This window comes from Liolophura sinensis, chromosome 1 (genome assembly GCF_032854445.1).
Source record: "Liolophura sinensis isolate JHLJ2023 chromosome 1, CUHK_Ljap_v2, whole genome shotgun sequence".
NCBI classification, from domain to species: Eukaryota; Metazoa; Mollusca; class Polyplacophora; order Chitonida; family Chitonidae; genus Liolophura; species Liolophura sinensis.
Genome location: NC_088295.1, coordinates 31,103,872 through 31,359,529, shown reverse-complemented (window position 1 = coordinate 31,359,529; position 255,658 = coordinate 31,103,872). Strand labels below are relative to the sequence as shown.

Here is a 255,658-nt window from a genome sequence, read left to right as displayed (position 1 = left end):
TCTACTAGACAAATCGTTATCAATATTTTTTTACACAACACCCAATATCCACAAAATGAAACTTTTATAAATTCTGTACATTTGATTCAGGAATAACTGCAATACAAACTTTTGGTCATTTTTTGATAATGATCTACTTGTGTAAATATATACCAGTCATATCAGAGTGGATCAGGCCATCCAGCCACAATACCCTGGCACCAGGCCACTGAGTCGCAGTAAGTGGACCTCAGCCCACCCAGTCACATTATATTGACACCAACCCACCCAGTTAAAATATATTGGCATCAGCCCATCCAGACACAGTGAGTACATTGACACCATCCCACCCAGTCATAGTACATGTATATGGACCTCAGCCCACCCAGTCACACTATATGAACATTAGCCCACCCAGTCACAGCTAGTATAACATCAGCCCACCCAGTCACAGTACATGAACATCAGTCACAGCTAGTATATCAGCACTAGCTCACCCAGTCACAGTACATGTATATGGACCTCAGCCCACTCAGTCACAGGTAGTATATCAACACCAACCCACCCAGTCACAGCTAGTATATCGACACTAGCCAACCCAGTCACAGCTAGTATGTCAGCACCAGCCCACCCAGTCACAGTACATGTATGTGGACCTCAGCCCACCCAGTCACAGTACGTGGTTTTAGACCTCGCCCCAAACAGTAACGGTATGTAGACAGCTAGCCTTTACTAGAACAAGTGTACAGATTGCTGTGCATTGCTGTTTGTTTACCTACTTATCTGAACAGATGTTACATCTCAAAATTGGAAGCTTTAAGAAGTAAGCGGGTGTCTGTTTGAAGAGTTGTGACTTTCTTGGCTAATCAACAGCCAATCTATTCACAGTTTTTATTGGTTTATTTAATTGTGGTATCTAATGCGGTAACAAATATTACTCAATACGGAATCCAATTTTACTGATGAAGGCAATCAAAGTAAACAGCAAAAGTAACTAGTGTGGTACTGGCTTATTTATTTTACTGTTTAATGTCATAGCTTAGAATTTTTCACCCTTATCCGATGACGGTCATTTTTATGGTTGGAGGAATCTTGCAGTAAACCACCCATCTTGATGTGACAGAAGACATGAATACATGTGCTTTATTGGCTGAAGGCAAGCTGTCTTCAGTACATGTTCACAAAGCAGCCTACGAGATTTGTTATCGTACATCTGTCGTAAGATATTTTGTACGTCACTATTACTGTGCCATTTTTTTGTCCTATATGTGAGATTATCGTACATGTACGACATCTTCGTGAAACTGGACCCAGTGCTGTTGACCGCATATTGTTGCCAAGGCTTTATGAACTATGAAACAGCTGGGATCTTCAAATTCTCTGTCAAAGACCAGGTTTAATCTTGCACTTGGCGTGTGCTAGCCACTGAAAGGCATATGCCTTAACCACTTGTTCACGGCTAGTTTCAGTGGGTTAATGGTGAACTGTCCAGTGTGTGACATACGTTATTTTAAAAGCTAGTGGTTTCCAGCAAAAACAATGCAAGACAATTGCATTAATGCATATTGCAACTATGGCACAGAAACAATAGATTTATGTATCTCATTGTTGTTTTATGCCATACTCAAGAATATTTCACTTACACAACAGTGGCCAGCATTAGGGTGGGAGGAAACTTGGGAACAACAGAAGAAAATTTTCTCTGCAATAATGGGATTGAACTCATTTCTTATGTGACCAGCAAACATATCAGGAAATCCAGTCATAGCATACAGACACTAGCCCACCAACTGAGAGTACATGGGCAGGAGCCCAACCAGTCACACAGTACACAACCACCCGCCTATCCTGTCACAGTACAGGCACAAAACCAACATGATCAGTTTAAGCCCAATCCACCTTGAACCACAGAGCAAAACTGCAACATCTGAAAAGGTCAGGCAAGTTTAATTGGCTGTGACAAATCATATGTAAATGAGCGTGTCCTAATAACAGTAGAAACAAGTAGACACATACCAACAGTTGAAGTGATAAATTGTACCATGTGCGTTCATACTTTGCTCAGAATTACTGTATTTCACCTCAAGTTTGGCCTGTAAAAATGTATTTTCAGCATCACATAAAGGCCTTAATACTGTACTTTTGATGGCAAATTAATCACACTTAACAAAAAGTGAAAAAAAAAAAAAAAAAAAAAAATCTCGCTGTAACACTCCTTTGGTAAAATACAATCTTTTATTCTGTATGCCCATATGAGGTTTTCGTTTTGCTTTCTTTAAATAACAAAGAACAGTTTTCTATTAATGTTTTTATTACTTTTGACATAAATGAATACACACCTGTAATACACTATTCTTTAATATAATAGTTTACATCAACACCTTCTCCAACAATAGCTCAATGTACATTTACATATTTTTTCCACTATTTTCTTATCTTCAATTTTGTAAATACATGTAGGTACATTAAACAATCTCTATAAGATGTATATCAGTGTGTAAGTGAAGTACATGACGACGAGCAAACCTGTAAGAACTTTATGACTTTAAGAAAATCATGATATCAAAATGATGCAGTGATGCAATTGCCTCAATTAGCCACAAAAACATTTAAGTTACGAACAAGACTCTATCCAGATTTTGTGGCTTTCTGCGATACATTTATCTTCTCTCCCATACTCAAAGCCATGCCCTGAAACAAAAAATAACATTCCATTTTATGTTAGCTTTATTTCTCCCCTTTTCATATACCAGTATAACATATATCTACTGGAACATCAACATAAATTCAGAAACTTACAAAGAAACATTGTTAGTCATGATTATAGGACAGTATGAGAAATGGTATTTCATACACTGAAAATTCATATTTCTTTAAGTCTCTAATTATGTAGTTTGTTAAAATGCCTATGTGGTACATAAAGCTAATGTATTGAAGACCTTTCACAAAATATCCAATGTATGATAATGGCTGAGTATTTTCATGTGGAAACTGACCACATGAGTTCAGTTCAGTATCTAATGACTGACATATAGATATATGAACTGTCCTGGCTCCTAGCTCTGATGTGGATGTAATTTATGTATGAACTGTCTGGCTCTTAGCTCTGATGTGGACGTAATTTATGTAATGAACTGTCCTGGCTCCTAGCTCTGATGTGGACGTCATTTATGTATGAACTGTCCTGGATCTTAGCTCTGATGTGGATGTAACTTATGTATGAACTGTCGAGGATCTTAGCTCTGATGTGGATGTAATTTTTGTATGAACTGTCCTGGCTCTTAGCTCTGTTGTGGACGTAATTTATGTATGAACTGTCCTGGCTCTTAGCTCTGATGTGGATGTAATTTATGTATGAACTGTCCCGGCTCTTAGCTCTGATGTGGACGTAATTTATGTATGAACTGTCCTGGCTCCTAGCTCTGATGTGGACGTAATTTATGTAATGAACTGTCCTGGCTCCTAGCTCTGATGTGGACGTCATTTATGTATGAACTGTCCTGGATCTTAGCTCTGATGTGGATGTAACTTATGTATGAACTGTCGAGGATCTTAGCTCTGATGTGGATGTAATTTTTGTATGAACTGTCCTGGCTCTTAGCTCTGTTGTGGACGTAATTTATGTATGAACTGTCCTGGCTCTTAGCTCTGATGTGGATGCAGTTTGTTAAAATGCCTATGTGGTACATAAAGCTAATGTATTGAAGACCTTTCACAAAATATCCAATGTATGATAATGGCTGAGTATTTTCATGTGGAAACTGACCACATGAGTTCAGTTCAGTATCTAATGACTGACATATAGATATATGAACTGTCCTGGCTCCTAGCTCTGATGTGGGTGTAATTTATGTCTGAATTGACCAGGCTCAAAGCCTGGATCTGGGCATAATTTATGCATGAACTGATCTTGCTCAAAGTCCAGATTGGATGTAATTTACGTATGAACTGTCCTGCCCTGATGTGGAAGTAATTTATGTATGAACTGTCCTGGCTCGTAGCTCTGATGTGGACGTAATTTATGTATGAACTGTCCTGGCTCCTAGCTCTGATGTGGGTGTAATTTATGTATGAACTGTCCTGGCTCCTAGCTCTGATGTGGACGTAATTTATGTATGAACTGTCCTGGCTCCTAGCTCTGATGTGGGTGTAATTTATGGATGACCTGACTAGGCTCAAAGCCTGGATGTGGGTGTAACTTATGCATGAACTGATCTTGCTCAAAATCCAAATGCGTATGTAATTAATGTATGAACTGTCCTGGCTCGTAGCTCTGATGTGTATGTAATTTATATACGAACTGTCCTGGATCTTAGATCTGATGTGGGTGTAATTTATGTACGTACTGTCCTGCATCTTAGCTCTGATGTGGATGTAACATTTGTATGAGCTGACCAGGCTCAAATCTTGGATGTGGGTGTAATTTATGCAAGAACTGACCTGGCTCTTGGCCCTGATGCGAATGTGCCCCTGTACTGGAGCGTCCTGCCCCAGCATGGTGGATCTCTCAATGCTCAGGTTAGCCAACACGTCTTCACCAAATATAGAGCGGGCATACATGTTAGCTGCCATGAACCCACATTCTCCTTTCAATGCCTGCAACCAACAAACAACTCAACATTACTGAAAATGACTTTATCTCAACAAGGTGTAACACCACACCCTAGAATATTTAACCCACAGAACAGCCAAGTTAATGGTGAAAAGATTCATTTATTTATTCGTGTTTTACGCCATACACAACAACAGTTAACTTATACGATGGTGGAAATGGTGGGAAGAAACCAAGCAGAGCCCGGGGAAAACCACTGCCATCTGCAGGTTGCTGACAGATCTTCCCATGTATGGCAGGAGAGGAAACAATAGCTTGGCCTCAAGCTGGGATGACCATTTTCCTTTTGTACAGGAGTACAGTTTGTCCACAAATCATCATCACAAAGGAAAAAATGAACAGTAGACTACACATCATTGAATTACTTAAGTAGTAAAAGTTCCCCACTGAGAGAGATATCCCTCTACCTTCCTCCTCCTTCCCCAGACACTGAACCCAGCTCACCTTCTCTGGGGTCAAACACCTCATGTTGGTACAGCCCAGCAGAAGCTGCAGGTAATCGTGAAGATTGGACACATTAGTGTTCACTGCCACTTTGTTCTCCCACTCAAATTCTGCCCACATCTGCCGGAACTCTGTATCAGTACAGGTCGCAGGGATGATGTAGTCCATGATGTCTATGTGGATGTCGTTGAGCACAACACAGTTACGATCGCTTGCTGCTCCAGTGATGTCATACACTAAAACGCAGAGAATATGAGGTGTTACTTAAAATTACATATATTCTCACATTTCAAATAAAAAAAAAAAAACAGAAATATTACTGTAGAATCTGATCTGGATGTGTTACTCACTAAATGTTGACCTTTTATATTAAAATATAAAATAAAAAATATAATAGCCAATATCTTTTCATTTCTAGCCCTCCTACCTATGTTTCCGAAGATAATTCCGTTTTCTGTAGAAGCAACCTTGACATTGGCCTTGATGTTCGTGAAGTCGTGTGGTGCCATGGTTACAGGCTGTGGTTTCTCCACCAATTTTAGATCACCTGGGTAATAATGAAACAGGTATTTCAATACACTCTATCTGATGTCTTCACAACAAACTCAAGATGAAACAATTCCACATCATCAGTGGTATGTATGTATGCTTGAGGTTGAATGTCGTACTCAACAATTTTTCAGTCATATGACGAGGAGGAGTCATTAGGTGTGTGTACATATATTGTGTCTTCTTGTGGCAGGGCTTCTTGAATCCATACTGCCAAAGTGCTGCTGCCACTGAAGTATCATCCCGAAGGCATTCGACATGACACCCCACCCAGTCCCACTATACTTACACCAGGCCAATCAGTCGTGTTTCCTTGCTCTAGCCTCTCAGTGCTGAGTGCCAAGCCATACAGCACCAAGTACTTTTTTTAATGTCTTTGGTATGACCCGACCACCGGGTTTGACGCTCTAACCATTAGGCCACTGACGTGATCCAATCACATCATCAGTGGTAATAAAATTCCTCAAATTACTTGACCAGAAACCAATTTTGAGTTGAAGAAATGGTTCTTAAATTTTTTCTGACCTTATTCCTGGAAACAATACAATTTATGTTGGTATTCTTAAATGACATTAAACTTATTTAATAAAACTTTGGTCACATTTGTTAGTTTCTAACAAAGGGAAAGGCAATAGTTCAAGGATACGAAACTGGGTATCTGTTCTAGCGTAGCTTCTACACTGATTACTCACCAAGGGTAGCCAGCTCAAGAGTCAGGTTCTGAAGGGTATCAGAGGTCTGGTTTACAATAAGGACATCCAGCACTATGTCATACTGATTCACATTCACATAGGCTTCAGCGTAGACAGGGTCAGAGAAACCAGTCAGCTGGGTGACCTGAGAGAAAAGCAGATAATCAGAAATGTTAAAAAGATGATCCAAGCCCTAAACCATGCTGATTCACATTTAGCTTCAGCATACAAGAGCCGAGTGGCCTGAAAGTAGGGGAGATAATCATTGATGTTAGTGTGACAATGCAATCTCCCAGTCATATTTATTTACTGTGGTTTCAGTGCACCTTGAGAAAGGAAAACAAATCAGCTGGATCAACATAACGTGGGATAAGTTAACTGATATCAAAACTGTATCACCTCTTCAGATTTCTGACAGAATACCAAAAGACATCTGGCAAGATCAGAAAACTTTCTTCATACTAAATTTTTTGTGGCTGTGGTACCCAAATTACCAAACGAAAGTCAAATATATGTCAAATTAAAAAAAAATCAAATGAGGTGATGGCCCCTGAAGAAAAAAGAAAGAAAATGAAACACCCTATTTATGTATGTATGCTTGAAATTTAACTTTGTACTTAACAATTTTTCAGTAGTAAGACAACGAGGCGTCATTAGACGTGGAAAGACACTATTTAGATACGCACCTTGTTAAGTTTGGATGACCCCATCAAGTCTCCACCTTTCTTCACTGTCATCCCTAAAGCCTGGGACAGCGTCAATTCAAACATGTTCTACAAACCAATAGCAGTGTTATACACAATTATTTTACCAGTTAACAAATAAAAAAAGCCATCCGCTATGATCTATTTTGTTCAATATGGCAAAAATCTGCAAACAACAACACAGGTAAAGTGCATGTTACTGACACTATGTGATCTTAATTCATTTTAGAGCCAAAACTCAATTTACTTCCTCAGTCTATTTAAAGCATATCTGATGTAACTCTGATCAAACAAAGTTTGAGTACAACTTGAATATCACAAGTGTAGATTTGCCTCATCAAACTCACCTCTGTTGTACCAAGTTCATTCTTAGAGACCAGCTGAGCAAAGGAGATGGGATCATCTGCCTGAATTTTGATGGCTGTCTTCTCAGCAGCCTACAAATTAAAATGTCACATTATATTATCTTGTGCGATAATCCATAAAATACCTCATGTGATAATGCCGTCTACTGGCATCATTATAAAAAATAGAATATCATTATACTTTCAAGGTGACTTCATTCAATGAAGCTAACCATCCTAATTGATTGTATTAAAGACAGTCAACTAGACAGGTTTCAAGCATTCTGAATATTGGCTCCAACATTTCACTCTTCTACGTGAACAGGAGCACCAGGGATGAGACAGACACTGGGATGCAAAAGAGGAAACTATACATCACACTCATAATTTTGTCATTTTTAGCATTTCTGAATTAAATTCTGAACATTTTTCTGATGTATTTTTTGTATAAATAAGAGGAATTCCTCCAAAAAGAGGACAAATCTCATGCCTGGAGCACCTTAGGATTCACGCCAGATAAATGGCGCCATGTCCAGCATTTTTAATACTAATATTAGGTATTACAACTAATTCTTCAAAACAAAACATCACACTTCTCTCTCAGTTTCTTTGGAAAAGAAAAGTTATGCACATGTTGTTAATTACTGTATTCTTCAACCTTTTTGCAAGTTTGCAAGATATTTATTCAAGTATATTATGAGGGTATTATTTCCTTATTTGAGGGTTTACAGAAACAACAAACCAAATTTTGTGCCATCTGACCTTTTGCTGGGCTTTCTCATCCTCTATTTTAGCCTGTAGCATGAGGGAGAGGGACTGACGACAGCCTTTATTGAACACTTCTCCCATCATTGGATTATTCTCTGCCAGCACACGCAGACAAACTGCTATACGGTCCACATCATCATCTGTGATTGGCTGCAAACAACATTATCAGGCAATACAGTCACAAGGGTATCAGTTTTCCAACAAAATGCCAATATATTCATTTCAGTATTCAATGAATTCAACTGCATGATGTCCTGATAAGTGGGATCACTGCTCACATACTAGAGCAAGGAAGGGTCCTCACAATTTTATTTTAAAATTCATTACATGAAAGTTTCAAAAACTTTTAGTTCTTCTACATATTTAAGCGTAATTAGTTCTTTAGGACTCGAGAAGAAAAAAATTCAGCTGTTTGAATAATAAAGAGAATAGGTAGGTAACTAAATTCTTCTAATTTTTGTGACAGATATTAGTAGTATTGAAAGAAGAATGTTACATTTCTTTACCAGCCTTTTGGAAAAGTAAAGATGTGAGTATGTTGATCATTAGATGGCCTAACCCTGTGAGAAAAAAGAAACTCAATATTCCTGCTACCATTTTACATATATATTGGCTAAAATGAGTAGACCAGGTGTCCCAAAAATTAGGAGAAATAATGTATGTCTAAAGGAAAATAATTATCACAAATAAAAAATGATAGAGATGATCTTTGCCAAACATTTTTCATTCAGAAAATTTAATAGTTTTGACATGATTCATATTGACAATGACTAAACTTCCAGAGCATTCTGCGTGCGGTACTGTGTCTTACCTTTGTGGAGAGCCCTGATTTGCCCAGATGTATCACTGTTGCCATTATCAACATAGCCTCAGCCATGAATGCCTGGAATTAAACAGCAAAATAGTTCATCTTTCAAATGCTCCATGGGTCACACAAACCATGATTGTCTCAAAGGTGGTATTTTAATCAATTTTTTTTACATCTACAAATTCACTGCCCAAGGCTGGTATTGAAACCACACCTGGTGTGCTAATGGTTATGAACAGCACACCATACTTCTGAACTACATACAGCTCCACACGCCTGTTTTCCAAGCAGAGTATGACTATGCATAAATTTGTGTCGTAATAGAGCAGCACTTACATTTTGTTTTTTGGTGTCCTTGGTGAGGGAGAGATATCTGAGGGCCAGCTTAGTGAGGGAGGTGGCTAGAGCAGCTCCTACAAAGAAGTCTCCATCCATGAGGAACTGACGCAGGGGAGGCCTGATGAAAAAGAGATGTCAAGTGTTAAAGGGTATCAGACAATACTACAACCGTAACAAACTTACACAGGGGAGGCCTGATGAGACAGAGATGTCAAGTGTTATAGGGTATCAGACAATACTACAACCGCAACAAACTTACACAGGGGAGGCCTGATGAGACAGAGATGTCAAGTGTTAGTTAAGGGTATCAGACAATACTACAACCGCAACAAACTTACACAGGGGAGGCCTGATGAGACAGAGATGTCAAGTGTTAGTTAAGGGTATCAGACAATACTACAACCGCAACAAACTTACACAGGGGAGGCCTGATGAGACAGAGATGTCAAGTGTTAGTTAAGGGTATCAGACAATACTACAACCGCAACAAACTTACACAGGGGAGGCCTGTGGGGACAGAGATGTCAAGTGTTAGTTAAGGGTATCAGACAATACTACAACCGCAACAAACTTACACAGGGGAGGCCTGAGGGGACAGAGATGTCAAGTGTTAGTTAAGGGTATCAGACAATACTACAACCGCAACAAACTTACACAGGGGAGGCCTGATGAGACAGAGATGTCAAGTGTTAGTTAAGGGTATCAGACAATACTACAACCGCAACAAACTTACACAGGGGAGGCCTGATGAGACAGAGATGTCAAGTGTTAGTTAAGGGTATCAGACAATACTACAACCGCAACAAACTTACACAGGGGAGGCCTGATGAGACAGAGATGTCAAGTGTTAGTTAAGGGTATCAGACAATACTACAACCGTAACAAACTTACACAGGGGAGGCCTGATGAGACAGAGATGTCAAGTGTTAGTTAAGGGTATCAGACAATACTACAACCGCAACAAACTTACACAGGGGAGGCCTGTGGGGACAGAGATGTCAAGTGTTAGTTAAGGGTATCAGACAATACTACAACCGCAACAAACTTACACAGGGGAGGCCTGAGGGGACAGAGATGTCAAGTGTTAGTTAAGGGTATCATACACATGATCACAACACTGCATCAGTCACGAACTGATGCAGGGAAGGCCCAGTGGTAAAAGATATTCTTAAAGACGATGGCAATTTTGTGGAAGTGTTCCAGGACAGATTTTGAACATACATCAGGAAGCTTTATGTGCAGATATCATGAATGAAAATATAATCCCAAACTACAACTGGAAAACAAAATAAACATAAATATTGTTACTCTGAACATATGATTTGGATCAAAATAACAACAAAATATGACAAAATAGTATAAAACTGTTGTTCAGTTTGTGGGCCAGTCAGTGAGTCAAGTGAAAGGCACCGGAAAATTCATTCACAAATTTTCATCCTAGCTACATTTTAAAATTTATTGTTCTGTCCCTTTTTTCTTCTGGTCTGCAGAAATTATTGAGAAACAGAGCCTTACTTCTCCTCTTTCTTCTTGATGACCTGTGTGCTGAAGGCGCTCTGTGTGGCGTATGTCCCATCAGCTGTGACCAGTCTCTGTACACCTGAACCCTGCATCTCTGTGTCTGAAAACACATTATATAATGTAGCATGGCTATACCAGGTATCATTACACAACAAACTTTAGTAAAAAGCCATCATGTAATCTGCTTAAAGTCTGTTTAAACCTCCTGAATTTTTTTTTTGTTGTTGTTGGAACAGCCTCAGGCAAATCCTCAGGTGATCATCAAGCTGACAGAACACAAGAAAATACTGAATTTCTGGTACCTTCTTCTGTGACTTCTCCAGTAGCCTTCTTCATTTCATCATCCACAATGGGTATCTGAAGAGCAGAGCATGACAATCATACAAACTTGCCTAAATACTGCTGTCTTAAATCCACAATGTCTTTCACTTTTCATGAAGCCATCACACAAAAGCTCAAGAATGGCTGCTTACAAATTATTAATCCAAAGCAATCGTAGATATATTTATATGTCTCAGCCAGTATTATTTTCTAAAGATTCATTCTAGCTTAGCAAATATAGTCCTATTTTGAATAACCTTTTTACTGCATCGGCACTTTTTGTAGTATTAAAGCAAAAAAACAAGTGATAATATACAATGATCTGTTACAATGTGAAACAGGCTTACCTCCCCGAGTGACTGCCTGATGAGGGTCATGACACTCTGTATGTCCTCTGAACTAGTGCAGTACTCTCCAAGGATCCACAATGCAGCACGGTGAATTCTACACACAATACACCAGAACCAGGTTACAACATGTACATACACCATGCCATTTAAGGTCTATGTTTTGTCATTACAGCACTAGTAACGAAAAAGGAATTTCATTTATTTATTTGATTGGTGTTTTACGAAGAATGTTTCACTTATATCATGGTTGTCAGTATTTAGGGCAGGACAAAACAGGACAGAGCCCGTGGGGAACCCACGACCATGCCCAGGTTGGTGACAGACCTTCCAATGTACACCCAGAGAGGAAGCCAGCATGAGCTGGACTTGAACTCACAGTATCTGCATTGCTGAGAGGCTCCTGGGTCATTACGTTACACTGGCGTGCTAACCCCCTTGGCCACGGAGGTCCCCAAAAAGGAATTTCAAAGGTAATGATAAGATGTCCACTGTATCAAGCATCTGATCATAAGAGGTTTATTTTATGCATAGTTTTCACATGCATCCAACCAACAGCTGATGTTTACAGCCAGACTTTTTCCAGAATGCCCGCAATACAACACCAATTTCTGGCAAGATATCCCTTCATGCAAGACTACACAAAAGAATACTTTCAACAGCTTATTCCAATCTTGGCCCAAAGAAATCTGTGACAATTCCCAGTGCATTGTGGGAAAGGAACCAAAGTGTTACGTGTCCTGGCAAGTGAAAGCAACTCCTGTTAGGTCTACTCACTTCACTGCTTTGATGGTAGGGAAGACCTCCAGTAGTTTACTGATGATGAGTTCCCGCAGAGGTTCAAATCTCTGAATGGCCTCCCTGACAAACACGAGCACGTCTGCAGCAGCCAGCTCATTCTGATCGCTGAGGAACTCCATCAGCTGGCAACCAAAGACAACTGAGCATTAGTGACAGTATAAACAAAAAAGATGTAAACGGTCTGGATACTTTTCTCATTTACAAATGATAAAGCCAGAATTTCCAGTTAAAAGAGAATCAATATTCACATGAAAGAAAGAGACCGTTTCGCTAAGCTGTTTATAATTGTCAAAATCAATTTTTTAAATCCGAATTTTACTAGCAACATGAGCAGCTTTTAGGTTTAATAGTATGTTTACATCTCCAACATTTTACCTTCACTGATTCTGAATTATTATCATAATTTCCCTTAATTTATCTTCAATTTCATCAGAAAGGTTCTTTAAGGAAATCGTCCCAGATCCTTTTGGTTACACCAGCTTTGTCTTGTTTAATTATTGTTTGCGAAAAGACTGGACTAATTCTGGATGCGAAGCCTCAGAAAACATACCACGGGTATAATGGTGGCAGCCACGTCTGGGAACTTGACACAGCACTGGTGTAAAGTGCGCACCAGCAGCTGTCTGTACTTCCCAGTGTCATCCTGCTCCACAGAGTTATTTGTCTTCACAACCTCCTTCTTCAATACCAAAACCATCTGAACATGCAAATGAAAATTACAGAGAACATTGTACTTGTAAAACTATTTCACAGCACAATCACTGATCAAGAGAAAAACAAAAACACACAGGCATACCATAATCCTACACGGTTAAGCTATAAAATAATTTGTATTCTTTATTTTATGTATTCCTATTTTCACATGCAATTAATATATAGTCTGACCTCTTCTGTGGTTCTGGAGGTCACAAGATCAAGGGCCAGGTTCAACACCTTCTTTCTGACCTCAAGGTCAGGGGCACTAAGCACCCTCAGAATGTCCATTACAAGTTCCTGAAACAGAAAAAATAACAGAAATATGAGCAAACTGGGCAAATATTTGTTCACATACTTCAAATTTCAAGTTTTTAATTCTTTAGTAAAAAGTTTCCTCTCTTTGGGAGAAAGTTATTTGTGAGTTCAGGTTGTGTCCTTAAACAACAGTCTACACTTGATGACATACTTGATCAAAATGAACTAATAACTACACACAATACACCATTGATGGATTTGATACCCTTGAAATATTCACCAGAAAAAAACAAAAGAGTTTGATAAATGCACATGTTTTAAGATATCTGCGGGAGACAAACCTGTAGAACTTTCTCATGAGCTGGCACCTCACGAAGAGCAATCAGACGATCCAGTACAATCAGTTTGACATTGTTGTCACTTTCTTTGATGATCAACTCAATGTAACAACTAGCTGCTGCCTATAATGCACAAAACAAAAATGTACACAAAACAAGCCTGGAAGTACATTTGCAGTTGTGCACAAAGTCAAGCTGGAAAGAGAGAAACATAAAATGCTAAATTACATAAACACATTGTATTATTTATGAAGATGAACTCAATGAACATTTCTTGTGGTTTTGTCATCCAGAACAAGTACATGTAATAAGATAAAGAGCAAAATAGCTTTCCATGATACAGGAGATTGAATGCTACTGACAGTCAAAAAGTGCAGAGAAAAAAAAAACATTTCACATACCTTGACAGCTGTAGGTGCACTAGACAGTGTTACCAGAGTTCCAGCAGCCTCATAGCGGACTGCAGGGCTCGAGGACTGAAGTAGGTTGTAGATGCAGCGAATAAAGCGAGCTCGCTCAGATGGATTAGCGTGACACACCTGGAAACAGGACAGACTTTAGTACATTATCATAAGACATAACAAATCCATCCTGCAATACATCACAAGGTCTTTCTGGCCTTAAGGTCATAAGCCTATTAAGGCCACAATTCCTATTAAAGGACTAATATGCACTTGGAATAATGTGCAATATAATAGTCAAGAAGAAACAATGCCATGATAGAGCCTTTACTTTATACCACATAAAGCTTGGCATGTACAAATGCACTTACAGGGATTAATACTTCTGATGCCAACACAAGTTATTCTGATAAGAAATGAATGAAAAGAAATGAACTTCACAAAAAAGCTCTTAAACGGACAAACATGGTGGATGAAGCAAAAAGAATTAAGCAAAATGCTGAAATACAGTAAATAAAATATCTGAAACATAATTGTCTTTCTCTCTACATTCTGCAAAGAAGGTCACTGCTTATTTTTAAATACCACAATTATGAGTGTAAAAGGAAAGAAAATGATGGCTGAACGGTACTGATATCAACATTCTACATGTGACTGCGTATAAACACATGAAGTACCTTGTAGATAAGTTCCACTATAACCAGCTGAAGAATGTCCCCAAACGTGTTCACCTGGTCAATACAGCTGGACAAATAATTCAGGGCCCTCTCCTACAACACAGAAGTCATATATATCTGAATGAACCATATTCTGCACTGAAACACATTTACTCTGAACTGGTAATATGTGTAATAACACACCCGGGTGTAGGTGCAACTTGATTTCTTTAGCAGAATAAAACAAGACAGGCAATGAGACAAGTATGTAACACGTAGATTACAAATGATTCATTGCCTTAGCGTGTTACTGGTCATATATAGATGCCTTACCTGGTCAGCATGAATCAACATCATGAAAGCATTCCTCTTACAGGACATATCCTGCTCTCCCTCCAGGAAGTTTGCGATCAACTCCGGTGCATCAGGAATCAAAAAGTCAGAATTCCTGAGAAAAGACACACACACAACCAATTTATATATAACTGATTACTGAATTTCACCTGCAGTTTGACTTTTTTAATAACACATTTTGCTTGATTCTTATGGATTATAGGGCCACTTGAAGGGAGTTTTTTGTTAAATTTTTATTGATTTCTTATTAGAATATCAATATAAAAGTTGGCATCAAATTATCATGTTATGGCTTTTAAATGTTTTAAAATGCATTCAGGTCAAACTTTAGGTGAAATACATTATCTTATGTCCAGAGATTAAATTAATATCTTTATTTATGACTTATGAAAACAAAGCTTTAGTATGATAACTGACAGGAATGAGTCAGGACCAACAGTACATTTTTCTAACAAACAATTTGATTAGGAACAAAACGAGCATTGATTGGCCCGATAAAGAAGACAGAGGATCATTTCATTAAAGACAATATCTTAGTACATGTTGTAATGCTTGTACAGGACACATGAACTCCACTATTTATTCTACGGAACGTGTTCACACACCTGTAGATGGTGTAGACAGCCAGGACAGCATTCCGTCTGACGTAGGAGTGTCTATGCTCCAGACACGAGCGGATGGCTGGCATCAGCGGCTCCAGCACCTGAGCCTCCTTCAGTTTACACAGGAACCTCAGGGTAGAGCCTCTGATAAACTCATTGGGGTGCTGCAGGTCCTACAACACACATAGAAATAACACATACACTAACACATGCTGAAGCTTGATACTTGACTCTTAATTCAGCTTCCACTCTCACAGTCAGAGCTTTGCATCTCTTAGCTTGTGGGTCAGTTGTTTCCCTTAGTAGACCTGCTTTGAATTACCATTACACACTAGCAAATTTGACATAACGCAAGCTTTAGTTTTTAAGGCGTGAAACTACAAGAAGTGGTCTATTAAAGCATACAGTGACAAACATTAAAAAAAAAACGCAAGAGTGATGGAGGTAATTCTCTGTTCATTTCCTTATTCACTGGTATACTGAACAGAATACAATCAATTCTCAGTACTACTGGTACATTGGTATTGAAATATAGGATCAAAGTATTTACATGTTTTCCTACATCGGCAGGTCAAACTCTTTGCACAGAATTACACAGATCAAACAGTGTTTGTACTGACCTTCCTGTAAGCATCACAGACAAGGATCATCTCGTGTATGAGTGAGCCATCCCCGGAGTACTTGGGCACCACCTCCCAGAAGATCAGCAGCAGCTTCTTGATGGTGTGGTCCTGTAGTGGCATCACAAAGCGGATGATTGTCATCAGCAGGCTGGGCATCTTCTCCCCATTAAGAATTAGCTGGATCGTCTTTTTCAGGGCCTCGATCTTTGTCTTCGTGTCCCCCATTTCTGTGAACATGAAATAACACTGACTGCAGGATGGTAACTTCATATCACACTGACAGAATGAATGATTATGGCTTAATGCCACATCAGCAATTATTTAGCCATATCCTGGCGATCACACCCACAGTATCTCAACTCTATCATGGCCAGTTATGGATAAAAATTATGGTAGGTCAGGAACAGATAAAAAGAAAATAAATCCTCCAGAATTAGGAAACTTTCCCCCCACAATTCCCTGATTGTATGGAGGAAAACAACAAACTGGCCTAGTCAGCCTTACATTTTTAACATTGTTTTTTATTGTTTTTCTCTCAGTGAACTTTAAAAGTAATGTTACAGAAACAGAAACTGATTGTACTCTGTAAATATACTTTATTACACCAGATACATAGTAAATTTTCTATGCTTGAAAAAGTCAACACAATATTTCCTGTGTAATCAACATATAACACAGAAACTTCATCAACTTCTACAGGCCTATACTTGTGTGCGTGTCATTACTAACCGAGATCCTGCTTGAGCTGCATCTCTGTTGGGGGTTCACTGTCAGAGGGTATGTTGATCAACGTGTAACATGGCTGATCTGCCAGTGACATCTTCTCCTCCTACAACACAAAACAAGATCACATACGACGTTAGAAGTAAAATGTAACTACAACACCACCGTACCAAAATATAACGATTCATTAAATATGGTCAACTAGGAATACTTTTGCAGTGTTGCAAAAAATGAAAGAATTTTATATTTATAATGTTTGAACTAGACAACATTACCAAACAGGTATGGAATCCCTGATTATGTCCCCTGATTATTTCACTACATGTATTGTTATATTCCATTTTTAGCTATGTGCAGATCTCATGATTGACTTTGTGATATCCACAAGTTTTCTTTTATTGACAAATGCAGAGCATCTACTTTTACATGTAAGTCCATGTATTTTGTAGATGTATCAGGTCATTTCTTTCATTATTTTATCATAAAGAAAGGATCCCTACACAGTTTTAGTATATAAATATTTATATCTGATTTAAAATTGATAATTTCTTTTTAAGAAATGTAAGCAAAGTTTGTTTCAAAACTTTAAGCTAGCACCAGACAGCCAGGTGAAAAACGATTAATACATGTATTTGCGTTTTCCAAACTAAGCAAAGGCATTTCAAAACATCAAGACTTCCATATTTCTTACAAAATTTCAGAACTTACAATGTGTCAATACAGTGTGTGTGATTAAAGTATCTACCTGAAGTAATTTATTTTCCATTTAACCAAACTCATCTAAAACCCAAATATACCAGGGAGAAGGGTGGGAAACATCTATATTCTTTACTCATTAATACCAACTTGTAATTTCTCAAAGATGATCCAAGCAGAAGAAATCAAACTCTTCACGGACAAAGTACAAAAAAGTCTGAAACTTGTCTCTCTGTGTGTCCACGAGAAGCACCTCACGGTCAGAAAACAATAACCTGAATTCTTTCATATCTCATGAAAGTGAGTTATGAGTAAATGCACAATTTCAAGACCATATCTCCAGTCACAAAATGTCCAGTCTTTAACAATCAGATTTGTGCTGGGTTTACTGCTTCCTACAAATAATTCCACTACCTGCTTGTCTACAACATCTATGATCACCCACATGCATCCCAAACACACAAATAGTGACCTACATGTACAGGACAAGGGCTAGGGAATGAGGGCTATATGGAATACTAGCTGTGCCCAAAACAGAAAGTGTATGTAGAAAAAAAACAGTCTTGGCTATTTCTCTGACCAAGATTACTCACCCCAGGCATAGTGCTAATATAGATCTAGAAAAGGAATGGTAAACTATACAATCAGATGCCACAAAAACATTACCATTTCTTAGTAACACATAATACATCGACACATGAAAACATAATAGCCAAACAATAAACAAACCTGACCTCTCATCCCCCATTCTGCCACAGTACATATAAACCTACAGCAAACATGTTTCTCTCCAACTTTTCCACATCATTATGTTATGCATAGCATTCTTTATTTGTTCTTTATCAGTCAACTTTCCTGAACTGAAAGCCCAAATGGTATGGAGGACAACTGAATGTTGGATGATTAGTTGAGTTCTTCAGCAGTCATGATTTCATATAAATTTGACCATGAGTAGATTCTGGAAGTTCTATTGATCTTTGAAAGGTATTTTGAGGTTTGTTTGGACAGTAGTATGACATCCAACTGGGAAAATGTATGCTTCACCACCAAAAGTAATAGTTTATGACCCTTATTTGTAGATACCTTTACACTTAAAATTTTATATACTTTGACTAACTTCAGATTGCTACTGACAAAACTGTAGCATTCATATTTGTGTTGGCCTGTACTTTTTCAGGAGAAACGAGAAAAGAGCCTCAGGTGGGATATGTCAGAACTCTTGCCCTACTCCAAGAAAATCAAAAAGAACATTGTACAGCTCTACCACAGTGTTAGCAAAGGTATAGAGCAATGCACAGTTACTTACACATTGCTGAACTTCGTGACTAACTTTCTTTTACTTATCAATCTGATTGGTGTTTTACGCCTTCCTCAGGAATATTTCACTTCTATGGCGGTGGCCAAAATTTTGTTCGGCCATGGATGGCACCAAACCAGCATCAGAGCGCGGTCAATTTCAAAACCTGACGCAGTTACTAGCCCTTGTCAAATATGTTGAGACTGTCAGTACAGCCATTCCCTCTGATCACCAGCAAGGGACCTCAGACCCATGTGGCCTAGGAAATAACAGATCGACACTGTGCTTACGATAAATGGATGGAAAGATAAGGAACACAATCGTCTGCAAACTTAAGGTCGTGGAGAGGTATTTAATAGATAATTTTTGTCTCAAAAAATGACACACTGCCACAGCAACTGCTTCAGGTTTTTAAATGGAGCGCGCTCTGACCAGTTGCTGGCAGACCTTTCCACATACTACTAATCAATTTTTGTAATTCGCTGTAATACTATACTATGTAAAGCGCATCATTGGGAACAAAAACAATTTTGCCATGCTTATCACCGATGTGCATAAATATCAGGCAAGTCAAAATGTTAAAAGATCATACACGTATATCACAAATGTCATACAAATGTCACGGGTTACCAAATGGCCAATATTCGTCAACTGTCGACAGGATAAAATTCTTTCCTGCAGACGTTACCCAAACGGCTCTTGTCGTTGTCTAACAACTGCTTCGTTTTATATGTTGTATAGTCGTCTCAAACCTAACGGAGTCACAAAAGACGAAAAACTCACGTGGATATTATCGTAGCAGGTCGAAAATCTGTATCGATGTAGCCGGTCAAACGATAACGTGGCTGAATCTCGAGCCGCGCGATAAAGTGCGAGAAATTATTAGGACGAGCATGCGCTGTGGGAAGTCTGGATATGACAAGAATGGCGGGAGAAGCGAATGTCGAAAACTCTGTGGAACTCGACACGGTTGAAGATGAACTTGACTTACCCATTGTTATTCAGTGTGGTTCATGTTTCGTAATTCTTGGCGACTCAACAGCCTGGGTCTGCGCAAACGAGGCCTTAAAAACAATATCTCTAGAGCGTAAGTGAGTCTTAGCATGACACACCAGGCAAATGGATTGGGCGTGACCATAGGTGGCAGAATCGGCCGAACGCTATTTATACATAATATATATAACAAGCTACACATCTTCAATGCCTGAGACAGAAGACTCAACTTTACATAACTGGACATAGAACACGGAAATATAGCCAATCTCAACCAAACAACGTTCGTTAGGACACATTAAGCACAACTGACACATTAAGCTTTACATTGATGATTGGTTTGTGAATCGGCAAACAAACATGCTTTCACTTGGCTACACAAAGGCGTACACCAATAAGTCTGTAGGTATTTTGTTTAGTCAGACAAATCCGGTAGCAGGAAGAAGACCGTCAGGTAACAGTTTTGGCTTGATTTCTCAGTGATGAAAGCCACTGGAGCCATCATATTTCTGCCATCGACAGAGTGAAATGTTCTTTGAATAAAACACTTTAGGCCTAAATACCTTGATAGGTTACGGTCTACGGCAGTTATGCTACTTTCTCTGCTTTTTACTCCATAAACGCAAATCTGTCAGTTCAACTTGCCTTCATCACTGTAATCTGTCAGGGTAATAACAGCTTAGCTCTGATTGGTTGTAAGCAAATCAGCGACCAATCAGAGCGAAGCTGACATATAACATGTGATGGAGGTAGGTTGAACTGCGTTTATGGAGTGAAAAACAGAGTATGCCGCATAACTCCAGTCAAGGTATTTCAAAATGTTTTGCAAAAATAACATTTCATTTGGTCAGTGGTAGAAATATGGTGTCTCCGGTGGCTTTAATCGCTGAGAAATCAAGCCCAAACTGTCGCACGATGGTCTTTTCCATGTTACTGGATTTCTCTGACTAAACCAAAAAAACCTACAAACATACGGGTTTCGTGTAGCCAAGTGAAAGCAGATTTGTGGGCTGATTTATACATCAGTGAAAAGCTTAATGAGTCAACTTTTGAACGAACATGGCTTGGTTGAGATTTGACTATTTTTCTGTCTTTTATGTTCAGTTATGTAAAGTTGGGTGTTCTATCCTAGGCACTGAAGTTACATACCTTCTTATATATATTAGGTATAAATAGCGGTCCAATGATTCTGCCACCTATGGGCATGACACATGACAGTTGACATGTCATACAGTATATCGTAGCATTATTCTGATTTATTGACAGCCCAGGTCAATTTGAATTTGAATTTAAAAATCATGACTTTTTTAAAGTTAATCTCTCTCCTGTCTATTAATCACACAAAGTGAAAATAATGGTGGAGATTATGGTGAGCTAATGTTACTCTCTTTATGCTTGGTAGGCGGAGTATCTTATAGTCACAGCAGTAGTGTATGGTAGAGCATACACTGTTTCACGACAAGCCTGATTACTCTTTTGTAAACAATGTCTGCTCAGTTCAAAAAAGGTGTTGCTTGTGGCTTTTACCTCTCAGCTCGCTCACACCTGCATTACCCCATGATGACCCCAGGTATCTACTTCAACTTCTGTCTTCATACTGTGCTGGCAGGTATCACAGCCACAGGGGCAAGCAATGGTAAACCATTCACCGATTCTCACCATGTCCTTTCTAAGCAATAGCTGTGGTCCAAAAGTGGCATCCACTTTGGCTCTTACCTCTCAGCTGGCCCGCACATGCGACATCCTGTGTATATTCACAACATGGCAAACCATTTCTAAACGAGGCAGCCATTAGGCTTGTCTTTTTAGATGTAACATGCATGCAAGTTACTGACTAGTAGTCCGAACAATCTGTACAGGAATGACCTTGGAAGGTGAGCTGGAGTGCCACTAGTGTCCATGGAGTTGGAGTAAGGAAATGTGCGAAAAGGTTGTGATGAATGTTAGAATTTTAACACCGCCACATGTAGATAGTCTAGTGTGGATAGACACTCCACATACATGTACCTAAAACTGATAAATTGCACATCATAAAATCTTTCCTTACCATCGCAATTTTGTTATGGTAATCCAATGAAGTATCATTTCTCAGGAGAAAGCATCCAATCTATGTTGTACAACCATGTTTTCATAAAGTTCTTTGTAAAGTACACATTTTTGTACAGTCAGCTGTTCTAAAATTATTAGTTATCATTGTTGAATTTACAATCAAAAAGCCAGTGTTGTGACTTAGTTTACTCTTCATTCACGTCTTAACTGATGGCTTGTGTTTCAGGTGTGTGTCCTTCTGTCATAACTAAAAATGACCTGTGTACATCACGAGGAGGAGAAGACTTGGGCAGGTAATATTTAACAGGAGAATTTGCACTTTTTTTGTTAGTTCAAGATCTTTTTTGTCTAGGATATATAACATTCTACCCTGCTGTTAATTTGCGGGCCATGCGCAAATATACATGTTATATAAAGATGACCTTTCAAACAACATCGAGTGTGTCGCGCAACACTCCATCTGGTATGTTAATCTCCCCAAATAATATCATTTCCTGCTGTTTATTTCTACATATAAAAGAAGTTGATTTGTCTACACATTAGATTTGCTTTTATGATTTATACAAAGGTGAACTGTCAGAATTTCCTTCATTGATAAAAGTATTCATTCGTGCAGTTTATAGATATCGCTTCTGTTTTTTCATTTTTGATATGTTACACCCAGACAACATGGCATGGAAAAAGAAACATTTGTTTCATGACATTACAGTCTGAGCTACCCGCCCCATTCCAGGGTCAATCCTGGGGCAAGTCAAACCTAATACTTTAAAAGAGGAAGTTGTAACTTCCTCGCTTGGCGTTCAGCACGAAGGGGATAGTGCAACGACTGGTTGAATATTATCAGTATAATGGCATGGGCCGGGCAGCTTACTTGCCTCCGGTAAGGCGTTTCAGTGAAGCAGCACTAGATAAAAGAGTGGTGGAAATCCGTCCTGCAACAAGGAGGCACACTACCTACACTCTAAGGATTCCTTCGCCGTCATATGACTGAAAAATTGTTAAGTACGACATTAAACCCCAAGCACTCACTCACTCACTCACAGTCTGAGCTCAGCGGTATGATGTCATAATACATGTACAGGAATCTTTGATATTCCTATGTCACACAACAATAAGACACGACATCATACATATGCAGCTTTGGAATATTTACGTCAACTGCAATGGCCTAAGCTTGTCATTGATTGGTATTAACGTTTAAGGTGCATGACCACCGCAGAGGGAGTGAAAGAGAATGATAGCATAAAATATTCTGTTTTTGCCACATTTTCTTCATTTTTTGGGGGTAAATTAGGCTTTAACATCCTCGTCCAATCTCGTCTCAAGCAGTTTAGCAGTAATGGGTTACACAACAAACACCGCTTTTGAAGTCTTTATTAGATTGGGCTCAGCCTGATATTTTGCAAGGGTTGTAAATCCAACCACCTTCTCATGTGAAATATTTATTGAAACATGTAAACATGTGTAACATTTAAATAAATATTTGTCATGTTAAGCTGGATGCTTTAATATGTAATAGTATTATACACTAGACAAAGTTTTGAAGTCTCAGCGAAGCTGGATATAATTTATTATTCCTGTATTATTACATTGAGACATGGAATATATATATTATGCTCCACTTATTAAAGCTTTTGAACTGACTGTGGAAATGATGATTTGTAATTGTTTTTTGTTGAGCAGCACTTTCATGGAACTGGTCTGCACAGAGTGCAAACATGTTGTTGGGAAGCAGTACAAGACAACCTCCCGTAACCTGGACATCATGAGGGATATTTTCACCTTTGAGGTGGACAAGATTGTTAGGTAGTAGAAAAATGGAGATTTGCTGGCTAGAGACTATGGGCAGAGCCTATTCTGGCCTCAAAAGGGCAGGGGCGGAACCACGGGTGAAAGGCACACCATTGTTGAATATTTCAAGTCTCACACATTTTTAAGGGCCTCTGTTCCTTTGTGCACACTAAGACACGTACACACATGAAGATGTGTGGCGACTAACATTTGCCCATTTTCGCTGTTGTCATGGTAACCAAATAGCCATGTTTCTTTTTTTTTGATTGGTGTTTTACGCTGTACTAAAGAATATTTCACTTATACGACGGCGGCCAGCATTATGGTGGGCGGAAAACGGGCAGAGCCTGGGGGAAACCCACGACCATCCGCAGGTTGCTGGAAGACCTTCCCACATACAGCCGGAGAGGAAGCCAGCATGAGCTGGACTTGAACTCACAGCGACCGCATTGGTGAGAGACTCCTGGGTCATTACGCTGCGCTAGCGCGCTAACCAACGCCATGTTTCTTATATATACACTATAAAAAAAATTTATGATTTTGTGTCAGGGCTACAACTTCAACTGTTTCCCACATAGTGTTTTAATTTTTGATTGATTCAGAGATGATGATGTGTGCAACTCACATTTGTCTATTTTTACGCCTGTCATGGTAACCAGATAGCCATTTTCTTTCGATAATATATATCTACATATATATATGTATAACTTCAGCTGTTTTCCGTATAGAGTTTTCATTTTGGTGGAAGCGTATGTGCATTTGCGTAGTTGACATGGTAACCACATACCTATCATCAACATCCATGAAGATTTCCCTCAGCGCTTAAACTCACCACAACGCTGCTGTTCTTTTATACATTTCAAACAAATGTATGTGTTGTGGTATATATTGTGTTCACCTGAACTCATAAAATTACATCATGTTATAAAGCTATTGTATATATTAACTTGCACTGGCTACATACATGACGTCGATACTTGATGTGCAGCACAACTGACACTGCTGCTCAGCATGTCATGGCATGAATTATTAATGTATGGTAGTGCATTGTCTGTGAAGCTGTGATGTTCAGTCTTGCAGAGAAGTGTAATATGATAAGTAGAGGCTTTAATCATTGACTTTGCACTTAAGCATAGTCATCAAAATGCTTTAGTGAAAGTTTATAGCTTGAGTCAAAGGATTTTTACAAACCATTAGATTGTGAGCCCAATAGCACACAGATACTCCCATAATGTTAAACAAATTCAACTAATTGACTTTGCATGATTATGAAAAAAACTAACTAACAAAAATTAAGTGTAACTGGTATATAAATATGTAGAAAGCTGGAGTAAGAATTGATCATATGATTTCAGTTATCAGGTAGGCACAGCAGACAAAGGAGCATCTATTGAATTGACGGATGAGATTCTCACATTAAGCTCTATCAACACAATCAGAGTGGAGCTTCGTAAGGTGAGAAAATGCATCTGTATTATCAAACTTACAGTGATTTATGTTAACTAGATCAAACAGCTAACATTTGGTACCAACAGGAACTTACCATTTAAGATCCTCAGCCATCTAGTTATTTTGTTAACCTAAGTTTCTGGCCCCATTATTTGGTCATTTGCCTCAGTTCTTAGAGTTGTATTTACCTTATTGATGATATCCTACTGGAAATCATAGGTTCACATTTTATAGTATTCAGTTGCCTCTAAAAATATACCTTTTTGGGGCCCAAGTTTAGTTCATTTACCTTACTGTATAAATGTATTCTCATCCAGTGTACTGTAAGGTTTGATGTCACAAGTCTTTGACATGTACATATTAAGGTAGTTTGACAGCGGTAACTTTTGGTGTGGAGTAGGACTTGAAACTATAATGTCATACTGGTCTTGATTGCCTCAGATCAGAATCACTATCCTGTCATACTTTAGGTTGCATGTTTTTATGCAGTTTCTGTTGATGCCTCTGGACCTACATGTATGTCATGAGGGTCTTCAGATACGTGGAAGGTGTGTTTTTTGACGGTGTGCTTTAGTGGTTTCTCCAAGTTCAGCCTGCTTCCCATATCCCTGGTACAGTTTGGTGGTTTCCTCTATCCAAATACAGTTTAGTGGTTTCCTCTATCCAAATATAGTTTAGTGGTTTCCCCCAAGCTACTTTGTTCCTCCTCCCTGCAGTATAGTGGTTTCCTCTATCATTCCTGCTCCCTGGTACATTTAAATGGTTTACTCTACCCAGGTAACATTTGTTTGTTTTCTCCAAGCTTTATATACTTTCCTCCTCTCTGGTAACAGTTTAGTGGGTTCCTAGATCTGCATGCTTTCTTCCTCACTGGTACGGAAGTTACCACTCCAGCATGGCGCAAAGACCCAGGAGCCTCTCACCAATGTGGTCGCTGTGAGTTCAAGTCTAGCTCATGCTGGCTGCCTCTCTGGCCGTACGTGGGAAGGTCTGACAGCAACCTGCGGATGGTCGTGTCTGCGTAAACACCAATCAAATAAATAAATCAATCCCTGGTACAGTTTAGTGAGTTCCTAGTTCTACATGTTTTCCTCCTCTATGGTACAGTTCAGAGGGTTCCTAGTTCTACATGCTTTCCTCCTCCATGGTAGCCTACAGTTCAGTGGGTTCCTAGTTCTCCTCCCTGGTACAGTTCTGTGGGTTCCTAGTTCTACATGCTTTCCTCCTCCCTAGTGCAGTTCCGTGGGTTCCTAACTCTATATGCCTTCCTCCTCCATGGTACAGTTTAGATGTTTCTTACACCCAGGTAATGTATTTTTGTTTGTTTCCACCAAGCTGTGCAATATTTCCTCCTCTCTGATACAGTTTCAACCAGGAGAAACCTCCTGGCTGGAAATGGTAGAAGTACATGTATTTTAGCTGCAGCAAGAATGTTGCTTTAGCAGAATTAGCCAGTGGGGACTCCAGTAACTAATAATGACCAAATTAAAAGGCAAGACACCACCAGACCAAATACATGTATATTTATGTGTCGAAAAAAGTATCCTTGAAGGTTGAAAAACATAACTTTATTTGTTGTCTTTACTTTTAATTGTCACCGTGGTTAATTGAGAAGCATTGTTTTCACTAGTGCTTGTGTTTCTCTCCAGTCACAGTCTCTGATTGTTACTCTGCACCATCGGATAGAGGCGCTGGAGAAACGGTTTAGTATGGACATTGAACGTGGCCAAGAAAAGGAACACGGTAACAGGCCTATGCCACAAACCCAGCCAAAATTAACTGTAGAGAGCCTTTCTCAGCCACACCAAGAGGAACCAAGAACTCCTAAAAGAGCTAAGGGTGGTGTTCGTGAAGGAAGCAAGAATGTGTCGGGAAGTACAGAAAATACACTGCCCAGCATGAAGTCAACAGCTGTTACGCATCCATTACGTAAAAAGCGCAAGATTTGAGGACTAACCAACATAGTCATCAGTGGGATATGTTTTAGTGCTGTTTTTTTGTGTGTAAGACCCTGCACTGCACAGCAAGAAGTCCGCAGGTGTTACGCATCCATTACGCAAAAAGTGCAAGATTCGAGGACTAACCAACATAGTCATCTGTGGGATATGTTTTAGTGCTGTTTTTTTGTGTGTGTAAGACCCTGCACTGTCCAGCAAGAAGTCAACAGCTGTTACGCATCCATTACACAAAAAGTGCTTTTTTTTGTGCGTAAATCGTGTATGGTTCACTCACAGGAATTTTTTGTCCATTACCTAAGTTGCTCATTTTTTTCTATTGTTCTATTGATCTTGGAAAAGTCTCCTTGGAAGGTAGGATGATATTCTACTGGATACACTTACATTTTATAACATTTAATTGCCTGTCAGTGAACTTTTGGGGGTGAAATTTTAGGTGATTTACTCTCATGTATTTTAGTATTGTACAAATGTCCTCTTATACCTGCATGCAGCAAGGCTTCGTGTGAAATACTCTAAAATGTCCATATTATGACACTTTTTAAGACACAATGCCCTAAATTTCGTCCATTACCAACTTGCCCATTTTTCCAGATTCTGAGAGTTGTATTGATTTTAGAAAGCTGTTTTGGAGTTTGCTTGGAACATGGGATGATATTCTACTGGAAAATTTTAAGTTTCAGCAGCTATAGTATTTTTGTGACGTTTGCCTCCTAAAATGCACTGTTGTGGGCGAAATTTTTGGTCATTTAGAGTATTTGGTGGTGCTTAAAATGTTATGTTATCTATAAATCATGCGTGTTATAATAGAGTGATAGTTGCTGAGAAAAAAAAACACACGACAATTGATAGTACTCCATTGTTATTTCTTGTTGACATCATACTTTCAATTCTACTGGAATGTATAAGAAAGATACCATAAATTAATTCTGAGAATAGACTACATTGTAAAATAGAAATTGATCAACTTCTACCTCTAACTACTAAAGTGGGGCTTTGGCGACAACAATACATGGTGTAAGTCTGTCACACACAGGGAAAGTTAGTAACTTACCAAAAGTTAGTGGTTTACCCTAAGCACCCCACCATCCACAAAACTAACCCACATCAAGCAGGCAAAAAAAAAAATCTAATAGTAAAAAGGCTTCAAATGTTTCCAAATGGTAAAAAGCAAAACTTCAGATCCTTTGTTAAAGCATACTGAAGTTTCATGGATGTACCATTTGTCGTTTTCTCACAAAATTGGTGAGAATAATAATAATTAGAGCTGCGCTTTGGCTGGGGTAAATGTCATTGGTTATCGTAGATATCACTGCACACTGTCAAATGGGAAACGGCTTTGGGACATCACTGACAGTGCAGCAAAAATGAGCAAGACAACATTATATATCTGTTCAGATGTCAAACTCCACGTTTTTAAAAGCAATGGGATTAACATGTATTTCTAAAAAAACAGTGGTGTCACTTAAACACTTCCGGCAAGAAAAGTATTGATCATAGCTCAAATCTGTGGCACGTTACGGAAAGAGCATTTCTTGGGCTACAGTTTGGTGCAAGTTTCACATTTCTAGCTACAGTGATAGATCAAAAGTAAATGCAGATTCAGAATCAGGAGCCCGAAATACACTAGAATACGTAAAAAAAAAAAAACAATTTCAAAACTTGTTGTGACGTTACAACTTCTACCAGTAGCAAGCTTCCCCAGTTTTTACCGGAGTTGTCAACGATTTTCTCAGACTTATTTTAACTACCAACGGTCATCTGCATATCAAATTTCAGAACAATGCATTCCCTGGTTCTGGAGAAGATGTTGAAACGATTTCATCTAAAATCCCATAATGCCACCGAACCATGTGACAAGTGAAATTGACTGCAAAATATGATATCAATCGGTCAAGTGGTCTGGGCTGTTGTGAGTTAAAAAATTATATAAATAATAATAATAATAATAATCCTAATGATACAACAGGTGTGCTGCCTGCATGAACCCTTATTTATCCTAACAATCTCAATAGGGATTCAAGTCTGGCTGGCTTGAACCCTTCTAATAAATCATGACAATGACAGTATGTCAAATTCACAATTGTTCACACAACAAAAAATCATGCACGGTATCTCAGACAGCTGTACTTTGTATTATGCAATGACAGGCATTTTTTCTGCATACAACTACTTTACAAATGTTGAATGTGGTATTTGATCTTTATCAAATCTATGTACTTCACCATAACAAAAAATTTAGCCATGATAGAGAAAACTGATAAATTTGGTATGAAGATTGGATATTTACCCAATGAGCAACTCAAGTCAAAGTGGTTATCACAGCCACAAGAACTAAATGTAATTTAACACCCTGAACCTCGTGAATTTCTGTGTAGGTACATCCTTACCGTTGTGCCAAATCCCCCAAATATTTTGTAATTAAAATGTTACAAGAATTAAAATATACTGATTTGTTAAAGACCTCAAATAGAGTGTGGTGTTTAACACCAATTAAAAAAAAATAAATTAACTAAAACAGGCTTAGCCTTGAAACTGAAGGCAAAAACACCAGAGATACACTCTGTAAAATATCTAATTCCTCAACCTTTTCGCCTATGAAAGAGGAAATTTTAGTGCAATTTATTACCTTTTTTAATTAGATTTTGGAGACAAAATTATGTTGGTTGGAATTGGTCAATTTCAAGGCTTCACAAAGTATAAGTTTTAGTGTACACAGTATAATGGCCAAAAAATATATTTATAATTATTTATAACTTCCATTGTGCTCAAGTGATAAGCTTTCTGATCGGTCAATTTTTTGCGTTCATACCTTTATGAACGTAAAAAATATTTACGCCCCGCCCCCTCCAAACTACTTTTACTGAAAATAGACAGGACCATGCCTGCTTAAATCATGCATTTCACAGCTGTGGTAGATGTTTTCAACACAAAAATAATTTTCAACCCACCAATCTTCACCCTACATAAATATTTGCGCAAGTAAATTGAAATAAAGGCAAAAACTCATGGAATATCCGAAATATTGAACAAAGCAATTTCTTGGCCTATTCGTAAACAGATTTCCATTATTTTTTACTTCACAATGGAGCTCCATGGGAGAAAGGAGACGTAGATTCCACCGCTTTAGTTCAATGACAAACCCCAATCAAAAAATCCCAATATGAGATCCACTATCAAAACTGTTGAACGCACATTTGTCTGAGTAATGATGTCGAAAATGTGAAAAATTTTACGTCAGCTTTTATGAGACATTGAGAACTAAAATTTAATGTTACAGCGGGTTCGTTTCATGTTATGATCATAAGGAAATTATTCAACTTTGCCATTTGGTAAATATTAGTTCCTACCTCACGGCAAGCAATACTGTGCTTCAGAGATTTAAGTTTTGCTATGACCTCTTCATCCATTTTGACTGCCTTTACCCCTCATTGGGCCGGCCATGAGCACAGACTCTCTTTGTTTTTGCACAAATGAAGACGACGTAGAGTTTCTGTATCCCATGATCCTATAAATAGTTTCAAGTTCATCATGCAGTAAAAATGCACTAAAACCTACACATCACGTGCAAATACACCGGTTTACAGTTGAGACACAATGTGCTTATAATCTTAAATCTACATTCACACTCTCACAACTTCGGCAGTTTGATGTTCTGGACTGTGTTAATTCCCAAAATCAGATCAGCGGCTTTCTCTCCTATCATTATGGATGGTGCGTTGGTGTTCCCAGACACATCATTGGGCATAATGGAAGCATCTGCCACTCTTAAATTTTGAACACCCTTCACTCTGAAATCAGACAAGTAATTATTTGGAAGGATATATACATATATAAGCATTTACCAGACTGTTTCTCAAGGTACTTCAATTCCTTAACCTTTTATGCAGTTTATGCACATTTATAATTTAATTTTGGAAAAAATGACCTTGATTGCATTGGCCAGTTTCAGGGATTCACAAAGAGTATAATTTTATCAGTCTACACAGATTAATACTTTCAGAATATGCTTGAATAAAAACCTTGCAAACATGTGAAAAGGTTGAAGAATTACAATAACATGCTATTTGATAACTTTTTATACATTTAGTATACTTCTCATTAACATAATAATAGAAAATACAAGTACATGTCCAGATCGATATTCCCATTCGAGCTTAAAAAGCAGTATCCGAGAAAAAAAAAGATTCACAGATATGTGCACAACCTGTTGGACGTAGTAAAGTCTACATGCTTATTTTTTGTGAGTTTATTAATGTGGATCAATTGTGTAAGAGAATGAAACTGGATTCATAGTCAGCCATTACTACTGCCTATGATTTTGGCACAACAATTTTCTCTCATTCAACAAGGAGGAAACTTCTCTCTGAGCAAGAGCTGACTGAGTGTTACCATGTTCTACCCCTGGTCATAACACTTAAGTAGAATCTGGGATATTACTCATGATGGAAGTGGCAGTGATAGAGTTTAGGTTAACTGCCCTGGAAGTGGAAATAATAGACTTTAGGTTAACTGACTGTGGAGATGATAGGCTTTAGGCCATTTGACTGTGGAAGTGACAGACTTTAGATTAACTGACTGTGGAAGTGATAGACTTTAGGTCATTTGACTGTGGAAGTGGAAATAATAGACTTTATATCAACTGACCTGAGTTGTGGGTCTACCACAGCACTGGGGTCATTCACAGCTCCCATCTTACACGTACAGCATGGATGATATATTGTTGCAGTTATATGGCGCAGGTAACATTCCCAGAATGCATCTGTGTCATTACCATGGTGAGAGCAGGCTTTGAATGTTTTGTTTCTGTGAACAGTTCCGTGTTTTCGAAATGCTTCCGTGTCAAGAACTCTCTGACAGTAACGCATACCTGTTGGTTATAATATAATTAATTTGAAACATGCAGACTTTTGAAGCTAGATGTTTAGCAGTATGTCTCCCAGTTCATAGTGTGATAATCATGATGGTTTGAAGTTAACACCAAAAACATAACCAACTCTGCTTATATATATACATGTATATATAAGAAACATGTATTATATGTAATTGCAAATTAAATTATAGTTAATTTTTGTTTGCTGGCTTGCATGGGGTTTAACAATTTTATTTTCATCATGTCGTGACTGCATGTATGTCACTGAAGTGCCATGCTGATGACACCAAGCCAATTCACTACAAACGTAAACCAGCTCTTAGATGACACCCCATCAATCGCCAGTCAACTTACCCCAGTTGTTGGAGGACATTCCACCTGTTGACAGTAAACTTACACCAGTTGTAGCAGGATACCCGACCCATTGACAGTAAACTTACCCCAGTGTTGGACCATATCTTACTCATTGGCAGTAAACTTACCCCAGTGTTGGATGATATCTCACCCATTGGCAGTAAACTTACCCCAGTTGTTGGATGATATCTCACCCATTGGCAGTAAACTTACCCCAGCTGTTGGAGGATATCCCACCCATTGACAGTAAACTTACCCCAACTGTTGAAGGATATCCCACCCATTGGCAGTAAACTTACCCCAGTTGTTGGAGGATCCCTCCCACTGACAGTAAACTTACCCCAGTTGTTGGAAGATATCTCACCCATTGGCAGTAAACTTACCCCAGCTGTTGGAGGATATTCCACCCATTGACAGTAAACTTACCCCAGTTGTTGGATGATATCCCACCCATTGGCAGTAAACTTACCCCAGTTGTTGGATGATATCCCACCCATTGGCAGTAACCTTACCCCAACTGTTGGAGGATATCCCACCCATTGACAGTAAACTTACCCCAATTGTTGGAGGATATCTCACCCACGGACAGTAACCTTACTCCAATTGTTGGAGAATATCCCACCCATTGACAGTAAACTTACCCCAATTGTTGGAGGATATCCCACCCACTGACAGTAAACTTACCCCAGTTGTTGGAGAATATCCCACCCATTGGCAGTAAACTTACCCCAATTGTTGGAGGATATCCCACCCATTGACAGTAAACTTACCCCAGTTGTTGGAGGATATCCCACCCATTGGATGTAAACTTACCCCAGTTGTTGGAGGATATCCCACCCATTGGCAGTAAACTTACCCCAGTTGTTGGAGGATATCCCACCCATTGACAGTAAACTTACCCCAGTTGTTCATGACATCCCATTCCCAGTCCCAGTGAACTAACACCAGTTGGTTGACTATCCACTAATGCTAAATGCTAAACAAGTGCTGCAAGACAATCAAATGTCAATGGAGATGGAGAAAATCTATTACCCTCCATCATGACCCTGACATCATCAGGATGATCCAGATAATTGGGGTCTATCAGGGGGTCTTCGTGCGGATCAGCACTTTTCAGCTTCACTGTGCCTTGGCTCTTGGGATGTAACAGTATTGGCAGGAGGTTGAACCCATTTTCATTCACTTCAGGATCAAAACTGGCTGTCGTCTGGAAAAAACAATGTTGAACACATCTACACAGGCTGTTTCCCTTGTTCCAGTAAAAGAGAAATAAGTAACCATTTCGTGATCACATGATATAGAAATTTTTCATCCACTAACATAGTGAACAGTTGGCTGAACTGAAATACAACCTGTTCATACTTCTGTGTCTCTACCTACATGTAACTTCTGACAGATCACATTCAGCGCACAGCTGGACTCTAAATGTCTCAATACACTGTACTTCAGTGACTGGGTGCAATGTACCGGCTGTTGTCTCTAGATTTCACACTCATGATCAATCTGATATGAATAATGTTATCATGTCATCTGACACACCTGATGTTACCATGAAATCTCACCCACCTGATGTTAGCTTGTAATCTCACACACTGGATGTTACCTTGTAATCTCACCCATGGGATGTAACCTTGTAATCTCACACACCAGATGTAACCTTGCAATCTCACACACCAGATGTAACCTTGCAATCTCACACACTGGATGTAACCTTGCAATCTCACACACTGGATGTAACCTTGTAATCTCACACTGGATGTAACCTTGTAATCTCTCACACCTGATGTAACCTTGTAATCTCACACACCGAAAGTTACCTTGCAATCTCACACACCGGATGTAACCTTGTAATCTCTCACACCTGATGTAACCTTGTAATCACACACATCGAATGTTACCTTGCAATCTCACACACCTGATGTAACCTTGTAATCTCACACACCGGATGTGTTTAACTTGCAAACTTGACCTGATCTCACACACCAAATGTTACTTTGCAATCTCACACACCGAATGTTATCTTGCAATCTTGCCCACACGCTATCACCTTGCAATCTCGCTCACCTGATCAATCTGAAACACCAGATGTTGCCTTACAATCTCACTCAGGTGAACTACACTTCATGACATTAAATAGCAAACTTGACCTGATCTTACCTCTTCTTTGTAATTCTGAAATATTTCTGCACGCTTGGGATCTATCTGTAAAGAGACTGAATGTAGATGAACCTGTATATCTGGGTAGAGCTTGTCCTTGGGCTGATAGCGGGTCCTGGTGAAAGCTACAGCCTCCACCCCTCCAGAGCTTGCCAGATAGCCTGTTAACAACAAAATGACATAGCTCTGTCTGAGTTTAACTGATGCTGATGCAGTACAGGTCAATCCCAGGTACATATATATGGATACGCGAAAATCACATTGTGAACCAATCGCCATCCTCCATGTAACTGGTACATCCAATAGTCAGCTTCAAGTCAAACTCATGTTGGCTTCGTCTCTGATTCTTATGCAGTAAGGTCTTCCAGTATCTTGTACATGGTCATGAGTTTTCCCTGGGCTCCACCCAATTTCCTCCCACAATAATGCTGGCTGTCATCTTATAAGTGAAATGTTCCTGAGTACAACATGAAACACCAATAAAATAAATAATAAATAAACACAACCATCTTACATACATGTATGTAGCCTATACTTGTAGGTCTATTATACATGATCTGTTTTTCTGAAAGCAAACTGGACCAATTTGAGCTCTGCACCTGACTTGATATTATCCGTATTCGGTACATGTTCATGACCTAAATGTTAATTCTACAGCAATGATATAAGGCTAGCGGCTATTAATTGTGTTACATGATGGCAGGGGGGTTATCAGGCTATCCATAGAGTATGTACACATACAACAACTGAGATCGCACATACAGTGTGTGTGTACCATTATCGGACAGTTATATCATCCTACATTTGCAGAAGTCTGATGCATGCATTTTCCATCCTGTTAAATTCTGGTTACAGGAGTACTCAGTTTCCCTGTCCCAAAGATAAAGTACTCAGTTTATTTGTTGTGAAGATAAAGAACTTAGCTTACCTGTTCTGAATATAAAGTAGTTAGCTTATGTGCTCTAAAGATGAAGTACTCAGCTTACCTGTCTCGAAGATGAAGTACTCAGCTTACCTGTTCCAAAGATGAAGTACTCAGCTAACCTGTTCCAAAGATGAAGTACTCAGCTTACCTGTTCTGAACATGAAGTACCTAGCTTGCCTGTTCCAAAGATGAAGTACTCAGCTTACCTGTTCCAAGGATGAAGTACTCGGCTTACCTGTTCCAAAGATAAAGTACTCAGCTTACCTGTTCCAAAGGTGCAGTACTCAGCTTACCTGTTGTGAACATGATGTACTCAGCTTACCTGTTCCAAAGATGAAGTACTCAGCTTACCTGTTCCATAGATGAAGTACTCAGCTTACCTGTTCCAAAGATAAAGTACTCCAGTAGAGTCCACCATGATGAGACCCCCGACCGAGTTATTGTGTAAGGCTTGTCGATATTAGCTCTGACAACCATAGCAATATGATCTTGTAAATTCTCCCCTACAGGCAAATCAGCAACTACTGGTATCTGTTGAACAGAAACCAAGGAAAGTCTTATTAAAAAAACTTATATAAAACAAAAACTGTTTCTAAAGTGTAAAGCTTCCTGGAGCTTCAATATTCTGAGAGAAAAAATGACAGCGTGAACATGGGCCACTTTGACAAAACTTAGTAAGTCATATTTCTAATAGCTTTTTCTGTAAAAGACATTCTGTGGGTTAAAGTGCCATATTAAGGCAACGGTGTTCACAAGAAAGTTACAAAAAAATGACTTACAAAGCTTTGTGAAAGTGGGCTCAGCATGACCGGAGTACTGAGTGAAAAAATTGCAAGAATGAACCGTTTTTAATTGTGAGACATTATTCCACTTCTTCATTTTCACAGAACTTATGTGTTGCTATAGCTACAGCAATTTGTTCAACCACACAAGTGCTGCAGGAATTCAAAATCATTAGGATATAGGATTTTTTTTTCCAAGGCACCACAAAATTTGAACAGTATTTGTGACGCACATATAGCTTTTGACTGTGAGGTAAATCAGACATTATTTGCAATGTAATAAAGCACATCAGGAAATTAATGTTATGTGCATGAAGAGAATTCAGAGTATTTGTAATGTAACTGGCTGGTTTTATGTGCATAAGTACTATGCACTATTATGTACTATAATGTGCACTAAGCTATAACATTACAGACTTTGGCAACAGCCCAGCATTTAGTTTAGTTCTAATATTTTCTACAAAATTTTTCTGTACTTTCCACATGAAACTATTCTCAACTCAAATAAAGTTTATTGAACTGCATGCTAATTAAACAGTTGACTGAGTATACCGATACAACATCCTCTCACATTTAATTTGTCCAGATCATGCTTTGGACCGATTCCTGACAAAAGCAGTAACTTGGGCGACCCAATGGCTCCAGCTGATAAAATGATCTCCTTTGTTGCCTTGACAACATATTTTTTACCATTTCTCAAGAATTCCACAGCAACAGCTTTTGTTCCTTCAAATAAAACCTGAAACATTTATAGCAAGTGTCAGTTACAAAAAACATCTAACCCATGCCTGTACCAATGAATTTCTACCAATGACACCCTTTTCTGTAAATCTTCAAAAGTCACTCTTTTCCTCCCACAACAATACTGGCCATCATAGTGTATTAAGCGAAACATTCAGAAGTACGTCACAGAACACTAATCAAATATATAAATGAATAAATCAAAATTCACTTCTAACATACTTCAAAGAAACTTTATTTATTTTTGATTTTAAGTTTTGAAAGACACTCTTAGGCAAACCCGGCCATTTTAATTTTAGCCAGGGTTAGGTCTTCACAAGATATATGACTTTTGATCTGGGTGCAAAATTTCTCCCAAAAACACTGTTAACATTAAGCAGGGCTGGAGAAGAGAACAGGATACTTACTCTGGTTGCCATGGAGTTGACACCCACATGGATGTTCATTCTGTCCAGTACAGGCCTGAGGAAGGCCTTGGCTGTGCTCCATCTCTTCCCCTTCTTAATAGTGGCCTGGAGAGAACCAAACCCTGAGAACATAAACACACTTGTTTCAATTTTTTTTCATTTCATCAAATCAGTCTGTTGAATTGCAATCTTGAAATCTGAACTCAAGACTACAATCACCCTGCGGATGGTAGTGGGTTTCCCCTGGGCTCTGCCTGGTGTCCTCCTGTCGCTGGCTGCCGTTGTATAAGTGAAATATTCTCACTGTTGTTGTTGTTTGTTGCTTTCTTGTATGATTGTTTTATCTCCATTTGATTTACTTATCTATCTCATTGATGTTTTACGCTGTACCCAATAATCTGTCACGCATACGAGTATGATGGTGGGAGGAAACTGGGCAGAGCTTGGAGGACACCCACAACCATCCACAGTTTGCTCGAAGACCTTCCCATGTATATGTATGGAGAAGAAGTCAGCAGGAGCTGGACTTTAAACTCCTTCTCTCCATTTGAGTTGAATGGCAGAACCTCTTAATTAATCATCAGTCAGGTACAAGTAGTTAAATCAATTTTACAAAAATCTTCAGCTTCACCATAACTGCCCACAATTCATACCTAACTGTTCTTCTCCATTGACGTCCAGAACCTTTTCCTTCAGCTCTCTGCCAGCATCCAAAAACACATCCACTAGATCTGTACTCTTGACATCACTCACTACCAACGGGCCACTGTCACAATGGAAGCCTAAAGTAAACACAGGTCCACACATAGAACAATCTGTTTTATATGACACAGAAATCCACCCTACTCAAAACCAGGAGGCAGGAACTGGATTCAAACAAGCAAGGGATCTCACAAGGTTGGGTTTTGTAGACTTGATAGAAGCAAGTTTTCACACTCAATCAATAAGGCCTCAAAGACTGGAATATATCTTGAAGAATAGTGAGTCACACAGATATAATGTATTAAGAAAACACTTTTGTTTCATCAATATAACACAACAAAAACTACCACAATACAGCATCTACTGTCTAAAACAAGAACTTCCCTGATAGCCGACTAACCTGGGGCCAGTTTCATGAAGCTCACTTAGCTAAGTAAGCCCTTAACTACCATGACAATGTATGAGATATACTAGTAAAGTGTACTTAGCTAAGGGCAACTTAAAACAAAGTATGCTTCATAAAACTGGTCCCAAATTCAAATCTATTCTACCAACATTTAATTAAGAAATAATTGCTTTATTCACAGTGTATTCACCCCTTTATGCTGATTACACTTCTCTTGCATTGATCTCTCTATGGAGGAGTCCACTTTAAAGAACTACAGGGTTCACATGTCAAGAACCAATGAGAATACCGCATTTCGCACATGATATGTTTACGCTGGTGGGTGAGTTTCACGCATTCCTAAAAAAAGTCTTCGCGTGTTGGCAGTGTTGAGATGTAGAAATAAAACCAAGAAGAGACCGACAGACGGCAATCTTGAACGGGATATTTAGCTGACAAGGTAACAAGTGATACGCAAGAAGCTACGGCAGTCAGCAGTAGTGAATGCACTCGGTGAACTGTCTACAGGTACGCCGGTACCGTACGGAGGATATTACCAGCTACAGACTATCAACTAGCTCAACTGCTTTGTGCCATCACTGACAACAGGAATCCTGGGATGAAGGCCGGTAGGCTTGGATATACCGACACTTACTTTCCTCTGTCACCAGATATTGCGCGCCCAGAGTGCCACACAAACGCAGGAAAAAGAGGCAGGGTTTTTATGTGGGCGCCGGAAAAGACTTTTTTATTTGCCACGTAAAATGATGAAGATTGGACATTTTGGACTGGACATGAATGTCAAAATTTTGATGGGAAATTAAAATAAATAGATTAACATGTTTATGTAGAATTTTGCTGTAGCTTTCTGCTGTTCATACTTCACAGTAGGACTGGCCCCGATAGCACAGTTGGTAGAGCATTCGCTTCAGGGATCAATCCTGGGTCGAGTCACACCTAAGACCTTAAAAGAGGAAGGTCATGCTGAACACCAAGTTCAGCATGAAGGGGATAGTGCAACGACTGGTTGACCCATATCAGTATAATGGCTCAGGCGGGGCAGCTTACTTGCCTTCTGTAAGGTATCTCAGTGAAGCAGCACTAGATAAAAGAGTGGTGGAAATCCGTCCTGCGACAAGGAAGCACGCTACATGCACTCTAAGGATTCCTTCATCGTCATATGACTGAAAAATTGTCAAGTACGACCTTAAATCCCAAGCACTCACTCACTCACTCACTCGTAGTAGGATGATTTCACACAAAGTTTTAAATCTCCGTGCCTGTACCTGACTTGACATACTCCTCATTCTGATTTCCCTCAGACTTGAGAAAGTAGGGCAGTACATCTTTGTAACTCCATCCTGCACACCCATTGGCTGCCCATTCATCATAGTCATGGCGACTACCTCGTATGTACACCATGTAGTTAAGGTTGCTTGTTCCTCCCAACACTTTACCCCTCGGCCATCGGCATTTCTAACAATAAAAATTATACATTTAATTTAACCCTAGCTACACCGATTCCTGGCTGAGTAGGAGATTTAGTCCTATGTTATGTTTCTTCACTCTACCTAACCCTGGAAAACTTAGAGAACCTGTGTTGAAAATTTAGTGCACACTGATTTGATAGAGCACAGTTAGATCCCGTAGTATCTATGTAGCCACATTAAGAACCAGTTACCATAGTCTGCTCCAGCCAAATAAAATCTGTTAATATATATCCCAAATATTCAAAACTTAAGCATGGAAGCAGCTTCTTTTTGAACCTGATCCAAGTAATCCAACAAAATGGAACTGTTCAAAATTTTTTTTATCAAAATCTGACAACTGATATTTGAGATAACCGATATAACCAGTGGCTAATTAGAATCAAGGAAATCAGGGATCAATATGCAAAACACAAAAGGCAGGATTTGACTGGTTTTCAAACTTGATCTGAGGTTTCATAAACGTGAACATTCGTGTGAAAATTTTATACAAAATCAAACCATTATTGGAACAGTTATTGCACACAAATGAAAGATGGACAGGCATGCTAACCCAAATTAATAACACTCACTTATGGGGAAACATGAGATAGACAAAATAAACAATTTCCAGTGAACAACCTCATTTTTCATGCCCAGACAGGACTTTCCCTGAGTTTCAGTTTGGTACTGCCAGTCATAGGGGGACATCTGGAGCTCAGCCACTGCCAAGGGAATGTCAATCTTCTGTTCTTTAGTCTCCTCCTCCCCTGCTTCCAGCAGTAACACTGTCACATTCGGGTTCTCCGAGAGTCGACTGGCAATCACAGCACCCGCTGAGCCACCGCCAACTGTGAACCAATTAGACTCTTTATTCATTTGATCTCATTTTTTATTCATCATACTTTTTACCAAGCTATGTAATTTATGGCAGAAAAAACTTAAAATCCAATTAAAACTGACGGAATAGTTTTGGTAATTTTCTGTTTTAATATGTTATTTTCAATGCTGCATGTATCATCAAAGAATTTTCCACCCGTACAGCAGTGAGCTGTACGGGTGGAGAAAACCGAAGTGACCAGGGCCACTGTCCCACATGGGGCACACAGATCCAATGACAAAATCATGGTATTTAGATAGGAAGAATCTATTTGATGTCTCTGATACTAGTAACCAATTATGTCTCCTATCAACTTAATCTGCGGGATAAAACTGTTCATGTGATTATGACTTTATTTTTTAAGTCTTCAGTGAATTAAATCTCCCAATTACTGGTTATATATATATGAACAAAAAGAGAAATGCAATCATTGTTCAGCTACAGTGATAGGATCATATGCACTACAGATAATTACAGTACCTAGTCTGCATGTGTTATTAATAAACGTAGTCAGTCTGACAATGCTGAACAGATTTAAGCTGATTAGCTGAGGAGCAATCACATGATAAGATCAGCCGAAAATCAATCTCCAAATTAAGAAGGGATTGGTCGCATGTACATCTACACTACTGAAACAGCCATTATATTGGCGTGCATAAATTCATACAGGCCTACATTTGGGCACATTTACCTCTGAATGTATATATTTCTTAACGTTTTTTCCTCATTGTATGATGTATTTGGAGCTTTCAACACATAGTTAAAAGTTCCTCATGTGTCAAAAAATTTGTTACTGACTATAAGCCTAGGTGCAGCATGGATACTTTATTCTACCCCACCATTAGTTATGCATAGTTATATGGTGAAAATATACATATTAAATAGACATGATCTTTCAAACAACATCAAATGTGTCACAAAACACACCGGCAGATACGTTTACCTCCATGAGTAATATGATTTCTTACTGTTTAGGTCTACAAATAAAAAAATTCAAGTTTGTTAACTTGTTTGATTTGTTTTTGTGATTTATATAAAGCTGAGCTATCAAAATTTCTCTCAGTGATAAAAGAGTTATTTTGCAGTTTATTTCTGTTTTAACATTTTTGACAGTTTACACCCAGACGTGGAAAAAGATACATTTGTTTCATGAGGTTCCAATCTGAGCTCAACGGTAAGATGTCATAATACATGTTACAGTGCAATGTTACATTTCTGTGTCTTAATGGCCCCTAGAGCATTCATACGGATGTCATAAAATTGTCAGTCCTCCTGTACTATTTTCAAAATTATTGTACAAGAATTTTACTATGTCCTTGCAAGTCCTTTGATACTGCATGGCATCTGCAGTATTATCCCTCAACCCTTGTGACGAGATTCAGAAAGTTTCAAAGGCATGCATGCAACTGCTGCGTACAAATGCACTCAAACTGCAGATCCTCCAGATTTCCAAATATTATAGAAATGTACCATATGTATTTGTAAGGGGCCCAGTGGATATGTGACTTAACCATTAGGCACTTTTCACCCACATACATGTGTATATAAAAAAAACGCTTCACCTAAAACTTGGCAAAGATAAGAACAAAACGCAAAAGCTCAATGTCGTTAGATTAACAAGAACATTCCTGTATTGTGTATTTGATGTGTCTAGCGACGCCTACACCATGACAAAAAAAAAATATATGCATAATTTTGATTATATAAACAGTCATATATAATATATACAATTAGCAAAAGACCTACCTACAATATAGTCGTATTGTTTCATAAGCTCAGTGGTGACAGAGGGCAGCCAAAAGCCTGACCTGTAGAGATACTGGGCCAGGTAGGCTACCAGAATCACTGCCCCTGCCTCTCGCCACATCCTGGATCAGCGTCAGTACTGGTACCTTCAGAATACCAAATTCAAAATCATTCCGCGGGAAACAATAACTATGGTCCATGCAACGTCCTTCAAAGCAATTGCTCAAAAGAAAAAAAAAAAAAATATGACAGCAATATCAAATTCACAGGTGAAGGAGGCTGCATGGAAAGCCTGGAGTCTACCACCACAGTGTCTGTATTTATTTCTGTTACAATAATTATTACAATACTTTCTTCACAAATAGACTTATATTGGTCTAGAGTAACAGTGCTATGCTTTGAACATCAAATCACAATACATCACAATACATCACAACTAACCAATCACAAAATTGCATGGTATACACACCACTGGACGTATAGCATACATGCTTTGAAATACAAGCTTTTCAAAAATCCCTAACCTGTGTTTTAGGTCATAGGTAGGAAAGGAATGACCTTATTTATCAGCTTATGCGAAGTTCATTTTACCTGAACTTTAAGCAATCACCTGACAGTTTGCAAGTCATTCCTAAAGGCTTACACACACTGTAAAGCGAATGAGCTTTTATCCTTTCTCTACCACACTTTGATTTGATCCCAGGTCTCCCGATCTCGAGGCGAATGCTCTAACCATTTGGCCACTGCATACATCACACTTTACAGTGTGTGTAGTTTGTTGAACTTAGGTCTCGCGTGGCTGAGGGGATTGGCACGCCAGCATGCCACAATGATCCAGGAGCCTCCCACCATGTATGTAAATTAACTACTTTTAAGTCCGTATTACATGTGTTACATAAAACTTTCTAATATAAATTCACAGTACATCATGTATCAAATAAAGGGTACAGATTAAGGAATAAACTACATGTACCGGTAAATGTTAGATACCGTGTAAATGCACGATATGGCAACTAGCGCATACTACCTTCACAGGGTTTGCGCTACGACACTGTGGAGTGTCTGCATGCATTCGCCCACAAACATCACTAAGTGCTATCTACGTTGTGTCACATTCACAGACGAGTCAGCTATACACCAAGAGGACGCGCATGGATGGATGACGTTCATAACCCATATACCATGCCTTACGTCCCTGACCGCCTGTTACTTCAGTTGACATGCATATTGCAGCACAACCTTTACAGTTCAGTCCTAGAATCGAGCGATCTACATCAGCGTAATCAACTAAAGGCCCTACAGCATGGGGTTGTTTACCTCCACGCCCGTAGGACTTCGGGCAACCTCACTTTGCACCCTCACCCTGGCTCTGACCTGCTTTGTGTGACAGTAAACAGCGATCTTGTCCTTGCAGTTGGTTGATTGCGCTTGTCGGTGTCAAAGTCCGAACACACTGCTCGTATTGATGAGGAAACTTTGGTGCGGGTGTTTCCAAGCTAAACATAAACTTTCAACCGAATAATGCATGTCAAAATGCGTGACAAAATGCCATTCAGATTAAGGACCCTGTCACCCTAGAGTATCTTTATACAGGCATAAAGGTACTCTATGTCACCCCAGTATACCTCAGCTGTACGTTTGCTTCGGACATGGCCCTACATTTTTTTTTTTTGGATGCACTGATAAATACAGTTGGTTATCTCCCCCTGGTTGTGTACCGGCACAATAAAATGTGATGTCGCTAAATCAGTTAAATCTGAGCTTACCACCAAATTTTAGGGTAAATGATAATATAAATGCAACAAAGTTTCATCTATATCAGTCTCACAATAAGATGCTTAGCTGTAGGCCAAATTATTTGAGCATCGTATGTTTTATGCCAATGTTATTAGGTGAGTCAGTTGGACTTTGGAAATGGTTAAGTGATTGTTGATTCATGTTGTGGGTGGCGAAGTATATGAATGAATGATTATGGCGTAACGCCACGACGGCAATATCTCAGCCATATCGTGGCGAGAAGTATATGAATGAATGATTATGGCTTAACGCCACATCGGCGATATCTGAATGAATGATTATGGTTTAACGCCACATGGGCAATATCTCAGCCATATCATGACGAGAAGTGTATGAATGAATGATTATGGTTTAAAGCCACATGGGCAATATCTCAGCCATATCGTGACGAGAAGTGTATGAATGAATGATTATGGCTTAATGCCACATCGGCAATATCTCAGCCATATCGTGATGAGAAGTGTATGAATGAATGATTATGGCTTAATGCCACATCGGCAATATCTCAGCCATATCGTGGCGAGAAGTGTATGAATGAATGATTATGGCTTAACGCCACATCTGCAATATCTCAGCCATATCGTGGCGAGAAGTGTATGAATGAATGATTATGGCTTAACGCCACATCTGCAATATCTCAGCCATATCGTGACAAGTAGTGTATGAATGAATGATTATGGCTTAACGCCACATCTGCAATATCTCAGCCATATCGTGACGAGAAGTGTATGAATGAATGATTATGGTGTAATGCCACATCGGCAATATCTCAGCCATATCGTGGCGAGAAGTGTATGAATGATTATGGCTTAACACCACATTGGCAATATCTCAGCCATATCATGGCGAGAAGTATATGAATGAATGATTATGGCTTAATGCCACATCGGCAATATCTCAGCCATATCGTGATTAGAAGTATATGAATGAATGATTATGGTTTAACGCCACATCGGCAATATCTCAGCCATATCGTGACGAGAAGTGTATGAATGAATGATTATGGTTTAATGCCACATCGGCAATATCTCAGCCATATCGTGGCGAGAAGTGTATGAATGAATGATTATGGCTTAACGCCACATCGGCAATATCTCAGCCATATCGTGATGAGAAGTATATGAATGAATGATTATGGCTTAACGCCACATCGGCGATATCTGAATGAATGATTATGGTTTAACGCCACATCGGCAATATCTCAGCCATATCATGACGAGAAGTGTATGAATGAATGATTAGGGCTTAACTCCACATCGGCAATATCTCAGCCATATCGTGGTGAGAAGTATATGAATGAATTGGACGGCTATAAATAGTGATGGAAATGGGTGGGTTGGATGGATAATGTTTTGTTTAGTGGGTGAGTTGGGTATGTGGAGTTTTGAGTGGTATGGGTCAGTTATTCATGCCCAGGTAGAGGGTGATCTGGCTGCATTATGGTTGGTGGGTTTATTTTCAAGCATCACAGATTGAAACAGTGGTTTGTTAAATTGGCCAGTAGATTGGATGGTTGATGTTTTAGTTTCAGTTAGAGGGTGAGCCGGATGGATGGGTGGTTAATCATTTAGTTGATATTATGGAGGGAGGGTGGGGGTGGGGGGGGGGCCTCCGTGGCTCAGTTGGTTAGTGCAGCGTAATGACCTCGGAGCCTCTCACCAATGTGGTCAATGTGAGTTCAGGTCAAGTCTCATGCTGGATTCCCCTTTAGTCGTATGTGGGAAGGTCTGCCAGCAACCTGCAGTTTCCCCCGGGCTCTGCCCAGTTTACTTCTACCATAATGCTGGCCGCCTTCGTATAGGTGAAATATTCTTGATTACGGCGTAAAACACCAATCAAATAAATAAATAAATCAATTGGGGATGTTTAAGTTAGTCGCTGGGCTGGATATGTGATGTTATGGTTAGTGGGTGGGATGGATGGGAGATGTTATGGTTAGTGGGTGTACTGCATGGATGATGTAATGGGTAGTGAGTGGGCTTGCCAGGTGATATTATGGTTAGTGGGTGGGATGGATGGGTGATGTTATGGTTAGTGGGAGGCTGGATGGTTGATGTTATGGTTAGTGGGTGTACTGCATGGATGAAGTTATGGTTAGTGGGTGGGCTTGCTAGGTGATGTTATGGTTAGTGGGTGGGATGGATGGGTGATGTTATGGGTAGTGGGAGGCTGGATGGTTGATGTTAAGGTTAGTGGGTGTACTGCATGGATGATGTTATGGTTAGTGGGTGGCTTGCCAGGTGATATTATGGTTAGTGGGTGGGATGGATGGATGATGTTATGGTTAGTGGATGGGCTTGCTAGGTGATGTTATGGTTAGTGGGTGGGATGGATAGGTGATGTTATGGTTAGTAGGAGGCTGGATGGTTGATGTTATGGTTAGTGGGTGGCCTTGCTGGGTGATGTTATGGTTAGTGGGTGGGCTTGCTAGGTGATGTTATGGTTAGTGGGTGGGATGGATGGGTGATGTTATGGTTAGTGGGAGGTTGTATGGTTAATGTTATGGTTAGTGGGTGTGCTGCGTGGATGATGTTATGGTTAGTGGGTGGGCTTGCTAGGTGATATTATGGTTAGTCGGTGGGATATATGGGTGATGTGATGGTTAGTGGATGGACAGAATAGGTGGTGTTATGGTAAGTAAGTGGGCTAGACAGGTGATGTTATGCCTAGTGGGTGGGCTGGATAGGCAATGTTATAGCTAGTGAGTGGATTGGATAGGTAAGGTTATGGTTAGTAAGTGGGTTGGATTGGTTACGTTATGGTTAGTACATGTAGGTGGGCTGGATAGGTGGATGTTATGGCTATTGGATGGGCTGGATAGGTGATGTTGAGGTTAGTGGGTAGTTCGATGATGTTATGGTTTGTGAGTGGGCTGAATAGGTGATATTAAGGATAGTGGGTAGCCTGGGTAGATGATGTTATGGCTAGTGGGTGGGCTGGATAGGTGATGTTATGGTTAGTGGGTGGCTCAATGGTTAATGTTATGGTTAGTGGGTGGGCTGGATAACTTTTCAAGTTATTGAGTTATGTTTGTATTAAGAGGAGGAAATGACCACTTTGGCACATTGTTTGGTGTCACCCATATGGCACCTCAGATGTCGCATATGCAAGACTATAACAACAGTCATAGTTGTCTTGGTGATTGGTTATTGGGCATGCACAAGGAATGGACAGTTCCTGACCTGATATGTGATTGGAATAGACTGTTGGTAGTGGTGTTTGCCAGTCGATGGGTGGTGTTTCACCACATACAGGATGGGTGGCTGGTGGTTCACTGTGTATATTGGATGGTTGGTTGGTGGTTCACTTAGAAGTTACCTGAAAGACTGTGCCATACTGTTTACTTGACAAAATGTGCCTTGCCAGTTATGTGACAAACTGTACCTTGTTAGTGACTTGATCAACTGCATCTTGTCAATTACTGGCCAAACTGTACCTTGCCAGTGACTTGACAATCTGTATATTAACAGTTACTTGACAAACTATACTTGTCAGTGACATGTACTTGACAAACTGTACCTTGATACTTATTTGACAAACTGTACCTTGTCAGATACCTTACAAAGTGTACCTTGTCAGATACTTGACAAACTGTACCTTGCCAGTGATTTTACAAACCGTACGTTAATAGTTAACTGACAAATTGTATGTTGCCAGCTACTTGACAAACTTCCTCAATTGAAGATACAGGAAAACATTAAGGAGAATGAGTCTATCATGTGAGACTATTGGCCAGAAACCATTGGTTTAACATTAGTTGTCCTATACTAATAAAGATAAACTCCAAAAAAGGGTAATCAAAAGAACTAGAGAAAAAGCACTAAATGGAATCAACATAATAATTATAATAAAGGGTGCTGGATATTCAATGTGATACCTGACTAATATTGCGTTATTCACTTAACATGAAGAATGATAGGTGGTTCACAAACTAGTCAGATTGGTGGTACAGAATCTGAGCTCAATCTTTTGCCCAGAGCTATACCAATGTACTATGAATAAAACAACCAAATGCATAAATCAGGAAACTGGAGCATTAACACTCAGACTACTGAGGGCGGAATACAGTGTCAACAACTAGCCATGCACGTTTCTGCTTTACAAAAAAAAAGTGACAAAAAGCATGAATTTCCTCTTTCATTCTGCAATCAGTTTTATTTATGATACAAGTCATAAACACATATAACATGCACTCATACAGTACATGAACTATCTTAAATGAGCACTCTATACATATTGTGACGGATCAGTGATGTAGGCTGCATTGGCATTGAGATGGTTCCAGGCATTAGTTTAGCTGGGAGTGGTGGTGGGGGGGGGGGATGGCTACATTCTATTTTGGGAGACATAGGGAAAACTGGATAAAATTTGAAAATGAGACATTGTAATAGCAAGATGTAATCTTTCAAATTGTAGCACAGACAGCACCATTCAAGTACTGGATACAACAAGTTTTATGCTGTACACCAATTTCACTTTGTATACAATACTGATGATGGACACTACTGTAGGATGACACTACTGTAGGATTTCTGGCTTGACCCTGGGCAGCAGCCACACCCAAGTATGTACTTAACAATGCCACACTTGTTCCAGAGACACCTTGATCAGAGCACACAACTTCGCTCACATGATTGGCACCCTTGCCCTACTTGAGAACATTTCACTTATACGATGGCACCCAAGGTCAATCACAGACCTCTTTTAAGTCAGTTACAAACATTCCCATGTACATATCACACACGGATATGCACACAAGATTGATAAAAGACAAGTGTTCTTCAACAAATGATACACTGCATGAACAGCCACACACGTGTCGTCGTCCGCTTGTTGTAAGCAAGACCCCGCCAACAATGAAAGCCACCAAATCCACAAATTTTATATCCACAGCAGGGATTTAAACCCACACCGCCTAGTGATTCAAAGACAAATGTCTTAACCACTGGGTCCATGACCTGCTCCTCCTGATGAATTCATCTTATTTAAATATTCTACCTTTAATGCTCTTCTGTTGCTAAGACTTGCTCATTTTCATTACCTAAATCCCACCAGTCTACGTACTTCAGCCATATTATTTTCTGCCAGTTCATAAGCCTTACTACATCCCTTTTCAAGGACCTCAAGTAAGTAGTCTTTATTAGCCTGCAATTTTTCAATTTCAGTTCGTATTGGGGTTAGTTTTTCAATGAGAATGTCGGCAACAATCATTTTGTAGCCAGCAGTGTCTGTGTGAAGATTCTGTTCACAGATTTCCTCTGGGCTGAGGTCAGCCATGGCAGCATGAATCTCTATCAGGTTGCTGACCCCTGGCCTGGAGGCCGGGTCAAAGGTTATAGAGCCAGTAAAGTCCGTCACAGCTTTCTTCACCTTTAATCTGATGACGTCTGGAGAATCTGTCAGATTGATTTGTGACTTGGTATCTAGATCTGATTTACTCATCTTCATCTCAGGCTTCCTCAAACTGCGAATCTTTGCCACTGGCCCTGTTTTCAAAATAATTTAATAAAAAAGGCTACTGAAACCAGTACACCGCCATCCCCCCACACAAAGCTACCCTGAGTTAAAATGATTTCCAAAACATTACTATTGGCTAACCAGAAGGTGATTTGAAAGTTTTGAATTTTAGGACAAGTTTGTGCTATGCTCCCTGATATCAATCCTGAAGATAACAAACAAATTTTATCTACCCTGACTCTTTGACCTTTTCAACCACCACTGTCACCAATATTATGAAACATTCTGAGAGAACTATGGGCTGTAGAGATATTATCTACATGGTTTGATGAAGCTTGCATCTTTAGTGGTACAAACAAATCATTTTTCGTGACATTGTCATAATAACTGTATGCATAAGTTCTACTGAAAAAAGTGCCTTAGAGGCAGAAAAGGTTGAAGATTTACAGTAAAACTAACTTAATCGCCCTACAAGTACTGCCGACTGTTCATTGCTACCAAGGCTCCCAAGAACAGTGGAGGATGTGAAAACTCAAAAATTCTGTGTCGCAGTTTGTGACTGAAGCAATGAATTCACCCAATGAGTTTGAGGAACTGAAAGACAAATATCTGCTTGTTTGCTTAGTTTATGGAAGTTTCAACTACCAGTAGAATGACTGGCTTACCAGGTAACATACGAGGCTGTGGGAAAAACCAGCCATACTTGTTGTTGAAGAGTTTAGCTAGATGACGTGCAAGCTCTATATGTTTAGTTTGATCTTCTCCCACAGGGACATCTGTAGCTCTGAAAATATTCACAATAATTACAATATTTATGTATTTATTTGATTGGTGTTTTACGCCGTACTCAAGAATATTTCACTTATATGACGGCGGCCAGCATTAAGATGGGAGGAAACCGGGCAGAGCGCCGGGGAAACCCACGACCAACCACAGATTGCTGGCAGACATTCCTACTTATGGCTGGAGATGAAGCCAGCATGAGCTGGACTTGAACTCACAGCGACCGCATCGTGAGAGGCTTGTGGGTCATTACGCTGTGCTAGCGCCCTAACCAACAGAGCAATAATTACAATAAGGATAATTTTTAATGGTTCACACAAAATGCAATGTTTCAAACAAAAATGAAAGAAACTTAATTATGAACAAAAGTGTAAATGTCATCCATTTTCTTTCATTTGAAACCAATTCACCTTGAGTTAATTGTATTTCACCTAACGTTTGGTTAAAAATGAATTTTCAGAAGCATGGTAAGGCCTTAAAATGACACTTTTAATTGCAACATTTTTCTGATAAGTAATCAATCAGATTTCACAAAAAAACTGTTAAGTCGCCATATAAGGTAGATGAATATGGTTTTATGACTTGAAACAAGACTTTCACTAGAACTTTCACTAGACTTCACTAGAACTAGACTTTCACCAGAAACTATTTCACTAAATGTTCAGGCCCAGAAACAACTCACCTGTACAGAAGGATATCAGCACTCTGCAGTACGGGATAAGTGAACAGGCCAACTCCCACTTCTTTATACTTTTCACTCTTTTCCTGAAAATTTTCCCAATTTTTTTCATACATAAAAACAGAAACTTAAGATGTGCACAGCTGTATTTCATAACAAACACTTGTTTCATTCAGGGTAAAAAGCAAAAACAATACACATATTTTGATGATTCCTGTTAACAAACAAAATTTACAATGTACAAGTTAATTTGCAAACTGAACACACTTTGTGCTAGGTGTATCTTAAACACACATCTTTCACCTGGTAAATCAGGTGAGAGCAATATTTACCTTCCACTGAGGCAAGTGTTCTAATTTGGGCAGGGAACACAAACATCCTAATATCCAGCTGAGTTCTGTGTGTTGAAGTACCTGTTCTCAAACAAAAATACAAATAATAAATAAAGACAAATAAACATCAAGAACAATGGGCAACAACTGCGTTTAGTTCTGTATCATACCAATGACGGCACAATATTCCTCTCCCAGAGAACCCCAGCTCAGCTGTAATGTCTAACTACATATTATTAAATATTTAAGCCACCATTTGAGTAGAATTAATTCTTACATATGCCTTTAACTCATGATCATGTAATTCACATTCTAGTACTTTTTGAAAATGTGTCTTAAAACTTTGTATAGATGTAGAGAAAGTATTCTATAGTTTTCCCATCTTCTTCAACTTAAAATTCAACTTTATAAACCATTTACTCAGAGCAAACCAATATCTTGACTTTAGCCAAAACACTGCTCGGATGACTGGCTTGAAATGTACCCCCAAAGTAAGCTTAACTGACATGTCATCCAGACTGAATGGTGTGCTCAGATCACAGCAATTATATATAATAATAATATCATGATATTATCTGTGTAATAAAGGTTACTACAGTGCTGTCCACTATAAACCGTACTTTAATTCATTTACCGTACGATCAAGGACAGATAATCTTTAATTCTTTCAAGTACCGGTACCAAATGAGCCAAGTTTTAATTTCACATTTCAAACCTCTGCCCAGATTCTGTATATAACCTAAAAATTTTGTCTAACTTGCTTGATTCTTAGAGTTTTAATCATCTCAGAAGTGTTTTCAGGTTTCTATGGATCATAGGATCCTATCCTACTGGAAAAATGTAAGTTTCAGCCTCAAAAAGAATTTACTTTTTTTTTTTATTTAATTTACTTATTTATTTTATTGGTATTTTATGCTGTACTCAAGAATATTTTACTTATGTGACGGCAGCCAGCATTATGGTGGGAGGAAACCGGGCAGAGTCCGGGGGAAACCCATGACCATCTGCAAGTTTCTGACATGAAATAAAAAAATGTAGCCCTACATGCTCTAAAAATGCACTTTAGGGGGTAATTTTTAGGGCAAGTGTAGCACATCAGGGGCTCATTGATGTCAAAATGTTAACTACCCTATCAAAAATATTAACTTTTTTTCATCGTTTAGAGATTTTTTCAGATCTAACTGCCCTGTAATAGTGCCATATTGATTTTTTAAAAAATATCTAACTACCCTAGGCCAAAGTTAAAATACTGTTTACTTGATGATACAAGCCCTTTATGACAAAAGAGGGTAGGAGGTCTTTTTTTTTTTTAAGCAGAAGGGAAGAACAATTGAGAATCTTCTTCAAATGATTGATCACAATTGATCACAATTTAACTTCCTCAACATTGATCAGAATACAGTACTAAATTATGTCACCAAATATTTGGCAATGCTCAAAATAAATATTCTTAGATCTTTACAATAAAATTAACAAGTAAACATTTTTAGGAGTACAATTTAAGTCAACAGTTTGTGCTAGCATTTTCAAGTCCTGTACAGACGGGCAAGCAAGTGAAAAAATGTCCAGCTGATACTTTTGACAGAGAGAAGTGGAACCTCATGACCTAGTAAAATAAAATCTATAGTGAGAAATCTGTTTCCATTTTCCTAAATTTCCTAATTTTAATTAAACTTTGTGAGATTTAGGGGATTCTTCCTTCATGTGAAGGAACAAACATTTATTCTGTCCTCAATACATCATTCAAAGTACCTGCTTGTCTAAAAGTATGAAGATTGTAAGCACTTGAGTAAGCCTCAGCTCAGATCACCACCACATTTACACTGTCCAAAACATTTATACATGAGAAAGAGGAGAGCCAAAATCGTGTTGTGTTACATGAAGATTAAAGGATGGAACACATCAGTTTTATCTTTGTGAACTTTCCTGCATCTAAAATGCACCTGCCCTTTCTACTATCCCTACCATTGTTTCCACTTCACAACAATGTATCAGTAAACAGATAAATTTTCTCCCCAGGACTGGCAGCAGAGATCATGACAGGATGATTGTCATATTGGTGGGAGTGTGTGACACGAAAATGTAGTCAACTCAAAACTTGTAGACAGAACTGATACAGACGTCCTGTGCTCCATATATTTCACAAGAAGTGTCTTTTCTGAATTGACTTTTACTGAAATATGTTCAGTTTTGCTCTAGATAGCTTAATACAGCAAACTGTTGAGTTTTGAATCAGAATTTGGAATCTCTCTAACGTTTAACTGTAGTTAAGCTCTACACCTATAAACCCCTGTACTTACTGAAGACTGCTGAAAGAGGATGCACTGATCAGGGTTTAACCCACAGGCCAAGAGACAGGCCAACATGTCTAGTGTGTTACACCTGAAAATTAACACACAAACAAATCAGGTATAGATATCATCTACATGGCTTCATAAATAACAATCAGAATCCTTCACGTAACAATATTAGTTAAATTAAAATGCAGCCTTGTCTAATTTTGGCATTTGTTTTGAATATGAAAATTTGAATATGAAATAATTTAGCTAAGTTTAGTCATTACATGTAGATAAAAGTGCTATGTTATGCCCCCGTACAAACATGCCAAATTACGTGTCATGTTAACATACTGAATAATATCTCAGTATACCATTAGACATCAAATGACGATTTCATATAAACATGCCAAAGGTGTGCCTGATTTTATATGTAAACATGTTGATGGTTTACATGTGCAGATTTTTAGCAAACTTTCCTATGGCACTGAAAAATATTATATATTTATTAACTTGATTGCTGATCAACAATTTTTCATTCACGCAGTAGTGATCAATTTGGTGGCTGTAGGAAACTGGAGTTCTCAATCAGTGTAAACCATTAACCTTTGGTAAGTTACCGAGTTTACTGAGAAACTTTCCCATATGTGATGTACAGATAATGTAAGACTGCACAAACTGATCTAATACCCTGCCTAAGGCCGGGATTGACACAATGAAAGACAAGTGTCTCAACCTCTCAGTCCTGCCTGGTTCGATTGTCTTAAAAATAACTCGAGTGAGACAAGTAAGGTGCATATAAGCTAAGCTGTGCAACCTACCTAAGTTGGTGTGGATCCTGAGGCAGGGTGATGGAGTGAAGGTCTACAATACTGAACACGACCCCAGATTGTTTGCTGCTCAGCTCCACCCAGTGCTTAATGGCCCCCAGATAGTTCCCGATGTGTGGGATTCCTGTAGGCTGTATTCCAGAGAATATCTGCCGCGGAACATTAGCAGCACTTTCAGCCTACAAGCAACAAAAAGTATTAGATGTGAATTCTTTCGGACATGATTTTATATATATGTTTCATGATGCTTCCAAACAAAGGACCCAGTCATATTATGCTGACACCTAGCCAAGAAGTCATGTTTCATTGCTTGTACCTATGTGTGCTGAGTTCCAAGCGAGGCAGCAGCAAGTATCAGTTTTAAAGTCTTTGGCATGACCCAATCAGGGTTTGGTCCTGGGGTCTCTTGACTCCGAGGTGGACGATTTAACTGTTAGGCCACTGAATCGGTCTACTTTTATAGGTAGGAGATGTTTAGCCCGCCAGAATGGCGCAATGACCAAACAGTCTCACACCAATATGGTTACTGTGAAGTCCAGCTCATGCTGTCTTCCTCTCTGGCCGCAGGTGGGAAGGTGTGACAGGGACATTCAGATGTTCGTGGGTCTCTGCCCATGTTCCACACACCATAATGCTGGCTGTCGTCGTATAAGTGAACTATTCTTGAGTGCAGCGTAAAACATCAATCAAATAAATCAATACATGTAAATAAATGTAGGTTGGCCTATGCAGGGACTTTTAAGATCGGGGTTAAGATAGACTCTTCAAGGATCAGTTAGAAGATATGTTTTATTTGAGCTTTGTTGATACCAGGTTTACAAACGAAATTTTGCTCTGTAATATACCCAACAAGATGAAGCAGTTAATCAGTAAGTCATTTTAAAACTTACTCATTTTATTATTTGCCAAAGGGTCATTCGAATGACTGATACAGTAAGGCATCATAGGCCGAAACTACATATCACACAGATCCCAGTTTTCGTTACGGTTGCCAAATACACTGAGGCCGTTGCAGAAGTTTTATTCTGTTCAAGGTTTAATGACACTTACACTGTGTGAAAATTTACAACTGTGACGTAATTGTTGCATCATTGCAACGCTCCGATTAGCGGTCCACGGGAACAATCGAAATAGTAAGTTTTGACATGCCGTTTTCATGGAGTGCGCCATGTTAAGACGCTGGAGTTGTTGCCCCTGTTCCGCACGGTCATCCAGCTCCATAATTTTTAACCAGTGAAACCAGTAACTTCGGCCTTTCTATCTTTTCAAAATAATCATTACATTCAAGTAACGAAACTTATACATTAACATGCACCTATCTGTTGTACCGGGTACCAATAGTTTATGTCATATAGTATACTATATTCCGGTTCCAGGTTTTACATCATTGACTGTCAAAAGCAGTGCAATGAATTATGCTGGAGATGCAACGTAATGCTCCATTGTCTTGCTCATGACGTTGGCAATTAACGCCAAACTCACATCTACTTAAGTTCCATGAAAAGCAGCGAAGCCCACAAGGAACATATCTGAAATCTCGGCATCAAACATCGGCACTCAATTAACAAGCTTTATGCATCCATATTTCGTTTTCTGCCCTTCCTTCTGATTGGAGTAGGCCTATTTATACATACTTTCCATCACAAGCATTTATTTAATGAAACAATATCTAAATGTTTATCGAAATGATATGACTATAATACTACCTATGTGGCCTAAAACCATAATCATTCATTCTAAATGCTTATGATTCTGTCACCATTCTACAAGATTTTTTAGATCTGAGAAAGAGTGGTTCACAGAACTTGGTTATTTGTAATTAGCATGGTCATGCAATGCTAATTACTAACCAAAGAGGTGCCAGGATCAGCACTGACACCCATTCGAGGCCAAAAGCTCAGAGATTTGCCTGATCAGCGCTGACGCTCAGATTTGCCAGGATCACCACTGACGCTCAGTTGTGGCCTAAAGCCCAGAGACTTGCCAGGATCAGCACTGATGCTCAGTTGTGGCCTAAAGCCCAGAGACTTGCCAGGATCAGCACTGATGCTCAGTTGTGGCCTAAAGCCCAGAGATTTGCCAGGATCACACTGATGCTCAGTTGTGGCCTAAAGCCCAGAGATTTGCCAAGATCAGCACTGATGCTCAGTTGTGGCCTAAAGCCCAGAGACTTGCCAGGATCAGCACTGATGCTCAGTTGTGGCCTAAAGCCCAGAGATTTGCCAGGATCACACTGATGCTCAGTTGTGGCCTAAAGCCCAGAGATTTGCCAAGATCAGCACTGATGCTCAGTTGTGGCCTAAAGCCCAGAGATTTGCCAGGATCAGCACTGATGCTCAGTTGTGGCCTAAAGCCCAGAGACTTGCCAGGATCACCACTGATGCTCAGTTGTGGCCTAAAGCCCAGAGACTTGCCAGGATCACACTGATGCTCAGTTGTGGCCTAAAGCCCAGAGACTTGCCAGGATCACACTGATGCTCAGTTGTGGTTTAAAGCCCAGATATTTGCCAGGATCAGCACTGATGCTCAGTTGTGGCCTAAAGCCCAGAGATTTGCCAGGATCAGCACTGATGCTCAGTTGTGGCCTAAAGCCCAGAGATTTGCCAGGATCAGCACTGATGCTCAGTTGTGGTCTAAAGCCCAGAGATTTGCCAGGATCGGCATTGACGCCGAGTTGTGGCTTAAAGCCCAGAGATTTGCCAGGGTGCGTGTTTTACTCCAGGCAATGCATTTTCCTCCACCCTTAAAACTGGCGCTGTGGTACAGTTATTAATTCTTCACCATGCCATTAAACGCAATCAAAGTAAGTAAATGAAATGCAACCTAGATTTAATGAAGAGCTGTGACATCTATCCTAAGCATTATCACTTGAAATAGATCTTGCTGTGCCTACATGTAGTTTGCATATACAGCAGGGGAACCCTTGACAGTAAGCATACCAGTTACAGGCCACTTTCACATAACTTTTCTTTTTTCTGGTTGGTTATTGAGCCATAACATTTATGAAAAATTGTATAAAATATTAATTGACATGTTTTTTTATAAAATTACGGCAAGAGGAACAAACCGCTATGTGGTTCTCATTTTTCATGTTCTTTACTCACATTTTGCTTTGATTATGTTAATTTCCTTCAAAGGGAAACATTCATTCAATAATAAAATAAAAAAAAAAAGGAACAAAAAAAAAAACAACCCCCCCCCAAAAATGTAAAAATAATAAAAACAACATAAAACTCTTAGTAGCAATTGAACAAAGAGAAAGATGTTTTTATTCTTTTTTGTGAAATAAATATGATAATTTTGGCAAGTAATGAATATAAATGTTGATGTCAGTGACCTGAAGCATCACCCATATTTAATTCATGAAATACAGTTACTATACAGAAAACATAAACACTTAGTCTTTGGTCCAAAACTGAGACAGAAATAAATTATGCTAAATCAGATCCAATTCAATGCAACTAATCTGTACAGGAAATATCATACTCCAATAATAATAATAATAACAAAAGGCATGCTTCTAAAAACAGCAGCTGTAAATAATTCAGAATAAAATGTTCTGCACTTGTTCCACTCGAGCTTTAATCTAGATTGACTCATATTTCAGTGTGAAATGTCACTCAGATCTATTTTCCATCCGCTTCAGCATGATCTCAATTCCATTCATTTAACAATTACACAAATATACCAACCAAGTGAATTAACACTTAAAGATATTCTACTGTTCTTCATAAGTGCGAATTATTACTGAGACAGTAATGCAATTACCAGTACCGTACTTACTCATTTTTAATGTGCACATAGTACTTTGTTGAAAATTGAAACAACTTTCAGTTCAATTGAAAAAAATTATTGTACGCGTGAATGTAATGTTTGTTTGAGACAACATAAACCTTTTATTCTGCAAGCAAACTGTCACTCAATTCCAGTTACAAAGGACATACTCAGAACTGGAGTTGTCAGTATTCACATCCTTGCTGGGCTGAAAAAATAGGACACATCTAATTAAAGGGGATTTCTCAACAACAAAATAATTATGTATACTGAGTTAACAAAAAGTATACTATTCTGTGGACGGAATATGCATAACTGTGTTGGGTGCTTGAACTACGGTTCTCACATCACACAACCTATATACAAGCGTATCATTTGACTTTGTGGGAGGCATTGGAGTCTTGTATCGAATAGAAAAGGCTTGTAAGGCCAGTATGGGACAATCATTCTTCCACAGATGGCTTGTAGGATCAGTATGGGACAATCATTCTTCCACAAATGACTTGTAAGGCCAGTATGTGACAATCATTCTTCCACAGATGGCTTGTAGGACCAGTATGGAACAATCATTCTTCCACAAATGGCTTGTAAGGCCAGTATGGGGACAATCATTCTTCCACAAATGGCTTGTAAGGCCAGCATGGGACAATCATTCTTCCACAAATGGCTTGTATGGCCAGTATGGGACAATCATTCATCCACAAATGGCTTGTATGGCCAGCATGGGACAATCATTCATCCACAAATGGCTTGCAACCATGCTGTCACATATATTAAAACGTGATTATAATCCAACTCTTAAAGAATTCGGAGTTAAACACTGTCCATCCAACTCAAGTGACAGATTTACTGGAGATAATATCCAAGACGTACTGGGATAGGCATGTACAGGTAGGAGGATTGCAATGGTAGTGCTATGTGTACACACAAAACTGTACACACAAACCCACAGGCCATTCACAAAGGTAGTTTCTGATTTGGGTCAAAATTTGAAACCTGAGTTTTAACCCTTAGTCGTGGACCTTATGAAACGAAAAAGGGTATGACCAGCAAGTGTTAAGGCAAAGCTGTCAGCCCGTACACTACACATTACACTGAACTCAAAAACTGCTTTAGGCAGTCCGTCTCTGGCCCTCATTCTGCTTCTTCACCAGGTTGTTGGAGCAGGCAATGGCTGAACAGCAATGGTATAATGTACCACATCTGCATTTGCACTTTCAAAATACCTTGATACTACAATTACTAGTACTTTGATGGAAGAAAAAATATCAGATTTACACTCTAAATATAAACAAATGATTAAGACTTCCCATCTGGTAAAACTTTAAGTAACCAATAATACCACTTCAATGTATCTTATCTATAACCTAACTTCTCTTACAATCTACCAGAGCGCACCCACCTGACACTTACCCTAATAACGGTTGTAAAGTAACACCATCCTCCATACTCTATCCTTTACCCTGCCTGAGAGTAAACTTCAAACAATTGTCCTCTCTCACATTTATACATCGGAAGACAAGATAAGGAAACAAACCAAGAGATCAACAAAGAAATCGAGAGCAAATTCAGACTAAGCCACAGATCCTATCCTATAGATACAAAGGCTAACATTTTAAATATTGACATACTAAAATAAAAACCGACTTCTCTATAGTGAATACATGAGAGAAGGGAGGTTGTAGCACTTTGTTCACAAACTTCAAGGAAATTAACTTCATAATAGTTTCTGGCTCTGAAAACATTTTTTCAGTGTTACAATCCTGAAGAAACACATAGATCATGCTAATCATTGCCTCAGTACACATGTACATAATATAACAATAAAATCTGGTAGTTGTTTGAGATTCACACATCCCTGTTTTCAATATGTCACACCAAAAAAAAAAAATAAAAAAATATTCAGGTGTGTAACTACTTTTATGACACATTTTTATTGAGAAATGTGTAATGAGAAGGCTGAAAATAATTGCCTTGTTTATTTAACATTTCTAAAATACAATCATTCATCCATTCACTTATTCACTCAATCTTTCATATCACATAACATGCTTTATCTTAACATATGGAGGAAAGTTTGCAAAAGTTTAGACTATCACAGAGTTTCATATAAATGTCATATTCCTTTTAATACAGATCTATATATACATATATACAGGACAAATCACCCATGTATACATCTCACCTATTCCACATTCTCAGTTATATACATTCTCAGGCGCCCATGTTGAATATTGAGTACACATCCATTCTTTCCAGCATGTTTACAACCTCAGTTTGAACTGATGATGACTTTTGCTGTGACATATGTATACGTTTTTGGAAATGGTCGCTAGGAATTGCATTCCAGACAGTTTTACAGTCTCTTGTGCTTTCACCGATAAAAGTGAGTGATGTCAAAGTCTGTGAGGAGAGAGAGGCATGGACTAGTAGTACAATCACTCATCATGAAATGATGAGCAGCCCTTAATGAGGCCACAATCTGCATGCATCAAAATTCAGACAGCTGCACCACAATCAACCAACAGCAACGGTTTGAATGATATATATTGGTATACACTTTCCAGGAGAATGCATGTTTCAAGTCATATTACATGAAGTTTCTCACTGCTCACAATAAACCTGCTTTTTTCCCTGGACTGTATTACTGCTGCCAGTTAAGATTATGGTCATGTCATGTTATCAGTGATGAGCACTGTTCATACTACGATCACAGGGACCTACTGTATTTTCCAGCTTTAATAGTCTTAACACATTGTATGAGAGTGTGTCTCGATCATAGTTCACACAACTATCACTGTGTTGTACACTCGATTTTGGACGCCAGATCTTCAGCAATTTTGTCTGTGATGATTTCTCTTAGCTTCTCCATTTGCTTCTTGAGATCCTTGACTTTAGCGAGTCTGTTTTTAAGCGTGAGTGCATCATTGACGGTGTTCCGTCCACTGTTACTGCTGGCCTGAGAGGATCCTGACTGACTGCTCTGACTGTACTCTTCATCCGAGTCCACCTCTGTACCTGCCACACAAAAGCAAGCAAAGCAAATACAACGTACAAACTGTGAACAGACATTCAAACATTGCATGAAATTTTGTTCACCGACACACTAAAACAACTCGAAAGGAAACTCTTAGAAAATCAAATATGTAGGTGTATAGATATAAACTAAGCGTTCTCATTGGGACAAACATGCAAATTTGCTTAAGTTATTTTCATAATGAACTACATATGTGCTCTGTGTTTTCTCAATTCCTGTGAAAAGCTGCTTCAACACATATTCCTTTGTGACAATAAATCGCCTATATATTCATGGAATTTTTCAACAACTATGCACCCTTCTGTACTACAGTTCTTACAGTAGCGAGACTGGTGCAAAATTTCACAAAATTATAGGTGATTTACTACACTTAACATAAATATAATTCACAGTCACATGTGATCTATGATGTAACTGTGTTGCCACCAATTAAATATCGCATGCAAATCTGCTGTAAATTGCCAAGACTGCAGGTTTTCAAACAAACAAGAAAAAAAAAAGAAAAAAATGGAAAGCTGCAAATAGAAGCCTTATTTTGGGTAACATTATGTAAAGGGAAACATACATTTTATTTTCACATGCTGGACTAAACCAATTTGAGAGCAATGTCTCTATTTTTTTTTTTCTAGTGTTCGAACAACACAGTCCTAACATACACTGTAGCTGCCTCACCTCTGGTATCAAGTAACATGGACATGTCGAGGTCATGTCCATCTGCCCGGTCACAGCAGACCTGCACCAGACCCTGGAGCTGAGCGAAACACAACCTCATCTCACGTGCTAGCTGTCGCTCCAACTTCAGAGTCTCCTCAGAGCAGTGACGCTCAAATGTTGACAGCTGGTCTTTCTGGATCATGTTCTGCTCTAGCAGGTCCTGGTTTTGAGTGGATAACTGCAGGTGGAAAATCATGAAAGTTAGCTAATGAGCAGACCAAAAAGTCAAGGTAAATGCAGATTCTGTGAGTCCAGTGTTACTTTGAGCAGTCAAGGTAAAGTCTGATTGTGTGATTTCAGAGCTTTTGTGAAGAGAGAAAGATTTTATGATTCTGGTGTTTTTTGTGAACTGTTAACTCACAAGATAAAGGCTGATACTGTGATTCCAGAGCTTTTGTGAAGAGAGAAAGATTTTATGAATTCGGTGTTTTTGTGAACTGTTAACTCACAAGGTAAAGTCTGATTGTGTGATTCCAGAGCTTTTGTGAAGAGAGAAAGATTTTATGATTCCGGTGTTTTTTGTGAACTGTTAACTCACAAGATAAAGGCTGATACTGTGATTCCAGAGCTTTTGTGAAGAGAGAAAGATTTTATGATTCCGGTGTTTTTGTGAACTGTTAACTCACAAGATAAAGGCTGATACTGTGATTCCAGAGCTTTTGTGAAGAGAGAAAGATTTTATGATTCTGGTGTTTTTGTGAACTGTTAACTCACAAGATAAAGGCTGATACTGTGATTCCAATGCTTTTGTGAAAAGACAAGGTAAAGGCTGGTTTTGTGATTCCAGTGCTTTTGTGAAGAGACATGTTAAAAAAAGAATTTTGTGATTTCTGTGTTTTAATGAAGAGATGAGGTAAAGGCTGATTTTGTGATTCCAGTGCATGAAGAGACAAGTTTAAAAAAAAAAGGATTCTGTGATTCCAGTGTTTTCGTGACCTGACAATAAAGGTAAAAGCTGATTCTGTGATCCCAGTGTTTTTGTGACCTGACAACAAAGGTAAAAGCTGATTCTGTGATTCCAGTGTTTTCGTGACCTGACAACAAAGGTAAAAGCTGATTCTGTGATTCCAGTGTTTTCGTGACCTGACAACAAAGTTAAAAGCTGATTCTGTGATTCCAGTGTTTTCGTGACCTGACAACAAAGGTAAAAGCTGATGCAGTGATCCCACTGTTTTCGTAACCTGACAACAAAGGTAAAAGCTGATTCAGTGATCCCAGTGTTTTCGTGACCTGACAACAAAGGTGAAAGCTGATGCAGTGATCCCAGTGTTTTCGTGAAATGACAACAAAGGTAAAAGCTGATTCAGTGATCCCAGTGCTTTTGTGAAGAGACAAGGTAAAGGCTGACTTCATGATTCCAGTGCTTTTATTGACAGACAGGGTAAAGGCTGATTTTGTGATTTCAGTACTTGTGTGAAGAGTTCAAGTGTTTTAATGATTTAAGCTTGTGTGAACAGTCAATATAAACGTTGACTATGGCATAGGCCATGTCATGCTTTCTGTAACCTCTATGAGGCTTACCATTTGGATACAAAAGCAACCTTTGAATACTAAGTCATATCAAAACATTTCCTTATGTAAATAATGAAAGCTCTGGGGAAAATTACCAGTGTTACCTAGACACTGTACTTTCAAATAAAATTCACCAAGGACCTTTGGTTTTTAGTCACTACATTTCAGCTTCTACAAAAACAGGCTCACATGATATATTCCTGATCAAGGCTTTACTTACATCCCTGATGGATTTCTTCAGTTTAATGATCTGTGTCTCCATGTTTGAGCTCTCTTCTCTTAGAGCGTTCATTGCATCTTCCTCTTGCTGGAGGCGCTCTTCTAGCTGGGTTGTCTCCCCTTTGTGTCTCACTTCAACCTGCTGTGCAAGTCTGTGCTGTGCTTCCAGCATCTGAAGAAAATAATTTACATGTGTCTTAACTCCTAAATTTTCCTTTATCTGCACAAGAACAAACCCATTCCCGTCACCTATATACCAAGGGAATCGGTGGAAAGTCTTTTGATTCCAGGATATTTTTCAGAATAATTTATTTGAGTTGTATATTTGAGTTGTATTTAATTCCACACTCAGGATTTTTTTGCTTATATAAGGGCCCCTTTAAAAAGACCTTCAAATTTTGGCCATTTTTAACTCCAAATTTAAAAAGAATTCTTTATCCAACTTTTCCAAGTTTGAAGATTCCTTAATTTTAATAATAATTTTCTGTGTTTTCTTATGTTTTTATTTGCTCTTTTTGGTACCAGTAATGATTTGTTCATTTGAGTGGTATTTAAATCAGCACTGATGATCGTACTGATGGCCGTCAGGTTTCAAAGTAGAGGTATAAAGCGACATACGCTTCACAGCGCATGCTTCATCGACAGCAAATTTTGTACCGAATCCTTGAACTACACGTTGGTCAACCTTGTCTAGTGTTGGCAGTGATGTAAAGTGAGCACAGAGAGCAGCACATACGCTGAAAGGAGCATGGGTAAGCATTCAGAATCTAGCTTCTTCATGGAATGAAGCGAGTGGCGTCAAATATCATGTACCGTAATTTACTGAGCCATATTAACTCTTCAAAGCCCTGAACTTTCCTTCATAAACATGCATGATTCACAGCCCTTAGTTACTGACACTGACAGGAGTTGAAAACATGGCATTGGAATGTGGTTGTTGTGAAAACTATGCGGTGTATATGGAATAAATTTGGGAATTCAGCAAAAGTTTATACAACACATTTTTACCTTTTCGCTTTCTCCAGGTCAATCCTCAGGCGTTCTTTCTCCTGTTTTGATTTCTCCACATTAGCCTGAGCCTTGGCTAGCTCCTCCCCTAGTCCCTTTGTTTTGATCTCTTCTAACTCTGTCTCTGCCATGCTCAGACGGGACTCCAGCTGAGAATTCTGCTCTTTCAATTGATCTAGATCCCTATCCTTGACCGTAATGATTTTTTTGGCCATCGTCATTCTCCTTTCTAGGTTACTGATGGTGGTTTTCTGAACGCTAACTTCTTCTTGCAGTGTATTTAAGTAGCATTGTCAAGGAATTCAGTCCACAAGTTATATGTCAACAGTAGTACCACAAAGTCATTTCTAACTTTGTGATACAGTATCAAAATCTAAGCCATGTGATTAGATTTTAATTTTAATGGCTTTGTGGAATGGGTCCCTGGTCTAAATTTTGTCTTTCCAGTATAACCTACATCCTCAACAATTTTGTCTTTCTAGTATAACCTACATCCTCCACAATTTTGTCTTTCTAGTATAACCTACATCCTCCACAATTTTGTCTCTCTAGTATAACCTACATCCTCCGCAATTTTGTCTTTCTAGTATAACCTACATCCTCCGCAATTTTGTCTTTCTAGTATAACCTACATCCTCCGCAATTTTGTCTTTCTAGTATAACCTACATCCTCCACTATTCTGACCACAGACATGGTGAATGTTTTTGCAATCATGCATAAGAGGAATGTTATCTGGTTATTTGATCATTTGGTTGAGTTTGTACAGGTATGTGCCCCTACTTGAATAACAGAATAAAAATCTTCAAAAGTTTTCATTTCCAGCTGCATTGAAATTCATACTTTATTGGTTGAATTTGTTGGGGATTTAGGGTAATTATACATTTTACCTTTACTTTCATCCATTACTAACATCAAACTATTTCATATAACCACTGAAAAGCTTCATTTAGTTTCTTAAATAAAACCTCTATCTTCCACAGTAAGCACTCTGGCTACCCAATGCTAAAGCTTAGCACATCTAAGGATATTTGCTGAGCGGTATGCTGGGAGTCCTCAGCTGTGGGGAGGTCAGACAAGTATCTCTCTAGACTGTCCAGCTTCTGCCTCACCTCCAGATGGCTGTCCCTCATCTCCATGAACCGCCTCTGCCACTCAGCCACCTGCCTCTCCTTCTCCATGATCTGCACACACAAACAGCCACACATTATTACACACTGCCAGCCACACGCGCAAGTATTTACTCAAGAGTTTCATTTAAATAAGATGTACTGGAGATTTTTGGCAACACATCAATATTTGTTAATTAACTCAAATTATATCCATGTACCAAAAATAGCTCTAATATCAGACAAATACCTGTAATATTTACAGTTTTAAGATGATACTATTATTTGAAAAAAGTTATAATGCAATGCGCTTTAAAACTTGTGGAACCTTTATCACCAATTTTGAATGGTAACACATGCGCAGATGAGGTGGATATTTTGTGAAAGGTAATTATTTGGGTTATTTTAAAATAACTGGAAAAATTCCATCTGATTTGTGCTGATCAATTTTTAGACAAAAATTAATGAAACAGGTACAGCCTCATTCAACAATGAATGAAAAGAAAACAGTACATGTTCTAATTCTGGATTATGTTCTAAAACACAACACCAAAGAACAAGACACCACCACTGCCCTCCCCAGCCAACATGCTGTACCTTCATGAAATTCTCGAACAGCCCAAGTACATATACCTTAGTTTCAATTTCTGCTGACTCCATACGTGAACGCTTCTGCTTGTCAGTCAGGTCAGACTTGACCGATACCAACTCATGTTCCGTGGCCCTGGATTAACAAGAGTGACAACGATGGAGTATTTATTTATTTATTTGATTGGTGTTTTACGCGTTGCTCAAGAATATTTCACTTATACTATGACATCCAGTATTATGGTGGGAGGAAACTGGTCAGAGCCCAGGGGAAACTCACAATGACGAGTATCTTTTACTCATGAATAAATGGTCACTACATTATAGAACATAACAAAATTAGCGTGTTATGTAAAATTACTTGCTTTATTGGTCATGTGCTATTATACATATACTGAGCTGTATTTTATTTACAGGACAGAGAGGAGAAAACCAGGCAGAGGGAACGATCCACCTAGTCACTTCCATGAAACGCTGTTTGTATTGTAAGTATTTTTCCCCACAAATATATGCGGCCTGTGGTATAATTCCATTCAGAGATTCCATTTTCCAGCTGTATGAAATTTTGTGAAATCACTGCCAGACACAGCATACACGACAAACTTCCCAATGTAATGTTGCTACTGCCAGCCGGATTCTGACTGTACTGGCCAAGGGCTATTGATATGAACTGTGGTAAGGCTAGAGGACTTTATCTTGGTTAAAGGCAAAGGACACACTGAAATGAAGTATGTATAAGATGAAAGACCATTAAAAACTGACCAGGAAAAAAGCTGCATTTATTTTTTTTTTTTACAATTTTTTAACCTAGTAAAATGTATTGGGATATTTAATTCTATGGTGGCCTTTTCTGACCACAATGGGACCACTGACGTCACATAAGGTTTTTGCTTCTTAACACACATTAGACTGCTGCATATACAGTTCATTTCATTCAAAATGCATATACATATAGATCTATAGATGCATTCACTGATTTGACCTTGAACTGAATTACATATTTTGAGGCAAAAAGTGTAGTTCTGATGTAATTGATACCTTCTGGGTCACAACAGACGACCGTAGAGTCTGATCTCTTAACACAATTTTACTCAGAAAAGTTCTATAAAAGAAATAAATCAATCTATTTTCCTGGACAGTTTTAATTGCCTTTCATCTCATACATATTTCATTTTAGAGATGTCTTTGCCCTTAAAGAGGGTTCAAATTATATGTAGGTTGTATTTGTACTGACCCTAGCTGTAATTCCAGGTTCTCTATTTTAGACTGCTGACTGCTAGCTGCCTCGGCCAGTCTTGTCTTCAGTAGAGTGTTCTGATACTCTAGATCCTGAAACAAAACAACAACAACAACACATTCACATTACTAGATTTGTCTATAATGTATGAAGAAAAATTTAAGAATTTTTCCATAGGTGTGGCGGAAACTGGAGTGCGAGAGTATTTCACTGCCTTTTGGCAGATCATACCAATACTTGACAAAGCTCGCAGGCAACCAAGCGAGAGCTGGACTTGAGTACACCACCTCATGTGTATCACTAGCTACCTGCCTGTCTAATACGGGCAGGCTAAACGCTCTAAGTAAATCCATCTGCAAGGGCTCTACAACAGATGTAAGCATGATTTTAATAGCATACAGAACAATACTAACCCCTTAACACAAAGCAGTAAAACATGTCAACTAACATTCAGCAGTCTACATAGGGTCTGCAAGTCTGGTAAAAGTACTATTCCCCCCCAAAAATCAGAAGGAATACCATGAGATTTTACCTAACACAATCATGATCAAGTTCACTGATGTGCGTCTTGAAACTACTTTCTTTATAAGAACCCACTTTTATATAAATTGTACACTTTTTCCCATTAAAATCAATGCAATGTAGTCAGTGGAGCATGTTTTAAGTATTGTCTATTATTTTTTCCAAAAAATCAAATAAGAACCAAAAAATTCTGGATATAATCCTGATTGTACAAATTTGCAATAATTGCTATACATGTATTTATATTCAGTTAGAAAATACTAAACTATTCTACAAGATAACACTCTCAACTGGATCACTGATTTCTTGACATCTGATAAACGCTCGTCCAAGCATTAACTTTTATAACTGCTACAGGTGAGTTACAACACGTTGTGCTACTTTTAATGCACACATATTAAGCACCTCTAATTAACCAAGACAAATCCCTTGTTTTCGTTTTATTTTACGACATATTCATACTATCAACACCTACCAACAGCATGTTGAATTTCTTCCATTCTGCCAAAGATTCTACCCTACTCCAAGACTTTTTTTCCATTGTGAATCTTCACAGAAAACTAGGTTCAAAAACAGTCTGTTATTCTCCTTACAAAATCCTTACAAGTTCGTAACACTTCTCAATCACAACACTACTGTCTTCGTCTTCGGTTTTGTATCTTCTTGTTCAATTCAAAACTTTTTCAGTCCAGAAGTCATTTGATGGGTTTGAATCTTTCTGATCTGATACAAGTACAAATCAGACTATTCATCTACATCCAGCAATACAGTGCATTGGTAAAATCCAAGAAATTTCACATTAACAGTTTCACACTGAACAGTTGCTTCACAGGTACATCTAAACTGTGGATTGTACTTCGTCAGTCTATGTCACACAAGACTGTAAAACTAATGGTATAAAGCTGTGGTTATCCTGCTCTAAAGTATTTTACAACTGCTGCAAACAACCCAGACAGCTTTCCCAGGTAGAGCTGAAGCCTGACCTCCCAGTACACTTGTTGATCACACTTCCTGCAGTGTCATATCTTCACAAACACAGCTTTACATGATCATACTGCTGTCAAGCCCAAATGCATAGAGCCTGGCAGACTTACACATATATACTACATGTGCACATCCTGGCTGAAACATGACTGATTAAGGTTTGTATTAGCATACCATATGACTGCTGTTTTGCACATTCTCTTGTTTTATCGGGATAGGTCACTTTATTTCAAGTTGCCCAGATCACAATGGTGGAAGGGTGGGGGAATGAGGTGGCACCTTGGCATACTTAATTGACCATTCCTAGCTGGTACATGTGCATATATTAATATTAATGGTCAGATAAACTCATAAAAATTCAGTTACTATGTAAATCTTCTGGACAACAAGTTCATGAATTCATTCACGAAAGTACAAAGGACCATGCTCAATAGGATAAAATAATTAGTCAAACAAGTAATATTTACCCTGTTTATGCATCTTTTTGTATCCTAATTATGTGTATCAACAATACACAAATTTTGGGAAAATTTGTAAATAAACCTTTAGGAAGGTTGACAAGCTGTCATGAGCTGTTGTCGGCTTGCATAAAATAAAAACAAAAACATATATACTTCACACATATGACGATAAACCAAGAAAGACGTTACCTGGGCGTGTTGTTTAAGCCTTGCCACCTCACTGTCTGTGAGGCACCTGGAGGTATAGCTAGACTGATATGGACTCTCAAGCTGCAGCAGTTTTAACCGTAAACTATAGGGGAGGAAAAAAATACAGAAATGAATATCTTCAATGTTATAGCTAAGACTGGAATAAAGTGGTAAATTTAAGAAAATTAGTTTCAAATTCAGTCAGATCTTGATACTTGACTTTAACTGAAAAAAAAACCCCAAAAAGCCCCCTACCCCCCAACAACAAAACAGTGTAAATTCATGCTAATTTGAACTTCTGTAATTTAAATGCTGACTTTAGCTAAAATTTTTATGGAATCAGCACACGTTTAAAAAATTATCACAAAAATGCATAAATGCTTCAAATATTTATTCAATGTATCTGAAAGGAGCCTCATTATGATTTATGCTAGAACAAAAGAACAGAAAGTGTAGACTACATGTAGTAAATACAAAACGCCATACAATCTCGGGAGAAAATGGGCATGCTTCCAATGTCTTAATGATTGAGAATACCTGCCTTATATTCATGATTCTTGCACGGATAGACTGCATGCTTTCTAATAATGTATTTACTACTACAGCTTGATACATGAGCATTTTAGGTGTTACAAAGCGTCTCTCCTCATGATGGCTAAATAAACTGCTGGAATATTGAGTCACAATGAAGTCTTCTTTCGGAGTTACACTACTTGTGTACAAAGTGATATTTTATTGACATGGCTTACTATTCAGGGTAATTATGCAACTGGTTTAAAAGGCAAATTGTTATCTGACAGCGCAATATAATGAGCTAATTAAAATAAACTTTGCATGTACAGTAGACGAATACAGGAAATTTAGGACTATTTTCCATTTGATCTGATAACAGCATGATACACATCTGAGAGTTGCAATGTTAACATCATGATGAAAGCGATGAGTAAGAATAATACAGATTACAGTAGTGGAGCTCTACACAAAGTTAACATGCGGCACAAACTTTTCACCTTGTAACTGTATATGTACACATATCTTTATACAGGTTAATATGCTAGATACATGTCTAATCACTGACCAGCGATTACTGCATATACAATGTTCATGTAAAGGTATTCCTGTTATCAGATAGACCCATGCATGCACAATCAACAAGAACATCTGCATAATCCACATGTACAGAAAATCCTCCATCTGTTTTTATGCCTCCATTACCTGTTTATGTATTTTTATGGTTGTCATTCACAATACATTTAGACTTTTTATTGAATAGCTTTAGCGCTGTAACTTCCATTTCTAAACTTTTCAAGGTGTGAAAATATCAGTTATCATTTACAGGCGAAATGGTCTTTACACGATATGAAAACAATAGTATCAATTATACCTAAATAAAAATAATTTGTGCATACAGTAAGAACAATTTTGTTTTATCACAAGGAAGACTAATGCTATCACATGCTCTGTCTTAATGAAAAGTCATGGGAGTAGCCATTGTATCAGTGGGGTACTGCCAATGGACCTGAGCACCCCTGGAAGTCAATAAAAGGGTTAATCCCAAAATGGTCAAAACAAGAAGCAAAATGATCGTTGGAATACTGAAAATTGAGGCAATATCAATGAATGACCAAAAAAAAAGACATCAAATGAGACATGTCTCATTACATATGGCTCTCTTGTGGGCACAGACATTATTTTAAAAACTGATTTTAACTTTAATACTGGTCACATGAAACAAAGAGCTAACAGCACGCTCTTGTTCAAAAATACATACCCTATTTCCCCAACCTTTTCGCATATGAAACGGTATGGAGACGAAAATACATTGGCTGGATTGGCCAATTTCAGGGCTTCACAAAAAGTATAATTTTATCTGTCTACACAGAATAATGCCTTCAGAATAGGTCTGAATAAACACCTTGCAAATATGCAAAAAGGTTGAAAAACACATGTAGACAAAATCATTGAGTTGTCTCTTCCTTCAAATAATTGTACCATGAAAATACTAAACTTCAATGCAATGTGCTACATCTTTTTTTATGAACGATTATGTGTATGTTGATGTGAAATGACTTAGTCATGAATTAATCACAGACATTACAAGAGACAGACATAGATATGCTTATCTTATTTAATAAAATGAGGAATATTATTATTTCTAAGACATGAAAACTGTGAAACTCCAAGTGTGTTCTATCGAGTATATAATGGGTGGCCTGTACCCTCATTTTCTGCATTAATCGCCATTGAGCTATAAAATGAAGTTGGAAAGAGAGCACATGAAAACTAACTCACCTAAATATGATTCAATCGTCCTCATAGCAACAGGTTAACACCAGCAAAGGTGCATGTGTGAAAACATTCATCTGATCTCTCACTACTCTCCATGTTGTATATCAAAGTGGTATAAATATGTGCAAAAGTGACTGGGCAAACTCACAGCTCAATGCAAGTGTAGTACAGGTATAAAGGTGCTGGTGAAAAGTAAATCTTCTAAAAAAAAACCCATCAACAGTGGAATCAGAGCAGAGGTATACATAAAACCTCAGCACATTCCAGCACGGCATTCACAGAAACTATGTTAAGTCGTTTTGACTCCTCAAGGTTTCTATTGAACCAGAACATAATAGCTTATCTGGGCCAGGTAAACAAACAAATTGGCATAATTACGGCGTTTACAGCGAGAAGTCTGGCTAACTGGGGTACTCGCTGGATTAACACGGCACCGCCCCAATGGTCACACACACACAGCATGGGGACTAAATGGAGGGTAAGCCAGCGGTGAAGTTAGCCAAACAACAATACATGCATAAGACTATGGAAGCACAGGTGAACCATTGTTCCCAAAACCTGTCAATGGTGGGTGAAAAACCTGAGCCACAAACCCTACAAATTGTCGTCAAAGACTAAACTCCCCGGGTAATTGGTCTTCAAAAACCTGACCTGGCAATTTGACAATTCCTCTCTAAGTGTCTCTAAGCCCATTAAATATACTTCAAAGGTTACAGGTTGAACTGATCTGGGGAGACATGTAAGAGTTGTCTCACTGTGGCGAGTACATAGTCAGAATTCCACAGGCGTTGGCCAAGGTTTTACAACTTGACCATGAACATTAAGCATGCCAGTACCTGTATAACTACATATGTACCATTTAAAGTAAAACTAGGTGGGAGAACAACAGTGTTCTCTTTACTCAATAACAAGGATGTATGCTGATTTTGATATGGATAATAATGTGCTCCTCAGATTAATGCCATGCTACCCATAAATATACCTGCAGCTAGCTTTATATACACATTAAGCCTACCAAAGTGTGATAGAAGCCATAAATCAAACTTCTGACAGTGCCAACTCAGAGCAAAGCTCACCTCACTGAACTGGTGCACATAACCAATAAATGGGTTGACAAACGGCTGGCATGTCACCAGAGATAAGGCAAGTCTTCTCGGGCCCAAAATAGCCTAATCAGAGCAATGTCAACAGAAATGGTCTTGAGAGAGGAACTGACAAGCCTAGGTATCTACACAATCAGAGGCAAAATAATCAAAGATGGAAAATAAAGGCTAGGCAAGACAGTGATCTAATGCTAGTATAGGAACAGTTCAGTTTCTTTTACAGGTATTGTGAAATATTCAATGGAACCAATATCCGAATATCTACCATATCATAAAAGTTCTATTTCAGTCATAAGGAGAAACCAGACAGAAATAGTAAAATGATATGAAGGATATTTATTTATTTATTTGATTGGTGTTTTACGCCGTACTCAAGAATATTTCACTTATACGACGGCGGCCAGCATTATGGTGGGTGGAAACCGAGCTGAGCGCCGGGGAAACCCACAACCATCCGCAGGTTGCTGTCAGACCTTCCCATATACGGTCGGAGAGGAAGCCAGCATGAGCTGGACTTGAACTCACAGCGACCGCATTGGTGAGAGGCTCCTGGGTCATTACTCTGCACTAGCGCGCTAACCGACTGAGCCACGGAGGCCCCTGATATGAAGGATACCATATGGAACAAAGCTAACACCACAGTTCACAAAAACTTGTGATGAATAACACTATTTAACCTCAATAAGTAAAGCGTCCTCAAAAACGAAATCTTCAACAGTTTCAGTAAAATTTTTCTGATGTGACGTGATAATATTCCTTTTGCAACGATGAATCAGGTAGAGGAGACGTCGAGTCAGGATGGGATGTAGAATTAGCTGGGATGACATTGTGCGTGTTTGAAAGTACGACATCATTTGCTGCTACATGTATACGTCAGCAATAGGTGGCACCAAGTATTCTTGTTTCCGTATTATCCTCCGAAACTAACAACAGCGGTTTTAATACAATGCAATTTTTTAAAATGATTTATGAAAGTAATTCAAATTATCTAAACCCTTATTACTTTACCCTGCTTTTAAGACATACAGGTGGTCTTGACACTGAAGTAGCTCTTTAAAGTCGTATCGACAACCTCAAGTCAACCAGTTCATGCAATCTTGCACAATTTGGCAGTATTATATGTGAGTCAGTCAGTGCTTGGGGTTTAACGTCGTACTTAACAATTTTTCAGTCATATGACGACGAAGGAATCCTTAGAGCGCATGTAATGTGCCTCCTTGTTGCAGGAAGGATTTCCACCTCTCTTTTACCTAGTGCTGCTTCAATGAGACGCCTTACCTAAGACAAGTAAGCCGCCCTACCCAAGCCTTTGTATTGATATGGGTCAACCAGTCGTTGCAATTTCCTCTTTTAGGGTCTAAGGCAGTATTATATGTGACTAATGCCAATATATGATATCATTAGCTTTTCTACCTGTTTATTTTTCTGACTGACCAACATTTTTCTTTTACCAACAAACCCATATTTTGGAATCTGAAGTAAATATGCTCACAAATGAAAAGAAAAATCACCTCTTACCACTGAAGAGAGTGTAAATCTACATACAGACAGAATTCAGCTAAATATCTGGTATTCCCTACAAAGCATACTTTGGCAGTACCTCCACCTCAAGCTGGGTCAGCCTAACCAGCAGAGAGTTGACCCTTGCCAGGTAAATACCATAATATATATATATATATATATATATACACAGCTTTGACAGCTGCCAATCATGTCTGATCAGGGTACAGTAAGAAAGGCAAAGTGTGTAATTAGTCAGCTCTTTAAAAATGCAAGTTAGTTACAATGAAGACAGGACTATTTGAGATTTACTTCATTATTGCTGAAGCTTGTCAGCAATAAACCTGTCACCAGAATATGAAACAAGCTGAAGCTTAATGTACTTGTACATGTACTGAGCCAGTACTGTAATGCAATGTTTGATGTTTATTTCATTGCAGTCTACATGGTTCCCAAAAATTTGTAACTTAGACAAACAGTGGTCAGTTTCATGATGTGTGAAAGAAACATAAATGCCTGTAAAACCACCAGCTTTTGACAAGTAACTAACAAACTTCTACACAGGTAACACGCTGAAAGCTTGTGCTACACCTGTACATGTATACTGGTGCCAGTTTACAAGAGTCATGTGAAACAACACAAACCACCTTCTGAGAGCTTTTCAACACTTATTTACACCAATGCCCCAAGGAAAGTTCTAGCAACTGAGGGGGGATTTTGAGGATCCCTGCCGGAGGCTGGGATTAAACCAAAACTCATGTAAACTTTGACATACATATACTACCTCCACAGTAATGTGCGATAGCAATACCCTTGCAGCAAAAACATGAGACAATGATAGTGAATTTGTGAAGAGTTGTTTTGTGTCAGCTTCATGTACACTACAGTGATTCACATACAGGTGTATGTACAAAGGGAAATGGATGTTTGAGTATATCTCTCCAGTAACCCAACACCTTTCTGTTGTTCAAGCAAGACATCGTAGAGTGTTGAATCACTTACCTAGCTTCACAAATGTAACCTAAAATTATTCAAAACAAGTCCATCACATATGATACACTGTAAATGAATTTATTTATTTATTTTATTTGATTGTTGCTTTATGCCATCCTCCAAAATATTTCACTTATGCGAAGGCTGACCTTCCCAAGTATGGCCAGAGAGGAAGCCAGCATAAGCTTGATTTGAACTCTCTGCATTGGTCAGAGGCTTCTGGGTCATTGCACCATGCTGGCGTGCTAACCTCCTGGGCCACTGACACAGTTACATGTATGTTAGCTATTCCTCCTAAAGATAAATATAAAATATATCAAATTAATAGCACAATTACATGTACAGGCCAAGTATTTTTAGGCAAGCAGATAAATGGTTTTATCAAACAAGTATCTAACTGCCTGAATACCCATAGCGTTGTCTAATAATATCCCAAAGCCATGGTGGTATGATGTGGAATGGATGGTTGTGAGTGGTGGATTGACATACCAAGAAGAGGAGATCAGCAGATGGTTAGACAACATTACTTAGTATTAAATGGGGATCCAGCGACACCCAACCATTTTATTCACATCAAATGCTCCCTTCCCAGCTCATCGCAATGTCACACTGAAGACAGAATGACAGTACTGTAGAAACTGAGAAACTGTAACATTGTTGATTTATTTAACATTTGATTGGTGATATATCTGTCGTACTCAAGAATACTTCTTTATACACGCTGGCAGCCGGCATTTGTAGTTGGGCGAAACCCATAACCTGAACTCGCTTTGATGTAGTGGTACATGTAATTGGTTTGGTGATGAGAAAATTTTACTCTGTGAAGGAACATCTTTCCTTTACTAGTGCTACTGGTTACAGGTACTGCATATATTGATATTATGTCTGCCTTGGACCTGTCTTGTTGGAATAATTCACAATAAGCAGCTACTTTTATGTATTAACCAGGTCACCATTCCTATTTACACCTTGGATTCTTCAAATAGTCTAAAAGTCACAAGCTTGTAACTGAGCAATTACAGGTAATTCACATTTCTTTATTTTTTAAGGCCATATACTTGAGCCAAAACTGTGGAGGTCAGCAACTGGATGTACTGAAAGATTATGAAACAGGTGCTCTAACAACTAGAACAGTTTATCTTATACATGGATGTATGTACCATCAAAGACTGATTGGTTGGTTGGCTGATTTATTGTTATAGTTTTATTGTCATGCTATAGAATTGTAATTCAATGCCCAGTACTATACATGGAGGAAACCAGAATGAAATGAGATGAAGTGGTCTTCAACAAACTATCCAAACACTACGCAAACTGCAATACCAGGGCGGCCAATACCCTTATCGTGACCAATGCCCCTATAATCAGTGGAAGCCTAGGACCTAGCACCTCGTTTGCAAAGGGCATCTTAGTAAATGAGCTACATCTACACCTGGTTACCATACCATCAATGAAACCCAGTACATGTTGTGCCATATTGTGCAGCAGATTGAAAACATTCAACAAAGGTTCAGCAGTAGGCATATTCACTAGAAGGAGATTCAAAGCTCTGTACTTGCCACATATATATATTATCTATTTTAGCCTGAAATAGTTTTTATACCTTACATAGGCATGCAAGAAAAGGGGGAGTGGGCAGATGCAATGGTAACAGCAGAAGACAGACATGTACATCTAAGAGACATTACTTCTTGTGAGAGGATGTATACATGACTTCTGCACAGTCAGCTGAAATTTAACCAAGGTGCCATATCCAGCTCTATGTGTGTGCCATGCATGTCAGAGTAGTCTCCCTTAATAGTTAAACCAAACATTTAATCAAATCTTCTCCCACCAGGACCTGTCATGACTTTAAGAGCCTTTACTGTACTAAAAGGCCATTTTGATAATCTCACACATGCAGGTTTTACAACGGCAACAGGACACATCAACTGAACATCGTTTGTGAAAGTCCCAGACATTTTATCATAACTGGTTTAAGAAGCTGATTTGTATCACAGATGCTCGTATTCTTCCGTGTTAATGTTGTACCTAACAATTTTTCAGTCATATGATGACAACGAGTCATTAGGTGTGCGTATATATCCTGTATATTCTTATGGCCAGTCGATTCCATGCTGCTAAAGTGCTGCTACCACTGAAGTACCATGATGAAGACACCGGACATGACACCCACCCAGCCCTGCTCCTTGCTCTAACCTCTCAATGTTAAGTGCCAAGTGTGACAGTACCAATTTTTAAGTCTTTAGCATGACCAGATCTGGGTTTGTTCCCACGTCTGCAGACTTCCACGTGGATGCTCTAACCATTAAGCCTCCGAAGCGATCTTTATTTACAAGCAGATCAACTTCTAGTCAAATAGTCAAAAATTACCTTGACACAGTTTACCGTGTAACTGCCACTGATCTTCACGTGAATTTCTCAGACTTAAATTCTACTTTTGTGGCTGATTTTGAAACTTGGAGAAGTGACTATACAATCCAATGGTGTTTGCAATATGCTTGAAAAAAAATTTTCTACTCATCAACCATTACATCTATCACAAGTTGCCAGAAAACAAGAATAGCAATACCATATAGCAAGTCCAATTCACAAATCCCTAGCACATATTTTGTGTTGTTTATGATATACATACATCTATAAAGCCCTGCAAGTTTGAAAACTGTACTGTTAAGAAAAAGGCTCATGAGGACTTACTTCTCAATGACTGTATCCTTCTCCTGGATGATCTCATCAGCAGCATTCCTGAATGCCCCCACAGTATCGCAGTTCTTCTCCAGGCCAGACACAAAGTCATAACTTTGCAAACTGCTCAGGGAACTCGACTTTGTACTGAGGCTGGTTAATACCTGCAACAAAATAAGGAACAAGGTATTAAGAGAACACCAGTAGCCACACCTGAATGTAGAACTTTGAGATAATCAAGATAACATATGTTTTCAGCTGGCCCATTAAGCTGTATGCATGAAAAGCATTATTACGCTATGTAAATAGCGCAATAATGCACATGAGTGGGGTTAACTATGAAAATAAAACAATAATCAGAATGTCACTATTATTAAGTATGTAGATATTTAGATGATATAAAAAGATATGCACAAAGTTTCAGGGAAATTCATGTACCCTTCAATCCATGCACGGGAACCAAATATATAGGAGCCATCAAAAAGGCTTAAGTATGTACATTTACTCACCTTACCTTAGACTAGGGAGCTACAAAATAATGCTTAACCGTCAATCCATGTATGAAAGCCCATTACGAACGCGCTAAAAAAAAAAATGTTTAACCGGACCTCTTCCCCTCTTCTCACAATAACCTGCCTTACTTCGTACAGAAAACTAATTATGCACATTATCATGCAACGCAACTGATTGATTTAACCATTTGGGCCCTTTCTGACCCAGTATATCATCAATTTTTGTCAAAAGTACACTAGCCTTGGCAACCCTGGACTTTGCAGTCAAAATATGGAGGTTTCCCTTGGGTTTCTCTGCTCAAAAACATGGCCATCATCATAGAATTAAAATATTCTACACTGAGATAAAACATTATCAAACAATTAGCAGTACATCAAATCATTGGTAAAATAGCAGCTTCAGTGCAAGTTAAGACTTGAGTAAGGTGACATCAATATTATTTTGTGTTATACAAGTGAGCGGACACTAAAAAGTCCAAAACCAGAATAAAAATAAACTGATGTTTCTATGATTTCCTTTTTTCTAAAAAGCCTTTTGATCATGTAAATATGTCTTTACTATGACAGACCACATTTTACAACAAATCACATAATTTTTATGTTTTTTTTTTATTTTCATACACTCTTCCTCTACACTGAAAAGAAATATTCTGCCTGTAAAAACAACCATTTAAACTGGTGTGGCCTAAATTGAAATTTCAGACTTTTGACAAACTCACATTACATCCAAGAAGTATCATAATCTGAGACAGAACGGGATTACACCCATACAAACTCACAAACTGACAGACGAAATTTTCCTGTTCCCTGATGTTTTGTATTTGTTTGTACATGCTTTTTCACATCGCTGATATCACCATGTGCGACTGAGAAATGAGAGTTACATAGTGTACAAAATGAGTGGCTGACCGACTTCGTTGAGCGCCCAATAACAGGATGCTCCCGGTGGTATTCCTCCTTGTACTTTTGATCAACAGTTTTTGTATTTCCACTGTATTTATGTCGCATTTTCAGCACACCATCAAATTCCACCAGGTTTTTATGTAGACGATAATACCAAGAATGTCTGAAGCAATCCCACTGGTCGGTTTACATTTATTGGCCAATCGCAGACGAAGTTCCTGAACACACATGGAAATCCTGTTGTCCCTGACAATCTATCTAATCCAACGCATGTGCTGGCAAGAATGACAACTCGGGAAGAGATTGCTGCAAGTGTAAGAGCTGACAACACTGGATATAGACTGTTTCCACTGAGTGACGGAAATGTTGAAATTTGCTAGAAATCGTAATAATTTATGACTTGGGCGTAATAGCATAATCAACACAGTAAGATCGTAATCATTTCACCCAAATCGTAATGATCGGCATGTCTGTTTAATGAGAGCAACTTTGATAACTCTACAAATGCATACAGAATCACAAAGACGACAATGTTGATGTGGGTGTATTTACCTTGGAGTCCGCCTGCTGCAGGGCCAGCTGTTGCTTGTGTAGCTGCTGCCACTTGGAGAGATCTCCTGGCAGATTGGTGGAGGCACGGGCAGGCATAACATCAATGACTGAGGGGGTACGGTTAGATGTGCGCCTCAGCTGATCTCCACTGGTCTGGAGAGACCCTGATCGGTGGTGCCACTGTCTGCTGTCTGTCAGCTCCTGGTGGGAGCGGCGCAGAAGGCTATTGGTGGGCGTGTGCGCGTATCTGGAGTGTTAAAAATTTCACATGACTTTATTTGTTTATTTGTTTGGAGTTTTTCGCAGTACTCAAGAATATTTCACTTACACAACAGCTGCCAGCAATATGGTGGGACAAAAGCAGACAGAGCACAGCGGGGTCTATATCACAGACACAAAGATTGTAGAATTATGTCGTATACATCAAAATGAAATTCGGATCTGACATCAGGTCTAACGGCAGACTACAACTATGTGGGATGACGACAATCACAAAGTGATACCTGTATTTTTTTATTAATTTTGATTAGTGTTTTACACCATACTCAAGAATATTTCACTTATAAAGCAGTGAGAAGGATTATGATGGGAGAAAACCGGGATAAACCCGAGGGGAAACCCACGATTTTTAGATTACATAAACTGCCCTTAGCGCTATAGATCCAGAACCCACATAGAGAAGAGTGGGATATTAAATCTGACTGAGGGGCCTCCGTGTCTCAGTCAGTTAGCGCGCTAGCGCAGCATAATGACCCAGGAGCCTCTCACCAATGCGGTCGCTGTGAGTTCAAGTCCAGCTCATGCTGGCTTCCTCTCCGGCCGTAAGTGGGAAGGTCTGACAGCAACCTGCGGATGATTGTGGGTTTTCCCCGGGCTCTGCCCGGTTTCCACCCACCATAATGCTGGCTGCCGTTGTATAAGTGAAATATTCTTGAGTACGGCGTAAAACACCAATCAAATAAATAAATACATAAATAAATTTGACTGCATTATTGCCTTTGAATAAATTTCAGATCAAGTTTGATGGATTAGGGCAAACCAAATAAATTAATGTGATACAAGCTTTATTGTGTGTAGCCTTGACCCTGACCTTGGCAGACTTTCTAGGGAGGAGGAGTGGGCGTTAGCTCTGGGGGCCTTGGACAGGCTGGACTGGCTGGTGCTGGAGTAGGGTATGGCTGGCCCGGTGTACAGCATCCCTGGGTTCTCATCTGGCTGCAGAGCCTGGAACACGGACTCCTCATCTGCCTCAGGTAACAGCGTGTTCCTCCGTTCCTCCAGCGGGCTACGGTAGCGACTCATGTCATACAGCTGGTCCGAGGATAAGTTGTTCTGACGGAAATCCCTGTGTTTAGTTCTGGGTGTGGACTGGCGACGATTAAAGCTGGATGACTGGAGATTTGAGGTGGGACTGGTGTGGGCATCTCCCTGAGTGGGAATGTTGTACCCCAAATCTCTACCTGAAGACAAGCAAGGCTACATGTATCAAGGGACATAACTCCTGATACTGCCTTTTCAAGCCGAAGCACACCACAAACCATCTATCATACTGGATACATTAAGTTTTCTGTAAGTTCCATATATATATATATATATATGTAACAGACATGAAAGTACATATACATACCATATATGTACTAGACAACAAAATAGAAGTATTACTCATTTGATTAGGGCTAATTAATTTACCATATATACAATTACATGTATATTCTAAGGCTAATTTAGGGACTTTCAGTGTAAACATGTCACTGGCATGGATTCATACACATGTACATGTAGATTCAAACAGAATTAACAAAAAATAATTCACAGTCAGATATGCTTGATATCGCCCCCCCAACCCATCCCTCCCAACCTGCACTAATAAGACATTCACATGTGTGCGTGGACTGAGTGCTAACCTGGGGTAGTGCCTGTTCCCCCAGTAGTGTAAGAGTAGTGCTGGTCATTCCCCAGGCGGTGAGAGTTGGGCGGACCAGATGACATCTCGCAGGGCCTTAGTAAGTCATCATAAGGGCCCAGATTTCTCTCTGAAAACATAGCATGCTTACAAATTAATTTACTTCAAACTTTCTTTGTATCCAAGAATATCACATATGAATACAGTCAAACCTAATGTGGAATAACCAGTGGAAGATATGACTCCATCCCTGTCAAGTCACATGACCACCCGTCCTTACATAAAGTGAGCCTGTGTCAAAAACTGCCTCAATAACTCATTCCTACTCATACAATTCCAACATACTACATGTGGCATAAAAATTCATCCAACAAAGTACATTTTTAGAAGCCGTAAGAATCACTAAATATTGTTTTTGGTGCTGAAAATTACATTTTCCCCATAGGATACCTTCCAAACAAATCTCAATACATCTCTGTACATGGAACTCTCAGAATAAGACAAAATGAGTAACTTAGCCATGGACCACATTTTAGGCCAAAAAAAGTTTGGTTTCATATGTATAACATGTATAGCTACTAAATATAAAATTTTTCATTATTTAAATAAACATCTTAAAAGTTGTGTACTATGACTGATTCTAACAATTGTCTGATTCTTTGAAGGAGTATTGAGGTTTGTTTAGAATGTAGGATGATATCCTATTGGAATGTAAGTTTCAGCACCAAAAGTAATATTTCTCACATATTTTCCTCAAAAAATACATTTCTTGGCTGACATTTTAGGTTACATGTATTATTTCAATAACCTTATACAAGTCTACACTGTTACTGTTATAGAAACGCACCTGGTTGAAAGAATCTGTCATCAGGAGCACAATGTACTTTCTCATAATCTGAAGTCATAACGAAAAACATGCAAGTTCTTGAATTGTGTGAAAAAGTATCAACACTATATGTGCTGTAATTAGGAACAAGGCATTCAGAGAATAACTGTAGCTCGCCTGATTGAGCAGTTTGTAAAACTGCATAATGTTCAAGTTATGTGATATATTCAAATACTGACCTCTAAACCAAAAAAAAAAAAGTGAAACGACTGACACTGTCATACACAGATATACAAGTAATCCTCTAATTATATAGTGATCTTGTCATTAAATCAACATGAAGGACCAAAATTATTATATTGTCACAACTATGGCTGTTTATCGTATGTATAAGGATTGCAGAGCAGTGACTTCATATGTTATGGAGTTGTAAATCATTGTGGTGGTAAAAAGACACTGTGGAGGAGAACAATTTTACCACTGAGGTCCTTGACATGCAAATCGCAAACTGCATTTGGCAATCCATGTACTATGGGAGGCAACTGCAACCCTGTGAATAGCTGAGCAAAATGTTGAGCTGTGATGTAAAAGACTTCCTTGGTCTTTAATATGCAAATCGCTACCGATGATTGGCTATCTTTGTACAGTGTACTATGGGTGGCCACTTCAACCCTGTGATTGGCCAGGAGCTTTAACTGAACTGGACACCAACACCACCACCGATAGCATCTGATCTCCCTCTCAAAATACCTTTCCTTAGTATGTAAGGCAAGCTAACAACTAAATTCTTCCAACTCAATCTAGCAAAATAAACATTTTAATTTATATTTCTGTTTAGCTAAGCTGTCATGATGATTTGGTCACCTTATACTTGATACGACTGTTTATGGAGGATTCACTTGGAAATGAATTATACACTCGAATTCATATGATGTTGTAAATATACATGTACAGCATGTAATATATGAATCCTGAAAACTAAAAACTTTGCCCCCTATGTACATATACATGTTACATCATAGAATGCTGACCTGAACCCTACAACATGCTTCAGCCCCTACAAGATGTACAAAATGTATATTATCCCAGTTTAACTACCAAGTAAACTGGAATCCTTCTTACACCTGTAACCTTTTTACATGCAGAAAATTATGAGATCTAGATGAGCTTTACCTGTGAAATTTGTCTGTCGGCTAATTTCTGGTCCATAAGGGGAAGCGCTGACAGACCGACTAGCGTGGGGCATTATTCGAGTCTCCCTTGGGGCAAGATCTCTTTCCCTCTGTCCCTTATTTAGGGAGCCCAACCCATGGTCAGTCTGTGAAAGAAAATACATAACATTAGATCAAAGATTTGATAAAGTCAAACACTGAATATAAACTAGATTGCTTTTAAAATGAAATAACTCGTTCTGTCCCATAAGTTGAAATCCATTATATGATATGAAAACTTATAAACAGAAAACATTACCACATTCATAAGCACATGGTAAGTGAACATGATGGACGCAAGTACAATTGACATCTGGCGAAGGCCAATGTTCACCCCATATCAGCTCCTGTTAGTAAGCTAGTTATGGGGTATGCCTAACCCCCCACATGGATGCTTGTCCCAGTAGGGTGCCACAAGGACCATCACTGAGCACCTGGACTTTATTTACTGTAAATTATTTATTGGACAGACACTAAGCATGTAAGAAATTAAATGTGTCAGATAAAGTGGGATCCCTTTATATGATCATAAGAAAGGGTTGTGGGTATTGAGGTTGCCAGGCCATAGGTACACACTGGGCTGTACAGTGGTCAACAAGCACGATCTATCATCCGGCATTAAGGTGGGCATAGGTCAGACCGAGACCCATCACTCACCCACAGGCTAATGAGTAATGTGTATTGTTATCCACTCAAAGTGGCAGGTGCATTGACAGAGACTGATGCACATTAAACCCAACCTATATGTATTGAATATATTTATGTAATTACCCCTCTCTTTTACCCAAAATTTTTAGAAATGGCATCAATGGCGACCTTAGTGACCATCTCAGTGTCTTAAGCTTCCCCTACATTGTTTTTTTGACAGATATCACCATTGACGTCATGACATGCTTGACTGCAGGTTACTCAATTTCCCAACAGATTGCTGGAGACTTAAGAATATAGTTTGAAACCATTTGTCACAGATGCAAATGTCTGCCCATCAATGAGTGCTCTAGCTGATTCTATTTCGTCGACTTAGTGGACCAATGTCTACTCACACATACTAACCCTTGCTTAAAACTGGTCTGCCAAATTTACCATGGACCCATGCGCTTCTTGGATTTGTTGTTTAGGGCATCTTTTTTTTTTTGCACACACTGACGGTCTAACGTGTTTGTTGAGTGTTATTTTATGCCATTTTATGATGACTTACAACATGAATGAAGAAAGACATCAACAGATTGTGCAAAGGTAACTTTTGACTGACACCATGATCATTGGGCGCTCCTAAATGCGCACATACATTGTATGCAGATATCTGTGTACAATTACAATATGCACATAACACAGTGCAGTCATACGAAAACAAAGGCTACATCGGGTATACAGTAAATTATATCCCAGAATGCATGTACTATATAGCCCATAACTCAATTGCTTCAACCACCCTGAGAGCATACTACCATAAATAATGAAATGTACAGATTATGGCCTAACGCAGATATATCAAGCTCTACTCCAGTCAAGGTGAAAATGATAAATAACACAGGTCAAAGTGTCACCTTATAAACAACTTGGAGAATGAACTGGGAGTAAAGGTGAACAAGTTAAGGTAAGCAGATAGCTAATTTGAGAAATTCCACACCTTCTTATAGATTAGACCTATAAGCTATAATATTCACGTACCAGAAGGCCTTCTAAAAGTTTGAACAGATCCTTGAGAGTACTGAAACATTATTCACAAGTAGCTTTTAAAGTGTATGCCTAAATTTACATTTCTTTTCGCCTACATGGAGGAAAAGCTTATTTTCTTTTAATGAGACTATACTGGAGATATTTGGCAAAACAGTAATCCGTGCCAATCCAATCAAATTCCATGTTATCATTTTAGAATAGCCCAAATAATTACCTTTAACAAAACATTGAGTATTGTCACCATACAAAATCTGTAATTAACAAAGTTCGTAAAATTTATAATGCACGTCACTTTATAACTTTATTCAAATTTTATGATCATTTTAACACCATAAACGGTAAGCACTAATTTCTACATATCTAGTAAAGAGTAAAAGTGTCCACAAAATTAATATCCTGACATCTTTACTCTTCAAAAATTTGCTTAGATATTGATGCTTGTGTAATCTGATTGAGCAAATGTTCATCTTTTTTGGTTTTAATTTACCACATAACAATGTAGCAGCATAAAAATATTTTCATGCACAGCTCAGGCAACGAATTAAATAAATAAATTGAAATCCATAATAAAGTCTAAAAATAACTGTTGAGTAAACAATAGCAGTGCATTCTCATTTATCAAAAATTCAAAACTTACAGAATAAATTCTACGGTAACCAGAATGATTAATCCACTGAAATTTTTTCAACATCTTCTTGAGTTCAGAAAAATTCTCTGTCTACTGGTACATGTACTTCATGCTGAGATCTACTATGACTTGTATGTGCAACTCCAGGTGGACAAGTGTCATCATATATCTATTACCTGAGCTTTTCTACTTCAACAAAATCCCCACTACATTATGTTGATTGTCTGGTTCAGGTATACTCAACAATCCTTTATACCTGTGTACTGTAGCATGTCACTAACATGAATAACTATTAAATATCACCTGATCTACACGAAACTGATTCATGTGATTGTCCACGACTGCACTTAACTATGGTTAATTCCCAAGATCTGAAATGGTATATCATAATGTAGCAGATGTTCTAGCTTTGGTATCTGGTGCTGTGTGTAATGTGACAATATAAAGCCAAATCATTAATTATCATACACATGTATCATTGTATGTGTCTCAGCTGTAGTTTAACCTCCCAACATTACTGGTACTTGACTTTACCAGTCCCATAACAGTATCATAAGCAAAAATCTACTTATTTAGTTTAATAATAACTTAATAAAACTTAACATGCTTAAATAAAACAGATTTGGTACTGATCTTTATGACTAGTGTAACAGAATTTTTCAGCATATATCTACCAAATTTTTATGTTTTTTTAAAATGGACTATAACGACATACGCCCACCAGGTTAAATTCACCACAGGGAGGCCAATACAATGCCCCATCCTTTTAAGGGATATACCTATTTGTTTATATCCAAGATACAAAATCACCTTTATTTTGAAAACGAGCATATTTCTCACTTTTGTATGGATTGTTCATAGTATTCACCCGTTTTAAATTCCATCTTTCAAAAGCTGATTGTATACACCTGACTAATGCGCATGGCTGTGCTCACACCCTTCCTATGCTGGGCCATCACAGGACATCACAAGACCAGCATTACAGCACATTGGCAAACCAGGCCAATTTGGAGTAATACTACCACTGATATCATTCCCTGAGACATCCAACATTCCTTTGTATGATGCATTTTAAAACCCCATGCCACCTTTGATGCATTGGACATGGTTTCCTTGTAATCTCTAAACAAATATACAGCGCAGTGAATAACATTAGTTTTACACTAACAGAATGGCATCTGCACATGGTATATCTGATGTCTCTTTTAAAACCCCATGCCACCTGATCTGAAGTTGTGAGTTTGAATGACTTCAACCATACCTAGAGAGAAATCAAATCAGAAAAAAACCCAGAAAGAATGGAATTAAGTTTTGAATCCTGAAATTAACTCCCTCTTTAAAAACTCATTACTATAGAAATTTCTGAGTCATCCTTCTTTTCTAGATTCACAATATTGCAGGTACACAAAATTCTATATATAACCCTGGAAGTAATAAGTCAAACTTAAAAAGATCTGGCAATTTACATGTACACTGACACAAGTCATAATATCCTACCCTGCCACAGCAAGAGAACAATGAGCTGAGGCAGAGCGAGACACTATCAACATTGTCAATGCAACTTAAAACCATCCCGGAGTACTGTCTATGCACCTGACTAAAAGCTAAATATCTGAATGCAAACATGTTATGGCGAGATGTGAAGTAACTTTGATTTATTTATTTATTTGACTAGTATTTACACCGTAAGAATATTTCACTTATACGACGGCGGCCAACATTATGGTGGGAGGAAACCCATGACCATCCGCAGGTTGTTGCCACACCTTCCCATGTATGGCCGGAGAGGAAGCCAGCATGGGCTGGACTTGAACTCACAGTGACCACATTGGTGAGAGGCTCCTGGGTCATTGTGCCGCGCTGGCATGTTACCCACTTTGGCACGGAGTGAAGTAACTTTGAGTTTGGGTTCTTGTTTTAGTTGCATGGTAGAGGATATGACATCAAAAATGCGTTAAATACAGGGCACAACTTAATGGGTGATGGGTGTATAGATGAACTGTTTTCATGTGGTGCAGTGGAAGTGGGGTATAAAAATTTGACAGTTTCGAGAAGTAGTCAAAAAATGGCTGCACAGGGCAACGTCATGCCAAAGTTTTGATGTTTATCACTGGGTTTCTTTCTAACGAGGAAGATCAATCAATAGTTGTGCATTCCTAAGAATACATGAAACAATGTTCAGAGCATGGCTCTACTAAAGCACTGTAAGCCCTACAGAATGATCTTACCTTCTACCAGCCAGGTTAAAGCATGGCGAGTTTGCAGGGCTAGACTGTTAATTAAGGTGAGCCCTTAGATCTGAGATCTGTTTCATTCTTCCCAGCTTAGATTTCGGAAATACAGACGTGTACTCTTCCGTTTACTAACATGGAACTCAACCCTTTAGTGTGTGCTGTCCTCAACATGTCGAAGCTGTATGTTACAAAAAACAGGTTTCCTGTAATTCTTCAATAATTCTTACTCCATATAACTTAGTTATTCATGAATAATAAAGACCGTCACAATTATGACAAATGTATCTGTTACATCAGGAGCAAGCCAAGCTTTGCTAAACGCCATTTTTAATTTGAGTTGGCTGCACTAGGCATTGTCCAGAAGAAGATAAACTCATGGAATGATTTCACTGAAACCAATGAGATGTACACAAGTTAAAGGGCGACTGACAAATTCCTTGGGAGTCTTTACTTTAATCTGTGTGTTAACAATGTACACAAAGCAACTATACCCAACTATTGTTAAAAAGGAGATGATCTTAATTTTGGGAAAAGCAGCCACAGTAGCAATGGAGTCGCGTGAAAAAAAATTGGCAGTTGGTTCTGATGTTCTGATGCTGTCCAAGTGGGTGCGTCAGTTACCTTTGCGTTATTTGCGATATTATGGTCTTTATTATTCCTGCATAATGAGGTAATATGTATTCAGAACTACTTCTGAATTACACAAGACACCTTGTTTGTGAAATACTACGTTGGGACTTTGAGGATTGGGCAGGCGACAGGACCAAGTTCCAGGCTGGTGAATGTAACGATTCAGAGTGATTAATGTGGAAGCTAAGCCAGGAACATGGCCAACCAATCTCAGATCTAAGTAGCCCTATACTGTACTCTACAACAGTGGCAAATTGCGTGCGACATTGACAGGAAACTAGGAGCCTAGTGTGATTAAACCAGTTATGGGTCACAGTGAAATTCTGTACCCTTAAACAATCTATAAATCTATACATTACGGTATACATGACGACACAAATAATGGGCCATAGAGCGTTCATAATGATGTTGTTGTTGTTGTTTTCGCACCGTCATCTTCATACTTCACGCGAGTTTATGATGACCGTGACATAAAAAACACGACATTTGAAGCAAGCGATATAAACAGATAAACTGACGTGATAACGAAAAGAGGATGATCTTACACAGCCATACCTTTTCACGTTTGGTTAAAACGCGCTATTCTTCGCTAGGATGAAAATAAGCTTTGACTTGTTCATATCGCACAAATAAAGACGCCTGGTGGTGCAAAGGGAGGTAACTTCCAATGGTATTGCATGCACTTGGATTTGTAAAATAGGTGTAAAATAGGTGATAGTAAAATATAAATATATACTCATACCCTTGTATCTGTGCCATAGATCAATATGTATAGCACTGTTTCAAGATTGTTAGAATATTGTTTGTTTCTTGTTAGCAAATGATTATTAATGTAGGTGACGCTTGTATATCCAAAATAGTCGGTAAACCCTACAGATTAAGGACAGATCAGCAAATAAAGTGAAAGAGCTATGTTTCCATTCATCATGATTTTGTGTAGAAGTCAGAGTGACACACAATGCATTATACCATTTATCTTGTTGCAGAATTTCATATCAGTGATATGTTTGACCTCCGTAATGCCAATGTAAAGGATTTCATCTTCATCAATGACGCCCGATAGCCTAAATCTAGGCCCTAAATGTATCTGTTAAATGGGGGCCAGCATTGAGTTAGACCTGGACTCTTACATTTGTGCAAAAGCATGTATACTCATAATAACAGCCTGACAAAAAAAATTCCATCTATAGTTTAACAATCGCTTTTCTTCACGGATCGAGAAAAAGCTTGTAGGCTTATACGCACCATTAACACGTGCGTTATGTTCCAAAGAGTTCTGACATAAATCCGCCATTTTACACCTAATTTAAAAAAGCACCGTGCAGGCATGCATGAATATGACGGGAAGTTTCTGGTAAAGTGTCTCAATAGCATGCGAGAAAAGCTTGCGTTAGCATTTAGACTTTAATGGGCTTTTGCAAGGGTACACGTGCTTGAAAAACATGTCTATAGGCCTACGTATAAAACGTCGAGCGAGATTTTCAGACTTTATTTTTTCGTACGCACATGTATTTCACGCGTAAGCGTGCAAAACCTCGCGCGAACGATACATTTTCGCGAACAATTTTCTTGCGTGCACGCGAGATTTTCAGACTTCATTTTTGCGACATTTCGTGGCACGTTCATGTGTAAATTTACCACGGATCATGGATGGTTTTCGTCTGTGCATGATACGCGTGTAAAAGACTCGCGCGTACATGAAATCTTGCAAATGGACACTAAATATCCGCTTTTCATAGCTAATTAGTCTCAACGCAACAAAATGCACACGTAGATTAAGACTTCAACCTATAGCCTTCATTCGCGCTGAGATGCGAAAATGATGATACCCCAGTGGACCTAATCACAATGTCGCCGTGCAGCGATATAGCGTCTTATACGTTTTGTTTTAATAATATACTGGTATTTGACAAATATAAAGAACCGGTTTATGATCAGACTGGTACTGATCGAAGCACATGAAATGATAATGGGTATCTTTCACTGGGGCTTAAATAACGCGTAGGCCCTACGCCGTTTATGATCGTGTCAGGGTGCTTGGTAAACGTTAAGTTTTGATTCTCACAACTTGACTTGTACTGGTTTTGCGGGAGTACTAATGCCTGGAAATATTGTGATTGGGCCTACAGAATGTTTAGCACTATGTTTATTTTTTTATTATACATAACCCTATACACGTAGGTCTGTTCGATTCAGTTTTCGGATGTAAAGCCTGTGCACGAGTGCTTGTGTATATCGTAGTATTCATGATTTGTGTAGACGGTATGACCCATATTACGTACAATCCTCTGTATGAGATAAACTTGTACTGCACTGACCTTGGCCTAAAAGGAATAAGCTTTTTTGTTTGTGTCTACAATCAAATAACATGTCCGCTATAACATGGCCTATATGCGCACGACGATCTGTAACGTGCGATATTTTTTTTTATTTACTTATTCTCAAGTTATTATCTTTTTTTTGAAATTTTGTTGTCGTTTTGGATTTGTAGGGAAAAAAGTTGACCATTTTGCATAGAATAAGATATTGTTCATTTCGGTGTTGATGTCAGTAGGTGTATGTATGTGTTCTTGTAAGCAGAGACCTCGGGTAAGACTTGTGGGTGTGGCGTTTTATGCTGTTGGTACTCGTGCACTGGTTGCATGTCAATAGAAACAAGAACTGCAATTAGAACAAGAGGGCATTCAGCCAGGGAAACCGAAATAACTTAAGGCCCATGACAAAAGTTCTACAAACGCCACGACACACTAGGCAGTGTTAAACGTTTTAAACGCGCAGCTCAGATCAAGACAAGAGTTAAATATTTCCTACTAGCGGAGTAATGTTATTCACTATTTATGCCCGCATTGTGTATCTCATTTCTCATTTTCAGGAAAACAGACTCCCTTCACTGAACTAAAACTTGAATAATTTCATTTGGAAACGCAAATTAGACGGTTCATTGTAACAAGGCCTGCCCCAGCTGTCGCCACTAACGAATGCTTTGCACGATGTCTGCCGCCGTAGTTCTTCTGTGGCAGAGGTAATTTTTGTTTGTTGAGTCGGCGATCGTGTAACTGCTTTGGGGATTGGCTGAACGAATTTTGATTATCCAATGATTGCCTTTGTAACTGGCGATGACGACATGTGTCTGGGAAATGAGGCATGAGAAAAAGTTAGATGCTTGGGTGTGAAGTCATTTCTGTCTTAGACTCGCAATATTGGTTGATTGGGGATGTATGCTGGCTGGACAAAAGGAGATCAAAATGGTGCTGTTTACCTTAACTCTCGTCCGACAGTAAGTATCTGTTATGAAGACAGATTTTGACGTAAAAGTCTATTTTCCTTCGGCCGTACGTCAGCTGAGTGTTCAACTCCTCGCTCAGACACATAAAGGTCATCGTGCTCTGATCGTTGTAAATCTCAAGTTCCCGTCTAGACTATGCACTTGTTGTTGTGTTGCCGACAGGAAGCTTATACAATTCTAAACGCTCAGTCATAAGAGGATTTGATAACATTTCAGTTGGTTCTTTCTTCGTCGCGTCGAGTTATACGATATTAGACGTTATAATTTGCCGGCGGGCTCTCAGTCTCGTGAAGTTAATTTGTGGGTAGCATTGCAGTAGGTGGTAATGTTGAGTAAGCCTATTACAGTCGCCCTTTTTAGGCGCCAGACAGCAAGTCAGATGGCTAGACTAGTGGACTTATTTTGTGTAAATGACTGATAATAACAGCCCAGATGCCAATAAACAGGCTTGTCATTAGTTTGTTGTATTGTGTGGTTCGTCCATAAACATAAATAGTGGAAAAGGTCACTTTTTGTGTGCAAACAGTATATCTGTAATGCCTTACCGTGACATGTACATTCTAGTGTGGGTACTTATTAATGGGTTTCCTTATTTAACACTATCTATTGTTCAGTTAACAAGTTTTTGTCTAGTCTCAACAAAATGAGTAGTCTTGATTATGGCAAAGTGTGATGGATGAATAAAACACTACTTCTATAGTACAATAGTATATTGATGCTGTTTTTTCAAAATAAATTTGACTTTACACACCAAGTCAATCATGTATTTCCAAAGGTCACATATTCTCCATCTACTTGGTCCTTTAATACCATTTGCATGGACATGTTGTAGGTTAGGAATGGTGCATTTTTCACATTGTTGTTCATCATATTTGCAGCACTTAGGGCCTAAGTATTCCTTTATGTTACTTTTACCTTTGTTTATTGGGAAAGGACAGTTATCTGCCTCTCAAGAACAAGTGCATGCACACAGGATATAGCTGGCTTGGAACAGTAGCATATCACCTTAATAGTAGAATTGGATGAAAGGAATCAGTGCCTTGGTTTTGTTCCTGCATCAGATTTATGGTGTTGAGAGTGACACCCTGCAGATATTCATTTCATTTGTTTTTGAGGTATAGGTGTTTAATAGTTTTCGCCTGGTTTCTGAGATGTTTGGACATATGACTAGAGCTGTGTCAAGTCAAAACTGTATAACAATAACAAAAAGACCATCATTAAGAAGACTTCATTCGTAAATTGACTGATACTCCCCAAAAATGCCTTCTTCCAGAGTTTTAATTTATATTTTTGGTCGAAATTTTTTTTATTTTCTCACAGTGTTAATTTCTTTAAAATCCTCACCATCTTTATTAGCCATAGCTTAAAAAAAAAAAAGTCTTGTCGACTGATACTATTTTTTACTGATAGGATCAGATTATGCCAACAAAAAATCAACCATGGTGTGTTTCTTGTGACAGTATATTTTGTTACCTGTAGTAATGAGATCACTGTTGGAGTTGGCCATCTCGTTGTGGTAAAACTGAAAAGTCCTGATTGTCATAATCACCAATCAGATAAAAAATAGACAAAACTGAGGTTCTTTTGCCACGGTTGGTCAAATTTCTGATTGCTTCTACATTGTTATTTGTAGAGGTACTGTCTTACCATATCTTGTGGTATTGAGTGGAGAGGTGGCATATTTGTGAAGCAGGACCTCAAACCATTGTTAAGTAACAAGTGGATTGTAGCATAACCTCTATGCCATTACAACGTATCAGTTGCTATTGTAATGTACTGTCTTTCATGTGACGTCATCATGATGAGGTGGGAAAGGAACATTTGATGTCAAGAAGATGACATCAAGGTCCTACTGCCAGGCATTTGACAGGTCCGCATTACTATGGAATTATTAATGTACTGGTGTACTATTAATGGGTTCCCATCATATGCCTGGCTTCAAATGTTCCTCTTCCAGCTCATCGTAATGAAGCCATATTAAAGACAACACAAGGTTATAGTAGAAAGGAATACATTGTAAGGGAGACTCCGTGGACGAAGGGGTTAGCACTCCAGCACGGCGCAATGACCCAGGAGCCTCCCACCAATACAGTCACTGTGTGTTCAAGTGCACCTCATGCAAGCTTGCTCTCTGGTTGAATGCAGGAAGGTCTTCCAGCAACCTTTGGATGGCCTTGGGTTCTCCCAGGCTCTGCCCGGTTTCCTCCCAGCATAATGCTGGCTGCCGTCGTGTAAGTGGAATATTCTTGAGAACGGCGTAAAACACCAGTCATTGTAGACATTGCTCTAAAATGAAATTTTGAGGTAAGAATGGCTTGAGGTTCTGCTACACCCTTTGACATCATAAGGGATTATAAAATAACCAGGCACAGCCCCAAAATAAGCAGGTTCAACCCCTCATTTTGCTTTTAATAGCCAGCAAGTTTCAAAATAGAGGAAAATAGTACATGGTTGAGGGTTCTGTCGCTCCAAAGGAAAGTGTGAAAAACTCTGATAGGATTATATCCTCCTAGAAGTTTCAGAACGAAATGTGAAAAGTTATAGTTTCGTTACCTTTATATTTCTCTAAATTTGCACTTTTTGGGGCCAATTTTTGTGCAAATACAGTGAGTATAGTCTCATATTCTTTCAGTTTTTGGAATTCATATTCTATTATCTTTCAGTGGTGAAACAGTTGCCAACAGAAGAAGTATTATCCAAGGTAAAAAAAAAAAAAAAAAAAAACCAACATTTTTTTCACATTGATACATTTTTTTGTCTTTACACATTCATCATTCATCTTTTGTTTACAAGTAGTTGTCATGAGTGTAATTACAGTTTATTTATTTTTATGATTTCATCTCACAACACAAAAAAGCCACCACCCCCCAAAAAACATGTACACAGAATATTACAAGTCTTGTTCCTGTGAAAGTGGATTGTAAAAAAATTCTGACTAATTTTGTTGATATCCAGCAACAGGCCTCGACATAAGAGGCGATTGAACCAGCTGATCCCCTGTCGATCTCCTAAACATAAATTCAGGGGAACGGATTTTTAATCACCATGTAAACTCCAGGGGAACGATAATTTCACGTGTTGGCAAGTACATTCTGCTCTCGGTAGATCACAAATAGCTAAATTTCTTTCTCTTACATGAGAATCTGCACATGTCGGTTTAAATAGAAAAAGAACTGATTACTGATGTTGGTAAAATAATGTGTCGGTGAGGATAGACTACTTATATGTAATGTGACCTATGATTGGCTCATCGAAAATTGCGTGACCAATGAAATATTTCGTTTCATAATTCCAAATAAATGTTCACACCTCTGAGGAGTTTGTATATATATAAAATCGACTGTAATTTAATGATTAATATTTACCACATTTACCACGATTACCACATTTAAATCAATCAAAGTATATTGTTAAAATCAGTACATATAGATGACAATTCTCTGTATGAGTTTTCTTTCAAACACGATCAAACCTGATTCTTAAAATGAAGAAAACATATAGTATGTACATTGGGGCCCATTATCTTTACATGACAACGTGGATATATGTACCATGAAATGCTGCCATTGACACAAGACCTTTCTGTAATCAGATTGTTAATTTAATATGTGTGTTTGGGGTTCCCACACTCCTATCTAGAGGGTGACATCCTCTGGATTATAGAGAAATCGGCGAAAAGAATGCACAGTACAAGGCTGGACGAAATGTTTAAGCTTGAGGGGGATTCTACTTCCTCACTAAAGTGCTACAAAAAGCTGTTCATTTCACTTCAGGACAACAGGATACTCCCTTGTCAGAGACGGGAGAACAACAGGCACGCCTTGTTGGTGGAAGGTTGAAGGACGAGAGCTTCACCCATGTTTTCACAAGTGACCTCAGCAGAGCGGCTAAGGTATGATGTCCATTTAATATTTTTCGTATTACTATATGTAACCATGTTTTCACAAGCGACCTCAGCAGGGCAGCTAAGGTATGATGTCCATTTAATATTTTTCATATTACTATATGTAACCATGTTTTCACAAGTGACCTCAGTAGGGTGGCTAAGGTGTGACCTCCATGTCGTATTTCTTGTTTTCTAATTGGCAGCTACTGTTAAGACTATTTACCACAGAGATCAAAAGAGATGAAATAAATAGTTTAACAAGAGATGCCTTCAAATGCCAGGGTGGGAGTGGGCTTGCTGGGAAGGGGGTAGATATATTTTTTGAGGGATAACAACATTGATTCTTGTAACCAGTCTGCATTTGAAAACCCAGCTCATCTTTGGTTCAGAGACCTTTGTAATGGACACAGATGCAATGCAGGTAACATCCCACATGTATCAGATGGTAATAGTAATGACAAATAAGTCTATGATAAAGTGGGTTAACTCGCATGCTGATATTTCCTGTAGCTCTTTCAAATAGTACTATATGCTAATAGTTTTGTCTGTACAATTTTGCTTTATTATTTATTTTTGGTGAGAAGTTTCAAGATATTGATGTGAAGCTGGTTTGGTATGAATGAAGAAAATTTGGTGTTACATCTGGGCGGAGAATAAAAGAATTTTTTGACTTTCAGAAAGTTTGGAAAGATTGGTGTTTTACGCCGTACTCAAGAATATTTCACTTATACAACGGCAGGCAGGATTATGGTGGGAGGAAACCGAGCAGAGCCCGAGGGAAACTCGCGACCATCAGCAGGTTGCTGGAAGACCTTCCCACTTACAGCCGGAGAGGAAGGAAACACTTTGTAAGAGTGAAAAGAATAAATTCTTGAGCTAGTAAAATAGGAAACTACATTATAACATAAACAGAAAAATAGAGCAAGCATCCATTTCTCTGTCTTTCAACTTATCAATGTTTAAACTACATATATTTAATGGAAGTACATGTATGTGTAGAAGAAGGATCATCACTAATTAGTAAATTACATGGTGGCTAAATTAGTATCTTTTTAGTCCACTTGTGAATCCCACTGTCTTAGATTCAGGTATACTCAACTGTTCGTATGGTGTGTCTATATGCAGACTGCTCAGGTGATTGTGGAGTCAAATCGAGTCAGCCGTTGTGAGTTGGTGTATGATCCTCGTCTCAGGGAAAGGGTAAGTGCACACAAATGTATACAGGGTTTCCACTAGGTCCATTTCATTTTGTATTCCCCCGGAAAAGCTTCTGAAAATTCCTCTTCAGATATACAAAAATGTGAAATAAAGAAAAGTGGAATATTTGAATCCTTTTACGGATATGTTGACATTAATAAATAGTTAATGCACCAAAACCAACCAATCTGCACACGCACCAAACTCCTGTGTAACCACTATATTACTGACAAGTCCCGTTCCTGTATCTCGTTGAAATATCTGTGTTTAGTAACTGTGTCAGAGACACATGCAGCACTAATGGCCCATTGTCAGGGGTTCACAGACGTTAACCTATAACGGTAGTTAAGAGGTTCAAAATACTGAATACGGAGTTTAAAAGGCTCAAAAGTATGCTATAATTTAGAGAAAAACGGAATATATTTCAGTAAATCTCAATTCTGAAAAACACATTTCTTTTGAAGTATATGTAGCACAGGAAGTCTGTTTTGTATTGTTTACATGTTCGTACCACGCACTCCCGCCAATATGATAATCATCCCAACATAATCTCTGCTTTCTTCTCTCTAATTTGGGGGACATCACCTTCTTGAAAGGTGCATGGAAATCCCAAACCCGTATTTCAATTTCGATGTCTAATTACAGAGAACTATATTACCATGTAGTGTACTCTCTCTAACATATATTCACAATCCGTGTACAGATAGAAGTCTCTAACATTTTACAAGCTATATGTTTTCTTCGTTTTGAAAGTGTCAGGTTTTGTCCCATTCGAAGGAAAAATTCATACAGAGAATTGTCATGTATATGTACTGTTTTTAATAATATTGTTGATTGATGTTACAATGAAATAGTTTTAAAGTACGAATTATTAAATTACATTTGATATTCATTGTTTATGTATTGTCACTCGTGTAAATAGTTGACTGGATAATAGGTGTATTAATTCTAGGACTTACAGGAGGGAAGGCTCTGATACAACATACGAATTTGACTACGGACATTGTGAATTACACCTTATGAAAAGACTCAAAACTGAAGGGGCAGCACTGCCCTCTTGCACTCTCCCCACCCTCCTACCACCAACCCTCGGCCTTAAATGGAGTCAAAATTTGTTTTTTGGGGGAAACCCTAATATACATGAAGGTGTCCCTCGTCCAAAAATGGTGAAGGTTCACCCTGTATTCATCCCTCCAACAGTCATACCTGCCCTTATAAACAAGATATCTTGAACAGTTTCAACCAATCAAGTTCATGCTTGCATATATATAGTGGCTTGAGAAGTTGAGGTCAGCAAATGGACAGTTTTTGTCGCTCTACTAACTGTAAGACATCAACCTTTTCATACCTACATGTAGACATTATTATTCCAGTGTAGACATTGTTATTCCAGTGTACACATTATTATTCTAGAGTACACATTATTATTCCAGTGTACACATTATTCTGTGTGGAAAAGATAACCCTTTATCTAGTCATTGTTGTTCATTGTAACCCAATAAATGTTGAAGAATTTAAATTGTAAAATGAAGCACTGCATAGCTCTTCCACATTTACCGAGCTAAAGTGAACAACAATGATAATGTCATTAATTCTATTCTAGTATGCCTAGTTTAAACTTTTGCATATTTATTAGGAAAAGTGAGCAAACAAAGCAAATTTAGTTTTGATCAGGTACGAAAATTATCAGGATCTGTGTATAAGTTTAACACATTTATGAAATTCTTTGTTTTTCCGAAACCCTTTGGTCAAGATTAACTCTTCTGTATATTTATCATGGAATATGAAATTGGAATGATCTTATTCCTCCATCTTGAAAAGAGGAGTGGTATGTAGCTGCTTCTGTGGTTCCATGCTGTAAGTTCACTGTAAGTTGCTTATATCTGGACAATTCACCAGAGCTCATGAAAGTGACGGCTTCCATTTAGTATGTGAGATGCTTGTAGTTGGTGCATGTCTTTTGGTCTGTCAAACATTTAAACTCTAGAAACTTTATGTTAATCGAAAGTTTGGCTGTGGGAATTGATACTGTCTATCTTTAATTACATCTCAGCATGTTTTTGTTCAGTTTGTTTGAGATGTTAGCCACATTGATATTTATATGTCCTACAAATCGATACGTTAGCCCTTTTGAATTGATTTGTTTCAAATATGTGTTTGACCAGTTTGTTTCACATTTTATTTTTATGTTTTCAGAAATTTGGAAATGTGGAAGGGAAAACGTACAAAGATTTGGTTGCAGCTGCAAGGAAGAGTAACACTGCACCTGCAGATTTCAACCCTAAAGGATCTGAAAACATTAAACAGGTATATCTGCATGCACATTGGCTCAATGTTCAACAGCCTAATAATTCATGCTAAAAAAAGGAAGAGAAGGGAAGACACGTCAATGGTTTGGTTATATGATTTACAGTGAATTTCATTTAACTTTCCACGACTTTTCACCAACAAATCACTCTTACAGTTGGTTTATCTCCCCTTAACTTAAAATTTTTGGAAGAGCTTCTTAAAGTAGTATTGAGAATAGTTAAGTGGAAGCTTCATTAAAAACATTAGAAACACATGAATGATTTATAGGTGTGAAAAGGTTGCACTGCAGAAAACTTTGCTCATGGACATTTACACTTGAAGATGAACCTATGCTAACCCATGACTTTAATGATAAACATCTTGAAATGCTTGATATGCAGTGGAACCTTCAGTGTCACCTTCAGGATGTTATATGGCCCACTTCGCACTAAGCCCGTATCATGGCAATTTGCATCCACGTTAGACAAAAAGTAGTTCTTTGACCAACAATTTGGACTTGATATTTTTCTTTCCTACAATGTTAATATATTTGTGAATTTTAATTGAGTGTTTACTAAAGTGAAGCAAAATGTATGCACACCTATATATATCTGTGTGATCTGTAGAACATTTGTGTGTAGCATATAACAGTAAGAGCACAAATATATATGTATATAACTATACAAAGTATTCCAGTGACACCCATTTTTTATTCCATACTATTTGGTCTCTTAACAAATGCTATCAGTTGACATATTTTAAAAAAAAAACTGAGTGTTACAAGTTCAATGTAGTGAGCTTACTTTTAGGACAAATGTAAATTGTCCATCCATGCTAACCCATGGTTCTCATGATAAACTTGATGTGATGTTGTAGCTGAGAGACAGGGCTGTTTCGTTCTTCAAGGACCTATGTGAAAAGTTGAAGAGCTATAGTGCTACAGAAGAAGCAGACTATGTGCCCGGTTCAATCAAGCGTCGCATCGAGTCCGAGGCAGAGAGCTGCGCCGCGAGGGAGTCTGCAAGTCACCCGGCTCGTCTACTCCACCCAACCTCTACCTACGCCCCCATGAACAAAGTGGTGAGCCCCTCAGGGCTGATGGAAGATGACATTGAGGAGAGTCAGGTGAAACGGCCGCGCCACACCAGCGCGGACATGGACAGTGACGCGGGGGAGACCATGTTCCCCATGGAGATGTCACGAGCTGGTGCGCAGGCAGGGGAAGGCCAGGCTGACACATCCAGTCACTCCGATACGTCTCAGTCAGTGATCGCGCGCTCTAACTCCAGTAGTTCCTCCGGCTACGCAAGTCTCCCTGAGAATCCTGAACTGCAGGACTGTGATCTGGAGCAGCTGTCCCCAGGCAGTGAGCGTGAACAGGCTGCAGCTGCAGCTGCAGCCGCCTCAAGGGAGAGTACTCCATGTGATATTGACTCCCTCTTTCACCCAATTGTGGCAAGTGATGCAGAAATCAAAAGTCAAGTTTCGCCAAAGTCCCGTGACGTGGCCAGGCATGACTGTCCAAATGTGTCGTTATCTCCCTTGCTAGAACACAGGCTGTCCAGCATATCCAGTATTAGCTCCGGTCGCAACAGTAGCTTTGACGATGGGGACGGGCTGGCGTTGTCAGCAGCCGATGTTCTGGTTGTCAGTCACGGCGGCTTCATGAAAGAACTGATCCGCCATTTCATAGAGGACCTGGGCTGTAAGGTGCCCGGGGGCAAAGGTCACGCATTACGGGTGTCACCCAACACGGGTCTGTCCAAGTTCACAGTGACCGCCGAGGAAGACAACGGCCGTCCTGTGATCACTTGCCTGGTCATTCATGACAAAGATCACCTCCTAAATATGATGGTTCCTCAGGAAGATTTAGCTATTTAACGACTGCTATTTTGTTTAGCCTTGTGGACATGCATAAGTTGCAGCCATTGCCTTGTGTAGATTGTGTCTGCCTGTTTCATTCTGCATGCTGTATGTTGTAGGTATGTTTGAATTACCTCCCCTGATATCCTCACTCGGGATGATATATGACCAGTTTCAAACTGGGATTTTGTACGGATCTGTTCAGCTGTGTTTTAGCAGACTATGATCTGAAAAGATTAATACCCATTTCAGCTTATGGTTTACATATGCATGATTTCTCCTCACAGCCAGTGTTAACACATAACAGAGTATAAATTCTGGGATTGTTTCCACATCAGTGTGTGTGCTTTGGTGAGAGTCCTTACCTACGCCGCCGCCTTCCAACAAGAAGTACATGACCAGTTTTGTCTGAACGCACAGTTTAAACTAAAGTCAGATTTTTAATAATCTGTTCGTGCAGGAAATGCAAATGGCAACATGAAGCACACTTAATTATTGTGCTGTAGTTTTGATATGTTGTTCCATTGTTTTGCATTTCAGCAGACATCTCTTGGAGACAAATGTCAAATGAGAGCCTGTGACATTTGTTAGTCGTTGCACATTTTGTCAAGTCAAGTCATATCTGTTTTAGAAGTTCATCTGAATGTCTGCATGGTGTGACTATCAAAGTGCCTAATCAATGCATAAAATAGAATGTACCCAAGATACAACCAGAGTGTTACTGAATATCCTAACAGGTTTTGATGATGACCTATCAATGTTTGTTGGAGAACCATAGTTTGTAGTTCTTGGTTTTGAGATAAGGACTCTCCTGAGTTCCTCATGTACAGCAGTGTTTAAGCCTCTGTGATCTGCTGCTGGGCACCCTGGGGAAAGGGTTTAGGGTGCCGTTCAACCCACGGGACGCCCTGTCAGTGTGTATGAAGGTTTTGAAATCTGCTGACGCGTATTGATATATGACTGTGTTTATACCATGACTACCGTATATGTTCATTTGTCTCTATATGTATATTTTTTTGTTTATTATTTTTTTTTTCACTTTGTGTATGTACATTATATTTCTTCAGTAAGGTTTTGAAGCTGTACTGTTGTAGATAATAAATACTTAGTAACAGCTATTGTACTGTACTGATGTATACAGTCAAGCGCAAACCACGCACAAACTATTACCGTTAGCTGCGAATAGCAGCTCTTTGAGGTACATCCCCCTCCAGATGACTAACCCGGTTGCAAACAAAGCACAGCCTGAAGTCATCCCCACGATTTTTTCATCAGTTTGACAAGCTTAAATATTTATGAATTGTAAGAAAAACCTTTTCACAAGTTTCTTGGAAACATTTCGCATGGTGCATCCTTTTTCCATTTGTTTAATTTTTTTTTTCATTAATTCTCTGGCAGGTTACCAAGTAACTTGTTTGAAGAAAATGGATGTTTGTACATGTATGTTATTTTCATTGCGAAATCCTCTGTCTCCATTCTAGCCTTCCGTTTGGATTAATTTAATGTTTTATTTATTTGTTAATCTGTGTAAACCCATTTTTCTCTGAGATCTACATTTTCTGGTAATAAACTTACAAGCTTTTCATCAAGAGCCTTATAAAGAGTGAGTGAAGTTGTCCGTTAACTAACGTTAGACTTCATACTTTGGGTTTTAACAGAGTACCAAAATGTAGTTAATGTGCTTCATGAAACATTTTGTGCAGTACTTGTGAAACAGAAATTGAAATACATAATCAGAAAAAAGCAAAAAAAGTTGGTTTATCAAATTTTGAAAGAAGCATAGTTCATGTTTCACTCAAGTTAGCCTTAACCTAACACTGCACTCAGTGCTTTCAGTGAGAGCAAGACTTGTATGAATACAGAGGTGTAAGTAATTTGTGCTATTGTACATGTGTATCAGCCGAGTTCTAATAATAAAAAGCTGAATTCCTTGTGTAATTAGCTCCGAATGCAAATCCAGACTTCATTCATTCACTGTTTCAACTTCTTCATTGGTACGATGGACTGTGGCTGAGTGAATAACACGTTTGCCTTTTAGTCTCTATGACATACAAGTTCAAAACCAGCCTGGGAAAAGGGATTTCCCTTACTCTCACTATTCGTGGGACCTTTTTGATGCAAGTTTGGCAGTTGTCATATTGAAGACTGCTTGTCTTCACCAATGTGGTGTGCTTACGTATATGTCACGGGAAAGGTTGTCAGTAACTTGCCCAAGGTACACTGGGCACTCCTGTGTCCACCCATAAAACTGACTGCATCATATTAGTAAAAAATGCTTGGTATTTAACAGCAATCAGATAAATAAATAAATAAATAGATTAATTTCTTCACTGAGAAAAAATGGCGTAAAAGGGGCTTGTTTTGAAACAGAACATTGCTGTATTTCCTTCTTGTCTTTATTTGACCTTGGAGCAATGTGTGGTCAAAGTAGATCTGGGGACCATTTGTAAAGTGTTCATGTCGCCAACCTTTCTAGTAAGTAAAACATGTTCTAAAGTGCAACATCTTCTCCTGCATCAAACAGTACACTCCACTTTTCAGCGGACAGTCGTCGTGGGGATGTGTATATTCCTGTATCCTGCTTCCAACGCCTTACGACGCTTGACAAGGTTATCTCCCTTGGTTTGGTTGAGGAAACAATGCTCGCATACCTAAAGCGATTTGCCTATACATCAATTTTTTGCGTCAAATTGTTGGGTCTTTTGCAGCATAAAGTTGTTACATCGTGACACCTCGCCCAGTGTGAGGGTCAGTGACACCTCGCCCAGTGTGAGGGTCAGTGACACCTCGCCCAGTGTGAGGGTCAGTGACACCTCGCCCAGTGTGAGGGTCAGTGACACCTCGCCCAGTGTGAGGGTCAGTGACACCTCGCCCAGTGTGACACCTCGCCCAGTGTGAGGGTCAGTGACACCTCGCCCAGTGTGAGGGTCAGTGACACCTCGCCCAGTGTGAGGGTCAGTGACACCTCGCCCAGTGTGAGGGTCAGTGACACCTCGCCCAGTGTGAGGGTCAGTGACACCTCGCCCAGTGTGAGGGTCAGTGACACCTCGGCCAGTGTGAGGGTCAGTGACACCTCGCCCAGTGTGAGGGTCAGTGACACCTCGCCCAGTGTGAGGGTCAGTGACACCTCGGCCAGTGTGAGGGTCAGTGACACCTCGCCCAGTGTGAGGGTCAGTGACACCTCGCCCAGTGTGAGGGTCAGTGACACCTCGGCCAGTGTGAGGGTCAGTGACACCTCGCCCAGTGTGAGGGTCAGTGGCACCTCGCCCAGTGTGAGGGTCAGTGACACCTCGGCCAGTGTGAGGGTCAGTGACACCTCGCCCAGTGTGAGGGTCAGTGACACCTCGCCCAGTGTGAGGGTCAGTGACACCTCGCCCAGTGTGAGGGTCAGTGACACCTCGCCCAGTGTGAGGGTCAGTGACACCATCTACTTCCATATTTTGTTACTCAGTATGACTGATTAATACATTTACCAATTAAATGAAAGGTGAGGTTTGTGTTCTGACCCCTTTTCTCTGAAAGAAAGACAAAGTTATGGATGCAGTTAATAAGCACGTATATAACTTTGGAGATACATTTCACCCCTCTAATCCCATCATTTCTGATGTATAGAATGAGAGGAATTTTTTTAGCATATAAAATTCTAGTAATAACTCGCTAAAGATGCATTCCCAATCAAAAACGTAAATTTTTCGTTCAAACAAGGCAGTCTGCTTTTATTTTACAGTATGAAGATCAACGTTGACCAGAAAAACTCTTTTCAGAAACTTCATGTGTATTTCTGTGTGCTAAGTTTGGTTTTGGTTAATGTTTGTCTTCATGTGTAAAACATAAAATTTACAATGTGATCAGTTTTGTCATATTTTGGCAAAATCCATATTTCTGCCATAGTCTGTCAGGCTTCCTTCATAATACAATGGACTAACAAAGTCACTGTGGAGAACAAATTCAACCGCGATGGTGAGTCTGAATCTTTGTGCTTCTTTAGTTAGTACTATAGCGAAGTCATAAGTGAATCCTGTGTGAGAACATGTGGTCTTCTAGCTATCATTAACATTAACATGTTATGCTTAGTGGAAGTATAAAGTTGGAAGTTACATTTGTTATATATTTATTTAATTAATTTATTAAGTGCTTAATTGTGTGCTCAAGGGTTTTCCAGAAAGTTATATTTGCAGTATATCAGTGTGACTGGAGGTGGCTACCATTTTAAAATTTTATGACCTATACATCTCTTCATTGCATGTTTGGGGTTTGTTCAGGCAAAGCCCCATCATCAATGTTCATGCACAGAACAGAATGTGTGTGTGTGAGTGATGGTGTTGGGGAGAATGTTGGGGTGGTGGTGGGAGTGTGGGGGACTACAGAATGTGTGGTGATGTTATGCTAATGGTGCATGTATTAGCTGACCAGCTGTATCAGTGAAGGTGTGTCCAGAATGAGTGAGGGAACTACAGAATGTGTGGTGATGTTATGCTAATTATGGTACATGTATTGACTGACCAGGTGGTACTGTGCAGGCAAAAGTACTCTGTTAACATAAGGTTACCTTGAATATTGAAAATAAAACATCTTTCTACAAAATGTTCATCCGAGGAACAAACATTTTTTTTTAATTTAGAAAAGTACATAAAAAGAATTGCAGGCAACAACCTATACTTCTCATGAATAAAACATAACCATACATATCATAAATACCATTATTGCTTGATGAATCTATCATCTGCAGTTTTCCTGGTGTTATTTCTTTTGTTTTTCCTGTACCAGGATACACTGCACTGTTGTTCAAAACCATTACACCTTTGTAGAACCGATGGGCTAAAACATGTATATGCTGGGACCATAGTAAAGAATTCAACACACACTATTACTGTATATAAACTACTTTGCAGTTTCAGAATGTTCTGTCATCAGCATGTACTGCACTCGACATTTAATGTATTAATGTACATACATGTATGTAATATACAATAACCCTATCATAAAATTTCATAAATAAATATCGTATGTCTGCATTGATTGATAAAATACAAATGGTTCACATGTACAACACAACAGTCTCTTATCAAAAGGACTGCTTTGAATGGCTTAATATAGAACAAGAAAAATGCATTAAATATTGAACTCAAAACACAATGTACTAACTTTTATACAAACATGAAACAGAAAACAAGAAAATAATTCTTACATATACAAGTGTACCTAAAAATTTAACTTCATTTATAAAAATTATGGAAACCTGCATGTATTTCAAATAATATGTAACTTCCATTGTATTTTAGTAAAATAATTACATGCATGTACTTTTCCTTTCATATCTGTGCACTAAAAATGAAATCTCTCATGAAGCTAGCAATACGAATGTCTTCACCAGAATAATGAGAAGTGTAAAAATCACAGTTTCACAACGTTGTTAGACTTTGGTCCTTCAATCATGTTCTCATATATATCTGCAAGCAGAGAAAATCATTATTTAAAGTCATATCCATGAAGTAACTGAAAACAAGCACTAATTTGCATAGTTGTAACATCGTGTTGTCTCGCATGCAGGAGGCATATGTTTAATAATAGGGTGTCAAAAATTTGATCATTAAACAAACCGACATACAGAGCTGCTTAGTTGCAGCTAAAATTATGAAGGAATACGTATACCAGAAGGTCATAATCACAGTGAGTGCTGTGTTGCCATGTTCTCAGATAAAAGTTTTCCTGAGGCTAACCATTTTAACTAAAAAATCTTGTGACTTTCAATGCAACGATCATGCAATCAACTGATTAATACGGTCTTCTACTGCTTTTTTATTTTTTCACTAACACAATGGCGATCAGTTTTATAGGTAAATAAAACCAAAGTGGCCAGTGTAAACCACTGAGCTTTGGCAAGTTATTCACAAGCCCATGAGAGCAAGGGATTCTGAGGTCTGGGATCTGGCGAAAATCTGACATCTGAGGTCTGGGATCAGGGGAAAATCTGACATCTGAAGTCTGAGATATGGTTGAACCCGTATATTGTTTTTTGACATACTTCAGGGAATCACATACCAAAACAAGGTGTTGTTCAAAATAAAACATTTTTCATTTTCAGCAACTCTTGCCAGCAGTGTCTTGTGAATTTTCCTCATCACTCATAGTCCAACTAGATGGAGTCAGTGTGCTATTTTCATAACACAGTGTCCATCGCCGCCTCATAAGAAAAATGGCGCAGATTTCAAGCCACCATCTCCTTCCCACTCACGGGCAATCTAAATCACCTAGATGCTCATTCCTAGATAATCTTTCTCACCAATGAATCTAATTAACCCGCTTCCTTGTGGTTACAATGATTGCTAGAACTTTGGCAGTACCGGCATTTGCTGTCAAGAGCCATTTTGATGAATCACATGACCTGCTCATGAGCATTGAAATCATCCAGGAAACTATTACACTGTCGTCTGTAAGCACAACTTCAATCTTCCTGATTCAACCCAGAAGGGCATAAAAAATATCTTGTATTTTTAGTGTGGGTATGAGGTAAGTTTGACATCATAAGTGCTACTATAAGTACTGAGGTAAGTACTACATCATTCAGTGAGTCTGAAAAATTACTGATGTCTGTGCTTGGCTTCATGTAAAATGATGAGATAGCACTATTAACAATAAACAATCGAGGGGGTATGCAGACAAAAGTATTTCTTAGCAGACTATGAAATGCATAAATAAATAAATAAACAAATCTAACCATGACTGGCCACACTACACATGACGTTGTGATAAGAAAATAAGAAATTTTACATGCAGGTAACTTACTCTCCTCTTCCTCATATCCAATGTTCTCCTCCCCCTGTGCCTGCAGGGTGTTGTATGCATCCACAGCACAGTCATGGATGTAGACGTACTGATCCTACAGATAGATGTGACACCATTTTTATACACAGTGGTCAGACAGATGTGACACCATTATTATACACAGTGGTCAGACAGATGTGACACCACTTTAATACATAGTGATCATACAGATAGACTGCTATATAGTGTCCACAATTACCTCTGTCTGAACCATGTGTGATTGCTAAACAGTGCCTATATCTACCTCTCTCTGAACAATGTGTGACTGCTAAACAGTGTCTATATTTACCTCTGTCTGAATCACGTGTGATTGCTAAACAGTGTCTATGTTTACCTCTGTCTGAACCATGTGTGACTGCTATACAGTGCCTACAATTTACCTGTCTGAACCATGTGTGACTGCTATACAGTGCCTTTATTTACCTCTGTCTGAACCATGTGTGACTGCTATACAGTGCCTATATTTACCTCTGTCTGAACCATGTGTGATTGCTATACAGTGCCTACAATTTACCTGTCTCAACCATGTGTGACAGCTATACAGTGCCTATATTTAGCTCTGTCTGAATCATGTGTGAATGCTATACAGTGCCTACATTTACCTCTGTCTGAACCATGCGTGACAGCTATACAGTGCCTATATTTGTCTCTGTCTGAACCTTGTGTGACTGCTATACAGTGCCTATATTTACCTCTGTCTGAACCATGTGTGACTGCTATACAGTGTCTATATTTGTCTCTCTGTCTGAACCATGTGTGACTCCTATACAGTGTCTATATTTGTCTCTCTGTCTAAACCTTGTGTGACTCCTATACAGTGTCTATATTTGTCTCTCTGCCTGAACCTTGTGTGACTGCCATATAGAGCCTATATTTACCTCTGTCTGAACCATGTGTGACTTCTATACAGCCTATATTTACCTCTGTCTGAACCATGTGTGAGCGGTGTTCTCTCATCTCCAGTACCCGACCAAAGATGTCTATTTCTTGATGGTCTCTCATCTGCTGTAGCAGACAATCCACAGCAATGTACGTACCAGTCCTACCTACTCCAGCACTGGCAAAAAAATGAACGTGTGTTGGAAGGGATGAACATGGAGTTCATGTGTAACTGATAACATTTATCTCTTCACCAATAGTCATGATGGCCCCAACAGAGGTGCTAAAATAGGATTTTATATATATTTATTTACTTGATTGGTGTTTTACGCCGTACTCAACATAGTTTCATTTATACGAATATTACTGTGGTAGGAAACCGGGTTGGGCTTGGGGAAACCCACTGCCATCCACAGATTGCTGGAAGACCTTCCCATGTACCACAGATAAGCTTGACTGCTTGTACATTTAAATACCTAATTATAACTGATAACCAACTACAACAAATCATATATTCATGTATAATCATGTATATTTCAACAGAGCTTCAAAATGGGGAACAACATTTTAGATGTAGGTGTGAACATAGCTGTACCTGCAATGTACCAGGATGGGCGGGGCATTCATGCTGCGGGGACAGACCTTACGCACTGCCCTGTGGAAGGTGAGTAGATCCTGAGGGGACTGGGGGCAGCCAAAGTCAGGCCAGATCTTCATGTGACACTGTCTGACAGTGTGAGTGACTGTGCCCTGGAGGGATGTTATACAGACAGGTGAGTTGGTAATTAGCAGGTGATCAGTATCAGGCCATTAGCAATCAGATGGGACTATCTTTGTTGGATTATTGCTGTATTAAATGCATAAATGTGAACCAGCCACTACACTAATTCTTTTAATTTTTGGAATACCTGGGCCTGCTTTCACAAAACTTTGTAAATCAAGTTTTCAGATCTTTTCTTGTAAATGACATCGCCATGTGGCGCTACAACACAGACAATGTCTTTCACAAATAAAATCAGAAGAAACATGACTTACACTTTTGCGAAAGTGACGCCTGGTCTGCTCTTTATAGCCAATATACAGAAGAACATATTTTCAGAGTCAAGTGAGAACTATTCTGCAATTACATTTTCTTCAACACTGAAATGTCTAGTGAAACTGACTAGAAGAGGTCACCAGAAGTAATATTCACAGCACTCATCAACAAATGTCATACAAGAATTACATCAATGGCTCTAGCATCATCAGAACTAACACATTTAAAGAACTAATATTCTGCAATGACTCTATGGAATAATGCTTAACCACAGTGTTATTGTTTTTTCAGACATGGAATGGCTTGCTCATGAACTGAAAAAAATGGTCGCTTCCATGTGCCTCCCCTCCACCAGTCCTTCAAAAAATATTCATGTTTTGTTTTCAAAGATTTAGGTTTTGTCTAATTGAAACAGGTTATTTAAGGTTTAAAAGCCTGTAATAACAGTAATATAAGTATTATAATTAATAGTGGAATGTGTGATGCTTTAAAACTTTATAACAACTTAACAAGTGTGATACTGATAATAAACTGTGTGAAGTAACTGTCTATCTGTTAGCGGAAATGTGCTATTTCACACTATTGTACATAAACAAAATATCCTTAATTATCTACACCCTACCCCATCTTTCTCTTCCATCTAATGTTGTGATTTTCACACTAACTTCATGCTGTGTACAGGTGTGTTATCTTCCAATGTTAGACTATGTCAGGGTCAATCCTTCTAAATGTGCCACTAATATTATATCACAAGTTAATGCCATTCGCACCATGCAAAAAGTACTGCTAGGAGACTTTGCATTAAGAAGCACTCCTGACTAGCAGGCAATTTCAAATGTTCATGCAAGTAAAAAGAAACAAGGAATCATGGATCAAGCAGAACTGAAGAAAACATTTGGTATGCAAACGTCCATGCATGCATGCTATTACTGGCAGAGACCAGCGTATGTAAAGAACAGGTGCTCAATGTGTTAGTAGCCTGTACTGAAAAACTAGGTGGAACTGTTTGTTCCCACCAACATGCAGACGGGACTACCTGCAGTGAACTAAGTCTGGTCCTCTCAAGACTGGGGACCGGTGGGACTGCACAGCCCAGACAAAGTTCACAAGGGACTTTGTACTCGTCGGACAACCAAAGTCAGGCCACTTTAAAAAGTGGAAGTGTTTCACTGTTCTCTTTTTGGATTCTCCCTATAACATAATAACCATCATTGACAAAAGGAGGTCAGTCAAGGGAATTCTCATTATCAAATAAACGCATTCAACACACTATAAACATAGCTTCATCAGGTCTCAACATGTAGTGTATGATTTCATCCGCTAAACCACAGTAATTAATTACTGTAATTTAACCGTCTTCTCCACCTTTTGTACCACCTTATGGTTCACACTGGGCAAAGTGTAAAATTTAATTGTTAATTCACTACTTGTAAATGACCATGAACTGTTCCTCATTTTTCCTGATTGTGATCTTAGGAAAAAGTTATAAATTATGTCTGAAAGGAAGGTATCCTACTATAAAAATGTGAGTTTCAGCACCAAAAAGATACATATTTGCCCCTAAAAGAAAATGCACAAAACAAAAACAAACTTTATGAAACATTAATTGCACAATCAAGTGACATTTACAGTATCTTTTTTGTGCAATATTTGTTAATTTGATTGATGTTTTACGCCGTTCTCAAGAACAGTTTACTTATAAGACTGCGGTTAGCATCATAGCGAGAGGAAACCAGGCAGAACTCAGAGGAAACCAGGCAGAACTCAGAGGAAACCCACGACCATTTTTACGTAATATTTTATTCAATTAAATGAAATGGATTGTCAGACACATAAAGCCTGTACAAAAATCTCTCTACCAGCTATTCCAGTGTTTCAAGAACCTGCATAAAAAAACTTGTGTCACATGCAGCTGATCACTGACCAGTTTGATATCCAGAATCCTGATATCATACTCTGGCAGTATAGACTCAGAGCGTCTCTGAACTATCAGTTCTCCAAAATAAACAGGCTCATCATCATTTGGCCAATACTGCTCACATTTTACCTGAGAAAACAAAGTGAAATGGTAAAATAAATCACACAAATAAGGTTCTGTACCTTCAGTTACAACATGAACGTCTGTTGACTGTATGTGAATTTGCTTTTGAACTTTTTTTCTCTGTGACAAAATGTTTTGACATCCTAGTACATGTATCTTTAATATATGCCATTGTCTTAGCAGGGCCCAGATTGCAAGATGACATGGACTTTGAAAGATGTCTAAGCTATTATGTTTATTTGTTTTCTCTACATAGGCTTAGTAAGTTATCATGTTTACTGTGTTATTTTCTTTAACAGATTTTTGTATAAAAAACCATTTAACCAACAACACATATCTTTCTGAGTTTTTAAGTCATTAACTTAAACTTCATAAATAATGATTTCTCTTACCCTACCCCGACCCTCCATGCACTTGGTAACCATGACGATGAGAGAGACATTTTGTTCCCAGATCATCCTCCAGAAGTCATCCTTAGTCCCAGGTAGAGGACCCTGGGATGCGATGTACTCTCGCTTGGAATTGTAACCCTAGTGAGAAACAAAGTCATGAACAAATGAACAGTTAAATACTCCTTTGGCATGGTATTAGTACATGTATGCCTTCAGTATTATTTTGGCCTAGTACAGGGACTAACTTTTTTTCAACCTGAACCATAAACTTCATGCATATTAACCAATGCACAAGAAAATGTGAAGATATGATGATTTTATTCTCTTTCTTTCAAGTTTAAATCACTATGAAGGCTATATCTTGACAACACTGTCTATAACCTGGGCAGCCTAAATGCCACTGGAATGTCTGTCAGTGACCTGTAGATGGTTGTGCTTGTGGGTTTTCCCCAGGTTCTGCCTGGTTTCCTCCCAAAACAATGCTGGTTGCCGTTGTATAAGTGAAATATTGTTGAGTACTGTGTAAAACACCAATGAAATAAATATATAAATAAATAAAGCATAACAAAGCCATTATCATAACCATGTGCTTGTGTATGTCTCAGACTTACAGGAATGTAATTAGCATTGATGTAATCGGAGCCATCTTCATCATCTAATGGCAGGAGCTTCACTCGAGAATGGTCAACTGTGGGTGGAGAGATGTACGATTAGCGCTGGAAATTAATGGAGCACAAACTTCATCGTGTACACAACATCGGAAATTAATGGAGCACAAACTTCATCATGTACACAACATCAGAAATTATTGGGGCACAAACTTCATCATGTACACAGCATGGGAAATTATTGGGTCACAAACTTCATCATGTACACAATATCGGAAATTATTGGGGCACAAACTTCATGGTGTACACAGCATGGGAAATTATTGGGACACAAACTTCATCATGTACACAGCATGGGAAATTATTGGGGCACAAACTTCATCATGTACACAATATCGGAAATTATTGGGGCACAAACTTCATCGTGTACACAGCATGGGAAATTATTGGGGCACAAACTTCATCATGTACACAAACATCGGAAATTTTGGGGCACAAACTTCATCAAGTACACAGCATTGGAAATTCTTGGGGCACAAACTTCATCATGTACACAGCATCAGAAATTATTGGGCACAAACTTCATCATGTACACAGCATGGGAAATTATTGGGGCACAAACTTCATCATGTACACAGCATGGGAAATTATTGGGCACAAACTTCATCATGTACACAGCATGGGAAATTATTGGGGCACAGATTTTATCATGTGCACAGCATGGGAAATTACTGGGGCACAAACTTCATCATGTACACAGCATGGGAAATTATTGGGGCACAAACTTCATCACGTACACAGCATGGGAAATTATTGGGCACAAACTTCATCATGTACACAGCATTGGAAATTATTGGGGCACAAACTTCATCATGTACACTGCATGGGAAATTATTGGGGCACAAACTTCATCATGTACAAAGCATGGGAAATTATTGGGCACAAACTTCATCATGTACACAGCATGGAAAATTATTGGGGCACAAACTTCATCATGTACACAAACATCGGAAATTATTGGGGCACAAACTTCATCGTGTACATAGCATCGGAAATTATTGGGGCACAAACTTCATCATGTACACAGCATGGGAAATTATTGGGCACAAACTTCATCATGTGCACAGCATGGGAAATTACTTGGGCACAAACTTCATCATGTACACTGCATCGGAAATTATTGGGGCACAGACTTTATCATGTACACAACATCAGCCAAGTATTCTTTTTTGATCAAGTCATAAGTGGCTATCAATACGTCTGGTACCTCAATCACTCTGGCAGTCAGGTTGATGACACAGTGTAACTTTAAGACACACACATAATGTCATGCACGGTATTAGTACATGTTTTGATCTCTTTATTCCAAAGATGTTTCATGTCATATTCAAGGAATTTTGACTCACAAGACTGTGGTCAGTTTTATAGGTGGAATAAACCAGAGCACCCTGAGTAAACCACTCATGTTTGGTGAGTTACTGATAAACTTTTGCACCTGTGTATTAGGTCATATTTGTGCAAAAGCATGCAGTGTCCATGGAACTGCATACATGTAAGTCATGTCAAGATATTCAATAGTAGACAGACAATTTGGATCAAGGGTAAAAATAAAATCCATGTAGGTGTACTTACAAGGTAAAATGTTGGTGTATCTGTTTTTGGAGCGGTTCACCTCCAGGTCAGCAGCATGGTGAGGATGTTTTGGGCTTAATTCTTTTAAATCCTGGAGAAAATCATTATACAAAAGAATTATGGCACTTTCACTAATGTCAAAGTTCCAAAAAAAAAGAAAAGAAAAAAAAAAAAACGAATGTAAGATGTAATACATAAAAAAATGAAAGTAATTTTCCCACAAGATCTTACACAAGTACTTCTGAATGTTTATCTTCACAACTCTTCACTTCACAACTGGCATTTTTTCATAAAATACGGGAATAGAAAAAGCATGCAGAGTACAGGCAAAAAACATGGACAGGTACACATTTTTAGCTGCAACAACCAACTCTATAAGTGTCACGCTGTCTGTCTGCTGGCCAGTCCTTTACCAACCTATCTTTCAACATCCTATCCATTAATATTCTATCTTCTAGCATTCTATCTATTAGCGTGCTATCTTTTAACATCCTATCTTTTAGCACTCTATCTATTAGTATCCTATCTTTTAACATTCTATCTTTTAGCACTATCTATTAGCATCCTATTTTTTAACATCCTATCTTTTAGCACTCTATCTATTAGTATCCTATCTTTTAACATCCTATCTTTTAGCACTCTATCATTTAAAATAGGTCATTCATTTATCAAGAGGGCAGAGTGCAAGATGATTGGTGAGAGGCTCCTGGGTCATTACACTGCGCTAGCGTGCTAAACAACTGAGCCACGGAGGCCTCCTACCAAGCTTGTGAGAGATGTTACATGTCTGTACTGCAAAGTTACCAACACTCTTTGCATAGCACAGGTAGCCAACAAACTTTGATACAAATCTGCAGAATTAAACATTTGTTCTCATTAGGCTAGAGACCATAGTGACCAGCGAAACCATTCAGCTTTCAATACCTTATATTCATCAGCAAAGCCCAGATTTGACGAGCGCTTCAGTTTAAGAACTGTTGATTCCAACTCAGACAGCTTTATAGGTCTGAAAACAGAACCATTTTCAAATAAGAAATTCCAATGAAACTTAATTTCTACAAAATACATTATTGTCAGATTTTTCAAGACTCTTTAAACTCAGGATTTCAACAGCAAGTAAATACTGTACATGAGCAACCAGAACACATGAAACCAGAAAAATCTGACTTACATGTACTGGACTTGCCTTAATAATTAACTCAAAAAAGATTTCTTAAAGGCAAATAAAGATCATAAAATATTACTCCTGGTGTGGAAACATACAGTTTTCCACCAGGACATCACCATACCTTCCAAACAAACCTGAAAACATCTTTCAAAGACAAATAAAACTCTCAGAATCAGGCAAAACAAATAAGTTATGGACAAAATTTTAGGTCAAATATAGTGCCAATCAGAGAAAACAATGAAACGTATTTACCTGGAACGCTGCACCATTTCCAATTCAGCTGAGCTATCACTGGTCTCTTCTATAATCACATGACCAGAGTCTACTTCACCTTTCTTACCAAATGGCCTGTTATGAAAAACATTTTATCTGAGTTGCCATGTTAATACTGCAATTAATACAGGTACCTCATTATTACACCCAGGAGTCTTCTATTTCTACTGACACAATGTCTGAAATGTGCTATGAACTGTATAAATAAGGCCTTATTCAAATCTCTAACTGAGTCTCCTGTGAAATGGCCACGGATTGCTAGTATAAAATAACACTACAATTAGTTGGTCACAGATTACAGCAAAAAAGTCTCCTCACCCATCAGAGAAAGCCTGGTGGAATGACAGCAGACGCTGGAAGCCTACTAGAGATGTGTCAGAGGTGAGCTAGTGGCATTCCTATGAGAACCCTGACGGCTGGTTTATTAAACCATCTTCATTCTACACGGAAGATATCAACATGTGCTGCTTGTGAAGTTGGTCTATTGTGGTAAACTACATATATTTAGTAGTACAGGCTTGGCTGTGTATGTAAGATAATGCACTTAATTTCTAAGCAGATCTGGTCAGGTTAAATTTACCCTCTCTTTGTCCTCTTCATGTAGATAACAACACCAGCAATGGCCAGTAAGAAGAGCACAGCGATCACTGCTCCTGCCACTCGCGGGGATCTGTCAGGAGGGATTGCCACTAACAAAAACAAAACAAAATAAACCACACAAACAATCAAAAGGCTTGATACCAATTACACACCTTTCCTTTTGACATGAATGAAAAGGGATGTCAAAACCAACCTTATTTAATATGAAAGTACTTCTTGTCAACTGGCTAACAAAAAGGTTTTACAACTTACTTATCAAATGAATGCCCAAAGAATTGTTCTGTAAACATCTGAACCAAAATTTTTACAACAATACGATGTCAATACCTGACATCCACTAAACAGGAAGAGGAAATAGGGTTGTCAGTTGGACAACTGGTGCCAGCATTATGGTGGGATAATGCATGTTAATTGCTTTCAGACTTTCCCACATACAACCAGGGAGCAAGCCAGCAATAGCTGGACATGAATTCATAGCGGCCGCGTTGACGAGGGACTCATGCATCACTGTGCTGCGGTAGAACTTCAACAACCAGGCCACTGACGCCCTCTGGATGACATATTTAAGCAGTGCCTTCATCACAACACAGAGTTTTCCAGTTACAAAAGGGGACTCGGGGTAAAAAGAGGCACAAACCTGTGCTGACTGGATGAGAGTAGTATGTGTCCGTGCAGCCTCCCAGGTTACACACAAACGCCTTCACTCTGAGCAGAAACACATGAACAAAATAAATGTTTTGGTGTAGATACATGGATGTCAAAACAAACAAACAAATAGTACAGTTACTGGAATTCTTTAACCTTTTTGCATGTTTGCAAAGCATTTATTGAATCATATTGAGGGAATTATTCTGTGTACACTAATAAAACTATACTTTTTGTGAAGCACTGAAGTTTGCCAATCTAATCAATGTAGTTTTGTTTCCAAAGTCAAAATAAAAATGTGCATAAATGGCACTGAAAGTTGTTCTTTCATATGCAGAAAGGTTGAGGAATTATGGTAAAGAAAACACTAAATGAAGCATATATCAGATGAAAAATCATTAAACACAGTCCAGAAAAGTAGTTTGATGAATTTTTTTAGAATTTGTCCTGATTCTATGGTGGTCTATTGTGAACCAGAGGTTATCACTGACATCATATCCATAATTTTTCCAGGTTGATTCAGAGAATGCATTCATAGATCTATATGTATAAGCATTTTGGATGATGAAATCTAGCTGTTTTTTTGTGTTATGTTGCAAAAACTTTATGTAATGTCACAGATTCCAGTAAGGTCAGAAAAGGCCACCGTAGAATCCAAAGTTTCAAATGCATTTTACTTGGTTGAAAAAATCATAAAAAAATAAATCCAACTCTTTTTATTTACAGTGTTTTTAATGGTTTTTCATCTGACATACTTCACATCAGTGCCGTTTACCGATGCTTGTTGTCATCGTTCATTTTGATGACACAAAATGCATGTGTTTATCTTTGGTGATGGCTTTAAGTTTTCTCAGTCTGCTCTGGAGTGCTTGTGGTTATTTCACATATTTAATGTGACTAATTGGCTGTTTTATTAGACCTTTAAGCATGACGTGAAGAGATGGATATTAACCATGGCTTCAAATTCACCAGGGATACAAATCTCAACAGTCATTTAATATTATGAATGGCAAAAGATTGACAATAGAACTGGTGCATGCCCAAGATAGAAGGCATGTGTCTTGGTCATAACAGGCCACCATATCTATGTTGGTTGCCAGCTTTAAAGGTAGCCATTACTAAAGGCTGAGATAGGCTGTTTTGGTCATAACAGGCTACCACACCTATACTGGGTTTAGGTAGCCATTACAGAAGGTTGTGATAAAGTCTTTTTGGTTATAACAGGCCACCATATCTATGTTGGTTGCCAGTTTTAAAGGTACCCATTACTAAAGGCTGAGACTGACTGTTCTGGCCATAACAGGCTACCATACCTGTACTGCGTGCCAGGTTTAAGGTAGCCATTGCAAAAGACTGTGTCAGCACATCTGCCCTCCTGTCCAAGGATGAAGGCTGGTTCCTCGGTTGCACGCCGCTGTCGCACATCTGTCATCACAACACAATCATTCAAACTTTTTGATCAAATTTGCTATCAAGACTTACTTCATGTTAATGTGACCGGATAACTTTCCTTTTGGTTAGGGTTTATTTGGGGATTGTAGCTGCAGCCTTCGGGAAGAAAGTTACTTACTCTTCATTTACACCATATTTACCCTAAAACTGTACATGAAATTGCACTTTTTCAGAGGCAAATAAAAATCACAAAATATCAGTGTTGAAACTCCAGTATTTATAGTAGGATATCATCCAGTCTTCCAAACAAACAGTAAAACATACTTCTAATATAAGTAGAACCTCAAATTCAGGTCAAATGTATAGTAACTTGGCCAAGGACAAAATTTGAAATCAAATACATTACTAATGTTCTGACACTGACAGGCACTGCTCACATGACTGTAAAGTGACAATTCCAAACAGTCACATGAATTTTATACCTAGTTCTAATTTTGGTCACCTGTAGTAGACAAATACTGATCAATAAGCTGAAGAATAGGTTATCTATACACTTCCCATCACACATACAAACCTTTTTCTTTCAACTCCTGAATATATACAAGGATACAAGCAATAAAATAAAGACTACTACACTAATTCCTCAACCATTTCGCATATAAAAAGAGCAACTTTCACTGCAGTTTATGCACAGTTGTATTTTGATTTTGGAAACAAAACTACATTGGTTGGATTGGAATTTTACTGGTTTACACAGAATAATGCCATCAGAATATGTTTGAATTAACTCCTTGCAAACACGCAAAAAGGTTGAAGAATTACACTAGGCTAAAGTTCGTGACTTTTGTATTATCAAAGAACTTGTAGTTGCACGTACGGGCTGAGTAGGTGAGGTTAAGCCGGCTGGGAGACCAGGTGTCAGGTGTGGCTCTGTAAGGTTTCCTCACTCCCTTGTCATGGTACTCCTCCCACGTCACACACTCTTGACATGTGACGCGCCCACTGATGTATGTCAGTTTTGAATCTAACAAAAACAGAAGATCTGATGCATACACCAAGGGCTTAACTGGAACTCTGATCTTATATATTGAATAAGGAAATCTGTCATTTTTCATTTAATGTGGTATTTCATCACATATCTCTATATGCTATTTTCCATGAATTACTACCAACCAAACTAGAGAATAATGTGTTAATTATGTGATCTATTTTCCATGGCAGTACACAATACACAAATCCTGTAGAAGCATGATCCTACAAATTGTTGACAACTGACCCCTTGATTGGTAGTTCCGTTCCTAATGTCACTTTGAACATTATTTCAGTTCTTTCACACTGATGTCTCCTTTTGGCCAGACCATCACAATGGCAAGTACATAATCTTTATGGAGCCGCATTACAGAATTCCTCAATCTATATGCATATGAAAGAGCAAATTTCAGTGCAACTTGCACATTTGTAAGTTGATTTTTGGAGACAAATCTATATTAGTTGCATTGGCCAATTTTAGGTCTTCACAAAAAGTGTAATTTTATCAGCCTACACAAAACAATGCCTTCAGAATATGCTTGAATAAACACCTTGCACACAGGTGAAAAAGTCGAAGAATTACAGTAATCATAGTTTTGCAGACACCAGATACACATGACATGGTTTACACTTACCATATATTTACCCAGCAAAATCTTGCACCTCAGTATTCCCAAAGCTAAGGGTCACACCAAACCACCACAATTCACAAATTTTGTTCCACCCCATAAACCGGACTGTGAGTGCGAGTTCAGTTTTAAACCCCAAAGCAAATAAATAAGTCTAAAATATGTGTGTGCCTCAGAGCTGAATTCTGGCTTTATAATATCAATGCTCTCCCCACTAATCTATTGTACAAAATGGTCAAGTTGAAAATGGCACAAGAAAAGGTGGCTATCTTACGGTTTAAGGTCTTGATGGATGCTTCGATGACAATAATTCCCCAGGCTAGTGGTTCTCCACGGGTGTGGTCAGTGAAAAACTGCATGGGCAGAGTGATGGCTGCTTGGGTGTGAGGGTCGGACAGAGGGATGTTACGGGCAGCCTGGATAAGAGGCTTGTCCATAGACACATCAGGCTGGGCTGGGGCTGCAAAATATCAGAGAAAAGAATGTCATAAAAGATCACAGATATGAGTATATCTGAAAGGACAATCTGGAAATTCCTGCATGGGATATCTGATAAAACACCATTGTGAAAGAACTGAAATAATGTTGCAAATCAAGGTTGACTGAAAAGAAAATGTTTTCAAGGATTTTGAAGAACCTAACATCCTATCTTTTCCAGCACTTTAGTACTTATTCCAAAACAATCTCATGTTCAAGAACTTTCAAGGTCTTGAAAACCTTAATTATCACTCAGATTTCAACATAATATCATATCATACTGGTATTTAACACTGACAAGTTCAGTGCCTTTTCCAAAACAAACTGATTTTCAAGAATGATCAAGGACATGAAAATCTTTCAAGAAAATCTGCTGAAAAGCCTGAAAAAAACCAAGGATGCCACTGTTTCAACGAAAGTGTATTTCATATCTAATATTACGACATTTTCAGCTGTGGTACAGGCATTTTGTACCAGCTCACCTGCTTCTTTTGTCCTACAGGTCACACTGACTCGCTGGCCTGCACCGGCCTTGGTCCTCGCAGAGATGGTAAAGTTGTACACAGTCCAAATCTTTAATCCACCAATCACAACAGAGTTCTGGTCTGATTTCACACGGTGTGAACGTTTTGACTGATTGTGATAAATGGTATATTCCATAATTTCACCATTGGGAAAAGTAGGAGGTTTCCATGATAACTTGACACTGGTGCTGTTGACAGGTGTGGGTTTAACATCTTCAGGTGGGCCGGGAACTGGAGGAAGAATTCCACATGATCTACATGCATCATTACAATCCAATGCACATAACAACAATCCTCAATAATATTAAAATTTGGTGGCTTTGAATTTTACAGTCTTATGATCACTCTGAGAGAGCAAATTTTCTCCAATCTTATTAACTTATGACTTCAAATGCTGTGTAGACTTAGGCCTAACATGATGGCAGTTGTTCACTCAGGGAATGGAGAAAGTCACGTTTTGTGGCTTTAATTAACCCATTACAACAAACTAATTCTTCAACCTTTTCAACCGCCTCTGCAAGCAATATTTTGGAACATTCTTGGAGAAACAAATTATGGGAAGTAAAGGAATAACTTGAATAGTTTTATCATGCTAACATCTGTTAATGACAAAAACTTATCAATTTTAGCACCATTTTCATAATAACTGTATGCATAAATTCCACTGCAAAAATCGTTCTTCAGTGGTTGCAAAGGAGTAGATGCATTCTGTTAGTTTTATCAGATAACATTCTTTTTGGAATTCTGAAAACCATATCAAGTCAGGGGCACTTTAACTGTGCCAATGTTAAATGTCTTGTGATTCTGAACACAAGTAAACATACATAACTAAGGTAAAAATTCAAATGTCTTACCTGCCTCTGCTGTCTGCACTTTGTACGGCTCGCTGTTATTCTTACCCTGTCCCATCACAGTGAAGGCCTGTACAGTGACAGTGTACCACCAGTACTGGTGCAGTCTGGTCAGGTTGTATTGTGGCTGGTTATCTGGTGTGGCGACAGACAATTTCACGTTTCTGTTACTGCCAGTTATGTGCTCTCTACTGGTGTAGGTGATGGTGTACTTCATGATGATCCCGTTAGGGGTGATAGGGGGGCTCCATTTCAGGTAGACGCTCTGAGATGTCTTACTCACAGCCTTGATACCTGTGACCGGGGAGGTTGGTACTGTGGGAATACACAATACAGACTTTTCTTATTCTTTTTAATGCAATGTTTTTCATTACCTTATGCACATAATATTTCGAAAAAGAAGATCAATATTTCCAAAAGCCCAGAGGGCAAGAGGAAATAATCTTCAAGACAAAATATCATCTGTTATGATGAATTTTAAGTGAAGAGCACTAGGGACACCTTAAATTGAATTAATACCGGTATTTTAGCCAATACAACCTTGTTTTCACTTTGTCCATGTCACTGCATGTACAATGAGTAGAAGAGCATCAAGCTTGAATGGGGGACCTTGGTTGAGCCGAGAGAAAATACTTACCATAGATTGACTGCTTGTCAGTCATTTTCATTTCAATTTGCAAGAGTGTGCAGTTTAATTGTTTAAAAAAGATGTTACGGGAAGTTCTCCAAATGAAAAATATCCACCATGTAAGGCTGTATTCCTGGGCTGCTCAGCGAACTGTGTACCTTATCCAAGGCAGACTGACCAATCAACAGCCTAGATTTGTTTTCTGAATTGTGATAAGGATAGGCCTAAATAAAAATACGTGTACTATTATTCTTCAACCTTTTCAAATGTTTGATAGATGCCTATTCACGCATATTATTATACTATGTAGACTGATACAATTATACTTTTTGTAAAGCCCTAGAATCAACCAACTCAACCAGTGCATAAATCATTGCAAACTGCTGTTCATATGCAAAAAAGGTGATCAATTAGGATTTTATTTTAATGGAAGACGTCAACTGACCATACTGTTTAGTCCTCTCTGACTGTGTGGCCGGAGGCCCCACCCCTTGAGCTGTGCTGGCAGTGACAACAAAACTGTATTGAGTCCAGTAGTTCAGATGCCCCACCACAACACCATGTTTGTCCCTGGGCACACAGAGGATTTCATCCCGTGGAACCTTGTCAGCTGTGTAGGTCACATCGTACTGTGTGATGTGGCCATTAGGTTGTGAGGGAGGTAACCAGGTCAGGTGAATAGCAGTGGCGTTAACACTTATGGCCCGCAGATTCTCAGGTGGGGATGTTGGCGCTGCAGGCAGAAATAAACACACACAGATGATAAATATTTATGTATTTATTTGACTGTCGTTTTACTCATGAGCTGAGGGAGCCATCATGAGCTGAGCTTGAACTCACAGCAACTGCATTGGTTAAAGACTCCTGGGTCATTGCCCCAAGCTGGCATGCTACTGATGAGAAATTTATTTATTCATTTGATTGATGTTTTACCCTGTTCTCGAGAATATTTCACCTATAAAACGTCAGCCAGCATTAGGGTTTAAGAAAACCAGGCAGAGCCCAGGTGAAACCCACAACCATTGGCAGGTTGCTGAGAGACCTTCACACGTATGGCTGGAGAGGAAGCTGGACTATAACTTAACTGCATTGAAGGGAGCCTCCTGGGGTCACTACGCAGAGCTGGCATGCTACTGAGGAGAAATGGAACCAATCTTACCTTTGTGGCCTTACCCTGAAGGAAGTAGGTGCAAACTCACCTTGAAAACATTAACCCTAAAGGGAAAAAAGTGTAATCTTATACTGGAAACATTACCGCCTGAAGAAAATAGGTGTAAACATATTTTGGAAGCATTACCCCTTGAAGAAAATAGGTACAAACTTACCTCGGAAATATTACCCCTGAAGAAAATAGGTGCAAACTTACCTTGGAAATATTGCCCCTGTGCAATCTGATCTTGCAAGCATTACACATGAAGATATTAAGGGCAATCCAACTTTGGAAGCATTACTATTGAAGTAAGGATGAGTGAATTCTTACCTGTTTCTTCCCAATCAAACACAGGCTGTTCAACATTAACAAAGCAAAACAATGAAATATTGTATTAGTTACTTGCACAATGCACCATGGCTGAGACTTCTCCATTGTTTAAGCATATCTAATTAATTTTACACCAAAGAAATATCACTGACCATATTCATGAGTTTTGAATTCCTGCACAGCGCTGGGACCCTGTCCTACACTAGTCCTGGCAGAGATGTAAACCTTATAGTCTGACCAGTACTGCAGCCCAGAAATTATTATCCAGCTTGTCTTTCTGTCCACAGAGTAGGTTCTGGTTTTATTTGTGTCACTGGCAGAACGACTGTGTAATGTGATGTTGTATTTTAGGATAAGCCCATTGGCTTCCTTCGGGGGTTTCCACGAGAGTTCGACTGCAGAAGCATTAAGGACCTCTACATGTAGGTATGGTTTGGTGCTAGGAACTGAAAAAAAAAACACATGAAATAAAAGCAAACAATTGTAACACTGCGTAACAATTCTCATTTTGTAATGATGGAATTTTGAACTCTCCATTTAAACTATATGTATAATAAATCAGATCTATGCAATCATTCAAGTCTGACTGATTATCAACAAAACTATATTTTAATACTGTACTAAGTAACAGAGTATTGAATGGGCCAATTATTCAACATTCCGATGTAAGACTTATGTAATATTTGACAAAAACCATTTAATGGATAATACAGATTTTCATGAAAATGTCATGATCATACCAGTGGGTAAAAAACTAATAACAATGCGTTTTTCACTTGAGTGACAGATGCCACAGCAACCAAACACATGCAGGAACATCACATCTCAGATCCTTGATACCACTCTGTTTGACAATGTACATTTCATGTAGGCATGCACTTTTAAATTTGCAGCTGCTTTAATAGCATTCCACATTTGACGATGAAATATTCAAGAAATATGTCCAATATCCATAAAAATAATGTGTATCAAATACATGTATCAAAGTCATATGTTTAAAAATTTTTAATAACTGTGTAATAAGTAATAATAAAGAATGTTTGACTGGCCCGAGATTGTCTGACTTTTTGCTTAATACAATCTGGCAGGTACATTGCAAAGAGTTCCAAGAAAAAGGTATAACCAGGCCTACGAAAATGCTGCAACTAGAAAGCACATTGAAATAACATTGAAACATTTTGAAAATAAACATATCTATGAGTAACATAGTGTTAGCATATTTCCTCATCAACTCCAGCACTCTTAAACCACAGACAAAGAGACAACACTCTGCATTTTCACCAATCTGTCAATTGTGAAGAAGTGTTAAAAAAATCTTTGGATCCCCACCAAAATTTATGGATTGGTCCTCATCCCAAGCCCAACATGTGCACAAAATTTGATTAAATATTGCTGCAAATCTTTTTCGACAAAGTTTTTTAAACAATTAGACAGACAAATAAACTCTGGCAAAAACATACCATCCTTGGCAAAGGTAATAATGTACTAACCATCTTCTAATGTTCTGCAGGTTACCGCCACACTACTGTTGCCAAATTTGTTGGTAAAACCACGGACAGAAAATGTATAGTTTGTCCACTTTGACAGCTTAGAAACGGTAAAACTGGTAACATTGGATGTTGTATTTTGCTGCATGGAGTCTTCTGGGGTTGATCCATCGGTTCTGTAGGTTATCTCGTAGAAATGAATAACACCATTTTGGTCTACAGGGAGACTCCAGTTGAGGAAGATACTGGTGGAACTTACTGCCACAGCCTTCACATTGAGAGGTGCAGTTGGTGCTATAAGGAATAAAAACACTGATATAAAATGCAGGAGAAGATACTCTTGTAAAATGCATACCTCTGCGAATTACCCATGCACTGAAGTATAGACAAAAGAAAAAACATCCCCATACTGACAGCAGAATTACTCACTAAGGACTTTTGCTGTAATGTAACATTTAAACAGCCAATGAATATTTTACCAACTGTGAATTTTTTCAAGTTAATCAATTTCTATATTCTCAGAAAAATAAAAAACCTTGGGAACTTTGCTTTCCCATCAATATCCAAACAATATTTTCTTTAGCACACATGGATATACAGTATTTGACCTAAAATTTCACCAAAGACTAAGATACTTGAATCCACCAGACAGTAAACATGTGAATGCCGTGCAGTTCCAAGCACTTATTTGATGTTGAACTTATAGTCAACCAGCACAACTCCTTTGGTATCCACAACAGATTAACTACAAAGATAAACAAGGCTGCAATCTTAGAGCAATCATATTATACTGAAGTTACGTTATTTTTATCGGCAGTGATTTTAATAAGGATCCGACAAGAAAGCAAAGTACGACTTTTTAAAAACGCCTATTTGTACACATGACAATGTACGAGTCACACAAACAATGAAACAAACAAACATATGCGCATAAGCTTCCCTTTGTACAACGATCTGTTATTGGCAATCATTAATCATTTAGGGCCCTGGAGCAGGACTGTATTCAAGGATGATCCCATGTATGTTGTGGTGCAGTCGAACACGACACAGATCTTGCCAGGCTTATGCAGATGATACACCCCATAATGAGGTATAGACCACACAGGACCATATCTTCTAATAAGATCAATCTGAGGAACCCTCTCTATATAACCCTTACGGATAATCTTCTCCTCCATAAAGTGCCTGTAGTCTTCGTCAAAGTCAAAGTTTCTCTCTATTTTTCTTCTTAAACTGTGGAGTCGCTGTTATGCTTGTGATTTGTTGTCTGGGAGTTTTATGTCCGCCTTCTTGAAAGGTAATCCAATACAGTAGTGCCCATTAGTTAGAATGACAGACTTGCTTACTTGCCCTAAGAACCCCTTGTCTTTTTGCGAATGCTCTGTTTTGTCCTTACAAAGCCTTTGCGCAAAGTCAAGATTAATGGATTCCCTTGCTAGTCTCTTGAGCTGTTCCATCTCTGCCGCTACTGTAATTTCTGCCTTGTTCAAGAGAATCTTGCATCCCCGCCGATACGATTTCAAGTCGTGATCCCGGATTAAATTCCATACAACCATCCTAGCATTGTTTTAGCTGCATGGGGAGTGCCCTTTGGACCCGTCTTTACCTCATATGGTGTGTAGGCATCGGCTATGTTGTTTCCAAGGAGAAAATCTATCTCAGAATTTATTTCTGGCAAGATAATATCCCTTAAATGACTCCGGTTAGACAGATCCTTGTTTCTTGGAATGTGGTGTTTCGACACAGGGATGATTTCTTTGGTTTGTGTTCTTGGTAAGTCGACATAGTTCTTCATCTCTAAGTCTCCGATTTGAAGGCCATCGATACCGAAAGTTTTCGTCATGTAGGGTTTTCCCATAGTGACCAGATTGACCTTCACTGAATGACTGCATGCTTCCAAATGATGTGCCAGACGCTCTCTGCAAAATGAAACTGTGCTACCGGGATTCCAAAATGTGTAAGTTTTGATAGCATCCAAGCTGTTCCTGAGCTTCACCTGTACCGGTACAATAACCATCGTGCACTGTCTGTCTCCGGCCTGTGTATGGCCCTCCATATTCTTAGCAAAGTTAAAACAGTCTCCACTCTCCCTTTGGGGTGGGAGTAATGATCGTTCCTTGCTTTTGTCATGGAGGACAGTAGGGTGTCGAAGTTTGCAGATGTCACAGATGGATTTCCGGCCACAATCTTTGCTCTGGTGGCCTGGTTTAAGGCAACTGTAACAAAGACCTTTGGATCTTCCATAGACATGTGGAAGCCCTCAGAGAGCGGCGAGCTGGCCACTTTTCTACATCTGTCGATCATGTGATTTGCACCTTCACAATGTTTCCTAGTGTCCTGGCTCTCTGTTTTCCGCTGATTATACCCACTACTATTGTCAGTATTTCTTTCAGGATTAGCCTTGGCTACATCTACTACGTCTGTGGCATAGCTACCCTTAGAACCCTTAACATTCCTTGTTGTTGGTACCTTTGCACTCCAGGCCTTCTTCTCTTGGATCATGGCATCTCTACCATACATAGAATCTAACCAACTCCACCAGCTGATGGAACTGAATAGTATTACCTTGTCTACAGGTAAGCTGCACTATGATCCTCCACTTGTCATGAAGATGAAATGGGAGCTTGCTTACCAGTCTCCTTAAGTTCTCCGGATACTCGAGCACCTTCAGGGCTTGGATACTTTGTGGCACTCAATAAACAAAATAGAAAGCTTCATCCAGAGCTTTAGCACTGTCTGTACGAACAACAGGCCAGTCCAAAGCCTTTTTTATGAATTAGACACGCGCATAAACAAAAAAAGGATACAAAAAATGCTTTTGGCCATTACACTACTGATTCTGAGAGTTTTGTTGACGTTGGAAATTGTTTTGAGGTTTGCAAAAAGAGTAGGGTGATATCTTATTGGGAATGCAAGTGTCAGCTCTAAAATAAATTAATATTTAAAGACCTTTAATTGTCTTCAAAAATGCAATTTTTGAGGTGAATTTTGGGGGTAAATTTAACAATACCCTAAAGATGAGAAGAGTTTATATTATGTGAATATGTAACATCTGACCATCTTGTTGTGTGTCCACATCTTCCCACGCCTGCTGACACCCCGCCCTGGTACATGCCTCCACGCCGACACAGTAGTGGGCATACGCATGTAGACCTAACACAGCGGTACTTAGGTTCTCGTCACCCAGCTTGTACAAGACTACCTTATCACAGTGACCAGCTAAACCCCCAGCCATAAGCTTCTTAACAGAGCTGCAGGCATCCGCAGTGGTTTTCTGACAAATGAAAATCAAAATCGTGGTTCTAAAATTATTGAAAATATACCTTTATGAATATGATATAAACTTCATCACAAAAATACATACGGCAAACCAGCAATGCAATACATACTCTCATCAAACTGGTAACATGTCCCAGAAAGGAAACTTGTCCAAGTAAAGCCATGTACCATACCAACTTTCACTTCAGAATGACTAACCATTTCAATGCTTTTATGTTTTATGACGGACTCAATGAAGCACTACCTGATGGATGGAAGCACTGGATGTGAAACCAATTTCTATTTCATTAAAAAAATTAACTAGATTGAGAATGGCATACCTGATCACTGCCTGTGGTGCACAAATCCTGCGGGCAGTCACAACACTGAAAACACAGCTTCTGTAGTATTTTGCCCTGGTTATCTCTGGCACTCACAGTGTAGTTACGGATGATGCCATTTGGCTGGGTGGGCCGTAGCCAGCTGACCTGTACAGTGTGAGCTCCATTCTTAGATATGTTGATCTTAGGTGGAGAGGGTGCTGTAACATAGTTATGGGAAATGATTTATAACTCTGGTACATTATTGGTGCAATAGAAGAGCCTTGCTAATGAGAAAAAAATCTAAATAGCACTAAAACAATTCCAATGTTTGGCATTATTTATTTATTTATTTGACTGGTGTTTTACAGCGTACTCAAGAATATTTCACTTATACAACGGCGGCCAGCATTATGGTGGGTGGAAACCAGGCACAGCCCGGGGGAAACCCACGACCATCCGCAGGTTGCTGACAGACCTTCCCACGTACGGCTGGAGAGGAAGCCAGCATGAGCTGGACTTGAACTCACAGCGACCGCATTGGTGAGAGACCCCTGGGCCATTACGCTGCGCTAGCGCGCTAACCAACTGAGCCACGGAGGCCCCTGTTTGGCATTAAGATCATCTTAACTGCAAGTATCACACATGTTATATGTATAAACTGTTATTACTTTATCTCATGTGACTGCACTAAAATGACTTTAAGCAAAAGAATTTATCAGTTATTGATTTTAGACCAATACATTAGGAAGAGAAGTTTACATCCATACACTAGTTAGCAGTCAGTTTTATTGAAGGTGGCTGGAGTTCCCGGGTGATGAAACCATCAACCTGGTGCGAGCTGCTGACAAACTATCCCATGTATAACATACAGATATGCACAACAAGCTGGTGGGAGACCAGAGGTCTTCTGAGAGTTGTTCGCCAAGGTTCCCACAGAGTGACTGCAGGCTACTACTACTGCTCACAAATTCTCTGTCAAAGATACTGATTGAACTTGTGCCTACAGTATTGCTTGTGTCATAGCAATTAAAATGTGATCCCTTGGAAATGAATAGACTAACTCTTCAAGTACATCTACCTGTACAACAAACACTTAGCCACTCACAGGATTAAAGGTAAGAGTAATTGGACATTTATTTGAAAATATACTTATACATATGCCAATGTGGTTTATAGATGGAGAAAAACTAAACTGTGCAGAATAAACCAGAGCCTTTCTCAGGGTGCCTGAAAAAAAAAACACAAAAAAAGTGATTTAAGGCCAGAGTTGAACAAGGGAGCGCAGGATGTGCATCCCCGTGTCACCTAAAGCTTTACAAAAGAGAACAGAACCAACCTGTCTCAGGAGTTGCCAGTGTTGTATTGTCTGTAGATTTCCCAACCCCTGCTCCATTCTCTGCTGATACAGAGACAGAGTAACACTGACCTGGAATAAGAAAAAATAAAACAAAAAATGATCTTACGCTTAAAGATTTGCCGCACATTGTTAACATTATTTAGAGTTTATCAGCAATTCACTACAATGATTTCTTGACCTTCCCTCTGGTTTAGGGGTCAGAATGTCCACATTGCACATGTTTCGTGTCTATCATTTTTGGTGGAATCATAAAAACACAACCAGAATTCATAAACACAGAAACATTCTTAGCACTACAGTCACATCAGAATAGTAAATAAAAACTGGGCATTTCAATGACAATCCCAATGTTCCCAGACACATTTTAATTAGTTTTTCCAAATTTCCTACATGCATGATGTACAAATAGCTGGTTATTACATGTTCAGTTTTTCTTGCAGATACTACACCTTAGCATTGATAAGTGCAACATTAACTTACATGTACACAAACAAAATTAACTTTGTGAAAGCATTAGAGTACAACATCCTTCATACAAAAATATCTTGGATACATTATTCATCCACTGTTAGTGAATTATATCACTTCTTTTCTGATATATTGCAATAAAAATTCCATGGCATCAACAGGACACTAAAAACCACCTTTCCGGTCTCACAAAATGTTGACAATCGTAAAATGAATGGCCCCCATGGTAAAGTAGATGTCAAACATTTGACCAAGTTCGCCAGATCCTGTTGCGGCTAAAAACAGTGGGTGGGGCTTATTGGTCAGGCACTAGGATGAGTCAAACTGGTGTCTTAATCACATATAGCAATCTTCTGGGCTGGACAACAATAACAATGTTATTTGTCTGTTTGTCAAAACTTGCACTTAAAATACTGCCCGTGTGAGGATTACCAACTTGTTTGTTCTTACCAGATGAACTTTCTACAAATATATAGAAAAAAAGTTTTCAAAACTTCTAGTTTACCTGGTACAAGAGTGTCACTGGTGAACTGTGTGAGATTTGTCATCACGTCCTGATGTAATGACCAGGCCTGGGTATACCACCTCTGTTCCCACACCTTCACATGGTACTTCTTCAGGTGTCCATTGGGGGACAGAGGATGCAACCACTGCACTTGTAGCACGGTGGAGTTAACAAAGGCCAGACTTAGGTTACTGGGAGGCCCTGGGACTGTGCATCAGAAAAAGATAGGAAAACAATGTATTTATTTCTTTCACTGACACTCCCTCTTTTTTATCATCTTCACCAATTTAAAAATCTTCACATACTGGCAATTAAAGCTTTCTGAACGCTGGTCAAGAAGAAAAGCTTTGTACTACACAAGAAAAATTATGTTTTTTCTGAGTTGACTACAGAGTTATCCCAAAGAGGGCTATGTAGCTTGTGGGTGAGGGGATTGTGTATTTTAATCCAGCTTCCACTGGTTCAGTTTTTGTCTTTCATGTGCTTCTGCAGTTAAGGCACTGTTTTTTGTTTCCTCCACCCATGAACCTGGTCACCATTTTACAGGTGAAACATTCTTGAGTATGGTGTATAGCACTGGTAAACTAATACAATCAAATAACAATATTAATACACCCTGTATCTTAACATTATTTTATCTCAGGGATCAACTTATGTTAATATATAAAGTGACGTCAGTTCTGTATTACTGTTCAAAGAGAACTGACTGCTTACCTGTTTCATTAGTTGAGATGGTCACTGTGTAAGGCTGACTGCTCCACACTCCTGACTCAGCGGTCAGTGTCAAGGTGTAGTCTGTGCCAGGGGACAGGCCTGTGATTTTCCCTCTCACCTCATCTCCCTGGGCTGATGTCAATCTACATTTAACCCTTTCACCCTGGGGCTCTACCCTCACAAGGTACTGGTCAGCCAGGCTATTATTGGTGAAGACGAACGACAAAGCTGTGGGAGCTACCTTGATAGGGGTGAAATTAGATGGGGCTAGAGGTCCTGAAATACAATTTTCACAGAACTTAATTCCTAACTTGTTAACTTTCACAAAATCTCTAAATTAAAAACGTATGACAGATGCCAACAAACCAAGATAACATCTCAAGCCAAAACATAAACCATTGCTAAAGTGCTTCTTCAATCCAAAGAGAAGCCAGTTGAAAATATTAAAATGATATGAAGGATACCGCATGGAACAGAACTAACACCAAAGTTCGATAACATTTATGATTAATATCACTATTAAACACCTATAAGTTAAGATCCCTCAAAACAAAGTCTCTTGGCAGCTTAAGTAAAATTTCCCTCAGGTAATGTGATACCATTCTTTATGTGACTATGAATAATGCAGATATGACATCAAGTAAGGCAGTTATGCTAGAATGACATCATGCGCGTTTGAAAGTATGTCAACTGTGGCTACATTATCAGCGATGATGTCACAACAGGCAAAACGACAGACAACTTTCGCATTCATATTATCCTTCAAAACTAACAACAGCTGTTTTAATACCATGGAATCTTAATCCTTATCATTCAATCCTGTTTTTGAGACCTATATTTTTTGGCTCTTTTTTGAAGTGGAGTAGCACTTCAACAGATCTCTGGGAATGATCACACTATCTTGTATATGTAACCACATCTGGTCAATCAAGAAGAATTAAACACAAATGCATGTGGTCAATTCAATTTTGAACTCTCCTCTTCTCATACCTGCATGTATGAAAAACTTACGAGTGCTGTTGGTGATGAAGAGTGGGGGATCAGGGGAGACAACTGAGTTGTCTCCAAACCTGATGACTGATCGCACAGACACATTGTAGGTGTGTCCTGCCATCAGATCTGTCTTGTTGTAGGTGTAGGTGCTTAATGAGGATGGCTGCATGGGTAAGGTAATGTTCACTGTGTCCCCTGGGTTACGGATGTCACACACTTGTACCAGGAATTCCTCGGCCCCTGTCCCTGAAAATGACCACTCCAGTTTGATGCTCCTCTCTGTCACTCTCGCAGTCTTTCCTTGGTGAGGATTAGCTGGGGCTAAAACATATTTTTTCATCACAACAAACTATTAATATTCAAAAACACACTATACTATACAACTTTACTGCGAATTAAAAACAACAAACAGCCAATCACAAATTATGCATACCAAAATGGTAATGAAAATAATTAAACACCAATATCCTCAATGATGCAGTACCATTAAAGAAATTACCTGTGAAGCAGTACTTGTGGTATAGAAAACAAAGCACTAATGGACATAAAAAAATTTATTATTAAGAGTGCATGGTGTCACAATTAGACAAAGTAAGACATAAAATCCACTATACACTTAAGGAACTATGTATACTTCAGTGTCAAGAGAAACCCAGGCTCAGAGAAAATCTTCAGAATCATAGATAGGAAATACTATGGAACAGACCAAAAACCAAAGTTCTAAAGGATTTCTGATGACTAATGCTATGTTATGTCCCCCAAAACAAAATTCTGGTCAGTGAGTGTAAATTTGTCTAATGTGACATAATAATATTCCCTTTGTAATGCTGAATCAGGCAGATTTGATGTTGATCAAGACAATTCTGTTGAAAAGATGTCATAAACATTTGACAATGTAGACAATGTAGACTGATGAGCAACATCTGCATTTCAGGGTGCGCCTCACCACACTCACCACAACAGAGTAGCTGCGCTGAAATTAGCACCCAGTCGCAGACAGGGGCCTTTGAAGTTTGAGGTTGCTGCTGTTTCTCACAGCCAATAAAGTGGCAACATTTAAACGTAACACCTGGCACTTTTACTTGGCATTTTAGTACATGTACACGTAGTAAGCATGCTGCCGCTAGGTTAAAACATAGGCTGTAGAGTGAAAATTAGCAAAAAGCTCCCATGCAATGCGAGATCTCGCGACATTTTTGTCTTAAAAAAAAGCCGGCCGAAATGCGAAAGTGACTTTATATTCATGCGGTAAAAGTCCCTTATGAGCAGCAATGCACTTACAGAGTAAAAGACTTGCTCACAGACTAGAAGTCCCCTGCAGATAATGCAGACTTAATACTCATGCAAGTACATGTAGGGTAAAAGTCCTCTGTAGACTATACAACTTACCCATAGGGTAAGAAACACTGTTTCCAGTTGATCTTGCCACACCATTGAATGCAAACAATGTGAAGTTGTACACCATTCCTCGCTGAAGCTTGTTTAGCACAGTCTGACATGTTGAGGTACACTTCTTCGAATTCACAACAGTCTCTTCAGATTTCCCCCAGGTTAGTCTGTACCTTGGGGCATGACTGTTCTTCCATGTGACCCTCAGATTGTCTGACTCTTGCTGGAAACTCGGGGAGGATGGCTCCAGGGGCGCTAGAAGGATGAGATCATACATTCATTTGGTGGGTGTATTTCAATCAGACATGCACTTTTCTATAATATGGTATAATATGCTATACCAATATAAATTTGAGAGAATGCTACATTTCATATATTTCCTATCACACCAACATAGGTTCTTTACATTCTTTACCCAATTCATGTAAGTTCAGAAGAATTTACATATTCTATGTTCAGCAACATTATGGCTTATTAAAGGAGAACGTTGGATTTCCAATAATCGCAAATCTATCAGTGTAAGCTGAGGAGAATGTGGGATTTCCAATCATCTCAAATCTATCAGTGTAAGCTGAGGAGAATGGTGGAATTCCAATAATGTCAAATCTATCAGTGTAAGCTGAAGAGAATGTTGGATTTCCAATCATCTCAAATCTATCAGTGTAAGCTGAGGAGAATGTTGGATTTCCAATAATCTCAAATCTATCAGTGTAAGCTGAGGAGAATGGTGGATTTCCAATCATCTCAAATCTATCAGTGTAGGCTGAGGAGAATGGTGGATTTCCAATCATCTCAAATCTATCAGTGTAAGCTGAGGAGAATGTTGGATTTCCAATCATCTCAAATCTATCAGTGTAGGCTGAGGAGAATGGTGGATTTCCAATCATCTCAAATCTATCAGTGTAAGCTGAGGAGAATGTTGGATTTCCAATAATCTCAAATCTATCAGTGTAAGCTGAGGAGATTGGTCGATTTCCAATAATCTCAAATCTATCAGTGTAAGCTGAGGAGAATGGTGGATTTCCAATAATCTCAAATCTATCAGTGTAGGCTGAAGAGAATGGTGGATTTCCAATCATCTCAAATCTATCAGTGCAAGCTGAAGAGAATGGTGGATTTCCAATCATCTCAAATCTATTGGTGCAAGCTGAGGAGAATGTTGGATTTCCAATAATCTCAAATCTATCAGTGTAGGCTGAGGAGAATGTTGGATTTTCAATCATCTCAAATCAATCAGTGCAAGCTGAAGAGAATGTTGGATTTCCAATGATCTCAAATCTATCAGTGGAAGCTGAAGAGAATGTTGGATTTCCAATCATCTCAAATCCATCAGTGGAAGCTGAGGAGAATGTTGGATTTCCAATCATCTCAAATCTATCAGTGTAAGCTGAGGAGAATGTTGGATTTCCAATAATCTCAAATCTATCAGTGTAAGCTGAGGAGAATGGTGGATTTCCAATAATCTCAGATCTATCAGTGTAGGCTGAGGAGAATGGTGGATTTCCAATAATCTCAAATCTATCAGTGTAAGCTGAAGAGAATGTTGGATTTCCAATAATCTCAGATCTATCAGTGTAAGCCGAGGAGAATGTTGGATTTCCAATAATCTCAAATCTATCACTGTAGGCTGAGGAGAATGTTGGATTTCCAATCATCTCAAATCTATCAGTGTAAGCTGAGGAGAATGTTGGATTTCCAATAATCTCAAATCTATCAGTGTAGGCTGAGGAGATTGTTGGATTTCCAATATTCTTAGTTCCATCATTGTAATTTTAGGAGATTTACCTGTAAATTAGAAATGCTGGACATGGTAGATTAATGGGCACTAAAGGGATTGTGCTAGCAGACACTGTTTCATGCATTTTTATCAATATTATTGTATTTGCTCTCAAAAATCACATTTTTAGAGGTAAATAAAGGTTACTTTTGGTGCTGGAACATTTTCTTGTTGATCTTTTGAAATATGCCTCAAAATATCTTTCTAGAGTCAACAAAACTCTTCAGAATCGTGTAAAATAAGTGGCTTAGTCATTGACAGAATTTTAGGCCATGTGTCATATACTTCTTTCCCAAATTATAGCACACATCCAAGGTTCAAAACAGCTGATTATTACTGGCAACTGAAAAGTCGACCACAGTTTTGCAATAGCAAGCGATAAAAAACATGAAAGGTTAATAGTACCATAAACAGTGTAGGCCATTAGGAACTGAATTATTTTCTAGCTGGTATAAAGTTAACATGTCCTGTTTTTATTTGACCTGTACAATTCATAAGACTAAAGAATCATAGTACACCATCAGACATATCCTAATTTGAACCCTGCAGTTGGCATCAAAACACCTGTCTTATTACATTAAACACAGTTGCAAATGAGTCACCAAAACTGCTACATGACAGTGAGTATGCAAAACTAGGGGAAATCAAAAACAGACAGCTTATAGCTACACCTACATATAACAAGCTACTAAATGGCTGTTTAACAAGACACCTTATGGCAATCTTGTCTTTCCCTTTATTATGGCGATGAACAAAATGGAGCTGGGTATATTTCAGTTGTAACCTCAACACAGGTTTTACTAAGAAATGGCACTAGTCTTGTCTATTACCTGTGTATATTATTTTTGAGGTGATTCGCTGACTAACAAGTTTGGAGTTATCTCCCCTCACTATCACCGCTCTAAGAGATATGTTGTACTTCGTAGAGGGATTCAAGCCGGTTATTGTCAACATCATGTTCTGCACTTTTAGCTTTAAGTTATCTTCTGTCCAACTGTCTTTACAATCTGTAAAAAAACAGGAAGTTACAAATCTCATATATAGAAGCAACTAACTTGTGCTACCTGGAGACAAAACACTCTTAATGTTAATAATGCCAATCAAAATCAAGATGACAATGACATCATAACATGTTCCTTGTGAAAACTGTACTCCCAATCCTGTACATTTACATGTTCAATAAATTTCAGTGATTGCTATATCTACATGGTATAAAACCTCATTCAAGTCAAATCAATATCTCCTACATTGCGAAGTAACTTCCAGTAAGGACTGTCCACTTGAATGCAGAAATTTTAATTTTTGCTGTTACTGGAGTTAGCCACTCAACTTAGAAATACTGAGACAGACAGAAATTTGTCTGTATGGACATCACAAACACAACTTACCTTTGACAGAGGTGTCACAGAGTCTAGCTTCGTACTCCTCCTCAGCATCTTTGTGTGAGGTTTTGTTAAGGCTGAGAGTCACTGAGGTCGTATCTGCTGAGGTCTGGTTCATTATGTCAGGGGATGAGGGATCTGTGGGGAGACAAGGCTGCTGTGAGAAGATTGTATCTATTACACAAATCTGCAGATGCAGAAGACATAACACAGTGAAATCCAAGCCTGAAAATAGCAGATGGGGCTGCCGTGGCTGAATGAGTCTAGTGAGTCACTCTGGCTTCCTCTCCAGTCATACATGGGAAGATCCACTATCAACCTGTGGATGGTTGTGGGTTTCCCCAATGCTCTGCCTGGTTTCCTGCCATCATAAGACCAGATGCCATCAAGTAAGTGAAATATTCTGGAGTATGGCATAGAATGCCAATCAAATATTTCTTTTATTTATTTCTTTGATTGGTGTTGTATGCCTTACTCAAGAATATTTCACTTCACCAATCAAATAAATAAATAAAGGAAAACAGGTACCGGACATGTTTGAAAACACCCTTATGCAAAAAACACGATCCACACTGTCAAACTATATGCTACATAACATATGTTGACCCAAGTAACCTCGGAAGTTGGTGCTATATAATGTAAGGTGGACAATCTGGCCATTACCACTTTCTCCGCAGGTTTTTTTTTTCAGGTTACATTAAGTTAACATGTAGTTAAATTGAAATTAATTTAATTCTTTAACCTTTTTCCCATGTTTGCAAAGTGTTTATTCAAGCATATTCTGAAGGCATTATTCCGTGTTGACTGGTAAAATTAAACTTTTTGTGATGCCCTGAAACTGGCTTTTGTCTGTTGGAACTTTTGTTTCCAAAAATCAAATTAAAAATGTGCATAAACTGCAATGAACTTTGCTCTTTGATATGCTGAATGGTTGAGGAAAAAGGGTAGTGAAATTTTTGCAAAACATAATGTCGCTCCATTCTCTATTCATGGAGGAAAATGATTCTTAACTTTTTATCTGGATAGTGCTTTCTTTCCAACACATCAAGGTTCAGAGCATTGACCTACTGAGACTTACTGTATACAAGCACTTACATGTGTAATAAATCTGTGTAGTTTTCTCATTTCTCCACAAGCCTGACATTATCACAACTGTGAAGTTATATGCTAAGCCAGGACTAAGCCCTTCAATTCTGTACAAGTTCTCTCCCTTCTCATTTTGTCCACCAGGTAGCTCCGCAGACTGGTCACTTCCTGTTATGGCAGATTTGCTGTAAACTGTGATGTTTATAGGAGCAGAGATGTTGAAAGATAGAGACCACTGTACACAGGCTTGTGTCATTGGCTGGAGTCCATAGCACTCAATCTGGTCAGCCCTGATTGTTTTCCATTGTATCACAGCCACCCATAGATTAGGCTCTGGAAAAATCATTTAAATAATGAATGTCAATAGAGCTTACATTTGGGAGACAATTTCACAAAAGTTTGAAAATCAACTTTCTTGCCCAAGTTATAATGCCATCTGACAGTGTGATTTACGAGTGAAGTTGGAGAAAAATTGACTGATGAAGTTTTATGAAATTTTATGAAACTACATATAACACTGCATGGTCGTGGATAAAATTTAATGACTGACATACTCGCACACAGAGATTACTTCCTTTATAGCTAGATACTGCATAGTAAATGTACCATGTCCATACCTAGTGATATGAAAATCCATGCAGACTTTGGGTTAATGACTTCCTCTACAACTTCACCAAACACAGCAGAAGTCACAGAAATGTTGTATTTTCCAAATGGATGAAATTGTTCCAGTGTGTGGTAGGTTGGCCCTGGTGTGTTCACCTTCTTTGTTTGGTCTTTACTGCACTCTGTTGGGTGATCCACAACTTCAAAAAAGAAAACAAGAAATCAACAACACAAATGATTTACAAAGAAATCAATACGTAAGATGGAAAAGGTGATACATATGTACAATGTCACGATGATGATCCTTTGAGAACTGGCTGTGGCCATGGGTAGTAAATTACTTGTCATATTTTAGAAAGTCAGACATGCCTACCCCTAATGAATGTAATGTCTACAAACACTCATATTTAGGTGTACAAATCAAATTTTATATGTATACAAAACTGCGACAACAATGTTGCAGATATATTTTTAATCCTTCTTAAAAATCACTTCAAATAAAAACACCAACGCAAAAACGTTTTAATTACGGTAACTTGTGTCACTACAATAGAGATGTCAGGAATTTCCAAAAAAGGGGTTAAGGTACCCAACTGGGCAACAAAAAACATGTTTGGTGTCTTAGTTAAGAGGAAAATTCTTCATGTTCTACTTCAATGAGGTTATTAATGATATAGCATATTTAGCTGGTGTATAAGCTTTGATGAGTTGTGTATATTTTCTGTGATCAGGCTTTTTTGACGGTTTGCTTATTGAACTGCAAAAAAAATTTCACATATGAACAAATGTCACATATATGGATACCATAAAATATTCAAGGAGTTTTACAGCCATTCTAGACTGGGGACCTATACTCATCATGTGATGATGTGGATTTCCCAATTGTGACGCGGCATTGTGACGCTGCAATTCTAGGGGAATCAAGGAATGCTTGTTCAAGAATTTCTCACTGTAAGTGGCTTAGTGCTTTTACATCTGCTTTCTTCGTGCACATCACTGCATTTAATCGGACTTTGGTTTTTATTTTCTTCCGTGTAAGGGAAATAAGCATATTTCATATCTCTTTAAGGTATGGTCATATTTTGTACATGTTTGGCGTACAAAACACACCAAAATCGTACAAGTAGGCAGGTCTGGAAAGTACAGATCAGTACATACAAATATTAAAAATACCCAGTGTTTGTAGACTGGGTAAATCTGAGTTCAAATTAGTCACCTAACAATACATCAGTTAGTGGAATTAAACACTCGGTAGATCTGAGTTCAGATTAGACACCTAATAATACTCACCTGGTCTGTGCAACAGTTAGTGGAGGTAAACACTGGGTAGATCTGATTTCAGATTAGAGTTCATTACACATAAGCACTCAGTAGATACGAGTTCAGATTAGACACCTAATAGTACACACCTGGGCAGTACATCAGTTTGTACAGGTAAACACTGGATAGATCTGAGTTTAAATTAGTCACCTGACAATACACACCTGGGCTGTACGTCAGTTAGTGGAATTAAACACTGGGTAGATCTGAGTTCAGATTAGACACCTAATAATACTCACCTGGGCTGTGCGACAGTTAGTGGAGGTACACACTGGGTAGATCTGATTTCACATTAGAGTTCATTACAGCTAAACACTGGGTAGATATGAGTTCAGATTAGACACCTAATAATACTCACCTGGGCTGTGCGACAGTTAGTGGAGGTACACACTGGGTAGATCTGATTTCACATTAGAGTTCATTACAGCTAAACACTGGGTAGATATGAGTTCAGATTAGACACCTAACAGTACACACCTGGGCAGTACATCAGTTTGTACAGGTAAACACTGGATAGATCTGAGTTTAAATTAGTCACCTAACAATACTCACCTAGGCAGTACAACAATTTGTACATGTAAGGACCAGTTATATTCAAAGGAATCCTGGTAGAAAGTTCCAGTATCACACTTTTCTCATCAACAATCCGGTGGCTCTTGATAACTGCAGGCGGTGGCACTGAAAAAAGAAAAAATGTGAAAAAAAAAACTTACTTATTATCACAATTATTTCATAAATACAAGTCTTGCTAACTACTCTACAGATAAAAGTATTTCACTATCACTAATACATGTCCCCTACTTTCATGACCTTTTCACTTATTTGTGTAATTTATGCACATTTTTAATTTCATTATGGAAACAAAACTACATTGGTTGGATAGGTGAGTGTTGATGTTTCGCAAAAGCATAATTTTATCAGTCAACACAGAATAACACCTTAAGAATATGCTTTAATAAACACCTTGCATACATGGCTGAAGAATTACAGAAATTCTGTTTCCACAAAAAATCTTTTTGGGCTTCTTTATATGTTAATCAATGTTCTCATTTTCCATGACTTTTGGAACAGAAGGGTTTAAAAATTATTTGTTTTCATTAAAAGGAAAATGAACACAGTGATGAACTGAAAAAAAAAACAAGAAAATTTAAGCGATGCACAACTGCATTGTATTACTTACATGTGGTATAATCATCCTCAAACAAGTTTTTCAGTACACCTTGTCCAGTTTTCACAATGGCTTCCACTGTAAAGTGGTAGGTGAGACCAGGGGACAGTTTATCTGCATTGGTGCTGTATGTGAATTGCTCGAAGACCCAAGGTACAGTGCAATTCAGTCCGTTGCTCCCTGTCACCCTGAATTCGTCGGCGTACGACTCGTCAGCCAGCCACCATGATATTTCACCACTCGTCTCACAGTCTCCGGTGTGGCAGTCCACCAACATCTCAGAGATCTCAGGGACTGATTACACCAGAATTTAGATCAGTTTATAAAGGCACATACAGATATTAAAATTACCCAGTGTTTGTAGACTAGGTAAGTCTGAGTTCAGATTCGTCACCTAACAATACACACCTGGTTCAACATCAGTAATCTCTAGCTGTAAAATTTTAATTAACATATTTCAGGGTCAACTCTCAGTTAAGTTTTGCATCTTAAGGAACAAATACAGGACAGACTGATGGTCAAAAGGATACCCTAATTTTTGAGATTTAAAATGAGATGTTAATAGCGTTGAAAGTAGAATATTACATTTCTTTACCAACCTTTTGAAAAAGTAAAAATATGAGTATGTTGTTCATTAGATGGTCTGACCATGTGAGAAAAAAAATAACTCAATATTCCTGGTATAATTACATATATATTGGCTAAAATGAGCAGACCAGGTGTCCCAAAAATGAGAAGAAATAGGGTACACATAGTTCCTGACAGAAATGATCATGTCAGATACTGATGATAGATGTACTCGCCAAATGCAAGTGTATCTAACCCACATGAGCTCTAATAAACTTGCTTTCAGATAGATGGACAAAAAATTTTGTGTACACAGTCATGAATGTGTATATATCACCAAAAACTGGTGAACAATTTTGAGAACAAAAGCTTCTATAGTCTTCATAAGACTCCATAGGAGAGGAAGACTGTGAACAACATTTAGCAAAAATTAAAAGCTTTGTGTTAAATCAAACAAACCTGGTTAGATACCTAAGGTTGTTTATTTTGTCCTGTGCCAAACAATTTAAAACATTCCATGCAGATATGTACATGTAAGACTTGTTATTAATGCTATTGTAATGACCGTTACACAAAAATTCTTCATGTGTGAACATAGAAAATCCCCAGCTTTCAGTTAAACTCTTGTGTGCTATGGTAGTTAAAACTCCATCCATACCTGTCCAAGCACTGAACTCATTGTATTCACTTGTCATGCCACAAAACTCTGTTGCCACAGTGACTCTGTAATGGCCACCCTGTGTTAAGTCCTTTACTGTGGCATAAGATGGCCTAGTATCAGCATCAGAACAAGGATCAGTTTCTCCTGCAAAATTAAGTATTTTTGCAACATCAGCCTTTGTGAATGTTAGCAAACTACAATTGACAAACATCACATTTTAAAAGGTTTCTGATTCCCCAAGTTATATTCAGATTCATATATTAATATACCTTAACTCTTCAGCCGCCTCTGCAACCTGTATTAGGTAACTGGGAATTAATTTGCACAGTTTTGTGAAGTTTACATCTTTAATGACACAAAAAAACTTGGCGTCATTTTGATAATGATTGTATGCATTAAATTCCACTGAAAAAGGTGCATTAGTGGTTGAAAAGGTTGAAGGTTACAGTAAACTTAACTTTTAGGTTAAAATTTGTTAATCCTTTGGCATACAAGTTCAGAACACAGTCAGACATAAGGAGAATCTTACCTAGGTGGGGAGAAGCAAGGCAGGCCTGCACAGAGTACCTGGGGGTCTCCGCCCCACCGGTCAGGCTGATGTTCACAGAGGTATGTTCTGAGGTGTGACCTACTACCTTAGGGGGCACTGGAGCTGGGTGCGCAGAACACAAACAAACAGTTCATACATGGGGTGGAAAAAAGCATTTTAAATGTATATAGTATGTTCAGAATTCTGATGTGATCTGGTGAGCCAATTCAAGTATCTAAATCTATATTAATCAAGCTACCTGTACCCAACTGTGTCAAAGCCAGCAGTCATATTATTTGCATCCCAGGAACATACATGTATATTCAATGTGGAGTTTTCCAAATATGTGCATTAAAACAATATTCACTAAAACTTAAGGCATCTACAGTGATCTACATTCAGAACAAATTCAGACATCATCCATTTATACCATCTGCAGTTTTATTTACTGTTACATATGGTAAATGACCTAGTATGTCCTCCATGACTACACACTAATTTACAAAATTTGCTTGATTCTGAGAGTCACACTGATCTTACAAAGGTGTTTTGTGGTTTGTTTGGAAAGTAGGATGATGTCCTCTTGAAAAACATAGTTTCACCACAAAAAGTAAAATCTTACGACACTTTTTTTGCCTCTAAAAATGCACCTTTTTGAGCGAAATTTTAGTTTATTCACTTCTTGGAGGGATAACATACATATATAAAAAAAAAGCTGTAAAACACTGCATATGTCAATTGCATGTAGGTCTCAATTCTCACTTTATACTGTTCATATTTCTGAAAGGCGAACCAATTTGTCAGTGGTCTGTTTCATGGGTTGAGGAAACTAGAGTGCCTGGAATAAACCACCAGCCATTGGGAAGTAACCAACACTCTTTCCCTCATGTAATGTACAAATTTCTACATGCAGAGCCATGCGGCTGAAGGTGTATGTCATACTGATGGACAGTGGATACCTCAGAAGCCTTAGGAGTGCCTGGAATAAACCACCAGCCTTCGGGAAGTAACTATCACTGTTTCCCATGTGTAATGTACAGATCTATATGTAGAGCCAGCTGAAGGTGTATGTCATACTGAAGGACGGTGGCCACTCAAACAGCCTTAGGAGTGATATGTCAACAAAATATTGCCACCAAGGCTTGACACAGTGAAAGTGGAGGAATCTCGAGGATTCCCCGCTGACACTGGAAGTGGATCAACCAGCACCATTTTTTTTAAAAAGTATATATGTATATGTAATTGTATTTACCACTCCTTCATGTACCCAAGCTTATTCAATGCCAAGGCTGGAAGCAACAATAACCCTATCTCCACATCTATCGATGAATGTCTGCCAAGAAACTGTATTATTACACATTTCTCATGAACCAAACATTTGATAAGTCGAAAGGTCAAACAACGCAGTGTGAACGAACCGTTCCGCCCTTGTCTCGGCAAACTACGGATGTTTGGGATAGGTCTAGCTGTCTTGGGAAATGCTGCATATTTTGACTTTCAGAGAATGCATGCCACCTATGCGCAGTTTTATAGTTATGTGATCACGACAACGGAACGATATGGTAGTACAAAATGATGTCGCCATTTCTCGGCATGGTAGGGCTACTATATTTGAACAAATCAGGGTTCATATTTTGATCAAACTGATGGCTGAATATTATTTTGACAGTATCTGACAACCAAACCCACCCAAGAAAGTAACTGATGCAATTAATTTAATCAGTACATAGTGAGATAGACACTGGGATGAAAACATAATACACATCTACTTCTAAGCTAAATCCATTACATTTATCCAGAACAGTTTGAATGAAAAATCAGGAATTCCTCCACGTTGTAAAAAAGAAATGTCTTTTCTCTTTCTCTCCATACACATAGATGTATCACTATGATAAAAGACCTTTCCAAACTGTCAACCAAGGACACACAGCTGACCGATCACAAGCAGTATTGTTGCAAATAGGTTTACCCGATGTACCACATATTGGTTACAAATGTTCAATCTTTCCTTGACGCAATTGCTTTCACCGGGATGGATGAAAAGTAATGTCGCAAGAAGAGGTCGTGGGACATCAGGTACGTTGGAGCTATTCACTGGCAGACTGAGCCTACTCTACAATATTAAAAGCAAGTGTCAGGTCGCCAAGGGGCACCACTCTGTTGTTCTAAAGGTCATATCTCCAAACCTGTTCATTACCAATATTACTTACCTGTGCAATAACCTGGTGTTGTTGATGTTGTCACTGACCACAGATTGGAGACAGCGGTCAGCCTGAGCATATAGGAGGTACCTGGCATGAGTCCCCTCACCACTCCTCGGTACTGGACAGAGGTGTTGTCACTGGCCACTTTAGTCATTTCACTGACCTGGGCTGTCCAGTTGGTGTGTTCAGACACCACATCAACACTCACATTCATATCACTAAATGTAACTTCGCTTTGGCCTAGTTTCCAGCCAATGCATAGTTCAACAGTACCATTAAGTTTTTCGCATGCATTTTGCATTTCCTTGATTGGTGTTAGATCTATCTCTGGATCTAAAATGAGAAATAACATGAATAAAGAATAATATGTTTTAACATATGCTTACACGCACAAACACAGGTGTACACTAAAGATTTCAGTCATAATTCAATTTATCATGGCATGCTCTTCTCATGACGAAGATTATCTGAACTTTATGCACCATGTCCACTTGTCCCGAGGTTGTCTGGCTTAGCACACTAGTAGACATTATTTGCCATCCTAAACTGCACATTATAAGTGCATGTAAAGCTGAAAATCTGATTTAAGGTGAGCACTTGGTGTAATAAGAGTATACACATGTGTTATTTATTTATTTCATTGGTGTTTTGCGCTGTACTCAAGAATAATTCACTTTTGTATGTACCAGTAAATGGAGGCCCGATTCTACAAAGCCATTTCTCACTGAAGTCAAAATTTGAAATACGACCTTAAAGCTTATTTTCGGGCTTGAGAAATTAAAATTTTATCCACCTCATTATTGATATCTTAAGACAAATGTGTTCAAATTTCAACTTACAGTACCAAAAACTAAGCATCGTTAAGAGTTCACAATTTTGAGTCAGCAATGACTCTAGTATAGACAATTATACCAGAGCTTACTTTTAAGACAGGTGCCCTTCAGTTGGTAAAAATCCTCCTTACATTGACAGGTATGGTCCTTACATGTGCTGTTCAAAACCTGAGCACAGTCAGACACATTAACACACTGACCCCCGAGGACTGGGATTGTGGGTAGGGATGTCTCTGGGATCAGCGTGGACACCTCAGATGTATCACCATTCACACTTGTGGTTAACGAGTCTGTCATCACACCTGTACTGTCACTCTGACTACTCATGGGTTCGTTAAGGTCAAGTGTGGCGACTTCATCATCAGCTACAGGGTACCCGTGGGTTGTCCTCCCCCACTGCATGCCTCCTGATGGAGGCAGACACTGACCAATGTGGGACAGGTGAGATACCAACACCACAGACACAGCCTGACAAGCAAAAAAATAGTAGTTTCAAAAAATCTGATGTCATCACTGATTTTTTGCTGCACAAAATAACGCTGTAAGTTGGTTTGTCTGTTGGTGGGTCAAAGTCTTGACATCCTATCTTTTAATGTGGGACAATAATTTAACTTCCAGTTAATTTATTTATTTATTTGGTTGATGTTTTATGCCGTACTAAAGGATTTTACACGTAATAATTACTCAGTTAAGCTGGTATGCGGTCAGTGTTTCCCAACATCATATTATTCTTACATAAACAGTTTTTTGCATTTACTTACTCATGTAATTGATGTTTAATTCCATATTTACATGTGTATAAATAACAAGTGATTTATGAATTTATGGACTGAGGACAGTGATGAGATTAAACCACCTTTACTGACTTAAATTCATATCCAAATGAGAGGGAGCCGATCAGATTGGTCATAAGGAATTGTTCACATGCCCAAATCTTTCTATTATCAAATGATGCATTTTCAAATTAAAACTGATATATTTTTACCTAAAAATGAAGCATTTTCTAATTAATTTAAAAATGAATTTTTTTCCCTGCATTTCTACTATATAAAACTAACCTTTTCCTCAAAATAAAATTGAAACTAAGATTCTATATCAGGGTTATGTTTTTTTTCTTCAGACCAGACTAACTACATGTATTTTGAGTGCACACGCCCTGACTATTACGGACTGAGAAGACACAAGAAGAATGACTGAAGGAAACAACGCAATGCGTTATCTGCTGGCTGTCTGACAGTGAATGGTTCATACAGGAAGAAGCTGAGGCTCGGGTAAAGGGTGCGGGGAAAGCTCTGCCAACTACAGGAGGAAGTTATACTTAATTAAGACTCAACCCATTCACAGCCTCTGATCTACTTGAACACACCAACATTATTAAACTCACTGTTCACTTCTTAACACACAGCTCACAGATTCTATCTCCCATCCTCTGCTTGTAAACAAACTCATTCACATTCCCTGGGATTGCTTCACGTCCAGGTCAAAATGAAGGTTAAACTTCCGAAATTTGACATCATAGCGACCTGACGTGTTAAACATGCTGCTGGGATATGTTGTTCTGAACCAGTTCAAAGAATGGAAAGGATCTGGGTGTGGTGCAATCTTAATAGAAAGTTTGCAATTCAAATATAATTTAATTTGTGTTCCTAAGTGGTTTAGATGTCAAATATCATTCTTGGTGGGATATATTGAAAACTGAATTAAGACAATGGGGCAGTTTCAAGTCTAAATTCTTTTATTCACAAAGATTGAAAAAAAAAAAACAAAAAACATGTACACATCTGAGATCTGTTTCATTCTTCCCTGGTCGACTTTCAGAAATACAGATCTGTGCTTTTCCATTTAGTAGCCAGGAACGTTTTTTTAAGTGTACTGTCCTGAACATGTCAAAGATATACGCTACAAAAACATGTTTCCATTAGTCCTACTGTGACTCTGACTTCATATCACTTAGTTATTCATGAATAATACAGACTGTAACTTCATAACACAAATGTACCTGGCGCTTTGACAGTACGCCAAATTTCCCTCAGCGCAAATCAGCTGCACTTGGCGTCATCTGGAAAAAGATTAACTCGCTGAACGTTTTCAACTCAAAAGCTTATATTATTAAAAAGACGACTGACAATCTTTTTGGGAGTTTTAATTTTTCTTTTCATAATACACAGGAGGAACTATAAGCAACTACTGTGAAAAAAGAATGCTCTTAACTTTGTGGAGTGCAACAGAGTTCAGAGTTGCAATGGAGACACATGATTTGAAAATGGCAGTGTGAGATGTTCAGATTTTGTTCGAGTGGATGCACCTTTTATATTTGCCTCCATGGATTCTGTCAAACATTACAGTGTTTTATTTAGATTACAGGAAACCACGTACAGCTTTGACACTTTGAGGACAGCGCAGTAGACAGGATCAAGTTCTAGTTTAGTGAATGTAACGATTCAGGGTGGTTCATATAGAAGTTGAGCTATGAATATGTCCAACCAATGTCAGAGCTATAGTGTACCATGTGATCTCTCAGAAATGTTAGGCAGCTATTTGCATATACTTTCACAAGGAGTTTTAAATTGATCAACGATGGAGAAACTTGAGGAGCTGAAGTGGGAAAGAGTTGTCACTTGTGGCTCTGGAATACGACAAGGCAGGTGATCACTAAATTAATGTCAACTAAAGTTGCCTCACATTTTTGTGATACAGTGGGACATTTTTTTCACTTTTAGTAACAAAATAGTTTGATCTCAAACCTCCTCTATTGTGTCTCAAATATAGTACTAGTATTATATATTATATATTTCAGAACAAAGGGAAACAAATACAGCCAAAGTTTTATTTATCTGACTTGTGTGTAACATTGAGTTCAATAATTTTTAATTTATATTTCGGCAGTCAGACTTAGTGCTGGAGGAAATCGTAGTGCCTGGAGTAGATCCGCAACCTTCTCCAGGTACCACACAAATCTCCTAACTTAAAGCTACAGTTATAACAGCGAGCCTTACGTAGATTTGAAAATGTGACCTCCCTGGTCAAGGGCAAGACAGTGCCTTAACTAGTTGAGCCAACAAAGGCCTCCAAGCTTCTTGTTCTTAATGCTGTTTGGTGTCCTCAAAAATTCTGCTCCTATATAATGGGCGTTAGTTTGGGTGGTCAAAATCAGACTGTCGGGGGTAAACCACTAACCTTAATTCTTCTAATTTTTGGGACAGATATTACTAGTGCTGAAAGCAGAATATTACACTTTTCCCCAGCTTTTTGGAAGAGTAAAGTTAAGAGTATGTTGTTAATTAGATAGTCTAACCATGTGAGAAAAAAGAAATTAAATACTCCTGCTACAATTACATGTATATTGGCTAAGAATTTAACTGTTGTTCAATGCCACACTCAAGAATTTTTCACTACTGCAATAATAGTAAGTTTCATGGGTGGAGGATTAAAACTAGCATAAACCACCAACCTCTGGCACATTACTGACAAACTTTCTCACTTGTGACATACAAATATGCACATTCTATTGATGGAAGATGCATCGTCTTCATTGAACGATAAACTGCATATGATGCTATATGTGTTGTGAACTGTTTGTTGCCACCAAGGTCCCACAAGGAGCAAAAGCGAAAGAATCTACAAATTCCCTGCCCAAGGCCTGGTTTGAACTTGCACCTCATGTGTCCTAGTGACTGAAATACAAGTGCCTTCAACCAGTAGATTACAGTCTTCTCCCTGCTGATACTTAAACTAACTCAGTACAGGTACATCGTATTAACTCCTCAAGAAAGGTTTTTAGACTTTTTGACTGACTCAGTAAGGCGCTGAAACAAGGATAGAAATGTAACCGACTCAACTGCACTAAAAAAAACACAATGGCCCTTTAAGATGGATAAATCAATGAAAACAGGATCAAGTAAAATGTGTGACTGGAAAAAAGCTAAACTTCAGGTGAAAAACAGTACCTGAAAATTTTGCCTGATCTTTTCTCTTGCAAGCCAGCTGTTAAAACATAATTCTTTTGCATGCGTTTTCAGGAGATCAGTTTAGGAATTAAAGAATTGAGTGTTCACACCCAAATATAATTAATTTTATCATCACAGAATATTTTAAATAATCCTCTGCACCACTAGTATGTGCTTTTATCAGAACATATTTTGCATTCAATGCATGAAGTGATAATAATACAAGAATAATCACTTTAATGGCTGACAACACAGCTTTTATGTACATGTACAAAACAGAAGCATAATTCTGAATTGGAAATTTTATATTTGTACATGTAGTCAGGAATAGCTAACAAACACACTTTTTAGACCACTTCCACTAAATTTATACTGTTAATTCAAACAGGTTTTTCGCCCCCTATTAATATATCGACATGTACTAACAGGAGGGTAAATCCATTCCATCTCTCTCTTAAAAGTAGTGCATGTACACGTATTGATGGGTCAATGTCCATTTCACATTCACATTTGTTTGCTTTTCCAAAAAGCCTTTAAACTATATAGATGCACATAGCAGTTACTCTTAAAACAATATCTAACGTAACTCAAAGCAAAATGAACATGTAGAGTACATTAAACTTACCAAAATCACCTGGAGCTTCTCCATCCTAACTTGGAAAGAGCCTCATTGATCAGAGTACAGCATAAAGTTTTCCAGACAAATGCAGTTCACATACACTAAACCCTGATGTTATTGTCCTGATTTCAGGAATTTGCTCTCCCATCAGCGCCCTTGCTAAAACAACAGGCTCTTCAATGACCTGGGGTCTAACTGAATAAGTCCATGGAGCTGTTGGGAGAAATGAAAACAGAATGTTGTTGAAGAAGGCTTAGACCAGCGACAGGATGTCCCACTTACAGCATCTGATTACACTTCACATAAAACTGGCAAGTCCTGCTATACATGTACATAGCTACAGCAGACATAGATCTCCGTGTCTACGCACATTAACTAGCTATACGTATTAAAAAAAAAAAAAAAAAAAAAATTGGTAGGAGAAGATCCTGGAAAGGCACTCAGTACAGCACATGTGACTTTTACATGGAGCATCCATTAAATATTATTCTGAAATTAATACATAACAGCCCCAAGAATTTTTCACTTAGGCCTATGTGATAATGGTCAGTTTCAGGAGTAAAAGAAACCGTGTCCCGGATAACAAAACAAACTTTATCCACATATGACCCACAGATATGCACCCCATACTGCTGGAAGACAAGTGATTTTTGAAAGAATATTAAAGTGCGCAAATGGCCACATACACGTCATCAGCCACTTCAGAAATGAATATAATATTTTGCAAAGATATACGAGACTGATATCATACAGAGCTTATTAATCCTTTACCTCATGTACAGTGACACCAACTCACCCTCCAAATCTGCATTACCACACCCCTGTTAGGAGACGGAAGTACTTGGAAAATGCTTCCCTGAAACAAAATGAAAAACTGAACAATGAAGTTACATGTCTGAAATGTCACATGTCCTCTCTGATTACAGTGGTAGTCAGAGATTTGGCTGTGCACAACGAAGGGGAGGAAGACAGCTTTAATATACAGCCTGGGTTCAGTAGTCAGGGTGTATATCTCTGATCATTTCTCCACATACTTGTGTACATATCAGCTATGTCAGCTTTATCACAGTTATCAGAACATAATCTTAGGAGGATGTACGAAAACGAATGGGTCATATCTCATCGTGAGTGCAGGGAAGATAAAGCCAGCCACCAAACATTGGTACAGGTCTTGGGTGTTAGGGTGAGCCCATGTCATTTCTGTCACAGACAAATATAAGAAAAACATCAGGTCTATAATGTTTATCATCATTCGTGATACATATATTCTTCACACATACATATAAGTACATATTACATGTATAAGCTGTAGTGTGCATATTCGTGTACTCAATATTTATAGTAAACACACATGATGTGTATGTGTGCAGTCCCATTAGAAAAACCACTCCACTATCAACATACAGGATACAACTTAAGTTATGCACAAAATTCCTATCTACATGTAGCTGAACCAATCACCAACTGATATCACTTATCATTTAACACCTCTATGATAGTGGAATGGCTTAACTAAACTGTTGGTCAACACAATGTCATGGAAAAATCAATATCAGGAAACTTGATTTATATTAGCTAGTAAATAATGCTGAAAAGTTTTACTAAATGATTCAGTTTTCATAAATAGCACAATCATATCCCAACTATAGAATCAGCCATTACCAGTTAAAAAAAAAAATAGGGACAAACTCATGTGGCTTTCAAATTTATTGAACACCAGTACAACATGTTTATTTGAATATTTTCCACTCAAAAAAGCTTCCCTTTGTCCCACTGGTTATCTTTCTATACTTACATATCGTAATACTTGGCTCAGCACAGACACAAGTTTAGGCTGTTACTAGATGTCTCACCCAGCTACCCACATCCACCCCGTAAGATGGCATTTAGATGCTTATATGTCAACCTTCCCTAATTCCTCAGATATTTCACAGCTTTCAGTGCGATTTATGCACCTTTTTAATGTGATATTGGTGGCAAAACCATACTAGTTGGGTTGGTCAGCTTCAGGCAGTTTGCACAGAATAATGCCTTTAGAATATGCTTGAATAAACACCTTTCAAGCAAGCGAAAAGGTTGAAGAATTATAGAAACCAGTAAGTAAGTTACTCCATGAGCCTCAGACAGTTGCCAAGCCCCGTGACTCATCAGGAATACAATACAGCTAATGTAGTCATGGGTGGAATAAACAGTTAAATAAAAGTTAATAGTAAAAAATAAAAAGTTGTCAAAGGCTGAACATACAAATACAGTAACATTACCAGAACATATAAATACAGTAACGTTACCTGAACATACAAATACAGTAACATTATCTGAACATACAAATGCAGTAACATTACCACAACATACAAATACAGTAACATTACCTGAACATACAAATACAGTAACATTATCTGAACATACAAATACAGTAACATTACCTGAACATACAAATACAGTAACATTATCTGAACAAACAATACAGTAACATTACCTGAACATACAAATACAGTAATATTACCAGAACATACAAATACAGTAACATTACCTGAACATACAAATACAGTAACATTATCTGAACATACAAATACAGTAACATTACCTGAACATACAAATACAGTAACATTATCTGAACATACAATACAGTAACATTACCAATTATCACATAACATTCAGCCAGAAGATGCCATGCTTTTAATTTGATGAGAAGATGCATTTGTTGACAATTTCCATCTTGCATTGTATCTTGTTTTCTTCTGATGACAGAAGTGGCATCACCTGTATCTCCCCCCAAAAAATCATAACTGATATTATAATTATAATATTGTTACTAAGTGGTGAGGTAACAAGTAATTTGACTTGAAAAATGAAAAAAACAAAACAAAAAAAAAAAACAACTTAGGTTAGGTAAGTCAATATGACTTACCTAACAAAAAGTCTAGTATGGACAGATTAGACATGTTTTAATGCTTGAAAAAACATTCTAAGACAATGAGATTTGCTGCCTTCGTCCATTTCATAGAAAATAAAAAAAACAGCTACTATATAAAGTGTAGACCAATGAACTGTGTGATAAAACTGCATTTTTCTGTATAACTGCAGTTATAATACATCATGTACATGTATAGTTCTCTTCTGTTGTAACTCATAATAGCAGTTTACAGACTTATGGATGGGGGAAACCAGCCAGAGTCCAAAGGGAAACCAGGCATTAACTGAAATTACAAAGCTCCTGATGTAAGCCTGCAAACAAATCTTGCAGATAGCGAACTGCGTAATCTGAAGAAATCTGGACTGGTTGGCCAACAATGAAACTCAGGCATTCTTGAACATATCAATCTGCACAAAGCTCTGAGAAATGCAGAACAAAACTACATAGCTTTTAACACCAGGTGTCTACATGTTGAAAATTTCAGTACTATGACACATTAATTACCTGATCCTTTCTGTGATAGAAATGTCTCTTCCAATGCCAGGAATAGGTTGCCATGTTCAACACTTTGTCCTGTTTTGTCAGCTGGATGAAATAACTGCAACCAAACCTAGGACGTAAAATATGCTCCATATTAGCTAGATTACATATAACATTGGCAGCTGGAATCATGAAATGGAAACCGAGGGTTTTACACCCTTTTTAACTTTTATTCATTTATTTTACTGGTGATTTACATGTACGCTATACTCAAGAATATTTCATCTATACTACGGTGGCCTGGCAATATGGTGAGATGAAAATGAGCAGAGCCCTGGGGAACCCACGATGATCCACAGGTTACTGCTAACAGACCTTTTCATCATGCCCATGTCCATGCAGTCAGACATAAAGTCATGGTGACTGCATTGGTGAGACGCTTATGGGTCCATTGTGATGCGCATTGTGGAGGCTTTTGACTTTGAAATGGTGTGCAGTCAAACAACACTTGTACCAGTAACAGTCTGCACAAGAACTTAGGTTAACTGCTACATCAGTGTACTGTATCCTGGGTGTCAGGGTCTCATGTCTGGTGTCTATGGCATGGCCCTGCAGTGTGGCAGCTCTGTATAGAGATGTACACGTCAGTAGTCTTGAACATGACAATTGGCATCAAACAAACCATTGTTACATGACAAATATTTGTTTAAGAATAAAGAAGTGAAAGCGATCAAGCAATGAGTGTTTTTATGATACAGACAAAAAGTTTTATAGCTTTAACCTTAAGTAAACAATTATTACATTGCTTACAGCCCCAAGATGACAATATTACTAGTGTTTCCCTGCACTGCAACAACATTTGAACTGATTGATTACTTGGAATTTGACGGCATACTCAATTTGAGAATATTTATGTTCACTTTATAAATACAGAATCCAGAATACATGGCATCTAGCCATGAGAAGGAATGCAGATTACCCAAATCATGCAAGAAAAGACATCGGTTTAAAGTAAAACTAAGACTGACCAAGGGGCAGTAAGTGCTTTGACAGCTTTAAAAGAAAATTTAAAAAAAGAAAAGAGTTATCTACTCTTGACTCTATCTTTCGCCCTGAATACAGGCTGTATTTATATTTGTCTATCTGGCAAGAATAAGCTTGCAAGTACTGTTGGCTGGTAGTTAGTAGACTATACCCTGATTGGGCGGTGAGTCATGTTTGGGTTTATCAGCAGGACCTTTCAGTGAGGATATAGCTACATGTAATCACATAGAATTTGTGAAGAAACTGCTACATTTACCAAAAGAGACACAATGTCATGACATGGCTGATAATATTGAAAAAGTAACAGTTGGACCCAAACAAATAAATCTACAGATTTTTGATCTCATGATGGCTGTTTCATTCATCACATTGTAGGCAGGGAGGAGAGTTTAATCAGCATGCGGGAAATGGGAATCAGCAGCATTTTCTATAATCTTCAAAAAATAACCTGAAGTAAAAAGTTACTTGACATAATTGAAAGTTTCATTGAATGTGAACAACATTGAATATTCCTCATTGTCCACATTATATGGGACTATTAATCCTCAGAGGTTTCTTATCCAAAACCCTCAACCACACTTCCCAATCAAGACCTACCCTCTGCTGCAATAAGGACCCAACAACAACCTCTTTTGGCCCAGTATCAACTTTGGAGAATACACTGAAGGCTATAAATATGCAAGGTCAAGAGTGTACTGAAAGCTGAACTGACTGTACATAATATCGAACCCAAGACCAATATTTATAAGATTTTACAACTGTTTATCTTCACATCGGCTGACATGGAAAATGGGTTTTAGCTAACAGTTAATAGCCAGCATGCCAAACCCAGTTGATTTTTCCTGAATATGCGTCCATTTCTTCAAAGTATCTCTCAATGTATGGTTGAAGCACCACAATGAAAACAAAAGACTGATCCTGACTATATTCGATATATACATTTAATTGTCCTCAGACTATATTTTAAACACACTCTCGATCTTACACATCAGGGGTAATCAATATGAAAATGAATAAATCAGATACAAAAATAAGAACTGGTGACTAAAAACGAAAGTTACTGATTAAGATGCATAATTAATTCTTAATGTTGATTTTTCTTCAAAACCAGTTTTATCCACAACGCCAATTGATAACAGATGTGGGATGGATATATCCTTATCTAGTTTAAGCTTACTGTTCCTATAACTTGTTTATAGTGCGGCAGAGTGTGCAATGACTTCGGAGTCAGTCAGTTCAAGTCCAGTTCATGCTGGCTTCCTCCCCGGTCATATGTGAGAAGGCCTTCCAGCAACCTGTGGATGACCGTGGTTTCCCTCTGCTCTACGTGTTTTCTTCCCATCATAATGCCGGCTGCTTTGGAACACGGTAAGTAAAATATTCTTGAGTATGCCATGATATAACACCAATAAAATAAATAAATCCTGCAACATGTGAGACGTACGTGTAGCCCTGGATGACCGAGTTTGCTTTCATTTATTTGGTCTGGCTCTTTGCATTTCTGAGCACAGTCAGGAATATACATGTAGGCCTATTAGCCTATATATAACAAATAATATTCATCAATATTTCGCACGTTTTTACGACCTACACAAAACTGTACTGGTACACCATAACACCGGCTGATCAGAGCTCGAAATGCGGGTAAAGAAATTATACTGCCGGCCTGTTGCCGACAAACAGCAATAGATCGTTTGACTTGGCGAATTAAAGACAGTTTTGCAGCAGCCGAGAATGATAAGATGGTCACGTGGTCCTAAGAACAAGCTCGTCCTATGTGCTGATCTAGAGTTAGTTCCCGTTGACCGTGAATACGCTTTTAAAAAACATTCGATTTCAGCATGTTCACAGACTTGACATATTTGCTGAATTTAGGTATAACTTAGTATTTTTTGTGCATTGTTGTATTGGGCGAAAAACAAAGAATTGGTAATTTACCTGAAATGAGTACCTTGACAGTTTTCACTGTACCAGTAAACTGCAGGGCAGGAGCGCGTGGCCCAGGAACCTGAATAACGTGGCTCTCAACCCAGATAATGAGAGATCCCTGTGTGTCTCCTTTAGCCAATCAAACGTCATACAGTCGCAACATCCGGGAAACATGTCAAAGGGAGACTTTCACGATGGTACAGGGACATTTCTCTGGAAAACTTTGTGAGTGACTGCCTATACATACATGAGATGCGTATCCATGAGCCGTTATGGCAGTAGTGATCGTTTTACTGTTGTTGATGGCTTGATTGTATTCGTTTTTTGCCGTTCGAATTGTCCTACTACACTCGCCGTGTTTCTTACTACATCGACTCACGGTGTGGCAAGTCACTAGCAGACGACAAGATTTGTCGACCTACTCCTTAGGCTGGTAGTCACTAGTGGCAAATATACGCTATACCAGTTCATAGAGTACCCTGAGAGTCAGACATGACAGACGAAGTGATACATCACTTACATTGTAAAGCTCATGTGTTGACGTAACTGCAGTAGGGCCTACATGTATTTATGAAACTGATCAAATTCAACAACGTTGAAAGTAAGTACTGCCTCCATGCTTTATATTTCTGAAATTAATTCGGCCAGTCATCGGACAAGGTAAATGAAAGAATGTTAAATAAGAAAATAAGATCATTTAGCTCGCTTAATTAAAGTTAATCGAAACTGACAAAACTTACTCCTATCATAAACCATGGAGGCCAGTAGAATGATTTCTACATAAATTTAATTAATTTCCACGAAAAAAAACAAACAAACCGAAAAGCATGTGAGCATTTGTTTGGTATGATATATGGGCATTTGAGTCAAAAACAAAGGGACTGTAATTCAAATTAGATGGATATTAATTTGGTTGTATTTGGGTCAATGTTTTGTAAAGTCACATGTTTGTGTCGACGGTATATTACTCCTGAGTGTTTCTTTTTGCATAACTAAAACAAGATAACTACTGAGAGCAAGCAAATAATAATAGTTCGTTGATTTTTAAAGATATTTATTTATTTCAGTCACAGGGGTAGGTAGACGACTTGCTCATACAATGCAGGCAAAAAAACGTAGCATATCTGGACCTCACATATCCAATGTGTATGATCTCCAGTCGTAAGTGGGAATGTCTTCCAGCAACCTGTGTATGGTTGTGGGTTTCCCCAGTGCTCTGCCTGCTTTCCACCCACCATAATGCCAGCTGCCGTCGTATAAGTCAAATATTCTTAAGTACAGCATAAAACACTAATCAAATAAATGAATAAATCCAACGTGTATGAAGAAAACACCATTTCTGTGATATATTTATTATATATTATATATTATGTCCAAAATATTACATAAATTTCTAATTATTATCAACAAAAATGGTTGCTGTCATCTATGTCACGTGACAAAAGCCCGATAAAGACTGATACAGGGGAGTCATGTGTAACCTCATGGTTCATAAGTGTTCAACAAGGCGCTATATTTGAACACGGTGGGCTCAGAAGACCAATGTAGAGGTAAGTTTTATAATCATTTTATGGTCAAATGATTCAGTACCAGTATTGTACATTATCTGTGTCTTCAACAAACGTTTGATACACATCGTAGATATAGTCTGGTTCGCTAAACATTATTATGTTGATTTCAACTGCCCTAATGCCTCCTAGATTACTGTAATTTGCATCAATATATCGAATAGGCCTGCAGTAACTGTTGAACTATATTCTATGTCATCTCTGTCACGGTCATCAATGTCACATGTTTGTGTGACGTAGATGACATTTTTCGTTACACAGATGACACTCCTGGTCACGTACATGACACTCTCGGTCGCTTAGATGACTATATTTGCTATAAACATGCAAATGCTTTAATTACCATATTTTTTGTTATCTAACCAGTTATTGATTATGGTTTTATTATAGATGGGATTTTATGTGCTGTGGTGCTCTACATTATCAGTGTATGGAAGCTGAATAAATCTCTAGGCAAACCATTGTAGACATTTCTGGTCACATTTCCTGCAAAGAACACACTTTATACCCAGTAATGCATTCTCTAAGGAATATAACTGCAAAGCAATGTAATTAAAGAATTTGATGAAATATTAAAGCCCTGACATCACATGATTCAATCCAGCTTTCACTGATTCGGTTATGGCTTTATATTAAAGGGTTTGTTAGGTACTTAGCGAAGCGCAGTGGTTATTCTCAGTACTCCGATTTCCTGAACCTGCGAACCTGACCACTGTCAAATGCCTGAAAAATACTTGAATAAGGTGTTATACCCCAAAGTAATAAATAAATAAATAAATAAATAAACATTCACCTAATGGATACAATGTTTCTTTTCATGGATGGCAGTCTCCGCTGCAGAAAGGGCTAAGTGCTACAAAGAAAGAAAAAAAAGGCGAATGAAGGGAAACTTTTCTCCAGAAAGAAAGAGACAGTATAGTTGGAGATCGTACTAAGAGGGACCAGCGAATCACTAGAAGAAGATGGAGAAAAAATCATAAGAGCATCTAGAAAGTTTTAGTCAATGAAGAACAGCTCCAAACTCCTCCCCCAACTCCCAAAGCAGTTCCAGAGTGATTCACTAATGACCAGTGTAAGTCATTGCAGCGGAAGAGGTCAAAGGCATATCGTGACATAATTCAACTTAAACATAAATTTGCAAATGAGAAGAGGAAATCAGAGTGCTACAGGGAAAGGTACATCAGAGAACGATCAAGGCATTCCTGAATGTCCATTTCTCAAGTTTCCAAGGCAGTCAGACAGCTTAGGGGTATTGACAAACGGGTTCCTGGCAATGCCTGTAGAACACTACTTGTTCTCAATGTTCTTATTGCACACCTGAAACAGAAATATAAATCTACTGACAAGCTGAAGGGAAAACAAACCATCTTAAATTTAATCCGTGGCACTATTCTCAGAAAGTACTTACCTTGCCTTGTCTATTTTCCCAAAGGAAAGGCTTTTAAATGAATTTACAAGAAAGCAACGAGGCAACGCCATGAGTGAGGCAAGTAAGGGAGCTGTTTCGTCTTTCTTTGAGCTTGACAACAACAGGTGAATTATGCCAGGGAAAAGAGACACACTCACACGAAAGAAACAGAAAAAACAGAAGGGGCTTCTGTCTGACAACATGAAGATTCTACATGCCAAGTTTTTGTGTGACAATCCTGAAATAAAGCTCAAATATTTGTTTTTTCTGTTCTCTGTGGCTTTAATGGGTGGTCACCCCGAAGTCAACAGACAGGGACACGTGCCTTTGTAAGCACCTCGACAACATCCAACTTATGGTAAGTAAGCTACACAGCGAGAGAGCAACTGAAACAAAAAGCCTCTCAAGGCATTACAAGCAACTAGTGTGTGATGCCAACAACCAGAAATACATGTACGGAGAATGTACCTTGTGTGAGGATAAACAGCTCCCAAGGATTGATCAAAGCATGGTTAACGCCAAGGCTACTTATCACCAGTGGGTAACCAAACACAACGAAAGGTCAAAACTTACATCACATGGTGAGGAAAAGTTTCAGATCAAAATTACCATGGAGGAGTTGATCAGCATCAGATTGTCAGAGCTGTATGCAAAATTTGAAGAAGAACTCAAGCCACAGGTAATGACCCATATATACAATATCAGACGTCAATACTCCAGAATGTTAGAACCTCTAAACTTGCTAGAAGCAGGCAAAGCTGTTATTCACATTGCTTTTTCCGAGAATTAGTCTTGCAAGAACAATGCAGAAGTTCAAAGTGTGCATTTTGGGGCATCACATAATAAAACCACATTGCACACAGGAACAGTCTACACATCTAACGATAACGTACCTTTCTGCTCTGTGTCCAATTCCACTCGGCATGACCCGTGTGCAATATGGTCACGTATGAAACCAATCCTTGGAGAACTACATGAATTCAACAAATTGTCATCAGTGCACTTCACAAGCGATGGCGCAACAATGCAATATCAAAATAAGAAAAATGTCTATTTTGCCTCAGTTATCCCACTTGAAGTGGGGTACAAATACATGTATGCAACATGGAATTTCCATGAGGCAGGGCATGGGAAAAGTGCTGCGGAGGGGATTGGAGCTGCTTTAAAGAGAAAGGCAGACCCCTCTTGTTTCTGAGGGGAAAGATATACCTGATGGAGAATCCCTGTACCACGCTTTGCTTCCAAACTCAGCCATCTAGCTGTATCTGGTCAGCGATGATGAAATATTATGGATAATCCCTGCACAGCTACGTCCAGTATCGGAAACTGTGAATATCCGTCAGACCTGAACACATACTTGTTTATAACCCATCTTTTTATTATATTTGTTTATTTATTTAATTGGTGTTCACTTAAATGTTAGTTGCCAGGTTAGTGTATGGAGGAAACTTGAGTTGATGGAGTAAACCGCCGACTTTTGTGCCAGTTTTTTCAATTTGAACTTAAATCATATGTATATATATATATAAATATATATGGCACAAATATTGCTTTATATAACAGTAAAAAAGGTAGCATATGAAAATCAAATAAGTGAGGTTAAACAACTTATTTACCATGAAATTTCTTTTCAGATGACACTTTCTGCCAGTCAGCTTGGGGACTGTGTGGCACCGCATTCTAAGCTGTTTCTGTAATGGGACCTGGACTCGCTGCCAATGTCTCGGATTAAAACAGGTCAAATTTCTCTGTGACATGAATACAAGTCCCCAAGAAAACACAAACATTATTAAAGGTATTTGAACACATTTGACGATTGGGAAAATGGTGTCTTGTATCTTATGAATCAAAAGGCCTCCCACATAAATCCAAACACATACAAATTTTATCTCTTCTTCAACAAATGGATTTACTGTTGGAATCTGTGACGTTATTGGGAATGTAACTTACCAAAGGTTGGCGGTTTACCTGGGGCACTCCACCGCCATCGTCGAAGTGAAAAATTCTTGAACAACAATGAAATAAATGAATAAATAAATTTGTTCAGACCAAGATAACTCGGTTACTAGTGTGTGTGTGTATATATATATACGTATATATATATATGTATGTAGATATATATATATATTGACAAATGAAGAATCAGCAGAATTAAACATTACTATTCATTTTAACCTCATCAGGTTTATTTTTAACCAGGGTCTTCAGGAGACGATGCATTTGAGACTTACCTTCAAGTTGTATCCCCGAAAGATGCCGTTTTTGGAAAGTGGTGTATTGTTGAGTATGAAGGTATTGCCTATCCGGGAATAATAGTCGATTTAGATGACAATGCTGTGGAAGTAAAGTCATTGTTGAGGATCAGCGACAACAGAGTTTTTGCTGGCCTATGAGGAAGGATCGAATATGGTACAAGTAACATAAAGTTGTGACCCTCTTTCCTGAGCCAAACAGTGTTGGGAGCTGTCATGTAGAAGTGGAATTATTGGAAAGCCACATGGGAAGAACTAAATATCTGAACACTGAGAAAATTAATCTGTTAAATTTAGAAGAAAGTGTGTGGTTCTAGAATGCATTCTGTTCTTGTAGCAGATTATTGCGTTAAATATAACACATATTCTTTTATTTCACCCTTTACGATTCTAACATGATATTATGTTGAATGTGAAAAGAGTGTTGTGTTATAACAGAGTACGTTCTAGCATCATTCGGACTTTCTGTTAAATTTAACACATTGTCTTTTTGAGTGAACTATTCGTTAAAAGACTGTCAGTGTGAATTTCTAACAAATAAATATACTTGAAACATTTACCTTTGCCTTCTTTTGATTTTTGTACAAAAAGTCATCTACATCACACCCTGTCATCTCCGTCACAACTGACATTTTCTTTAAATATTTTTACTTTGGCACATACATTTTACAAAGTCAAATGACAGAGAAACGTCACGTCACAAATATTCATTTCACTATTTTCCGACCAAAAAGTGATCTGTTGTTATAAAAACTTAATGGGTGCCGAAAATTAATTTGATAATCCAGTCAAAAGCAAAGGAAACCATGGACAGTGGGCATTGCAATACTTTAGAGATATTATAAGATAAAATTTTAATCTTAAATATGCTTTTAAAAACCTGTACATATTTTGTAGTGAAATACCTGCAGGATAAAGAGTTGGTTGGCTGAAACATGCCTTTAAAATGTGAAGGTGTGTCGAGACGTATATAGCAATGAAGTAAACCACTTCAACATATGTTGACATAAAAATAATAAATTTTCAAAGTGAGTTGTGTTTTTCAGTAGAATGGCAAAGGTTAATGCAAACAGCCATTCAACTCCAAAAGACACTGAAAAATCAGGTTTATAACTTGTGAAACACCCCAGTGAAAACTCAACCATACCAAATATTTAACCATTAAAAAATCAAATTTTAAATGATGTTGCACATGCTGTGTGTGGAGTTATGAGTATAAATTCACAAGGCAGGTTATGTTGGTAGGTCCCTCTGTGGGAAAGGTTTTCTATATGAGTGTACTAAATTAGTTTACATTGCTGAGAGACAATGCTCATCCTAAATGGAGTGTACCAAGATGGTTAACTTTTGGTTAACTTTCCAGTTTACAGCATGTCTTTTAATTTGTTTTTAGGTCTATAGCAGAATGTAACATGGTGACCTACCTTTACAGTGTGACGTCTTTCCTTATGTTCGAGAAGCACATACTTTCACCATGAACGTACATGTAACACCACCACAGTCACCGAAACAGTTCTACAGACGAGAACTGCCAGCTGGGTGTATTGAGTTCAGCTCAGAAGAGGGAAAGCAGGTTTTCAAAGAAGCTCTTAGCTCTGGACACATGGACTGTTACTTCAAGCTGGCCGCTCAGTTTAGGACCCAAGACGAGCCAGCATTTTGTGGTCTCTCCACTTTGGTTATGGTTTTAAACTCACTCTCTGTCGACCCTGGTAGAGTGTGGAAAGGCCCATGGAGATGGTACCATGAGAGCATGCTGGACTGCTGTATGTCTCTACAGCTGGTGAAAAAACAAGGGATCACGTTTGATAACTTTGTCTGTCTGGCAGAGTGCAACTTCCTGATCACACAGCCTGTGCGTGCAGAGGAGAATTTCTCAGAAGGTACATTTCGTGAAGTTGTAAAGCAGACCACGAGGCAAGACAAAAGTGTCCTGGTGATTTCATACTCCCGTAAAGTTCTTAACCAGACAGGGGATGGCCATTTTTCTCCCATTGGAGGATACCACCCAGGTAGAGATTTGGCCCTGGTGCTGGATACAGCCAGATTTAAATACCCTCCTCACTGGGTACCTGTTACCACACTGGTCACAGCCATGAGGAGTATAGACCCAGACACAGGTATAATATTTGTCTACACAAACATACTTATGCAGTTTGCACTGAGTACATGTATTGAACAGATTTTCAGTTCTGAAAGAGAAGAAGCAAAGGAAAAACAGGAGGTGGTCAGGGTTTGTTGGGGGTGAGGGTTTTGTCATTATTATGTTTTCTATATAATATTCATTTTTGACCAAAAGCAATGTTTTAATCGCTGCATGATGATGGCGTGGCTTAAAGATGAAGTTGATGTTATGTCCTCCAGGAATAAACCATCACAGTATGTAATATTTCAATGAGTTGTTGATTTAAACTGTTTTGCAAATTGATTGAAAACTTTAATTTACCTTTCAGGAAAGCCAAGAGGATACATCCAGCTGTCCCGACACTTTGATTTCACTCCTCTGTTGCTGTTCCGTATTTCCCCTCAACTCAGTGTGACATTTAGTCAGGGCCTGTCCTCAGAGCTGACTACCTTCATGAACTTTTGGTTACAGTGGCTCTCTGAGCCAGCAGACGCTGACAAAGATCAAGAAAGTATTGTTCAGCAGGCAGTTCTAGAAGTGTTAAAGTGGGCGTCATTTTTATCCGAGACAGCATCCATTCTGACGTCACAGTTGGATGTCAAGTGTCCAGAATTGGTGTCAGAAGGACACCTGTGCGCAGTCAAAGACATGATGGAGAGTCTGGAAAAACTGGACATCTTTCCATTATTGTCCTTGACTCTCTGTGATTTTGTAGCCACCAAGTCTAAAGAAGTGGTTCAAAAGGTGTGTCGGGCTGCTGGGATTCCGAATTGTATGTCAGGTAATGTGCAGTGCTGTGAGTTAATGAAGCTGCTAACACCTGCACACTTCTTCAGCATTCTCTTGCTGAGCTGGCCCTACAAAGTGGTGTCCAAAAGTGAGATGTCAAATGCTGCAAAGCTGCAAGACTTTGCTGACAAGCACAAGGAACAAGTTTCTGGTGTGCTGCAGAATGAAATTAGCGCTCTGATGAAACAGCTGAAAACAATTCTGAAACTGTATAAAGAGGACAACTTATGCACTTGCAGGTAAAATGTGTAATGTTCAAATTCATATATCGGTTATCATTCCATTTGACGTCCAAAACTTTCAAGGCGTAAAATTTTGATCATGACGGAGTTGCACATTTTGTCTGATACTGAGGGCTTTAATGATTTGGTTTGAGTGTTTGGTTTGAAGGTAGAATGAAATTCCATTGAAAAAATGAGTATTTTATGTATATTTGTCTCTAAAGACGCATTTGTAGGGGCAAAATTCCATGTTATTTTACATACTGATTGTGTAATCTGGGAGTGTTATGTACATATACAGTATATGTGATATGATAGAATTTTAGCAATACATAAATGTGGTATTTACATGCATGTACATGTGAAGTGAAGGTTGAATATCACAAATGTTTTTTGAGTGAGAGGTGAAAATGATAACCCACAAGATGTGAAGCATTGAGTGGGTTATCATTTACACCTGTCTCAAGAAAGGTGGGCAAAATCCTGTATTTATTTAACATGGTAGGTTTTTTTTACGTGTGTATTCCTTTTTTGGGAATTTTTATGTCTTGCCTTATATATACTTCAGTGTACATGTACAAGAATATTAGTTTTTCATTATTTATGTAACCCCATAGGATTGGATGCTTTTAGTTTGGTTGTTTATATATATGACCATAACAATAGATGTATTTTTTCATAAACACACATCTAAATACTTAATAAAAGATCAATAAGTAGATTTTCAAGTTCAAAGCTTTAAATCTAGAATTATTTCCATGCACAGCTGCATGTAATGTTATGGGTATAAGTGTTGGTTCCAGTCTTTGAATGTCGCTTTCTTGGAATAGAATGGATGTGTATTAATACTAAATTGAATTGTTGAATTTTTTTTCTGTTAAACACAAATTTGGTGTTGTGTTCATTTGTATCAGTATACATGTACATTGTACTTGTAGATAATTCAGCACTCAAGTTCATGTATAGGTAAGATTTTGGACAAAGATCTCATTTTTTATTCCACGTTTTACATTTATAAGAATCCTTTAAGTTATTACTTGTCCACCAGAGCATGTCAAACTTTCAGGGGTGACAGAGGAACAGTCAGCCCTTGTATTTGGTATATGGTTCTGTCAGTGACCAGTTTCCACTGGAGTTACGTAAGTGTGTATACAGTCTTCCACACTGGTTATTGAAAGTTTCTTAATACTGTTTATGAGTCAAACCATTTACTTCCTATACAATTAAAAAAAAAAAAAAAAAGTAACATGTACATATTGAACATCAGTCATTGCTAAGCTTTAGAATGTTTGTCCAACTGTACACACAGTTATCTCATTCTTGACTGGATTGGTTGCAGAGTTTATATTTAAAAAAAAAAACTTATAGGTATATTGAACACAACAGTTTTACCTGGAACAAAACCTGTTTTAATTGATTTGATGTCAGATATGGCAGCCACCATTACTAAAGAATTGTCAAATGTGGGTCAGATTTCTCGGTGGGGAAAATCCCCTCACCTCACCAGATGTTTGATGAACTTCCTAATGTAGAGCCGAATTTGAACCAGCTGGAGCTACCTGTACATGTAGACTCAAGAGTTAGTCTTCTTCAGGACAAACCTTACCATTGTACATTACCTGTACTTCACCTGTCAAACCTCCTAATGATAAATGTCAGAGGAACCTCCAGGTGGTGGATTTGAACATGCAACATTAATACACCACTTTAATTTTGCTTTATTCCCCTGGGCTCTGCCTGGTTTCCACCCACCATAATGCTGGCCGTCGTTGTATAAGTGAAATATTCTTTAGTACGGCGTAAAACACCAATCAAGTAAATAAATAAAATAAAATAAATAATTATGCTCTACTTTATTTAACCAACCAGCTACATACAATATCAGGGAGTACCAGTAGATACCAAAGGATGAAGGGCCTATTGGCTGGGCCTATGGCATATTTTGTTGATATTTGACCCTTGAAAGTACTAATAACGTATTACTGATCTTCCGAAGTCATGAGCAAACAATTATGTACAGGGTTTAATATACTTTATTGACAAAGAATAAACACTTATGTCTACAAACTATTACTACGAATACTACAAATGTAAGAAAGAGAAGTACTAAAATTTCACACTGGATTTCTTAGCAATATTGTAAAATAACAGGTAGTACATACAAGAATAGATTTCATCATTAAATTGTCAAAATACCAGATGCAAAATAGTATTCAATGATCATGAATCCTAGGTAAAATTGATATACATCAATGATAGCAGGAAGACATCTTGTAGTCACAACACTAGCAGGTTACATGTATGTACAATGAGAATTTTAATCTCACTTCATCAAGACAAGAACTTTGACTTAGGGAAGGTTTTTAGTGTTCAATATTTTAACATTACACAAATATCAGACTCAATGTACAAGATACACAAAGGCCACATGTCCATTACACTGTCACACACCATGACAAGATTTTCTTGAATTTGCCAGACTACACCTCTGTTATGTTATTATATTAAAAGAGTATGGGAAAGTTGTTCAAAGTATTTTTTCCAAACTATCTTTCTTCATAATCTTTGTCCACTGAATCTTTATCTATTTCATGAAAAAAAAATGATTCCAAAAAACAGGCTTCATATTTCAAACTTTACTTAGTCTCTCTTTTTAGAGGTTCAAGCCATTCAGGCCATTAAGGCTTGAATCCCTATTGTATCTGTTAGGATTATTTGCCTTTATTAGGGGTCCACACAGGAAGTCCTGCGAGACACCCATTGTTTTTGTTCGGATTATTATTATTATATATTTAATTTTGTGTGCAGCCTACAGCCTAGACCGCTTGACTTGAAATTTTACAGTGTTTTTCTCTGATGGCTGAAGTTGTGCACCACAGAGCCCGATTTTTGTTATGTCACATGGTTTGGCGCCCATATTGGATTTTATAAGAAGTCGTTTTAACATCTTCTTGTCAAGAACCGCTTAACTGATTGCTCTGAAATGTGATATGCATCTAGATCGTTAGTGGTTACAATAAGTTTGAGAAAATCGTTGACTTCCGGTCAAAACTTTGGAAGCTCGCCATTGGTCGAAGTTGTGACGTCACACAAAGTTTTGAAATTTGAATGTTGTTTTGAAATTTGAATGTTTTTTAACGTATTCTGGTGTAGTTTGAGCAGCTGATACCGCATCTGCTTTTATTTTGTGCATATCTTTGTAACTTTTTGAGATACGTAATTTCAATGACCTGTAACTCAAGAACCATGGGAGCTAAAAATGTGCAACTTGCACCATATTGTAGCCCAAGACATGCTCTTTCAGTAATATGCCAACAGATCTGAGCTTCGATTAGTAGTTTTTTTGCTTGAAGAGTTTAAATGACAACACTATTTTTTTAGAAATACATGCTAATCCTATTACTTTAACATTGAGTTAGAAGGGAACTGGACTGGGTTTATACTATTTCACCCTATGCTTTTCACTACACTGTCTGTGATTTCCTGAAACGGTTGTACGATGACATACAGCTATGCTGTCCTGTATTTGATGGCGTAGAATGATATAACTACAACAACAAACGACGTGAACCATGGCTGAAACTGTGGGGCTCAAAATTGATAGTGCTTAAGCTATCAACGCTGTCATTGCAATTGTCAGTGTAGGGGAGGCAATTATAAGTAGCTGTGTTTGTATTGGTCCGATGGTCAGATTATTTCCGTTTGACTGTTATTAAGCGTTATTTACTGCATTCAACACATGCAGATTGCAATACAAACCAGTTGCCTTTTGCAGATGATTAGCGGGACGAGTACTGTTAGTGTAGAAATATGTGTACGTTCAAAAATTTTAAAGTTCATTGTCTTACATGTAACTCGACAATTTATTAAGGGTTGCCTTACACAAGATTAAAGCCCAAAACATCCTCTACTCCTACAGCACTACGGACTTGAGGTATGATTAACAGTTTTCTCGCTAGAGTCTTTTCAGAAGCACATATTAATGCCATTGCTTTGTTCTTTAATTAACCGGCCACTAATCAATTATATAATTTGTTGACTTGTTACTTTTTACCCTACTGTAAATGATTTAAAATCATATTTTAATTTGCCTATCCAAATATAATTTATTTCAATTATGAATTGTTAAAAAAAGGGAAAAAAAAATAATAATGCCCCATACTCTTTATTCTGTTTTAACTGGTCTTTTCTTTTATTAATTATGCACCTCCAAAACTTTTTTCCGTGTGTACCTTTACAAGGTGAATGCTAGATGGAAACAGAAATATAATGCTAAAAAAAAAAAATGCATCAATACATTAGAGTAAAGACATGTTGTCAGTGAAAGATACCCATAAAACCACACTGACCCTTGGGGGGAAAACAGAAGTATAGAAGCTATACTGTGACATGTCAACATGTACATGCCCAGTCGCTGCCATAAGAATACTGAGTAATGAAGCATTGGAAACACATTTTGTACAAGGTAAATGGAGTATAAAATACCATGGAAAAAATGTTCATATTGTACACAATTAACTGACAAAATGTCTACATTTATTTATTGAAATGGTTGCAAAACAATTTGGTGTGTCAAATTTAAATTAGCATTCAAAGAATGAAGTTTAGAGAAACATGACACATCGTGTATATATATATATATATATATATATATATATATATATATATATATAATGTATATCTATATGGTAAGCATGACTTGTTAAAATAATTCGTTGTTGGTACATGGATTATAAAGTTGTGATTTGGCACTGAAGACTAAAAAGTAAAAACATCAGCAGAGAGTTTAATATTCCAGTCAAGTAAAGAAGTACACTGAAATTTTCAACCTTTGGTAAAATATATATGTACTTGAAGAACTGAAAGTGGGAAATCCAGGAAAAAAATCTCTTATCCTGGAATTGAAAGCTGAACAATTCTGAGAAAATATTTATAATGTATGGCAGCAATTTATGTATGCATTTGAACCAGTTACAGAGTACAGGCTTGATGAAGTAAAGCCCACAAAATTACATGTAGGCCTATATTCCACAATGAATGACGTAAAATGTCTTAAAAATTAAGAAATGTCGAGATAAAACACAACTTCTGTATCCCAACTACTGTATAGGGCTTGCAGGTTGTCTTAGGCAGTTTTGACCACTGTTCCAGAAATATGTCAAAAATACACCAAGATAAAAAATTACAGTTGATTAATTTATATCTAAGAGAAAAATGCCTATGAATGTTACTATATTCTAATGTTTACATAAAATGGTAACATACTATAATATTTACATGGTGATTACAGGTCTGAAGTTATATATTGTGCGAAAATAGATGTATTTGAGCATATAACCAGGCCTTGTAAAGTCTTTAACAACTTTACGACTAGCTTTAATACTAAAGTTTAAGCGAGACAATACTGGTAGCATGCACTTTTGCCCAATATCCATTACATACACAACGCCAGTTTCACCCAATGCAGCTCTCTCACACAATTACAAACATCAAGTCTACATAATGCTCTGTCACTAAGGCTTGATGTTGACCACTATTTTAACTGCCACAATATTCATAAATCAGCTTCAAAGCACTATTTCATTCTGTGCAGGTGTGATTTCAGTAAACATGCAGAGAATTTTAATGACAACATACACGGATATATTAAGTTCATCATTAAAGCTTATCTCCAGTTGGCTGACATTTTGTACAACACCTCAGCAGTACCTTTTCCTTATTTTCAATGACATCACATTAACAATGAAGGGAAAATATAGTTACTAGACCTGGCTTATGAAAAACACAACCACGCCTGCTTTTTAAACATTCATGTTGGTGTAATGATATTTTAAACAAAAAATGTACAATCGGCATTCTATATTAATCAGAGTGTGTGTGCCACACAGTGATTTGTCTTTAGTCTTTAGTTTTATGAAAAAAAGAAACAGTGTCTCAAAATAGCATAATTTGAACTGTGTGGGATGAGGGAGGGAGGGAGGTGGGTGGGGTTATGGGAGGGTATTCAGGATGGTGCATACATCTGTTAATGTGATGTTATACGCACAACCCATATACTAATGCACATGTGTAGACCGTCACAGCATGTATATGCCCATCAAGAAATGTAAATTTAAACCAGAGGTTTAACATTTGTGATACTTCCAGGGCCCACTTTCAAAAAACTCCATTTTCTCCATTTTTTTTGAAAAGAATGAATTCTCAAATCTTGTGAAGGTTTGAACACAGGTCACACTGGCCTACAACAACATTAGATAGGTGCATGTGCATGTGAAATTGTATTGATAGGTTTACTCTGACTTGACCTCATCCAGTGAGTTGTTAGGGTAGAGTGTCTCAGGGGCCTCTTTCTTCTCCAGTGACACCTTGCTGTCCCCCATCTCCTCCTCCTTCTCAGGCTGCTCCTTGTTTTCACACTCGCCTTTTTCCCCCTGCCCCTCCTCTGCTAACACCTCCTCCTCCTGCTGCCTTCTGGCTTCCAGTTCGTGACGAGACAAGTGTTCCACAACACCTGCCCCAAATGAGTCGCCCAGAACGTTGATCGAGGTTCGGATCCTGTCCCTGTAAATGTATATGCAAGAGATAATGAACAACCATGTCGGAAAAGATTACTTGTACGTAGACTAGATATTAGAGGAAAGCAGAAGTAAAACAACTGCATGAGGAATCACATGTTCAGTTCTGATCAAGCATGATAAACTCATTTTGCCAAATCTTTATTTCTTTATTTGATTGTTGTGTAGCGCCATAATCAAGAATTTTTCACCTATATGTTATGGTATTTAGTATTATGAATGGAAAACCAGAGTAGCCGGGGTAAACCACTGACCTTTGGTAAGTTACTAACAAACTTTCCCACAAGTGACATACAGATTAGCACGCCAGATTAGTGCAAGACAATTCTCTTTAAAGAATGTTACGCTGTACAGGCGTTGTGTTTCTATCGCCAAAGGCGTCACAAGCAGTAAAATTTTGGAAAAACTTCACATTCCCAGTCCACGGCTGCTTTTGAACCTGCACCTTGTGCGAGGTAAGCACCTCTAATCACTAGACCATGTATTAACATTTGTTGAAGTTTTCTGGAGTTCTGGGGGCCTCTGTGGCTCAGCTGGTTAGCACGCCAGCGTAGAGTAATGACCCAGAAGCCTCTCAACAAACAATCCGGTCGCCGTGAGTTCAAGTCCAGCTCATGCTGGCTTCCTCTCCGGCTGTACGTGGGAAGGTCCGCAGCAACCTGTGGATGGTCCTGGGTTTTCCCCAGGCTCTGCCCAGTTTCCTCCCACCATAACGCTGGACGCCGTCGTATAAGTGAAATATTCTTCAGTACGGCGTAAAACACCAATCAAATAAAATAAATATAATAATCTGGTAATGCAGCTAACGTTTTCAAGCCCAAGCTGACCAATAGCTCAGAAAGACATTTCTCAGCTAATGTGCTTAGCTAAAACAGATTTCATTCTGAAATATTCATGGTATTCCTGATTCAAGAATATGCTCCTCACATGGAGGTAAATAACACACACATATATTGCACTATATTTGTGAAGTACAACATAAAACCCCAAGGGTACATATATGTACATATACTCTGCGCTGTACTGAACTTAGCTATGACATGCACAGCTTTGGTGTGAGTGAGTGAGTGCTTGGGACTTAACGTCAAGCTTAACAATTTTTCAGTCATATGACAACAAAGAAATCCATAGAGTGCATGTAATGTGCCTCCTTGTTGCAGGACAGATTTCCACCGTTCTTTTATCTGGTGCTATATTATAATGATACGGGTCAACCAGTCGTTGCACTATCCCCTACATGCTGAACGCCAAGCGAGGAAGTTACAACTTCCCCTTTGAAGGTCTTAGGTGTGACTTGACCCAGGACTGACCCCGGATCTACTGCCCCTGAAGAAAACGCTCTACCAACTGTGCTATCAAGGGTGGTGCACAGCTTTGGCCAATTCTCACTGTTTATATACATGTACAAAACAAAATCTTGGATCTTCAATGACAAGCTTAGCACAAAGAACTTACAAAAACCAGTCAACAGCCAGGATAAGGCTGATGTCTTCAACTGGCAGGCCAACAGAGGTAAGCACCATTAACATAGTGACCAGGCCAGCACTGGGGATACTGGCAGCTCCAATACTGGCACAGGTGGCCGTCAGACTGAAACATAGCAGTGGATAGGTTGTGTTCATGAACAGACAACAGAAAACACACTGGGGACAGGATGGCTTTAGATGAGAACTTAAAGGTGAGATGAGATAAGATGAGAACAAATACACTAAAGGAAGGATAATCTGGGATGAGCAATTACAAGTTATGTGCATGACATTAGGGACCAAAAACATATTGTAATTCCTCAACCTTTTCACATCTTTGCAAGGTATTTATTCAAGCATATTCTGAAGGCATTATTTTGTGTAGACTGATAAAATTACACTTCTTGTGAAGCCCAGAAATTGGCCCATGTAGCCAATGTAATTTTGTCTTCAAAATGACTTTAAAATGTGAATAAACTGCACTTGTTACTCTTTCACATGCGAAAAGGTTGAGGGATTATGGTCAGAGAGTAAGCTTGAATGAGAATCTGAAATCCATTATCCATATGCTTTGGGATGATCGACCATACTACATTAAAGGCAGAATTATGTGTGTCAAGAGAGGCCACAACACATTAGGAGGGGTGGGGTGGTGTCTAATGTTGGCGAGAACCTATAACACATTGGGTGAAGTGGGGTATAATGTTGGTGAGAAACTATAACACATTGGGTGGGGTGGGGTCTAATGTTGGTGAGAACCTATAACATTGGGTGGAGTGGGGTATAATGTTGGTGAGAACCTATAACACATTGGGTGAAGTGGGGTCTAATGTTGGTGAGAACCTATAACACATTGGGTGAAGTGGGGTATAATGTGGGTGATAACCTATAACACATTGGGTGAAGTGGGGTATAATGTTGGTGAGAAACTAGAACACACTGGGTGGGGTGGGGTCTAATGTTGGTGAGAACCTATAACATTGGGTGGAGTGGGGTATAATGTTGGCGAGAAACTATAGCACATTGGTTGAGGTGGGGTCTAATGTTGGTGAGAACCTATAACACATTGGGTGAAGTGGGTATAATGTTGGTGAGAACCTATAAAAAATTGGTTGGAGTGGGGTTTTATGTTGGTGAGAAACTATAACACTTTGGGCGGAGTGGGGTATAATGTTGGTGAGAAACTATAACACATTGGGTGGAGTGGGGTCTAATGCTGGTAAGAAACTATAATACATTGGGTGGGGTGGGGTCTAATGCTGGTGAGAAACTATAACATATTAGGTGGGGTGGGGTATAATGTTGGTGAGAACCTATAACACACGGGGTGGGGTCTAAAGTTGGTGAGAAACTATAACACATTGGGTGGAGTGGGGTATAATGTTGGTAAGAACCTATAACACATTGAGTGGGGTTGGGTCTAATGCTGGTGAGAAACTATAACATATTGGGTGGGGTGGGGTATAATGTTGGTGAGAACCTATAACACACGGGGTGGGGTCTAAAGTTGGTGAGAAACTATAACACATTGGGTGAGGTATAATGCTGGTGAGAAACTATAACACAAGAAGAAGATTATGTGTCCCAAAAAGCCAAAACACATTAGTGGAGAGTAACCGTAATTTAGGAAAAAAATAAAGAAATAAAAAACAAACTTTATAATGTATACTGGCTCAAATTATATGATTATAAACTGAAAAAGAATGATGCCTACCTGACAGTAATGATCTGTCCAATGCCCAGATCTATGCCATTCATCTGTGCAATAAATATGGGTGCCACAGCTTCATACAGTGCTGTGCCATCCATGTTCAGTGTGGCACCTACAGGCAGCACAAAGCGAGTGACACGCTTGTCAATGCTAAGGTTTTCTTCCAGGCAACGAAAGGTCACAGGCAATGTGGCAGAACTAAAACAGCAGAGTGTTTATCATGAATACGGCATCTATTTACAAATGACAGTTATCAATAGTTATACACTGACAATATTGCACAGAAGTTTAAGCACTGGTATTAATGGCATCAAGTTTTCTGAAGACATTTCCTACCATTGACACCGGAGATGTGATCTTATCTACAGAACCAGAAATACATAGTCTGCCAGCAGCCTGCAGATGGTCATGGGCATCCCCGGGCTCTGGAGGGTTTCCTCCGCCATAGTGCTGACCGCCGTCGTATTGGTGAAATACCCTTGATTATGGCGTAAAACAGCAATCAAATAAATAAATAAATAAGAAATACATAAGTAAAAGAGAAGTATGCCACTTTGTTAAGTGGTAGTTCATGTGTCTGTTCTCCCTTTCATCTGATCCACCAAAGCAATGTTACAAAACGGGGGAAAGTTTGTTGCTTCGTCTAAGTTATACTAGGTCTTAACATGACACTTACATGTGAAATATTACCACAATATTGCAGCACGTTCATCTGTTATATAAAGACCCCAAATAATGTGAAATGAACTCTTCCTGTGATTGAATGCTCCAGTCAAAGTATATTATAGGTAAGGAATAAGCTACCACAATGGTAAACCCCTCCAGCTAACTCACCTCGAAGCTGTTCCAAGGGCTGTCACCCAGGCTTGTAAGACACCATGCACAAAGCGCAGGGGATTTTTACGGGTGACGATGAAGTAAATCAACGGCAGAGTGATGACAGCATGGATGACCAAACCTGCCAGCACCGTTACCATGTACATACCCAGCTGAGAAGCCACAGCACCCAGGTCTGGCAATGCCATGATCTTTCCAATGATGAGGAACATGATACCGAATGGGGAGTACCTGAAGAAAAACAGATAACAATGTAAGGTACATGGGAAGTACCTGATAAGAAACAGATAATAATATATGGTACATGGGGAGTACCTGAAGAAAAACAGATAACAATGTAAGGTACATGGGAAGTACCTGATAAGAAACAGATAATAATATATGGTACATGGGTAGTACCTGAAGAAAAACAGATAATATATGGTACATGGGTAGTACCTGAAGAAAAAGAGATAACAATATATGGTACATGGGGAGTACCTGAAGAAAAACAGATAACAATGTATGGTACATGGGGAGTACCTGAAGAAAAACAGATAACAATGTATGGTACATGGGGAGTACCTGAAGAAAAACAGATAACAATATATGGTACATGGGTAGTACCTGAAGAAAACAGATAACAATATATGGTACATGTGAGATTAAATCATCAGAAAGTTACAAGGGTATAATAAATATTTCAAAGACAAAGCCAAGCCCTTGTGCTTGACTCAATTTCAAGGGCTCTGATTTCAATTGTGTGTGTTCCAAACATGAACTATATCACCCACTGCAGTAGCACCTTGACAATACTGACTCCATGGATGCTGGGACAGTATAGCTAGGTGTGTTTTTCACTGGGGGCAACGTAGTAAATTTGATGGGGTGTAATAAAACAACTCTCCAACATTGATGAATACATAGGTGTACTTAATAGTCAAGAATCCAATAGTGAGGTGTTGTGGATCTAGATTTGCCTAATGAGTTAGGTATTTTTGTGTGTGCTGGTATTTTTGTGTGTGCTGGTATGCTTGTGTGTGCTGGTATTTTTGTGTGTGCTGGTATGCTTGTGTGTGCTGGTATGCCTGTGTATAATGGTATGTGTGTGTGTGCTGGCATGCCTATGTATGCTGGCATGTCTGTGTGTGCTGGTATGCCTGTGTGTGCTGGTATGACTGTGTGTGCAGGTATGCCTACGCGTAGTGGTATGTCTGTGTGTGCTGGTATGCATGTGTGTGCTGGTATGCCTGTGTGGGCTAGTATGCCTGTGTATGCTGGTACGCATGTGTGTGCTGGTATGCCTGTGTGTGCTGGTACGCATGTGTGTGCTGGTAAGCATGTGTGTGCTGGTATGCCTGTGTGTGCTGGTATGCCTGTGTGTGCTAGTATGCCTGTGTGTGCTGGTACACCTGTGTGTGCTGGTATGCCTGCGCATAGTGGTGTGCCTCTGTGTGCCAGTATGCCTGTGTGTGCTGGTATGCCTGTGTGCCTGTGTGTGCTCGTTTGCCTGTGTATGCTGCAATGACTGTGTGTGCTGGTAAGCCTGTGTGTGCTCGTTTGACTGTGAATTCTGATATGCCTTCGCATAGTGGTATGTCTGTGTATACAGGTATGCCTGTGTATGCTGGAATGCCTTTATATGCTGGTACATACCACATGATGATGACCACAAGCTGCATGACAATGTCATTGAGGACAGTGAAGAATTCCACCATGATGCGGGCCTTCTCTCCCATACGGCTGATCAGAATACCAAAGGCAATACAGAATGTGATGATCCCTGCAAAAGAAAACACACATAAATGTCACCATCTCAATTTTGAAGACAATTCATCCTGAAGTATGTCTTACAGGAGTGACCAGCTACAGGACTGTAATATATTACCTAATCTCCAAGGGGTCATTTCTAGTAGCTGCTCCTTACTAGCCAGAGTCGTAAAGTCAGGTCAAATCTTAAAATCGCTATTTCAATACACAAATATTTCAAATAACACATCACTTCCCAAAAATACAAAAATTCAAATGGAACATCAGTGAGCAGGATGAAAGGCAGCATATATGAATAATAACAGAGCTTATGTTATGTACACTGAAAATCCCCAACAAATGTTGAAATACCACACTGACAAACAAAATGTGCATCAGTACCGTACATTGTTCTTTCAGACATGTAAAATTATTTGCAAGTTTAAAATCAGTATGCAGTAGCTTTCTCATGTGACAGCTCCCACGAGGCTTGATGGTGAACTTGTTTAACAATATCTGTACTTACCTAAGACATTCATTCCGTTCATGTAAACATAGTTTCGTTTTTGGAAGGTAGGGACATCAGCATCAGTAACATTTGTGTCGTTGCCCAGCATACTGGTGATGTTAAACATCTCTGACATGTTCTTCTGGGAGCGTTCCACCACTGCCTGTTTTTCTGTTTGATACTCAGTCTGCGTGTGTTGAAAAGTAGCTTGGACCAGGTTTTCAGCAAAAATGTTCCTATGGCGTGAAAAATGACACAAAAATACTGCTATGTGAAATGAAATAACAAATTATACACTCTAACTATAACTAATGTAATCAACTTCTCAGCCCAATATCCAGAACACACATTTCATATATATTATATGAAATATTTGTTAAGAGGAAACATTTGCTGGAAATCTTGATATCCAACAAATCTGTTCCTGTTTTAATACTTCACTGTATTATATCTTGCCTTGGCCTAGTCACTATTCAACCAAAAAGATAGGCCTAAGCTATCTTAAAACCAGCAGACAATCATTATTACTGTAACATGATAGGAGTGGTGTCCCTTTGTTCATTGATTTTGTGTATGTATGATTATTACAAATCTATGCACCAATATGATGGATTCAGGGCCTTGTATGTTCAAGGTAAACACGACTAATCAAACTTATGCTTCATTATTTTCACAACCGATAAATGCAGAGCTGAACACCACAAATATTCAGACTGGATAAATTGGTCTATTTTTCTCATGTGACCTGTCAACAAAGATTCCAGCCCATTCCACTAGGGGGTTTCGAGTTTGCACTCTTTTATCACGGAAGGTAAAAAACGTCCTGCTGTACCACGAGATGTGTCAGAAATGTCAGGCAACAATTTTTGCTCACATTTACTATAACATGGGCTCCTGAAAAAAAAGTTTCAAAAAATGTCATGTGGAATAGACAAAGGACAAAATTGAGGTGCTGAATGTTTGTGAGCTTGAGAGAGGGAAGAGGTGTTATTTGTGACTTTGGAACATGGTGAGACAAGTCATCAGTAAATTAATGTGAACAAAGATTGCCTAGCATTTTTCACAAGTCACACGACAATGTAGGACTGTTTTTACCTTCAATGACAAAAGAGTTGGAACTAGCAACTCCGCTATTGCTGGTGTTTTCAATGTGAATAACACTACACAAAATATGTAATGCTTGCTTCAAACCGCTCTTCAGTTTCACCCCTCATTACATCTCTCAGATTCTTTGCAAGTGCAATGGTTTTATACAATGTTCAGACATGATTCTCCCTTCCCTGCACCTTATCTAGCCCACTGATCGAACAAACAATTCCTATATAACATATAACCTGGTAAACATTTGGGAGTATAAACCTGATGAGATCCAGGAAAGCATCAAGCGATGACACCTGAGCTTTCTGGGTTCCTGTGGATTGTACATTCTCTTTGATGCTCTTGTCTCCCGGATGAATAATGGTGACGAGGACGATACCAGTAATAATGGCGATGAAGGTGGTGGAGAAGTAATAGATCAATGCCCTCAGTCCCATACGACCACTAGACCTGGCATCCAGGTGAGCCAAACCTGTAATCACAGGTAGATATTAAAGCTTATATAGACAAAACTGCAGCAAAAGACATACATATGTTGCTTCCTCTCTCAAACCCACTGAATGAATTTTTTTCAATACATTATGTAAAACCAATCACACTTCAAATATTTGTCTTCAATATGCAGTAATATTAGATCAACCATTTTAAGTCTTAAGAAGCAAAGAAAAAACAGCTCTATCTTGTTACCTGATATGTATATGCATATATAATACTCGAATACACAATTATTACAGGCTGTAAAGTGGAACACTTTGATTTGTTGGCTTGAGATACATGTAATTGATGTACAAGGAGTGCACATCAGAAGTCATACATCAACTGTCAAGAGCCGGCAAATCACGATGTTCCACTCTGCAGTGTGCCTGACCAATAGTTACTGTATTATACTGACTGACAAATTATGGCCGTAGATACTAATTTCTGTTATGCCTAATATACACCAGAAAAATGCAAGGTATACACACAGAGGCAAACAATGTGTGTAATGAAATACAAGGGAGGACAATTTAGGTTGCAACCAAAATTAAATCTAATAATTTCAAAACTGATATTCAAAATATATTAACATTGAAACTTGCTTATTTACTGTGATTTAGGTTCAATGTGAATATGGTCTGATGAACAAATATAACAATTTCTTCCAACTGATACAATACCTGTAATCAAACTGGATATGATGAGGGGGAGGATAAGCATCTTTAACATCCTCATCAGGACATCCCCAGGGAAGGAGACAAGCATGATGGCCTCTGGGCTGGGCTTGGTCAGTCTGAGCAGGAACCCCAGGATGACACCCAGGATTACTCCAGCTATGGTCATCAGCAGTAACAGGTTGTGGGGGTTCCTTGCCCATGCTCCAACCTGTAACCAAGACAAGCAGAAAATAATACAGGGCTCTTTGCTGATGCTCCAACCTGTAACCAAGACGAGCAGAAAATAATACAGGGTTCTTTACCCATGCTCCAATCCGTAACCAATACGAGCAGAAAATAATACAGGGTTCTTTGCCTATGCTTAAAACTGTAACCAAAAGGAGAAGAAAATAACACAGGGTTTGTTGCCTATGCTTAAAACTGTAATCAAGAGGAACAGAAAATAATACAGGGTTCTTTGCCTATGCTCAAATCTGTAACCAAGAGGAACAGAAAAAAATAAAGGATTCTTTGCCTATGCTCAAACCTGTAACCAAGGAGCAGAAAATACAGGGTTCTTTGCTCAAGCTCCAACCTGTAACCAAGAGAAGCAGCAAATACATGTAATACAGGGTTCTTTGCTTATGCACCAACATGTACTTGTAACCAAATTTAGAGGGAGAAAATAATACAGGGTTCTTTGCTTATGTTCCTACTTGAAACTGAGGTCGGGAAGAAAATAGTACTGGGTTCTGTGCTTATGCTCCTACTTGTAGCAAAGATCATCAGGAAAAAAAACACAGGGTCTTTGCTTAATCTCCTACTTGTAACCAAGGTCAGGAGGAGAAAATAATACAGGGTTTTTCCTTTATGCTCCTACTTGTAGTCAAGGTCAAGGGGAATAAAATAAATCTGACAGCCACTGTATAAATGACAAATTTTGGAGCATCGGCGTTAAACACCAATCAACACTATTTCACAAAACATCATGACAAACAATACTGACAACTTTATTTCATATTCCATGCCATGCCAAAGATCATTTCCAATCATTTTTCTAACCCACTCAATAACTTCTGATACAACATATTGACACTGAACCAACCACACAATATATGGTCTATCCCTTTATGCTGAGCACCAAGCCGTCAGTTTCACAGAGAATTAGTTTAAATTGGACTCTGAATTGATTCTGTTTCTCTGATCATAAAGGTAAATGTTAAGCGACATGGGCACATTGCTCCTGCATGTAGAAGTACCCTAAATGACCTAAACCTTTGTCCAGGTAGAGGTGCTAATTTTTCCTGATTCTGACAGTTCTATTGACCTTAGAAAGGTGTTCTGAGGTTTGTTTGGATGGTAGGGTGATATCCTACTTGCAAAAAGTATTAAACTTTCAGCACCAGGTGTAACAGTTCATGACATTTATCAGCATCCCAAATTTTAGGTCATGTACGGTATATCATTCAGCAAGCGTGGATGAAGTCATTACTCCTCATAACTGTACATATTATTCTTATGACAGTAAATCAATTTAAAGTGTACCAATTTAACACACTCCAAGGCATTGGTAATACACTTTATGTCTTGAAAGATATCAATTTCAGACAAACCCAGATATGAATATAAAATATGTTTACCAGAAATCTTAAGGTATTTACAACAACCACTGAGAATATGGGACAATGACATTTGATACTGCACCAACAAGTCTAGGCAGTTTATAATAGTCACTGAGAGTGTGGGAACATATTATTCATAAGGAAATAGTAAATATCAATGAAGCTAACCTGAGCCATTAATACTTAACATGCCATTAGCCTATAAACGGAAATGCATTAACTACATGTGCATAATGACATGTTAATGCACATGCTGGTGCGTTGGCCTAATGCTGTGAACAGATTACCATTTTCCGTTGCCAGGAATGTTTGAATAATACATATTAGAATTGATTCATGCTCCTGGATATCAGTGTTGAACATTTGCACCCAGGATGGCAGGGAATTTTATTGAAATCTTAAATTTGAGAGTTTCTAATAGTATTAAGGCATTTATTACACTCTAAGTGTAAGATACAGGTAGGAAACAAAACAAATGTACATATCCACATTAAAATCAACTGAGGGTAAACAAATCTTGTTTAGATTACAGTGAAAGGATTGAATATCTTCCAAAATGCTGATTCCATTGTATATCAGCAGCCTCAAAGACATACATGCGAGCTTTCCACCAGTGGAATAAGTCTATTTATGCAGTACTTACAGCTAAGTACTTACAGCTAGTTAAGTCAGGTGCAATATGTATTCTTATTTTTCCTGACCAGCATTAAAAAACAGCAAAGGGAAATCCAGGATTTATCCCAAGCAGCCACTTACCATCTGACAGTGTAAGATGAATTCTGAATTTTTTAAATTTTTTTTTTTTAATGTCAGCAAATTTTTTTCTTTCGAAGTCCTTTTTGCAGCTATCTAACATGCAGATGAAATCATGACATCAAGTTGTGTATCAGTGTATACGTCCCAGGACGTGGAGGATATTGCACAGTGAAGGATGAATACCGTAAATATTGTTCAAGTGAGAGGTGGAAATGATAACCAAAATGATGCAAAGTATCGAGTGGGTTATCATTTCTACCTTTCGCGAGAACAATATTTATGGTATTCAATCTTCACTGTGCAATATTCTATGTATTATTTATTTGCTGACATTTTCTCTACATTTATATAAATGCGCATTAGTTTATTTTTTGCATCCGTTAAAAAAAAAAAAAAGTAATGTGCCATCGTTTACGTCAATGTTCCATGCAATATAGGTATTTACGAAAATTAAGCACATGAAGAATTTCTACCTCTTTTTTTGGAAAACTATATATTGCGCGGTAGTTCTCAGCCTTGTGATGAGGTCCACGAAGGGTCAAGGTCTCCAACAGTGTAATAGCAAAATGTAATAACAAAAGTGATATCTAACTAGTGAAGGTATAATTTTTATCAGTGAAGGAAATACGGGGATTCACTGATGTGTAAATAATAAAACTTAAAAGGCCATCATGGAACATGTGGTTTGATTTGTAATACAACTTGACTTTTACCATGACTGAAATCTGACAATATGGAGGTCACATTCGCCTTTAGTGAAAGATCTCTCATGGAAAGTGGTCCGGTGTAGTTTTAAATGATATTAGCATTTTAAAACAACATTACCAGATGTGTATGAAATCACATCTGCTGACAAGATGCAAAGAGAACAAGCCTGGTGGAATCTGGGCATATATGCTGTGCATTTCAAAGAAGCAAATGGAGTCCAATATCCCATCAGGATTTTTAATTCACTACTAATAGCACAGCCCTAACGACATGTCAAAAAAACATTCAAGTTCCTGACCCCAAACTTTAATGTTACATTGCAACCATATATGATGATTTTTTTTTTAAAATGCAAATCAACACGAAGTTCTCTGACAATGAAGGAAATTTGCATGAAACTTTATTGGTAAACCTCATATCATCACTGAAATCAACTGACTGTTTTTATACAGCATGATTGACTTGAGCGCCAAAATCATTTATATGCATTTTGCATTGTATACTGTTTCAGGGATGCTTGAATTTTCTAGTCCTACAGAAATCATTGTATTGTCTATGAGTTGCAAAAAAGATTTGTGTTGTTTTGAGTTTACATGAGTTGGTACATAATCAGCTAGAACAACTAGCGAAGAACGAAGATCTATTATTGTGTTTGGTGGACATTTCAAATTTCAAATTCTAACATGACATACAAGTCATAGTATGGACTTCAGTAGTGAAGCAACGACATCTCCTGAATCGTTTGAAATGTTCGCTGCCAATGTTCGCGGGCATATTGAAGGTTTCTTTCAACTTTTTCGATCGTCCAATTATTTTTACACCCTCATTTCTAAACATAGATTTTATTTTCTGCTAGCCTGTTGGACAAGTACCTTATAAAGTCTTGTGGTCAAACAGAAAATCCACTGGCCTTAGACTACCGGACCAGTGTTTAATAATTTTGAGCCCTGCATTACATATATATTTATGAGATGAACTGTGGTAGTATGACAGGTACTATACGAAGAAAGCCTATGGAAACATTAATGTACATGTAAAGACTGTGCTTATTTGTGTTATTCAGTGGAATATGAATAAATGAAGCTTCAGGTTTATTACTGAATTGGGTACAGCAATTGATTAGGTTGTCAAGGTTCCTAAAAACATTCTGAAAAATAAAATTTTACAAAGCAAACATTTCATATATCATATTCAGTTGTTAACCATTAATTGTTGAAGATGACTTGCCTTGGAGAGACCATTTCGCAGTGAAGAGCGAAATCTCTGAAACCTGGTGGGCTGGGAAAACTTGGGTTGAGTATCGTCTACCATCATAGGCTCTACAGTAGCCTTTTCCTCATCATTAGCAGCCATCCCGCTCATTTAGGGGCACCTGCTCTGTCCAACCTACTGTTCAATTAAGGGACACCTGCTCTATACAACCTGTTGATCAAACAAACACACTATTAGGCACACAGACTTGGTGGTCAAAACGAATCATGCTATCTCATCATGTGTAGTCTACTGATGGAAGGTCAAGAATTTCTGTTTCCCAAAACTATCCACTGTTGTAGATGTTTCTGTAGTGATCACAGAGAACTGAAATAACGTACTATAGGTATATATCTACATACATGTATATCAAGTCCTGTGATTAGTAGAACAGCCCAGAGATGTTGTCTGCATTTGGGAACCAAATCACAAAACACAGTACATTTAGTTCTGCGGAAAATAAGAGGTTCCACAATCTTCCTGGTTTGGAACTGTTTTGCAACAGATAACAAAACAGTTACCGTAAAGATAAACTGAGGACGTACATATATGTGCTAAGTAAAAGATGTAAAAGCAGGAAAGAAAATGTGTTCCAGCTTTGACCCACCCTTAACTTTGCTATAGATTAACCATTCTTGCATCATTAAGCTAAACGACTGATTTGCAGACACCCAAAACATAATTATGGTAAATGACTTGTAAAAAATGTTGCATTTTGTGCTGAAAACAACCTTTCCCAGTAGAATATCATCCTAATTTCTAAACAAACCTTAAAACATCTTACTTTTGGAATCATGCAAATGTGCAACTTAGTCGTGCCAATTTTTTAGGTCATTTCAGGATTTGTGCACTTTAAAGATATTATATTTCCACACTTTTTCAAGGCTTTTCCCAGCCCAAAATTCATATTTTCAGTCAATCTTTCACATTTACACATTATGCAATTTCCAAGATGTAAAACATATTTCCCCACAAGACTATCAGCATAGTATACACAATAGCTCAAGTCCGTTCTGTAGTATTAATTTCAAGGCTTTTTCAGACCTAGAGAATATTCAGGCTTTTGATGGTGTTTTTAAAGTCTCATACACACCGTGTCATTTACCATATTTATCATATGACGTCAGTATTCTACATGTTGATACTCATACAAGAACCAATTTTCCTTTCCTCTTGTACATGCATTGATCTCACTAGGAGTAACACAAACACGTCTTCCACGTTTTGTATCATCTGAACAAATTTGCATTAATACTTTTTGCATTTTAATCTACTTCACCCATTCAACAAAAGGCATCATGTAAGTCCTCATTAAACCAGGTTAAAAACAACAAAACAGACGTTCTTTTTTGGCATCAGAGGCTGCATACATAATGGGGACTATAGAAGAAATTAATATACACACTGCTGATATCTTGTACTGAGGACTAGATATCCACCATGTTCACATTGAAGTTGAAATCTGATGCAAAGAAGAAGAGAAAAGGAATTAGGGAAGGAAGGAATTTTGGATGTCTCCCAGGCGAGGATCAGGGGCACAAAGCAAACAGTAACTCAGACAGCTGAATGTGCCAACTTGTATCGAATTTCTACTACAAAGATATATTGAAGTTCACAAACCACATGTGGGTTGAGATTCAATTCACATCTGGAATACATGAACTGTAATTCTGCAGTACAGCCTTTGTGGCACCATGTTAGCACTAATGTCATCCCCAAAATCCACCATGCAAACATGGCTTAGACAAGTATGACTCTGTTTTCAATGTGGGCATTTGGTCATGACTCTTGTTTTCAATGTGGGCATTTGGTCATGACTCTGTTTTCAATGTGGGCATTTGGTCATGTGTGGTGACACAACCGACTGATTCAAATGAAAGCTTAACTGCAAAGTAAAATAATACCACCCAAGGGATAAAGTAAATAGTCAAACACAGCATCTGTAGTAAACGCCAATACTGTCACACTATAGACATGCACGGGTAAAAGCAATTTTTAGTTCATTGACACATGAAAAATACTGAGCACACTTTTTCAATATAGCATACATCAGGGTACAAAACTATCTTTGATGCTTGGGTTAATAGGAGAAAAGATACACTACAAAGACTGTTTAAATGACAAATAGACATGTGCCTAGTTTAAGAGTACATAAAGAATACAGAACTACAAGGTGATAAAAGAACAGACATTTCTGCACTTCCATGTATTAAAGACAAGTGGATAAGATAAAGCACTGACCACATTGATTTCAGGTTAGTGGTGTGCCAATCCCCAAGGTTCTTTAAATTAAATGCAAATTTGAATTTTTTGAGCACTTTGTTTCTGTCAAGGGAAATCTGGAAGCTTACTGGAAGTTTTGATTCCTGCATGAACGCCAAAGGAAGAATGCTTTAAACTGTGAACATTTTGTCCAGGGCAGAATTCACGAGAATTACTGAAGCATAACCAACTGGGGACAAGCTTGAGCTGCTTTACATGTATTAACAAATCACTTGATGTCATGAGCCAGTTTTTTTTAATATTGTGAATTCTAAAAGAATTTTTGAATATGAGTAAACTCTGAAGTTGAGAACAGCTATAAATCAAGCGGGTAAAATGACAGGAATCAGCTGTCTTGTGTATGTATACAGTTATCAAAACATCACTAGACCCCTGCAGATTAATGGTGGACAACTGGCTGAGTGAGATCTTCAGGGCCCAGTTCCCTATCCAGTGTGCTGTGAGCTGGTAAATATTTGATATATCTTATAGCCCCGGGGTAGGCAACCTGCTGGTTGCCTCTCCTAACTCACTGGCTTCTTGTCACTCTAAACACAAGGGTACATGGGACAGGGAGTGAAATGGAAAGAGTCACAAACCACAGCTGCCTGTGATTGCATCCTACCCACTACTAAATATACAGTCTATTAATCTCTGTCATCAGTATCTGCCTTGTTTCCAGCCATTCTCATTTAACTTTAATCCCCCCATTCTGTTCCCAGTTGCACCCCCAGCCAGTAACTTTCCCAAGGCAAACAGGAGTCGATACCCTACCTGAATACAAACATACTCAACGTCAACATCTACAGTCACCATTTAAAAAATGTTCATCTCAATATTCCTTTCACATTTATATCATAAGCGGCGAAATGTTAAAATTTTGGGGGGCTGAGGCAGTGGAAGTAATAAATTGCCAGCTCATCAGATGAGGGTCCATGAGCCGCCTGGGCCCCAGACGCTCTTGCCATTTATATTGCTGGAGACGTAATTTAGGTGATGTCTGGTGAAAAAAAAATTGTGATAAATTGAGGATAAACTGCACATTGTTCTTTATTTATTAAGCAATTTTTATTCAAACCATTCAGGCGATGTCATTTGGTCTGTAGAAGCTTAGGTACCCACACCCCACCTCCTTCCACCGTCTATGTATACATGTCCAATACACATGCAAAAAGTTACCTCACTCATGCTTCCTTGACCAATACCTCATGCCAGTGGCATTCTACTGTTTTACCATGAAGGTTCTGAGTTCTTTCAGAATGTACATGTATGTAAAAATAATCTTCACAGTCCATATTGTTTGTGACTTCTCAACTATTCAGTGGAAACTTTAGATTTTGGCAACCACGAATACTCCTACAAATATAAACATTCCTTCACATTAATATATATTTCTTTTATTGCAGGAACCATGATTTCTTTCTTATATTTACCCTTTCTTTCATGAACATTTTGCCCATAAATGGTCTTTGCAAAAAAGTTCCTGAGAGGAAATACCTTGACATTTTTAATAAAATGTAAAACTGCAGTTTTCCTCCAAAATATTTAAATAACACATACATGTACCTTACATGTACTTACGTATGTTTTATATTTCCATCTAAAAACGCCATCTTAATATTAGTAATAATATTATTACAGCCTCTGCTTCTAAACTGGTATTCATTGCAAGATCTGTTATTGTAATTTATAAGTGAGAAATGACTGAACCACTTAAAAGACAAACATCCACCCAATATTTTTGATATTAGACATCCTGATTGTAGTGAAGTAACCAGCTGTGGCTACAGGTAGATCAGTATTCCGAATGCTCCAGGCTTCTGTCTCTAGGGCTGGTTGAATTACCTGTTAGGCACATGTACATCCCCACAGTTGGCAGCTGGTTGAACGTTTGCCAACAGGTGGGTTCACTCTTCACACAAAGAGCACTTGCCTCTACCCTAGTATTTATTTTCACACTTTTATTTTTACAAAGCCTTGCATCTCACCACTGGGATGGTCAACATGTTTTCCTCCTCTATCTGATGGTTACCATCAGCCTGATCATGGATAAGTCATTATTAAACGTGTATTACTGTAGTAATAGCACACGGAAGTTCACAAGTTGCCAAAATCAATGCACAGCTATGTATGGTACTTACAGTTAATCTTCAACCTTTTCAACAACTAAAGCAGTTTTTTTCAGTGGAATTTATGCATACTTTTTGTGTCACTTTGTCACTAAAGATGCAATTTTCATAAAAACTGTGCAGATTAGGTCTTTACACCCCATAGTTCTTTCAAAATGTCTCAGTACATAAATTCTAGAATTGGTTGAATAGGTTGAAGAATTAGGGATCTACTATCATAATGAAAAAAAGAAATTTCATGAAATGTTATATGAAATTTTGCAATTTATATGGTCTGGAGATGGCATTATTATCAATGAACTATGATGCACCTACATTTATGATTTTAAGGCAGAACATAATTGCTATGGTATTCTTCATGTTTAAAAGCCAAGATTCCAAAACTGAAAATGATTTTGCATAATAAGGCATCATCTTGGACGAGGGCTAGGTCCTGGCTGAAGTCAAATATCCACAACGTGGATGTCTCAAATCTCAACAATAATTAATGGATCATCTATAATCCAATGTCATTGTGCAAAGTTATCTAGACATCGAGAGTCTCGCACTTTTTTTCATGTCTTGAAAAAAACTAATGTCATAACTAATGTATATGTAGCTCAGACACTCATCTTCAAACAGTTGAAGTGAATATTGTCTTCATGCACTCGCCTTCTATGTTAAATTTACAAGAGGTACAGAAGTTCAAGACCAGTATGAATACAAGCTGTGCAGATTTAGAGTGGGTACAAGTTAATCTCTGAGACTCACTGGGTTTTTGCCAAGTGTGCCGAGATTGTAACTCACTGCAAAATTGCTCGATATAAAACTGCCATGCAGAGGTTACAAAAACATTACATTCAACTGTGAATAAATCACTATTAAATATATGACCCTTATGCATGTGCTTTTTAATAATTTTTTGTTTGCTTGCAAACTATGTCTATGGACACACAGCAAGCTGTTCATTGCCCTTGTTAACTGAAGTACGATTTATAATATTTTCAGTCCTCTGCCTTGTTGTTTGTTATAAAACATGAAAATTGATAATACTTATATGGTAAATAATACAAATTCTGTGAAGATGTTTGCTGCATTTCATGATGAAGTACAATGCATAATTTGACAAAATGTACACACAGAATGGAAATCAAAAACCAACAATAACTGGAATCCCCTCTATCCCCAACATTTCCAATCATAAAGGAAAGAAAACCACAAAAACCTTAAAATAAATGAAAGGATGTCATCTTGCTTTATAATAGTTTGGCTTCATATAGACTGTTTCATGGGCCTTTCCTGGAGTTGCACTGATTGCAATACTGGTACTTCCAGTTTGAATGGAGAAAAATGTAGCAATCAGAAGTGCATTGATTGCAATACTGGTACATCCAGTTTGAATGGAGAAAAATGTAGCAATCAGAAGTGCATTGATTGCAATACTGGTACATCCAGTTTGAATGGAGAAAAATGTAGCAATCAGAAGTGCATTGATTGCAATACTGGTACATCCAGTTTGAATGGAGAAAAATGTAGCAATCAGAAGTGCATTGATTGCAATACTGGTACATCCAGTTTGAATGGAGAAAAATGTAGTAATCAGAAGTGCATTGATTGCACTATTGGTACATCCAGTTTGAATACAGAAACTGGCGCAGTAGTTTGGGAGAAGATGCATGGACAAAATTGTGTTTACAGACAGACAGACAGACAAACAGAAAAACAGAAGTCACAGGGTGGTTACAGTATACTCTCCACTATCTTTGATGATGGCGGGGTATAAAAATCTTCCCCACTAAATCTGGCACCTTAAAAACAAAACCTTTGGACAAATAATTGCTAAAAACTTTCACATTTATATCACAGTCTGAAACTGAATAAAACAGTCCACTAGTTCAACCAGGCTATATATGCAGCCTGTATAGCCTGTACATTAACCCTGTATAGAAATAGGGAACAAGAGGCAGATGGAGGCTCTGCTCTCACTTGATTGTTGAAAAAAAAAGAAATGGAAAAGGGAGAGGGTGGGTGTTCATTTGAAAGCAAAATTGTTTGGAGGATAAATAAAGCGAGCATGTTGTAAAGGACACTGAAATTGGCAGGCTCTACCTGATTACTGACAATTGCCACATGTCTCATATCACTACAATGATGGATTTGTCCTCCTCCTTCTTCACAGGCCAGACACACTGTATACACTACCACCTGAGCCCCCTCTGCCTAACCCAGTATATGCCTTCTCAATTATTCATCCTCTAGCTGTTTTAAAGACACAGGTACTGCAACTGTTTGGCAAGGCCACTTCATATTCTTATCAACACATCCTAGCAAAAAACTCTTTCTTGCTGGTTTTGTTGCAAAACAGAATTTTAAGACATTAGTGTCTTTAATGTACAGCATTTTTGGTTGACCCAAGCACAAATTCCAATGCCTCTGTGCTTTTGCTCCAGTATCCTCTGCAAATTATCACATACACATACACACATACATCTATCAGGTGTCAGTCTTCAATCACATACACATACACACATACATCTATCAGGTGTCAGTCTTCAATCACATACACATACACACATACATCTATCAGGTGTCAGTCTTCAATCACATACACATACACACATACATCTATCAGGTGTCAGTCTTCAATCACATACACATACACACATACATCTATCAGGTGTCAGTCTTCAATCACATACACATACACACATACATCTATCAGGTGTCAGTCTTCAATCACATACACATACACACATACATCTATCAGGTGTCAGTCTTCAAACACATACACATACACACAAACATTTATCAGGTGTCAGTATTCACCAACTGATACGTATCCAAATCTTAATTCCACATAGGTTAAAACTTGAAACACTTCAAGTTACAGTTAATGGTTATGACCAATTATGTTTTAACAGCTGCAACTATTTCCAGTGTTCACTCAAATGCATCTAGGTCACAAAAGAAGTGGGTTCAAATCCATTTTTAGACATGAAATTCTGAAGATTTTCCTTGGTTATAATAAACAATCAATTATATGGTGTCGGTCAATGTTAACTTTTTTGTTCTTAACTTTCCTATCGAAATGAAATATTAATAAGGCTCACTGTTATTCTTAAAACACTGTCCACATTATCCCAATACAATACTGTAATATCCTATTTTAGATAAGATACATGTCTATGACAAGTTGATTGACTGACTGACTGATTGTGTTTAAGGCCACATTGAACAATTGACAAGTCAAGCTACTGTACTTCACATTTTCGCATGTTTGCAAAGGTGATTATTCATGCATGTTCTGAGGGTATTATTCTGTGTTCACTGATAAAATTACACTTTTTTTGAAGCCCTGAAACTGGCCAATCCAACCAATACTGTTTTCCAAAATCACATTAAAATTGAGCATGAGCTGCATTGAAAGTTGCTCTTTTATATGTGAAAAAGGTTGAGGAATAAGAGTCTTAGAGAAATACACCTGTAATATTATTTATCCAAAGTTAATTTATACATAAAATGAGTTAATAATAATAATAATAATAAGGTACATACTGGTCCATCTATCATTATCCTATGTATCTGGAGATGTACATGTAGTTTTTACCATCTGTTCTTATCACAACTGATCTATGACTAATCTGTACATATTTCCTGCTACTGTGAGTCAGTGTGACAGAGAGCTTATTGCAAGCTGTAACCAGGTAGAGTATGTGTGACTGGGGATTTGAAACAATCAGAACTGTTAACCTCTTTCACAAATCCCCTGCTACTAAAGTCAAGTACTGGGGCTTCCCGTAGAAACACAACCTGCTAATGGACTCAGTTACTGTGGACAGGAAGGAAAAGCTCCCTAGCCTCATCTTAGAGAGTTCTTTAATGTGATAATCTCACACAGCATACAAATCCACCATTAGACAAGGGGTTCAGTTCTCCACCACTTTCGTAACTGACTATGTATAACTACACAGTAATGCTTTCATCCCTGCACAAAAAGACTCGCAATGCAAATGTATGAAGATGTAGCCTTGTTTTCACCATATACATGTACTACAGTTTACATAGCCTAGACTCTCACAAAATTTTACTCAAAATTAGATCAGTAAAATCTGAAAACAAATAAATACATACGTACATGAAAGTTGAAATACATTCTCCTGAACTGAAAGCAGAGGTTTTTTTTTTCCTCTCGAAGCTCAGCAAAGAGGACAGGCCAAGAGGTTGTTGTCCTCATGTAAGTTTATTTTTACCCGGTTGTTGTTATGTTTAGAGTGAGTGCTCAGGGTTTAACGTCCTACTTCACAATTTTTCAGTCATATGACGAGGAGTGCTTATGTTTAGTGTTTTTGGAACGATGTTTATGAGTGAGATGGTACTAACATCATTTTGTATTATATATACACGTGCAAGGCTGATGTAGAACTATGACCGACATCATATTGACAGTTGTATTAAACCACATCCAGATAAGCAGGGAACAAAAAAATCCTCTTCTCTTCACATCGATATCTTGCAGTATTCCATCTTATATGTTCCTAATTCCTAATGGTTCCAGTACATGTTTGTCCAGAGCTATGATATAGCCTGCTGTTAACATCGTATAGCTATTAACATACATACTGATCTATTACACCACAAGTGCTTCATAAGTCAAGTCTCCATAAGTGTGCCAAAAAAAATCACTGCTTATTAACTATGTGGTAAGGCTAAACTGGTGTCTCACCACATTGGTAACTCTAGACTCAACATGTTGCAAATAAATCACACAACGCCAATAAAACAAGAATTTACAGGTAGTATTCCAGTTAACAAGCTTTCACACTGCCTCTCTATCTACCTTAGATTGGAGTGGTGCCAAGGTGCTAACAAGGGTTCAAGCTCTAGTTGGAGAACAGAGACTATACTGCTTTACGCTGAAAGGAACACACTAACATACTGGTTATTCCGTGTTTCATGTACGGGTCCCTCTCAGCTGTTCCCAAAGCAATGTCGCCATGATACTGTTGCAATATTGCACAGGTTGCAAAAAGCCATATCCATTCAATCCATGAGCAACACACTCCAAACACAACCTTTCCCAAATACTTAACTACGTTAATAGAATGTAGGTTCCTCAAGTTAAACTCTTGCAAGTTACATCCACACACATTCAAAGTACAGGTACCCTGATTCTTCAACATTTTTGCATATGAAAAGGCTACTTAAAATGTAATTTATGCACATATAGACACTGGAGACAAAACTACCTTAGTTGAATTGGCCAGTGTCAGGGCTTTCACAAAAAGTATAATTTTATCAGTCAATGAAGATAATGCCTTCAAAATATGCTTGAAAAAACAGCTTTCCAACATGCGAAACGGTTGAAAAATTACGATACATGCATTATACGCTCAATTTTACAAGCTTATTAAACAAGGTATTGGTACACTGGAAAGTTGCTACAGTATATCCACTCCACCAACTGTATTGGCGAGGGGATAATGAAGCATAATGAAGCTTATTAAACAAGGTATTGGTTCACTGGAAAGTTGCTACAGTATAAGCACTCCACCAACTGTATTGGCGAGGGGATAATGAAGCACAATGAAGCTTATTAAACAAGGTATTGGTTCACTGGAAAGTTGCTACAGTATATCCACTCCACCAACTGTATTGGCGAGGGGATAATGAAGCACAATGAAGTTTATTAAACGAGGTATTGGTTCACTGGAAAGTTGCTACAGTATAACCACTCCACCAACTGTATTGGCGAGGGGATAATGAAGCATAATGAAGCTTATTAAACAAGGTATTGGTTCACTGGAAAGTTGCTACAGTATAACCACTCCACCAACTGTATTGGCGAGGGGATAATGAAGCACAATGAAGCTTATTAAACAAGGTATTGGTTCACTGGAAAGTTGCTACAGTATATCCACTCCACCAACTGTATTGGCGAGGGGATAATGAAGCACAATGAAGCTTATTAAACAAGGTATTGGTTCACTGGAAAGTTGCTACAGTATATCCACTCCACCAACTGTATTGGCGAGGGGATAATGAAGCACAATGAAGCTTATTAAACAAGGTATTGGTTCACTGGAAAGTCGCTACAGTATATCCCCTCCACCAACTGTACTGGCAAGTGGATAATGAAGCACAATGAAGCTTATTAAACAAGGTAATGGTACACTGGAAAGTTGCTACAGTATATCCCTGTATTGGCGAGGGGATAATAAAATGCAAATGAAGATTTATATGAAAGTTGTGATGCCTTGAGACCAGTAGGTCTGCACTTTATTTGGACTCGATTCTTTGGAAAAATGGACAAGCCATTGCAATAAGACCAGGAATCAAAAGCTTCAAATGTCAGATTAAGGGCTGGGTAATTATGGAAACGTCTTCAAACTGACATGCACTAGGTAACTTTCCTGGAGATCTGATTGGGCCAATGAAAAAATGGGGAAAATCTAGCTTCTAATAGGGCTATTTAGAGATGGCAATGAGCAACAGCTGGTGACAATCACCGAACATCAAATATATCTGATGATGCATGCCTGCATTTTTCTTTGTTCCTTTATTGTTTCATCAGGGTTCGTTTATAATGTCAGTCATATGTCAGAATCCTTCTCGCGTAGCAAGATGGAGTTGGTGCCATCATACACATTGCATAATCCTGTTGCACTCAAACACTATAAACAGAAGAGCTCAGTTTGTAAGTGTTATGTTAAGGTGCACTATTGGTTTTTCTCTACCAGACAGACCACATGACTTGCAAATTCCCGTTTACAGCAATGCTCCAATATTACAAATCTCGCGCAATAATGCGTAAAAAGCTGATAGTGCACCTAGCTCAAGAATTACTGTTTAGCACACCCCATCCAGTGTCAGAAGTAGGATAACAGATTTCACCCTATATATGTACATCAAAAGCACTGGACAGTGATGACCTAGGGATTACCGTGTGGCGAACTTCACGACCTGATCACATCATCCATGCTACATGTACATGTAAAACCAATTCTCATCTACTGAAAAAGCTGTGCTGATCTTCTATGCACAGAGCTCTATGAACAATGTAAGGTGTTAATGACATTTATTATCTTGGCGCGAGAGCACACCTTCATGCCCTTTATTGTCTTCGGGGAATACTGAAGTGTAACTAAAACCCCTTTCTCGGCTCACTTGTTTTTTCTCCCAAATTCCCTTGAGAGAAGAAGTTGTAAATCTTGCACAGCATGAAAAAAACTCCAAAGAGGAATACCCAGGAAGACAAGAGCTGCTGTACTTGGTATTTCTGGTGCTTTGTAAATAATTGATGAGGATAAAATGAATTATTATATTGACACACTCTATCCATTCTGTCTAAATCCAGCTATTTAATCATGCAGACTTTCACCATGTCCCTGGATATAGTGTCATGGGCTGTGATTACACTTCTCTAGTGGACTCAGAAAGTGTCAACCATGTCGTGGACACTAGACAGGGTGATAGGAATGACATAACACAATTAAAGGTCAATGTTATGACCACACTTGTGGAAATTCATCAAGCACTCTGGTTGTGATCCACACAGAGGGGATCATCTTACAGAATGACGCTGATGGATGTTTTACATATACAGGGGTTGTTAAGTGTGCAGCCTCAGAATAATAAAGGATTATGGGCATGTTTAGAGCAGGAATCTGAGCCAGCCACTGGCTGTGATTGTGGAGCTCCAGCTCAGGGATGTAGGCCACAGCTTTCACACACTATCACATGTTTTACAGTCATTAATCTCTGAGGAAATGACGCTAATAGAACCATTTTGCCCCTTATTCCCTTTCTGGTCGGCTGCTGGGTGGAGGTTGGAGCAGTTGCTCTCCACTGACATAGGCCTTAACCAAAGGCCAACCTTAGGTGCAATATCACCCATTGTTTGACTCTTGGTCGAAAAGCTTCCTCATCTTTGGTGAAACAGACAGATTTTCTGTCTGTGCACTGATTCATACATACATCGAGCCAGATTGGTAGCGATACCCTTCATGAGACCAACGATGGGGGTTTAGCTGTAACGTTTGATGTGCCACTTAAATTCAATAAGACAAATTTGGTTATCTCATCTTACATAAATATCTTACATCTTACACTCATCAACATAAATAAAAGATGATGCAACAAAAACCATCTACATTATTTTGTTGCCATTTGTATCAAGGCGAGCAGCAGCCTTAAACTGACAGTTCCATTAAGATAACTATCCATTAATGCTCCATTAATGACCATAAAAAGGTAATAATAGTGAGCTAGTTCAGAAAAGGAATATAAACAAAGGCTCTGAAAGTACAGGTCAACACAACACACAAAACACATCAATGTGCATGCAATTGTTTTAGCAGATAAAAACCAATGCAGTGGAGGACTGAAATGTCCAATTTGCAAAATCTTGAAGCAAGCGTACAGAGTTGCATGTATTCTAACACCCTTTTCCTGTTTTTCTCCCTTCCTTGCTAGTGGAAAACTTTCACATGAAACAATTAATTCCATGTCTGATGGACACTAAGCTGTAGGGTGAAACCTGACCAGGGCCAGCTCTGCTGACAGTGGGGTAGTTGAGTCTGCATGAGGAGATACAGGCACTAGGATGTGACTAAACCCTTACCATGGGGCCCGCATCCCATTCATCATATGGTCAGCCAAGGATTATCATTGTAAAAGCCGGCAATTTGTCACTGATACACAACCATAATAAAAGATGTATGGACACCCAAGTAATAACTCTGTTTGCTGAATTCTACTGTGGACCTGTAGGGATATCCATCATATCAGAAGGAACAGCATATTTGTCATTATCATGCCCATGCTATTAGCCATCAGCTTGTGGTCTACATGGAGATAAGGTTTCCAGTATAAAGTAGCTCATGTGATATTTTCCATCTTTGCCAGGAACTGTAGACGACAAGCTAACAAGGTGAAATAATATAAACTGGCATCCTTTTTTTTTTCTTCAGCACACACTTACATATGCATCTTGTCAAGTGGGTTATCTCCGTTACTTTACAACACAGCAAAGAAGTCAAAATAACTAACAGAACGGTACCAGTGAGCAGAACAACTGAACTGCATTATATATATATATATATATATAATGTCAATTCATCCAGCTTAAGTAAGATTAAACCATACATGTACATTAACTACATGTATAATCTACATGGCTTTTTGCTCACAAAAGTGCATTTTTAGAGGTAAATAAATGTCACAAAATAACATTCTTAGTGTTGAAACTTACAATTTTCCAGTAGAGTACCATCCCATGTTCCAAGCAAACCTCAAAACACCCTTCTAATATCAATATATCTCCCAGAATCAGGAAAAATGCGCAAGTTAGTCATGTGCACAATTTATAATCATTTAGGAAAGTTCAATTTTCATTAAAATTCACTGGTACAATATATATGTACATCCAGCTAGAATTTACTAGATGTTCGAAAATAAAGATACCATGAAGGAATATAACTTAACTGTTCTAAAGTCAAAGCATCATTGGTAAAAATTTAACAAATGTTCTAAAACTTAAGACATTAAAAGAGGCAAGTGGAATCACATTACTTTGCTATAATCAACAACAAGTAAACACAAACATAAACAGGTACTTCATTGTGAGTGGACTGGACTGGACAGATAATGACAGATGAACATGCTTCACTTGTGGACCCATATATTTGTGGTTTTACAGATGTGCAAAATGTAACTCTATATACTTGTATGTGGTTAAAATTCACTCACATATGGGGACTGCATATTGCTTGCTATTTCCAGAATGGAGATTGGTGTTTGATTTTTTTTTTTTTTTTTTTTTGATTGGTGTTTTACGCCGTACTCAAGAATATTTCACTTATACGACGGCGGCCAGCATTATGGTGGGTGGAAACCGGGCACAGCCCAGGGGAAACCCACGACCATCCGCAGGTTGCTGGAAGACCTTCCCACTTACGGCCGGAGAGGAAGCCAGCATGAGCTGGACTTGAACTCACAGCGATCGCATTGGTGAGAGGCTCCTGGGTCATTACGCTGCGCTAGCGCGCTAACCGACTGAGCCCGTGTTTGATTAATTGGTCTAGGGGTATGGTTATTCTACAGCCACCAACAAAGGTACATGTAGGCCTCTAAAACTTCCAGTTCCTGTACAGTGCAGTGTGCTAACTCAACTCTGGTTGCTGACCCACCCCCCAACCCCCCACCCCCCTTCCGACGACCAGAAGCACATGAATTGTGTGGCTGGTGTTAAATATCTGCTGATACTATTACACTCTGCAAATTGCTTTAATGTTAATATATCCTTGAACAGGATGGACAGCGGGGTAGCATGGACTGTACACAGTCTGAGAAATGTCAGACAGGCTGTAATTAAATATTCACTATTGTCATTACACTGCAATTAGGAGCCTGTCCCTCTCCCTGCAGACTTGGGTCCAGGAAGACAGGTGTGAAACTGGCCGCACCACCAATTTCTCATCTCCACCCCTGACAAGATGGCACATCATGGACGGAGACAAATTAGCGGCTCCAAGGCGCAAACTTCACCCTTCCCTTCCCAAGCTCTCAACACTAAAGGTACCAAAGGACTGTTCACTGAAGGACTGTGCAAGTACCTGCCACTCACAGCAATAACTGTCAACTCTTGTTATCTTGATGTGGTTGTGAACAAAGGATGCTTGGATAATATATCATGATAAAAATGCACTTCAGTACATTTTTACGCATCCATGTAAGAAACATTTACCTAGACATGACAGCAGGTCTGCTTAAATGTGTACAGAAGTCACAGCAGTACCAGAATGTGAACAGTCAGAACTTATACCTGTAAAGCAACATATTCAGTTTATAATGCAAAATGAACGCTGTATTTTTCTGAAGAATAGGTGCAGAATCCAGCCATCTAAAACTGATAAGTGTATTAACAAAATGGTAAGCTGGGCCTGGTTTTTCAAATTTGTACTAAGATTTAATCTTGGTATTAAATTTATTCTAGAGTCAAGTTACCTTTGTATAAAATTATTTGATATTAATATTTATTTATACTGATTGTTGTTAAACTTTGGCAAGACACTGACAAGCTTTCCCTTGTGAGATCCACTAATTTGTGGACAAGAAGTACCCTAATTCTTCACCATTTTCAACCTCCTCTGCATTCAATATTTCGAAACATTCTGAGAGAACTATGTGGTGCAGAACAATAACTTGTACATTTTTAGGAAGCTTACACCCTAAGTGACAAACAAATCATGTTCCTAATAACTGTATGCAGAAATTACACTAAAAAAACTGCTTTACAGGTTGAAAAGGTTGAAGATTTAGAGCACTCTTCAAGGAATGGTACACTGTACAAACAGCTGACATGAGCATTGCTGACAGCGTAATGTGACCAATCAGTGAGAACAGCGAGAACAGAAAAATCAACAGGCCAGGTTTGGGGAAAGGCTGTATTAATATTTAAATCTGATTTTAAATTTTAATGCACTTTTGAACAAATGAATCCTAACATCTCCACCATTGCTTTAAGAAATAAAGAAGGGATTCAGACATAAACTGATGTATGTTAAATGATTAAGAATGGAGACAGATTTTTCTGACACCTCAGAACAAAAAACCTCCGTCTGTAAAAGCATTGATGCAACACATATAATCAACCAAAACTGTGATCACATAACCAAAAAAATGTAATCATATGCAAGTATATACAACCACAGCCCATCAACTGATGGACTTAAAAATATCCATTAGTTTTATGTCCCGCCTGTCATCACTGCTCGTTTCCCCAAGCACATAACAAAATTAACTTCCCAATCATACGCTGTACTTTATGCTAATGTAAGCATTAATCTGCAACAGTTTCAGCATTAAGCAATAGGAAAAAATCGTTTATTGCTGAAAATAAATAGCTGTTTACAAGAAAATGTCCATTACCAGGGAGGTGAATCCAGGGAATATCTGTTAGGCCACAGGCACCTCAACAGATTTCAGTCCTATGACCGTTAATGGACCCTGGGAATTAAAAAGTCAACCCCTTTCTGCAGTGAATACACAGCAGCATTTAATAGTTCCCAACAACAAACACACATAGGTATTCAACAGTTCCAAACAACCAGGCACCGAATTTATTTATTTAATTAGTCTTTTTACGCCGTATTCAAGGACATTTCACTTATATGACGGCAACCAGCATTATGGTAGGAGGAAACCGGGCAGAGATAAGGAGAAACCAATGACCATCCCAGCTCAGAAGGTTATATGTCCATTGTCACTGTGTGACCACATGGTGGCTGTTGCAAGGTTGGCACGAAAGTCATGTAACACTGGTTTTTGAACCAGTTTTTGAGATCCTTGTTGGTCGATGGATGGAAAAGTTTCCAGATGTTACTTATTAATGTGCAGAGTTTGTTTCTCCAGAACTTGGGCAAGGTAATAAAACTCCCATTAAACAAGGAGGCAGTGAACCATGGACAGCAGATTGTGTGTGTAGATCCTTTGCTCTATAGCTAAAGCTAGCTACAGGTACATCATGTGCAGGGTGTCAGAGTCAGGGAAGAGTATGAACTCAGCAGTAGACTTCTGGAGCCAGAACCAACAAGACCAAGGGTTCTGGGTTCTGAATGTCATGCCACTAGCTTGTCATTAGCTCGTCATTAGCTCACATACAACGCTTCCAGCTGAGTGTAGAGGTCCAGTGATACATGACTTAAAATTTTTCCATGATCCAGTTTCACATTTTGCTTGATTAAGACTGTGGATCATAGAAAGGTTTGGCAAGTATGACCTACAGCAAAAAATATGAGTCAGCACCAAATGCAACATTTTATTTGCCTCGTGAAATTTACTTTTTTCTCCCAAATTTCAGGTCTGCATTTACCATAAATACAGCTATGGTGTCCTGCCACAGGTAGCATTCTTCCACAGCTTTAAAATCATGCAACAATGACACCACTACCACTAACCTACAACTGCACCTAAATCCTAATTTTTTGTATCTGTGAGAACCAGCAGTAAGGGAGGACAGTGTTGCTGTTGTTGTGGATGGTGCTCTTCTTGTTCTTGATCATGGGATACATTTAAGAAATGTGCATACCTTGCAGCTTGGGATAGCACACTTTACTTTGTAGATGGATCATGTAAAGGCCAGTTTGACAAGCAGAAAGTACCACTAACTTCACATGTATTTGAACCCAACAGATGTCATGCATTTTTGTGGGCTTTCAAGACAAGGCGTGGTATAATCATGCTCGAGCACAGACAGCACGGTACACAACGTTTCAAAAGATCCCTTTACAGTAGCAGTAACAAGGTTTACCATAACATGTTCAGCAGTCAAGTTTAACCTGTAGTTTTCCAGGTGCAATACTTATGCTGTGAGGTCACCCTTTATTAACGAGAAGAGGGAAAAAAATTCTTATGCTTCTGGCACTTAAATACACCTAAACAATAATGTGTGCACTTCGCTGAACCTTAACCGCTATCCAGTAACAGATTCAAATGTTCAGTACTTTATTTGATGGATGGTGTCCTTTTGTTATCACTGCCAATAGCACAAAATCCACACACACACACACGAATGTTGATGATATATTGCATCAAGTTTTCACAGCAAAAAATAAGAGCCAAGCTTAAGCTTTGAATCAAACTACATAAAGCTCAAAATGTTGTAGCAGTACATGAAAATCTACCACATGATGTATCAAGATAATGAGGTTCTGCAAGGTAAATGGTATATTTGTGTGGAGATGAAAGTCCTCAAAATACAAGTAATTTATTCACCTCTACATGTAGGTTGGATGGAAGTAAAACCTTCTGCAACATTTAAAAAAATTGAGATTAGCAAATTCCATGACAAATCAAAAGCATGTAAGGTCTGAAGCAAAAACAATGCCACATTTGCATCCCGTTGATCTAGCCACACAATATACATATACAGATAACAAATCATTCATGAATATCACAGTCCCCTACACTGCTTAGTTTGGTAGACATGGGCACAGTTAGCTAACCGTAAACATATTGATGCCAAACCTATGTAATGCAACTACTGGTTCAGCGATCGTACATCAACTGAGTACCACAGAGTTATAAGTCAGTCTTTCTATTTTACATGTGTTAGCTGTCTATAACCAGCCCAGATAAACATCCCTGAAGACCAATTATCACAGCCAAAGCCAAACTTTGCTGCGCTCCCTGACATTGATCTCCTCAGTCCTAGTCTATTTCTTGGTGCCTGTAGGCTTCTCACATTCTACACTGCTTGTAATCCTTATGCTGGTACCTCTGTCTACCCAGTTACTGATATTGTAACACCATGTGTGGTTTCTACCAGTAAACTTTTGCCTATAGTCTTACACCTATACAACAACTGACTCCTACCCAAACTAATTGCTATCATTTTGTTGCAAATCTACACAAATTCAAATTTAACTTAAAAGGAAGCTTAAAAATATAGTAAGGTTCACTGAAAGCTTTATGTTTTATGTTTATGTTTTTGGATGTTTTGAAGAGTGTTAAAGACATTCAAATGTTTGAATTCTACCGTGGGCCTTATGGGCCATACTGCCAGTGTTTATGAACTCTGACCTCATATCGCCTTTTTCCCTTAACATGTTCACCCGAAGGAAGGAATTTTTGAAAACATTATTTCAGTAATCTTTTACTCATGTGGAAAAATCTTTCGTCGAACACTTAATGTCGTGTTTACAGTTAGAAAAACTTTCTGTGATGTCAGAGTTCCTGAACAGTGGTAATATGGTCCATCAAGCCCACCTTAAATTTGAAATGTTTGAATGCCTTTAACTCTTTTGACAAAAATCTAAAAAAATAAATGAAAGTATTTTAATTTATTTTCATGAGTGCTCTATCCAGTGATGCCTACCCCCTCCTTCAGCAGTCTTTTCCCTGATAAACAAGATGTTTTCAAAGATCACTGCAAATACTTGCAGAGAGATCTCACTAATACGTACAAGTTCCTTTGAATAAACATCTGCCTACTTGTACATGTGTAAAACATCCAACCGGTACTCAAACTATACCCGTAGTGATAATACGGTTTTGTCGCAAATCTACAAAAAAATGGTGTATGTATATACCACTACCGTGTAATAAATGTGGTAGACAATTTTAAACCCTATGTATATACCACTACCGTGTAATAAATGTGGTAGACAATTTTAAACCCTATGTAAACTTGGTCTCTATATGTAACATATACTCAAGGAAATGCAATCTCTGTCTGTCCTCTGTCCTAAATCAGGCTGTACGCTGATGACTCAGAACACATATCAAAGATAACTACATCTTCCTAACACCATTTTCACATATTTTGTATCATTCTGTAACTTTTGTGTGAATGTCCCCTTTGTTTGACAGTTTGTTGACTACCCCAGTGTCACTTCCATCCTGTCAAGTGCCAATGTCCTTCTACTTCATCTTGACACTGACCTAATTCCAGACCTTGAAACTTCTTGAAGATATTACGCCTACATCTATGTACTCCCCTCAACCCTTCTCCATCATCCTCCTATTCCATACTGACACATACAAGTATTTCTATCACCCAGAAATGATCAACAACATCTTATGCCAGGAAACTAAGAAGTCAAAACTTTGATTCATACAAAGCTCCTAAAAAACGTTCCTCGGGGTCTGCTCTCTCAATTCACTGAATATCAGCTGATCCTATAAATGTTCACGGTGCAATTTCTACCACAGATAATAAGTCATTTAAAGTACATGCATTTCAACCTTTTCACATGTTTGCAAGGTGGGCATTGTTTTAAGCAGTCTGATAAAATTAGACTTTATGTGAAGCCTGGAAATTGTCCGGTCCAACCAATGTAGATTTCCAAAATCGCATTAGAAACACGCATAAATTGCACTGAAAGTTGCTCTTTCACATGCAAAAGGGTTCAGGGGTCAAAGCATTTATATCAAGACAAAAGATGTCAAAATAATGTGTTAAATTATCTAAAAATTGATACACAGGCCACACTTGTAGACCAAACAAAAACAAACAAGAATGAAAATCTCTCAATCTGTTAACACCATGGGGGAGTTATTTTTCTGGTCAATGGGTAGGAATGTGGTAATTGGGGTGAAGTAGGGTGATCTTATGCGGGCCTGTTTAGCCCCTGTAAACTATTACATATGGTGTTAAATGGCAAACATGTGGGCTGCAGAGCAGCAATTGGTGACAGGGTTAGCCTGTGTAAACCGCAGTTGGTGAGGAGCTCATTTTAAGTTGGATATTGCCGCCCATCTAACAACCACTAAGGCAACAATGTACATAGCAGCATTAGTCTTAGTTAATTCAAATTCCACCCCAGTCTGTACCATTTAAGAGATCTTGTGCTTGCCCACCGCACAAGTGTAAACAGAAGCTGTTCTGATCACCAGTAGTCCTTCCAAATCAGTTGGGTACCTTTAAGGATAGTATTGATGTTGTATCAGCTACCAGCAGCAGTATCCGCCTGCCTTACATTACTACTGAGCTGTCAAGATGATCCCCATCATAGTGACCGAGAACGAATTAGGCTATTAGAACAGCTACCCCCATTAGCCTCACGCTGGTGACAATAGGGCTCCTCTAGCCTCATTTCGGATGAATACACTCTTAATTCCTTGGTCATTATCCCACACTCCCACACTGCCCAAGGCTTGACCATTCTATGGCTTTCACACCAGCATACAGATACCATTGATGGCCTTCCTATCATTAGCCCGATCTCTACCTGACTGCTTATTCTTACCTGTACTCAGTGCATGTATCACAATCTTCAGGGCACATAAATTGGCCTGACAGAAGAAATTGACCTGCAAACCTGTTGAATATTTAACCAGGACAAGAAAAAAAAAAAAAAAAAAAAAAAGAAAGCTTATTTATTTCTGTCAATAAGGTTTTAAGATACTTGAAACAGAACAAGCAAAAGAAACAAGCTGCTGAACTCATTAAGTTTTCATTTTTCATTTAAATAGCAAAAAAATGCAGCAATGCATTTCGGCTATTTTCATTATTCAAATCCACAAATCCAGAAAAGATTTCCCACAAAAGCCTCAAACAATGTGCATCATTTAGAGTCTCTCATCTATCAAGAAGTGAATATTTTGCTTGTTACGAAAACATGACAAAATACATGTACATCTGCATGGTGTGCAATCTGATTGTTAGCGCTATGTTTAGTTTTGGTATAAGTGTTAATAAAAGATGAAACAAATATGTACTTTAAATTCCATTCACACATATTTACAGAGACTTTTTATTTCATTTCATTAATTTGAAAACTGAAACTAGAGAAATGAAATAAATGAACTTATTAAAAGCACAGCATAATTATTAGACTCTTCTTTTTAGATAAAATTTTGCCAAAAAAAGAAATAAATAAAACAAGAAGATGTTGCATAAACAATACTTGTCAATTTTATCAAGAATAGTTAAAATATCTTTTAAAATTATAGTATTAATGTAGCACCAGCAATATTTGCTTCTGACCTCTGAAGGTGTTCTGGAGTGCACATGTACCTAAACTGTAGCAAATACACATCTTACAGAAACAATTCATAAGTACACAGAAAGTGTTTCAATGACCAAGATCAAGGCTTCACACTCCTAAATCTAGCACACATGTATATAAATGCGTCATCTGCATAGCATCATAAAAAAAACAATATATAAAGTGCAAGCAGCAATTTAGCTGCCTCTAGTCATGCAATAATGCAGGTGTGATATTTTGCATGTAATCTTTCCTATCAACCAACAAAAGAAAAAAAACCAGATTAAATTTGCTAAAGAATCTGCACGAGGTGAACAATAAGGCAGGAATCTACCCAAGACAGTTACATAAAGAGGCGTGCCACAGCAGATGAGACAGCTTGAATACAAATTACTTCAGTAGGAAGTATGAATATTTGGCCCAGAGCAGGGATTATCACACCCAGCTTGTATGCAGCATCTTAATTCTGGTACTGCTAGGCTCGTCTTAAAAACAACAACCTGTTTTACTGCTGGGGTAAAGAAAAACAGCGTACAAAGATGTTGGCCTGTATGTGCCAAAAAGTGCACGAACAAAAGAGCTATTACTTACCTTTCTGAGCACGCAAAGAGAATGGTCCTTGTTGCAGATGAGGCTGGGTGGATGTAAAGGGAGTCTGCCCACAGAAGCTTCAGCAGCCAACCAGCCAGCTCTCACTACAGTTGTAGTGCCTGGGTCCCCTGGTGTCTCCAAGTAACACTGGGTGACTGGAGCTCTGATTTCTAAGGTTTTCTGCTACTCCCAATGCTCTAGCGCTTTCCCCACCCAGTGTTCACTGAAGTCAAATTGAGGCTGGCTGTGTTGTGTCCAATTTCCCAGCTGTGGAGACAGAAAGTAATAAACACATGACCAGTATCAAACATCTGCACAGTACATCACCATCACACAATATGGTAAAGGCTTCCCTGGAGACTAAACAACTTTTATCTCTAAAGCCTTAATACACAGAACGCTTAAGTCCATCTAGGGATTATCACTGGATTAACCCATGATGCCGTAGCTAACACTGATACAGTGTGAGATACTGTACCCCTAGAGCTCTTTCCTGATCTCTGTGGTCATCCAACAGAGGAAAACGGGGGTAAAACAGAAGCTGTGAAAACCAAACCATGCAAAAAAACATCTACCTGCACAATGTGTGAAGGTTTCCTGCAGATGAACGCACTAAACTCCAGGAGAAAATAACCGGGAAAACTGGCCACAGTCCAGTCTATCAGTGCGGATAAGGCTTCAGTTGGATGCCTGTTATTCACAGAAAGCCTAGGGCTATAGCTTCCAGCCACTCTGTCCTGTCTCTTGTTCCTGAATGGGTGAGAGTCAGCCTCTGTGACTATGCCTGGGGAAAGGGAGCTGGCTGTCAATAGGGGCTGTCAACCCCTGTGTTTACCCCACAAAGTCAGGGTAGATTTACACAAGCTCAACTCTGAACAACCACTCCAGTCAACACCCAGCTATACCAAACTCCCACAACACAAGGCAACTGTTTTATAAGAAAATATAATACCTCAGGACTGAAATGACATTACAAAAAGCGACCAAGCAGCCCTGCAGTGTCTGGAACTGATCACATGAAAATTTAGAGCTCAACCAATAGGAGCAGTGTAATCACATGTCATTTCATGATTCATGGCCTTGTGAGACGGCTAGAAAAGAGACAAGAGAGAGAGAAAGAGAGAGAGGGAGAGAGAGTGATAATAGAGACCGGAGACCAAAAAAAAAAATCAAACAAAGGATTTGGAATACAAAAATGGCACAAAGAAAACAGAAAACACATAACCCTAGAAGCTGAGATGATTCAGTCAAGTCAGTGGATAAAACACTAAAAGCAGACAAATGACATTTTTTGCTAGCATATTTTTGTTCCTGTTTCATTTAATGTTTTAACATGTTGTGCTATTGTGCAGCATATGATGCTTATTATCTTGGCTCAAACTTAAAGCCTTAACCTAAACTGTTCAAATTACTGGGATATGACAAAGAGTCTATTGTCACCATTCAGCCAAGGATGTGTGCCGACCTGACACAGTTAAAGCTGACTTCATTAAACGTAACTAAGGTGCATGAATATCTGTCACAAACATGTCCAGCAATGTACAGCACTTCTCCAAACTGAGTGTGAAGCTGGTACGTATGGTGCGTTCCCTGTTTAATCCTTTCATTGTTTATTGAGGATAGGAATAAGACAGTAGTAAAGACTTTTTTCCCCAGTTTAACGCTTCAAAAAACATTTCTTTGTCAAAATGTATACATTTGCCAAAACCCAGTAAAGAGGACGAAATTTATATCCAGTCCTGAAAACAAGCCATTACAAGGTAAACCTACACTTGGAAAAAATATATTTAAAAAAAAAAAAAAAGTTGAAGGGTAAGAACAGCTGGTAAACAGCTCTACCAGTCACACAGTACAGCCTGCCTAGTTTACCCAGTGCACCCTGCTCTTCCTCCCCTGAGAGCCTCTGCCTCCCTCTCCAATTCACCACCCACCCCACCCCCACCCATTTCTCCTACACGTTCTCCTTTGATCGACTGAAGTTATGTGTGTAAATTCAGCAGTGCCTAAATCAGTGCCATCATTTATATCCAGACAGCACTGTGAACACATTCAAAGCAACAGAGGAGAAAAAATGTCACCATAACAAAGTAAATATTGAATCACAGCTCAGGGAGCACAAACTGGTTATACAATGAGAGGTGTAAGGTACGCACTCATGTTATTAAAAAATCAACAGTTTCCGGTCAGCCTACATTTTAACGGCACTCTGTAATGCAGTTTCATTTACCCATACGGCATATACATGTAGACTACAGTGCATCATATAATGACAAACTCTAGTACGGTATGATTTGCCCATGCACCATTTCTACATACTTAAATAAAATTTGCAGAATGTACATCTATTTTTGCATACTGCAAAAATCTTAAATTTACAAGATTATATGAGCCATAAAACGCAGAGGAAAAAATTATTGCTGTCTTCAATAGATCAAGCACTCCAGCTAATCAGGCACAATTTTACACAGCACATTACATATAGATAATATGTTTCAAAAAAATGTAAATTCTTGACAAGCAACAAACAGTCTGATCATCAGCTGATGTCTTTTCTTTGGTATGCAAGGTGACACAGAAGAATTCAGCTACAGGCCTCCCAGGAGTTTAAGTGTACCCACTCTATGAGATATCATGTTTGGAAACCAACATGGTAACAAACTATAAGCAGCTCTGGCCACAATACCATCTGTGAAAACACTTTTGCCCAGGGAAACTGTCTGAGACAACAGGGAGCATATATATAGAACAGCTAATGTGTCAAAAACCTCTCTCTTCCAAAAATGCCACAGTGGATATAGTCACTGGCAATAAATACAAAAGATGGTCTTCACAGTGCTATGGAAACAAACAGTAACCTTTTCTTTAATTATCCAGGGCATGGTTTACTGTTTAGTCTTTGTTACTATAGTAACCAGAAGATTTTTAAGCTCAAAGGCTATAATCTTCAGTATTGGTATTTCTGGTATTTCTGGAGTATCTGACAAGAAAACAGACAATCATTATCCATGTTTATGTCTCGTGGCATATCTGCGGGAAGCCTCCTCACCCCTCCCATCCTGGCATATCTGCGGGAAGCCTCCTCACCCCTCCCATCGCACCCAATTGTATTCTCCACCCAGTCAAATCACTGCCTCTTCACCAATAACCTGAAGTTTCCTCTTCTTTTGGATGTTCATATGTTGTTTATATTAGAACAGAACATGGAAATAGTTTACACGTTCACATGAACACTGAATCCTTGAAAGTATCACTTTTATCCATGACTATTGTAAGGATATTTTCCAGGAAGTCTTCAAATAATATTCCGAGCCTGTCTTCTGCCTATAATGTTGCAAGAATGACATACCCGTACACTATATATCACCATTACTTTGTGGACATTTTCTTTTCTCTGAAACTATTAGTCCTCTTCCTCTGAATGTTGAAAGCAGAAACTATGATCATACTAGATACTGTAGGGAAAATCCTATAACTGTCTCTTCTGTAACAGGACTCGATCTGTGCAAACTTTACAAGCTTCATCTACACATATGTGATAGCTCATATAGTTATGACGTATAATCAAGGCTTTTTTCTTCGCTGGATTTGGCTATAAATGCCTTAATTTAACAAAGGGTGAGCAGCAATAATGCCTTCAGTCAGCTGGTTGATACAGTATTCACGGCTAGATTGCACCATTATAGTCCAATCAAATTAGTAATTTATAAGCACAAGGTGCAGGAACGTTTCCGCGATGTCTTCATTTGACCCATGACCTTATGACGAGTCTGCAAACCGTGGCATGTTCTAAACATTCCAGCATGTATTTGCATAAGGCATATTAAAACATTACAGCCCAGATACTAATCACAATTAACCCTGGGCCACGGGCTCATGAGTTAATAGATTCATTAATCTTGGGCCATTAGACCTTCTTTCATTGGCAGTTGCAAAGACAGATATAAGATTGCTGATATACACATAAGATAAGTTATCAGATATATTTAATTACATGTACATGCTTTTCTTTGTCCTGCTGATGGTAATCAAGTGTAGCTTCTTTGACTTCAGTCTAAACATAAGGAATTTATGCAGTCTTATTCTAATTCACAATAAGTTATTGCACAGTCCCAATAAATAATCCCCTAGAGTGACGAATCTTTTAATCCAAATGCTGTTAGGTTGGGTTGTATCATTGGTTCAGTCGCTGAAGTAGAATATATCATCATGTTGTATGTAGCTATATATGCTGTGCAAACCTACAGTTTTTTACTGCCACACACACACACATACAGTATACACACAGTATTGTAGTTGGATCTGTAGCTACTTGCACATGTATGCACTGATTTGGAGATAATATCCATCTAAGTACAGGAAGTCATTTTACATGAGTGGGTTGTCTATAGGTCAATGACTATTTTCTCCCACAGATGGGTTGGAAATTGGGATCTACCCTGCCTAAACTAAGACATTAATGTATCATAGGTCTTTTACTACACCTCAACGAGGGATACTGAGTAGATTTTAATGGTCAGCACAAACATGTAATTGTTGTTCTACGTTTAGAAATCTCAGATTAGCATAATCCATTCATTCATATTTTCTTATAATAGGCCTACATGGGCATGTATACATTCCACAATGGCAGCGCTTCTTGAGGTCTCCTTTTTTTCTGTACGTGTTTGAGCAACTTGTAGGAGTGCAAAGAGAGAGCAGTTTCCCAGGTTAACATACTCCATCATATATTTACATGTACCCTAATTCTTCAAACTTTTAACATATGAAAGAGCAACTTTTAGTGCAATTTAAAGGCCTTTTTCATTTCATTTTAGGGACAAAACTACACTGGTTGAGTTGACTTATTTTAGCACATCACAAAAAAGCATAATTTTATCACCCCACAAAGAACAATGCCCTTAGAATGTGCTTAAATATACACCTTGCAAACACATGAAAAGGTTGAAGAATTACAGTAGTAGTTTGTATAATGAATGAATCATTCGAACAAACAGGTGGTAGGTTAGCAATAACACTGCTAACATACCCAGATACTACCTAGGTTGGGGGCCTCTCACTAATGCAGTGGCTGTGAGTTCAAGTCCAGCTCATGTTGGTTGTACGTGGAAGGTCTGCTAGCAACCTGCAGATGGTTGTGGGTTTCCCCTGGGTTCTTCCTGGTTTCCTCCCACCACAATGCTGGCTGTCGATGTATAAATGAAATATCCTTGAGTATGGCGTACAACGCCTATCAAATAAATAAATAAATAAATAAATATACACTACCTAGGTGTACTTCGGTGAAGTACTTTATGTCTCAAAGTTGTGATATTTCATACCGAAAAAACATAAACAGATATTTACCACAGGTAGGGATGTACTTACATGTACATGGAGAGCACAAATGCCTTGTTCATACCTACATGCTTAGGACAGAAGTTAGCCTACAATATAAAATATGTTGTTACTGTTTTGGATTTCAATAAATTGTACAATTTGAAATTTTTTTATCCATTTGAAACATGAGTGTATTAAAACTTAATTTATGTATACCATATCTTAAAGTCAATTCATGTGCACCTCCATGTGATTCTACTGATAAAATGTACCTGCAAAATAAACATAAGCATTTACCTTTATTCACAGAACATAGGTGCACATTGACAGCAGAATGACAAAATACAACTGTTACAAACTACACTGTAGATTTACCATTTCTTTTCACTGGCATCTATTTACACTATGCGCAACCCTGTGGATGGACAGCCTGAGAACATATATGTACAACTTGTTTACCCTCATTCATACAATTAACTTTCCCTTTTAACACTTTCATGCCAACAAAAAATTGCTGTATTGGAAAAAGGGGATAAACTCCTTTTCAAGGTTACTACATATACTTTGGGATAGTACATAAATATACACCTAGTACCCTCAGACTAAAGTTGTTCAACTTGAAGCAGTGTCACAAGCTGCTACACACATATAAAACATGCTGGCCTATATTTTCACATAATTACCTGTCCTGGTTTTATACAGGGGAAACTGAAAATTGGTAGAGATCTTATCTGTTACATGTTAAAGTTCAGACAGTCACAGACCTGTTATGCTGTTGTTATGATTGATAACCTCACCCCCACAGTTCTCTAAACGGTGCAATCCAGGACAGTACTTCTTCCCAGCTTTCTCATCCCATAATTTGTCTTTATCTCCAATCTTTTTATCTTCTTATACCCATGACACAAAGTAATTATTTTTACACAGGATCTCTAAGTTTACTAAATGAATATGTCATCATCAAAAACATGACTGCTGTTTAGCATCCATCAAATTCTTTCTAATTGTTTTTAAAAGTGTTTGCGTTTTTCCAGGTAACATGTAAATCTTTGTCATGTTTGTTAAGGCCAAATTTGAAGTACATAATAAAATATGCTCAATTGTTTAATTTTCTAGATGAGAGTCGGCTGTTTACCATATTTGAGCATGTTGCCCCAGATCATTCAATTTCCCTAGAGCATTTAGCGACCTTACATATGTATCTTGATTGTAATTTGCATTTACTTGGAACTGCATGTAAACACTCTCCTTATTTCAGACATGAAAAAAAAATTATGTATAAGCATACAATCGCTTAACTATTGTTTTCTTTCCTGTAAGTTGTTTAAACACTACAATAAATCTTCTAAACACAAAAAGAATATAATAGGAATGAAGGGGTACATGCAGGTAGTCAATATGTTAATGGTTATATGGTTTGCTAATTTGCATTAATTACATGATAGTCAAAGGAATCTCTAAGTTAAGCAATATCCTGAACTACACAAATGTATGGTGTGCACAGGATTTAACACAGAGATAAATCCTGAGTGCTACCATGCAATATCACAAGGGTTGTTTAAAATTTTTTTAAAGAAGCCTCTAAATTTATTGTGAATAAATCAATATGCAAGCAACCTTAAGAAATACAGACTGCTAGATATACAAACATAATATATAAAAATCCATTTTTTCACTCACAATATTTGAAACTTTATTTCAGACACTATTACACGTATATCTTTTGATTACAGCTGATGGTTATAATGATGTATATTATTATTACATTTTTTTGAATATTTTAAAATTGGGGCTGTGAGTACTCGGGGTTTGTAGGTAAAGTTACATGGGTGCATATGAAAGTTTACCAATGCATCTAGTTTGTAAGTCTGGGTGCATTTGTGCATTCACAAAATTTGGCGTTATGTAAGAATATAACAGGCCTCAGGGAAGAGCAAATTGTTTAATTGTAAGTCATCGTCTTTTTAATGACTTATTTGACGTGGGGAAATAAACAAAACACACATACAACTTGTGGTGACAAGGTCTTCACAGAATGTGACATAAGTAATGTTATACAGATATATTATTTCAGACATATGCAATAAACCATTTGTGTAGATTAGAGAATAATGCATACTTAAGTATCTTTAGCCCAGAGCGATGGTTATTAGTTATTATCGTATATGCAGTTACTGCTATACACAATCTCATATACACAGTTATACACAGTTATTATATTTTCTCAACGCAAACTATAAAGCTGAACACATCAAAGTATAACAATATTGTTGCAAACGATACGATAAAGAAAATTATCAGACAAATCATGATAAACTTAATTACCCCTGTTGACCAGGAACACACCAGGAGATACACGGTGTATCCAGCCCTGAATACCATTACATCACCCAGTCAAGACATCCGTGTCTACCTAACTACACAAACATTAACTGTGTAAAGCTAAGTAACCAGTAAATGGTACTAGAGGTAATGAAATCCTAATCAGGCAATTGTGATATGAATCTCAACAGCTGACTTAACAGATATATCGAAGTCTGGTACAATTGTATGACAATTCAGCGAAACATATCATCACATAGCTGCATTAAAAACTACATGTGCAATACAGGTAATACCAAGTCGTAACAAAATTCAAGATAGAACGAACCATTTATCTCGCTGAAAGCAATAGAAAAGTCTACAGATTAACATAACCTTATGATGCAGAAATAGGTAAATGACATTGAACATGTGATGATCACCCCTACAACTTGTGCACCGGTTTGAACTTTCCTCTACCGGTAGCCACATTATTCGGTGGTAGCCATCTTTACCTAGCACAAGCAAAACGTTGTCACACTAACTAGACGTGTCATAGCTAACCTGTACCGAGGGCGATCAGGGACAGGGTATGTCCGTTATATGGATAACGAGTATAAACAAAAAACCCCAAATGACTCCGTCACAGTAAATATGACAATTTAATACAATACATACCCTACAGCTTACCTTGATATCTGTTAAGAACTTCGTTTTGGCACCCCACAAAATACTTGTTTTTTTAATTCACTCATTTTGTAGATTAATTAGCAAACTGCGGGCAGGGTAATAAAGCATTAAATTACTTGTTGCTGCTTGGCACTGTTTTGGTCATGTATGCATATATATGCATGGTGGTTTCATGAAGCTCAATTTGACAGCTTAGCCATCAACCCGTCAAGAAGTATGAATGCTTGGGGTTTCATGTTCCACTTGACAACTTTTTCAGTCATATTACAAGGAGTCATTAGGTGTGTGTACATATACTGTGTCCTCTTACGGCAGGGCGAGTCCATGCTGCTAAAGTGCTGCTGCCACTGAAGTACATGTATCATGCCAAAGACACCAGACATGACACCCCACCCAGTCACATTCCACTACACCAGGCCAACCAGTTCTGTTTCCTTGCTCTAACCTCTCAGTGCTGAGCATCAAGCGAGGCAGCAGCAAGCACCATTTTTAAAGTCTTTGGTATGACCTGACCTGGATTTGATCCCAAGTCTCCCGATGTCAAGGTACATGCTCTGACAATCAGGGCACCAAAACACTTCCCTGCCACTAAGTTAACGACATGTTGCTGATGTGAATATAAAAACAAACGGAAAATGCAGATAACGATTCACTAGATGGCTCAAACAAAGGATGACACTTTCTACAGCTGATCAAATTAATAATATCTTGCCTGTAAGAAAAGGTGCAAAAGGCTGCAGCACCCGAGCTTCTGAAACAGACCCTTTAGCGTACAAAGCATTCTAATTGTGAAGATAACTACAGAAGGCTTAGTTGCAGTTGGGAGAAGGTGAATGTGGGAGTGGGTGAATATGGGAGAGGGTGAACGTGGGAGAGGGCGAGCGTGGGAGAGGGTGAACGTGGGAGAGGGCGAGCGTGGGAGAGGGTGAATGTGGGAGAGGGTGAACGTGGGAGAGGGTGAATGTGGGAGAGGGTGAACGTGGGAGAGGGCGAGCGTGGGAGAGGGCGAGCGTGGGAGAGGGTGAATGTGGGAGAGGGTGAATGTGGGAGAGGGCGAGCGTGGGAGAAGGTGAACGTGGGAGAGGGTGAATGTGGGAGAGGGTGAACGTGGGAGAGGGTGAACGTGGGAGAGGGTGAACGTGGAAGAGGGTGAACGTGGGAGAAGGTGAACGTGGGAGAGGGTGAACGTGGGAGAGGGTGAATGTGGGAGAGGGTGAACGTGGGAGAAGGTGAACGTGGGAGAGGGTGAACGTGGGAGAGGGCGAGCGTGGGAGAGGGTGAATATGGGAGAGGGTGAACGTGGGAGAGGGCGAGCGTGGGAGAGGGCGAGCGTGGGAGAGGGTGAATGTGGGAGAGGGTGAATGTGGGAGAGGGCGAGCGTGGGAGAAGGTGAACGTGGGAGAGGGTGAATGTGGGAGAGGGTGAACGTGGGAGAGGGTGAACATGGGAGAGGGTGAATGTGGGAGAGGGTGAATGTGGGAGAGGGTGAACGTGGGAGAAGGTGAACGTGGGAGAGTGTGAACGTGGGAGAGGGCGAGCGTGGGAGAGGGTGAATATGGGAGAGGGTGAATGTGGGAGAGGGCGAGCGTGGGAGAAGGTGAACGTGGGAGAGGGTGAATGTGGGAGAGGGTGAACGTGGGAGAGGGTGAACGTGGGAGAGGGTGAACGTGGGAGAGGGTGAACGTGGGAGAGGGTGAATGCTTCACAGCTAGCCACAGGGTAAGTGACCACTGTGCATTGGTAATGATCACGTCGAACTTGTCATTTTTCCCTCAAAGCCATGTTCAAAGGAAATTAGTCTGGCCCGTCCCATTTCCTTTGACAGTTGGTGGGCAGAGAAGCTATCTGTATGTGTACTGATGGTAGATATACCTCTCAGTTGGATGTCACAAGTTATGTACAGCAGTACCCTCTTCATCACTTGGGTTGCCATTGGTATTTTCAAGCCCCCCCCCCCCCCACACACACACACCAAATTTAATATTTTCTATGATCCAAATCTGACAATAATTCCTTCATTACTCAACTGAAATGATCAACCTGCATGAGTGAAAAAAAAAACAACAACAAGAAGGAATGTGAAGAATTCATTGAGAAAATTTTGTTAAAAAAATCTCAGCGCTACATCTATATATGATTGGTAACTGAAAGTAGTGACCATGTTTGGGAAATATACACAATTGCATTGTGTCACCCCCAACAAAGAATTTTTTAAAGATGGCTATTAGGAATAGCTGTGAATTAACATTTTCCACAGCTTTTCTTGCAGCAACATATGAATACCTAGTACAGCTTTTCTAGCAGCAGCACATGAATACCTAGTACAGCTTTTCTAGCAGCAGCACATGAATACCTAGTACAGCTTTTCTAGCAGCAGCAGCATATGAATACTTAGTTCAGCTTTTCTAGTAGCAGCACATGAATACCTAGTACAGCTTTTCTAGCAGCAGCACATGAATACCTAGTACAGCTTTTCTAGCAGCAGCAGCATATGAATACTTAGTTCAGCTTTTCTAGTAGCGGCACATGAATACCTAGTACAGCTTTTCTAGCAGCAGAAATGAATACCTAGTACAGCTTTTCTAGCAGCAGCACATGAATACCTAGTACAGCTTTTCTAGCAGCAGCACATGAATACCTAGTACAGCTTTTCTAGCAGCAGCAGCATATGAATACTTAGTTCAGCTTTTCTAGTAGCAGCACATGAATACCTAGTACAGCTTTTCTAGCAGCAGAAATGAATACCTAGTACAGCTTTTCCAGCAGCAACATATGAATACCTAATACAGCTTTTCTAGCAGCAGCAAACAAATACCTAGTACAGCTTTTCTAACAGAAGCACATGAATACCTGGTACAGCTTTTCTAGCAGCAGAAATGAATAACTAGTACATCTTTTCCAGCAGCAACATATGAATACCTCGTACAGCTTTATGGACTCTGCAGTTCCCTTATTTACAAAACACATTGTTATTGTGTGAAAACTAATGTTCTGTTTTTGTGACATCATGATTAATTTTTTTTTCCTGCTGCCAAAGTTTTGCTCTTCCAGATCACATCTGTTTTCATGAGATCAATTTGTGTACATGCATATATTAGAAATAAAAGAGGTGACAGATCAGGTATGGTACACATAAACACATGTGTGTAAAATGCAACATATATCATAAATCAGGAAGCTTTGAGCTAATCTGAGATGGCTCCAAGGATTCTGTGTCAAAATCATTATATGATCATCTTAAAATGACATCAATATCTCATCACCCAGAAGGTTTAATAGCATGAGCTGGAGTTCAAGTCCAGCTCATGCGGGTTCCTGTTGCAGTCAATGGTTTGAAGGTCTGCCATCCACTTGCGGTTTGTTATGGGTTTTCCCCCGGCTCTACCTGATTTCCTCCCACCATAATGCTAGCCACCATCGTGTAAGTGAAATATTCTTGGCTATGTCTTGGCTACTTAAATAAATGAATAAACAAGCTTGTCTGAAGCAATTTGAAAGTGGTACAGTCATCACAGCATCGAGTGGCCACCTTCCCCCCCCCCCCCCTCCCCCCCTCTCCCCGGAAGCTTAGTGATGCATGCTAGACTCTTAGAGATGTGGTCTACAGTTAACATGTGTGTGCATGGGCTTTCATTTAGTTGGTCGTCATTTAATTGGTTTGGGGGCCTCCGTGGCTCAGTTGGTTAGTGCGCTAGCACAGTGTAATGACCCAGGAGTCTCTCACCAATGCTGTCGCTGTGAGTTCAAGTCCATCTCATGTTGGCTTCCTCTCCGGCCGTAAGTGGGAAGGCCTACAGCAACCTGCGGATAGTTGTGGTTTCCCCCAGGCTCTGCCTGGTTTCCTTCCATCATAATGCAGGCCGCAGTTGTATAAGTGAAATATTCTTGAGTACCGCGTAAAACACCAATCAAATAAATAAATAAAATTGATTTGACTTTACTTTACTTTACTTATGTTTTTTTTTTCCTTTTTGATGAAAAGTGGTACAGCCATGGCCTTATTGCTGCCGCTGATAAATATAATGATGTCCATTCACAACCTTTTTCATACCTTTTGCACAAACCTTATTTACATAAACTGGGGGCTTCCGTGGCTCAGTTGGTTAGCTAGTAATGACCCAGAAGCCTCTCACCAATGTGGTCGCTGTGAGTTCAAGTCCACCTCATGCTGACTTCCTCTCGGGCCGTACATGGGAAGGTCTGTCAGCAACCTGCGGATGGTCGTAGGTTTCCCCCGGGCTTTGCCCGGTTTTCTCCCACAGTAATGCTGGCCGCTGTGGTATAAGTGAAATATTCTTGAGTACGGTGTAAAACACCAATCAAATAAAATGAATAAATTTACATAAAACTTACCACACTTCCTCGTACTTCATGGAAAATGACTGTAGACAGTAGAATCACTCTTCTCTGATAGACGGCATTATTCATGTGTCCCATGTTCCACTGTCCTGTGTCATTTGGAGTGTTCTGGTAGCTGAAATTATACATGCATTAAATCGTTTTATTTATTTATATGATTGCCGTTGACTCTAAATTCTTTATTCTTACATGCTCAAAAATATTTCACTTATATGACAGCCGCCAGCAACATGGTGGCAGGAAACCCGACAGAGCCCGGGGGAAAACCACAACCATCTGCAGGTTGCTAGCAGACCTTCCCACTTACAGAAGGAGTGGAAGCCAGCTTAAGCTGGACTTGAACTCAGATTGACTGCATGGTTTAGAGGCTCCTGGGTCATTGCGCTGTGCTGGCACACCAAGCAACTCAACCATGAAGGCCTCTACATGCATAAATGTGATTATGTATGATATTTAACAATAAAGTACAAAACCATAACAGGCCTACAATTCATATTGTACGAGGAAAGTACAAACATGCAGGCTAAATGCTTTTTATTATTTTCTTAATCATCACGCTATTAATTTTACAAATTTATTAATATTAACATTATAACATTATTATATTAACAATATAAGGCAAATAATGCCTTCATTAAAGCACATAAAGCCATTCACCATGGTCTCTTGGGCATCTTATGGAAAGGGTTATTCAAACTTCATACATCTCATCCTTTATGTGTAATTTGTTGAAGAAAAGGCGGTAAATGCTATTAGAAATTAGCAACATTGAAAAGAGAAATTACCAGTAACTGTTTCTTCTGGCATCTGCAGTTGGCCTAAATATATTGGAAGTTTACAATGAATTTATTTCTTTGATACCGTACTTGACAGGATCTTAAATACATGTATGTGAAATTCATTTCAGTAATTATAGAATATGAACACCTGACTTAAATATGAGACAAAGTGTGCTGATACAGATAGTTACAGAATTCCAGCATGTCTGCTCATTTGTGCCACCATTACCAGTCTAATACTAAAGATATGCGTCTAATAATATCTTTTCAGCCAGTCCAAAATGGAGAACAATAATACGATCGTGTAACTAACGGCCAGAACATGATTAATTCCTGAGGGATGTCAGTGATGTGACTCATGATCAGCACAGCATTAAATGCTTCAGCAGTGCCACGATTGCCATTATTAACAATTGTGATTTGTGAGGCCAAAATTCAAGGGTGCAGGAAATGCTTGCTGGTGAAAGCTTGACAAATGGCTTGGCAAATAGAACAGATCAATTTTAAAAAAAAAAAATAATGTCTGCAGTGACCACAAAACTCATTTCATGTTCTGAGTATCATTTGAGTGCTTTTTATCCAAGTTGAATTTCCTGTCTTTTGTAAAACACGTATGGGAATCAATATAAGGTTTGTTATCTTAAGGTGCCATTTTCCAACATTCAGAATGTCTAAGCTTACAAATGCTATGTCACACTCAGTGCACCTGAAATTTCATCATTCATACATCTTAATAGTTCTCATTGTTAATCATGTGTAATCTGTTAAATTATTCACACATTTTATCATCACCTAAAGTCCTGCACTGCAGAATGACTTGAACAGCTACTGTAATTCTTCAACCTTTTCGGATGTTTGCATGGTGCTTACTTAAGCATATTCTGAAACCATTATCATGTGTAGACTGATAATATTTTGTTTTTGGCGAAGCCTGGAAATTAGCCAGTCCGACCAATGAAATTTGCTCCTTTATACGGGACAAGGTTGAGGAATTAAGATATTATACTTATAGTGGCGACACCATTTCCAGCTTTGAAGTAAAAGAAAGTTAAAATATAAAGTAAGGTTTCAACACACAGACAACTGAAAACTATGCATAAATATGCTTTCATTTATTTTTTTAGATTTTTAAAAGTGTTGAAAGGCAATCAAATATTTGAATAATATGGTGGGCTATATGAGCCCTAATGACGAAATCTAGGAACTCTCATGTCAAATCACCATTTTTGTTTTTTCGTGATGTTCAGTGTAGGAAGGAATTTCATTATTGTTTTACTCATAGGTAAAAAGAGTTATTCCAACATTCAGTGTCGTGGTTAGAGTTGGATAAACTTCCTGTGACATCAGAGTTCCTATCTCTGATAGTATGGTCCTTAAAGCCCACCTTAGAATTCAAATGTTTGAGCGCCTTTAACTCCTTTAACAAAAATCTAAAAAAGAAATGATAGTGTATTTGCGCATACTTTTGAAGTGGCTATTTAGTGATAGCTACTTTGATTTTTTAGAGGTCTTTTCCTTTAAGACACTGAGCTAGTGTTCAGAGCATAATCCACCAAAATCATAATTCCAGGGCATTCTGTCCACAGTGATCATGCATCTCTTCACTTGTTCTTGCTATACAGTCAAATTTAGACCAGTGACCTCAACAATGTTCACCATACAATAAGCTATTTGTATGCCAATGTACTGACATTTTGAATTTACTGCCTACTGCTTACCTACTGCAGGAGAGTAGAAAACTGGTTCGCATCCTTCCACTTGAAACATTTTCTCAGAAAGGAGCAGTTCACTGACTTTTTCACTTGTATATGATGAACACCAGCCAGTATCATTCCTGACAAATATTGAGGGTTTTTTGGCATGAACACCCTGTAATAAGAATCATATTTCTATGATCGTTATTTCACGCTGTATAATATGCTTATTTGACGTGGTTTAAGAAACAGTGTACCGGTATATTTATTAATTTATTTGACTGGTGTTTTACACTGTACCACACTCAAGAATAGTTTGCTTATAAGACAGTGGCCAGCGTTTGGTGAGAGGTAACTGGGCAGAGCCAAGGGGAAAACCCACGATCATACGCAGGTTGCTGTGACAAATTCCCTGTCCAAGCCTAGGATTGAATCCATACCCCGTATGTACTAGCAACTGAAAGACAAAGGCCTTTAACCACAACCTCACTTGTATAATATATACATGTAATTTATACTCCAACAATCTTTAATAACAATCTGTATAGGTACAAAACAGGGACAATAATTACTGGTGAAGAAATGTGTGAAGCTTGGTTTCAACATGTTGTTTCCATTAAATAAATAGCATGTTTCATGTTAAAAAAAATTGTTTATCGTGGCAGGCTGTCACATGATTTAGGCCTACTACGTCTAAGCCTAGAGGTTGGGTTGTAGATAGCACCAGGTGGCTATTTCAACTCCTTTGTTTGGCGGAACCAGCCAAGTTCATCATGGTGGGAGGAAACTGGGCAGGGACTGAACGGAGCCAAGCATGTGCTGGACTTGAACTCACAGCGACGCTAACAACCTCGGCCCCTGGTGTTTTGAGGTACGGTATCAAAACTTTGAAGGTGCACGCACATTCGGCATGCATATATATGTGTATGTGTCTCTATAGTTAGACGCTGAAGATTTGACTATTATTTATAAATGTTTATTCTCTAGAACAGACTTATCGCCGGGTACCTCTTTTGGTAACTGTCCATCTTCTGTCTTACAAAAGCAGTCAGTTTTCTTTCGAAAAAGGGTGTACACTGTGTTGAAAGCAAGCTTTTGGAGCGCCACTACCTTCCAGGTGATATAGCGCCACCTATGGTGTTCGCTATTAGATAATCCATTTTATCTTATTTATTTTGTCACGCAGTACTTGGTGTCACATAATCCTTTCAATGGTTCTAACGAGATACTCCCCCCCTCCCTCTCCTCTCATGATTTTCCTTATAAACGTGTTTGGAGTGTTCGAGCCTTTAGTATTAACAAGGGAAATAATTCCCCATCCATATGTGGAACAGTTCACTTAAGAGTTAGCTCCCCTGTAACAGGGGGACTGTTTCAGTCATTGTTTGACACATGCTGTATCATTTATTGTCTGGCTTAATTTGGTTTAATATTCTTACTACCATGTCTCCGACTGTACTGTTTTTCTCCAACAGATAACCTCTTCTCCGCACATCCTCGTGAGTTTGTTGCTGATTTTTTACAATGAGAGATTTTACCGTCTTTAAAAAATACCACAGTAGGCCTACTAATATTACCATCAACTGTCAGGCTTATTGGGCTAGTGCTCTGCTTAACTTTGGCAACTAAAATAGGCCTACCCTAATAACTAATTCTATATTTATAGGTCGGCAAATTAACTGAGACAGCTTAATCATTTTTGGAAACATATGTAGTTGTTGGATGGCAATGTGTTTCACACAGAACTTCCATATTGACTGGACAATTGTCTCATTTGTTTGATCGCAGAATCACCTGATGGATCAGTGAAAAGCAGTTCCAAGAAAACATACAAGTTTCTCTGCCAAGATTTATTTCTCAGGTAGTAGTATATTAAGATACAAGGTTTCTCAGTTAGCTGAATTGTCAGGGGATCCAAATCTTTTTTAATTTCTGTATCACAGATAATTCCTATCATCGGTACTGGTTACCGCATGTGTGTGGCTCAACTGATCTGGCGGTGCACTAACATACCAAGCAATACAAACCTGCTCGGTACATTAGTACATTGTTAAATCAGGCTTCACTTGTGGGACTACGGTACTGGTATCGGCTGTGATGTTATCAGATGATTGAACACCTGTTGAATCTATGATAATAATTAGTGAGTGAGTGCTTGAGGTTTAACGTCGTGCTCAACAATTTTTCAGTCATATGACGACGAACGATAGTAATTAGCACTGGATGTCTACAGTTCACAGTGGCTACACACATAGGGCCTAGTAATCTAAAACACTGCTCCCTGAGATTTTCGGCCAAAAAATCCACATGAAATTTTCTGTATTCACCAAGAATAGCTCAGATTATTGCCTTTCAGTAAATATCAGACTTGTGCATGTACTATTTAATGTTAGCATGATTCTAAAGTTTGACAAAGTTTTATGTGACTCGCTTCACAAATTTGAGGGACTTTATTACCAATTTTGAATGTCAACACATGTAAAGACGTAATAGAGCCTCAGAGTAACTATTTTGTGACGGGTGATTTTTTTGCCCAAAATCTCTGGTATGTTCTCTTAAAATGATGCAGTGTATAAAACAATAAACCTCTTCGGAAAGAACAAGCCAGCTGTATGCATTCCCGCAAAAAGGAATTCAATGAAAAACAGACGGAGAATTTACGTCAGTATTGTTTTATTCACATACATGCTAGGCACAACATGTAAAAATGGAGATAAAACGTTCATGATGGTACAGATCTCATAAATAGTGTCATTAATCAGACTGAATTTTCTCCCAGCTATATTATACCACAATACAACCAGAATTTAAAGTGGTAACACAGCTCAACAGTCTCACAAAATCTACAAGGAAATTTAACAAAGAATTTACAAATTCCATCATTAGGCTCATTCCACATTTGCATTGGATCACACACTGGGGTTTGACTAATGGCGTAGATGGTAAAACTATGGTACATTTATTACGTGAACAAATCAGATCAGCTGCTCTATAAGTTTATTATCACAAAAATTTGATAAGAAAGCAGAAGTCTGAAAATGAAGAGAGGACAGCTAGATGATATCCAGGAAAGAGTACATCACTCAGTGCAGATATGTATATAGATAATCCGAGCACATCTCCTTCCACAATCACATGCGTACAGAATCAAGAAACAAAGTTGCTGTTATTACTTAATTCAGCAAAAACTTAAAGAGAATTGGTGATGGAAATATAGATTCGGTATTTATATGATCTATTTTGGATATCTAGGATGCTAATCATGCTTTCTGGTAATTCAAATTGTGAGGATATCCAAAGCTGTATTGTCAGGGCCTTTGAAACGTAAGGATATCCAAAGCTGTATTGTCAGAGCATTCAAAATGTGAGGATATCCAAAGCTGTATTGTCAAGGTTCAGTAAGAAAAGAGATGCATCATTAAAATTCTGTTCATCTCGCTCTAGGTAGGAGTCAGCTTAACTATCATACCTGGGAAAGTCCCAGAACAGAATAAATAGAGAGGTGTGATGCTTGTTTTTAATTTTTACATCACAGAGGTACATGTACATGTGGTTTATACATGTGCCTCCATCCTCACAGGTACAATTTCATGTTGAAAACCACAGAACATTCTTTTCAAGGAAGATTTTCAGGTAAATCATTTTGCAAATAGTTAACATATGCATGCATGCAAACATATATCATCATTGTTAAAATCAACCGGAATACACATATGGTAGAGACAGCATGGTCTTTATACCCAGCAACACAGCAGTTTTATTGCCATAACACCACATTATATTATTACCAGTTGATTTGGAAAATAAAAATGACATCAACAGTAATTAAAACCCCATATGTTCTGAATGATACGTTTTATCCTCAAAACTATCTTAAAGTCACAGCATCTGTATTAATTTAATATAACTGGCAGCAAATTTATAAAATGATCACACTGGTATCATACAGCATTTGGCTTAAGATTTGGTATGTTTTATTATTGAGCTTGGAGACAAATGATATACAAATGTCTGGGCTACTTTTGAATGAACCATGCGAATAAAAAATTTGGCTGAATAAGATGGCAAACATTAAATGGCAAAGATTTAGGCATTTTGCTTGAATGTGTGTTCTGAGCGAGTGACGGTAAGACTATCCAGCTATTAAAGACGAATCTGATTTTACTGATTATAACATCAGAAATACTGTCAGAAGATAGAATTTGGTCAAAGTTATACATGTTTGAGTATGCCGGAGAGAATCTTCAAAATGACGCATAAAAGTTCACATACCACATTGTCAGTACATACATGTATTTGATTCCTTTAACATTACCCTTCATGTACATTTTGCATGCATGAACAGTTTAACCTATATAACCACACTAGGCTTGATGTTACAATGGTGTTACCACGTTTCAAAAATCCTGAAACAAATGATGTCATGGGTTTTTACTTATCGCAATATTTCAGCCAATGACTTAATATAAATCATGACCTAGTATTTGTGCATGTATAAATGCTTCAACATGATTTGGCATTTTAACTGAGTAAAGTTAAAACATGTTAATTAAACAGGCTACTTTCTCTGAACAAAGTGCAAACAATGACATGCTTTAGTTTGGGTTATAAATACACAAGACAACCCGATCAGTCCTGTTAAAACTCCCATGGCAGGCAAAAACACACCATTTGTCTTCAACAATTTAGTGTTTTACTTAATTACAAATCCAGCATGGACAGATTTTTAGGTCTATATAACTTATAAACTTGTAAATACACAAAGTTTAGAAAGTGGAAAGTTTTTAAACTTTTCTTGGCACCAGTTCGTCAAAATACAGGATTATGTGATACACCCAATATCAAATATACAGTGCAAAAATCATGAGCTTGTAACTGGACCAATTAACAACAAATGTTTGTCAAAAATCCTCACCTCCTGCAAGCTTTTGGTGTAGAAAATTTAAACATATGGAGAAACCAAATTTACAAACAGGTACCCAAGTGATACATGTACTGTCCATTTCAACATGAATTTTTATTGATTAAAAAAAAAAAAAAAACTTAGTCAAATATCGAAGACCATACAAATGCCTAATGCTGGAATCTAGAGCTTCAACGCTGACTTGAGAACTATGAACTTTATGCTACTATTATTTAAAGCCAGCATAGCCATGCACTGTGACATGGATGCCACATAATTTCACTACATCTTTTTGGCAGCCATCTTACTTGTATAAGCCCACCAGGTTTTAGAGGATGTGAAGGCCTATGGCGTCATTCATCTTGTGACCAAGCCGAAAACACGATCCCTAAAGTTCACTGTGTCACGGCCGTATGCCCACTGGCTTCACCTGGCCCATTACAACAATTTCAAATAAACACAGAAAAGTTTGTGAAAGGTGAAGAATATACCAATATAGCCATCTGATGTAAGAAGAAGTTAAAAAAAGAAAAATCTTTTCTTGTTGTCACCCAAATTGTTCATTCCCAGAACTTTGAACAAAGTACTACACTTTACCCTGTACTGAAATAAACAGTGCATCAATGTTAGTACAAACAGTGCCATACTCTTCACAGGTATACAGCAATATAACAGATACACCTACATAGCACAAACTGGTGTAAGGACATATCATAGCACAATTTGGCATCATTAAAAATGTTGTATGGAATACTCAAAAATATAAACAACCAAACACATTGTTAACATGAACATTTGCCTACAATGTACAATGTATAGGCTTTCTGAAAAACTGAGGAGACATACCCTTATCACTCTGTTGATATATCCCACGGGGGATATTCGTTCTAGTGTCAAGTTTTAGTGGAGAACTACATGTATCATCTTTATAACATAGATATCTATATATATATATATATATACACACACACACATATATATATATATATATATATAAATTTATATATACATCAAACGCTACTATCACATATCCATTCAACAGTGCCCTCAACTCCTTGACTTGCAGGCTCTGCTACAATTAGTAAAAATTGAAATACATCGGAAGAAATATTTCTTCTCAGCTGTGAGATTGGTTTAATAACATACTTCCTCAAGAGGCAAGTCAACAATATAAATACAGAGTATTTTGTCTCAATCCAGACAGACTGCTTCAGCAGTCTCCAGTTTGTGGTTTCCAAAAACTTCACAAAGCTACTTCAGTCCCGTTGGAGTTCTGTCTCGCAGAGGTATAGTCTTCTACTAATCCAACGTACCTCGTTAAGGTGTCTGCGGTCTGCGGTCATGGCCAGCACTCCTGCAATACACGACACAATTGGTGTCGATTTGTCAAAAACACATCTCCACAAAAAATACCCCTACCATGCATGTATCTATGATCCTTACTCATCGACAGTCAGAAAAAGGGGGCTGGTCTGGATGGCATCACATTGTCTCCCTTTCTTGGCTTTCAGTCTGCATGAGCCAGGGTGGAGTGACCTAGGCACCATTAGTTGATCAGCAACCGATCAGGTTCCATCTCAAAAGCACAACCATATAAAAATTTGTTCTCGTCCAATGTCTAGCTTGGAGATTCTGGTTTCCCATTGACAGTTTCTACTTCTTCTTTAATGGTTTCCATTTCTGTTACTTTTTCTAGTGAAGGAACCATTTCTTCTTCACTTAGACTCTGAAACATGACAGAAATACATATACTGTAAAAAGTGTCTAACATACAGAATGGAATAAATGATTGAATTTATATACTATACCTGTGATCCAACCATCATAATGTAGGTAATACCTTCAATTTTTTTTTAAATCCCGTAAACATTATATAATGTACGAACTACTTTTAATTTTTGGTTTCTTTAGTTGAGGTATAGGAGGAGTTGAGGCGCTTAGCCAAAGATGTGAAAAGGTGGGTCTAAACAAGTCTATTCGAGTTTAGACTTCACTTTTACCTATTTCTCTCATCTTAAAGTTGAGAGTCCAATTAGTTCTAATTGTTCTCTTGCACAGGTGCTGATCACAGCAGGTCAGAGTCTTGTATTAGGGTACTTTCCGAACAAGACAATTCAAAAGTACACAGGGGGTGTGAGTGGGGTGTGGGTGGGGTGCTGGGGATAGTGCGGTGAGTCATACCTGGTCTGAATCTGTCGCATCTACCACATCTCTCTCCTGCCCAGCAGACTTCTCCATCTCTTCCTCTTTTAACCTGGCCACCCAGTACTCGTGGTTGTCCTTCAGATTCTTCGTCAACAGACAATTCACCTTCCGCGTGGATTTTAACTTCTTTGATGTGATTGGAGGAGAATCTGCTTTAAGAACAAAATGGGTAAACGTGCTTTTTTTTCAGGGCATGTATTTGTTTTAGATGTCAATACACTTACTCATGGCAATATGGGAAATGCACATGTATGTGGCTAGCAATTGGATTCTAACACAAAACTGTTTTGAAACCAGGGATATACAACTAGGTCTGTAATATTGATTAAAGGCTATGCTTAAGAATTTTTACTTCCTTTTGCCCGGTATTTTCCGACTTAAAGCTGGAGACAAAAAAATGAAAGCTGGATCATTGTGTGAGGCTGTATCAAATACATGTAGAAGGAGAAATGTTTACGTACTGCTTTCCTGATCTGTCAGCTCATCTTCAGTGTCTTTACATGTGCTGTCTCCCTTATCTGTATCAGTACCCGACGCTGCCAGGTCAAAGAGGAGACGGGACAACATGAGGAATGTGTACGCTTAAACAGAGCACCTATTTATGACCTTAATTTCTATAGATCATCAAAACTCTAATTAAAAAAAATATCAAGTAAGGAATCTGTATGGATCATTACAGTTAACATTTTCAACTACCTTAACCTTTTTTAAAGGGTTAAAAAAAAAAAAAAATCTGGAAGAGAAGAACATGATCAGGAGTTATACCTCTTTTTAGCTTGGTGAGCTCTGCAAGGGTTATTCCCCCTAGTAAATGGTAAACGCACAACTTTAAACTTACCATCTCCATCACTTTCCTCATCAACCCAGGTGCCAGGAACCAGCCCGCCAGTAACCATGGCATTACACAGTGGCGCCACCAAGTGGTTGATAAATGATTCCTGTAGTTTACACAGCTGTGCATTTTTCCTGTCCATATAAGGTGAAATGGGCATCCCTAGTTTTGCTTCTTCATCACCCTGCAAAACATAAAAAAAAATTTTTCTGTATTAAACTCACAGCTTTATGGCATATTCTGATTTCATGATACATATTTATTTACTTTAAAAAATTATCCTGCATAATGAATCAGAATCTCTCCGGGACATAAATTAGCCTCACTCATGTCTTGTCACCTGTGAAAAGCTAGCAGAAACTCCAAACAATATCAATGTATGTATAGCTTTAACAATTCTTTCTTTTTACGTTTACATTAAATCATCATGCTAAGACATCATCACCACAGACAAGCGCAATTCTGAACTTTAACGACACACCAGGTTCTCAGGAAACTGGAGGATTTCTCACCTGTTCATAAAATTCCTCACTTATCCTCATTGTCCAGTTGACATGAAGGTTGTGTGTCTTACACGGCCCATTGATGTCAGCCAGTTTGATTGCCATCTGCATGGCCAGCAAACGATCAGTTTCTAATGTCCAGTCAATCCCTGGAGACTCATCTTCGTTCACCTAATAATGTCAACAGTTCCTCATGAAAACCTGACATTTAGCATCACAGCACTTCAGTATTAGAAACATGTGTCAGTAATCAAGTTCTCTAACACCAATTTTATGTCCAGCACTGTCACTGCAAGTAATATGTCATTACATAATCTAGCATTTATCCTTATCATTCAGAACATACGCTCTTTCAAAATCCAGCAGGTTTAAACTTGACTAACTGACAAACACCCTTGGTAGTATGTGAACATGAAACAATGGGCAGCTAAAAAATAGAAACCTCAAAATCTTCTGAAGTCCCTTGAGCAATAACATCATTATCATACCCCCTCCTCCTGGAATTTCTAGAAACTGCAGTTTAAATTATGAACTTGAAAAGAAAACAAAGCTACAATGTATGAAATCCTTGAGTTATCTTATGAAGTTTCCTTAGTAACACCCCATTATTATTATCACACTGCTTGAACTTCTCAAAACTGCAGTTTAAATTACGAACATGAAAAGACAAAACAAGGCTACAATGTATGACAGATAAAAAGACTATTACCTTTGCATTGAATTCTGCCAAAATTTCAAAGTGCCGCTTGAGGTCTGTGGCTAGAATGTTCTCTATAACCAGGAAGCGGAACCTTTTGAATTCAGCTTTGTCCAGGCCAGACAAGAAGTTATGTTTAGGGTTGGACAAGAAGAGGTTCCAGGCTGCAGCTGCGTGGTGGTTTTCTAATACTGAGCGATCGTTGTACAGGATGGCCTGTCAATGACCCAAATGTAAATTTAAGTATTTCCTGACATTAATAGCATATACTGGATTACCCACACACCAGGGTGCTGGTTATAATCAATCAAAATATAAATGTATAACTGAAAATATATTTTTTTTTTCTTGATATTTTTTTGCTTGCTCTGCAACTAACTTTACCAAATAGTAAGACACACAAAATTCCAGCCTCTCTGATGGTTTTTCAACAAAATTTTAAAAAAAATTTTTTAATCTTATTTTTTTTTTTAAGGTGGTTGTGGGGCAAGTCTTGTTTATCTATGTTTACACGTCATAAGAGGGTATGTTTTACAAGAATAATTTTAAAAAGTCTCATGACAGTGAGCCTTAATTATCAAATATACAGACTTGTTGCACAACAAGCTTCCATTCAAAACAGAAATTAAGCAACTGAGGTAACAAACCTGAGGGGCATGAGTAGCTACGAGGAAGGCGTTAGTCCTCCCGGGGTGGTCGTAGTCGTGCATGGCCGCCGCTGTGTAACACGCCATCAACTCTAATGCAGGGAAGTTACCTCCCATGATGCCATAGCTGTCCTCAGCTAGGAAGTTGGGCCGATGTAGAAAACTTCGCTCTGTTTCACATTCTGAAACGTAACAGAAATCATAAACAATTTAAAACTGAGTAGAACTTACACTGTACATATGAAATTTAAAAAAAAAAAAAACTTTTATGAAGGTCATACATGCAAAAACAGTGACACTGATTGCATGCATTAAGCATTTTTAGAACAGAGAGACTTAAATTTATTCTGTTAAGAGAGATGTAATAACAAATAATCGTCATTCATTTTCTGTGTCAGGAGAGTACTATGAAACCAGTGCCCAAACAAATAGCTGAACTAGTAATGCTGATAAAAATACATGCATGAACTACCTGTAGATGATGCATCTCGCTATATGTGCCACACATCTGTCTGTGTGTCCACTATGTGCACTACCATTCTAGCCATGAACAGGGCAGAAAATATGTAGGAGATCAACATTAAATTTTCACCACAAACACAAAAGTGCTCAAACATTCCGCAGAAAAAATAGGTACAAAATGTTAGATGTACTCTCCTACAAACTACTTCAACAGCTACTCAGCAAAACAAGCCATAAGCCGAGAGGTTGGTATTAAGGGCGGATAACTCTTGTGTTAAAGATTTGAGGGGGTTAATAGCAGAAAGCATCCAACCTGACTCACTGGATGACCCCTGTCGACCGAACGTGTCACTTGTGGTTATCTGCTGAAAGCCGGGGATGGGTTGCGTAGTGAGGAAATACACCCCTTGTAAAACGTCTGTGGCATGAACACAGTTATGATCTGAAACAACATACATATGCAAACTGTTGTATATACTCTCATCATACAGACATTAAAACACAGGCTTTAGGTAAAGGAAATTAATAATTTTCAGGAGTAAAAGTTCACATGTTCATCATAATATTTCACAGTTATGTGCTCATACTTTCAAAAACGTAGAATTATGTATAATTTACAAATTGTTGACATTTTTATCTTCTATCTCATTTCGAACATAAGGCATACAACACAGAATGGGATTATATGTTTATAGGGTTTTTCGAATTCCACAAAAACTTACATGGTTTTTTTCGATAGCCCATTTCCAGGGCGTGAAAGTAATGCAGAAACTCAGGTACTGGAATTCGGAATGTTTCGAAAAGCCCCACCTCCATAAATAACTTATAAGCAACCTGTGACAAAAATAACAATTTATGTACATGTATATTTATATACAATTAAAACAATTATTTTCTTTGAGAATACAAATAAACTTAAAACACGATTATAATCTGAAGATGTTCAATGTGAACCCTTTCCATACATTCATCTTGCACAGGAGCTCTTCATTAAGTATTTTTTTCACACTAAAAGACACGCTGTATGTAAAAAATTTGCAAACTCACAAACTGATTGACCAACCAATAGAGTGACTTGTTAGAGCTACAAAGTCCCACGTTCATCTCTGCACATGTCACATATATACAAAAAATGTTGACAACAGCTTTTACCACAAAACCCACCTTGCTAAGAATGTAATCTCCTGCCAAGTCTGCGAGTTCAAAAATGGGGTAGTCCCATTCCTGGAGCCTATGAATTTGTAACAAAGCACAGTCTTCAATTTGTGACACTATGTGCGCGGTGTCTGTGTCTACGAGGCTGGACCTCCGCACTGGCTCTGGCTGTACGCTCTCCTCCCGCTCATCATCACCGTCCCCCTCCTGTCCTGAGTCCTGCAGGCCAGGGGAGGCAACCACGTCACACACCAGCCCCTTCTCCTCTGTCTCTGCCACTGGCTCAGACTGAATGTGCAACAACAACAACATCACAAATGTAGGTTAGGCCTTTCTTCTGCTGCATGGTTTAACGCTAAGTTGTGAGCTTAAGCAGGAATGGTGATTATGGACTTATTGTTTATACTGGGTTTAATCAATGATTTACATTCAAGTACCACTGAGAAGAAGTCATCCTGCTGGTATTTATAGGTGTGATTTCCAGGAGTGTCTTTGTCATTATCAGACACCACACAAAAGACACCAAATGTGACAAATCCACACACCCACAAGGCAGGGTGGCAAGTCTCTTTCAGTCATTTAAAGACGTAAGTTAACCATAGGTGTTATCTGTAGTTTTGTAAACTCAACACTTTTACCCGAAGCTGAAATCTTACTTTTAAACTAACTTAGCACAAAGGCAGATTCAAAACCAAAAAGAGGTTATTCTTCAGACAATATCGGAATTTCTGTTACAAATGCTGAATAAACTTCTTCAGTTCTTACACCTGTATACATGCACATGGATATGTAACTGACCAATGCTTCAAACTCCAAGAAAGTCACTTACATGTACATGGATATGTAACTGACCAATGCTTCAAACTCCAAGCAAGTCACTTACATGTACATGGATATGTAACTGACCAATGCTTCAAACTCCAAGCAAGTCACTAACATGTACAAGGATATGTAACTGACCAATGCTTCAAACTCCAAGAAAGTCACTAACATGTACATGGATATGTAACTGACCAATGCTTCAAACTCCAAGCAAGTCACTTACATGTACATGGATATGTAACTGACCAATGCTTCAAACTCCAAGCAAGTCACTAACATGTACATGGATATGTAACTGACCAATGCTTCAAACTCCAAGCAAGTCACTTACATGTACATGGATATGTAACTGACCAATGCTTCAAACTCCAAGCAAGTCACTAACATGTACATGGATATGTAACTGACCAATGCTTCAAACTCCAAGCAAGTCACTTACATGTACATGGATATGTAACTGACCAATGCTTCAAACTCCAAGCAAGTCACTAACATGTACAAGGATATGTAACTGACCAATGCTTCAAACTCCAAGCAAGTCACTTACATGTACAAGGATATGTAACTGACCAATGCTTCAAACTCCAAGCAAGTCACTTACATGTACATGTATGAAGTAACAGCCATAATTATATGGTGGAGGCACCAGAGCAAAATCCCCATCCTTTTTTGGATTATATCTTACTACAATGGTAACTGTTTACAAAGGTGTGTAAATTCACACAGGGAAAACTGTGACAGAATTTGAATGCCTGTGTTCAGCAAATATGTAGAGTGGACCAGAAAAAAAACCCAAACAAAACACAAAAAAACCCTCTTAATTTGTAATAATTCAAAATGTGTGAAAGGTAAGATTTCTTCAGTCATTCTTCAGTGAATTAAAAGGCACATTTCATGAATATTCCAGAAATGGTATTAATTGTCACACACAATTTCATCAAGCGCCTGGAAACACATGTTGGAGTCTGACCATGTTTTCAAACAAAAAATACAGCTCTTTTAATACTACATGTTAATACAAACGTATGTTTTTCACCTACAAATATGAAGACACAATTTTCTTGCACAGTGCATAAAACATAAACTTTTGAAGTTTAAAACTTTTGGCATTACTTCAAATTCATGAGGGAAGCATTTTTTTCTGACACATCTGAGCATCACAATTTTTGGATAATTAAGGGTTAACAGAATGTCAAAATAATCAGGCCAGTATAACACATCATGAATTAAAATTGAATACAGTGAATTAACCAGACTACACAATTTTTATGCAAAGATATGAAAATGTGTATTTCCGGTAGTATCATTTAAAAGGAAATATGCTAAAAAAACAACAGGAACATGTAAGAAGGTACGTACCGAAGAAGAAATTGCGGGTTTGTGAACGAGGGGGTTAATATCATTTCTACAGATGAGCTTTTTGGGCGGGGATCCCACCAGGTCCTCTCCTGTGAGCACATTGTCACTATGATCACTACTGCTCGGAGAGTCGTTACTCTCATAGTCTGACGTAACGTTCAGTCTTTTCACCGAAACACTTTGAGCATCTTTGGCTGAGGTCGGGTACGTTTTACTGCTGTCTCCCGTGTGGACACCATCTCCTCCTACCAGGGGGCTGACTGGTTTAAATGTGTCGGGCTTAAGGTCTGTGTTCAAGGGAGCGAACCCCACACTTTTGCGGACGAGTCTCTTCTGACTAGGTGGCAGATTGTGTGTGGATGGGGAGGCCACTGAGAATGACCTTGACTTGGGGATGGTCAAGGTGACCGTTGTCGGGGAGCTGGGTGAGGGACTGTTGCTACGGCTACCCGTCGGGCTTGAGCTGGGCGTACTGTCGCGAGGGTGTCGAAAACTTGAGCTACGCAACCGACATGGCTCTGGTTCTAGAGTGGGCATGCCCGTGGCAGACGTTGTCGTCGTCCATGTACTTGTGGACATCCGCCGTATCAAGCTGGGCGGGAGACTCCTCCGTAATCTCTGAAAACAACAACATCCGTTAGTCAGGTGACCTAAAATTTCTTTTGTAACAGGTCTTCCTTTATAGAGACCAACTCTGGCAGACTGGAAAACCAACACTTCTTCAGTCAAGATGGCTTACAGAGTTCCTGAAAATATCTGAATGTTTGCATGACATAGGCCTATCGCACAAGATGTTAAACTTTGTACAAATCTAAACCCACACTCAAATACTTCTGTTTACTCCTCCACACACCTCATTTACATTACCTGCGAAGATGTAAAAAAGCTGAAGATTAATGGACATAAACTTGACATTCTTTGTACATATGTACATGGTGCCAGCTTCCTTTTATATATGTAAGTACATGTATATATGTGTCATGCAAAACTATGTCAGCATGCTAATTGATGCTACAGCTGTGAGCTTTCAAATGGTGTCATATTTTATTATATATGGTGTCACCTGTTATTCTATAAAAGTAGTCTAGACTAAGTGTGAGTCCATACAAATTTTACCTAGGGCAGAAAATCCTTAACAATAAACATACCGACAGGCATTGTTCAGACTTTTTGCTTAATAATCAGCCTGACTAAAGTTTAAATGGTTTAAACCCCAAATTTTCAGGACTATGTACACACTCTGTACAACTGTTCAAGGACAGCAGAACGTTAATGTACTTTTGTGTTATGGCATATTTTGCATTAAGTCTAGAGGTGAATGTCTAGCATTAGCACCTGTTCTCTTTTGTTATGGCAACAGTTATCTCTCAACAATAAAATCCTAGAATCAGCTATTTTTCATTCAAATGCACACGTAAATATCATTTATGAAAATCACACCGATTTCCTCAGCGGAGAGACAAGCAGATTTAATGGAAATGCACACAGCTGTTCATGTCTCTAAAACTAGACAATAGAGGTTAATGTGAACACATAGGTAAACTGCTTGTTCATCTAGCTGGCGGCTGATTGTTTCATACGCTGATGGACAAAAAAAACATGAAACAAAATAACAATAAAACAAAAGAAAACCTGTTCACCTATTATCTAATTGCTCATAATAGGCCCTACTGACCTGTTAATCCCTTACTTCATTGCTCCAATCAGAAACATTACTATCTGATACCCCAAGCCCCCCACCCCCACAAACCTCATGGAATACCCCACACAATCGTTACTTCATTGCTCTAATCAGAAACATTACTATCTGATACCCCAAGCCCCCCCCCACCCCCCCACAAACCTCATGGAATATCCCACACAATCGTTCTATGCTGTAGTTGGTTAGTTTCCAACTGAAGTTATGATGTTTTTACTGAGCATGAAATAACTTTGTTAAAAGACAGATGAAGAGATAAGACAATGCTCATTCACTGACAAAATTACAATTTCAAATTCTAATGGTGACTGCTCCCTTTAATTTGCAATCTAACAGACGAAATAAATTTTGACTTACATCCATTAGATTTCATCCAGTCTCAACATCAAAACCGATCATTTTTTTTCTTCACCAAAAGCTAGCTGTAAACTATGGTATAAAGCTGGGCAAAGTTGACTTGCAATCAAAAGGGACTGGGTCCAATTGACAAAGTCTATATCTGGCAAGTCTAATTTGCAGTTTGACGGAACTTTGTCATCGTGAGCAACTAAGATCATGGAACTAGATGTTTCGAGTTGCAGAAAGGTAGAATATGTTCAACTGCTAAGCTAAGAGTTTTTTTTAATCGCAAGTCTGCATAGATCGGATGCTCTGAGATGATTCCAATTCCCCAAAACCCTCTTGCTCTCAGTCGTAAGATCGATATAGTAGGCCAGGCTAAAGACTGTGATTTCATCAAATTAAATATACTTAAAGTTGTTTTAAGCTATACAGATTGCCTCATATACAACTCAACTACTCTGTAGTACCAAACTGAAATTCTTCTGACCAGTCTCATATCTTAAGTTGTGAACAAAAGAGAAGGTACAAGTATAATTGCAATCATGTACCTGTATATCTCTCATCTGGGGTTAAGTGATTCTGAATCTTCTGTTTTAATATAAGTTTACAGCTAAAGGCTTTTTTTCACAATCACTGTATCACTGTACAGCCATGCATAAAAAAAGAATATATATGTGCAATACATTCACGTAGATCTAATCAGGGGTTAAGAGATTGTTAATATTTTGGTTGCTTTAATTCTACTGCATTGCTAAAGCCTAATTTTCCTTTTTTTTTTTTTTTGGTGTAATCATCATAAAGCCATCTCAAAAGTTTTGTGTGTAAATATATATTTGTAGCACACAAAGGCCTTGAAATAATACCTTTGATACAACCACTTCAGTTTTTACTGAAAACTTGTTTGAATTGTTCGGACATGGACTTACCTTTGGTAATGAGGAGGGCCTCTCTCCTGTGTAAGGTAAGTCCTCCGCTGTCTGAGCCATAGCTAGAGGACTCGGTGAGCGAGACCAGCGGGCTCACCTTGGGCTTATGCACGTGGCTGTGGTTCTCTGGGGGTTTCAGTAGGTTGCTGACCGCCCCTAAGGCCCGCTCACAATGTGCGGAGGTAAACTGCTGTCAGCCAGCATGTCTGTCACCAGACCATGCGCTTCCCCAATTATTGCTGTTTCATAACTGGCCGCAGAGCTCTGCAAAAATACAAAAACAGACACTTGCCATTTTATTGCACTATCGATTTTCATTATTTCATGGTAGACCGTGTCAGCCCGGAGCAGAGTTTGGTAATTCATCACTGTAGAAGGTGATAACCTTCATAATACACAGCATTATTGTGAGCTTGTCACACATGCAATATTGTAATTCTCAACTTAGGTGGGAGAGATCAAACTTTCAGGATTCAAAGCCATAAAACTATGGTGACGTCATTTCTTTCACCTGTAGCTTTAATTTAAACGCTAACACAGGAAGAAAGTACAGCTGAGGCTTAGTCCAGATGCAGTATTGCTGTTCAAGTCTTTCTCTCATTGTCTGTTAAAACTTTATTTTCAACTTAAGACAGCCTCATTTTCCACACAGATCTGCTACATGTATTTATAGTGGAAGTCAATCACTAATCCGTCACTAGGCCTAACCTTAGCAAGGTAGGATCTAATTAACAGTATTACCACTATCAGACTCACAGTCCTCGGCTCAACCCAACCTTTTTCCTCAAAGTGAAAAGAAGACTGTCTCGTATAAAAAACACAGAATTTCCAGCCACAAGCAATTCCTTCACTGTTAATGTGAGGCCCAGTTTCCCATAGTACAGACATTGTACTTCTGCAATGCAAGAACTCACAGACAACTGCTCTCTTCTCACAGTCTTGGCCAATGAAAAATTAGCTAAAGTTTTTAAGGTGGTAAAAGATACTGGAACAGGGGAGGTAACAAGGACCTCGGCACTGGGCTAAGCTGTGGCTAATTCCACATGTATATCTATTATGTAACAAAAACACAGACATCCTCTTACTCTGCTATATTTCATTTTAGCTGTGCACATACCACATGGTTGAATAGCGCACATACCACATGGTTGAATAGCAGCAAATGTCATATTGGGCACCTGTTTAAGATGGAGGATCAAGATAAATGTGATTATGTGCAGTCTATTTTGTACCTGTGCAGTCTATTTTGTGTCTGTGCTAAACAAAACCCTTCCTCATAACAAAGTAAACCCATACTTGTCACTTCATTGGACAAACAAGCCAAAAAACATGACAAACACAAAATGAGTTTTAAACTTAAAATTCCTTCACCATGACATCAAATAATATGAAACAAACACAAAAAATCTGCCTTTACCTCTGAGGTGATGTGAAGTCTATGGTATGTTGACATGGAAAACCTCTACTCATTTCTAACAGACAGAGCCAGACCTTCCTCTAACCAGCACAATAACACTATGAGTGTAGGCTGAGTTTTTCCTGTGACGGTTTGGCGTTCCCTCACACCCAACCACAACCCTGCTCCACTACACATGTATTTACTACTAGCCTGTGGTCTCAGACTTAACCACAACTTCCTTGCTGTTTACAGGGCTGATATCCAAACTGCTGCATGTACACAAAGAGGTCTAGCCACTTGAAAGCTTTCATATGCACCTTTATATTCATGTACATTCATACCTACATGTACAAGGTACTTATTGACGCACATGCATAACACGCACCAATGGTATCAAAGTTCTGGGGGAAGCAAACCACTCCTCTATAAAATTCTATGCGTTTACATTCAAACTTGAATTTCTTAACATTTAAAATTGTACAAAGCCTGCATTTAATATCTTTTTCACACACAGAATGCATGAATAAACTATTTCCTTTTACTAGAAAAGGTACATTTTCAAAAAATAAAAAATAAATGTTTTGACAAAAACATGCAAAAATGTATCTGAAGTGACCCAATGCAATGAAGTGGTCTCAAAGAGATTCACATGACAAGGTGAACAGTCTGTAATAACACTGTCACAATGCTTGATCTCCATAATCATGCATGCACTGATACAAATACCACAGACCAAAGAGCAACTGTTCTGTCAAAACAAAGAGCAAAACATCTCCGACACTGACAAATCACAGCACAATTTCCAGACGACAAGATAATCCAAGCTTATGCGGTCAGCCAAGCAAAAAGTAAATACATGTACAAAAGTTCAGCTTTTAAAAAGCAAATACTTTTTCAAACCAGTAAGAAAAATTCTGAAATGTATGAATCATCCGTAGTTTCTTATTTATGTATTCAAATGTGATGTACCTGACATCCAATGCATTAACACCCATGTCTTCAGAACATCTATTAGAGATCTTTGAGAAAAAGGTCCCCAGCTCCCTGACAATGTTGACAAGCTTACAGTGACTTGCAAAACGCTTCATCAATTACCTTTGATTTCATGACTTTGTGGTTAGCCCAGAACGGGATTTTCCTGGGCGCACAGACTGTACCCAGTGACCCAGACCATAACCTTCTCACCCCTCGCTCATCTTGACAGCTTCATCCTCACATGATTCATAAAGCCCATGGGCAAAGGGAAATGCCAAGATGTCAACTTTACAAGCACGGAAAGGGGTCCCACAATTTAGTGTACTGTCAAGACACATATGTACTCACTTGTAACTTACACAACTGGAAATCTCACACTATACAACGAAAAACAACAAATTTTACAGTGAAACAACTAGACCTGACAATGAATAAATGTTGAAATATTGATAGGATATGGCTTATGACGAAAGCATGAGTGGCAAACAGGAAAAGTGACAGCTATAAGTCTCCCTTCAGTTTCACTGCGATGGAATTAAGGGCACATAACATATATATATATATATTTTATATATATTATATATATGTATATGATATTATACAAATCAAAATATTGCAAAATGCTGTTTTCAATGCCTTCATTTTAAACATTTTTGAAATTTGGCATAAAAATATTACATTACATTCCATGGTAAGCACAACAAATGAAACAAAACACAATTTGTTCTTGTCATATAGGCAAAACAGATGTGTGCCACAATATTAATAATGAAACAATTTCCTCCCCTCAAAAAAGAAACCCTCCTGTACAAAACTGGCTCAACATGAACTCCATCTAAACTCTAATTTAATTGTCTACATGCTTTCTTAATAAATCAACAGTAGTTTATTAATTTTTAAAAAAAAATATCTTCAAACATCTTTGCGATAGATAACTAGACACTGGTGTAAGCTGAACTAGAATGAAAGTTTTCTGCTACATTATTGAACAACTCCATCCTTATTTACATGCAGATAATGTACTAGAAACCAAACACGTGCCAAGTTGACCTCATCTCAGTCATGCGACCAAATTCGGTAACCTGTTAAAGACAACTAAGGAGCTTTATAAGATCAGGCTTAGTTATTTTTATGATTTCAATTGTCCAAGATTGCATAGTTACATGTACATGAAACATGTTTTATTTATTTATTTGATTGGGGTTTTACGTTGTCCTCAAGAATATTTCACTTATGTGACGGCACCCAGCATTATGGTGGAAGGACATATACTGCCAGTCATATTGCTAGCAGACCTTATCAGGTACGCCTGGAAAGGAAGCCAGCATGAGCTGGTCTTGAACTCACAGCAACCGCATTGGTGAGAGGCTTCTGGGTCATTACGCTGCACTAGCGGGCTACCCAACTGAGCCACGGAGGCCCCGACTAAACATAATCCTTGTTGCGATAAATGCACTTGCATTATGAGTTAATAAAATGTGTTTCAGGTTTGGTCAGTAGGTATAGAGCAATATGTAGTATCTACATGTATACAGATGATCTACATGTATACAGGATCGGTGTGATTAGTTCAAACAGTATGTTTCAGCATCAATGACATAGTCAATTTTTTGTTTTCATGTTCTGTTTTATGAAATGATTGCGTTCTTATGATCTCACGGTCAGTTAAGACCACTGACTGGCTGGACTGGCAATATATGGCTCCCTAAGGCAGTGAGGCCAAAGTCATAGTGCAAGTGGTCTTAGAGCATGTGGACAAACACTGTACAAAGGTTCATGGCACTATGACCTGGTTTTTGTAAAAGTGCACCTGAGGCAGCACAAATGCCTACACATATGTGGTCATGAAATGATTTATGCACCTCAGCCCAAAAGACTGTACTGGAACTAAGGACCAGTTGAGGTCACTGAGAAACTGTAGTGGCACTTAGGGCCTGTTGAGGTCACTGAGAGACTGTAGTGGCACCTAAGGCCGGTTGAGGTCACTGAGAGACTGTAGTGGCACCTAGGGCCAGTTGAGGTCACTGAGAGACTGTAGTGGCACCTAGGGCCTGTTGAGGTCACTGAGAGACTGTAGTGGCACCTAAGGCAGGTTGAGGTCACTGAGAGACTGTAGTGGCACTTAGGGCCTGTTGAGGTCACTGAGAGACTGTAGTGGCACCTAGAGCCAGTTGAGGTCACTGAGAGACTGTAGTGGCACCTAGAGCCAGTTGAGGTCACTGAAAAAGTGTAGTGGCACCTAGGGCCGGTTTAGGTCACTGAGATACTGTAGTGGCACCTAGAGCCGGTTGAGGTAACTGAGAGACTGTAGTGGCAACTAGGGCCGGTTGAGGTCACTGAGAGACTGTAGTGGCACCTAGGGCCGGTTGAGGTCACTGAGAAAGTGTAGTGGCACCTAGGGCCAGTTGAGGTCACTGAAAAAGTGTAGTGGCACCTAGGGCCGGTTGAGGTCACTGAGAGACTGTAGTGGCACCTAGAACCAGCTGAGGTCAATGAAGGACAACAGTGCCACTGAAGAGTGCTTGTAACAGCAATAAGAATCAGTTGAGATCCCAGTGCCACACTGAATGGCACCTTAAATTTTTTAACTATGCTCAAAGGTTGGCAGTAAAGGTTACAAGAGTTTATAATGCATGTCATTTGGCAAAAATGTTGGTACTTCAGTCTGAACTCTTCACTGTATCCATACAACCAGCGCTAAATGGACCTGGAAAATGTACACACGGATATTGATCCTGCACCGTTTAGGGTGATGAAATTAAAGTATGTGACAGCGAACCTAACATTGGCAACACCTGTTGTATTGAATGGAGATACTTTATATGTTCTTTATCATGATGGACTATGTCCCTACAGTTAAGATAAAGAGAAAAACGGACATTATACCAAGTGATAAACTACATTGTCTTCCAAATTTGTTAGTCTGTGCAATTAATTTCATTTTAAATTACTGCTTCTGTAATGATTTATGATATACTTCTTAAAATTCAGAAACACATCTATGTCATATTCTTTTTTATTCAGACAGATAAGAAAATACAACTTTATTAATAGAAAAAAAAGACTTATTGCATTCTTTTGATTTTTAGCCTCTTCAAGTCATAGACACTAGTGCCAGTGTACAGCCACTTCAGCCACTTTCAATATACATTATTTGAAATGATAGGTGTCATGGAAATATAGTAGGAGTGCACCATGATGTATATGTAAGTAGGTTAGTGCAATTGAATAAGGCTTGCCGACAGCTGCCACCCAAGTCAGGCAGATTCAATCTGACAAACCACCTTCCTGGCCACCTCCCTACCAGCTGGGAGTCACCCGCTCCTCACATGGACAACTTAGAGTTCAGCTAGAGTCCACCCTACCCCCAGACAATCCCTGCAATCGTCTGTGTGTAATATGTCCACCAGTACTAAGCCTGGACTCTCCTATTAGATGGCTACCAGCTCATCATCCTATACACCTTTCACTTCACTGTCTTCAAAAATATTACAGAAGTCACATTCAGATTTTTTTCTGTAGTTCTTACTCTTTTTGTTTGTGATTTTTTTATATATTTTTTATCTTGAAAAAAAATATGGCAGCATTACAATGGTATATCAAATAGGAAAAAGTAAGGCTCCAAGCCCATGAGAGCATTAAAATGGTATATCAAATAGGAAAAAGTAAGGCTCCATGCACATGACAGCATTACTATGGTATATCAAATAGGAAAAATTATACAATTCATATCTGAATGGGTTCTTCAAAAAGAAAAGAATGAAGTATGCAACCGCTGAAGAAAGGTAAACCATCATTTAATTTCATTTTGATCTAAGTTCGTTAGAAATTTTTCCAAAGAGTCGTTGAAAAGGGCTTTTAGAAGACCCTGTATAAGACAACTGAAACTGTATATGCATATGCATGTGAAAACTCCGGCTTAGCTTCACACTAATCACAGGTAAAACTATCAGACATGGCCTAAATACAAGATAAACCAAACAGATATATTATCTGAAACTGACTCCAGATCCTGAATCATAGGAAATAATTTAATAATAATAAAATAACTCTGATTTTAGCAGGTGTTCAAAAATACGTGAAAACAATGAAAGTGATAATGTATAGATTGACAAATAAACAGCATATAAGAACAATAACATTTATATATCCACAATGTCATATCACTTATTATTTATACATACATATGGATGTAAATTACATGTGAAGGCCGTTCATACTACTTCAAACACAACACCCAGTTAACAAAACATTCCTGTACAGTATAAATACGCTTGCACATGTTCTGGTTACCACTAAACACACAGATGTATTATGGGACACAAGTTGAAGAACATATCAAAATATTGAGAAATACAGGCCTAGTTTTAGGTCCAAACACAGAGGCTGTTACATATTCTACAAATAATCAGATTACCCTCAGATTACATACCTTGTTTACACACTTCAAAAAGATTTGTCTTAATCTTACTTCCATTCATCTTTTTTTTCATTCGGGTAAGATCACATACACTGGTCACTATTGAGTATTCAGTCTACAGTGCCGGTAAATTTCCTCACGTACATATGCAGATATCATTTGTCACAATGCTTGACATGTCGTATACCTACATGTATCTACAGTAAAATCCCTACTGAAATGGCACCTTCACAAACAACCATTCCGCATTACTCTCAAATTTCTCAAGTATGCTGACCACTACGCAAATCCTGAAATATCTGTATGTAGATTACAGTTCACAAGGTACACATGTAACACCCACACCAAACAAATTAAGCGCTGGATTCCCCAGCTATAAAGTTCAAGTCCAGCTCATGCTGGCTTCCTCAATTCCTGAATGTGGGAATTTCTGTCAGCAACCTGCAGATGGTCGTGGGTTTCCATCTCAAAGGTCTTGAACAAGCAATGCTTTTTTCCACAGAAAATTTGTACTATTTTGGGCACTTAAAACTGAATTCTAAGTTAATCTTAATATCTACTGCTGGTACAAAATGGAGCCTGGTTTACATCAGACATTTGATTCATTACACATTGCTCATGGGCACACTGATGAAATATTATCTGTTAAGATTTCAAAACACCTGTAGTCTCAGTGAAGCAGCACTAGATAAAAGAGCAGTGGAAATCCGTCCTGCAACAAGGAGGCACATTACATGCACTCTAAGGATTCCTTCCTCGTCATGACTGAAAAATTGTTAAGTCTGGTGTTAAACCTCAAGCACTCGCTCAATCAAAAACACCTGTAAAATACACCTAGAATACCACACAATACATTATTTTCTATGCATTTATAGGTATTATGTACACATGAGGAAACCAAAAAATACATATCTGGTGAAAGAAACATGAATTTGTACAACATACACTCAAGTCTAGTTACAAGGCAAACAGTGACCCAAACTGTATCTTTCACCGCTGGAAAAGCACACTTTCACCAACATAACTTTCATGTACAGCTGAGGAGAAATTTAAGAATTCTTTAAACAAACTTTGAACAATCTTTTGAAATGACATACAGTACAAGTACATATATGTTCTACAAGTGTCTGGTATCTACCTGATCCATGTCAAAATTCTACTTACTGTTGCACACGTGTAGATGACTAGCCTGGCATATCTTAGCAATGGTATAGATATGATTACTATCTCCTCACATCAGATCAGAGTCTGTAACGCGAGGCAACGCAGATTACCTCAAGGTCAACAGACAACAGATCAATCTGATATCAGGTTATAATATATGTATCTACAGATACATGAACAAAACTACTATTTTACAGAATAATAGGCTAGTCTGGGTGTATCTCAATGTACTAATAAAGACAGAGAACCAGAAAAGCAAGTCGTGTGGGCTTGTGACATAAAGCCGACATCTGTATACCGCCGTTAGCCATACAGATGTTGGCTTGACTGAGATGCATGTACAGGCCAGGTGAATTGATGACACATCAAAGCGCTGATTGGGGAGAAATACCAACACGCTTCAACTTCCCTGTATTCTGAACATGGCAAGGTGCAAGCTAATGGCCAAATTAACTTTGATATTTTGGTACAACAGCCAGCACTCTGGCACCTCACAATATATAGCAATCTCTCTTCCAATTAGCCAACGGCACTACATGGTGTACAATGCATATCATCATGTCCCTTAACTGTTATCAGGAAATTTATTACAAACCTGTCATCAAACGAAAGATCATCTGGCAAGACCAAAAACATTAAAGTGAAGATGGCTGCGACTGGGTAGAGGTTGAGGGGTGGGGGGTGGAGGGTGGGGGGAGCTAGGAAATTCTTTAATGAAGCCTTAAGATACAGAGAGGACAAACATGCTTCCATAAACATAAACAAGGGAAATCAATTAGGCATAAATTGAACCATCAATGTCACTCAAGGTGTTACTCCAGGATGTCAGTATATAGACAACTGTTCACAACTATTGCATAACTAACTAGAGAAGTATGCTTGTCAGCTTGTGAACTCCCAATGCAAGCAACACTGAAAATAGCTGATCATATGACCTGCCAGAGGAACAGTTTGCTGACAACAGTCACCACTATTTCTTTTATTTTTAAAATTATTTCAATGAACAGTTTTGTATGAAAATGTGATAGTAATTTTTTCAAATTCTCATTAGATCTTCACATCAGTCTAATCATGTCCAATCTCAAACCGAATGTAAATCAGGATAGGAAGTCATTCTGAATGACCAGTGGGGAGGCCATAATACCAGAATTTAATCACAAAAGTTATACTGCATATTCCAGGTGGAATAATTAGTTTCGGCACTGCGTACACTGAATATGGCATATCTGCCTTAGAGTTCAACCTGCTCACTCCTATTCACTCAAGAATCATGACAGAAACCCTAATGGTTCTTAAAATGACATTTGCCTGAAAAATACAGTATGCTCCCATATGTGGTTCTGAGAAACTAACACTAGTAAGTTTTCCAAAAGTCTTTGATGATGTCTAGAGCTCTGCTAATTCTTTAAGAGCCTGAAATACAGGCATGTTTAGAATCACAATCACGACAAAACCAGATCAATTTTACCTCGCTATCCACTCTGTCACGAAGGTTTGTAGACTCCTGAAACAAGTCAAACACAGAATCGGCATCTTCGTAGTGGTCATCCAGCCAGCAAGACACGGACAACACCGAAGACAGGAAATCTTCATTGTTATTGTCTTTCATCGTGAGGAAAGGAAAATTCTCCATTAGAGAAGAGTGAGATATCCTTCACAGAGTAGCCATGGTTATACAGTGAGGTAATACACACGGGGAGCAGGCCATTAAGTAGAGTATATAACTGTCTAAGCTGTCTGTGCCGTGATAAATTCAGTCGCCACCATTAAGCATCTTTGCCATGAATGTAAATTTCTATTTTCATCCATGCAAGTGTCGCAAGGTTACAAATACTTGTATAATAAGTAATTCCATCACAGGGGCATGAAAAAAAAATCTAACACCGCCAAAAAAGAGATCGTCAACCACTGTTCTGGCAGACCTGGCACACTGAGATCTTCGAGTTTAGCTATGCAGTCCTGTGAAGGCCGCTGGATTTTTCCTTAAAATAAAGAAAGAACTTAGCTGGCCGAGCATGAATGGTCGAGGAAATGTGGAGCTGAAATCTCCCGCGTACACGACTGCTACATGTTTGACAGAGCGACTCGACCACACTAGATATATTTATACACAGCTTAGCGACGGGGCTTTCAAAAACAGGCTCCTTTCCTAGGGGGGTCCCAGCAGTGCTGGGGGAGGGGGGAACCCAGGAATATAGCTCCCTTAATAAGATATTAACCAAACAACAGCACTATCTCCATCATCAATGTGCTATCTACATAATCTGCACTGACAAAAACAAATAAAAACATCCTGACACAGAAAAAAAAAATTAGAGCCCGAGTGTAAATCTGACTTGACAATACTCAGGGGCATAAGGTGTTCCCGTCAAACATACTCTTCAAAACAACCAACACGCCAAAAGTCTCTGTTGTCATTTTGCAAATAAGTAAATCAGATTTAGGACATGATCTCTTGCAGAGCCGTTTACACCAATGGCCTATTAAACTGGCTTAATAAACATAACCTGTATCTTTGATCTTTATAAGGCTGGCTAAGATGTTGTTAGCCATGTAGACAATGAATGTAGATCTTAAGACTTCTCACTTGTACAAACATTTATCTCTCAACTTTGTAATGAAACCAATAATGACAAGCTCTCACAACTCATGTGATGATACTTACAAAAGATTGGTGGAGCGACACTATTGCTGGACACTATGGGTGTGCATGAACATAATATTTATACTTTTAAAACTTGAATGGCAAATGTACCCGTACCTGTACGAAGAAATGTTCCGTGTTAATATACTGTGCTCTGCCAGTCTATACCTATGCTATCATGAAGCTGCAGAGAAGCTAATTATTCACAGACTTGCTTTCACAAATCAGATTTAACCTGATCACACTGACTTAGAAAGAGAGTTGCACAAGTAATAATTAAAATCTAAATTTAAAAACTTTTTTCAATGAATTTTTACAAATGGCTAATTCTACATTTATTACCATAGTACTGAAATTCTTCTAATTTTTGGAACACTGGTCTGCTCTTTTTAGTAAATATACATGAAATCGTAACATGAGTATTCAGTCTCTTTTTTTTCACATGGCTATGGCCTATCTACATACATATTCACATCCTTATTTTTCCACCAAACTGAGATAGAAATGTAATTCAGTGCTTTCAGCACTACTAATATGTGTTGTGAAAGTTAGAAGAATTAGGGTATACACTGATATGATAACAGTCTGGCCATTCAGCTGTATAAAAGTTTGGAGAAAAAAGTCTTGTGAAATCTCCAAGGAAGAACCACTCGTCACCAAGTGCAGGTTGCGTGTCTCGTTCTGCTAAAAACTGTGATCCACAAACATGTGTGTCATTCTATCTGTGTGTAGCTGATAAACGCTGTAATTGACACACAAACATTACAGGTATATGTATACTGTAGTAATTAGCCTACAAAGGTTGCCTAAAAATGGACATTTTTAGAGGCAAATAAAAGTCATGAAATACTATGATTATAATTTAGTGCTAAAACTCTCACTTTTTCCACTAGCTTATTACCCTATTTACTTTGTGTCACACAGAGCAATTTTTACTAAAGTCATCATTTGCTCTGCCAAACCATATACATGTAGAATATACCTGATTAACACGTATTTACTGATGTACCACCATTCACACATGTGTATTACCACTGCAACGTTTTGTTAAGCTCTAATTCATTAGACCATACAAACATCAAATACCTGCACATACATCCTTCCCCTCCACCCTCCCCATCATTTTGTAGTAATCAAAAAATTTATCACCCATGCCTGCAGTCATGCTAAGATTTCAAGATATAAAATACTATTGAGATGCATGCTAATGTCACACGACATTTGTATCTTTCTTTGTCTTCTTGCAAGCTTTATTGCAAAACGTTTTTATAGTCTTGTTTTACATTGCCACTCAAGATTACCATGGAATTGAGTCCCCCCTTTAGCTGCCATTGTCATAAGCACACAGCTATCTATCTAGATGTCGACTTGTGGCTGCAATAAATGATAAAAAGCACCCATCAATCATACGATCTTTTAGCTTTTGTTACATGCCTCCATAAAGATGACACACGTTAGATGTCCTCCGGTAATGTGTGTTTTCTGGACGACATCTTAAAACTGCTTATTACAATGCCCCTCTTATCTGAACCAATAATTCAAAACTGTCCACAAGAACCAATGTCATACCTGAACCAGAGAAAACACATGTACGTCCATGTAATTGTATGTTCTATAAACAAAACACACAGCAGTACTATCTACATGTACAGTTTTTTTCTTGTTTCTGAACCAATTATTTAAAACTGTCCATAAGAACCAATGCATACCTGAACCAGAGAAAATACATGCAGGTACAGCTAACTGTATGTTCTATAAACAAAACACACAGCAGTACTATATACATGTACAGTTTTTTTCTTGTTTCTGAACCAATTATTTAAAACTGTCCATAAGAACCAATGTCATACCTGAACCAGAGGAAATACATGCAGGCACAGCTAACTGTATGTTCTATAAACAAAACACACAGCAGTACTATATACATGTACAGTTTTTTTCTTGTTTCTGAACCAATTATTTAAAACTGTCCATAAGAACCAATGTCATACCTGAACCAGAGGAAATACATGCAGGTACAGCTAACTGTATGTTCTATAAAAAAAAACACACAGCAGTTCTGTATACACATACAGTTGTTTTTCTGGTTTCTGATCATTCTCCAAAAAAAGTGCAATCATATCTATTTGATAGTTTTTCAATCTACATGTGCAAGGACGTGATCTCTCCTGACTTACACCCAGAGAGAGTTATGTAACTAATAACAGTATCAAACAAGTACCCACTATTAAATCATTCCATCAAGGAGGCTATTATTTGGAGCAGATAATAATCCAGGGATGAAAGAAGAATCAAAACATGTGTATTATTCAACACCCCCATTACAAACCCTCAAAGACGTCAATAATAACGAGTATGCTTGTTCTATAATGAAAACATAACACGATGCAATAGACAGTCTTCTTAGCGTAATGGTACTGACGTCTAAAGTTCATGCTCACCTCACTCCAGCTCTTTGAGCGTGTGAGTTTAGGAGGAGCTGGGGACCCACAAGCCCGACATGCTCGGCTGAACCTGTTCATGGTAACCATGGGGCCTGAGGATTCGTCAGAGTCTGTAACCTTCATCACTTTGTGAGGCATCAACAAGTGGTGAGGACACAACAGGGAACCCATTTCTTCTCATTAAGGACCATTTTGCTCTGCATAAACAAATTTATCAATGACGCTCCTTGGAGGCCATCTTTGTTTCAGTATCCTAACCATCTGTCATTTACTGCATAATCGTCCAATGGATGATCCTTGCCGTGTCCATTCAGACCAGAAAGACAATTCAATAAATTCTCCAAGCAAAATTCACTGTTGACAATCACTATCCATTTTGACAATAGTAAACCTTCACACATGACAGTCAAAGTTTAAATACATGCAGCTACATGTGTACATTTTTCATATATATGCTACCATGTAGGTATTGCATTTCACAATCACATGGTCTTTCAGGATGTAAACACTTAGCTGTGGGTCACAATTACCCCCAGTCAGATTTTCTGTGTCAGATAGATGAGGACTATAACCAGGAACAGGAAGAGCTCTCTCCACTCCACGGAAGCTGAATTTTTGCTCTGATTCACCCCAGTCTCTTTGTCACTTATCCAAGACACAAGTTCACATGAAAACTGCTAAAGCAGAACTGCATTTGTAAATAGGTTATATAGATGTTAAAGTCCAGAGAGTTCACCTTACTGAGCACAATGAGTGTTTACCACGGAGACATATGTATCCAATGAAAGCATGCTTCCAATGTTTCCTATTCAAGGAAATTCTATAAGGACTGGTATAGTCTGAGCCGGATGCATTTGGTGCATCATTCACTTTCTCACAGCGCCAATGAAATTGCTCCTGTTTGATGTCCCGCAGGTAAAAAGATTACAGGTACAGCTTGTCCAGTTAGATTGCGTCCCTTTAGCTGCTATGATTGTCCGCTGGCTGTGGGATGTCAATAGTGCTATAGAAATGCTGCATGACGGTGTACTAAGCTAGAGTAACCTGGGGGACGGACAATACGAGCCAGTGTTTGGCATATCCCCAGCTGTCATTCACAAGGCTGTGGTACACATGCATACAACACCTACTTACATATATATAATGTCACACAGGCAAGCTAGTTTAGAGAGCCACTACAATGCTATCATAGAGATTTCTCACACCTATACCCCACTGAATTTATCTGCCTGCTGTAGGGACAGAGAATGGATATGCCTAAAAGTGCAGAACAAAATACTGTACTTCCCCTAAAGTTTAGCAATTTTCAGGTGGCAGGTTTTTCTTGAATATTTATCTACATAGTGCCCCTTAAAAATTATTTTTTTCCCTCAAAATTTGATCTACTGCTTGTGTTGGCCTCAAAAGTATTGCTTTCAGGCCTTAATGTGGCTGTGAAAGTGCATTTTGACAGATCAACCATTAGGTAAATTACAGTAATCACTAGGCCCTTTATAATACAGCCATTGTTATAGTGTTTTTCTACACCAGACTGTTATTATATATATATATATATATATATATATATATATATATATATATATATATATATACGCATGTGATTGTCAACAACTGGTTATGTCTGAATTCACAATTATACATAAAGCGGAACAATCCAGCTAATTACCATCAACTCCTGAACCTTACAGTACATTATCTCTAATGATTTTATCAAATAACAACTTTATATGGGCAAATCATGAGTGTCAATTACACATACATCTTCATACAATACACCACTGGTGTTTACCTATCGCCATACAAAGTGCATGTAGATATTTGGAAACTTAAAACCTACACACATTG

The 255,658-nt window shown here is 38.4% G+C and overlaps 10 protein-coding genes and 1 long non-coding RNA gene across 17 annotated transcripts; 4 read left to right on the top strand and 7 right to left on the bottom strand.

Annotated features, from left to right (window-relative positions):
• Positions 1 to 2,185: 2,185 nt before the first annotated feature.
• Positions 2,186 to 19,719, bottom strand: LOC135477811 (coatomer subunit beta-like). The gene is made up of 24 exons (XM_064758018.1): positions 19,654 to 19,719; positions 16,884 to 16,983; positions 16,152 to 16,381; positions 15,535 to 15,704; positions 14,909 to 15,023; positions 14,597 to 14,689; positions 13,920 to 14,057; positions 13,522 to 13,641; positions 13,115 to 13,222; positions 12,780 to 12,926; positions 12,206 to 12,351; positions 11,429 to 11,525; positions 11,063 to 11,117; positions 10,755 to 10,860; positions 9,237 to 9,357; positions 8,904 to 8,975; positions 8,087 to 8,242; positions 7,328 to 7,417; positions 6,963 to 7,049; positions 6,277 to 6,421; positions 5,463 to 5,582; positions 5,036 to 5,271; positions 4,420 to 4,575; positions 2,186 to 2,670 (listed from the first exon to the last, which is right to left on the bottom strand). The coding sequence occupies exons 2-24, from the start codon at positions 16,972 to 16,974 to the stop codon at positions 2,608 to 2,610; spliced, it is 2,862 nt and encodes a 953-aa protein (XP_064614088.1). The 5' UTR covers positions 16,975 to 16,983; positions 19,654 to 19,719; the 3' UTR covers positions 2,186 to 2,607.
• A 75-nt stretch (positions 19,720 to 19,794) lies between these two features.
• LOC135474227 (uncharacterized) lies at positions 19,795 to 28,194 on the top strand. The gene is made up of 5 exons (XM_064754163.1): positions 19,795 to 19,957; positions 22,139 to 22,205; positions 23,596 to 23,718; positions 25,059 to 25,158; positions 26,802 to 28,194. The coding sequence occupies exons 1-5, from the start codon at positions 19,795 to 19,797 to the stop codon at positions 27,099 to 27,101; spliced, it is 753 nt and encodes a 250-aa protein (XP_064610233.1). The 3' UTR covers positions 27,102 to 28,194.
• Positions 28,195 to 30,577: 2,383 nt separating this feature from the next.
• On the bottom strand, positions 30,578 to 43,881 carry LOC135474181 (L-sorbose 1-dehydrogenase-like). 4 transcript variants are annotated; one of them, XM_064754161.1, is made up of 12 exons: positions 43,843 to 43,881; positions 42,526 to 42,671; positions 40,542 to 40,750; positions 39,720 to 39,909; positions 38,000 to 38,128; positions 37,347 to 37,468; positions 36,770 to 36,937; positions 35,797 to 35,947; positions 34,492 to 34,652; positions 33,367 to 33,541; positions 31,755 to 31,977; positions 30,578 to 30,898 (listed from the first exon to the last, which is right to left on the bottom strand). In XM_064754161.1, exons 2-12 carry the CDS (start codon positions 42,644 to 42,646, stop codon positions 30,739 to 30,741), a joined length of 1,809 nt encoding a protein of 602 aa, XP_064610231.1. In that variant the 5' UTR covers positions 42,647 to 42,671; positions 43,843 to 43,881; the 3' UTR covers positions 30,578 to 30,738. The 4 variants fall into 4 exon arrangements, with proteins under 4 accessions (XP_064610231.1, XP_064610230.1, XP_064610228.1 ...); XM_064754160.1 differs by lacking the exon at positions 43,843 to 43,881 and adding an exon at positions 43,499 to 43,732; XM_064754158.1 differs by lacking the exon at positions 43,843 to 43,881 and adding an exon at positions 43,553 to 43,732.
• Positions 43,882 to 48,855: 4,974 nt separating this feature from the next.
• Positions 48,856 to 55,825, bottom strand: LOC135461265 (tryptophan--tRNA ligase, mitochondrial-like). Its single transcript, XM_064738270.1, has 7 exons — positions 55,730 to 55,825; positions 54,671 to 54,858; positions 53,874 to 53,955; positions 51,574 to 51,654; positions 51,245 to 51,327; positions 50,445 to 50,563; positions 48,856 to 49,808 (listed from the first exon to the last, which is right to left on the bottom strand). The coding sequence occupies exons 1-7, from the start codon at positions 55,769 to 55,771 to the stop codon at positions 49,360 to 49,362; spliced, it is 1,044 nt and encodes a 347-aa protein (XP_064594340.1). The 5' UTR covers positions 55,772 to 55,825; the 3' UTR covers positions 48,856 to 49,359.
• Positions 55,826 to 60,440: 4,615 nt separating this feature from the next.
• LOC135473430 (centrosomal protein of 85 kDa-like) lies at positions 60,441 to 90,302 on the bottom strand. 2 transcript variants are annotated; one of them, XM_064753283.1, is made up of 15 exons: positions 90,236 to 90,302; positions 84,471 to 84,615; positions 83,319 to 83,366; positions 82,473 to 82,601; positions 81,659 to 82,028; positions 80,569 to 80,815; positions 78,614 to 78,765; positions 70,032 to 70,134; positions 67,873 to 67,967; positions 66,684 to 66,774; positions 65,973 to 66,125; positions 64,945 to 65,227; positions 63,937 to 64,109; positions 62,163 to 62,382; positions 60,441 to 61,471 (listed from the first exon to the last, which is right to left on the bottom strand). In XM_064753283.1, the coding sequence occupies exons 2-15, from the start codon at positions 84,541 to 84,543 to the stop codon at positions 61,248 to 61,250; spliced, it is 2,361 nt and encodes a 786-aa protein (XP_064609353.1). In that variant the 5' UTR covers positions 84,544 to 84,615; positions 90,236 to 90,302; the 3' UTR covers positions 60,441 to 61,247. The 2 variants fall into 2 exon arrangements, with proteins under 2 accessions (XP_064609353.1, XP_064609360.1); XM_064753290.1 differs by lacking the exon at positions 90,236 to 90,302 and adding an exon at positions 89,045 to 89,202.
• A 2,526-nt stretch (positions 90,303 to 92,828) lies between these two features.
• LOC135470142 (uncharacterized) lies at positions 92,829 to 102,579 on the top strand. The gene is made up of 6 exons (XM_064748918.1): positions 92,829 to 92,957; positions 95,630 to 95,667; positions 96,740 to 96,858; positions 97,978 to 98,052; positions 100,246 to 100,356; positions 101,215 to 102,579. The coding sequence occupies exons 1-6, from the start codon at positions 92,899 to 92,901 to the stop codon at positions 102,217 to 102,219; spliced, it is 1,407 nt and encodes a 468-aa protein (XP_064604988.1). The 5' UTR covers positions 92,829 to 92,898; the 3' UTR covers positions 102,220 to 102,579.
• A 3,124-nt stretch (positions 102,580 to 105,703) lies between these two features.
• LOC135468461 (phosphatidylinositol phosphatase PTPRQ-like) lies at positions 105,704 to 156,073 on the bottom strand. The gene is made up of 40 exons (XM_064746739.1): positions 155,922 to 156,073; positions 153,300 to 153,359; positions 152,510 to 152,716; positions 148,027 to 148,405; positions 147,111 to 147,437; positions 144,901 to 145,023; positions 144,369 to 144,515; positions 143,156 to 143,437; positions 142,528 to 142,653; positions 140,667 to 140,855; positions 140,059 to 140,382; positions 138,970 to 139,101; positions 138,412 to 138,588; positions 135,805 to 136,059; positions 134,434 to 134,736; positions 133,423 to 133,698; positions 132,709 to 132,915; positions 131,715 to 131,804; positions 130,397 to 130,596; positions 129,855 to 130,071; positions 126,801 to 127,091; positions 125,463 to 125,756; positions 124,276 to 124,563; positions 123,206 to 123,517; positions 122,310 to 122,582; positions 121,625 to 121,810; positions 120,570 to 120,716; positions 119,614 to 119,725; positions 118,293 to 118,360; positions 117,636 to 117,744; positions 117,035 to 117,130; positions 116,539 to 116,620; positions 115,615 to 115,705; positions 113,986 to 114,062; positions 113,375 to 113,512; positions 112,866 to 112,988; positions 110,501 to 110,655; positions 109,948 to 110,083; positions 108,988 to 109,081; positions 105,704 to 107,651 (listed from the first exon to the last, which is right to left on the bottom strand). Exons 3-40 carry the CDS (start codon positions 152,531 to 152,533, stop codon positions 107,596 to 107,598), a joined length of 6,906 nt encoding a protein of 2,301 aa, XP_064602809.1. The 5' UTR covers positions 152,534 to 152,716; positions 153,300 to 153,359; positions 155,922 to 156,073; the 3' UTR covers positions 105,704 to 107,595.
• A 2,968-nt stretch (positions 156,074 to 159,041) lies between these two features.
• Positions 159,042 to 168,086, top strand: LOC135462046 (glutathione gamma-glutamylcysteinyltransferase-like). Of its 3 annotated transcripts, none has more exons than XM_064739386.1 (3): positions 159,042 to 159,095; positions 165,492 to 165,981; positions 166,552 to 168,086. In XM_064739386.1, exons 2-3 carry the CDS (start codon positions 165,573 to 165,575, stop codon positions 167,253 to 167,255), a joined length of 1,113 nt encoding a protein of 370 aa, XP_064595456.1. In that variant the 5' UTR covers positions 159,042 to 159,095; positions 165,492 to 165,572; the 3' UTR covers positions 167,256 to 168,086. The 3 variants fall into 3 exon arrangements, with proteins under 3 accessions (XP_064595456.1, XP_064595454.1, XP_064595455.1); XM_064739384.1 differs by having other exon boundaries at positions 165,492 to 166,218; XM_064739385.1 differs by lacking the exon at positions 159,042 to 159,095 and adding an exon at positions 159,114 to 159,471 and having other exon boundaries at positions 165,492 to 166,218.
• A 3,806-nt stretch (positions 168,087 to 171,892) lies between these two features.
• On the bottom strand, positions 171,893 to 210,039 carry LOC135462045 (excitatory amino acid transporter-like). Its single transcript, XM_064739383.1, has 11 exons — positions 209,652 to 210,039; positions 209,077 to 209,343; positions 186,603 to 186,797; positions 182,314 to 182,518; positions 181,418 to 181,628; positions 180,077 to 180,294; positions 179,458 to 179,584; positions 177,820 to 178,053; positions 176,989 to 177,183; positions 175,264 to 175,398; positions 171,893 to 173,794 (listed from the first exon to the last, which is right to left on the bottom strand). The coding sequence occupies exons 3-11, from the start codon at positions 186,735 to 186,737 to the stop codon at positions 173,524 to 173,526; spliced, it is 1,731 nt and encodes a 576-aa protein (XP_064595453.1). The 5' UTR covers positions 186,738 to 186,797; positions 209,077 to 209,343; positions 209,652 to 210,039; the 3' UTR covers positions 171,893 to 173,523.
• A 14,885-nt stretch (positions 210,040 to 224,924) lies between these two features.
• Positions 224,925 to 226,063, top strand: LOC135468913 (uncharacterized). The gene is made up of 3 exons (XR_010444266.1): positions 224,925 to 225,086; positions 225,691 to 225,714; positions 226,004 to 226,063. It is a non-coding gene; the product is annotated as an uncharacterized LOC135468913 (long non-coding RNA).
• A 4,077-nt stretch (positions 226,064 to 230,140) lies between these two features.
• Positions 230,141 to 254,349, bottom strand: LOC135482049 (cGMP-inhibited 3',5'-cyclic phosphodiesterase 3A-like). Its single transcript, XM_064761875.1, is given in 15 exon segments — positions 230,141 to 230,844; positions 231,300 to 231,475; positions 231,785 to 231,859; positions 232,162 to 232,339; positions 232,668 to 232,829; positions 233,368 to 233,571; positions 234,003 to 234,184; positions 234,778 to 234,906; positions 235,187 to 235,298; positions 235,629 to 235,907; positions 237,801 to 238,418; positions 240,768 to 240,812; positions 240,814 to 240,927; positions 240,930 to 241,031; positions 253,811 to 254,349. Coding segments are annotated over 15 exon segments (2,658 nt in total). The 5' UTR covers positions 253,985 to 254,349; the 3' UTR covers positions 230,141 to 230,736.
• Positions 254,350 to 255,658: the final 1,309 nt, after the last annotated feature.

Bases quoted from the DNA above. Each gene is read 5' to 3' on its own strand.
- LOC135462046 (XM_064739384.1), top strand. From the start codon at position 165,573: ATGAACGTACATGTAACACCACCACAGTCACCGAAACAGTTCTACAGA. The intron at 166,219-166,551 runs GTATAATATTTG...TTTACCTTTCAG, and splicing joins GAGTATAGACCCAGACACAG to GAAAGCCAAGAGGATACATC.
- LOC135461265 (XM_064738270.1), bottom strand. From the start codon at position 55,771: ATGATGCAACAATTACGTCACAGTTGTAAATTTTCACACAGT. The intron at 51,655-53,873 runs GTAAGTACAGGG...GTTTGAGAACAG, and splicing joins TCCTCTTTCAGCAGTCTTCA to GTACTTCAACACACAGAACT. The intron at 51,328-51,573 runs GTAAATATTGCT...GAAAATTTTCAG, and splicing joins AACACTTGCCTCAGTGGAAG to GAAAAGAGTGAAAAGTATAA.
- LOC135477811 (XM_064758018.1), bottom strand. From the start codon at position 16,974: ATGTCACTGGCAGATCAGCCATGTTACACGTTGATCAACATACCCTCT. The intron at 13,642-13,919 runs GTATGTGAAATG...TGTGCATTATAG, and splicing joins GTGCACCTACAGCTGTCAAG to GCAGCAGCTAGTTGTTACAT. The intron at 5,272-5,462 runs GTAGGAGGGCTA...TCTGCGTTTTAG, and splicing joins AATTATCTTCGGAAACATAG to TGTATGACATCACTGGAGCA.
- LOC135473430 (XM_064753283.1), bottom strand. From the start codon at position 84,543: ATGCCCCACGCTAGTCGGTCTGTCAGCGCTTCCCCTTATGGACCAGAA. The intron at 83,367-84,470 runs GTAAAGCTCATC...TTATGACTTCAG, and splicing joins CCGACAGACAAATTTCACAG to ATTATGAGAAAGTACATTGT. The intron at 70,135-78,613 runs GTAAGTCCTCAT...CCTCCCCTATAG, and splicing joins AAGGATACAGTCATTGAGAA to TTTACGGTTAAAACTGCTGC.
- LOC135462045 (XM_064739383.1), bottom strand. From the start codon at position 186,737: ATGAGCGGGATGGCTGCTAATGATGAGGAAAAGGCTACTGTAGAGCCT. The intron at 178,054-179,457 runs GTATGTACCAGC...GTTTTTCTTCAG, and splicing joins CTTGTGGTCATCATCATGTG to GTACTCCCCATTCGGTATCA. The intron at 175,399-176,988 runs GTAGGCATCATT...GCTATGTTTCAG, and splicing joins GGACAGATCATTACTGTCAG to TCTGACGGCCACCTGTGCCA.
- LOC135468461 (XM_064746739.1), bottom strand. From the start codon at position 152,533: ATGGAGAAGCTCCAGGTGATTTTG. The intron at 148,406-152,509 runs GTAAGTTTAATG...TTTGCTTGTCAG, and splicing joins AGAAGCTCCAGGTGATTTTG to GCTGTGTCTGTGGTGTTGGT. The intron at 117,745-118,292 runs GTTTGTGCCTCT...TGTTTTTGTTAG, and splicing joins CTCTCATCCAGTCAGCACAG to TGGCAATCCCTCCTGACAGA.
- LOC135474181 (XM_064754161.1), bottom strand. From the start codon at position 42,646: ATGTGGCGAGAGGCAGGGGCAGTGATTCTGGTAGCCTACCTGGCCCAG. The intron at 39,910-40,541 runs GTTGTTCACTGG...TTTTATTGTTAG, and splicing joins GTCTGGGCATGAAAAATGAG to AAATGCCGATGGCCGAGGGG. The intron at 31,978-33,366 runs GTAATAGATTTT...TATAACCAACAG, and splicing joins TGTCAGGGTCATGATGGAGG to GTATGCGTTACTGTCAGAGA.
- LOC135474227 (XM_064754163.1), top strand. From the start codon at position 19,795: ATGGCGGGAGAAGCGAATGTCGAAAACTCTGTGGAACTCGACACGGTT. The intron at 22,206-23,595 runs GTAATATTTAAC...TTTGTTGAGCAG, and splicing joins GGAGGAGAAGACTTGGGCAG to CACTTTCATGGAACTGGTCT. The intron at 23,719-25,058 runs GTAGTAGAAAAA...ATATGATTTCAG, and splicing joins GAGGTGGACAAGATTGTTAG to TTATCAGGTAGGCACAGCAG.
- LOC135470142 (XM_064748918.1), top strand. From the start codon at position 92,899: ATGCTGGCTGGACAAAAGGAGATCAAAATGGTGCTGTTTACCTTAACT. The intron at 92,958-95,629 runs GTAAGTATCTGT...ATTATCTTTCAG, and splicing joins ACCTTAACTCTCGTCCGACA to TGGTGAAACAGTTGCCAACA. The intron at 98,053-100,245 runs GTAAGTGCACAC...TTATGTTTTCAG, and splicing joins ATCCTCGTCTCAGGGAAAGG to AAATTTGGAAATGTGGAAGG.